Source organism: Zosterops lateralis, assembly GCF_965231275.1.
Source record: "Zosterops lateralis genome assembly, chromosome: 7".
NCBI classification, from domain to species: domain Eukaryota; kingdom Metazoa; phylum Chordata; class Aves; order Passeriformes; family Zosteropidae; genus Zosterops; species Zosterops lateralis.
In genome coordinates, this window is record NC_139767.1 from 37,379,432 (window position 1) to 37,605,888 (window position 226,457).

General features: G+C 46.6%; 4 protein-coding genes across 8 annotated transcripts; 1 reads left to right on the top strand and 3 right to left on the bottom strand.

Annotated features, from left to right (window-relative positions):
* Positions 1-2,338: 2,338 nt before the first annotated feature.
* On the bottom strand, positions 2,339-25,587 carry STAM2 (signal transducing adaptor molecule 2). Of its 2 annotated transcripts, none has more exons than XM_083865508.1 (14): positions 25,392-25,587; positions 17,073-17,157; positions 14,298-14,373; positions 14,003-14,098; positions 11,491-11,637; positions 10,603-10,672; positions 10,094-10,280; positions 9,330-9,424; positions 8,823-8,905; positions 8,571-8,658; positions 8,116-8,170; positions 7,067-7,220; positions 5,884-6,041; positions 2,339-5,078 (listed from the first exon to the last, which is right to left on the bottom strand). In XM_083865508.1, the coding sequence occupies exons 1-14, from the start codon at positions 25,429-25,431 to the stop codon at positions 4,889-4,891; spliced, it is 1,524 nt and encodes a 507-aa protein (XP_083721634.1). In that variant the 5' UTR covers positions 25,432-25,587; the 3' UTR covers positions 2,339-4,888. The 2 variants fall into 2 exon arrangements, with proteins under 2 accessions (XP_083721634.1, XP_083721635.1); XM_083865509.1 differs by having other exon boundaries at positions 8,823-8,902; positions 25,392-25,584.
* A 21,214-nt stretch (positions 25,588-46,801) lies between these two features.
* Positions 46,802-158,997, top strand: FMNL2 (formin like 2; the record flags this gene model as incomplete). Of its 4 annotated transcripts, XM_083864804.1 has the most annotated exons (27): positions 46,802-46,918; positions 110,409-110,492; positions 118,556-118,636; positions 120,975-121,051; positions 122,963-123,046; positions 125,436-125,588; positions 133,518-133,626; positions 134,963-135,039; positions 136,962-137,055; positions 138,216-138,290; positions 138,707-138,817; positions 139,678-139,827; positions 140,568-140,669; positions 141,030-141,360; positions 142,501-142,695; positions 145,053-145,177; positions 145,926-146,128; positions 146,743-146,977; positions 148,144-148,212; positions 148,305-148,385; positions 149,203-149,332; positions 149,416-149,579; positions 149,703-149,804; positions 150,311-150,409; positions 150,831-150,954; positions 154,831-154,877; positions 156,161-156,224. In XM_083864804.1, the coding sequence occupies 27 exons, from the start codon at positions 46,802-46,804 to the stop codon at positions 156,197-156,199; spliced, it is 3,258 nt and encodes a 1,085-aa protein (XP_083720930.1). In that variant the 3' UTR covers positions 156,200-156,224. The 4 variants fall into 4 exon arrangements, with proteins under 4 accessions (XP_083720930.1, XP_083720929.1, XP_083720928.1 ...); XM_083864803.1 differs by lacking the exon at positions 154,831-154,877 and having other exon boundaries at positions 156,161-158,997; XM_083864802.1 differs by lacking the exon at positions 156,161-156,224 and having other exon boundaries at positions 154,831-155,720.
* A 129-nt stretch (positions 158,998-159,126) lies between these two features.
* PRPF40A (pre-mRNA processing factor 40 homolog A) lies at positions 159,127-181,069 on the bottom strand. The gene is made up of 26 exons (XM_083864806.1): positions 181,019-181,069; positions 179,081-179,218; positions 177,579-177,659; positions 176,272-176,302; positions 176,034-176,056; positions 175,060-175,137; positions 174,860-174,970; positions 173,673-173,793; positions 173,192-173,216; positions 171,590-171,883; positions 169,226-169,334; positions 168,875-168,939; positions 167,895-168,059; positions 167,531-167,639; positions 166,924-167,074; positions 166,653-166,786; positions 166,173-166,287; positions 165,988-166,079; positions 165,759-165,875; positions 164,323-164,460; positions 163,321-163,416; positions 161,523-161,609; positions 161,336-161,432; positions 161,167-161,228; positions 160,527-160,661; positions 159,127-160,146 (listed from the first exon to the last, which is right to left on the bottom strand). Exons 1-26 carry the CDS (start codon positions 181,052-181,054, stop codon positions 160,054-160,056), a joined length of 2,703 nt encoding a protein of 900 aa, XP_083720932.1. The 5' UTR covers positions 181,055-181,069; the 3' UTR covers positions 159,127-160,053.
* Positions 181,070-223,768: 42,699 nt separating this feature from the next.
* On the bottom strand, positions 223,769-224,200 carry RPRM (reprimo, TP53 dependent G2 arrest mediator homolog; the record flags this gene model as incomplete). The annotated part of the gene is made up of 1 exon (XM_083864915.1): positions 223,769-224,200. One exon carries the CDS (start codon positions 224,198-224,200, stop codon positions 223,769-223,771), a length of 432 nt encoding a protein of 143 aa, XP_083721041.1.
* Between the last annotated feature and the right edge of the window lie 2,257 nt (positions 224,201-226,457).

Below are 226,457 nucleotides of genomic sequence, written 5' to 3' on the forward strand. Positions count from 1 at the left end.
GCTGTCCCGGGCGGGTCATTTCCAGCCGGGAGCCCCGGGCGATGCCCCTGGGGCCGCTCCAGCCCCAACTCCCGCTCTGTGCCCGGAGCACCCCCGGGTGTCCCCCCAAAGCCCCGGGGCCGCTGACCTGGCGCAGGATGAAGCTGGTGGAGGTGGTGCTGCCGTCCGAGCGCTTCAGGCGGCTGCGGCGGGTGGCGGTGCCCCTCGTCACCTGCCGGGGGGGGCAAAAAAACCATCAAATGCGGTGCCACAGCCCCGGCCCCGGCCCCACAGCCGCCCCCCGGCCCCTCAGTACCGCGGCCATCGCTCCCCGGCTCCCCCCGCTGCCTTTTCCCCGTCCAGGAGATGCCGGGGCCGCTCTGGGGCGGGGCGGGAGGGGATGGGGAGGGGGCGGCCCCGGGAAAAGGGGCTGGGACTGAAAAACACCGAGACCGCCCCGAGTCCGGCCGGGATAACGGAGATGGGGACCGGGGTGGGCTGGGAGAGAGCTGGGAATGTTCCCCTGGAGAAGGGAAGGCTCCAGGCAGAGCTGGGAATGTTCCCCTGGAGAAGGGAAGGCTCCAGGCAGAGCTCAGAGCCCCTGGCAGGGCCTGAAGGGGCTCCAGGAGAGCTGCAGAGGGACTGGGGACAAGGGCTGGAGGGACAGGACACAGGGAATGGCTTCCCACTGCCAGAGGGCAGGGCTGCCTGGGACATTGGGAATTGGGAATTCCTGCCTGGGCTGCAATTCCCAGATTTGCTGGGGCTGCCCCTGGATCCCTGGAAGTGTCCCAGGCCAGGCTGGAGCACTGGGGCAGTGGGAGGTGTCCCTGGGCATGGAATGGGTGGATTGGGATGGGATTTATTGTCCCCTCCCTGGGCCAGCAGCACCTCTGAGCCCACCCAGCCCAATCCCAGGGCCATTCCCACATCCATCACCCAGCACCAATTCCCAGCCATGGAGAGAACTCCCCTTCCCAGGGCACAGAGGAAAAACAAGCTAAAATCAGGAGATGATATGTTGGAAGCTGAAATCCCGAGGAAGATTTGGAAGCAGAACCTGGATTTCCTGAGCTTCACCTACAGGCACATCACACCTCCCACTGGGATGAGCAAGAGCAGCAATGTGAACATCCTGGGCTGAGCTCAGTGACACCTGCCTGCTCTGAGCACACCCAGCCAGCTCTGCCTTGCTCCAGACACTAAATCCTGTAATTCCTGGGCTGAAAGGAGCAGCCTGGCTTCTCTCTCCAAGGTGAATGTGGGTCACCGGGCTGTGGTTTAAATCAGATTATTTTTGCATTCTGTTTCATCACTAAATTGGTCCTAGGAAAGCAATTCTGTTGAAACATGGATCGTGGCGTGATTTCCCAGGGAAAGATTCTCTCCAGAGACCCGCCATGGATCAGGCTAGGACTCAGAAGGAAAAAACAAAACCATTTCCCAATAATCCAGGATATGATGTGGCTTTTTAAAGGTTGACTTCCAGCCTGAAGTGACCCCAACTCAAACGATGAAAACCAACTGCACGCATTTAAATAAAAAAAGTGATTTAAACAGCAGGTGCTGAACACTTTCTGCACGAGCACGAGGCTGCAAATATAAGGTCAAGACAGCAAATTATTAAATAGAAAATGATGGAAACCAGTTGACTTCCAGCCTGAAGTGACCCCAAATCAAATGATGAAAACCAGTGAGCGATGTGTAAATGACTATTTTTGGGGGCTCCTTGCAGAGCCTAAGCAGCAGGTTAAAGCCCAGGAATTTATCCTTGATTTTATTTGGGATGAGCCAGAATTCTCAGGCATTTCTGGTGTCCATGCAGAGCCTCAGCAGGAACTGATCCTGATTTTTTTGGGATGAGCCAGAATTCTCAGGCATTTCTGGTGTCCATGCAGAGCCTCAGCAGCAGGTTAAAGCCCAGGGATTCACAATGATTTTTTTGGGATAAACCAGAATTCTCAGGCATTTTTGGTGTCCATACACAGGGTTAAAGCCCAGGGATTCACAATGATTTTTTTTTTGGATGAGCCAGAATTCTGAGGCATTTCTGGTGTCCATGCAGAGCCTCAGCAGGAACTGATCCTGATTTTTTTGGGATGAGCCAGAATTCTCAGCCACGATCACAAGACTCAGCTCTTGCCTCTCTGAGCAGGGAATTCTCCTGGGTGTGTTTGTTAACAAACCTTACTCACTGCACAGTGCAACGTGCCTGGGAGTTCTTGGAAAAGATAAAAAAATAAGGGAAGAAAATCATCTTTATTTCAGGGAATAATCCCTGAGAGAGGCCACAGCATCGAGGGCCCACAAACCCAGGGCCAACCCCCCACCAAAGAACACACCAACAGCACTTGGAAGGTTTCAATAATCTGATTTTTAACGTTATTTCTGGAGCCAATTGGAGAGACAAAGCGTGGGTGACAGAGCACACAACCCCTCAGACCACTCTGGGGTGACAAACTGAACAGACACAACAGGTCCCCAGCTCACAAGGAAAGAAATGGATCTCAGAGTGATATTTAACACCCATGGGACAAATAGATTCTCGTGGAAAGTCTCATTAGAAAGTCGCCCAGGTTTCCTATGTTAAGGGTTTATATGAAAAAAAGCAGGAGTTCTCCACCCTGAATTCCTGATAGAAAACAGCAGGTAGAAACCTAAGGTAGAAATCTGGAGTTAGAGAAATCCTTTGGCAGCATGTTCAGTTACAATCAGGCCTTAAAAATAAATATGATCATGTCTAGAAGTATGAAGAGAAACACCAACCCCCCCTCTAAATACACTGGTTTAATAATAATTAAATTATTTTACACTATCTACAAGTTGCATATCACGGAGTTAGGAGTAGAAGAGGTGACAGAAGGACAAATCCTGCTTTTATAAAAGTTCAGGCATGTGTGGAGCTGTGTAGAAAATCTCAGACAAATGAGTATATACATTATTTATACTTAACAATTAACATCATCAAATCACATCTGGCTGGCTCAATTGAAGATTTGACTTGGCCCAAAGCTCAGAATCCAAAAAAAAAAAAAAAACAACCACAAATTTAAATTTCCTAACAAACATGGAGAAGTCATAGCAACCAGAGCCAGGTTTAGTTCCACCCCAAACCAACCAGGGGCGAAGCAAACTCCAACAAATAAAAGCTCCAAACAATAAGAATTTGGAACAGCAGCATTGAAAACAAATTCATTTCCTCAAAAGACACAAGGAACGAGTTCACAAAACACTTCAGTATTGCCACGTGTGTCGTTTGTACTGAGCCACTTCCAGGGGAAGGATCAAGACAAATTAAAGTCGTGTCCAAAGGCAAGACAAAACCCTCCTTCCAATTGCACACATTGAAACAAAAAGTGATTTAAAGAGCAGGTGCTGAACACTTTTTGCACGAGCAGGAGGCTGCAAATATAAGGTCAAGAGAGCAAATAATTAAATAGAAGGGAAAATAAATGGAGGAGGTGCTGAGTGAAGGGTGGGGTTTGTCACTCAGCAGCCAGAGAGCTCCAACCTGGGATGAAATTTCTACAGCAAAAATGCTTATTTAGACATCTGGGAGCCTCCTGCATTTAATTGAGATGTTTTTATCAGTAATTTGCTTCCATTTTTTCCCCAAACCAAGGATTATCACTCACCAGAGGTGGTTAAAAGCAGGATAAATGTGACCATGCTCCGTTGAGGAGGTAAATAGGAGGATGAAGTGATTTTTTTTTTTTCAGCAGTTGAAACAAGAAAAAGAAAAGAAATCCCACTTTCCCAAAGGATAATCCAGCTCATCTGCTCCCTTGGACAAAACCCCACCCTTTAAAAAGTGCATCAGGGAAGAAATTCTTGGATTTTTTTCCTCACTGAGTGCCACGTGTGCCCAGCTCCAAGGCAATCCCTCCTCCAGGGACAGGGCTCTGGGTTTCCATGTGCACAGAGCCCAATCCCACCCAGGGGCACAAATCCCCCTTCCCCAGGTGCTGCAGGAGCTGCTCTGGGCTCAGGGTTTGTTTAGACAAGGACACAGTGGCACAGAGAGGAAATCCAAGAGAGGCAGCACCCTCTGGTCCCACCGAGACGATTCGTGTTTTCCCTCAGGAAAGGAAAAGATCCTCAGAGTCTTCAGCAGCTTCAAACCTTCTCCAGCCCCCTCCTTTCCCACAAGGGAATTACAAAGCTCCTTCACTTCTACATCCAGCCAGAAAGGAGAACTGAAGAGAGATTCTGTGCAAGTTCCTGGCTCGTGGAGTGCCCACACAGGCAGCTGGGAGCATCCCCTGCCTGCTCTTCCCAAAGTGCCGCCCCTGCCAAGACACCAGGGAATTCCAGGAAAACTTGGTTTTCCTCAAGAAAACACAGTAATTCTCTGTGTTTTCCCAAAATATAGAGGCAGCACTGTTAAAACCCTCTTTTTCTCCTATTTCTACAGGGTCCTGAGTGGCAGAGTTTTCTCTTCCAGCTGGAACCAGGGATCCCTCGGCGTGTCCTTCAGGAAGGAGACTCCCAACTGCAGAGATTCCCTAAAGCCACTGGGACAGAAGGATTACAGAAGACACCAGAGGAGGCAAAGCAACAGCATCATCTCAGCATCCTCAAGCTTCCAGAAACACATTGGAAAGAGAATTATTTTGGGACAATCTTTTCAAAGATTCGCAAGTGGCGTTTCCTGAAAGCGCAGGGAAGGGAAGGAAGGAAAAAAAAAAAAAAAAAAGAGAAAAAAAGGGACTCGGAGGAACGGGGAATTATTTTAAACCATCCCCTAATCTAGTTCAGGATGCAAAAAATGCAAATAACCATCAGAGCTGGTGCCTATTTTTACTCTGCATCACCCTAACGCAGCGAGTTGGGTTATTGGAGAGGAGAATGGACTGGGATATCCACGGCTGGGACTCCCAAGGGTTGCGATTCCTCCGGCGTGGCCGTTTTAAAGCAGAGGCTGCTGATGGAAATTCGTCTGCTGCTGGAGCAGGGAATGAGCAGGAAGAGCCACGGGGTAGGCTGGTCCTTGGGTGCTCTGGAAGGCTGCCATGTCCACGGCCATGCCCATCTGGTGCTGGGGGAAGGCGGCGGTGCCGGTGACGCTCGGGAAGGGCTGCGGCAGCGCGGGGTCGGGGCTGCGGGGACACAACACCAACCACGCTCTCAGGGCCAGCTCAGGGACACCCCTCTGCCCTCCCACACCACCAAAACAAGCTGGGAGATGCCAAAATATCTACATTTGAAAAGAACGTGACCAAAATGTGTCATTTTTGAAGGTATTTCACGTTTTTTCGGCTGCAAAAATGCGTTTTTTTACGTGCATGCTCTGAACTTAAATCAGCTCTGGCCTTGCAGTTTCTCTCTTGTTAATAAACAGAGTTTCCCAGGAATTCAATACTTTTCATGCCAATAACATAGGCATTTTCATGCCTTTTCATGCCTGTATCATGGCAGTTTTTTATGGTTTTTGCAGGAAAAACCTTTTCACCCTCAAAATTCTTCCAGCGGCTCAATAATTCTACTACGTAAGAATTATCTTTTACATAAGAATAATCTTTTACTCTTATTTTTTAACTTACCCTTTCTCTTCAACTTACTCTTTCTCTTCAACTTTTTCTTTTCAACTTACTCTTTCTATCTTACCTTTTCAACTTACTCTTTCTATCTTACCTTTTTTTTTTTTTATCTTACTCTTTTAACTTACTCCTACTATTTAATTTTTAATCTTTGGTGCTGAGTGCTTCAAGCTGAGGTCAGAGGTCCCTTTTAAACCTCCTCGTGGCAGGATGAATTTCATCCAGAATAATGCTCTGAGTGCTCCCTGGTTTAGTAAAATGAGTGTTTTCCTTTCAAAATGAGGTGTCACTAAATGGAAATGGCACGAGAATGTGCAAAGTGGCAAAATTCCTCCCCCCAAGGAAGAATTTGCTGGATCCATACCTTAAATAAGCAGCTGGAGGTGGCTGAGTGGCTGCAGAGTTGATGTTTTGAGGCAGAGACCTCACCTGGCCCACCTGCTCTGGGGCCAGGCTGTATCCTGGGGACATGGACACTCCCTGCATCATGTAATTCCCACTGGGAGGCTGCACAGGATACGACTGCAAATCAAATCAAATCAAATCAAATCAAATCAAACCCAGGAGATTTGGTGCTCAGCACGCTTTGGAATGAACCCACCAGAATATTCTAAAGCTGGAAGCAAAAAAAAAAAAATAAAATCCTGCAGTTCCTTCACATCTTGGTTTAAATAATGCAAGATTCCCTCCAAATTCAGGTGGCGCACAGGCTGGAGCTGCTGGTTGGTTTTGGGATAATCAGGTTAGTCCCAAATAAAGTCCAGCATTATCCTGCACCAATCTTGGGAGGGAAAAGCAAACTCCAGTTTGCCTTTTGGCTTAAATTACTTTGTAACCTCCAAATATAATGAATTTTCCGTCGTTACCGGGAGTTAAGGACACAGATTTACTTTTAACTGACATATTTTCAGATCCAGCAGTTGCCATGGCAACTATTCTTTTCCCACTGAACAATTAACATGAAAGTAAAATTCACTTCAAGCAAAAAAAACCCTCATTTTGTGCTTTTTGAAAAAAAAAAATCTTCCCTTCTGTATTTATTCCTCACACCATCATTAGGGACAGTGTAAAACACTCTGGAGCACAGATACAGCCTGTTTAGAACTGATACAAAATGTTCATTTTTCTAAGGGCAAAAGGAGCTAAAAGCAGAGTGCTTCTATATTTAGCAAAAAAATACACTTGGGATTAATACACTGATATTCCAGTTCCCTCCCATCCCCACTATTAGATAAGAAGGGAACATTTTACTTGGAGATTGACATGACTCACAGCAAGAATATCCAACCAAGCTGCTGCAACACCCAATTCCAACTGCAAGAAAATGAATTATGGAAGGGATCTTTGGGAATTTTCAACAGTGGCCAAGCAAAACCTTCTGTTCTGGTGCATAAAATCCCAATTTCTTGCAAAGGCACTGTCAGATTGCTCGTGGGCTCCCTTCAGTTTTGGCTGGGATTTTTTTTTTTTTTTTTTCTGAGAATAGGGATAAGCAGCAAGGAATTTCCAGAATTGCAGGGAATTTCCAGAATTGCAGGGATACTGACCTGCACAGAGACTCCAGAGGAGGTGGGTGGGAATTGTGCAGGGTGCTGGAGTTTGGAGTAGGCTGAGTACATGGGGCTCTCATTCATCAGTTTGTTGTAGAGCTCCAGAGCTTCCAGAACCTTCACGTTCAGCTCGGATAACTCGGAATGTTTCCTGGCCCAAAACAAATGGAGAGAGGGCACTCAGCTGCTGGGACAGCTCACATGGGGAGGGAAGAATAGGAGGAAAAAAAAGAAGCTCCTAAAAGGGAAAAGGCCCATTTTTTACTCATTTGTATTGAAAAATTGCTGTTGTGGGACTGGAAGGAAAATCCAAGGGCTGTACAATCATTGTTGTGGAATTGTCCACCAATTCCCAAGTGGAATTCCCTGTTCTTTTCACCCCCAAATATCCTCAGGAGTCACAGAGTCATGGAGTGGTTTGGGCTGGAAGGGACTTTCCTTTAAAAGATCTAATTCCAACCTTCTGCCACAGGTACTTTCCACCATCCCAGGGTGCTCCAGCCTGGCCTTGGGCACTTCCAGGGATCCAGGGGCAGCCACAGCAAATCTGGGAATTCCATTCCAGCCAGGAATTCCCAATTCCCAATCTCCCACCCAAATCTCCTCTTTTCCCAGTGTGAAACCATTCCCTGCATCCTGTCCCTCCATCCTTTGTTCTCAGTCCTTCTCCATTTTCCTCATCAGCTCCTTCAGGCCCTGGGCAGCCAAACCTGAGCAGGGAGAGGTGAGGAAAACATGGAATAATAATCCCCAACAGACTGAAAATTCCAACCCTCAGACAGGCTGGAGAAGGTTACAGTCACAAAATGCCAAAATTAAAAAAGGATCCACGACCTGTGCAGTGAATTTTGAGAGAGCAGCCATCAAAAATTCCCACTCAGTGAACTGAGCACACTCAGAACTCGATATTTCAGCATTAAAAAAAAAATAAAGGTAAAGTTGAGAAATTTTTCTTGCAAGGTTTTCGAGCTTAGGAGATGAAAGTACCAAAAAATATAATTAAAACTGCCCAATTTGAAGGAAATCAGTGAAGAAATTGTGCTCACCTATCTATCTCTTCTAGTTTTTCATCTATCATTGGACCCATCTGCTGGCAGATATCTGTGAAGACAAAGCGTTGAGGCAGTTGATGTCTTGCACAATTAAATGTTTAAATGCAGCCAAAAAATATTTTCTCCAGCTACAGTAAAATTAATTGCTTATTTATTTCAGGATTGGGATTGGTAGATGGATCTTCTTGCAAAGCTCAGGCATTTTACAGAGCTGGGAGTTATGCAAATGACTCTGCTAAACATGGAGCTGGCTTGGAACTATTAAAAAAAATTCAAATTATCCCCAGAGCCCCACACTCCCACGGTGAAATAAGTGTTCTCCAGCACTGTTAGTACAGAGCACAGCTCCCCTAAGCTTAAAATAAACACAAAGAACTCCCAGCTCAATCCACAAAAGGTAATTGTGAGGAGAAGTCATAAAAAAAGAGCTCATTTCGTGCTGCAAGTACCTTCTGAGTCGAGGAGATCTGGAGAGTCAAGCTTTAAATCCGTGGGATCTATGCTCTGAAGGACCTGCAGGGTTTTATCCATCTTATCCTGCAAGGGGAAGCCAAGATGAAGAGCTTTGATTTCTCAGCCATGCCAAGATTGGTTTAATATTCAAATTAAAGCTCTTTTAGAGACCAAGAATCATCTGCCAACGTTCAGCACCCAAAGAATGGAAAAGCCCAGCAATGTTTGAGTTGAAAGTGGCTCCATACCTCATCAATATAAACTGGCTCAGGTTCTGATTTCTTAATTTCTTCTGCAGTGTCCTCAGGAACAGAGATTTTATCCACAGCTGCTGAAAGAACAGAGATGAGTTTCTCTTCTCTCTGTTGCTGTGATAACTTTAAACAAACATTTGCTCCTTGTTATTTTTTTTTTTCTGTGTGAAAAGACACCGTGACATTTGAAATAGCAATTTGCTGGATTTGTAAATATGCTGCTGACAAGGAATTATGGTGAATCAAACCAAAATTCTGTCACAGAAAATGGTAATAACTTAAAAAGAAAAACAGAGGCAGGAATTAAAAGTGAGTTACGAAGTGATCTGTGCTTGATTGTTTGAAACAAGGGCAGGATGTCTCACAGCTCTTTCCTGGGGCTGATAAAGGAAATTATTTTACTGCTGGGCTAATTAGGATTGCAGCACAAAGCTGCCTTTGTGAAATGCTCCATCAGTGCAGCCTTTGTGAAATAATCCATCATTTCAGCAGGTAACTCACCTGCCTCGGGCTCCACACTCAGGTCAGAGGTGACGAAATTGGAAGGGAACAGCCCCACTCCTCTGTGGTTCTCCCCTTTCCACCAATTGGCATCACTGGGGGAATAAAAAAGGATGAAGAACTCTGGGGTGAACAGAGCCAGGGATGTATTTGGGGGTTTTATTGAAAACTTGAGGTTCAGAGATAGATTTGGTGGGTTTTTTTAACCAAAACTCTGTGATATCTAAAGGAGAATATTTGCAGGAGCTGGGGCAGAGGGGAGGGGAGAGAAGGAGGAGGAATCAGGGGATCACTGAAAATGGAACACAATTCATCAATTCTTTACACTGATTACTTGCCAGCCCTTTAAAGCTGTATATATCCCTATAGGTGTTAACAACAATCATTATTTTAGCTATTTTTAATAGCTTTACCCTTGGCAAATGTGATTCTTGATAGCCAGAGGTTTAACAATTGCTGGAATGTGATGCCAGTGCATTTTATGGCATTATGTCAGACAACCAATTAAGATTTATCTTCAAAACTACAAATGGGATGAAATACTTGAGGTTCTCACTAAACTAAAAAATGATTTGAGGCCAAAAACCAGGATTTTGGAAAGATGAAAGGAAGAGAGGAAGGGATGTGAGGGAGGGCAGAGTGACAATTACATTTCTGTGGGGAGAGGGGGAAAAAACAAAAAAACCATCAGAGGAAAAATGTGCTACCCTGAAAAAAACAACAGTGGTGGAACCAAGTCAGCTCCACCTGAGCGTGTATTGTACCTGTCATCCAAAACAAAAATAATCTCTCCACTTTTAAAGGTGAGCTCATTGTCCTCCACAGCTTCAAAGTCATACAGGGCTCGCACCTTCCTCAGGCTCGGGGGGTTCTGGGCCATTTCTGCAGCTGGGTACAAGGGTTTGGTTTCCATTTGCTGCTGTTTCTGCTCTTGCAAAGACAATTCAATAGCTGCAGGAGGGGCAGAGAGGAGAGGAACAAGTTTGTGGGGTTTAAAAGCAGTTTGATGTAACAAAAAGAAGATTTGTTGCTTTTATTTGAACAAGGTCTGTATCTGCTGCTGTAGCATTGGAAGTTGAGGTTTAAAATTAAATGTGTCAAACTCCAAATCCTCATGGATGAGGGAAATAAAACACCTGGAAATCCACAATTCCCAACCTGCTGTGCCCTTGATTTCAGCTCTGTGCAGCAGGAAAGAGCCCAAACTCCCCAATTTCCCTGATTTTTAACAGAACTGCTGGAGTTCTAACCCAAAGCTGAGACAGCAACTCACCTTTGGCTATATCCTCATCCTCCTTGGATTTACTGGATGAGGAGCCATTCTTGGCAGCATTGGTGGAGGCCTGCAAAGGTGGCAACAACACAGGGACAAATTAAAATTAAATCTCCATATTCATATATTTTTAAAAATTAACACTGTGGATTATGGAATCCAGGTGATCTCTTAGAAATAAAAATCACCACTCTTCAGGTTTGGGTTTTTTTTCTGTTTTCAGCAGGGGAAAAAAAGTCAAATAAATAATGAGATTTAGTTGAAATAACTGATTTTATGGAAATAATTATTTTAGTCACATTTATTATGGCAAAACTTCTTATTTAAATTACTCTTTTCCACCTTTATCCTTCTCTCTCCTCTTCAAGAGGGAAGATGCTCCAGTTGGGAGCTGCTGATTTAAATCCTCCAATTCTCCCCAGCAGCAGAGTGAAATCATTCCTGGAGTTTTTATTCCCACCAGGAACTGCAATTGGGTGCCAGTGCTCAACCCTTCCATGTTTCTGCCATATGTTTTACACATAGATCACATTTAGAAAGTGAAAACATCTTTGTGGAGGAAGGAGGGGTTGTAAAAGTTAAAAAACTCAGAGTGTTTGTAAAAGTTTTAAAAAAAAATTCTCTGTGTTTCGTATAGAGGAAAGTAAACTTTGTGTAAGGAAATTGTAATAAAAAATTGTAATTTCAGTTTTCAGGATTGAATAACATGGAAATAAGTTAGAAAAGTCAGGGAAAAAAAACTACCTGGCATCATATCTGCTGTTAGCTTGGGCATAACAAACCACCAGAAGTGAAAAATAAACCACTCCAGATCCAGGATAAGTCCTGACATGGGCAGGAAATGGGGATTTGGGAAAGGGAAATCCCAGAGCATGGGATCCATCTCACCTGGGATCCTGCTGCAGGAAAAGTCACCCCTTCTTCCTTTAGGGATTTGATGGTTGCAGATATTAAACTGCATTGTGGGTCCTTCTGGAATTCTTCTGACCACTCCACCATGAGGGTTTTTAGCTTTTCACTCACTTTTGGGTGAGCCTGGAAGACAAAAAATGGATAAAAAGGGATGTTTGAGCCTCAAAATGAACAGAAGGAGCTGTTACCAAAATTGTTACCAAACCCATTTTACTATGAATATTCTTAATTATTAATAATTGTGTAGATTGAGAGGATTTGGGGAGCAGAGTGTAGAATATCTGGCCTTTTATACCCTGATCTGATATTGCAGAGAACATGCTGAGCTCCTGGAGCACTAATTCTGGAGAAATTCAGGCTGCCTTCACACTTATCCCAAATTTCTGCCTCTCTGTGTTACTCACCCTCCATTTAACCTCCATTTTCTCTTCATTCCTTTTCAGGTGTGTTGTTTTCCACTTCCCAAACTCAGAAATTGGTCTGATATTTTCCTACAAGAATTTTTTTCCCTACAATCCATGCAGTTTCTCCTCAGATGCCAGGACAGGTTTGTCCCCAGCTGAGAAAACATCACAAAAACCTCATCTGTGTCTCTTTGAATCAGCTTCTCCCACAAAAAAAACCTGGAATTATCCAGAGGGATAATCCATAGGGAAAGTTTCTATTCCTAAATTGGGAGCTGAGCTGCAGGAACAGCCTGGTAAAGGAAGAGAATTTCTTTGGAGTGGGGAAAAAACAAGAATTAATTCATTCTCTGCCTGGAATTCCTGTGGCTCCCACGTTCTTCTCCACATCCTGGCACTGGGATAAGATTCCCAATCCAAGGGATCAGCTCACACTGAGGGCTGGGAGGTCAGCCTGGGCTGAGCAGGGAGAGCACTGCCAAAACTGAGCTCCAACTTGAATTTCATTTAAATTTCTGAAGCTTTTCTGGGCTCAGGACCAGCACAGAGACTCTTGTCACATGGGCCTGAACTCATTTTCTCTTGGAGAGGAAGGGAAAAGCACAATTTTATCCATTGTTTCCTCCAAGTGGAGCAGGGGTGGGGGAAAAGGGTCAGTAATTCCCAAGAACACGGGAATTGTGCTCCAGAGCCCATCCCTGGGTGGGATTCCAGGATTCCCTGGGTGGGATTTTCCAGGATTCCTGCCCATCCCTGGGTGGAATTCCAGAATTCCTGCACATCCCTGGGTGAGATTCCAGGATTCCTGCACATCCCTGGGTGAGATTCCTGCAGATCCCTGGGTGGGATTTCAGGATTCCTGTACATCCCTGGGTGGGATCCCAGGATCTCTGGACATCCCTGGGTGAGATTCCTGCCCATCCCTGGGTGGGATTTTCCAGGATTCCTGCAGATCCCTGGGTGGGATTTCAGGATCCCTGCACATCCCTGGGTGAGATTCCAGGATTCCCTGGGATTTTCCAGGATTCTTACACATCCCTGGGTAGGATCCCAAGATCCCTGCACATCCTTAAGGTGAAATTCCAAGATTCCTGCACATCCCTGGGTGAAATTCCAGGATTCCTGCACATCCCTGGGTGGGATTCCTGCACACCCCTGGGTGAAATTCCAGGAATTCCTGGGTGGGATTTTCCAGGATCCCTGCCCATCCCTGGGTGGATCCCAAGATCCCTGCACATTCCTGGGTGGGATTTCAGGATTCCTGCCCACCCCTGGGTGAAATTCCAGGATCCCTGCCCATCCCTGGGTGGGATTCCAGGATCCCTGCCCATCCCTGGGTGCTGAAGGTCAGTGTTGCTGTTCCCAGGCTAACGGGAACACAGGGAGCACTCGCAGACCTATTTTTGCCAGAGAAAAGCAGAAAACACAAGAGCTGTGAACTCATTTTGCTTCCCAGCAATTTTATTACTTTCCTTAATTGCTTTGCTCAGCCTCTGATGATTGCAGGGCTCCCATGGATCTGAAAACTCCTTTTTTAACCCATTAACCAGTTTGGCCTCCAACTGGAGCAATAATTAGGGAAAAGCTGCTCCTGCTCTTTCAATTCCTCACATTCAGATTTAGATCCCAGCAGCTGTTTGACCCCAAACCATTTCAGTCTCATTTTCTTGGTTATTTCCTCATTCCCAGAATCTCTAAAAGCTAAAAAGGATTGTCTGTAGCTTTAGCCTTTTCTTTGTAAAAAAATGTCATTTCATTTCCTCATAATTTTCCCTTTCACTTCAGCCCAGGAATTCCCTTCAAGCCTAATAAAAACTCCCTCCAAGAAAAGCTGCACTTACCATGATCAAATTAATGGAGCTCGGAAACACAGATTTTTAATTAAAACTGCTCATGTAGTTTTGTAAAAAATTTACAGGATTATCAGCTGTCAGTTCTTTATTTATTTCAGAGTAAAAATCACACAAATTTCAGTGAAAACACAGCACCAAAAATTAGAAAATGGGTATTAACTGCCACATTAATTTGGAGAAGTTCCCAAAATAATTCTCCCCCCCAGGACTGAAGGTTCTAAAAGAAATTACCTTGTTGATTATGGCTCGAGCTTCAGTGGCAAAATCCCTGGAACACACTTCCAAGTGGAAGATTTTCCCACAGTTTGAGACACAGGCTCCTAAAAGCTGACAGCAGAAAGATAATTGGGAAAAAAATACAAATAAAAAAGAAAATAGAGTGCAAATAATCCAAAATAAAAGGTAAATTCAGCATGGATACTGATTTACTGAGGGTAATCAAGATATTAATGAATTGATTGGTCAGTAAATGTTTAATTGCTGCATTCCAGGAGGTTTTTAGGGGGAAATTTGGGGATTGACTCACTGTGAGAGCTTGCAAAGCCACGTGGGGAACTTTGTGGTTCATTCTCTTCATGATGGCTTTAAGGCAATCCTTGGCCCTGCAAAGGGAACAGGAGAATTGAGGAGAAATGGGAGTGACAGGAGGACAAACCTCCACCAGAGCTGAACTTATTGAATAAAAACATCACCAAAACAGCCTAATGATCAAAAATATCACCAAACCTGAGGTTATTGAACACAAATGTCACCAAACCTGAATTTACTGAAGAAAAATGTCACCAAAACTGAACTTACTGAGCAAAATTGTCACCAGAACTGAGCTTATTGAACAAAAAATGTCACCAAACCTGAGTTATTGAACAAAAATGTCACCAGAACTGAATTTACTGAACAAAAATGTCACCAAAACTGAATTTACTGGATAAAAATGTCACCAAAACTGAGTTATTGAACAAAAATGTCACCAAACCTGAGCCTATTGAATAAAAATGTCACCAAAACTGAACTTATTGAACAAAAATGTCACTAAAACTGAACTTATTGAGCAAAATTATCACCAGAACTGAACTTACTGAACAAAAATATCACCAAACCTGAACCCCCGAGGGCTGGGCAGAAATTTACAATTTAGCACTTTGTTTGTCCCCAGCTGGGTGTTGGATTGGAAGAAATTCCTTTTTTTTTTTCCCCTGGAATTCCATATCCATCCCCCAAAAAAAAACTGCTGCCAGGCCAGGAAATGAAACAATTGCAAGGTTTGAGCCAGGCAAGGAAAGAAATGTCCCCAGATAAAAGAGATGATCCAATAAATGGTTATTTTAGTGGCCATTGGATTTAATTCCCCTTTTGCACAGCCTGAGGACACAAAGATTTTTGTCATTTGTTTCAGCACAAGCTGAGGTGAGTGGAGAATAATAAATAGTATTTTTTAAATTATTCTGCTGCTTATATTAAAAAAAAAATATATTTTTTAAAATTATTCTTTTCCACACTTGAAATGAGCATTAATGGCTGGCAGGAGCTCAGGGACATCAAAGGATTCATTAAAACTGATCTTTGGAATGTTTTAAAATGTGAAATCCTAAAAAAAAAAAAAGAGCTGAAGCAGCATTTTTAAAAAATAGTATCACTGGTAGATATTTGAGCTGCTGGATTAGCAAAGCACAGAAAAGCCTCTGTGCCAGAAAAATATAATTATCTTCATATTTTAATCTCATTTCATGTACAGACCATGCAACAGAGTCAACTCAAGTTGACTTTTTTATTAAGTTGTATTTTTTAAGTTGTATTTTTTATTTGGAGTAGGCAACAATATTCGTTGTTTTCAGAGGGAAAAAGGAAGAAAAGGACACAAAATATGAATTAAAATATTAAAAGTTAAATTAGAATTAAAATTAAGAATTTAGGATTTTCTTTTCTATACAAATATATATATTTAGATTTAATTATGCACCTTATATACTTTTATGAAAAGGACACAAAATATGAATTAAAATATAAAAATATTAAAAATTAAATTATAATTAAAATTTAGAATTTAGGATTTTTTTCTATACAAATATATATTTAGATTTAATTATGCATCTTATATACTTTTATGAAAAGGACACAAAATATGAATTAAAATATGAAAATATTAAAAATTAAATTAGAATTAAAATTCAGAATTTAGGAATTTTTTAAATACAAATATATATATTTAATTATGCACCTTATATACTTCTATGAAAAGGACACAAAATATGAATTAAAATATTAAAATGTTAAAAGTTAAATTATAATTAAAATTCAGAATTTAGGAATTTTTTTAATACAAATATATATATTTAGATTTAATTATGCACCTTATATACTTTTATGAAAAGGACACAAATTATGAACTAAAATATTAAAATATTAAAAATTAAATTAGAATTAAAATTCAGAATTTAGGATTTTTTTCCTATACAAATATATATATTTATATTTAATTATGCACCTTATATACTTTTATTTCTGCATATGTAATTTCTTAAAAATCACTGCATTTTTTACAACATCCTTTCCTCCAAAACCAGATTTAAAATTTTTCCCTCTACAAAAATCTTTTGGCACTAAAAATTTTGATTTTTAATAAAGGACTCAAAGGATTTTATTTTTTTTCCTTCAGGACTGAGGAGTCTCAGATTGAGCAGATTTGCTGTTATTCCTCGTGGCAGGTAATAAATTAAAACCAAAACAAACCAAAAAAAATCCCAATTTTAATGTTAAACAGAACTGAATTATTCTGAATTAATTCAGAACTAAAAATTCTAAATTATTTAAGAATTCTGCCTATGCACTAATTGAGGACGAATCCCAAATTTAAAAGATGTTATCACTCAAAAATTCAGCAAATTCTACAGAACCACTGAAATTCCATTTATGTTCCACTCAGACTAAACTAATTCCAAATTATTTGTGCTTTGACTCCTTTTTTTTTATTATTTTTTTTTCCCTTTTCTCTCCCATTCTTCCCAACAACCAAACACAGACAAATCTCATAAAAAGCCTCTGCTCTTTGCCAGGTATTTTTATGCACAGAAATAATTTCACTTTCTCCTGCTGGCACAGTCACTCTCCCAAACTGATGCCAGATCATTAAATATGAATAACTCGAGTGTGCTGTGCAAAAAAAAAAAAAAACAAAAAAAACCACCCTGGAATGTGCTCAGCACATCCAAATTTCTCAGCTCAGAATCCTGTTGGAATATTTCTTTGCAAGGAATTTTCAAAGCCATTTTTGAGTTGTGTTTTTTTGTGATATTTCCCTCCTTACCCATTGGGAGTGCTCCCAACTCTGTCACAAATATCCATGATAAGCCCCCAGTCCTCGCTGGTGTTGTATTCATTTGTAGCTTTCTCTGGAAAAGAAAATAAAAATAAGATTTATTAAGTGATTGATTTATTTATTGAGTTGAGATTTCGTCAATAGAATGTATCTTTAATTGATATTTCATGGATTTGTGGAATGATTTGGGTTGGAAGGAACCTTAAAGCTCATCTTGTTCCAATCCCTGCAGGGAAACTCATTTTATAGATTAATTAATTAAGGCTTAATGGTATTTATTTGTGTTTTAAAGTTTTTTATTAGCCAGGTTATTTAAATCCCATGTAAATACTGCTGTTCCAAGTTAATAAACAGCAAATGAAACGTTTCATTGCATTTGCTGCTTCAAGATTAAGTTTTAAACCAAGTAAACTCAATTTTATTTTGGCTGCTCAGCACAAAGATTCCCACAAAGGGAACACACAAACACAGCAGCCACCAATGCTCCAAATCCTTTTTGTTCCACATGTACCAAAGATGGAAATTTGGAATTCTGGTCACAATTTATCTCCACAAACTGGAATATTTACTAAGAGGAAGTAAATATTGTATTGGAACCACAAATCTTCTTCAAAAATTATAGGAATGCTAAATTTTCTTTTCAGTGCATCAACATTTTAGGACATGAATAATAAATGAATGGATGATGTGGAAAATAAATGAGAGCCCACAATTTTAAACACTTAAAATTTTTTTAAAAAGGAAAATCAAGCCAAATCATCCTCTGGAAGCTGCAGATTCTCTGGATGTACAATTCCTAAGTAGTGAAAAGATTCCCAAGGATATCCTGAAGTATTTCCCAAGGATCCACTGAGGTTTTCCTGAGCCCTGAGTGGGAATCACAACCAGCTTTTCCTGCCATGGCAGAAATAATCCCAACTCTTCCACTGGAAATGGGGAGCTCTGATGTTTCCAGGCTTCATCACCTCAGAATTATGGAATTAAGTTATAAAAGCATTCCAAGGTCATGGAATCCCAGCTGTGCCCAATCCCACCCTGTCCCCAAGTGTCACCTCCAGGAATTCCTGGGACACTCCAGGGATGGGCACTCCAAACCTCCCTGGGCAGCCCCTGAGCTCCCTTTCCATGGGGAAATTCCTGCTGCTGTCCACACACATGGAAATTCCAGTTCCAAACCAGCTCCTGGGGAAATCCTCCTGAGATCCCCCCAGTTCTGTATTTCCATCTCCCTTTACAATTCCCACAGGGATTTCCATTCACCCTGAGTGTCACCTCCAGGAATTCCTGGGACACTCCAGGGATGGGCACTCCAAACCTCCCTGGGAACTTCCAATCCCTGAGCTCCCTTTCCATGGGGAAATTCCTGCTGAGTCCACCCTGAGCTCCCCTGGCCCAGCCTGAGGCCGTTCCCTCTCCTCCTGTCCCTGTTCCCTGGAGCAGATCCCAAATCTCCCCCGGCTGTGCCCTCCTGGCAGGGAATTCCAGAGAGGGAAAAGATCCCTCTGGATCCTCCTTTTCTCCAGGCTCAGCCCCTTTCCCAGCTCCCTCAGGAATTCTCCAGCCCTTTCCCAGCTCCCTCAGGAATTCTCCAGCCCTTTCCCAGCTCCCTCAGGAATTCTCCAGCCCTTTCCCATCTCCCTCAGGAATTCTCCAGCGCTTTCCATCTCCCACCACTCCACACTCCCAGGCCTTGTCCCTGACCCAGCACATTCCCACAAGGAGCAAAGTCCCTTTTCCTGGATCCCCACAATCCTGGGAGCAGCTGTATGAATCCAAACCCTGTCCTTGCCCAAACTCTCACAGATCTGGAAACTTCCCTCCCTGAACAGCAGCTGTTTTCTCCTTCCCAGGAACAATCCTGAAGGATAACTCCTTCCCAGATGCTGAGACACAGGCAGAGCAGAAGAAATACATGTGGGAGGAAGCATTTTCAATGATTTTTTCAGCACAGAGGGAACGTAACCTTTAAAAACCACGGAATGACTTGAACTCTGCAGCTCTCCAATTAATGAAGGAACATTAGACATGAGCTCCCTTTTATAGGAATAATGATAAAAGCAAAATGTGCTGCTTGGGGTGTTTTTTTATAAAGAATTCCAAATCCAATGAATCCCTTTTCCCTGTGTGAGCTCCCTGAGCTGTTTTGCTGTGTGGTTCCATGATAATCCAGGAGAGGGGAGAGCTCTCAAAGAGCAGCTGGGAAGGGTTTAGGAATTGTTTGCTGCTCCCACTGCCAAAAGGAGAAATGCCTGGAGAGCTCCTGCCACAAAACCCTGTCACAGAATCCCAGGAAAGGAGGAAATGCTTTACAACCCAGGGAAAAATCTCAGGATCAGCCCCTTGTGCCACACAACAGCCAAAACCTGAATGTCTTCAATCACTCACTGGGAGGGACCTGAATCCCAATCCACACATCAGACTATCCCTGATTATTCCAGCCTGGGACACTGCCAGGGATCCAGGGGCAGCCACACAAATCTGGGAATTGCAGCCCAGGCAGGAATTCCCAGTTCCCAATGTCCCAGGCAGCCCTGCCCTCTGGCAGTGGGAAGCCATTCCCTGTGTCCTGTCCCTCCAGCCCTTGTCCCCAGTCCCTCTGCAGCTCTCCTGGAGCCCCTTCGGGCCCTGCCAGGGGCTCTGAGCTCTGCCTGGAGCCTTCCCTTCTCCAGGGGAACATTCCCAGCTCTGCCTGGAGCCTTCCCTTCTCCAGGGGAACATTCCCAGCTCTGCCTGGAGCCTTCCCTTCTCCAGGGGAACATTCCCAGCTCTGCCTGGAGCCTTCCCTTCTCCAGGGGAACATTCCCAGCTCTGCCTGGAGCCTTCCCTTCTCCAGGGGAACATTCCCAGCTCTCCCAGCCTTTCCAGCCCTCTAGTCAGGCTCACTGCATCATCATCATCATCATCATCATTATTATTATTATTATTATTATTATTATTACTGCATTATTTCTTTTCTCTTTTTCCCCAAGAAGGGATGGGCAATACACAGAAATAAGACCAAAAATTGAAGGAATCAAACACTCTGAAGACTGACTCAGGTCAAATCCTCCCTGTTCCCCTCTTTCCCTCAGCCTGGGCTGGTGGCAGCTCCACCTCTGCACCTCCAAACTTCCAAAACATTTTCTTATTTCAGTCCTGAATTCCCATAGGACAGGCTGGCCAAGTGAGATCTGGGTTAAAAACACCCCAGAAATATACAAAAATATAACATTGTTTCTCCACCTGTGTCACTTTCCATGCAAGAAACAGAAAATGAGCACTGATTTAGCACCCAAAAAAAAAAAAAATAAAAATCCCTGCTCAGGCACTTCCAGCGCAGGAAGTTTTTGAGCTAAACCAGTGCCTGTTTATTTTTTAGTGATTGTCAACACTAAAATCAACATTTCCTTGATCACTCTGCCCATGGAGTGAAATAAACCCTTTTCTGCACAGAAACAGTTCAGATTTTACACAAAGCATGGGAAGAACTTTTCACAGTAAATATAAGTAAAGATGAAAGAGATGGAGGTGAAATCCCAAGTGTTTTTTTTTTTTTTTTCCAGGAGATAAAGCAGAAAGATGTGGATGAAAGGCAGAGATTTAACCCCACAAAACTTCCTTTGTTGAGCCTAATTAGAGAATTCCAGCTCAGGTTTAATTAGAGATCAGAACCAGGATGGACCTGCAGTGACAGGGCAGCCCCACCTGTAATGATCCCTACTCATGGTATGATTATATCCTAAAAAAATGAATTTAAACAGATTATTCAAATATTATTCAAAGCTTTTTGCCATACAAATCCAGTTCACATTTTTTAAAATGCATTTCTTTGCTTGAAAAATTTTGTTTTGTCTCAATAATCTGAAAAGGAAATAATTTCATTTGTCTGTCAAAAAAAACCACCAAACAAAACCATTGAAAAGATTTGAGAGGAATTAAATAGAGATTATATCCCAGAGCCTGCAAACACCAAGATGAAGGTGCAAAACTCTTAATTTATGTATAATAAATAAATTATATTAAATTATAATTTTGTGTTTATTATATAAAAATATAAAATATCTTTCATAATACAAATAGAACCAGTAACAATGAGGCTGTTATTGATACTGAATATTAAAATATTAATACTGATATTAAAAAATAATCAAGGCAGGATGGAGGGAGCAGAGAAAAAAAAATCTCAAAAAATGAGAAAGCAACATCATAAAAATTTAGGAATTTTAAGCAGTCAGATCAAAGACTGGAAAATATTGTCAGTTCAAGAAGAAAAGAAACACCCAAACAACAGCAAAGAAAAAAAAAAGCCTAATTAGCTTTTCTTCAAATATTAACATTTGCAAGATTTTAGCCCAAATGTTGAAGACAAGAATTATCACTGAGAAATAAAATTGAGAAATAAAAATTTGATGTTTACAGGCTCCACCAGGAAGTTTTCACCTCAGAATTCTGGAATTATCTAGACTGGAAAAGATGTCCAAGGTCGTGAAGTTCAAGCAGTTCATAAAATAAGCATTAAATAAGTAAATAAGCAAATAAATATTATTATATAGTGGAGAAATAGGGGGAAAATAGGGGGAAAATAAATAGTGGGGAAAATAGGGAGGGAAAATGGGGGGGGGGGGAAATGGGGGGAAAAATGGGGGGGAAAATAAGGGGGGGAAATAGGGGGGGGAAATAGGGGGGGGAAAATAGGGGGGGAAATAAGGGGGGAAAAAAATGGGGGGAAATAAATGGGGGGAAATAAATGGGGGGGAAATAAATGGGGGGGAAATAAATGGGGGGGAAATAATAGGGGGGGAAATAGAGGAGAAATAGTGGATAAATAGTGGAGAAATAGTGGGGAAATAGTGGGGAAAGAGTAGAGAAAGAGTAGAGAAAGAGTAGAGAAAGAGTAGAGAAAGAGTAGAGAAAGAGTGGAAAAATAATTGTAGAGAAATTGTAGAGAAATTGTAGAGAAATTGTAGAGAAATTGTAGAGAAATTGTAGAGAAATAGCAGAAAAATAAATTAGTAAAAAATAAAAAAGGAAATAAAGTGTAAGGGAAATGACAGGCTTTTGGGGGTGGATTAGGAAGGAAAAAGGAACAAAAAGGCAAAGATTCTCCTGGAGAATCAGCACTGGGAACAGGAGGAGGAGAAAGAGGAGGATGCTCAGCTCTGGCACGGGAGGACAAAGTCCAGGAGCCCCAAAAGGCAAATCCAAGCCTGGAACAAACCAGGGAAACTCCCCAAGGAAACAGGGAATGTTCCCATGGCCCTTCTCAGCAATCCCTGGAGCCTCTCTGAGCACCAGCAAACACTGCCACAAGCCTGGGAGGAAAAAAAGGCAGGAAAACAAAGATCAAAGGCTGCTCCAGGGGGAAAAGGACAAAGCTGGGAAAACAGCGAGTGCACGTGGGCTCTGAACACACCCAGAAGGGAAATTTTAATTTTTGGAGGTTCCTTTCCAATGGAAACAGCCACATCTCTCCAGAGCAGAGCTCCAGAGGGTTATACTAGAAAAATAAAGGAGAGAAAAATAAAAAAGGAAATAAAATGTGAGGGAAATGAGGAGTTAGGTAGGAAAAGGATTCCCTTTTCCTCACCAAGGAAAAAGCAGCTCTGGATGAAGAGGAAGCTGGATCTGCCCCATTGCTGCAGCCAAAAAAAGGCACCAAACTCCCAAATTCAGCACCTCCCCAGCCCATCCACAAGGGATAATTTAATATTTTCCATGGTCTATAGAATAAACATATTCTATATGAATGTGTAGAACAGAATAGTAATTTTTTTAAAGAATAATAATTTTTTTAAAGCTTCCCAAGGACAGAGTTTTCCTGGCAAGGGACTCTTTAAGATTTAACCCAAATAATTCAAATTCCTATTCTGTTGCACTTGCTAAAATTTTTAAAGCGATAATAATAAATTAGAAATAATTAGTATTATTAAAGAAAAAATACACTAAGTTTGAGAAACTGGAAGCAAACAGAGTCCCATTTTTGAAGTTCTGCAGCCTCCCAGGAGTCCTTGAGGCATTTAGAAACTGAAGAGTTAAAAATAATAATAATAAAAAAAATCCACTTGTACAAATCCATCAGTTTGAGCCACGTGGGATGTGAGCAAACTGCACCAGGGAATTGAAATCAGAAATAAAAAAATAAATAAGAAATAAAACAAGAAACCAGCTGAACTTCTACTACAAACAAAACAGAGATTGTGTGGCCACGAGAGCGCTGGATCTCTTCCATTTTGGCCATGACAAAAATCCCAGGAATGTTGAATTCTTCTCTTTCCTCCTGACAAGAGAGTTGAGCCTGGTGTCTTGATTATTTCACTTCTTTTTTCAGTGCTGCCATTTTGTGTAACAAAAAGGTGACACTGAGGAGGAGTTTAAGGCAGGACAAGTCAGGGCAGGACACAAAACAAAACAAAACAACTGAGTCACCGTGTTCACCCCGGCAGGTTTTGTAATCACTGAATCACTGAGTCTCCTGGGCTGGAAAAGATCCCTGAGGATCATCCTGGCCCTGCACAGACACCCCAACACTCCCTGTGAGATTCCAGGGAAGTTGCTGGGAAACTGGAAGAAATCACTAATAAAAAGATGAAAAGTAGTTGATCTTACAGCAGCCACAATTCACTGAAAACTCAGTAACACCACGGGGAGGGCAGGAGGCACAGAGACACCTCAGATATGCTGCAAAAGCAGAGAAACTTCAGGAGTCTGAGACTAAACATTCCTTGATGCTGCTGAGGGTAAAGGAGAGAGGGACACACTGATGTTTTCCCTGCCAGAGCCCCCCAAAACCAGCCAGGATGTGTCAGGGATTCCCTGGAGCTGCAGAGCTCTGGGCTCACCACAGTGACAGGAGGAACACCAGGATTGTTTTGGTTGGAAAAGCCCTTCCAGCCCATGGAATCCCAGCTGTGACCAATCCCCACCTTGTCCCCAAGTGTCACCTCCAGGAATTCCTGGGACACTCCAGGGATGGGCACCCCAAACCTCCCTGGGCAGTTCCTGATCTCCCTTTCCATGGGGAAATTCCTGCTGAGTCCACCCTGAGCTCCCCTGGCCCAGCCTGAGGCCGTTCCCTCTCCTCCTGTCCCTGTTCCCTGGAGCAGATCCCAAATCCCCCCCGGCTGTGCCCTCCTGGCAGGGAATTCCAGAGAGGGAAAAGATCCCTCTGGATCCTCCTTTTCTCCAGGCTCAGCCCTTTCCCATCTCCCTCAGGAATTCTCCAGCCCTTTCCCATCTCCCTCAGGAATTCTCCATCCCTTTCCCAGCTCCCTCAGGAATTCTCCAGCCCTTTCCCATCTCCCTCAGGAATTCTCCAGCCCTTTCCCAGCTCCCTCAGGAATTCTCCAGCCCTTTCCCAGCTCCCTCAGGATTTTTCCATCTTTTCCCAGCTCAGTTCCCATCCCTGGCCACTCTCCAGCCCCTCAGTGTCCCCCTTGTCCCAGAGCTGTCCCCAGCCCTGGAGGTGTCCCAGCAGTGCCAGCACAGGGACAGGCCCTGCTCTGGGGCTGTGTCACCCCTGGGCTCATGTCCACCCGCTGTCCCCAGCATTTCCCAGGACATTTCCCAGATTTCCAGACATTTCTCCCAGCCCGGAGCTCTCCCAGGGCTCTCGGCCTCACCCCGAGAGGGATCAGATCCCTCAGCACGGCCTGTCCCACCCTGAGCCGGGCTGTTTGTTCCTGAATTTGCCACCCAAAACCACTCAATTCCCTCCTCTGGATCAGCCACAGAGAGATCCAACAGCACCGGGGGGCCAAGAGTGATCAGTGACCCCGCGGGATCGGCGGGAGGGAGAGGAACAGGGACAGGGGGAAAAGGAGAAGGAAACAGACCAGGAGAAAACGGAAGAGGAAAAAGACGAGGGAGAAGAAGAGGAGGCGGAAGAAGAGAAGGAAGAAGAGAAAGAAGAAGAGAAGGAAGAAGAGGAGGAAGAAGAGAAGGGAGAAGAGGAGGAAGAAGAGAAGGGAGAAGAGGAGGAAGAAGAGAAGGGAGAAGAGGAGGAGGAGGAAGAAAAGGAGAAGGAAGAAGAGAAGGAAGAAGAGAAGGAAGAAGAGAAGGAAGAAGAGAAGGAAGAAGAGAAGGAAAAAGAGAAGGAAAAAGAGAAGGAAAAAGAAAAGGAAAAAGAGAAGGAAAAAGACGAGGAAGAAGAGGACGAAGAAGAGGAAGAGGAAGAAGAGAAGGAAGAAGAAGAGGGAGAAGAGGAGAAGGAAGAAGAGGAGGAGGAGGAAGAGAAGGAAGCAGAGGACGGAGAAGAGGAGGAAGAAAAGGAGGAGGAAGCAGAGAAGGCAGGGGACCAAGAGGCCGCCTCCCCGCCGCCCCGGCGCTCACCCACGTCCTGCTCGAAGGGGTTGGGGGCGAAGAGCGGCATCTCGGCCCCGCGGTGCCGCCGCCGCTCCCACAGCCCCGGCCGGCGCCGCCGCCTCGGCCCGCTCAGCCCCGGGGCTGCCCCGCTGCGCCCGATCGGCCTTCACGGGGAGCACCGCGGCCTCAGCGCCGCCAACCACCGGGATAAACCGCCGGGCGGGGTCACACCGGACCGCCCCGATTAACACGGGGGAAAACGGGGCGGGCGGAGACACCGGGATCGTGGCGTTGGCGACAGGCGCTGCTCGGGGCAGCCCCGCGGCGCGGGGGCCTCGCTGCGAACGGCGTCGTTACGTCATTGCGGCAGCATTACGTCACCACGGCGCTGTGACGTCACGCGCCGCCATGTTGCGGCGGTGTCTGAGGGGGTCGGGGCCGCGTCAATCAAATTAAAATTGTCTGAGGGGAAAAATTGCGTTTTTTCTCTGGGTGTGAGGCGGGGAGTGCGGCTGAGGGCATGGTGGGTGTGCAATTCGTCCTGACGTCTCAACAGCAAGAGTTAAAATAAAATAAATAAAATAAAAATAGTAAACAATTAGAAATAGTGAACAATTTTCCCAGAGAGCCACACAGAGAAAAAGGTGGTGAAACAGCGTCCTGCTTGATTGTTGTCAAACGTGGAATATGTGAAACTTTCCTTCAGGAAGCATGTTTTTCCATGTTTGATCTTTGTGGCTCCTGTGAAAAACGAGCTTCAAATTTTAAGAGATAGGTTTAATAAAAAAATAATAAGACAATTAGGAGATCAAAAAAGCAAAGTACGGCCAGGTGACTTGGCCAAGTCCACACTTTGCTCTATCAGAGACATTCGTTAAACACTTTTTTTATTGCATCAGTCTGTTGAATATTCATATTTTTCTATAAATTAGTTTCTATATTTTAAGAACTATTTTGTAGGGTTCTTTTTTGGTTCTGCCTTTTTAGAGCATTTGTGTTTCTGAGCTGTGTCTTCATTATTATTTCTACTTTGGGCTTTGCTCTATACATTTTTTCAGATGCTGATAGTTGGTATATCAATAGCAGGGGGATTTTTTTTTTACATTTTTACTGGATTTTATCCTGACCAAACAGACAGTTAAAGCACAATAAATCACAGAGAATCTGGCAAGAGCCCCGAGGTGAGGAGGAAACCAGAAAATCCAAAATTCAGGAGCTGTGGTTAAATCAGCTCAAAGGGAATCCTGCCCAAGACCAATATCAGAACCTCAAAAATGACCTGACCCCAAAGAGGAGGGGTTAATTAGCATGAGGAAGGAGAAAATCATTAACCAACACAAGAGAAAACGCTAATTAATAATTAAAATGAGGCATAAAGGACCATGACTGAGGAGATGATGGTGGGATAAGAATTTCTGGTGGCAAAAAAGGGACATAACAATGGGGACATTCCATAGGGAAATGACACATCAGTGACAGGACAGATTTTTGGGATGTGTGGCCCAAAAACCTCCCAGGAAGCATTTTTTTTAATTTTTTTTTTTTATTCCTAGTGCACAGAAGCAGCTTGTCCAGGCTTTGTTTTTTCCTCTGGATTCCTCCACTGCTCTCTCATTTACTTTTTTGTGCCCAAAAAATCCTCATTATGTGCAGAGTCACTGCTCTTGTCACCGATGGAGTCACTGCATTACTCACTGTCTTCTTTTGAGTCATTCCTAAAGGACTTGGGGGGAAATTGTGGCACAGTGCCTCATTCTGCGAAAAGAGCAAAAATCTGGAAGTCCAGCACAAATCATTTCCTAAATGATTCCTGTGTGAGTCAGTGATATTTCCCTGCCCGCTCACCTCAGGAATTTCAGGGGTCACATTCCTTTCCTTGGCTGTAACACCAAAGTGACACTTAAATTTCATTTGAAGGTGTGAAAACACGATTTTTTTACCATATTTTATGCAAAGTTTTAATTCTTATGCTGGAATTAAATAGAATTATACATTTCAATAATTAGAAATTCTCATTATATATCTATATATAATGATAAATATATATTTATATATAAACATTATATATAAATATATATTTTTATATTTTATAATATATAAATTATAAATATATATTTATATATTATAAATTATATATAAATATATATTTATAATTTATAAATCTATAAAATAAAATTTTTGTAAATTTATAAAATAAATTATAAATAAAATATTAATTTTTATTAAATATAGTATATATTATATAAAATTCTATTTGGAGAACGCACTTTTGACCTTCCTTCAAAAATTCAGTGGTTCATTTTTTTTCCATGACAAAACAGTTCTTATTTTTTTTGAACATTTTGTACATCAAAACATTTTTAATTCTTATACTGAAATTAAATAGAATTATAAATTTCAATAATTAGAAATTATTATTTATAATTAAAATTCTATTTGGAGAACGCACTTTTGATCTTCCTTCAAAGATTCAGCGGTTCATTTTTTCTCCATGACAAAACAGTTCCTTTTTTTTTTTTTTTAACATTTTGTACATCAACACATTAGGATTTTAAATCAGCTGTGATGTCTTTTGATTCCGAAATTCCATAAAATCATCAGGGTTGGAGGAGACCTTCAAGTCGAACACGTCCAAGTTGTGAATTTTCCAGGGATTCCTGCTGTCTGCAGGTGGCACAGTTGTCTCACATTCCCATCCTGGAAATCACCTCCTGTCCGATTCCTAAGGCAAAATGGAGAGTCTTTCCTGAGGTCTAAATTCACTAATTGCATCCAAACTTCTGATGTCATTTAATGAATCAGAGCGGGAATGGCATTAAGTGGTTTAATTGCCTTAAAAAAAGGAAGGATGAGGCCATTAGTGCAGGAAGGCACCAAACACTGATATTGTCCGACCAAAGTGGGAATTTGTAATGGATCCTGGTTAATTCCAGACATTAATTCCAGAGTTTTGGCCTTTATTGACTCCACACATCCCATGTGGTGCAACAGTCATGGAAAGGAAGGGATGGCTCCTCCATTTCCATTGGTTTTGTCACCTCAAATCAAATGCCAATTGTCCCCATGGAGCTTTGCTCTGTTTTTACCTGGATAATGCATCCAAGAGCACCTGGAAAGAAAGGATTGGGAAGGACTTTCTGCCGAGTCTGAGCCTCTCAGGTTCAAGCAGTCATGGGGAATATCTAATCCAGAAGCACCTACAGAATTCCTGCTCTGGGTGACACCACAGCACAATTCCCAAAGGAAAAATCCCACAGGAAATGGTAAAATCAACAACAACAATACAGAAGGGAAAAGAAAATATCAGGGCACTGCTATCCCAACTCACAGAGAAACAAACCATTCCTTAAGGAGCAGCAAGAAGCAGGAGAGGAGGACAGAAAAAATGATATAAAAATAAGCTTTTTCCAAACCTGTTTTTCCAGACTCTGGATCTGGGAATCTCTTTGTCCCTGAGCACTCTGTGACCCCCTGTCCCAGCTGTGTCACCATCATTGGGCCCTGCACAGTGTCCTTATCCCTGATGGATCCAGGAGGGTTTGTAGGAAATCTTTGCTTCCCTCTCCTCCCTTCCCTGTCCCACATCCAGGGGCCAACGCAGCTTTTCCCAGTTTTCTTTGTTACAAAACGTTGTCATAATATTTAATCTCCAGCCTTGGCCTCGGCACAGCTGTTTGAAAGGACAATTTATATTCCCCCAAGTGCTTTGAAAACCCTCGGGAAGCTCCCAGGAAGCTTTTTTTTTTTTTTTTTTTTTTTTTTTTCTGGTGCACAGAAGCAGCTTGTCCAGGCTTCCAGCTTTGTTTCGTGTCAGGCTGGATCCTCTGGATTCCTCCAGCTGCCCTCTCATTTACTTTGTGGTTTGCTGGGATATTTGTTCCCTGGTTTTTACGCCGCTCTCTCTGCACAGGAGTCACAAAAGGGATGAAACAGAGAAAAGCCCAAAGTGATTCCATGGAGAGCATTCCAAGGTGGGTCCAAGGAGCTGCTGTGATGTTAGGTGAGAAATCCACCCTTTAAAGTGAAAATATGGTGGGGTTTTACAGCTCTGCTCAACAGCTGGACATGCCTCGTATCCATTGGGATGTTCCTGCAGGAGAAAGGAGCCTGGAAAGGCAAGGCTGGGGTGTGTTAATGCCTCTTTTCACTGCACACACAGCCTGGTGCCACTTCAGTGAGCGTCCCCTCAAAGCTGCTCAAAGCTTTGATTCATTATTGCTCAGCTTCCTTTGGCTGTTGTCACTCAGCTCAGCCACTCCAGTTTCCCTATTGGAAGCGTCTCCGGCACGTTTCCACACGTGGCTGTTGGAAGTTGTCAACATCAACAGGAATACATTTGTTTTTCTAATTGCACTTTATTTTCTTCTCGTTACACCATGGGATTCCTCTTCTTTATATGAGCTGTCACAGAGGAAATGGAGCCTAGATTTTCCTCACTTCCATGCACAGTGTTTACACCCAGAATTCCTCCAAATGCAGGGAGACAATTCCAGTGGGCAAAGACCTGGTTAATGGACACAGCCTGGGAGTCTTGGAATCTCCTATAAACCAGCCTCAGCCAGGGCAGGGAGGTGCCAGGAGGGTGAGTGGCTCCTCCTGGAGCAGCCACAAGATCCAGCCCTATTTCCCTGCACACTGGGAAATATTTGGGACAGCTCTTGACTCCCTGTTTCCAGTAGGGAACTCTGGAAAGAGTCATGGAATCCCAGGATGGGCTGGGTTGGAAGGAATCTTAAATCCCATCCAGTGCCATGGGCAGGGACACCTCCCCCTATCCCAGGCTGCTCCAAGCCCTGTCCAGCCTGTCCTGGGACCATTCCAGGGATCCAGGGGCAGCCAGAGCACTCTCAGAGGGAAGGATTTCTCCCCACTATCCCATCCCTCCCTGCCCTCCAGGAGTTTGTTGTCAGCGCTGTCCCAAGACTTCACCCCACAAATTTTGGGAGATGCTCTCCCAAGCTTCAGGTGCTCCCATAGCGCAGGAAATCTGCCTGGGATAAAGGATTTTTTGGGGGCTGAGTCACTCCTGGTGCCCATCCCATACAACAGCAGATCCCAATCCGGGTTTTGCGGACAAATCCTCCTCTCTTTGGCACCATCCCGGGCAGGAATGCGACCGCCGGGCAATCCCGATTGTTCCCCTGCACTGACCAAAGTCGGGATCACATCCTTCCTCTGCTGAGCTGGGACCATTTGTCCTTTTCAGCCGGGGGAATTTGTTGTGTGAATGGAAAGTGTCGCTTCACATCTCGTTATCCGCCTGCCCAGACTGAGAGTAAGCGATTCTGTCCCTGCAGTGCCCCAGACCTGCCTGGGCACCGAGAATTCCCTGTGCTCACAGCCTGGGCACCAAGAATTCCAGACTTTCTCTGCTCACAGCCACTGAGCCCCCAGAAAACACTGCATTCACCTGAGGACGTGCTGAAAGATCCCAAAATTGAGTCATAGAACTGGGATTGTGGGTGGAATGATAGTACGGGTGTGTGGTTTCAATAGAAGTTTTAAATTCTTAAGTTTTTTTCATTTTGTATTATCACAGGGTGGAGAAAACTTAGAGTTTAATGGTTTAGAATACAGTAATATAGATATAAAGCAAGATAAGGGTTTTAGGTGAGGCTGACTCCTTCTTTTTCACCTTCTTCTTCACCACCTTCTTCATGGTCTAGGTGGTGTTTTGTAATTGGATAGAAAAATCCACATTGTGGGCCAGGGGTGGAAAACTTTGAGTTGAAGGGTTTGGAATATAGTAATATATATAAAAATCAAGGTGGGGGTTTTAGGGCAGAGGCTGAGTCCTTCTTTGTCACCTTCTCCTTCCTGGGTCTGGGTGGGGTTTTGTAATTGGGTAGAAAAATTCACATTGCGGGCCAGGGGTGGTTGGTTGTTGGGTTAAAAGTAAAAATAATTGAGGTGTCATTTCATAATTGGACAATTTATCCTTAAAAGGCCTTGTAGAGAGAGAGATGGGGCATTTTTACTTTGTTAGCTACAAGTGCTGTAGAACTCATAGTTTGTGACATAGATAAGAATTAACAAACATCTGAGTCCAAATAAGAACTACAATCTGGTGCATTTAATCCCAACTCTGGCAGGAAAAAGAAGGTAAAAGCAACACACCTCTGCCTGCCTTCCTCCTCCCTCACCACCAAAATATCCCAAATCCCTCATTTTCCCCAACAGCCTCCTGCTCCCTAGAGCCGTGTGTTGTTTTGGGATCATCCCAACACCACAGTGAGTACCCAGACATCCTGTGCCTCGAAGCAGACAATTAACAAGCAGTCTGGAATATGCAAATGCAGGGTTTTAATGAGCCCTGGAAGATCCAGGCACCTGCACAGGGGTTCAGGAGGGGACACAGTGGTGTCAGAGCCGCCCTCCTGTGCCTGTGATGGGGCTCAGGCTCAGCTGGTGCCCAGTGACAGCCCCTGTCCCTCTGGGCTGCCAGGCTGCTTCCAGTTCTCCCCAGAAAAACAGAACAAACCAAGCCAGAGCCGTGTCAGGGAGAGAATGGGGAAGTTGTGGGATGAAATCAGTGAGTGTGACGGATTTAACCCCCGCGGGTGAGGAGCAGTGTGGGTTCAGAGTGGGTGGAGTGGGGAGTGCAGGAAGTCAATGGATCAATGCTGTCAACCCCCTAATGAAAAGGCAATTAAAATGAGGGATAAGCAAGGAATTGCACCCCAATTCCAGCATCTCTGGTGAGTTTAACAGTGATCCCAAAGATCTGCAGGACTTGAGGACACATCCAGAGGCACCTCTGGAGAGCAGGACTCCAAGGGCAGAGCTGCTCCTGGGGTTCATGTCTGTGCCTTTCCCCATCCCTTGGCAGTGGCAAGGGCCAGGCTGGTGCCAGCCCCACTGTAGGATGCCAGAGGAGCCCCTGTCCTGCTCCCTGTCCCCAGGAGCAGCTCGTGTTTTGGGGTGTTTGCTGGAGAATTCTCCTTCCTCCAGGGCTCATTGGCAAAGGGGTTCATGGAAGTGATGAGGAGCAGAAAAACTCCCTTTGCTCCCAGCTGTGTCCCACTCACAGGAGGATTCTGTTTGACTTCAAGTGTGAGGACAGAGGAGTGTTGTGGTACCCAGGTGGGATGCCAGGGTGCCCCAGGATCAGCAATTCCAGGGTGCTCCTGATGCCTTAAGTTTTATCTCCCATGTATTTCATGTGTCTGTGGTGCCCAGGGGGGCAGCTCTGAGCTCACAGTCAGTGTCACTCAGCTCTGCACACAGCAGGGACACAAAACAAACCCTTTTCCTGCTGCACACCAAGGACAACTCTCAGCCCAAAAGCACAAACAAGGATGGGCTGGAGGGAGGGACAAGAAGGATGGGACCTCACAGCCTGGAGCTGGGATTGGACAATTCAACCCCAATGTGCAAATGGACCAAAACATATAAAAGTGTGAAACCTCATGACCATTTGTCCATTTTGTAACCATTTTGTGCCCATTTTGTGACCATTTTGGGCCCACCTTGGGTGTAGCCCTGGTCAGGCTCTTGTCCTGCCCAAGGTGTGCCCTTAAAGGCCTTTTAATAAATATCTACTTTATTCCCCAGGGTCAGCACCACCAGGGTATCCCTGAATCAATCAATCCCAGGATCAATGACTCTCTGTTTTGACACTCTGGTACTCTTTGCCATCAATGCTGCACCAGAGAACTTTACCTGAATTTCCCATTCTAACAGCATTTTTATGAAATTTTTTTTTTTCAATTTCCTTGTCTCGTTTTTTTTTTTTTTTTTAATTTATTAAATTTTCTAATGCATTTCAAATCTGCCCCAGTGTGACTTCAAGGAAATTCCCCAGATCTCAAGGAACTGCCCTCTCCTGTGCAAACCTGGGCAAGCCCTGCTGCTGATTCCCCACCTGTTGGACCAGTAGGATTGGAGAGGCCCTGCCCCAGTGTTTGTGGCTTCATTCATGTTTATAAACTACCCCGAGATCTGAGAAAAAAGGATTTACGAGCTCAAAATCATAAGTTGCCAAACAGTTTCTAACCTCATAAACACATAATTTTAAATGCAAGGAGACACAGAGGAGGGCAAGATCACACAAGTGGACTGGGAACAGTTTCCATCCTGGGAGCTCCAACTGCACAATTCCCTCTGTTGCTGCAAGCCCAGCCTCGTGTCGAGTCACAAACTGAGAAAAAGCCTTTCTAAGGATATTTTTTTCGTTCTAAAAATGGGCAAAACTCATTTGTTTTTAGCTTCCCTCCTCCTCCTTTTGTCTCTCCCTTTGTGTTGCATTCACGTGGCGTTAGGGAAAAGCTTCCTGGAAATAAAGACTGAAATGTGGGAATCCATTCAGCTGGGTTTGACTTTGTTCCTTTATGTCCCACAAACCTCAGCCGAGGTGTTTGTTGTGGGGCCACTCACTGCCACAGCTAATCCAGACACTGGTGCAGCTGAGCTGGGAGCCCGTGGCTCCATCCCTCCCTCCTCCTCCCACTCGTGGAGCTGCAGGGAAAGCTGGAATTGTTGGGCAGCAGCCTGAGAGCCAGAGACCACTGAGGGAATGATGGATGTGGGAGGAAACTCAGGAGTTATTCGTGTTTGCAAACAGGGTGATTAATATTAATTCATTTTGCTGCACAGGGTGCTCAGAGAAGTTGTGGCTGCTCCTGGATCCCTGGGAGTGTCCCAGGCCAGGTTGGAGCAGCCTGGGATAGTGAGAGATGTCTCTGTCCATGTTTTTCTAATCACACTTTATTTTCTTCTTGTTACACCATGGGATTCCTCTTCCTTACAGAGGAAGATTTTCCCCACTTCCATGCACAGCACCCACCCAGTGTCTGCATCCAGAATTGCCCTAAATGCAGGGAGACAATTCCTGGTTAATGGACACAGCCTGGGAGTCTTGGAATCTCCTAAAATCCAGCCTCAGCCAGGGCAGGGCGGTGCCAAGAGGGTGAGTGGCTCCTCCTGGAGCAGCCACAAGATCCAGCCCTGTGCTCCAACATTTCCCTGTGGCAGGGGGTGGAATGGGATGGGCTTTAATGTCCCTTCCAGCCCAACCCATCCTGGAATTCTCTGCTGACCAGAGGCAGCTTGGTGGCCACAGCCTGCTCTCCTGGGCTTCCCCATCCTGGGAAATGCTCACCCTCAGCCCCCTCATTCCTTCAAACATTCATTTCCCCTCCCTTGTCTGAGTTTCCCACCCTTTTCTGCAAAGGCAGAAGCTTCCCCAGCCCCGAGCAGAGCCAATCTCCAGCTGGAGTTTCCTTGTGGAGTTTTTTTGGGGACAGGAATCCTTCCTCAGCCAGCAGGAGCCCAACACCCCAAGGGGATGTACCTGCCTGTGGATGCTCCTCACCTGGACCAGGCTGGGAACTGTCCCTGGGTGCTCCTCAGTACCCAGCTGGAATCTTCTTTTTTTTATTATTTTCTTTTCTGCCAGAGCTGGGATTAAATGCTCAAGATGGTGTTTTGTGTTTGGACTCAGTTGTTTATTAATTTTTATCTATGTTACAGTCTCACAGACCGTGAGTTCTGGCTAACAAAGTGAAAAATGGCCCCCATCCCTTTCTCTACAAGGCCTTTTAAGCACAAACTGTGAAAACATTTCATTATTACAATTATGAAATGACACCTAAATTATTTTGACTTTTAACCCAATAACCAACCACCCCTGGCCTGCAATTGGACTTTTCTACCCAATTACAAAACACCACCCAAACATTGAAGAAGAAGGTGAAAAAGAAGGACTCAGCCTCACCTAAAACCCTTATCTTGCTTTTTATATATTACTGTATTCTAAACCCTCAAACTCTGAGTTTCCCACCCTGTGACATCACACACTTCTACCAAACCCCACACCCACAATCCCAGGGCTGTCACTCAATTTTGGGAGCCTTTTCCAGGGCCCCAGGTCAATGCAGTGTTTGCTTGGGGGTCAGTCCTGTCAGCACAGAAAGCCTGGAATTCTAAATTCTAAAATTCTCAGTGCCCAGGGCTCCAGCAGAACTCCCTCCCATGGGAGGGAGCCATGGAGGTTGTGCTGTTCAATATTTTGAACAAAAGTCAGCACAGCTCCAGCTCAATCTGATGGATGAGCCCTGAAAAAAGCTTCTGCCACATTTTCCTGTCCCATCCTTGGTGCTGGATGCTGGGGATGGAGGAAGGAGCTGGGAGAGCCCAGTGGCTCCCCGTGGCCAGGGATGCTGGGCAGGGAAATGCCAAACAAACCAAACAGATCTGCTGGTTTAGCCACCGGCAATTTTCTTTTTTTTACAGAAAAGCCTTCTGGCAATTGTTAAAAAAAGGGGGAAAAAAGCAGCAGAGCGAAGAGGGCCAAGAGATTTGAGGACTTGTTTAAATAATGGAAATGCTGCTGGTGCTGGTGGTTTTGTTTATGTCATCAAAAAAGGGCAGAGCTTTGAAGTTACTCATGAGCAACCACAGCGTTGGGTTATAAAAGCAGCAGAGCTGTGATGCTGCTGGGTTTGCACCTTTCCAGAGCAGAGCATCCCAACAGGCTCCTCCTCACTTCCTCTCTCCAGCCCAGGGCTGCTGACCTCAGAGTGAGCTGAGGGGTTTTTTATTTGTAATATAGAAAAATAAAGAATTTAAATATTTCTCTCTTCCCCCCCAAAAAATATTTGCTTCTTCCTACATCATGGAATGCCAAAAGAAATCCAGTCAGGGACACCTGTCCTGGCTGTCCCCAAGCCTCATCCTCCTGCTCTGACACCTCCTCCAGCTACCAGGACCAGTACACTGATTTTTAAAAACATTTTACTATGCCCTGTAGCATTAAACTCTGAGGCGATTCTGTTATAATTCTACAATTCACAGATATTTTTGTGTGATAGATTTTTTTTTTCTGTTTCCTGAGTCATCCTCCATTCTCCCTGATCCAATCCCCAGGCAGTGAGCAACTCCCAGAGAATGCAGACATGCAGTTTTTTTTCTGGCTCACCTTTATTTCCAAATAAATCCAAGCTGGATTAAATACCCAGGAAAAGGAAAAGTGTGAAAAAGCCAGATGGGGCCTTTCCCTGCTGCTGTCCTCCAGCTGCTTCAGCCAGGCCAGGGAGAGGGGAGGAGGATCCTCTGTGCTGTCACTGCCAGAGAAAGTGTGGATGTGTAAAAACCCGACCTAGACATGCTGGCATTGTCAAATAATTCCTGTTGAACCACTTCTGCTTAAACACTGCATGGGTCATTTGAATACCTGCACCTCCCTGCCTCTCCAAAGTGTGGAAAACTCCAGCTGTTCTCTCCTGCCAGAATCTTGGGAAAATCACAGAATCCTGGGATGGTTTGGGTTTGGGAGGGAGGTAAAGCTCATCCAGTGCCATGGGCAGGGACAACTCATACAGTCCCAGGGTGCTCCAAACTCTTTCCAACCTGGCTGGGACATTGCCAGGGATGAGGAGTCCACAACCTCTGTGGCTCTGAGAAATAACTGAGTGTGGCAGTGAAGTCCCAGGAGTTTCTCCACGTTCAGAAAGATGTGATTCCGTTCCTGCTGCAGGAATCAACTTCCCTGCTGCGAGGAGAGGAGAGGAGAGGAGAGGAGAGGAGAGGAGAGGAGAGGAGAGGAGAGGAGAGGAGAGGAGAGGAGAGGAGAGGAGAGGAGAGGAGAGGAGAGGAGAGGAGAGGAGAGGAGAGGAGAGGAGAGGAGAGGAGAGGAGAGGAGAGGAGAGGAGAGGAGAGGAGAGGAGAGGAGAGGAGAGGAGAGGAGAGGAGAGGAGAGATGCTGCTGGTGCCTCCTGGACGGACCAGGATCTGCTGTAGGAACTGCCCCAAAATGAACAGCACAAAACCTGAAGAGTTTTCTGCTGTAAAAGAGCTCAGTGGGTAAAGCACCACAAGCCCTCTCCCCTTTCCCCTCACTGCTCCCAAATCCTGCTGTGGGCTGAGCTTCTCCTCTCTGGGCAGGAGGAGATTCCCCCATGGCTCACACAGCTCCATCCCTCTGCTTCCCCCTGCAGAGCTGCAGTGCTGGGGCAGGGCTGAGCAGTGCTGGGGCTCCAGGGGCTGCCAGCTGGGTCACTTTTATCCCTGTGGTGCCCATTACTGACAGGAATAAATCATGGAAGGCTGCTGGAAGCACTCCACCGCTCCAGAGGGGGTTTCAGGTAGCTTCATTAACACCAGGGCTAATGATCTGTGTGAGTGGCAGTTCAGGGGAGTTTATCTCAGCTCAGCTGGATGGGGTCAGGACAGGACAGGGCCCCAGTGACCAGGCAGGTGTCACCAGTGCCACCTCCCAAAGCCCAGGGGATGACATGGCCACGCTCCTTGGTCCTCTCTGTGAGGAAAGAAAACTCAGCCCAAAAAGCTGGAGAATGTCACTGGCTGCATTCTACATCTGTTACATCTCAGGATAATTTATTTTAACCTCTGAAGATACAAGGGAAAATATGTGAAGGAGATGGAGATGTGCCAGTATTTCCAGTTCATTACAAGCAAAGAACTGTTGCTTATAGCACTTTTTTTGGAGCAGAGAGCAGTCTGGTTTTAAATCCCTCAAGCAATGAGGAATCACGTCCCCACCAATGGAAAGGGTTCTTCAGTGAAAAGTTTACTAATTAAAAGAGTTTCAGTTTGAAATTCAGTCTAAATTTCCTCCCTTTACATAATGCTCCGTCTGCTTTCTGCGGGCATCGCTGCATCCCTGCAGGGGGGTCACCCCAATGCCTTTCCTGCTCTCAGGGAGGGCAGGGATTTTGGGATGCAGGGCAGAGACAGGGGGAACTGGAATTGTCATGCAGGATGCTCAAACCTCTGGGGTCTGTTTGGGTTTTTTTCCTAATGAAAAGCAAGTTGAGAGGCAGAGCGAGGCTGGGCAGAGATGGATCTGTATCCTGGCCACAGCAAGTGCCACCCACCCCTGGTGGCACTGGGGACAAGTGGCACCTGTGGGTGCTGCTGGACAGGGTGTGACAAACGCCTGTGCACCCTGAGAGGTGACAGCTGTGTCCCCTGTGAGCCCACCCAAACCCCAAATTCCCCAACTTTGGCTCTTTTCCAGCCAAGTCAGACCACGGCACAACCCCAGCTGCACCAAGAGCCCCTTTCTGCTCCTCCAAACTGAAGGATTTGGGGACAGAGGGACTTGCTGCAGCAGGGTCACCCCCAGCTGGGCAGGTCTGCCCACGAGCCTGCAGAGAACTGAGCTGAGACGACCCCAAGACATAAAGAGTGAAGCAGCTGTGCCTGCAGACGACACTGGGGAAGCAGATATGTATGAGAGCTACCAAGATTAGGGCTTAATTAAATTCCTGCGAGATTTTTTTTTTTTTTTTTTTGGGTCTTCATAAATTTCCTTTGAGCTCTCTGCCAACTAGGATATGCTCCCTGGCTTTTGGAATATGAAAGCAAGTGTTGTTGTGTTTTGCAAATATGTTTTATAATGCATGCAAGCGCTGACTATGCAAAAGTCCCCCAGGTTTCCACGATTAACAAAATTACAAAAGCACAAAGGGTAGCAGTTCTTCTTGTTTTCGGCTATCCCTCAAAAAAACAAGAGCTGGATCAAAGTATCCTGTGATTAAGTTCATTAATCACGCCCACACCATGAAAAACCCTCGGCTCTTCTGAAGCCACTTCTCACACAGGGAGGGTGTTGAGGGGTTGGCCAGGGGTGGATTCTGCTGTGGGCTGGGTGTTTATTTACTTGTTTTTCCCAAACAAGGAGCTGCTGGCAGGGCAGGGGTGGCACGGCCAGGGGGTGGGCGAGGAGAGGCTGATTCCTGCCCGGCCCTTGAGGGGTTGGGATGCACAAAAATCTCTGCTGTTTCCAACCCCCTTGGAGGAAAATCCCTAAAAGTAGAAATGGAGCTGCATGGGCAGGGGGTGGGCACAGGGATGTCTGTCCTGATCACAGGAGATGATGGATGGATGGATTCCCTCTTGTGTGCTCCTCCAGGGTTTGGATCTTCCTTGCTTTTAATCCCGTGCTTGTTCTTGTCAGCACAGCTTATCCAACACACAGAGCTCTTATCTGTGTATCTGATAAGGGAGAGCCTCAGCCCCCCCGTGCATCTCCCCTCGTCTGAAAGGAGAGCAAATGTGCTCTCTGGGACCTCAGAGCAATCTGCATCCACACGTGTTAAAGCACTCGGAAAATCCAACAGCAAAGTGACAATATTGCATTCCCAGGCTGGCAGAGCAGGGAGGGACTCAGGTCACAGATCTGTCCCTGCCTGGGGGAGCTGTGCTCCTGCTTCTCCAAGGGATGGAGCTGGAGGAGCTCCCAACCACAGGAAATCACCTCAATCCTCGTGGGACACGAGTGTCACCTGCTGTAGTCACCAAAAAACAGCTTTTTCTCGTTGCCTGCTGATGAAGTGGACACTGAGAGGGGCTTGTCCTTGTGAGGGTCCTCCCTGTCCTGCAGACACAGAGTGACAGCCCTGGGTGCTCACCAAGGATGTCACCTGTGCCACATCCTGCTCTTTCCAAAACCAGCCACAGGTGCTGTTTGCTGGAGGGGACCAGGCCCAGCCCTTGTGAAGACTCTGAGGACGATAATTTGGTCTGTGCTGAAAGAATTTCTCCAGCTCATCCCCACGGGTTTAACCACAACCAGAGATGAAAACACCCAGCTCCGGGTGGGTTTGCACCTCTGCACAGGGAGGATGTTGTTGTGGCATTGCACCACTGTCACCCCACGGGATCTGCCTTTGCCAGGTGCAGATGAAACCTCGACAGGAGTTTTTAGGGACCTGACTGACTGCAAGGGGAGGGAGCCCAGGCAAAATCCAGGGTGTGTGTGCAGCAGGGAAGGGGTTATAGGGATAAGGCAGCAGCTCCACGTGGAACAAAGCTGCCATTTCAGGGCCAAGACAATGGATTGTGTTTGCTGCCTTCATTTCAGTCATCCACTTGGCACCGAGGCTGAGGTCACCCACCCAGTCGTGCACTGCAGCATCTCTGTTCTGGCCAGCAGGGAGAAGCAAAACAAAGAGGAGCTGAGTCTGCAGGATCGGGGCAGCAATCAGGGGATGGACACGGGCTCTCACTGCTGCAGCCCAGCCCAGGACACTGCTGCAAATCCCTCTGAATAAGCATTTTTTTCTCTCTGCCACACACATCTTAGCACTTTTGCATGGCCACTGGTCACACTCAATCCCTGCCTGGCAATAATTACCGGCTTGGCCTGGTTTTGTGGCTGACTGATATGATTTGCAATGCAAGCAGAGCACGCAGGCTCCAGCCAGAGGATGATGCAGCCACTGCTCTCTCCTCCAATATCTGTAAATATTTGCTCCAGCAAACAGCTCCACTTCCTTTGAAGCACTGAAAAAAGGGTGGCAGGTCTAAGGTGGAGGCACCTGCGGGCGTGTGGCTTTAAGCACACAGCACACACGGCCAGGCTTAGGCTGGGCTTTGTGCTGGGCTTAGGCTGGGCTTGGTGCCTGGCTCAGCCTGGGCTTTGTGCCCTGCAGAGAAGAGGCTCAATTTGTCACCCCGGCCTGTTTTCTGGGAAATGAGCTTTAATTATGTTACCAATGCCTGGGAAACCTGAGCTGTCTGTTGTACAGCAGAGCTGAGAGTTCTCTGCTTGTGAGTCCGAGGTACAGGCACGGAATCCCAGACTGGCTTGGGTTGGGAGGGATCTAAAATCCCATCCAGTGTCACCCCCTGTCATGGGCAGGGACACCTCCCACTGTCCCAGGCTGCTCCAAGCCCCAGTGGAAGCTCCACTTCCAGGGGTCCAGGGGCAGCCACAGCAAATCTGGGAATTGCAGCCCAGGCAGGAATTCCCAATTCCCAATGTCCCAGCCAGCCCTGCCCTCTGGCAGTGGGAAGCCATTCCCTGTGTTCTGTCCCTGCAGCCCTTGTCCCCAGTCCCTCTGCAGCTCTCCTGGAGCCCCTTCAGGCCCTGCCAGGGGCTCTGAGCTCTGCCTCGAGCCAGGGTGAACTTTCCCCCAGCTCTCCAGCCTGCTCCATCATCACTGATCCATCATCACTGATCCATCACCACTGATTCATCTCCCCTGCTCTGCCACCTCTGCTGGGAGCAGCTGCCCACACAGAAGTGCCCCAAGGCTGGGGGTGTCCTGCAGCTGCCCACAAACCCCTTCCAACCACCACCATCAGCATTTTGGAGGGTTTGGGCTGTGCCTTTCCCCAGCCACACTGGCAGTGCCACCACACCACAGCCACCCCACAGCTGTGCCCTGGGCCAGGAGGTGACAGGGGCTTTGGAAGTTCTGTCCCTGGTCCCTCCAAGCCCTCCCAGCTGGCAGCTTCCAGGAGTTATTAAAGATGCAGCAGGTTCTGCTTCACTCTCCCTGCATCCAACAGCTTTTCCCTCTTGGCTGGGTTCAGCCAAAGGCAGCCAGTCTGCCCCAGCTCCACGAGGCAGTGAATAGTGAATAATTCAGGGTGAACTGCTGTTCTCCTTCTCTGGAACAGGAGTGGAGATGTTCAGAGCTGGCTGAAAAGGGGGAATGTTTGTTTTATGGGAAAACCTGCATCGTTGGCCTTCTGTTTAATTTAGCATTAAAGAGAACCTTGCAGGTCCCTGGAGAGGAGAAGTTCTGGGGTGACCTAATTGTGGTCTTCCAGTGCCTGAGCCTGGAGGAAAGATAGGGAGAGATTTTGGATGAGGGCCTGGAGTGACAGGACACAGGGAATGGCATCATTCCTCATGCCCCAGTGTCCATGGAGCATCCCAGGAGCACCAGTTACATGGGACCTGTGGGCTGAGGGGGGATCTCAGCTCTCACCGTGGTAAGACATCACTAAAGGCAGCTGGTGACATTGGAAAATGTGATTTAAAAGTCTGGAAAAGGTGTTTGCAGTGACTGCATAACTCCTGCTCTGGCAAATCCTCCCCTTCTCATGTTGTTAATCAGCCCCTGTTAATTGAGATCCATATTTTTCTCCTGAGTTCTGAAAGCCGTTTAAAGCCTCTAAACAGCTTCTATCAGCTGAAAAAAAAAGAAATCAAATTGGTTTTATTACTCCTGCCTAAACATCCCGGGGAGTTGTGTGGTGGGGAAACAAAGGGAGCTCATGGGGCGTTGGTGTGCGAAGCCCACGTGGAAGCGCCCGGCGCTGTCCTCCTGCCTCGGGGACAAGGGCTGCCATTGTCCCTGCTGGCCTTTGGAGCCAGGGGCCAGCTCAGGGCTCAGCTCCAGCCCCTCCATCCCGCAGGGAAAACAGGGATCTTTGGGTTGTTGCAGCCTCTCGGCGCTGCTGTGCTCTCACATTGCGGCTTTATTAAATATTGACTCCTTCCCCAGGCCTGTTTTCTGCTCCATTATCTCACTTTCCTCAGCATTTGTGATTCCTGGCCTTGCTGGGAATTCTGAGGCTGTGTTTTGTCTGCCTGCCTTCCTGCCAAGAGCTCGTGAAGGAGCTCCCAGCCAGGCTGAATCCCACCAGGAAATAACGCTGGGGTGGGTTTGCTCCAGGGGGATCTCCTTCAGCTCCAGGGGCTCATCTTCACATCCTGGTGCTCCTTGGGCATCCTCCATCCCATCTCCATCCCATCTCCATCTTTGCATCTTGTTTTAAACTCAAAGGGATGTTCAGCCTGGAGAAGAGAAGGATGCAGAGAGAGCTCAGAGCTCCTTCCAGGGCCTCAAGGGGCTCCAGGAGAGCTGGAGAGGGACTGGGGACAAGGGATGGAGGGCAGGGTTGGGTGGGATCCTGGTGACAACACCACACTTGGCTCTGGTGGAGCTGCATCTGATCCACACAGGTGTTGGAAGTGGCACCCAAGGACACCAGCAGGGCACAAGGAAACCAGATCCACAGTTAATCATTTAATTTCCAGCACACAGAATAAATGGAGAGGGCTGGTTAGATATGAACCCAATAACTCACAGTGCAAGGACTGAGCATTCCCACCCTGAAGCTCATTTTCCTTGAGAAGACAGTCCTCAGAAAGCAGCCTGTGATTTTTTTTTTTTTTTAATTTATTGCAGAAAAGCCCCTCTCCTAGGCCAGCTCAGCATTCGTGAGCTGCAGTCAATAACCTCTCCTTAAGTGAGCACTGCTCAGCTCAGAGATGGACTTTATGGGTGCTCTGCATCTTTATTATGAATGAAACATTCTTGGCCACTGCTGAGCCAGATCTGGTGAGTCATTAAAGCCTCTCCAGCTTTTATCAGATCACCTGGAACTTCACTGAAATGGAAGCTCAGGATCCATCTGGAAGTGCTGAGCAGCAGGGAAAATGAAAGTTCACAAACCAATCTTTTCCCTTCAGAGGTTTTTCCATAGATAAATAAATACAGAGTTATTTATTAACTTATTACAGTTCAGGGGAATTTAGGAATGACTCGACCCCAAGCCTCCAGCTCTTTATCTGGAGATTTTGGTGACTAACAGACCAGTTGGGTCAGGGGAATTTAGGAATGACTCGGCCCCAAACCTCCAGCTCTTAATGAGGAGATTTTGGTGACAAACAGACCTGCAGGAAAGGCTGAGGAGTCTCATTTTCCAGTGAAAAAGCTGGAATGGCCATTAATCCCGGGGCAGACAAAGAATTCCCTGGTGCCATCACCCAGTGTGAATCACTCAGGTGCCTGGGATGAACTCTGGGAACTGCACATTGTGTAGCTGCTTCCTTTATTTGAATAAATAAATGTGAAAACAAAGGTCTTGTGTATTAGTTTTTATCCCAGAATAATTTCTTCACCTTGCACGAGCCAGCTAAGTCCCTTCTTTTACTTCCCCACACTAATTTTGGCATTTGCAAATGTCGACATCCTGGCTACAGACAACAACAAATTGCTTAAAAATCATCTTTATCCTTGAAAAGAATTCTTTCCTTTGCTCTGCTGCATTGATGTTAAATGTTTGCTGCGTGTAAGGATGCCTAATTGCATTAAAATTTTTGCAAGGCCGGTTTTGACCTGAATATGCCTCGTAGCAGGATTCAGAGCTGCCTTTGAGTTCCTGCTGCAACTCAGGAATCCAGTTTATCCTGCAGGTTTTTTTTTTCCCAGGTATTTGTGGCCAGCAGCATCTCCCCATCCCCTGAGGTCTCCTGGTGTCCAGAGAGATGTAAAAATGCTTGTGATGATTTGTGGAATCACAGAATATGCTGAGTTGGAAGGGGAACCACAAGGATCATCAGAGAACTATTGAATGCTTCCATGGTGGGAATTAGTGACTGGGAAAATCCTGGGGTTCCTCACATTGGAGTGAGTTTGTCATCACAGGTCATTAAAAGCCCCGCTGGTGAATTTGCTGCTGGGGGAGAGAAGGATCCTGTGCTGGGCACTGTCTTCACTCACTGTTCCCTGAGCCTCCCCTGTTATCAGCGGTGCTCTAACGCTCCCTTATCTCACAGCACTGTTGTGAAGCTTAATTAGCTAATTAATCTTTCAATGAATTGTGATAGTCTTAGATAAAAGACACTGAGGGTGAAGTATCCATCACCTGTTTCCTTCACTATCCACAATAACGTCGTTATTAACTCCCCAGGGCACCCCGGAGTTTAAACCTTCTTTTATCAAGGATATTGCAGGAGTTTTAGGCTTTTAACAAAGCAGTTTATTAACTCCTCAGCTGTTCCTGGGGCTTGCAGAGGGAGAAATCCACACCTTTGGCATCACTCAGGATCCCAGCCCATGTCCTGATGCTCTGTGGGGAAGGTGGGGATGAGCCAAGACAAGGTGTTTGTCCCATCCCAGCCATGGATATTACATCTCGTTTTTCAATTGGAAGGAGCACATTTAATTAACCTTCGTCCAAGGGGAAAAGATACCCAACCCAAAAACCCAACGTTTATTGTAATTTTCTCAAGGCAGCTCTGGAGTGGGAAGGTGGGACTGGGGGAAGAGCAGAGCTCCAAGGGGGCATGGAGCAGCACTCCAGAGGTTCCAGGCCACACAGGGAGTGGGATTTGGGCACAATACACCACAGAAAATCCCCTGACTGTGCTCAGCTTTGGGCACAGAGAGAGTCTGCCTCCTTTTAACCCCCATGCATATGAAAACCTGTGAGCTGCAGGCTCACAAAGATTGTTTGAACCACATCCTTGTGCTCCCTGTGAAGAGTCCAGCTCTGCACCTTGAAAACCTCCATCCCAACAGGCACCTCGAATTCCTGGCTTTCAGGTTGGATCTTTCTAAAGGAAATAAATAATAATTTAATTAGCAGTGGGTTTGGAGCTCACAGAGAGAAAAGCTGCCTGTCACTTCCACGGGTTTCCTCTGCAGGGCTGCGTGTGCTGCCACAGAGGGTTCCCACTTCCCAAGCCCTGCCCCTGGCACAACCCTTATCCCAGAGCATGGGAATTAGGGAATGGGCATTTTCCAAATAATGATGCTTCTCCTCTTGCTTTCCCCCTCCCCAAATTAATCTCCATGTGGGTAGTTTCCATGGCCAGGAGGAGAGGGTTGTGGTGAAGGTGGGAGCTGAGTGAAAATCGTCCTTCCCTGGAAGGATGATGGAATGTTAATAGGGAACAGTGGGATGTGGATTGGTGGGGCTGACAGGAGGGAATGAGGACTTGGATTTGGGATTTAACTGTGTCTAAGTGAGGACAGCACAGTCACCAAAGGGGCTGATGGCATCTCCCAGGGTCAGGGGTCCAGGGTGGTGTATCCCACATTCCTGGGATGTCAAAACCCAGCCTTGGGGAGAACTTGCAGGGGAAAATGAAGAAATGGGGGATAAGACCTGAGGGATGGGCAGGTTTGACACACTGGGGAGGGAGAGGAGATGAACCTCCAGTTACACCCAGGCAGCTCCAGCTCGGTGACGGATCAGTTTGGGGTGGTGAATTCACCCCGTTTGTCCCCACTTCTGTCCCTCACAGGGATGTGGGCTGGGGACACCAAGCATGGCACTGTCCTTGGGCACCCACAGCCCTTTGGTGAGCAGCACAACCACGGCTTTCCATAGCAGAGATCTAGTTAATGACAGAATCCCAGACTGGTTTGGATTTGTAGGGACATTAAAGCCCATCCAGAGCCATGGGCAGGGACACCTTCCACACTATCCCAGGCTGCTCCAGCCTGGCCTGGGACATTCCCTGGATCCAGGGGCAGCCACAGCAAATCTGGGCACCCTGTACCAAGGCCTGCCCCCCTTCTAGGGCAAGATTTCTCCCGAATCTCCCAGATTCTCCCCTTACGCTCAGTATAAACCCCTCCACTCCCTCCCGGTCGGTACCAACACAACCACCGACCCAAAATGGAGGCTCTGAGCTGTCCCCATGTTTTTTCCCCCTTTCTCCAGCCATGCCCACGCCGTCCCCTCAGCCGGCGGCCGGACTACGAGTCCCATGGCGCCGCGGGCCGGGGGCGGGGCGGGCCTTTGTGCGGGCGGCATGCGGGGGAGCCGGGGCTGGAGCCGCGGCTGGAGCAGGAGCAGGAGCCGGAGCAGGAGCAGGAGCGAGCCCGCCCCGGGGGGAGGAGGAGGAGGAGGAGGAGGAGGGCCATGACGGGCGGCGGCGCGGCGGAGCGCCCGCGGTGGTAGAGCCCGGAGCCCGCCCGGCGCGGCGCGGAGCGGCCGCCATGGGCAACGCGGGCAGCGTGGACGGGCAGCACACCGAGCTCAGGGCGCACAGCGTCCCCCTGAAGCTGCCCATGCCCGAGCCCGGAGAGCTGGAGGAGAGATTCGCCGTGGTGCTGGTGAGCCAGAGCCGGCCCCCATTGTCTGCGGGCAGCGCCGAGGGGCCGCCGCCGAGGGGAAAGGGGGGAGCGCAGCCAAGTTGGCTCGGGGAGCGGGCCCGGGCACAGGTGGGCTCGGCCGGGCGGTGCCGCCCGCGGGACGGGCCGAGGCTTCTTTGTCTGTGTCGGCAGCCCCTGAGCCCCCGCCGCCGAGCCCCGGGCCGGGCGGGACCCGCCGCTGCGGCGAGGGGAGCGGCTGCGGCCGGGACACCCATCCTGGTTCCTCCGGGGGCAGCCGGTCCTGCTTCTTTCGGGGGCAGCCAGTCCCGGTTCTTTCGGGACACCCGGTCCTGGTTCCTCCGGGGGCAGCCGGTCCTGGTTCCTCCGGGATACCCGGTCCTGGTTTCTCCGGGACACCCGCTCCTGGTTCCTCCGGGGATACCCGGTCCCGGTTCTTCCGAGATACCCAATCCCGGTTCTTTCGGGGACACCGGGTCCTGGTTCCTTGGGGACACCCGGTCTGGTTCGTCCGGGATACCCGATCCTGGTTCCTCCGGGACACCTGGTCTGGTTCGTCCGGAATACCCGATCCTGGTTCTTTCGAGACACCCGGTCCCGGTTCTTTCGGGGACAGCCGGTCCTGGTTCCTCCAGGATACCCAAACCTGGTTCCTTCGGAGACACTCGATCCCGGTTCCTCGGGAGCACCCGGTCCTGCTTCTTTCGGGATACCGGGTCCTGGTGTTTTCAGGGGCACCCGCTCCTGGTTCTTTAGGGGACACCCGATCCCGGTTCTTTCGAGACACCCGGTCCTGGTTCCTCCGGGACACCCGATCCTGCTCTGCCCGGGGCATCCCGCTTCTGGACACCCAGCCCTGTCCCCTCACCGGGGGACACCCAGCCCTGTCCCCTCACCCGGAGACACCCAGCCCTGTCCCCTCACCCAGCCCTGTCCCCTCACCCAGGGGACACCCAGCCTTGTCCCCTCACACAGAGACACCCAGCCCTGTCCCCTCACCCGGCCCTGTCCCCTCACCCGGAGACACCCAGCCCTGTCCCCTCACCCGGCCCTGTCCCCTCACCCGGAGACACCCAGCCCTGTCCCCTCACCCAGGGGACACCCGGCCCTGTCCCCTCACCCCAGCCCTGTCCCCTCACCCAGGGGACACCCGGCCCTGTCCCCTCACCCGGCCCTGTCCCCTCACCCAGGGACACCCCAGCCCTGTCCCCTCACCAGGGGACACCCCAGCCCTGTCCCCTCACCCAGGGGACACCCAGCCCTGTCCCCTCACCCGGGGACACCCCAGCCCTGTCCCCTCACCAGGGGACACCCAGCCCTGTCCCCTCACCCGGGGACACCCCAGCCCTGTCCCCTCACACAGGGGACACCCAGCCCTGTCCCCGCTCCCGGCACTGGGCGAGGACTCATGGACTGATGTGTGTGTGTGTGTTGGGGATTATTTCTGGTTAGACCCAATTAGATTATCATGTCTAAGAAAAGAATAAGCCTATTCAGTCAGGAACCCCCCACTGACGAGCCAAATGGCGAGTGAGATGTTACGATTATTAAGCACAGTGGAGAAAAAAAAAAAAAAAAAAAATAAAATAAAAAGGCTCGGTGTGGCGTTGCTCTTGTCGGGGTCGGAGATGGGAGATGCTCCCAGAGGCAGAACCAAGCCTGGATTCACCCAGGAGAGCTCCTGGATTTGTCTGCCCTGCGTGGTCTGCAGGAGGAAACCTGTGCCTTTGGCTTGGGGCTGATGGATGGGATGGGGAAAAGGCAGAGCCGGCGTTTGGGGCAGCCTTAGAAACGTGTAACGTAAATACGGGAGATAACAGCACCCCGGCTGTGGTTTCCTGAGGTGCCTGCAAGGAAGAGTGCACGGCTTCTCTGCTTGGAAAAGATGGGCTGCAATTAAGGCTGGGAGGGTGAGTGCTGCAGCTTTGCTGGAGGGAGAGCCCGGCCATGCAGGTGGACACTCTGTATTCTGATTTTCCCCCATTGATTCCGTCTCCCGCTGGGAGAAGCTGCAAGATGGGGCTCAAACACCACCAAAAAAATCACCCTCGTGCTGTTCTTGCAGCCAGTCAGGCATGGCTGGTGTTGCTGCAGCTTCCAGGAAATATCTGAGCAGTTTATGAAAGGATAAACTGCCGGGTTGTGATTATTTTTGGTTTTCTCTGTGGCTCTGAGGGAGAGATGACTGTGCCACTGGTCAAACCCCAGAATGGGGTGGGCTGGGGAAGTGCAGGGATTAACAAGAAAGGAATGATTAGGGGAAAAACCATGAGGAATATTTTCTGTGGGGAGAGAGAGGATTAGTCAGGAGATGGGAGTATGAAGAAGGAGATGCTGAAGGTTATAAGACTAAATCTCACCTTCTTTATGTGCTGTCTTAAGAAATTAGCCTGGCACAAGCCTTGCTGGCACACTCAGCCCTGGTGAGGTCCTGGAGGGCTGTGCTGACAATACCAATTTTCATATCTCTGATGAAATTCCCAAGGCTGATCTGGACGTTGATGAACACATTGAGTTGCTGTGTGCAGGTCTGGAGTCCCCACACTGGGAGAGCTGTGCCCATTTCTGTGTGGGAGAGGCCCCTGCTGTGTGTTTTGAAGTTTTATTCTCTCCCCAAGTGCAGAGCAAGGAGTCTTGACCCTCCAAACCACGAGGAGAGCACAGGTTGGCCATGATTTCACCCTGAGCACCAGCTGGTTCATTTTTTTCCACTTTAAACGTGCTGTCCTGAGCTGCTCCAGGATCTCTGGGGTCCCTTCAGTGCCTGGAGGTGATGGATGTGTGCCAGCCTGTGTTTGCTGGGTTGTCAGAGGAGTCTGTCTTGAGAAAGGGCTCTGGTGAGGTGGTTTGTGCACTGGAACACCCTCCTTGGTCACCTTAAACACATCCCTGGCCACCTTAAACACACCTCTGGTCACCTTAAACACACACCTGGTCACCTCAAACACCCCCCTGGTCATGTCCTGGGTCCTCCTTGAGGTGCATAAATTGCAGGAGATGATGGGCACTGCTCCAGGTGATGTTTTTTGGGTGAAGTTCTCAGGTCTGTGCTCCTCGTGCTGTTGGCATTCCCGAGGATGTCCTGAGCCACTGGTGTCCAGGGTTTTCCCTGTGGATCTGTGTCTCTGTGGTTTGGCATTGCTCTGGTAAATGTCCTGCTGTGGTTGGTGTGTGTTCTAGGAAGATACATTTGATGGGATGAACTTCAAGGAGGAAAATGTGGAGGACAGCCCAAGAGAGATCCAGGTTTCGCTCTGCGAGCCGAGTGATGTTTTCTTCCATCCTCTCAAACTGACGTGAATTGTCCTCTTTTCCTTTGAATGAATTCCCTTCCTCTCAGGATTACACAGGAATGTGAAGTGCAGAGAAGCAGCGGTGTGGTTTTGCCACCAAGTTCCCCATTTGGCTTTGCCACCAAGTTCCCCTGAGTCTCAGCTCTGGCACTGGCACATCCCAGCCTTGTCTCTCCCCCAGTGCTCTGCTCTCCTCAGCTGTATTGGATATTTCCTTGCCTTTACCCTCTGGATACATGGACATAAATCCTGAATTCTGGTGAGCACCCCTTGCTCTGCTCAGAGGAAAACCACAGCTGAGCAAACCAGGGGTGCCAGAAGCATCCCCAGACACGGTGGCACCGGAGCCGGGCGCCGTGGGAGCTCCAGTCCCAAATTCCCAAATTCCCTGCAGCAGGGTGGTCTCCCTGAACCCAGGACAGGGCTGCACGTTTGCAGATGCCACGAGGTTTGGAGGAAGCAGCCAGGCCGGGCTTGGCAGGGGAACTCGCTGCCTAATGAGCTGTGATTGACATCATTTCACTGCTGGATTACAAATCTGCGCTGAGGCCTGACAGGAAATATCCTCTTACCCCTCCGAGTAGGGCTGGGGTGTACAAAGGGCTCCTCTGTGGGATGGAGGGCTCTCAGAGGGTGAGGGGGGTGTTCCTGCCATCTCACCTGTCCCTGCTTTGCTCACAGGAACATCTTCCTCCTGCTGGAATTCCCTCCTTCCCGAGCCTCGTTTTCCATCCCAGGGAAGGAAGGCAGTTTGAGTGTCTCCTTGCTGAAGAATTTGGAAGCTCAGTGTGAAAACTCTTAATGGTCCCCAGCTGTTCCCCTTCCTCATTGTCCATCAGATATATTAGCCATTGTTTTATAAAATATATATATATATGTTTATGGTTTAGGGTCTGCAAATCATTATTAAGCATGACAGGGCTGCAGGAGATATCTGGGATAGGATCAGCTCCCCTGCTTTGGTGGGGCACTGGATTCCTTGTTGTGATCCCTGAATTTGACAGAATTCCCTTGGGATGGATTGGAGTTGAGATCCTGCAATAGCTGCTACAGGTGGGAGTGGTATTGGGAGGTGAGAGGCACTGAAGTGGGTTTAGGAATCTTCAGGAAAATGAGATTTCTAAATTCCAGATCTCAAAAAGATGTGTGGGATTTCCTCACTGAGGCCTCAGCTCTGACAGGCTCCTCCTGCCACTGGGGCTTTTCCTCAAGGTCTCCTTGAAGTGATTTGGGCAGTTTTGCTTGAAGAAACAACCTAATAAAGAACATAATTAAATATATCTATATTTCAGAGGGGTTCAGTGTGCAGCAGTGCTGGGTGGTGACACTTCTCCCCAGCTGCTTTGTCAGTCAGGCGATGCCATTTGTAAGTTTTTCCACCCAGACATCACATTTTTGTAACTGATTTTTCCCTCTGACTGTCTGGAATACGAGGGTGCTGTGGTGGGTATTTACCCTGCTAAAATTAATTTCAGCTCCTGGAAAGCTGGAAGACTTCAAAAATGGCTGGGCTGATGTAGATGCCTGTGTTTTTCAGTGTACCATTTTTCCATGCCAAATAATCCCATTAATTTGGATGCTGGTGGAGGGATGAACCCTCTGAATTACACATCAAATTCTCTTTAAGGTGAACAACAGGTCAAGCAAAACCTCTGCCTTTACCTTTTACCTTCCCCATCCTCTTTTCTCAGAGCGTTGAAGCTTTATCAAAGCTCTCTATCAACTTCCTTAACCTTGTGTGCGAGATAAAAGGGATTTTATTTTTATTTTGTCGTGCAGGAGTCGACCCTGAGGTGTGAAATGGTCTCTTGGGTACTACTCCATGTCAGGGGTGATGCTAAAGAAAGGATTGGAGAGGTGCAAGATGAAATTCAGAGTTTACAAGGCGATCTTAAATAAATCAGTAGCTCTTGAGTAGTTTTTGATTGGTGACTGAATGACGTGAAGCCACGGGTGGCTGCCTCCAGTCTTTCATTTTAAAATCACTTCAGCTTCTCCTGCTGCCTGAGGAGGTATTAAAGTGCACAGAAACTTCTCCCCCGAACAGCAGAACTCAGCAGATACCAAACCCAAACCAAAATGTTTGATTTCCTCTCGTGTCTTCAGAAGCACATTGGTGTTTTTACCGTATTTTTGTATTGTTGGACAAAGGTTGTGAATCATTCAGGCAACTTTTTAAAGACTCCAACCCCTTTTGGAATAAAACATCCATGTGGAGGTGTGGATGGGAATTACCAGCCCTTGTCCTGTGTTTGTGTGGCTGCTTTGGTGAATTCCTGCTGGAGTTTTGGGTGCTCCTTCCAGCTGCAGGAGGGATTGGGCTGGTGTTCCATGTAGGATGAGATCCACTCCTACTTTAACAGAGCCCTGCTCTCGTTTTGACTCCAGCACCTGCTGGAGAAATGATATTTTCTCTCCAGTCTGCCAGAAGAAGTGGTTTAAATCTGTCCCCATGCTCTGGAGCTCGTCGCTGAGGGGGTGAATGACCTTACAGGAGTAGCTGGTTTTGTTTTCCTCCTCATTTCTCATTCAGGATCCATCCTAAAACGAAACCAACTCTCGACCTTCTCTTTCTGATTTTAGTTTTCTCACTGGGAGGTTACTCAGAGGCAAACCTCGTGCCACCCCTGCCTTTTCCCCCTCAAACACAGGTTGAGTTTGGAGCTTTCTGTTCATTTTCCAGGCTGTTGATGTTGCTGGGAAGGAGGAATGAATACAGCCCAGTGTTCCCTGGGAGGTGGAAACCCCCTGGGATTTGTTGCAGTTTTGCTTTTGCTTTCCTTTGTGACTCTGGCTCTGGGGAGGTGGCTGCTGGTGGCTCTGTGCTCCAGGGCCACCAGCACTGCTGTGCCCAGCTGGAAGGGCTAGCCCTGGTGCCCACTGTGGATTTAGGGCACAGGGAATGTAAAATCCCCTGGATTTTGGTGCAGGTTCTGCTGCACGAGTCGCTGTCAGAGTCGGTGATGTCCAGCAGGAGATTCTGGTGCCATTTCTGCACCAAAACCATCCCAGGCTGCTCCAAGCCCCCTCCAGCCTGGCCTTGGACACTTCCAGGGGTCCAGGAGCAGCCACAGCTTCTCTGGGCACCCTGTGCCAGGGCCTGCCCACCCTCCCAGCCAAGAATTCCATCCCAATATCCCACCTCGCTTTGGAGACACCTTTTATAGTCAAGGATTTCTGGCCAAACAATATATATTAAAAAGAAAAAGAGGAAAAAAAAAAGAAGAATTTTTGTATTTTTTAAGGTATCTCTCTCACAACACCCAAACACACATTGAAAAATCTAAAATTTCTTCATGTGGATCTGGAAGGCTTGAGAATATTCTGTGCTGAGTTGGAGTTGGCCAACACCCCTGTGGCTGGAGCTGCCCAAAACTTTGGGGACACCCAGGGCAGCCCTGGGGGCTCCTGCTGCCATCACCATCCCCTGCTGCCCCTGCACCACCTGGACACGACCTCTGAAAGGGCAGGAGGTGACAGAACCCCAGGATGGCCTGGCTTGGAAGGGACTTTAAAGCTCATCCATCCCATGGGATGGGACTGACCAGAGACACCTCCCACTATCCCAGGCTGCTCCAAGCCCCTCCAGCCTGGCCTGGGACTTTCCCAGAGATCCAGGGGCAGCATTTCTGGGAATAACCCAGATTTCTGGGATCCTGTGATGCACAGCCAGCCCTGCCTCTCTCCTGGGCTGGCCTGGGTTGGCAGGGCAGGCTGGCACCCGGCTGTGCCCGCAGGAATCCGTGTTGGAGCTCTGGCACTGTGACCTCCAGCTGGAGAGAGCTCTCCCCCAGCACGAGCACATGAATTATGCAGAACATGCTAATGCAGCAGCACTTCAGCACCAGTTTGTTTTTAAGCATCTGGGCTGCCTCTTGGGTTTGAATTAAGCACTTTCTGATCAGGATCAAAACACTTTCCCTGTGCAGGAAGCCAGGCATGAGGAGGGGTTGGTTTTCCTTCTCCCATTCTGTGTCTTGGGAAGGTGTGGGGACACAACTGTGGCTTTGGAGGGTTTTTTCTCTTTGCTAGGAGGTGTAAATGGGATTTTTTTTTTTCTTTGGTAAGCAGAGGATTAGAGTTTAAAAGCAGCAGAGCAGTTTGTTGCAGGCAGTGCTGCCAGAGGACTTCTGTGGTGAGCAGTGTGCAGCCACATTTTTAGACAAACTCAGCTGAATTATTGTTTTCTTTGTTTGGGAGAGTCCGTTTGGGAATTCAATATGGGAAATAAGTGACACCAACTTGTTCCATTTGATTTATATTTGGGTTGGAGAAAATCTCCACCGCTGAGCCTCCAGCAGTGCAGCTTCCCTGGGGCCAGAGGGCTCAGGCTGCTCAGGTAACAGCACTTGGAGCTGCTGGTGCTTAAAAAGTGGGAATTTCCCGTTTACCACCTCCTGGTTTCTGTTCTGGAGGGTTGAGCAGGTTTCCATCACTTCACACAAGGGTCGTGCCCTTGCCCACGTTGTTGCTGAGAAATGCAGAGTTCCAGTTCAGGTTGGATTTCTGGGAAAGGCTCTTCCCCCAGGGGTGTTTGGACACCGCTCCCAGGGGCAGTGACCAGGGTGGGATTTTTGGGCTGGATTAATGATCCTGTAGGTCCCTTCCAGCTCAGGATATTCCCTGATTCTGTGCTCTGTGGGTGCTGAAAGGTCTGTGATGTGCACCCCTGTTTTCACTCACAGCTCTGACCCCAATCTGCTCCGTCATTCCAACAACCCAGACAGGCAGAATTCCGTACGGATATACTGGAAAACACCAGCATTAATCTGGTGTTAAATTAAACCCAGGCTTTGCCTCTTCCCAAAACAACGCCTTTCAGGGGTGTTTCACTGCAGAAAAGCCTTGGCTGATGTATAACTTGTATATATACTGTGCTCTCAGTAACATATTGCAGGACTCGAGCGTGTGTTGGTTTTCAATTTACCCCGGGATCTCTTTAACAAAACAAGTGTTTGTCTGCAGGGACTGCGCAGCCTTAAACATACATTTGGGCAGGATATTCATAAAGGCCCAGAATAGGGGCATTGTCCTGGAAATGAATGCTCCTCACATGAGAGCTGGGCTGTGCTGGACCTCCAGGACTGGGCCCTGCAGCTCTGGAGAGCTCTGCCTGTGTGTCCTGGATCAGGAGCTGGAGCCGTGCCCAGGCTCCAGGAGGGGAGAGCTGGGGACACCTAGGAGCTGTCCTGGGTTGGGATTCTGGAAACTTAGGAAATTTTAGTGTATAGTAATATATATGTGGCATAGTGGAGGATTTGGGGCATTGTCTAAGTCCTTCTTCTTCACCACCTTCTTCATGACTTTTTGGAATTGGTTGATATCCACATTGCAGACTTCAAGTAGTTAGTTACTGGGTTTAAAGGAAAAATAATTTCACAACTGGATGGATTGTCCTTGAAAAGACCTTGTGGAGATAGAGAGGAATTCCATTTTGCACCTTGTTAACTAGAGGTAGTGCAGAACTCACAGCTTGTGAGAGTGTAATACGGATAAAAATGAACAAACATCCGAGTCTGAACGTGAACTTCATCTCTCGTGCTGTTAATCCTGAGCTTGGCAGAACCAGCACAGTCCTGCTGCTGGGACAGCACTCCCAGAGCTGGGCTGGGCCCCAGGGAGGGATCCCGTGGCAGGAAGATCCACAGGAAAACTCCCTGAGCTGGTGACTTCCCTCGTCACGTTGCCTGAACAGCACAGAGCACATCAACCGTGGAGGGACAGGGGAATGGCTTTGGGGATATTGAGAGATTGGGATGTTGGGGAGGAATTCCTGGCTGGGAGGGTGAGGACGCCCTGGAATGGATTCCCCAGATTTGCTGTGGCTGCCCCTGGATCCCTGGAAGTGTCCCAGGCCAGGCTGGAGCAGCTTGGGATGGTTGAAAGTGTCCCAGCCTATGGAACTGGATAATCCTTAATGTCCTTTCCAGCCAAATCCACTCTGGAATTCTGTAGCTCCAGCCTCCTGCCCTTTCAGAGGTCGTGTCCTGGTGGTGCAGGGGCAGCAGGGGATGGTGATGGCAGCAGGAGCCCTCAGGGCTGCCCTGGGTGTCCCCAAAGTTTTGGGCAGCTCCAGCCACACTCCCCACATGGGTGTTGGCCAACTCCAGCTCAGCACAGAATATTCTTGAGCCTTCCAGATCCACAGGAAGAAATTTTAGATTTTTCAATGTGTGTTTGGGTGTTGTGAGAGAGATACCTTAAAAAATACAAAAATTCTTTTTTTTCCCCACTTTTTCTTTTTAATATATATTATTTGGCCAGAAATCCTTGACTATAAAAGGACTTGGGGCAGCTCTAGATTGTACATCTGTTCCTTGTTTGTCTGCAAAATGACTGCACAGTGGAGGCCAAGAGCAGAGAATAGAGGCTTGTACAAATTGGCAAAGTTGCTGAAGTCTTTCAGAAGCCAGTAATTACAATGAAGAAGCAAATTGTTCAATCCAGAAATCCTGGTTGTTCATCCATCCCACATCCTGGCATGTCCCCCCCCGTGATTCCTCTTGTCCTGCTTTGCAGAGGACAGATAAATAGATCTCAGATAAATAGATGTCAGATAAATTAATGTTAGATAAATAAATCTCAGATAAATAAATGTCAGATAAATATCCCAGTCCCACCTGGGGCAGGTTTGGGGCAGGGTGGGTGGCAAGGGATGGAAATGGCTGAGTTTATACAGCACTTTTCTGACAAAGGTTCCCCAATAATTTACTGTGTTTGGGAGTTCTTCAAAGGCCTCTCTGCCCAGCTCTGAGCCTTGCAAGTGCAGATGATCAAATAAATTAACTATCACAAATATTTAACTAAAAGCCTGCTCAAACAGGAGCTTTGATGTTGAGTGTGCGTGGGGGAGCCTCTGTGTGGCTGTGCACTCTCCCAGGGATATTGGGTGAAAACTGAATTTACCTCTTCTCTCAGATAGAAGCAGCCTAAAACTAGAAATTCAAATAATAATGAATGACATTTATTATTCCCCCTCCATGGTTGGGATGTGATGCTGGGTGGCATCAGGATGAGTGATGGCACAAGGAGTTTTCCTGGAAAGCAGACTGAACACTGCAGTCACACTTTTGAGTGTCACACTTTATTTTTTGCCATCCCTACAAAAAAAAAAAAAAAAAAAAAAAAAACCAAAAACAAAAAACCTTTGGCTCAAGGAGTGATTTTTCATTTTTTATGCCAGGTGCTGCTTGGTGGCCACGACTCTCTGCAGGCAACCAGAATCCATTTGGTGTTGTGATAATTATTAAAGCTCCATGGATTGAGCCAGGAGCTGTTTGGTAATTAATTTAATCCCAGCTGTTTACAGGTAGCTGGGGAGGATGGCTGGGAGTTGTTGGCTAAAAATTGCAGCTTCCTGAAATAGTCTGGGAGTTGTCAGAGCCTGCAGTGATCTGTTCTCAGGGAGTTGTGTCTGAGAGCTCAGCTCTGCTCCCTGTCACAGCTTCACTGCAGATCCCTCTTCTCTTGATCATCTAAATGAGTATCTGACTGTGGTAAATGCACAGTGTTCTCTTTTGCTAAATGAAACAAGAACTTTAGTGCCTGACAGGCGTTTTTGCTCCATGAATCTTTTATTTCACTCTGGCAGTGTTGTGGGGGAAGGTGAGGAGTGGGAGGGATGGGGAAAGGTGTCCCTGCCCCTGGCAGGGCTGGGATGGGCTTTAGGGTCCCTTCCCATCCAAACCCATCCAGTATTCCCTGATTCTGGGCCTGAGCAAGTGAACAAAGTGCACAAAACATTGTGGGGAAAACACTTTGCTTTTTAAATATCATTTTTAAACTCCTTTAATGCAGGACCTGGGATATCTGGGATTTCAGGGGTGTTTTCCTTGTGGCTGTGCTGACCACACTCAGGAGGAGTGAGAGACTCAGCTGAACCCAGGTCAAATGGCAGAGGAGTGGGGGAAGAGGAATTTTAGGAAGCTGAGTCTCAGCCTTGGTATGGATTAGAGGGAAACGACCTCTCAGCTCAGCCCACGCAGAGTTTACAGGGTCAGGGCTGGGACTGGGGACCTTTTTCTCCTGCCTGAGGCATTTCTTTGCTCCCTCTGAGTCTGCAGAAGCTTTGGGACCATTCCCAGCTCTCCCATCACTCGGTGTTGGGAGCGAGAGGTGTTTTCCAGAAATAAATCAGGGCATATTCCTGGAAATCCAGGCTGTTGTGAGCAGAAGGCAGGTGGGCTTTCTCCACACTGGGAAATGATTCTGTCACATTGAAGTGCTTCAATTAGAACATAAAATAAATTGTGCAAGAGTTCCCACGAGCTGAGACTTTCCCTGCTGAGCATCAGGATTCCTGGTCAGGATTTTTTAGCAGCAAAAGGGATGCAAAAGAATTCCTAAATGGCAGGAAAAGCATCCCTCAGTTTTCTCCTGCACCTTTGGGTATGGCAGATCCAAAGTATCCTGAGCTGGGTTTGTAGGGAAGAGAGAAGGAACCTCCAAACACCAAAAAATTGATTAAGCATGAAATTCTTCCCTGGCAGCCAATCCTCTGCTGGCCGAGGGACAAAAGGTTGCACAACTGAAAAGGGAAAAGGAATTTTATTTGGAAAGCTCGGAGCTATTGTTTGTTTGGTTTTGCTGGTGTTTGTTTTCTGTCTGATGGCAGATCTTTGTTAAAGGTGAATTATCCCTTCTGTTGAGCAAGTGGAGTGAAAACAACTCCCCCCCTCAGATGCACTTGTGAGGCATTCAGGGAATTGTTGGGATTGTTAGAATTGTTCCAGGTGCTCAGAGGAAATGCTTGGGGATACCTGAGGTGCAAAAACCTGTGTGGAGCAGAATATTCCTCGTGTTTCTGGTATTGAACCAGCCCAGACAGCACATAAATAAATGTACAAATACACTGAAACATCACAAAGAATTATTACCTGTTGTAATATTTGAAGTTCAACCTACAGGCTGATTTGGGTGCCACCTCCCAGCTGCTGCTGCTGCTGCTGCTGTGCCAAAATATTTCACAGCAAAAACGTGGGAGGAGAAAAGCACCTTTTCTTCAGCACTGGGAAAATTCTGCATCTGTGGATTTGGGGTTATTCCACATCAGAAATGGTGGGTTGGGGAATTCCTTGTCAAGATGATGTTCCTGTTGTGACAGCTCAGGGTCTGCCCCAGGATTTAACTGGGCTCACGGGATTTAACTCTTTTTAGCCACGATTTCAACTCTTTTTAACCACGATTTCAACTCCTTTTAACCAGAATTTCTTGCAGCAGGACCTTTTCCCACAGAGATACCAGGGAAAAACAGGGAGGCCTTCACTGTGTGCAGCCAAAACATTGATCAGGGGCTGCTCTTATCCCACTGACCTTGGGCACATCCATGGGCACAGCTGATATTCCTGGGGGAGCTCCACACACTGACCCTCTGCTGCTCAGGAATGAGCCACTTTTGTTTTATAAGATACCCAAATTCTGGCTGTTTCCCCCAGTTTTCAATCAAAAATCAAGATTTTTTTTTTTTTTTTTTTTTTCTTTCCTGCTCATTCCCTCCTTCCACCAGCAAATTTTGGGGACAAAACTTTCCCTTTTTTCCTCCCAGGAGCTGGAAGCAGCAGCCTCTTGCTCAGAGCACCACGATAACAACAACAATAATAATAACAACAACAGTGATAAAGGCTTCAGACAGTGATTAAAAGAGCAGATTTATGGATTTTATTTATTTTTTTTTTTCTGGCCAGACTCCATCCTTGGAGATGTCTCCTTCCTTCAGGGATTTGTGCCCAGCCAAGGCTTGGGGGAGTTGCTGCTTGGCCAGGGGGGTGTTTGTGGTCCCCATTCCTGACTTTTTGGACATTCCAGGACATTCCCAGCCCAGCTGTGGGAGCTCAGCCCTCTCTGTCTGCTCCCACTGCTCCTTTGGAACTTCGTGGGAGGGAATGTGGCTGGAGAAATCTCAACATGCCAGCAGCAAATCCACCTCGTTAGGGAGCAGGGTTTAACATTTTTGTGCATTAGTGGGAGGCTGAGCTGTGTTGTTTGTGTGCTTGGGGTGGAGGAGGAGGGAGCTGTGGCTGTGGCTGGGGTGGAAACCCATCAAAACAGGCAAGATGGGGAAAGAAAAAAGACTCAAAATTTGGGTTTGGTGCCCCACAGCCACCCCTGGCTTGCTGGGGTGGAGGAGGAGGGATCAGATATATTAGGCATTGTTTTATTTTTTTATATATATATATATATTTATTTATTTGTTTATTTATTTATTTATTTATTTATGGTTTAGGGTCTGCAAATCATTACAGAGCACGACAGGGCTGCAGGAGAGATCTGGGATAGGATCAGCTTCCCTCCTTTGGTGGGGCACTGGATTCCTTGTTGTGATCCCTGAATTTGACAGAATTCCCTTGGGATGGATTGGAGTTGAGATCCTGCAATAGCTGCTACAGGTGGGAGTGGTATTGGGAGGTGAGAGGCACTAAGGTGGGCTTAGGAATGTTCAGGAAAATGAGATTTCTAAAATCCAGATGGGCTTTAGGGTCCTTCCAACCCAAACCAGTCTGGGATTCTGGGATTCCTCTTTAGGGACAGCTGTGATTCCTCTTTAGGGAAAGCTGTGATTTAGGGAGGGAACATTTCCCTGTTCCATCACTGCCACAGTTCCCTTGTGCAGCAGCTGAGGATGCCCAGCCTGTGATGAGCCAAGTGATCCCTTCTAGCACATTTTTATCACATCACAGTTATTTATTAGGATTGTTTTTCCACTCTCCATCTCCTGGTTTTTGCCTGGAGCAGCTTTCCCAGAGCAGGTGGGACCTCTGAGATCTCTCTGCCAGGAGAGCCCAGAGCTGCCTTCCCGTCCTTTTCTGATGTTCGTGCAAACCCTGATGCCATTTTTCCTCCTTTTATGTCACATTTTGATCTCTGGGAAACATCACCTATCCAGGTGTTAAGGCAGTCCTTCAATTCCCAAAATAAAATTTAAAAAAAGCTTTATTTTTACTCCAGATAAAAAAACAGCTTGTACTTAGAAACCTTCCTGAACAGACTTTTTAGGTGGTGCTTTACACTGGATTCTTCCCCCTCTTCAGTGCTCGACTCCTCAGCTCATATGAAAACATAAAACTTTCTTTTCTATTATTTTTTTTTTTTTTTATTTTAATAGGCAACATCTTTTCCCCCTGGGTTGTGGTAGCCCCACATTGTGCAGGGCTTTATGTTACATGAGCAACCATTTCACTTGGTCATACCCAATTGAAGTTCTAGGCAGATTTTTACTGGCCTTTTCCCTTAATAGTTAAATCATCTGGAAAACAGATTGGAGTTTTTATGTTGTGTGGGGTTGTTTTTTTTTTGTTGGTTTTTTTTTTTTTTTTTTTTTTTTTTTTTTCCTGAGGTAAAACCAGCCTGAAAATCACTATAAGTCCCACCTCAGCATGGGATACATCAGGAACAGTTTAATAGTTTTTAAAATTCAATGTAATCAGGGCAATGGTTGATTAAATGCCACAGATTGGTGGTTTTTACCTTCATATGAGAAGGTAAAATTTCTTTTAAATAAAATTTCTTCTTCCTATTTTTTTTTTCTTTCAAACAGCATCCCAACCTAAAACAAGACATCTTCAAATCCTCAAAAAAAATCCCTTTTAAACATCAAATAATTGCTGATAACTCCTGAATGAGGAAGCCAAGAGAAACCTCAAATGAGATTGAATAAACTCCATTATCCCAGTATTTGTGCATGAGATGAAGGGAATAATGGGAAAAGCAGAGCTTTGTTCATGGATCCCATTTCTTGCTAGGAAATGAGTTGGAGTGGGATGGAGACAGAATTGCTGCTAATTGGCAACTAATGGATCAGCAATTTTTCCAAACAAAAATGGGGAGAAGGCAACCTCAGTCCTGCAGGATCAAATTGGATTGTTTGGAGCACAAAATCCAGGGAGAAACGAAGCAGGAGCTCGTGTGGGTACAGCACTGGAGTGCTAAAAAATGGAAAAATTGTGTAGGATTTGGTGATCTGACAGCTCCATGTGGGATGGTCAGAAATGCTGCTGCCCCAGTGACGTTTCTCACCCAACCCAAAGAGGTTTTTATCTCTGGAAATGTCTAATTTCAGGAGTGAGTCCCAGCTCTCTGAGTGAAGTGATATTTTTGTCTTTATGTGGGATTATTAGAGGTGGGATTCCAGCAGAGGTGTTGAGATCCATCAGGGATGGGTGGCTGTTATTAAATGGAGATGTTTTTATCTGAAATGTTGGTATTTAGGAAAAGGTTCTGTAATCTGAATTTTAGGAGGTGATGTAGGATAAGGGCTTGGTCCTGGGGGGGAAACCTGCCTTGATCCAGGGAGTTCTTTGGGAGCTGAAGAATGAATGAATTACTGCAACAACTCAAACTTAATTGAGTCACCCAGGAAATTACTGGAAAATAATCCTCATTTTTATCTCCTTTATCTCCTTGTGGGGCGCTCTTTGCCAGCCTTTGTGTGCCAGAGTGAAAAAACTTCCTGCTGAACACAGAAAAAGCCAAAATTAAGAGTTTTAATTTTGGATTTTGTGACCCTGGTTCTCTTGATAAAGATGGAGCTTGGAGCAACCTTTGCTGTCACCACTGAGGTGACAACCCTTCCTCAGAGGGTCTGGCCCCCAAAATCCCTGGAGAAAGGGATTTATCCTCCCCATAACGGCTTCTGAGGGTTTTCTGAATGCAGGAGGAAAAAGGGAATTTGGCTATTCCCAGCAGTGATAACCTGGGCGTGAGTGGACCTGTGCTGTGTTATTGAATGCTCACGTTGTTCATCACTTGAGCACTTTATTTGAAGGTTTGGGTTGGAATAGATTTGCTGTTGTCTCCTCCTGTAGGTTGAATTTCTCAGATTTATTGGTTTTAAACACCCTATTTTCATTCTACTCATTTGATCTTTGGGAAAGGATATTTTCTTTCCCTTTTTTTCCCATTTGGAGCCTGGTGTGTGGCATCCTTGCCTTTCCCCCATGTTTTCTTCACCTTTTCAAGTGCTCAGGACTCTTGAGTTGTAAATATTTAGATGTCTGTTTGGATCTAGTTTGTGAAATCCTTCCTGATGCTGGAATAATTTATCTCATCTCTTCATTTCCTCCATCCCTGCAGTTTATAGAGTTTTTAAAATTCTTTTATGCTTTAATCAAACCCGAATCTGAAGATGGAGGAGTTGAACTCGTCCAGTCTCTGTGTGTTTTGGGTCAGGGTGGTTGGTGAGCCCAGCGTGGCTCCTGAAAATGCTTCTTTATTTTGTGTATTCCCTTCCTTTGGCCACCTCCCTTCCAGTGGTTGTCTTCTCCTCCTTCTTCTCCTTCTTCTCCTTCTCCTTCTTCTCCTTCTTCTCCTTCTCCTTCTCCTTCTCCTTCCTCCTTCTTCTTTCTCCTTCTTCTTTCTCCTTCTTCTTCCTCCTTCTTCTTTCTCCTTCTTTCTCCTTCCTTCTCCTTCTCCTTCTCCTTCTCCTTCTCCTTCTCCTTCTCCTTCTCCTTCTCCTTCTCCTTCTCCTTCTCCTTCTCCTTTTTATTTCTCCTTCCCATCTTTCTCTCCTCCTCTTCCTCCTCATCCTCCTCCTCCTCCTCCTTTTCCTCCTTCTCTCCTTCTCCTTCCCATCTTTCCTCCCCATCCTTCTCCTTCTCCTCCTCCTCCTCTTCCTCCCTCTCATGATTCCATCTGCAGCTTTTCATTTTGTAGCTCCCTCCTTTTCTCTGGCCTGATCTAGGAGAGCTTCTTTTCCATAACTTAATCCTCCTCTGCAGAAATCAATCCACTTTTGTCTGGGTTTTTTTTGTTTGTTTTGTTTATTTTTTTGCCTGCAGACAATATTATCCCTGCTTGTCTTGTGTTCAATATTCCACAGGTTTTCTGGCCTGGCCCTTAAGTAGCTTAGGGATAAAAACGAGGATCATTTTCCAGTAATTTCCTGGGTGACTCAATTAAGTTTTAGTTGTTGCAGTAATTCAGTGCCAGGGTTATTTATGGAACAATCAGTCTCTGAGGAGCCACCAGAGCTCCTGGCAGGAATTTGCTGCCCAGGAAGGGATGGCTGTGACTGGGAATTGTGGAATGGTTTGGGTGGGAAGGGATGTGAGGATTTTCTACACCTCCCACTATCCCACGTTGCTCCCACCTGCCCTTGGACACTTCCAATGATCCAGAGAATTCTCTGGGAAAGAAAAATATTCCTTCCCAATGTCCCATCCATCCCTGCCCCGTGGCAGTGGGAATCCATTCCCTGTGTGTCTGTCCTGTCCCTCCATCCCTCACCCAAAGCCCCTCTCCAAGGGATTTACATCTTAAATCCAGGATATTTTCCCATTTATAGCAAAACCTCAGGCTGTGTTTTCCCAGTGGTTTGGGAGCTGGGAACAATTTCAGCAGGGCACAACTCAGGCAGGCAGAGCTGCTCTCTGTGCACCATTCCTGTTGGATAAAACTCCTGCTGTCATTCCCTATTTTATTTTATTTTTTTTTTGTTTTGTTTTTCCCAACTTAAACACAGCCCAATGTAAGGAAGAGTGGCTCTGGCCCACAGATGTTGAGCATGAATCACTCTGCTTTGTCTTTATTTCTCAGCTGGGGTTAACTCCTGGCCTGTGGAAAATAAAAATGGGTTTTTTATTGTTTGGTTGTGGAGCTGGAGCACCCAGCACAATGTTGCAGCAGGATCCCAAATTCCCAAAGGGATAAATCCATCTTTGTGTTTGCCCTGGGTGGGTTTGGAACGGGGTTTTTCCTCCCCAGCATTCCCAACAGATGGAAAATCCCACAAATGGGGAATATCTCAGCCAAGGCTCTTCCCTGCTTGGTTCTGGAGGAGAAATCTCCATAAATTTCTTTGAAGGCAGGAGCACTAATGACAGATGACAAGTGCAAAGCAGCAATAATCATCTTTCTGGGCATTCATTTAGGGAATGGATTGGAAAAGCTTAGGAAGCCTGAAATCCAGGATGTTTCCAGGCTCTGCTTTCCTGGTTTTTTTTTTTGATGCTTTTGGGGCTCTTCTGGTCTTTGCCAGACCTGGAGTGATGCAGGAATAGATGCAGGAATATAAGTATATATGATTAACAATTGATTGTTTAATGCTTTTATTCTGGCACTATTTAAAATGCTGACAGATGAGGATAATTAATCCAATTGAATGGGTGTCCTTACAAAAATAATCCCTGCAAATGGTTGGTGTGGTGTTTTTTTTTTTTTTTTTTTTTTTAAGTGTAGCCTAAAACACAGCAAAACACATGAAATCAATTTTAATTTTTTAATTCCTCAAACTTCCACGCTGTCACCTCCAAATTTAGGTTTATCAGGGCAAAATTCTCCATGCTGGGAGCTGTTTATTGACTCTGCACTGGAATAAATCCTAATAAATTGTAATAAATCCTAGAGTTTGGCATTGTTGTGCAGGCTCAGCAGAGAATTGGCACCACAGCCTTGCTTTTCAAGCAGATTTTGGGAAAGATGGGACACAAGTGGTTAAGGGCAAAATAAGAGAAATTCAGGGGGAAAAGAAGGTGTTATTTGGGGTTGTATTTTATTTATTGAGAGTTTGGGCTGTTTGTGGGAGGGACACTTCCCTGAGCACTGATTTTTGTGCCTGTGGAAGGTGTTCAGCAGGGAACAAATTGATTTGATTGTCCTTCAGCTTTTTGGCAGCTTTTTGGCAGGGCAAGCAGAATAATCCCAACAATAATCCCAATAATTCCACTGGACTATCAGCTGGATCCCTTGGGTGGCATCTCTGGGCAGGGAGTTGGGGCAGAGTTAAAGAGTTCCTGCACTCTGGGGCAGATTTTACTGGGCTTCAGCCACTTTGGGACAAAAATTCCCCCTTAATTAGGTTTATTCCTCATCTGGCCATCTGTTCCTGGAGCCTCCTCTGGCTCCAGGGACATCCTGGCTCCTCTCAGCCCTTTTGGGAGCTCAGACAGAGCTGATGGGGGGTTTTAGTGCCCTGAACCTGGGAGCAGCTCCCACCAGTGCTCTGGGATTGGATTTCATTCCATGGGGACAAGAAAAGGCTCCCAAGACACCCTGACAGGGAGTTAAAAACAGCTCAGGGGGACAAAGGAGCTTTTCCAGCCTCAGACTGCCTGGCTCTGCCTCCCTTGGCTTTTTGGGGGGTGCCAGGGCTCTTTTCTGTCCCTCTTTAAAACTGGGTTTTGTGTCCAAACCCAGCTCCAGACAGGGGCTGCTCTGGGCATGTGTGGGGCACTGTTTTTCCAAAAATGTCCTAAGTTTGGGCAGGAAAAATCTCTGTGCTGGTGTTGGTTCACTAAGGAAAACCAGGAATTCGGGAAAATTTCACCTTCCTGATTTTCTGTGCCAGCTCAGTTTGGGTGGGATTCTATCCCAAGGGGCAGGAATCCCCTCTGCACATTCCCTGCCTGTCCAGCTCACAGAAAACTCCCTGGGTGTGTTCATTTTCCTGGCCAATATTAGATCTCAACGTGCCTGGAAAACTCCTGCCCCTGGGAGGCTGGAGATGTATTTAATAATTGTATTAAAAAAATAAATTACATAGTTCTCTTTGCCATCGTTACAGAGTAATTTTATTTTCAGCTTCAAATTGAAGCTGAGCAGGGATAGATGGGAGATTGGGAAGGAATTCCTGGCTGGGCTGGAATTCCCAGATTTGCTGGATCCCTGCAAGTGTCAGGTTGGGACAGTGGGAGATGTCCCTGCCCATGGCAGGGGTGGGATGGGATAATCCTTAATGTCCTTTCCACTCCAAATCATGCTGGAATTCCATGATTGAATGTTTTTCACTGCAATTATTAATTCATGGTAAGGGACAAATCCTGCAGGAGCTGAATCCTGCACAGAATTTTGTTGTCAGCCCTTCCTGTGTTTTTGAGGGAATTCTCACCACTTGAAACCTGCAGTGTTCTTCCTTTTTCTTTTTTTTATTTTATTTTATTTTTTTTATTTTTTATTTTTATTTTTTTATTTTTAGTTTGAACTTCTCAGTTTTTTTCATAATCCCTGCAGATAAAAAATCAGAGGAAGAACAAAAACAGGAGTTGAGTACCCAAAGGGTTTTTTTAGGTGATGAGACACAGTGATAACAATCATGGAATGGTTTGGGTTGGAAGGAATTTTAAATCCCATGGGCAGGGACAACTCCTACCATCCCAGGTTGTTCCAAGCCCTGACCTGGAGCATTCCCAGAGATTCAGGGACAGCCAGAACATTTTGTGCTGTTACCTTTTCTCATCAAACACAACAATGTGTCCCTGAGACTTCCAAAATCCACATTCCATGCTGAGGTCAGTGCTGGAGCTGCTCCTCCTGCTGCCTTGGGGTTGGGACCAGCTGGAGCAGCCACCTGCTCTGAGCCCAGGGCCAGCTCTGGGCTTGTCAGACATTTCTGGGGTTGTCAGATATCCCTGGGATTGTCAGATATCCCTGGGATTGTCAGACATTTCTGGGATTGTCAGACATTTCTGGGATTGTCAGATATCCCTGGGGTTGTCAGATATCCCTGGGATTGTCAGACATTTCTGGGATTGTCAGATATCCCTGGGATTGTCAGACATTTCTGGGATTGTCAGACATCCCTGGGATTGTCAGACATTTCTGGGATTGTCAGATATCCCTGGGATTGTCAGACATCCCTGGGATTGTCAGACATCTCTGGGATTGTCAGATATCCCTGGGATTGTCAGATGTCCCTGGGATTGTCAGACATTTCTGGGATTGTCAGATATCCCTGGGATTGTCAGACATCCCTGGGATTGTCAGACATCTCTGGGATTGTCAGATATCCCTGGGATTGTCAGACATTTCTGGGATTGTCAGATATCCCTGGGATTGTCAGACATCCCTGGGATTGTCAGACATCTCTGGGATTGTCAGATATCCCTGGGATTGTCAGATGTCCCTGGGATTGTCAGACATTCCTGGGATTGTCAGACATTTCTGGGATTGTCAGATATTCCTGGGATTGTCATCCATCCCTGGGATTGTCATCCATCCCTGGGATTGTCAGATATCCCTGGGATTGTCATCCATCCCTGGGATTGTCAGATATCCCTGGGATTGTCAGACATCCCTGGGATTGTCAGATATCCCTGGGATTGTCAGATATTTCTGGGATTGTCAGACATCCCTGGCATTGTCAGACATCTCTGGGATTGTCAGACATCCCTGGCATTGTCAGACATCCCTGGGATTGTCAGATATCCCTGGGATTGTCAGACATCCCTGGGATTGTCAGACATCCCTGGGATTGTCAGACATCCCTGGCATTGTCAGATATCCCTGGGATTGTCAGACATCCCTGGGATTGTCAGATATCCCTGGGATTGTCAGACATCCCTGGGATTGTCAGACATTTCTGGGATTGTCAGATATCCCTGGGATTGTCAGATATCCCTGGGATTGTCAGATATCCCTGGGATTGTCAGACATCCCTGGGATTGTCAGATATTTCTGGGATTGTCAGACATTTCTGGGATTGTCAGATATCCCTGGGATTGTCAGATATCCCTGGGATTGTCAGACATCCCTGGGATTGTCAGATATCCCTGGGATTGTCAGACATCCCTGGGATTGTCAGATATCCCTGGGATTGTCAGATATCCCTGGGATTGTCAGATATCCCTGGGATTGTCAGACATTTCTGGGATTGTCACATATCCCTGGGATTGTCAGATATCCCTGGGATTGTCAGACATTTCTGGGATTGTCACATATCCCTGGGATTGTCAGATATCCCTGGGATTGTCAGACATTTCTGGGATTGTCAGATATCCCTGGGATTGTCAGATATCCCTGGGATTGTCAGACATTTCTGGGGTTGTCAGATATCCCTGGGATTGTCAGACATTCCTGGGATTGTCAGACATTCCTGGGATTGTCAGACATTCCTGGGATTGTCAGACATCCCTGGGATTGTCAGATATCCCTGGGATTGTCAGACATCCCTGGGATTGTCAGACATTCCTGGGATTGTCAGATATCCCTGGGATTGTCAGACATTCCTGGGATTGTCAGACATTCCTGGGATTGTCAGACATTCCTGGGATTGTCAGATATCCCTGGGATTGTCAGACATCCCTGGGATTGTCAGACATCCCTGGGATTGTCAGATATCTCTGGGATTGTCGGACATTTCTGGGATTGTCAGACATTTCTAGGATTGTCAGATATCCCTGGGATTGTCAGACATCCCTGGGATTGTCAGACATTTCTAGGATTGTCAGATATTTCTGGGATTGTCAGACATCCCTGGGATTGTCAGATATCCCTGGGATTGTCAGACATCCCTGGGATTGTCAGATATCCCTGGGATTGTCAGACATCTCTGGGATTGTCAGATATTTCTGGGATTGTCAGCCCAGGATATTTTGGGGGTTTTTCTTCTTGCTCTCACTCAACAGGAGAGTGAAAAGCTTGTGTTCAGTAAATCTGAGTCTGGCTTTAGTGATCCTTGATCCAGGACTGGTTTTACCATGGGATGAGCTGTGCTTTGGCCACCTTTTCTTTGTGACCATCAGGGGGTAAATTAACACTGCCCAGGGGGTCCAAACACATTTCATTTTTCTTATTACTGTTGTTACTACTTTATTATTGCAATAATTTTTATAATAATCTATTAGTGTTATTAATAATTCCTAATGATTATTGTATATTCAGTTAATTTTGGGGGGTCTCAGCAAAGGTTTGAGGTGAGCCTCTCTCTTTTCCCAGGCTCTTGCAGCACTCTCCCTTCCTTTTTTCATTTTAAAAAATGAAGCCCCCTTCATTTTTTAGGATATAACAGATGATGGCACAGCACAATCCTTTTTCAATTATACCACTGTGTGTCTTACAACTCCAGACCTCAATAATAAATATTTTAGCCATGCATATGAGAGTTTTCTATATTCCAACCTCAGAGTCAGGTTTGTGTACACACACAAACTCCAGATTTATTTTCAGGAAGGATGGAAATTCAGTCCCTGTGGTAGCTCCTCTTGAGTAATCAGCCTCATCCTGCATATTTCCTGTGTTTTCTTTTTTAGAGGAGCTCAATTTACATTTAATTTGTGTGTATTCCTGGTCAGGTTCTGCTTTGAGTTAACTCAGAGGCAAATCAGGAGGAGCTCTCCCTGCTCTGATGCATCTCTTGCTGTCAGTTCTGCTCACGGGGGCAGCTCTCTGCTCTCTGCCCTTACAAAGAACAGATGCCCCTCATTTCAGACCCAAATTTATTTATGGTTTATGTCCTGCTCTCGCTGCACTCCCTGCAGATGATGCATTTGTGGTGGGAGGTCAGGAATGGAGAGCTCGTGTGTTTAGATTTTGCACTCCCTTAATATTAACAGTTCCTCACTTTGCTCTTTTCTGATTATTCATTTGGGCTTCTTAAACTTGGGTGAGAGTTTGGTGCAGTTTTGTGTTTGAATTTTGCCTGTGTTGGGTCAAGGGTGAGGGGGAATGGGTTGAAACTGCTCCAGAGGGATGGATGGGATATTGGGAATTGGGAATTCCTGCCTGGGCTGGAATTCCCAGATTTGCTGTGGCTGCCCCTGGATCTCTGGAGTGTCCAAGGCCAGGCTGGATCACCCTGGGATAGTGAAAGAGGTGACAGGGATGAACTTTAAGGTCCCTTCCATGATTCCATGATTCCATTTGGTGGAGTATTTTTTGGGTGCTGGGACACAAAATTTGTCACTTTTGCAATGAGGTGTTTTTACAGCTTGGACTGAGGGCTGTTCCCTGGCTGGGGGCAGATTGCAGGGATGGAAAATAACCTGGAATTCCACCTGTCCCACTTTGATCCCTGAATTCCAGCATGGAATGAGCTGTGGGTGCCACCTGTGTACCCAAAGAGCTCCAGGGGATTGGGGTGCCCTGGGCAGGGCCAGGAGCAGTGGGATCCTTCTCTCCTGCTTTTGGGGATGTGCCATCTCCAAATCCACCATCCCTGGGGTTGAAATCCAGGTTGTTTTCCTGCTGGGAGGGGGAAGCTCAGAATGAATAACTCCTGAGTTGGGAGGGTGACACCTCCCACAGCAGGGATGGCTGGACCAAACATCCAAAAAACCCCAAAAATGCCTTTTTAACTCTTCAAAATAACAAGGTGCTGCTTTGCCTTTGAATTCCTCCTGCAGGAGAGCAGGAGGGGATTTATGACCTTGCTCTTGGAGGGAGCTGCTGGGCTCTGTCCTGGCCTGACCTTTCCCTGGTGGATGCAGATCTTGGTGTTCCTGGCACCAGCAGGAGCTGCTGGCAGGGCTGGTGCTGGCACCGTCTGTCGTGACATTCCTGACACAAATGTCCCCAGCCCAGGGGTGGCACCACGCTGGGGGTGCCCCCAGAGCTGGCACAGGGATCTCAGCAGCCTCCTGGCCTTGGTATGGGGAAAAATGGGAATTCTGGGGGAAGCAGCAGCAGTCCTGAGCTGGGGGATGTGGTACCATTGTGGGATCACAGAGTATTTTGGGTTGGGAAAACCCTCCAAGGCTGAGCCCACCCTTCCCCAGCACTGCCACAGCCACCCATGTCCCCAAATGCCACCTCCACAGGGCTTCCAAATCCTTTCTGGAGTAGGAATTCCACCACTTCCCTGTGCCAGCAGCTGAATATCAGGATGCGTGTCCAGCATCTTCATTCCTTTAGTGGGATGGAGGTGAAATTTTGGCACTGTGGGGTCATGGTGGGATGGCCCCAAGTGCCTGTTCCACCCCTTCCCCTTGGAAAGGGATCCCAGGAATCCTCTCTGTGTGTGTCTCCTTCTCTTCATTACTGGAGGTAATTGATAGATTCCAGTACAAAAGCTCCCTGTTGAAGCCTCCTTGAGTTTAATGAAGTGATTCTGCCGGGCCTGGGAATGAAATAAAAACCCTCCCAAGTCAGTAACCTGCACACGAGCAGGTGATTAAAATGCTTCATTTCCTTGCCTGGGATTCTGAGCCATTTACTTCCCAGACAGGCTTCCTGATTAAAGGTGAAAAATTAAGGATTGGGGCAAAAAAAATCCCAAAAAAACCCTATTAAAATAAATAATCAAAAAAAGATAATGATACCAGCAGGATAATATTTCTCCTGAACCACTTTTCCATTCTTGCAGCACAAACCCTGCTGGTGTTTCCAAGTCAAACCACATGTCTGAACAGATAATTTTTTGCATTTTTTTTTTTGTGCTGGGATAACTGTAAATACCTGCCTGCATTCAAGGGAAGGCGTTTCACAGGCTCTCCTTCTTTCTGCAAAATTACAGCTTCAGCTCTGGGCTTGCCTCAACACATTCCTGTCCCCAGAGCTGGGGGTGCTGGAAATCCAGGCTCTGATTTGGGAAATCCATCTTGTGCTACCCTGAGAACTTTTAAGAAGTTTAGGGGCATGAAAATATTGATAAATTATGGAATTACAGAATGGTTTTTGGGAAGGGATCTTAAAGATTATCCTATCCCATGACAGGGACATTTTCCTCTGTCTCAGGATGCTCCAAGCTCCATCCAGCCTGGCCTTGGACATTTCCAGGAGCAACCACAGCTGCTCTGAGCAACAAATCTCAGCTGGAAAGATAAAACCAGCTGAGCTTTCCCTGGTTTTCCTCAAAATCAGAAAATGCTGCACTGGACAGATCACTCTCTGTGAAAGATGTAGGAATTTGGGGCTGAAAAGTAAATTGAGTGCAAAATTATTGCAGTAAATGTAAGTTCCAGAAAATAATGGATTTTGTGGAGGCATTAATGGGCATGGAATATTAATTTCTGTATGTTTGTCGTGGACAAGGGGAATTATCTGGGATAATTATGTGGATTGCACATCCAAACACGCCAGCTAATAATGTGAGCCCAAAACTGATGCTCTGACTCAGTTTTAAACTCCCTGAGCAGGACACAGGCAGGTTTAAACTCTGTAAAATGGCCTCAGGTATCCCATAGAGATCCCTCATTCTGGGGATGTTCAAGCACTGAAAAATTCATCAGAGCCAGGGGAGGTTCTGTGAAGAGACTCTGAACCCGGAGCTGCTTTCCAGAAATGTTGTAAATAAAGATCTCTGAGTGACTCGAAGAAATCCAAACCACTTTGAGTTTCAGGGACTTGAAAGGAGGTTTTGGGAATCCTTCTGTTCCTCCTTCATTGAGGATTTTGCCTGGCTGGAATTTTGGGAGTCCTGTGGGGCTCGGAGGGGCTTTGATGTGGTTGAAGGGACACGAGAGCTCAGGGTGAGCTGTGCTTTTTGGAGAATTTGGAGTGAGAGGAGGAAGAGGAGCCTGGAATTCCTCACAGGCAGGACAGACATATGGGCAGCTCAGCTGGATTTCCCACTGGACATCTGGAAAATCCCTTTTTGAATGAGTTTTATCCTGGGGCTGGCCCTGCCCTGGGGGCTCCAGGGATGTGAGTTTGGCTCCTGGCCCAGAGTGGCTGATGAATCAAACTCTTGATCCAAAACCAGTCAGGAGGTTTGGGAAATAAAAGTGAAAGAAAATCACAGACGCTTCTGCTCTGGATGAAAAATTCCCCCTGTGTGGGGTCAGGGAGAAGAGGAATTAGATCTCCTTGGCTCTGTGATCCTTGTGGAAGACCTTGGGGATGAGCAGAAGGTGTGCACCAGCCTCAGCTTGTCCTCCTTTCCTTTCCCTGGCTGTCAGAGGCTTTTGGAGTCTGGGGAAGGGTTTTTAGGGTTGCTCATCCTCCCTGGGGCTCAGAGGTGGCAGAGGCAGTGCCCAGGGTGCTGCAGGGTTCAGCATCATCACTCTCACTTTTCTCTCCCACTTATCTCTGGACAGGAGGAATTTTGGTGCCCCCTGACAGCTGATGGATGAGGCTCTTGGTAGGGAACTATGCTCTGGAAGGGGGATTTCAGCTGATGAACAAAGTTTTTGGTGGAAATCTGTTGATGTGTAAAAGATGGATGCAGTGAAAAGTCCCTGGTGTTAATTTACTTAATTACCTCACTCAGAGGGCTCATTAAACTGCCCAGGTAAACTGGGCTCCCAGGGGGTGCTCCAGGGAATGTGGAGTGGCTCTGGTCACTGTGGGACAAAATTATTAATTGTTAATTAGGGACCCTTCATTGCCATTGACAGCAGTGACTCTTCTACCTTGGAGTGATGTCCCTGTGGTCTCCTTTCTGTCCCTGTGGGCTCCTTTCTGTCCCTTTGGGTTCCTTTCTGTCCCTGTGTCCTCATTAAACTGCCCAGGTAATCTGGGCTCCCAGGGGATGCTCCAGGGAATGTGGAGTGCCTTTGCTCTGGTCACTGTGGGACAAAATTATTAATTATTGATTAGGGACCCTTCATTGCCATTGACAGCAGTGACTCTTCTACCTTGGGGTGATGTAGAAATGCTCCTTGTCCCAGGGCAGAGGGACAGGCAAAGGATTTCCCTTGGGATGGGCCAAATGCTGGTTCAGCCATGGTCTTGCATCCTCTGTGGAGCTGTCAGGATGAGGAGACAACCTCTGGACATGAGTGAGAGAACTGGAGAAAACACACTCAAGGGAAAAAAATCCAACACGAATTTTTCACCCCTAATTTTCCTTCACATTTTTCCCTAAGGTCAGCACAGTCTTTCAGCAGCTCTGGTGGCTCAGGGACATCTCTCCATGGAGAGCAACAAGAAGGATGTTCTAAGGAGGCACCTGAGGGGTGCAGGTTTGTGCAGGGACTGGGACAACCCCAACCTTGGCACGGAGCACCACCTGGATTTTCTTGTTGTTGTAGAGCTTATGTTAAGTGCTGCTGAAAGGGGAAGGCTTTATTTTCTTACACCCACGAGTGTGTTTACTTCCTTGTACCTTCTGCAGTTCAAAGAGCCCTTTCATTAAAAAAAAAAAAAAAAAAAAAAAAAAATTCCCCTTCAGACAGGCACTTCTGTTGTGGTTGTGTGCTGAGAGCCTGGAGATGTCTGTGCTTAGAGGGGAGCTCGTTCACCCAAGGGTTTCCAGGAAAAACTTGGTGTATCCCATTGTCCATGGGCTCCTTTCTGTCCCTCTGGGCTCCTTTCTGTCCCTCTGGGCTCCTTTCTGTCCCTCTGGGCTCCTTTCTGTCCCTTTGGGCTCCTTTCTGTCCCTCTGGGCTCCCTGTGCTGTTCCTATGGGAACAGGCTCTGAATCCTCCCAGGGAGGGGAGGAAGAGTGGGCAGAGGGACAAGGGCTCCTGCTGAAACGTGGCCAGGATTTCAAGGAAAACATGAGGGCACCAGGCATTGTTTATAATATATATATATATTTATATTTTTTTATGGTTTAGGGTCTGCAAATCATTACAGAGCACGACAGGGCTGCAGGAGAGATCTGTGGGTTGGGATCAGCTCCCCTGCTTTGGTGGGGCACTGGATTCCTTGTTGTGATCCCTGAATTTGACAAAATTCCCTTGGGATGGATGTGAGTTGAGATCCTGAAATAGCTGCCAAGCTTAGAGTGGTACTGGGAGGTGAGAGGCACTGAAGTGGGATTAGGAATCTTCAGGAAAATGAGATTTTTAAATTCCAGATCTCAAAAAGACCTGTGAGGTTTCCTCATTGAGGCCTCAGGCAGAACAAAGAATAAAGTAGGTATTTATTGAAAGGCCTTTAGGATACACATTGGGCAGGACAAGAGCCTGACCAAGATAAACTAAGAATAGTCACAAAATGTCTGGCCCATCATGAGATATTACATTTTTATAAGTTTTGGTCCATTTGCACATTGGGGTTTAATTGTCCAATCCCAGCTCCAGGCTGTGAGGTCCCATCCTTCTTGTCCCTCCCTCCAGCCCCCCTTGTTTGTGCTTTTGGGCTGAGAGTTGTCCTTGGTGTGCAGCAGGAAAAGGGTTTGTTTTGTGTCCCTGCTGTGTGCAGAGCTGAGTGACACTGACTGTGAGCTCAGAGCTGCCCCCCTGGGCACCACAGAGTCTGAAAATACAAAATTTAAAGCTTCAGGCATCACTGGGATGTGCTTGGCTCCCTGTGCCACGTCAGCACCGTGGTTTGTTGGAGCTGCTGGGGCCTCCCTCCTCTCCTGGAGGATTTCCCTGTGTGAATCCCATCCCTGGAAATGTGTGGATGTGGCACTTGGGGACATGGGTTGGTGGTGACCACAGGTGATTCTTGGGCTCAGTGATCTCAGAGGTGTTTTCCATCCTCAGTGTTGTTGTGATTCTCCACCTCATAACCTTGGCAAGGCTTTGGTCCATTTCCACCCAAATGGCAAATGAGAAAATTGTGATTTTATTAACACAGATGTAAGAGCTCAGAAGTACAAACCCCCTTCCCTAGAGTGTTTGCTTTTTTATTGTTTTAGGGAAATTAAAATAAATCCTGGTCAATTTGGAGGGTTGGCAGTGAGAAACCTCTGTCTGTAAATCTTGTGCCCGGAATTTTTCATCCTAAAATGCAAGAAAAAAAAAATCAAAGGCACAAAGCATTTATCTGTGCTCGTGTTGCAAATAAACCCTGTAAGAAAACAAGGGAGAAAGCAGGTTGGTGTTGACATTACTGTGGAGACAGTTTTGTCATTGTGGGTGTGGGTGTGTCTGTTTTTGTTATGAACAAGTTTCCTATTTTAGGGATTATGTCAGCAAATCAGGGGAAATAGCATTGTCTGGGATTGAGAGAGGCCAAGGGCCCAAACCTGGCTGTACAGGAGGCTTTGGAGGGGATTGCCTTGGGATAACCTGGGCTGGGATGGGAGTTATGACTGTGCCCAACATCCCTGTGGGGTCACACAGAGCACTTTGAGCTCCAGCCTGGGGTGTCCTTGTGCTGCTGGTTCTGGGCTGTGTGGAAGGGTGTAAATCCTGGTATTTGCTCTGTGTTGGGAGAATTCAGAGACTCCCCATGGGATTGGGACTGATCTCCCAGCCCTAAGGCTAAAAGCAGACTCTGAGCTGTTCCTGAGCAGGAGGAGAGCACAGCCCTGCTGCTGGGATCAATGGTATTTCACAAAGAATGCAAACAGGGAAGGCTTCTCTAAAACCTTATTTCTCTTTTTCCCCCTTTGGCCCAGCTCCAGGTGCAGCTTTTGGGGCTCGGTGATGCTGCTTCTCCTGCATATGTGACTGGGGGTTTACTGTGCTGCAGAGCATGAAAAGCTTTATTGTAAATGAGCCAGCAAACACATTTCCTTTTAAACATTAAAAATAGACGGGCTACGATTCCAATGGACAGAAACATTTTTTTTCTCCGTTTTCTTTTTATTTCTGCCTCCCTTTTCCTTTTCACTGTTGGATTCCTTTTCCAGGAGTGCAGCAGCATCTGCCAGCACAGCTTCCCCTTGATTCCTGATGAGGTTTTACCTGCAGGAGCCTGTGGCACAGGCTGCTATCACCCCGGAGTCCCTGGCAGCTGCCTGGTGCCAGCCGTGCCCGCAGTCACTGTGTCACTGGGTCACATCCAGATCCTCTCCTGGCACTGGCGCCAGGCTGCAGGCTTTTAAGATGGTTTTTTGGACGAGCTGCCTGGCTCTGAGCCACTTTTTTTTTCCAGGCTCAGCTCGGGAAGCTCAGAGCACTGAGAGCTTCCTGCGGGGCGTGTGGAGGGAGCAGTGGTGGCACAGGGATTGTCCCCAGCTCACCTGGGATCCTCAGGGGCAGCACAGGGCAGTCTCTGCTCTCCAGGACAGGGACAGGACCAGGGGAAGGGCTGGAGCTGTGCCAGAGGAGGGTTAGGTTGGATTTCAGGGAAATACTCTTCCCCCAGAGGATGCTGGGCACTGCCCAGGGCTCCGCAGGGAATGGTGACATTCTTGAAGCTGCCAGAGCTCCAGGAGTGTTTGGACACCACTCCCAGGGATGATGCCCAAGGTGAGATTTTGAGGTGTCTGTGCAGGGCCAGCAGCTGATCCATGATCCTGTGGCTCCCTTCCAGCTCAGGATATTCCATGATCCCACTGCAGCATTGATGCAGGACAGGCACATCCTGCAGCAGCCCAAGGTGGGATTTTGGGGTGTCTGTGCAGGGCCAGCAGCTGGATCCATGATCCTGGGAGTCCCTTCCAGCTCAGGATATTCCATGATCCCCCTGCAGCACCAATGCAGGACGGGCACACACAGGAATCCTGCAGCAGCCGGGCACACTGGGGGTGACAGGGAGGGCAGAGCCAGAGGCTGCTCAGCTCTCAACAAACCAAAGAGGTCAAGCCAACGTGCTGGAAGAATGGACTAGACATTAATGCTGCTGCCAGTGAATGCAGCTCAGAGAACCTGGGGAGAAAATTCCAGCCGAGCGCTTGCACAGAGCGCTCCCGCCTTTGTTTGGCTCCCCCTGCGCCCTCCCAGCTCAGGTTTTAGGGATTTCGAGATGGGAAATGCTGCCTGGGAAATGCTGGAACCTCCAGGGTATAACACACATCAAGGTTTTCCATGTGAACTGCACATCCCTCTCTCCCTCGCTCTTAAATCGCTGGCGATGCACTTTGGAACGGCTTTTAAGCCTTTGGGATAAAACGGGAAACAATCGGAGGTCAAGTGAAAAAAGGAAGAGTTTTGCTGCAGGAGTGAAGAACGAGGGATGTAGGTCACACAGCACAGGACTTGAAAGGCTCTTTCCTACAGCTGACTTGGACTCGGAGGCTGTTTGAAGTGCACATCTGGTGAGCAGATTGAAGGTACAAAGCCCAGGGTTTGCCTTCGTTCGCTTCCCGAACATCTGACCCCGAGACCTCCCCTTTGGGGAAAGGTTTGGGATCGTGCTGGCCTCCTCTCCCTGCACGCTGCTCAAGGGGCTCTGCAGGCTCCAGAAAAGCAGGAGGCAGATTTAGCCTTCCTATTTTCAGATTCTCAACCACCTGCTGCTCGGATTTTGCACGTCCAGCCCCGGATGGGGAAGCTGGGAGCATCCTCAGGGATTTGGGATTGTGCAGAGTTACCTCCCCGTGCCCCAGCCCCACGGGACAGCTGTGGGACAGACACAGCCACGGGGATTTGGGAGGAGAGGAGTTCTAGGACATCATGAACGTGGGTTATGCCCAGTCCTTCCCTGTGTCTGGTGTTTGATGTCACTGGAGTTGCTCCAGGCTTGCGTCAGAGGCAGCCCCAGCGCTCCTTTGCTCCGACAGAAATCTGGAAGAGCTCTGCCGAAGGAGCAGAGCAGCAGAAAAATATTTATAGACAGGAAGGGGATCTGGTCTCCCCCCACCCTTTGGCAGGATAACTCTCAGTTTCCTGAAGATACGCGCTTGGCAGCGCTGGGACCTAATTCATCCCAGCGAGCTCCTCGGCCTTCTTCAGATGGAAAATGTCATGGATTTGTCATGTCATTTAATTTCTTCCATTCAGGCATATGTTAGGAATGAAGTCAGCTGAGGAGATCACAAAAGCAGCATTGATGCTCTGGGTCCCTGTGCATGTTTCCATGGGAGGGATGAAATGCCAGGGAGTTGGCAGCTTCTCCAGGCACATCTGCCTGTCCCCATCTCCTGGGGACACCCCATGGACACCCCAAGGATTGGGAGGTGCAGCTGGTTGTGCTCCTGGAAGCCCCATCCCAGCATCCCCACTGTGGGAGATGTTAGGAAGGATCAATAAAAGCACCTGGCTGATTTATTGGTTTTTGGAAATCGTCGCGTTCCTCTCTCACACTGGAGCTGTAGGTTCATGTGTTTTGCTCTGCCTTGGCACTCCAGACAGGACAGGCTGTGACTTGATGGTGGCTCTGTCACCACTTGTAATGTCTGAGGAGGAACCCTGTGTCAGTTCCTCACTTTTAATAGGAATAATATTCACCTGGGAGCAAGGGCAGTAATCACTCCTTTCAGAGCAGGTGAGGACTGAAGTGACTTTATGGGGAAGGAGAGCAGTGAAAATGCTGCTTTATGTGTGACAAGGATCTGGTTTGCACAGGGAGCTGCTGTTCCATCCTTCCTGCATGGGAATTGGTGCCTGGATGGAGCCCGGGGAGCTGGGTGTGGTGTTCCCCATCAGCTGAGATCTGTGTGCTGCCAGAGGGAATTTGATCTCCCTGTTTCCCAAACTCCTCCTCCAGCTTGTCTCCACCCAGTGAGTGCCAGCCCTGCTCCATGGGATGGCAGGAATGTTTCCAAACTCTGAGTGAGTGATTCAAATCCTTTGGAGAAGGGATTTGGGGCACAAACACCCTGGGAGGAAGGGATGGAGGAGCAAAGTGGGACACAAAGTTGGGATCTGGGTCCATCCTGCACCTCCCATGGTCCATCCTGCCACCATCCCACCATTCCCATGGGGGAAAACACCTGCTGGGAATTGCAAACCAGACCTCAGTGTTCCTGTGGGTTTCCCAGTCCCATGGAGCTAATCCCAAAAAGGATGAGTGTGGGTTAGTGATAGGAACGAGCTGTGGGTCAGGGAGGGATCAATGGAAAACTCCAAGGAAGGGATTTGCTTTCCTGACTCAAAGGAGAGGCAGCAGAAGTTGTGAAAGTCTGGGAAGAGCCAGGGGTATCTGTCCATTTATTTATATTTGTGGTGCTTGGCCTTAAGTTGTGTTTTTGTATAAATAATGGGATTCCCATGAAGGCAGAACCCACAGAGTCACCACAGGCTCCTCTGTGCCCACTTCCCACTCAGCTGGATTATTTCTGGACCCACTGCCAAGTGGGATTTGGGCTTGGGCACTGCCTGGAGGGGGAATTAGAGATGGGAATGGCCTGTGGAGGTGCAAATAGATCCTCACTCTGTTTGCTGAAGCAAAATCTGGTCTCCTTTTCTGGGATGGATCGTGATTTGTTGGGAGTTTATGGAGCTACATCCATGCAAGTGCATCATTCCCTGATAAACCTGGGAGCGACCATCACCTCGGGATATTTAACTGGAGTGGAACAGTTAATTGATGGCTGGTTCCTGTTGTTATTCCTGGTGTTGGGAACCACTTGGGCGTGAGGAAGGAGCAGGAAAAGCTTCTGTTCCTGAGGATGGAGAGTCAAAGGGATGGGATGGCACTGGGAGTGGGAAAGGCTGTAGGAGAACACCCAGCTGGGGAGTGTTGCAAGAGCAGCCTCGTGGAGAGGGAAAGTGATTCCAGCTCTGGGCTGCAGCCAGGGGATGTGGTCAGTGCTGGAAGTGCTCTGGAGCTCCCCCAGACAAGTGCAGACCTTCCCTCAGAGTCACCCCCTGCCATCCTGGCCTGTGCATTCCTGCCTGGCTGCTGTTTGTCCTGTTGGGATTTTTGTGCCTGGGAATGCTGGTGCAGGGCTAACCAGTCTCCCCAGTCCCTCCCCCATCCCTGCTTTTCCCTGCACGGCTCTTCTTGGGAAGAGATTTCCATCTGTGCCAGAACGTGCAGGGATTTTGTGCCTGGGATGCTTTTCCCCCTGGGATTAATTGAAGGCTCGTTTTATTAGTGCCCTAATCCATATTTGCATCCCTGCCCTGGCTGGGGGATGCCCTCCCACCTCAGGCAGGATTTCTGCTCCCTGCAGTTGTGCTCTGGGGGTGAGGACACCTGGTGGGACTGGCTGTGTATCCACAGCTCCTCCTGCTCCATCTGTCAGCCCAGTGAGGAATTCAGGGAATACTGCAGGAACAGGGATGAGGAGACTCTGACCCTGCTGTCTGCACTACCCATCACCATGAAATAAGAAAACCCTTCTGATACAAGATCTGTTTTCCCTTGTCCTCCTTGGCTTTTTTGGGGGAGATCCCACAATTTTTAAGTGATTCCTCTGTGTCTGTAACTGAGGGAAAACTTGCACAATCCTCCCCAGGATGGGAAAACCGACTGAGTTTACTTGACAGACTCTCAGTGGAGGAGGTTTATATATTAAATACCTTTTAATTAAAGGTGAGGAAACCGAGATGTGGCGAGATTAAGGACCAGTTTTCTGCAGAGGCTCAGTGGCTAGTCAGGACTAGATTTTCAAACGAGCTCAGCTCCTCTCGGGGCAGTAAATGAACAACCGGATTTTCCAAGCATCCCATCAGGTTAAGAGCTGAGCCCTTCCAGCTGGGCTCTAATTGCCAGTGGGAAGAGCCCACCCCGGGCACTGGGAGGGTGTTCTCTCCCTCTGGAGTGGCTCATGGAGTTGTTTACAGCAGAACTGGCTCCCTGGAGGAATGAGAGCTCAAGGCTGTGAGTGCTGTGAGTGTGGCAGTTCTGCAGGGAGGTGCTGGAGATGCTCCTTCCTCACACAAGGTCTGTGACCTCAGAGGGATGAGAAGTGTCCCAGGCCAGGAGAAGAGCCCATATCCATAGGGAAAAGGGAATCCTTCATCCTGATAGCATAGGGTTAAAAAGGATTGATAGCATAGGTTTTGTTGTGCTTCATCAGCATCAATGTCATCAGTGTTGAGGTTCAGCATCATCCGTGTTGCACCTGGCCAGGAAAAGGAATAGAGCTGGGAAAGGGGCTGGAGAATTCCTGAGGGAGCTGGGAAAGGGCTGGAGAATTCCTGAGGGAGCTGGGAAAGGGCTGGAGAATTCCTGAGGGAGATGGGAAAGGGGCTGGAGAATTCCTGAGGGAGATGGGAAAGGGCTGGAGAATTCCTGAGGGAGATGGGAAAGGGCTGGAGAATTCCTGAGGGAGATGGGAAAGGGCTGGAGAATTCCTGAGGGAGCTGGGAAGGGGCTGAGCCTGGAGAAAAGGAGGATCCAGAGGGATCTTTTCCCTCTCTGGAATTCCCTGCCAGGAGGGCACAGCCGGGGGGGATTTGGGATCTGCTCCAGGGAACAGGGACAGGAGGAGAGGGAACGGCCTCAGGCTGGGCCAGGGGAGCTCAGGGGGGACTCAGCAGGAATTTCCCCATGGAAAGGGGGCTCAGGAACTGCCCAGGGAGGTTTGGAGTGCCCATCCCTGGAGTGTCCCAGGAATTCCTGGAGGTGACACTCAGTGCTCTGGGCTGGGGACAAGGTGGACATCAGGCACAGCTTGGACTCCGTGCTCTTGAAGGCCATTTCCAACCTCAGTGATTTATGATTCCATGGAATTCTCCATCATCCATCATAAATTTTGAGCTCCTGAGAGCTTCCCAAGTGACAGGGCTGTGTGGGTTTAAGCAGATGGTGAAACCAAGGATGTGCCAAAGAAGACGTTAAAATTATCAACACCAAATTCCCTATTTTGGTGCCTTTATTGAATTGGTGCTGGAAATGTTTTCTGTTTTCCCTGAAAACCATTGGATTCAAAGGGCATGGAATAGTCTGTGGGTGGGGTGTTGGATTATTGCAGGTAAAAATACTCAATCTGAGGGACACAGAGTGACTGAGACATCACCAAAGCTTTTCTACCCCAAGGATTGTCCAGTTCAGAGTGGAGGCTCCAGTGTGGCAGAACTGCCCTGGAAGGATGAAGGTGTTTGTTATCCCTTTATAGTCCAGAAAAAAAAAAAAAAAAAAGCAGTAGGAAATTTAACAAAATGTATTTTCCTGTGGAGCTGCTGAAATTCCTGCAGTGTGTCCGTGAGAGGCGGCTGCAGGAAGCTCCGTGTCACAGGGACAATGATAAATTGGGAACATTGTGCCACAATGCTGAGAGGTTGGATCCATATCCTGCATTCCCTGGGATAGTGGGACTGGATAATCCTAAATGTCCCTGAAGAATTCTGGCATTCTGTGACATGGTTCCATAAAAATTGGGTGTCTGGAGTGGAGGAGGGCAGGGCCCTGGGAGCCCATCCTTGGAAAGAGAGACAAGACACCATTCCCTGCTCCCAGAATTCAGGAGGGGACTGAAATCTGGAGCTGCTTTGTTTCATCCAGGTGGCTCCTGGTGCCACTTGGCCTGGAGGGGTGTTGGAAAGGAAAAGGACAAGGAGAAGGATAAAGAGAAAGAGAAGGACAAAGAGATGGATAAGGACAGGGAGATAAAGAGAAAGAGGAGGACAAGGAGATGGACAAGGAGAAGGACGAGGAGATGGACAAGGGGAAGGACAGGGAGAAGAACAAGGAGATGGACAAGGAGAAGGATAAAGAGAAAGAGAAGGACAGGGAAAAGGACAGGGCGAGAAGAAGGACAAGGAGATGGGACAAGGAGAATGACAAGGAGATGGACAGGGAGAAGGATAAAGAGAAGGACAGGGAGAAGGACAAGGAGAAGGATAAAGAGAAAGAGAAGGACAAGGAGATGGGACAGGGAGAAGGACAGGGAGGTGGACAAGGGGATGGACAAGGAGATGGACAAGGAGAAGGATGAGAAGGACAAGGAGAAGACAAGGAGGGGCAGGTTGGGGTTTGACAGGAGCACAGCAGGGAGGCTCCAGGCGGCTGAGCCGCTCCCCTGGGAAGCGTGTCCACGGAGCTGGGAGAGCTGAGGTAACTCTGCATCCTTTGCCAGATGTTTCCCATCACTATTCCTGTGGCTTCCAAGAATTATCTGGGGTGAGCTCACGGGGAGAGGGAACAGCGGCGCCTTCGCCCCGGCCGGGAATAGCGGAGTGACATTCCAGGGACCTTGGGGATGCTCCAGAAACTTCCTTGAGGAAATCATGGGTTTTTTTTACTAATTTCTGTTCTGAGGGTGTTGCTACCCCCAGAGATCCCAAACAGCCAGGACCTGTTTCCCTGGACATGAGCTGGATGGGGATGCCAGCAAATCCTCCAAAGAGTGCAGGGGGCAAGGAAAAGAGGGAATTCTCCAAGGAATTAGAGGTTAACTCCAAGTTATTGCAGATTTGTCAGAAGCCCCCTCTTACACCCACAGACACCAATATTTTATCTCAGGCAGGTGCACAAGCAGCAGGAGCCTGGCACAGAGGGATGGGAGGGATTTAAACCTGTCCAGCCTGGCCTTGGACACTTCCAGGGATCCAGGGGCAGCCACAACTTCCGGGAATTTCCAGGAATTCTTTCCCAATATCCCATCTAATCCTCCTCGTGCCTTGCCCTGCATCAATTTATTGTCAGATCTGTAGGATTCATGTATCCAATAATATTTTTTCCCCACTCTGGAGGGCACTGTATTTTATTTTTTAATGCCTATTATTATTGCCTGACAGCTTTTAGAATGCCACAGCAATAGGATTTTAACCAATTACCATATAAAGCCAATCTGCAGGAATCATTTTCCTGGTGTGGATGAGGAGATGAGGGAGAGCAGTGGGAAGGGCTCTTGGCTTGAGCTGCTGCCCCAAAGGAGTGGGTGTAGGATGGGCTGGAGTGTGCAGGATCCTCCAGTTTCCTGCTCTTTTCTCTTTATTTTTGTTTTGTGCACAGCCCCTGCCTGGGTGCTCTGCCCCATCTTCTCCTTCCAAACAGGATTTCTGAACATGGGGAGAGGGTGTTGGAGGAGGCATCCAGGAGTTAAATGCTGCCTGGAGTATCAAAGCACTGGGAGTTTTCCATAGACAAATAAAAGGGGAATTAATCACCAAAATATCCGTTATTAAAAACAAACCGCCGGGGGATTTTTCGGTGTCTGATCAGGGCAGTCAGGAGATAAAATGTGAGATCCAGGCAGTGAAATCTTAGCTTGATTTAGGCTGGGAGGGTTTATTGCTGTTTCCTTCTCTCTGAGCAGGATTTCAGTTCTCTACTGAACTAAAGACAAGAGTTTCTAGAAGTTTCCAGTTGGTTGTGTAAGGGCAGGGGTGACCCCAGGGAGCAGTTCCTGTGTCTGGGGGAGCCCAATCTCACAGGAAAAGATCCCTGGAAAATTCCCAGTGACATCAAAAGGAAGGAGATGGGGAGCAGAGAACACAAGATCAAACCCCAGGGATTTTAATTGATGTAAATCTGAGCCACTGAAACACCTAAAAGCAAGGAGCTGCCTCCATCACCTCCTTTGCATGTGGCATTTATTTCTTCCATAGGGCTGTGTTTCAAATTAATTCCTGTTAATTGAGGTTGCTCCAGTTGCTCTCCTCACCTTTTGTCATCCTGGATGACAATTTAATTGGGTCAGGAACACTATTTTTGGCTTAGCTGGGGACACGACCAGCTCAGGCAGCAGCAGCACCAATAATGAAGAGCCAAATTAATTCCTGGTGGATTTGGATTGGGTGAATTTTGGCTTTTAGGATGGATGTGACCTGGCTCCAGGTGCTCCTGCAGTCCCTCCCCACTGCAGAATCCATGGACATCTGTGCTCATTACTCTCAAAACTGCAACAACTCAACTTAAAAAAGCTTTTATTACTTTTCTTTCTCCTGCCCAGTTTTCCACAGTCATTTTAAACCACAGATTTGTCACTTTGCTGCAGGAATTGCTGAAGGAAAAGATGCCAAAAGCCTCACTTCGAGTTGTTATTCTCATTTTTGTCCAAAAAATTTTGTTGTTTACTTCATTGCAGATATGTACACATGTCACCAGCAGCTGGATGGAAGGATTTGGGGCTGGATTCTGCTTTCACTGAGTGCTGTAATTCCAAAATAATCCCTATTCCTGGGTTCTCACTGAGGCTCTGAGCCCAGCAGGGTTGTAGGGCTGTTTATATACAGAATTTTGGGGTTAATATATGGCGAGCCAACAAGATGTTTTGTTCTCAGTTTAAAGTGGGTTTGTCAGCGTTTCTCTGGTATTTTACTGAAAAAAAAAAAAAACAGAACAAAACAAGAGACACAAAAAAATCTCTGTGTCTTCTCTTTGACCCAAATGCCTGGACTGGCTTTTTGGGCTGCCAGGGAGGGTCAGAGAGTTGACAGGAATTAGCTCAGGGAGCAGCTGGGACACAAAATTCCACGTACTCCACACACGACATGCAGGAAGTAACTCCACAAAAAACTGGAATATTTTCCTTGCACTTCCCTTTAACAGGGTAGAGATGAAATGATGGGGATCGGGGTTGATGGGAATGAGGGAGTTTGTTCTGGGAGTGGGTTTGGAGCAGAGCAGAGGGGTTTCCTGGTTTTTTGAACACATTTTCCCAGGTGTGGAGCCCAGGTGTATCCCAGAGTTACCTGGATAAAGCTGGATCACCTCCAGAGTTACCTGGAGAAATGGAGCTGCAGCCCTGAGGATGTGACACCCCCCAGGAGCTCCTCCAGCTGCCTCCAAGGGACACTGCATTTCCTGGAGACCACCCAGGAGCTCAGAGTGTGTTTACAGAGCTGGTTTTTCCCCTTTCCCCCAAACTCCCCGTGGTTTTCCTTTATCCCTGCCCTGCTGCAGCTCTCTGCTCCTCTTCCAGAGCTTCTGCAGCTGCAGGAGTGGGAATTTTGTGCAGCAGCAGAGGCTGGTAGGGATCTCATCTGTTCTGGAGCTGCTGGGATGCCCAATGTGCATTCCAGAGCATCCAGAAGGAAGCAGAGCCCTACACAAACTTCATTCATTTTTTTAATCCCAATTTTTAATTTTTCCTTATGACAAGAAGGAACATTGAGGGGCTGGAGTGTGGCCAGGGAAGGGAAAGGAGCTGGAAAGGGCTGGAGAATTCCTGAGGGAGATGGGAAAGGGCTGGAGAATTCCTGAGGGAGATGGAAAGGGCTGGAGAATTCCTGAGGGAGATGGGAAAGGGCTGGAGAATTCCTGAGGGAGATGGGAAAGGGCTGGAGAATTCCTGAGGGAGATGGGAAAGGGCTGGAGAATTCCTGAGGGAGCTGGGAAAGGGCTGGAGAATTCCTGAGGGAGATGGGAAAGGGCTGGAGAATTCCTGAGGGAGCTGGGAAAGGGCTGGAGAATTCCTGAGGGAGATGGGAAGGGGCTGGAGAATTCCTGAGGGAGATGGGAAGGGGCTGAGCCTGGAGAAAAGGAGGATCCAGAGGGATCTTTTCCCTCTCTGGAATTCCCTGCCAGGAGGGCACAGCCGGGGGGGATTTGGGATCTGCTCCAGGGAACAGGGACAGGAGGAGAGGGAACGGCCTCAGGCTGGGCCAGGGGAGCTCAGGGTGGACTCAGCAGGAATTTCCCCATGGAAAGGGAGCTCAGGGGGTGCCCAGAGAGGTTTGCAGTGCCCATCCCTGGAGTGTCCCAGGAGTTCCTGGAGGTGACACTTGGGGACAAGGTGGGATCAGGCACAGCTGGGATTCCATGACCTTGGAATGCTTTTCCAACCTCAGGGATGCTGGGATGTTGTGACACATGGACTTGTAAAGCTCTTTTGAGAGCCTTGAGGATTGTTAAACTTCGAATGCAACAAGCCCAGTGTGGTAATTAATTATGCAAATGGGGTTAAGGAGGGGGTCAGACCATGGGAAAGAAGGAGGGAGGAATCCACCTTCCCTGGATGCAGGACAGGAGCCTGCAGTGCAGGTATATCCTGGCTTTTCATGGTTTTCCACAGAAACCTCAGACTTTTGGAAACATCCTGTAGAATTTTCAGTGATCATGGAATGGTTTGGGCTGGAAAGGACCTTAAAGCTGATCCCATCCCACTCCTGCCATGGGCAGGGACATCCTCACTGTCCCAGGCTGCTCCAAGCCCTGTCCAGCCTGGCCTGGGACACTCCCAGAGATAAAAATTCAAAATTCACAGGGACCTCTCACCTCTATCCTGGGTAACCAAATCACCTTCAAAGCACCACCAGTGTGTTCTGCTCTCAGCTGAGCCTGGAGAAATCCCAATAAAAGTCTCAGACATTGGTGAACTTTAATTGCTTCAGGTTCCTAAAGAACTTTGATCCAGGAATGAAAGGCATCCAGCAATTCCCAGGGACAATTCCCCTTCCTTTGGAGGTCCTGCCTCGTTTGGCTGCAGTTAATTTGATTTTTTTCAGCCACAAACAGGGATGGGGATGATTTTTCCTTCTCCCCATCGAGTGGAGGCTCTTGGGGTGAGGCTGCAGCTCTTCCCTTCTCCCACATTTTGGGCTTATCTGGGTTCAAGCATTCCAAAGCTTGACATCACCTCCAGCCCTGTTTCATAGGAAAAAAAAAAAAAAAAAAAAAAAAGCACAATTTGGAGAGCACTTTAACAAACACACCCCAGCCAAGTTTACTCGATTATTCTTGGGATACCAAAAAAAAAAAAAAAATTAAAAAATTGCTTGGACAAAAACATATTTCAGAGGGTTTGCCTTTTCCTGCCTCCTCCTTTGTGCTCCGGATGCATCAGCAGATGTCCATGAAAGTGCTAAAGCTGCACCCTGCCTGACCTTTCCTGCTGAGGAAGGTAAATCACTTGTGGCAGGAGCTTCCCAGAATATCTCCAGAACGATAGTATTGCTATTGTAAACAAATCTAATTAAAGAGGAGCCTTAAGCAGGTTTGGGTTTTTTTTTAAATTAGTGACCTCCCTTTTGTCACGGTGCCTTTTCACCTGGGGGCTTTCTCAGGAGGTGAAAAATTTGTGAGATGGATTTTAGGGGGGGTTGGTTTTTGTGCCTTTTAAAGATTTTTTTTTAGAGATTCTTACTGAAATTAGGAATAGCGTGAGAAATATTAAGTTTTTGTGCTGTGTGGTAGTGGTGGACTCCTGAGCAATCCCTGGTGGTTCTGGGCTGGGAGGAATGTTGGGAGGAAGGAGGAGTTTGGGATCAGTTATCCAGTGATGCTGTGAGTGCCAAATCTCTGTTGGATACATCTCACTGAGTCTTCTCTCGCTGTATGTCCATGGATTATTCCCTCAATCCCACCACTCTTCCTTCCTCAGCAATTAAGAAAACTCCCCGGGATCTAAAGATCAGTTCCTAAATCCTTGAGTGATGCCCTGAAGGAGCAAGTTCCTGTCCCAGGGGTGTGTCTTGGTGTTCCTGACTGCAGAGCTGGTCAGAGGACAGCCAGCTCCTGATCCCAGTCCTAATCCTGTCCCTGGAGCACATTCCAGGGAGTTCTGCAAAATTCCCTGAGCAGGAAGAGGGGGGAGCCCCCAGGCTGCAGGTGTGACCCTGGGAGGGGCCCTGTTCATCTCCAGAACATCTTCCAAGTGCAATTTTCCAAAATAGGAGTGTGTGGATGTGGGTGTACAAAGGGGATTCCAGCAGGGAGTCGTTGTGTGAAGGGAGGGGATGTTCTGAACTGCAGGGTGGGAAAATGACCAGCGTGGCAAAGAATTCCTGCTGCCTTCCATGAGAATTTATGGCAGCTCCTGTTTGCCAGGAGCCCAGAAAACACAAATCAAATAGTTCAATTATTATTTTTTTTAATAACAAAACAACCCTGTGGTTTTTTGACTGCATCATATTAGCAACACCACCCTCAGCCTGATGCTGAGACTTTGTAACTTGGTTTAAAACAGCTCCTGCAGGAAGCCAATCCCAACCAGGTAATCCACAGGATGCTTTTCCAAACCAGAGCCGTGTTCTGCAGGAGAACTGAGCAGCAAAGTCGGGATTTTAACACCCAGGTGGTGTCAGAGCCTTCAAAAAGTGGATTATTTGCCCTGGGGAAGAGCAGGAGCTCTGTGGATGGAGCTGTTGAAGGTCTCACATTTGGTCCCAGCTCCCCTCGGGGCTGTGCCACATCAGTGCAGGGAGTGGCTGGATGCAGGTGGAAGTCAGGGATGAGGATTCTGGAGTTCCTGCTGAATTTCGTGTCTGGTGTGTGTTCTGGACTGAGATCCACCTGGGAAAGAGGTGCTGGAAGGGCTTGGATTGAGGAAGTAGAAGAGGAATATGCTGAGGTGGAGTCCCATCTTTAGGATATGTTGGATTTCCCATCGTTAGGATATGCAGGATATGGGATGGGAGCTGACTCTGCTCTTTGGACCAGCAGTGAGGCTGAAAGTTCTGTAAAACTGTCAGGCTTCAATAAGAGCAAAAGCAAACTCGATCTTGATAAATAAATCTCCCCTAAGACTGGATGGAAAGCACTGACAGCAGTGCCTGGAAACCCTGAGATGTGGAAGAAGGAGCATCCTGGGATGTGGAAAAGGAGCATCCTGGGATGTGGAAGAAGGAGCGTCCTGGGATGTGGAAAAGGAGCATCCGGGGATGTGGAAAAGGAGCATCCTGGGATGTGGAAAAGGAGCATCCGGGGATGTGGAAAAGGAGCATCCTGGCTGTCAGCACGGAGCTTGTTATGTTTAATTGGACAGCACAGAGTGAGAAGGAGTTTTGGGTTTAATAACAGGCAGAACAATCCTTGTTTTCTGCTAAATGAAATCCTAACAGGCCTTGATGGGTGCTGAGATCTCTGCATTACTCAGAATTCCCTGGGATTCCTCAGGAACAGCCTTTGGTGCCCTGTAGGTGTTGGATGCATCGAGCTGTGTCCCTCCCTGGGCAGCTGCAGATCCCAGGGACTTTCATCCCTCCTGGAGCAGAAAACAACCATGGCAGAGCTGGTGTGTGGAAACCTGAATGGGAGAAAACCCTGGGATGAAATAATGACATTTAAACATATCTAAGCAGAGAAACAGCATGATTTGGATAATGATTTTAATTAATTAGAGCTTCTCAGGCAGCTCCCCTGGGATTCTGAGGAGCAGCAAACGGCCATGGCAGAGCTGGTGTGTGGAAACCTGAATGGGAGAAAACCCTGGGATGAAATAATGACATTTAAACATATCTAAGCAGGGAAACAGCATGATTTGGATAATGACTCTGATAAATTAGAGCTTCTCAGGCAGTTCTCTGGGGTTCTGAGGAGTGTTAGAACCGGGAGAGGACCCAGAGCCTATAAAACCTCTCTCCATGTGCTGACTTCATTCATGGCTTTGCTGTGTTGTGTTGGGTGTTTTGGTGGAGACCACGAGGCCCTAATTGGTACAAGATGTTGAGTGAGGAGAGCCCTGTGTGCTCACACTGGTGTTTGTTGGGGGTGATGGAAGCGCCGGAACGCCGCGATCCCCACGGATTGAGCCTGGATTGAGCCCTGCTGGGTGGGTCTGTCAGGGCTCTGCTGGCCCCAGCTCTGCTGGGTGGGTCTCTCAGGGGTTCAGGGCCAGCTGGACTCGGGGCTGGGATCCCAGCTGGCCCTGTTTCCTCAGCAGAGTCACAGGCTCCAGGAGCTGCTGGGCTGGGAGAGCCCCACCGGGATTTTCTCGCATCGCTCAGATCCTCCTCTCTGCCTCCTCCTGCTCCCCTGGAATCTTCCCACCTTCCTCCAGGCTGGAGCTGCCCTGCTTTGGGTTTTTACAGCATTTCTGGTGGGATGGGTCAGGCTGGAGGGGGATCTGCTCCAAGCTCCCTGCTCACACAGAGTCATCCCAAAGGGATCCCATCCTCACTCTGGGAACTCCTCATCCCTGGAAATGTCCCAGGCCTGGACAGGGCTTGGAGCAGCCTGGGATGGTGGAAAGGGTCCCTGCCCATGGCACTGGATGAGCTCCAAGTTCCCATCCAGCCCAACTCATTCTGGGATTCTGTGATCACTGAAAGTTCCCCTTGGGCTCCCATCAGCACAGTGTCCGTGGTGATGCTGCTGGTGAAGGGGAAACATGGGCAGGGTTTGAAGATTTAAATCAATTCCAGTATTAATATGATTCTTTGTAAAAGCATTTTTTCTGGTGCTCCACTTGGCTTTGTCCTTAGAGACACAGATTATCCTGATCCTGCTTTTGGAGTGGTTTGGGATCCTTATCCTTAGGGACACAGATGATCCTGATCCTGCTTTGGAGTGGTTTGCAGTGGGTTTGTGGGACCTTTTTAGGATAAAGGTGTTTTTCCAAAGGGATAACACAGCTCCCACTGCCACCTCAGTCCCTGAGGGTGGAAAACAGCATCTCACTGATAGAAATCTCCAGAAAATCCTGCATCCATCCCTCTCCTGGCTCTTGCATTCCTTAATTTGTGTGTTTGCTCATGAGATGGTCCCTTCCAGCCCAAATCCCTCATGTCCAGCCCTGTCTGCTCCTTCCTTGCCCTTCCTCTTTTTTTTTTTTTTTTTTTTTTTTTTTTAAAGTCCTTGAGTGCAGTTCAAATTTGGGTGGTTCTGTTTTTGTTCTGACAAATGCTTTTGGACAAAGGCCTGTGTTGCTCAGGGTGGTGTGAACTCGATTCCACAAACTGATTCATCCTCACTGGGTTGGGGTGCAGGGCTGTGGCTTTGGGGCCAGTGCAGGACTCAATTCCTCCTTTTCTGTTAAATTCAGGAAGGATCTGAAGGATCTATTTCCAGAAGTGATTTGATCACTTTTCTGATAGGAATAGTAATAATAATAATAATAATAATAAATAATAGGAATAATACCCTGCACACTCAGAGCACTTGGGAAAGGTTTATTAATGAAGCACAATGAAAGAGGTGTTTTCTCAGATGCACAAAGGGAGATGCAAAAAATACAATGTTCAAATCCAGACTGGACAGAGTTTGGAGCAACCTGGTCCAGTGGAAAGTGTCCCTGCTCATGGCAGAGGGTGGAATGAGGTGACTTTAAGGTCCCTTCCTACACAAACCAATCTGGAATTCCATGATTTGGTGATTAAGGGCAGCATTGTCTTGCCCTCCCCTTTCACAGGTGTCCAGAGTGACCTTTTGTGTGTGTTGCAGTATTTGTGTCTCATTTTAGGGAATCCAGAGGGATTGAGGTGGGTGTGGTGTTGGAAAGTTTCACACTGGTTTTATAATGTTCTCTTTTGGGTTCATTTTAAGCCAAGAGCCCAGAATTGTATCTGGTATTGGTGGTATGACGGGGCAGTAAAAATGCCCTTTATAATTCCAAGGGTTGCAGTCCATGGGAAGCACTGCCTGGGGAATCCCAACATTTGCTCCAGGTGTTTGTGTTTCTGTTCCTGCCAGCCTGGAATTCCCTCTGGCCTGGCCTCAGGACATCCAGGATTAGCTGGAATGAGCCAAGGGCTTGAAACCAGTTCTGCTTCAGGTGTTTGTTTGTGTGCAGGGGATGGAGCTGTTCCTGTCACAGCCCCAAAGGATCCATTGGCTTGGAAAAGACCATCGAGTCCAACCATCCCCAGCACTGCCCCGTGTCCCCAGTGTCACATCCACAGGGCTGGGGATTCCACCTGAGCCCCTTTTCCTGATGGAATTGTCCCAAATCTCCCCCCTGAGCTCCCCTGGCCCAGCCTGAGGCCGTTCCCTCTCCTCCTGTCCCTGTTCCCTGGAGCAGATCCCAAATCCCCCCCGGCTGTGCCCTCCTGGCAGGGAATTCCAGAGAGGGAATAAATCCTTGTCCACAAAATCCACTTTGTACCTTAGAACTAGAAAAGAAATGCTGTTTAAATACAGAGTATCAGCTCAGATTCCCCAAATAACTGCTGGAAATCTGGGAAAAGGCCGTGTCCAGGTCCTGCCCTAATTCCACAATTATTGTTTGTGCCAAGTCGGTTTTGATGCCACATAATTCACAAGGAAAGTTCAAAGAAAGCCTGTGGAAAACAGGTTTTGTGCTGTGCTGCCACCTGTCCCTCCTGGGCTCTTCTCTGCCATCTGCTGAGGTGACATTTGAAATAAAGGTGTCTGAGGCTGTTCCCTGGATTGGTCTGGAGCACAGAAAAACAGGGAATTGCAGCTGTGCCTTTATCTGATATTATTTAAAAGGCTGAAATGCAGCTTTGTTTATTTATTTTTATTTTATTTTATTTATTTCTCACAAATTTGGTGATAAATGGGATTGTGGAAAAGGATTTCCTTGGGCTTTTTAAGCTGGCACAGACCTCACTATCCAAAAAGGAAACAGGAAGGTGTGTTTATAAAATTGGTGCTTCGTGTGAGGTTTGGGTTGTGGGGTTTGTTTTGTTTTCCTCACCCTGTGCCAGCTCAGCCTGGGCACCTCTTTTGGCAGGAAAACCACCTGGATTGGGCATCCTGGGGGAAGGGAGGTCTGTAAATGAGGATTTTTCCCTGCTGGGAATGGTGTGTGGATGTAGGAGCAGCAGGGCTGGTTCTCCTCACCTCTGTCACCCTGACAGGAAGGTTTTGTGCTCCCACTGCAGCCCTTGGAGCTGGGAGTCCCTTCCTGCAGAGGGGATTTATCCCAGCCCCTCTCAGCCCTCCTCACACATCCAGAGCTCCTTTCCCACCCTCATTAGTGACAGAAAGGACATTAATTAGCTGTGCTGTGCCCTGTGTGCTGTTCCCAGGCTCCCTCCAGGATGGCCATGGGATTGTCTGAGCTGCCAGGGCTGTGCTGCTGCTCCTGTTTGCTCAGTGTGTTCCTTCTCCTTGATTTGAGGGTCCCACATTCCCTCCTATTCCCATTTTCCTGAGCACTGGAGGTGCCTGGCTGGTGTAGGAATTCTCCTTTTCATTTAAAACCACAGGATGATCAGCCCTGCAGAGACATCCCTGTGCATCCCTGAGAAGGGTTATCCAGACATTCCCTGAGCTCTGGGAGCCTTGGGAATGTCGCATTCCCTGGGGATCAGGGCCATCCATCTGCCTGGACACAGTGCAGGAGGTAAATTTTAAAGCAGCTAAATTTTAAATGAGTTAAGTTTTGCCAACCCAAATCCTCCAATTTGGTCCTTTCCTGTAGAGCTGTGTGTGGTGCTGCTGTCACCCCGTGCCGGATCAAAGGCACAATTCCACCCTGGAAGTGTGAAACCCTGTGTTTGTGGGGCTGTGCTGGGCTTCCCCTGCTCCCAAAGCCACTTTGGCAGTGACAGAAGGCTGAGCATATGTTCCACAGGGGCATCATTAGGAGCAATTCCTAATGCTGGGATTTACAGTCTTCCCATAATCTCTGGTTGAGCTGGAGAAAACATTCCCAAAGGCAGCTGAGGAGTTGGAGACTTCTGGAATGATGGGTCTGGTTGATGCCCACCAGCTCCCATTGGGAATTGGGGTGACACACTGGGATTGGAGCCTCCCCTTAGGGGATCTGGGGCGCTGGAACACCATCCAAGAGCTCCATTGCTGTGAGAAATATTTGTATTTTTTCTGGAGCAGCTGCTGCACTGGCTGTGCCATCACTCCCCTCTCCTTTGGGGTGTTGGTGTCACTGCTCTGTGTTGGTGGCAGCTGGTGGGTACAGCCAGATCCACAACTCCCCTTTGCTGTGGGGCTCTCTTTTTTATCTTTATGCCCCAAAGATGAACCCACAACTCGTGCTGGCCATCCCTGAGAGATTCCCAAACAACTGGAAGGGCAGGTGGGGCTGGGAGAAGATAATTCCCAAAATCTCCAGATTCGCATTGTGTGAGACCCAAAATTTGGGTGTTGTGGGAATTCCAGCAGAGCTCCCAGACACCCTCCCTGGGTTCCAGAGGTGCAGGAATGCCAGGCTGGTGGTGTGTGGAAGCCCTGGAGGTGAGGAACCATCCCAGGGGAGGCAGAGCAGTGCAGGTACACACAGCTCCCAGGCAGGGCTGGGCTCCACCGCGGGCTGGGGGTTGTTGTTGGCAGTGGGAGCTGTGCCCAGGCTCCGAGAGGGAGTTAATCCCTTTTTCCCAATCCAGCCCATCCAGGGAGTGTGGCTGAGCTCACACACCAGAGTTTGCCTGCTGTTTTGGCATTCCCTCGGCCATGGCAGTGGGGACCTGCCGACAGCATCTCCCATTTCCTGCAGATAAAACAGATAAAGTGTGAGGCTCATCAGGAAGAATATTTTTCCTTTTGCCAACTCCAGCTAAAGGTAAAAGCTGTTTGTGATCTGCAGCACAAAACTTCCTCAGCTCTGTCTGAGGGATTGGTGCTGCTTTTCCCATCCCCAGTGAGTTTTTTCCTGACAGGCTGAGCTGTTCCCAGCAGGTTTTTCAGGGATAGATCCCCTTTACCCTCCTGAGCGTGCCAGACTCGGGTCACACTTAGCAGCTAAAAGGATTTTTTAATTTGTTTTTTTTACTGTTTCAAGTGGAATTCAAGGCATTCCAGCCTGGCCTGGTGCTTGTTCCACCACCAGGCTGGGAGCTGGTTGTTCCTGGTGCCAGAGTGGGATTAATCCTGTTGCTCATCCCCCTCATTCACCAGCCAGGGCTCGTTTTCATTCCGTGCCACGCTCTGCTGGGAGCCCAGGAGCTCTTTAACCTCATTCCCATTCCCATTCCCAGCGTGGGAAGCCAAGGAGAGGCAGAGCTCCTTTCACAAAGCTCTTCACAGTCAGCAATTCCACAGCCAGACATGAAAATCCCTGAATTTCACTCCTGTGTGACACCCTCACACACAGGTGCCCCATGTCCCCAGGGGGAAAGGACTTGGGGACTGAAATATTCCCAGGAAAACCTCATTTTTTGGCTGTTTTCTGTCATCAAGCCTGAATCTGTTCAGTTCCTGATTGTGCTGACAGCCAGCCCAGCTCCTCAGAATCCTTGGATATTCACTCATCACTGAATCCAGAACCAGCCTGGCAGGGAAATTAATTCAGTCAGAAATTAGGGACAGTTCTGCCACAGCAGGTGTGTGGAATAATATTCCCATTTTTGTGCCATCAAGCATAGCTTGAGTGCTCTGGGCTGGATGATCCATCACAGGGTGAATTCAGTGATCCTGGAGGTCTTTTCCAACCCAAATAATTCCATGATTTTGGCAGCAACCTCAGTGTGATCCTGGCAGGAGATACCAGTGTGTGATGTTGCAGCACAATTCCCATTGTTTTGTAGTTTATAAACATTCATCAAAGGGAATTTTGATGAAATCCAAGTTAAAGAAAATCCCCAGGTGGATGTCTGGGCGGGGGGTGAGCAGGTGAAGTGTGTCTGACATGAAAAGATGAAATTAGAAAAGTGTTTGGGGATAAACAAAGGGAATTGTAGAGGTGTGTTGCCATCAGGTGAGAAATCCTGTGGGATTCAGTTTTAAGGATGACAGGAGCTGAGAGAAATCTCTTCCTCTCCTCTCTCCTCTCTCCTCTCCCTGTGTACATTATCCAGAAATTTGGGATTCATCTTCTCACCAAGATTTAAAAATAGCATCCAGAGCTGCCTGGGGAATGGGAGCCCAGCCAGCACAGCCACAGATTTATTTGGAAAAAGTAACCTAGCAGGGAATTTATGGGCCAGTTCAAACATTTATTGGTCTGACACCTTTGGGACTGGTTTTGGGGCGGCCACAGGAAAAGTGTTTAAGGAAAAAGCAAAGTGATCTCTTGGGAGGAAGCTGAAAAGTGGGATAAGTGTCCCCTGAGTCTTCTCTGCTCCATCAAAGCCTCAAGGCCCTCGAGTGCTCCTTGTATGGCCCATCCAGGGAGACTCAAGGAAATAGAGAAGAAACCCCTCCCAAATCCAGGAAAATAGGAGGGAAAGGGGGATAAACCCATCCGGAAAGGAAAGGAAAGGAAAGGAAAGGAAAGGAAAGGAAAGGAAAGGAAAGGAAAGGAAAGGAAAGGAAAGGAAAGGAAAGGAAAGGAAAGGAAAGGAAAGGAAAGGAAAGGAAAGGAAAGGAAAGGAAACCTCCCAGATCCAGGAAAATAAAAGGGAAGGGGGATAAACACCCTCAAATCCAGGAAAATTGAAGGAAAAAAAGGAGGAAACTCCTCCCACACCCAGGGAACTTGAGGCAAGTGGGGACAAACACCCCTAGATCCAGGGTAAGTAGAGGAAATAAGGTTTGAACACCTGTAGATCCAGGGAAACTTAAGGAAAGTGGGGTTTACCCATCCCCTGATCCATGGGAATCCACTAAAGTGGAGATAAACCCCCCAGATTTAGGAAAACTCAAGGAAATGGGGTTTACCCAGCCCCAGATCCAGGGAAACTTAAGGAAACTTAATGTATTCCTGGGTGTGACATCTGTAAAATCTCCATGTCCTGGAGGAGAGAGCAGGACCAGGCAGGACAGGGGGATGGATTTGGGATTGGGACACTGGCAAAGGCTGAGTTTTCTGGGAAAGGAATAAAGGGAGGGCAAGACAGAGGTGTTTGCTCAGGGCCTGAAATCCTGGTGCCTCATTCTGGGTAAATCTGTGGAGCTTAAAAAAATAAAATAAAATGATAATAACAATAAAAATAAAATAAATAAATAAATAAATAAATAAATAAATAAAGAGAGAAAAAAGTTTTCAAAAAGGTGCTGTGAAATCCGTGTCTGGTGAAGCAGCAAAAAATCAGGGCTGGTGTCTAAAAATGCTGAGTTTTAGTCACTAAAAATCATTCCCATGGTGGGTGAGACACTTTTTTAGTGATTTATTGGCAGCCCAGGCAGTGTCAGGGAGCCTCGGGGACAGTGACACCAGAGCAGGGGACACAGCAGGAATTATTGCTCCTTATGGCTGGAAAAATCACAGAGTTTGGGTTTATTTTGACCTTCTCTGCCAGGCTGGAGTGGTGCCTGCAGCAGTGAGACCTGTCAATATTTCCAGGATAAATCCACAAGTTTGTAACTCGCTGTGAAAAAAAAATTCCCTTGGGATCGAGGTTTGGTGTTGTGAGAGCCTTTTCGTGGTGTTTACATTTTTAGGTGTATTAACTTTCCAAATAAATTCCTTTTCCCTGTCCAGCAAGCACTCGAGTGCAGCAAAGAGGCATGTAAATAATTTCCATTTTTTTTTTTTTAAAGGAGGTTTTTTTTTTATTTACCTGCTCCCTCTGGGCAGCTTGAGAGGGGAGTTCAGAGATATGGAATTGGCTGGAGGATGTAACTGGGTTGGAATTGCTCTTGGATTTTATTTGTGTCCCTTTAAACACATCCCTGTGTTTTATTCTGCCTTTGATGGGGGGGCAGTTGATCCATCTGGTTTTTTGGGGATGGTGGGAGGATTTGGCCATGTGGGTTTTGTTTGGTTTTTTTTTTTTTTGTGGGTGCTGTAGTTGAAATCTCAATTGGTGTTGCATAAGGAACTCACTTGGAATGAATTCCATGGATTTTTATTTTTATTTTTTATTTTTATTTTTTGTTTTTATTTTTGTTTTTATTTTTATTTTTGTTTTTATTTTTATTTTTATTTTTATTTTTATTTTTATTTTTATTTTTGTTTTTATTTTTGTTTTTTATTTTTAAAATATTTTTATTTTTTATTTTTATTTTATTTTTTTAATTTTTTTTTTTAATTTTTTTTTAAATTTTTATTTTTATTTTTATTTTTATTTTTATTTTTATTTTTATTTGTGTGTGTGGAGGGTGTTTGTGGGCACAGGGTGCCCAGAGAAGCTGTGACACCCCTGAAGTGTCCAAGGCCAGGTTGGAGCAGCCTGGGGACAGTGGAAATGTCCCTTCCCATGGGATGGGATGAGCTTTAATCCTTCCCAATCCAAACCTCTCTGCAATTCCATGATTCCTGATGAGTAAACACATTATCTCTATCATAGAAGTGTGTGTAGGATAATTTGGGATCATCAACTGCCTTAAAAACTGCGGTGAGGTGAAGTTTAAACGTTTTGATGAGAATTTTCAGCTTTTCCTGACTGAGGTTTCCTTGGCCAACATCCCTGAGCAGGAGGGGGAATGAGGGATCCTCCAGGTGGGGGGAGGTTGGAGGGGTTTTCACCCTCTGAAAATCCCCTTCCCATCCTCAGGAATATCCCAGAAATCACAGAATCCCAGGCTGCTTTGGGTTGGAATACTGAACCCCAGCATGAAGGGATGGGATCTTTTGTCTCCCAGCTTTTTTTAATGGGATCTGGGGAAAAATTCTGGTGAAAAACCGAAATCCCTTGGAGTATTTGGGATAATTATAGGAGTGCTCGGACCTCACCGCTCTGTGCTGCTGTGAGGCTACGCAGGAGTGGAAAAGATGTAAAAATTGCTGGAATCCTTTTTTTTTTTTTTATGTGTTTTCCATCATTTTTGTGCCCTGCAGCTCCCAGCACTCGGGGCTGCCCCATGAATGGCACTGTGGGCACTGCCCAGAATCTGTGCCATTCCAACACAGATTTTTTGCTTCTTTTGGGAGCCACTTCCTCTGACATGTCACTGAAAGGGCTTTTAATTTTGGCTTTTGTGGTTTTGCCTTATCAGCAGTGAGTGAATGAATAAAGGCACGGGACGAGCTCAGAGCTGGAGTGAGGCAGGGCTGGATTGGCCTTTGGAGAGTTCCTACCATGGAATTCTTGGTGAATTAATGGGGTTTCAGCTTTCCCAGAACGTGAGGCCGTTCAGCTGAGTCTGGGTTTTTGAGAGGAACAAGCAGCTCTGTGGTCACTGCAGCCTTTGGTTCCCAAAACCTTCCAGAGGTTTTTTGGGATGAAGTTTCCTCAGAGGCGTCGTGGTCTCCACTTGCTGTGAGAGGAGAAGAGGTTTGGGATCAAAGAATCCTGAAAATTGGAAAAGCTCTCAAAGATCTCCATTCCTACCATTCCCCAGTGCTGTCCCATATTCCCAAGTGCCACATCCACATGGAATTTAAATAAAATAAATTTAAAATTAAATAAATTAAATAAATTTAAATAAATCCAAAAATAAGGATTTGCACTGCCCTGGGCAGCCCATTCCAATGCCTGACCACCCTTTCCATGAGGAAATTATCCTTAACATCCAATTTGTCCCATCATTGCATAACCTCATGGATCCAGAATTCCAGAGTTTTGGGGTTTTTTTCCCAATCATTCCCCAAAAATTGAGCTCCACACCCCATGTCCTCTGTCCTCAGCAGGATCCAGAATTCCAGAGTTTTGGGGTTTTTTTCCCAATCATTCCCTAAATATGAACTCCACACCCCATGTCCTCTTTCCTCAGCAGGATCCAGAATTCCAGAGTTTTGGGGTTTTTTTCCCAATCATTCCCCAAAAATGAGCTCCACACTCTTTCCTCATCAGGTTCCTCCACGTTCTGGAATCTTCTCCTGCTCTTCCCTACAAATCCTTTAGGAGGAGAAGAGCCTGGTGCAATCTAAAATTGATATTTTTAGATCAAAGACCAGTTGAATTAAAAAAAAACAACCCAAAAACAAGAGAGGAGAAGGAGGATTAAAACAATAAATACATTTAATTTTAGCCCAGCTCAGATTCCTCATAAACTCAGGGAACTTGGAGCTCTCTTCAGTCGCCTCTGGCTTTCCTGAATAAACACCCCAGAGCAGGGCTGGGAAATTAAGTAGCACAGAAAATTGCAAAAAAAAAAAAAAAAAAAAAAAAAAAAAAAAAAGTTGCATTTTAATATTCCAGGAGAATATTAAGGGCTGTTTTACAGGCCAGGCCCTGGAATTAAATTTTAATGCAGTACAAAAAAATCCTGAGGTTGTTTTGGTGGGCAGCTCCTGGAGCTACACTGAGATTTTTCCTGCAGGGAGGGTCAGAGTTAGGGCAGGGTGAGGAACCTTCTCCAGCCACGGCAAGGGAACAGGGTTTGGGGCCAGGATTCTGCTTCTTAGGGAATTTTTCTCATTTCTGCTGGAATTTTTGGCTGGAGAAGACAAAATTCATTGATCTCTCCAGAGCTCCTGGGCAGGAAGGTGGAGTGGGGTGAATTTAGGCTCCTCTGCCGTGTCCCAAGTGAAGGAATGACAAGAAATGACCCCAAGTTGCTCTAGAGGAGGTTCAGGTTAAATATTGGAATTTTTTTTTCCCCTGGAGGAGCAGTCAGGAGTTGGAATGAGCTGCCCAAGGGTGTGGTGGAGTCACCATCTCCTGGAGGGTTCAGGAGGTGTCTGGATGTGGCACTTGGGGACGTGGTTTAGGGATGGTCGTGGTGGTGATGGACTCGAGGATCTTCAAGGTCTCTTCCCACCTGGATGATTCTGGGATTTGGGGAATTTCCCCCAAATAAAGGGTAAAGAGACCTCCTGTGCTGTGCTGTGGGTGATCTGCTCAGTGTGTGTTTCATTGAGAATTGTGGAGTCATGGAGGTTGGAAAAGCCCTCCAGGATCATCAGATCCAGCCCTTCCTGCAGCACTGCAAGGCCACTTCTAACCCCTGTCCCCAAGTGCCACAAGCATTTTATTTTATTTTATTTTATTTTATTTTATTTTATTTTAATTTAATTTAATTTATTTATTTATTTATTATTTTTTTAAAAAAATTTGTTCTATTTTGTTTTATTTTATTTTATATTTATTTTTTATTTAATTTTAATTTTTTATTTTTGTTTTATTTTATTTATTTTATTTTATTTTATTTTAATTTCTATTTATTTATTTTTTTACTTAATTTTTATTTTTTTATGTTTGTTTTGTTTTATTTTATTTGGTTTTTTTGTTTATTTTATTTTATTATCTATTTATTATTTATTCAATTTTAAAAAAATATATCTATTTTATTTTGTTTTATTTTGCTTTATATTATTTTTTTATTTTCTATTTTAAAAAATGTATTTTATTTAAAATATTTTTATATTATTTTTATATTATTTTTATATCATTTATATTATTTATTGATTTTTATTTATTGATTGATATTTGTAATAATATATAATATAATAATAATATAATAATATAATAATATATATTATTATTTGTTTATCTTATCTTTATTATAACTTTTTCATTTATTATTTTATTTTTATATATTTTTAATTTTATATTTTTTTCTTTTATTTATTTATTTATTTATTTATTTATTTATTTATTTCTTATTGAGTTAATGCTGTACCCAGCTGTGCCAGACCTTTAGCAAACCTCATGCCAGAGGTGATTCAGTGAGGGGGGTGAGGCAGGAGGCCTCACTGGGGACTCTTGATGCCTCCAAACCTCTGCTGTCCCCTTGCTTGTCCCAGGAGAGGATGAGAGCTGGGAAATAGAGTTGTCCTGCTCAAAGGACGAGCACAGAGCCCTGGCTTTGCTCTTTCCTTTGCATTTCTCTCCTAAACTGGTTCCTTTTCACAGCAGCTGAAATGAGAGTTTGTGAGAGAACATTTCCAGCCTCAGCCACCACAGGGACAGCCCAGGGTGACAGTGTCACATCCACAAATCTGAGCTGATTTATGCTGCTTTTCATTCTCTTTTTAGTGTTTTTATTATTTGGTTGCTTTTGTGCCAAGGAGGAAACCTGGATCCACTCAGGATTTGGGATTTTTCTCTCCAGCCAGGGAGGAGCTGCTGTGCCTCTGTCAGAGAGGTGGGAGGTGTTGGACTTGACTTATGAACCAATTTTGGGTCTGCTTTGTAAAGACTCACTGGATATGAATAAAAGCTAAAAATACTTCAGGCTCTGCCTTAAAACAGCCCCTGACTGAAATGCAGGAAAATTCAGGATTGCAGCTTATAGTGGTGGAGACAGCGAGATAAACCCCAGGGAGCTGCAGGGAAAATTCTGTGCTGGACCTGGGGAAGTGCAAGGGATGAGCTGGAGAATAAACTCAGATTGTGGAGCTGGAGAATAAACTCAGATTGGGGAGCTGGAGAATAAACTGAGATTGGGGAGCTGGAGAATAAACTCAAACTCAGATTGTGGAGCTGGAGAATAAACTCAGACTGGGGAGCTGGAGAATAAACTCAGATTGTGGAGCTGGAGAATAAACTCAGATTGAGGAGCTGGAGAATAAACTCAAACTCAGATTGTGGAGCTGGAGAATAAACTCGGATTGTGGAGCTGGAGAATAAACTCAGATTGTGGAGCTGGAGAATAAACTCAAACTCAGATTGGGGAGCTGGAGAATAAACTCAGATTGGGGAGCTGGAGAATAAACTCAGATTGGGGAGCTGGAGAATAAACTCAGATTGGGGAGCTGGAGAATAAACTCAGACTGGGAAGCTGGAGAATAAACTCAGATTGTGGAGCTCCAGGTGAGGATGGGGAATCCTTGGAGCCTGGAGTAAGAGCAGAGCTTTGATGTGGCTGTGGAAATCTGAGTGTGAATCATGAGGACCAAGACTTGTTTGAAGTGTTTGAAAACCCTGATCTTTTTTCTTAAGCCGGAAGGGATCCAGGTTTGCTTTTCCATCTCTCTGGGAGTAGTGGGAGGTGGGAGGACAGGAGGGGAAAGCCAGTGGGGAATTAATTCTCAGGAATTTGGTTTTACTGTGCAGTGTCTCATGGAGGAGGAGGAGTGGGAATTCCCTTCACCCTCACCTGCCTCATCAGGCTGTGTCCTGGAAAATGAGGATTTCCTGGGATTCCTTTCATGGTCAGCAGTGCCTCTATGGAAGTGGGAGGTTTAACTCTTTCCTGGGATGGATTTTAATGTCCTTTCCTCCAGCACTTCCCTTGCCAGGCTCTGCTTTTCCTGCCTTTTCCCATCCCACATTTTAGGGCTTCCCACTGACACATCCAGGGCTGTTCGTGGGAACAAATGGATCAGGAGGACTCAGTGCTCATTTCCCAGCACAATTAATGCTAGGATTCATTAATAAAAGGGATCCAGACCTGAAGATGATACGATCAATAAGAGCAGCAGCCCGATGCTATTAATTAGCAATGCTATTAATTAGCAATGCTCATGCTTTTGAGTCAGTTGAGCTGCTGCTGTGCTGGTTTTCCAAAACATTGAGCCTTTTAATCCTCAGGAAAATCAGGAATAAGTTGGAAAAGGCACAGCTCAGTCATTCCATGGGATGACCCAGCGTGGCCTGGGCTGCAGGAGGGATCTGCTGGTGCTTCCCTTCCCAGCTGGGTGTTTTATCCCCCTCTCACACATGAGATGTATTTTAGCATTTTCCCTGGATAATTCTGGGTTTCCCTGGATAATTCTGCAGGAGCACTTTGCCCCCAAGGCCTGGGGCCACCAGCAGCTCCCTCAGTGCCCTTTTTCCATGGAAGGGAACAGCAGGACAACCCCAAAGGGACATGTTTGAGACCAAGGCCAAAGCCAAGCCCAAATCCTGCAGATCAGTCCACAAATGAGATTTGTAGTTCCAAAACCTGGAATTGGGAGGCTCCGCCAGTTTGGACGGGGCTTACGTATTTTAACTTTGGTTAAAAATACATAAATTTCCTTGTTGCACTCTGGTTTTATTTTTAACTCTCCAGCAATTTAATATTTTGGAGGTCTGCTCGTACTCCCCCCAGTTTTCCATCTGCTACTGTGATTAATTCAAGGCCCAGCTCCATCCTGCCAGCCCGGAGCGAAGGCAATGGAAACCTCACCTAGAATTGCTTGGCACGGAGCTGCAGACATGAATAACTTTGGAATTCAGTGGAGGGGGAAAAAAGCAAAGTCCCACGTTCCTGGAGCCAGGATGGGCTTGGACAGGAGCCCTTGCAGACAGCAGGAGGCTGTGCAGGATCCAGCTGTGGCTGCTGCAGGGTTGTGGTGGGAGGTGTTGCTGAGCCGTCGGAAGTGCAGCGCTCCGGTTTCCTACAGCCCCTTCCAGGCAGGGGGAATGGGCCAGAGCTCGGCTTGTCCCCCCTTCCCCAGGGCTGGGAGCACCATGAGGTAGTGGAAAGTTGCAAGTGAAGAAGGTGGGATTGGTTTTTTGTGGGTGAGAGAGGAAGGAGCTCACCTGGGTTGGGCTGGGCTTGCTCAGCCAGGGGGGTAAAATGGGCTGGGGAGGGATGGCTTGGGAAAGGCTGGGCTGGAACAGACTGGACAGAGCTGGAGAATAAAGCAGAGATTTATTGAAAGGCCTTTAAGGATCCACCTTGGGCAGGACAAGAGCCTGAGCAGGGCAACACCCAAGGTGGACTTAAAGTGGTCACAAAATGGACACAAAATGGACAAACGGTCACAAGGTCTCACACTTTTATCAGTTTTGATCCATTTGTATATTAAAGTTTAATTGTCCAATTCCAGCTCCAGGTTATGAAATCCCATCCTTCTTGTTTTCTCTCTTCTGTTGTTAGTGCTTTTGGGCCTGAAACTTTTAACAGTTGTCCTTGGTGTGCAGCAGGAAAAGGATTTGTTTTGTCTCCCTGCTCTGTGAAGAGAACTTACATTTAATATGAGGCTCAGAACTGCACACTTAGGCAGCACAGAATCTGAAATACAGACTACAACTGTTACAACAGAATCTGAAATACAGATTACAAAATTACAACCTAAGGCATCACCAGAAATGGTTATTTCTGATCTGGATTGTGTTTGGTAGGAGTGATCCCTGCCAGGGCCAGCCAGGGCTGGGGGTGAGGATGGAAATGAAGCTGCTTCAGCTGCAATTCCCACTCCCAGAAAAGGGTTTTATGGGATCCTGATGGAAGCTGAGGATCCAATTAAAGATGGAAACCTGCTCTGCTGGCACAGAGTAGGTGGGGACACAGGGGACACAGGACAGGACAGAGTGGGGCCATCCCTGCTGGCCCCAGCAGGAGTTTGGATTGGTTTAGGAAAGGAATAAATCTGCTCTCAGAAGCCTTCAAAGCTCTAATTGGGAAAAGATGGAAAGGGAAACCACAGGACATAGACCTGTCATTAACTAGAGAACAGTGGGATGTGTGAAGCCCACGGCTTTAAGGGCTGGAAGGGGCCAGGAGACGTTGGTGAGTCATCCCAGAAATCCACAGGGAATAAGAAATCCATGTGTCTGCCTGGGTGTGACTGCAGCAGAACTCCTGGAGCCAGCTCAGTAGCCTCTGCCTGGGATCCTGCTGCTGAGACTGGAGTTAAGGGTTGGGAACAGTGCACTTGGATTTCAGGAGCCCCCTGGGGTAGTGCCATGCAGGGATGTAAAATAAAAATCTGTTGCTTCCCATGGAAGTGAAATTATTGTGGCTTAGGATCTAGTTTTCCAGCGGGGAGTGGCTGTTGAGGGTAAGAAAATCCTTGGTCCAGGTTTTAGAGAAGGTATGGTGTGGGATCATGGAATATCCTTAGTGACAAGGATCATCCAGTCCAGCCCCTGGCCCTGCACAGACACCCCAAAATCCCACCCTGGGCATTCCTGGCAGTGCTGTCCAAACTCTCCTGGAGCTCTGGCAGCCTTGGGAATGTCACCACTCCCTGGGGAGCCCCAGCACGGATCCTTGCTCTGAAATCCAGCCTCAAATTCCATGGCACAGCCCAGGTCCTGTCCCTGACCACAGAGAGCAGAGGTCAGAGCTCAGGAGGGGCTCCAGGCTGGGATCTGAGTCTCCCCTCAGTCTCCTCCAGCTGAACAAACCAAGTGACCTCCAGTGCTCCACATCTGTCCCTTCCAGACCCTTCCTCATCCCTGTGCCCCTCCTTTGGCCACTGGCAGATCTAAACATCCCTTGGGCTGTGCAGGTGGAACCACCAAGGTGGTTTTTTTCCTTCCCAGTTCCCTCCAGCAGAGAGACCAAGGTCCTGTCCATACCATAGTCACACTTTAAATCTCTTTTTGGGAAGCGGGTAGGAGAGGGAGCTGAGCCTGGCTGCACAAGGTGTCCAGAGAGGGTTTTTCCTGTGGGGAGAGGGCAGGAATGTCTGGAGGGCCATGAAGTGGTTTATGTGGAGCAAAGCAAAGCCCTTCCCATGTCAGGCTGAGCTCAGATGGCTCCAGTTGGGGGTGAGATCACTGGAAGCTGCTCCCTGGCTCTTGTTTTCCCTGTTCTCCCATCCCTGCTGAGGCCCTGCCATGGCTGAGTCCTGCTGAGGTTTCCAGGCAGGTTTCTTGTCCCCCTGCCAGCCCTGGGGTGCTTAAGCTGATTAAACTCTAAGGAGATCAGAGCTTGACAATGCTGCACTGCAGGTAAACACACTGGAGCTTTTCCTCCAGCTGAGAGCTGTGAAATATGGCTCAGGAGTGAGGAATGGTGCTGGAAGAACCCTCAGGGAAAAATACCAAGGAGTGCATGAAATGATAAGCAGAGCTGATAAGGTGCCTGGTGAGAGGCTGAGAGGAGAAGCAAGCCCAGATATGATCAGAGCCTATAAATACTGTCAACATGACAGCAGAGATGAGCTGGAGAAGGAGTCATTGTTATCTGATGGAGAAGGAGCTCTGGGAGGAGCAGCTGGGAGAGGAGGAGGTGTGGAGGGGATCCCCAGGAGGAGCAAATCCCCCATTCCCAAGCCTTGCCCGGCTGTCCTGGTGCCCATCAGTGTGGTCAGCACTGCATCCCCAGGCACAGTTTTACCCTCTGATCCTGCCAGGAACTTCCTTAAATTCCGATTTTCCTGGTTGGCTGATCCCATCAGCTGCTGCTTGTCCACATCCCTCCTCTTCCCTGGGATGGGAGAAATGAAGGAAGTCTGGGCAGAGGATGGAGCTGGGATGGTTCCAGGGATCCCCAGGACATCCTGGTGGGATAAATCTGTGTCACACAGCTTGGGAAGGTGCTCCTGGAGTGAGATTTTGGTCTGAAACTCTGATTTATTGATGAGTGATTTATTGATGATTGATATTTATTGATGCCTGATTTATTGTTGTGTCCACTCACTGGGAGTGAACTGCCAGAGGTCTCCAGGGTTACCTGGGGCCAGTCTGGGAATTCCAGCTGGAGCCCAGGAGATGCTGGAGCCCAAGAGGTGCAGGGCAGGTTCTCCACCCACCACTTGGTCTTGCTGTGCTCAATCAGGATGATGGAGATCCTTTCCAGAGCTGGTGTTTGTAAAGCTCTCTGTGTGTTCCTGAGTTCCATCTGGGTGTTCTGGTGTCCCATCCAGTGTTTCTGGATCCCATCTGGATGTTCCTGGGTTCTCTCTGGGTGTTCCTGGGTTCCATCTGGGTATTCTGGGTTTCCATCCAGTGTTTTTGGGTTCCATCTGGGTGTTCCAGTGTTCCTGAGTTCCATCTGGGTGTTCCTGGGTGCCATCTGGTGTTCTGTGTTCTTTCCAGATGTTCCTGGGTTCCATCTGGGTGTTCTTGGGTTCCATCTGGGTGTTCTGGGTTTCCATCCAGTGTTTTTGGGTTCCATCTGGGTGTTCCAGTGTTCCTGGGTTCCATCTGGGTGTTTTTGGGTTCTCTGCAGGTGTTCCTGGGATCTCCTTGGATATTTCTGGTCCCATCCAGTATTCCTGGGTCCCATCTGGGTGTTTTTGTGTTCTCTATAAGTGTTCTGAGTTTCCATCCAGAGTTCCTGGGTTCCATTTGGGTGTTTCTGAGTTCTCTCCAGGTGTTTCTGGGTTCTCTCTGTGTGTTCTGGGTCCCATCTGGGTGTTCCTGGGTCCCATCCAGAGTTCTGGCCCCTCCAGGAGCAGCAGCCCAGCAGTTACTGTGCACATTCCAGGCCGGGGCTCTTGGGAAAGCCGCTCTTCCCAGAGAGCTGTCCTGGAAGGAGAGCTCACATCAAAGGAGCCAGGGAAGATTGGGATCAGATAATTGCTGCCTCTCCCCTTCCTTCTGCCTGCTGTCACTCACAGTCTGGGATTGTTATCTCTGGGGCTGGGGCAGCAGCAGCCCTGGCTCCAGGATCTCTGTCATCCAGATAAGGTGGTGACTTTTCCAACCTGGATGGCTCTTGGGGTAAAATAAGGTGGCATTTCATGGTCCTGTTGGGAAGGGACATCCTGCAGCCCCAGCCTGCAATGGGAGGTGTTTCCATCAGGAATGTGCTCAGGGGAAGGGAGCAGGACCTGCCTGGGGCACAGAGTGGCTGCTGTGCTGTGGCAGCTCAGGGAGTCCTGTCCTCTCTGCTGTTTGGAGCTGGATGGTCACAGAATCCAAAAATAGTTTGGATTGGAAGGGACTTTAAAGCTCATCCCATGGGCAGGGACACCTCCCATTACCCCAGGCTGCTCCAAGCCCCTCCAGCCTGGCCTTGGACACTTCCAGGGATCCAGGGGCAGCCACAGCTTCTCTGATCAGCTGTGCCAGGGCCTCCCCACCCTCACAGGGAACAATTTTCCCCTAAAAACCCAGAACCTGGAGCTCAGGGCTGTCCCTCGTGTGTCCCAGCGGTGCCCAGCCCTGGGCCAAACCCAGCGGGGAGGGAGAACATTCCTGAGCACCTCTGGCATCAGGAATCCACAGGGAACAGCAGAACAAGCCCAGCCACGCTGTCTCAGGGTGCTGGAGCTGGATTTGGCTGTGTGTGACCCCTGCCAATGTCCCATCTCTCCACAGAATGCCATGAACCTGCCCCCCGACAAGGCGCGGCTCCTGCGGCAATACGACAACGAGAAGAAGTGGGAGCTCATCTGTGACCAGGTGAGGAGCCTCTGCAGGGCCCTGGGGAGATTCCTCCTTCCAGCTGCTCCATCCAGAACAGCCTGGGCTGGGCAGGACCTTGCAGGGCACCAGGACTTTGAGGCATCTCTTCCTTTTTCTCCTTTGTTGGTAACTGTTGGTTATTTACAATTTTATACCAATGCCTGGTGCTCATTTCTACTTTTACCAAACCCACTCTCACTACCTTGTGTCATCACCACCTCAGAAGATGGAGAATGAGAAATAAGGAAAGGAACACAAGGTACCACCCAAATTCCATCATTTTTCCTCCACTTACCTTTATTCTCTGAACCCCAAAACTACAAAATTTTGCATCTTCTACTGTCCTAAATTACTGTTTTCACCCCTTTGTGGTTTGTAATTCCTCTCTCAGTGTCAGAAGTCTCTCCCATGAACTAAAATCAATCCCAGTGTTTTCCTGGGCTGTGCCAAGGTCTCCAACCCCCTGGACCAGCTCCACACCCCTGTCCAGGGCTCAAATTCATTTCTTTGGGTCCCAGCTCATCCAAGGGGATGCCCTGGACTCCACAGTATCCACTCCTGGAGGGTGTGATGGTTTGAAGTTTGTAACTAGGTAGAAACACTGCTTTATGTAATGGAAACACTAATTTATGTGATGGTCTCACGTTTACCCAACTTTTGTTGGTTAAATTTAATGTAGTGGTTTGAGTGTCTGCTAGAACTTTGCTGTGAGATAGGATTGGAAGGAAGAGTAAAGTAGGCATAAACTTCAAGGGTGTAAAGGTAGATTTATTAACACACACTAAAAGAAAAGAAATAAGAATCAAAATGAAACTTTTAAAACACTTCTCCTTTTTTTGGGAAAAAAAATTCCCAATATTCTCCTGATTTTTTAAGCTTATATAACTCCAAACTATGTCCCTATATTTAATGAACCAATCTAACTATCAACCTCAAAACAAGCCACCAATTATTCTTTTATTATCTTTACTAAACCAACACACAGGGGTAGCTGCAGCCACCCCAATCCATCCTGGGATTCTGTCACTCCATGATTTGTGTCCCAGATGTTTCTCAGAGTGTCCCAGAGGGCTCTGAGCTCTGCTGGAGGCTCAGGCTGAAGCTGTTTGATCCCAGCCTGGATGTGCAAATTCCCTTTCCCAGCAATTAACAGGAGGTGATGGATTAAAAAATAAAAAAATTACATTTTAGGGGGAAAAATGAAATGTGCCAAAGGTGGGGTTTGAATTTGGGGGCCAGCAGCAAAATTGGGATGTGCCATGAAGTTCAGCAGTGGTGAGTAATGAAAAGAATTGATCCAGCACTGGGATGTAAACTCAACAGAAGCAGGGTGAGAGTTTGGCAGGAGGTCAGGGATATTGAGGTAAATATTATATTTATGGGACATTTTCTTATTCAGTTGTTACAGTGGTGGGGTGTCTGATACAATCATGGAATTCCAGACTGGATTGGGTTGGGAGGGACCTTAAATCCCATCCAGTTCCAGCTCCAGGGACACCTCCCACTATCCCAGATTGCTCCAAACCCCTTCCAGCCTGGCCTGGGACATTTCCAGGGATCCTTTGGGCAACCTGTGTGTGCCAGGGCCTCCCCACCCTTACAGGGAAGAATTCCTTCCTAATATCCCATCTAATCCTGCCCTCTGGCAGTTTAAATTCATTGCACAGGTACCTTAAAATAAAGCTTAATAAAGGATTGCTTTCTTTTCCCATGAGTTTCCTGCACAGAGAATGTAAAGCTTGAGCTATTTAAAGGTTCAGTTTACTGAGACATTGAAAAACTGCAGGAACTGCTGCGAGTGAGTGCAGATTCCTCATCCCTGGGAGTGTCCCAGGCCAGGCTGGATGGGGCTTGGAGCAGCCTGGGCTTGTGGAAGGTGTCCCTAACCATGCCAGGGGTGGGATGGGATGAGTTTAAGGTCCCTCCCAATCCAATCCAGCCTGTGACTGTGTGATTTGTGTCCCTGCAGAGCTGAGAGCTCCATGCTGAATCCCTGCTGGCCCAGGGACAGGCAGGAGCCCTTTGATCCCAGCCTGGATGTGCAAATCCCCACCTGGGAGCTGATCCACCCTCTGCAGCTGCTGCTGATTCACTGCCCAGCTCCGGGCTCAGAGAGGAGGGACCAGCAGCAGATGGGAAGGAAATTTGCAATCTGGAGTAATCAGCTCTTAACAGCTCCTTGCACAACTCCAAATCCACCCCCAGGCTGGGATGAGTCCCTTCCCTGGGATGAGCCCTTCCCATTCTTTGGAAAGGCAGGGAAGCAGCACAGGGCTGATGTGGTGCCAGCAGGAGCAGGAGGAGGTGACCAAAAACCACCTTTCCATCCATCCAGGACAGGCTGGGCTCTGTCACAGCTCCCTGGTGTCCCCTGGGGCTGCTGCCACCCCCTCAGTCAGAGCAGCGTGAGCAGGTGTCAGTAAAAGCAGCAAAATGCAGCATATGGGCTGTGAAATATTTATATCTGTCCCTGGGATAACAGGGATGAGGGCACTTCCAGGAATAGGGGCTGGGCAGGATGTTTTTTTTATATTCTAAATGCAGATTTTGATTCCTGTTTTCTCTTGGTTTCACCCACTATGCCGTTTTCACCTGGTTTTGCTTGTGAATCAAGGAGGAAATGAAACCTTTCTCTCCTGTGCTGATTTTTATCTTAGATCTGAAAGAAAAAAGTGCCCAGAAATGGTATTTTCTAAACAGTCTGTGCAGCAGATCCTGAATAATTATCTGTGGAATATTTGGAGAATATTAGGAGTTAATCCCCCAAAAAAGGAACTGTCACTTTGGCAAAAATGAGATTAACAAAAATGGGGAACCAGTTTCATGATGATGAAGACAATAATAATAATAATAATAATAAGCAAAAATGAGATTAATAAAAGTCGGGAACCAGGTTCATGATAATGAAGACAATAATAGCAATAATAATAATAATAAGCAAAAATGAGATTAACAAAAGTGGGGAACCAGGTTCATGATGATGATGACGATAATAATAATAATTAATATTAATCTGCCTTGAATAGGATTGTGTGCATTGTTTGGATCACTGTAAGAGCTGCTGGGCTGGTTGTAGAGGACTCATCCCACGTGGAATTTTCTCCTCCTTTGTTTATAAACCTTCCAAATCATCTCAGCATTGTCCCCAGAGCTTGCTCCGGCCTCTCTGGATGAGGCACAAAGAAGGAGGAGAAAAGGAAAGGCAGGAAATCTGTTGTCCACTCTGGAAAAGGGTCAAGGTGTCCAACTGAGGGGTTGGCATTGGGAATGATCCAGGCAGGGACAAAGATGCCATTTCCTGGCCTGGAAATCCAGGAAATGAGATCCTCAAAGGGGTTTTTTTTGTGTCCTCGAGGCTTCTGTGTCCAGCTGGGTGCCAGGAGGGGCTGCACAGGGATGGGGATGTTGGTTTGGGGACATCCTGCAAAGTTCTTCATTGCCCTCTAATGGCAGCTGGTGGCAGAGGTGCCACCTCAGGGGGCACAGGGATGGGGGGATGAGGAGATCCACAGGAGAATTGGGAGGTTTGCACCCCAAACCTCCTCCTGAGGTGTTGGAGCTCCAGGAGGAGGCAAGTGCTGGGTGTTTTGGTGGCCAACGTGGAGCTCTTGGGGTGGGGTTGGTCAATGGGGTCCTGGACCACCCTCAGCTTTGCTCCCAAAGGGTTTTCCTGCCCAGGGAATCCATGGATGGCTGATGGAGAAGGGCCTGAGGCTGTTCTGGGGCATTTTTTGTCACCAATTCCTCAGTGGAATCCAGATTTCTCCTCTGAATGTGCTGAGGGCACTGGGAGACCTTATGGTGCCATTGAGCCTTTCCCAATAGAGATCCAGGGGTTTTACCAGTGTCCAAACAAGGATTTTCCAGGGGTTTTACCAGTGTCCAAACAAGGATTTTCCAGAGGTTTTACCAGTGTCCAAACAAGGATTTTCCAGGGGTTTTACCAGTGTCCAAACAAGGATTTTCCAGGGGTTTTACCAGTGTCCAAACAAGGATTTTCCAGGGGTTTTACCAGTGTCCAAACAAGGATTTTCCATCCCTTTTTATGGGCTGCAGGAGCCATTTAGAGCTCTGGTTTGAGAGCCTTAAAAAGCCTTGTGTATTCCAGAGAATCTTCCCTGTTGGGGTAAAGAGAAGGCAGAAAAACCTGTGATTTACTGAATTCAGCAGGAGTTGGATTTTGGGACACTCGGGGCTTCATTTGTCTGACTGGGTCACCCTGGGAGAGGAGGCCCAGGGGAAGATGAGACAAGGAGGGATGGAGAGGTTGGAGATAAAGGCACGAGGAGTCCCAGGCTCAGTGATTTGGGCTTGGGAAGGGCTCAGCACCCCTGGGGTCAGAGGGAGCAGCAGATGAGTCCAGCACGGAGCTGGCAGTGACTGCTTTGGTTAATCCTGAGGGAATGGATATTCTGCCTCCCCATCAGTGCAGGGATGAGCAGCTCATTCCTTGAGGACACTTCCAAAGTGACACATCATCCTGCTGGGGGGAATGGCTGGGACGGGACTGAGCCACCCTCTGGACCTGTGCGAGATGGGCAAACTCTTCAAGATGTGTTTGAGACATTGCTCCATCTCCTCATCCATCTCCTTCCCCACTGACCCCATCTCCTCATCCATCTCCTCATCCATGTCCTTCCCCATCTCCTCATCCATCTCCTTCCCCACTGCTCCCCATCTCCTCATCCATCTCCTCATCCATGTCCTTCCCCATCTCCTCATCCATGTCCTTCCCCACTGACCCCATCTCCTCATCCATGTCCTTCCCCATCTCCTCATCCATGTCCTTCCCCATCTCCTCATCCATCTCCTTCCCCACTGCTCCATCTCCTCATCCATGTCCTTCCCCACTGCTCCCCATCCATGGGGTTTGTGCACTCCCAGCACAGCCTCTGGGATTCTGACCCCGAGTTGGATGCACCAAGTGCTTCCCCGGCCACTGTGAGTCCCCAGAATGAAAGAGCTTAGGGAGGATAATGATGATGATAATGAAAATCACATCTGTGCTAATGGAGAAAAACGCCCTGAATGGTCTGGGGAGCCAAGGGCTGTCGGAAAAGCCACAATTTCCTGGTTCCGGAGTGAATCCCTTTTCCAGAGCTGGCTGAGCAGGACATGGGTGAGCTTCTCTCTAGGAGCACATGGAGAAGGAAATGCACAGGTCCAGCAGTTCCTCTTGGCTGCTGGGGTAAAGCCCCCCCAGCCTCCCTTTTTTCCTGTATCCATCAGAAAAGAAAGTGCTGAGTGTGGGTGGAGGAGGCACAGGAGAGGAGCTGTGCTCCTGCATCCAGGATTTCCCCTGAATTAGGGAATCAGGGAGTGGGATGGGTTAAAAAAGACTTCAGAGCCATTCAGTGCCACCCCTGCCATGGGCAGGGACACCTTCTGCTGTCCCAGGTTATTCCAGCCTGGCTTTGGACACTTTCAGGGGATCCAGGGGCAGCCACAGCAAATCTGGCAGCTCCAGCCCAGCCAGGAATTCCCAATTCCCAATCTCCCACCCAGATCTCCTGTTTCCCAGTGTCCTGTCCCTTTCTCCATTCCCTGTGTCCTGTCCCTCCATCCCCTGTCCCAAACCCCTCTCAGAATTAAATCCCAATGAATTCTCCTCATTTATTCCCCCAAAGGGAAGTGCTGGCCCAGCTCATCTCATCACTCCCTGTTGTTTCTTTTTGCATTCCCTGTGCTGTTCCATCCTCAGGGATTTTCCAAGCCGGGAAAGACCTTTATCCTTGGGAATTAAGCTGGTTTTCTTTGTAGGTGGCTGACAAAGGCAGAGTGGAGTCACTGCTGCTCCTGTCCCTGTGTCCTTTCAGGCTGCAGATAATGCTGGGGCTCACAGCAGTCACGTAGCAGAGATAAAAAAGGGTTTCACCCAGGATTTAGGAACTTTGTTGTGTCTGAATGGCTCAATCCAGGGAAAGCCACCGAGTCCCAGTCGTGATGTCACCCCCCAGGATTTGCTGAGCAAAGTTTGGCCGCTCCAATCCGGATTTTTAGGCCTTTTTTATTTTTTCAGACGGTGTTAAATCCTGAGTTTGGAAGCAGAGCCCTGGCCAGGGAGTGGGTGGGAATTGCCAGAAGTGGAGGGGAGGAGCTGACAGGAATAAAAGCAGGGATTTTTTAACTCTTTAATTATGGTTTTCTAAGGCACAGCAGGGAACTGTGGGTGTTGGGATGAGAACCAGGAGAGGATCCCAGTGAATTCCAGGAAGATCAGCCTGCAGCCAGCTCCATTCCAGTCAGATTTTTGGGAAGGGGGTGGCTGTGATCAGACATCCAGGGTGACTTGGAGGCCTCACTGCACAGCCCCAGCCCTGGCCTTTGCAGCTTTTTAATCAGCCTTTAATATAAAACACTCTGGGCTGGCTAAACCAGACAGGGATCATGGCCAGGAAAGGGCAGTTTTAAAGGCTAATCCCTCCCTGCTTTCCAAACCAGCAAAAAAAAAAAAACAAAACACTCGAAGGGGCTGTAAAAATGTCCCCAGGCTTAGGAGATATTTACCACAAGTGGTTTTTGGTCACTCCTCAGGTAAAAAGCGTGTTTGCTGTTCATGGATAATGTCTTCAAAGTCCTTTAACCCAAATAATTCCACTCCACAAGAATGTGCAGCATCTTTTTTTTTTTTTTTTTTTTTTTTTTTTTAATGAAGCTGCTGCAGAGATTATTACATAAATACATAATTACAGCCAGGTTTGAGGAAAACAAACACAAACATCCAGTAGCTGTTCAATGTGCTCCTGGAGTCTCTTTAAACATTTCATTTTGAAGATTCCAGGCAATTAAAAGTGGCTGTTTGGGAAAAGCTCCTGTCAACTTCAGCAGACAAGAGTTGATGACTTGGGAGGAAAAATTAATCCAAAAGAGCTTCTCTGGGGGATTGGGCTGCACACAGCTCTGTCAGCAGCAGAGAACTCCCAAAAAGAGGGGGGGATAAATGTTTTTTAGATAAAATAGGAAATGCCAATTGCAGAGCTGTGTGGAGGTGCATGGAAAAGAATCCAGCTGTAAAAGAGGAGAGCCATGAGTGCTCTGGGACTTGCAGAGCTCCCTCCAGGGCTGCTGGAGCTCAGGGAAGAGTTTTTTCCTTCATTTTTTTCCTCCTGGCCATGATGGATTAGTTCTTTTCCAGCCAGCAGCAAGATGATAACAAGGAGGAACTTGTGGTGTTCAGACAGTTGTGGTAACTGGGCAGCAGTGTCCTGTTCATTCTGGAATAACTCTGGGATAATGCAGTCAGAATTGCATCCTGACCTCAGAAAGGGAGGCTTCAGATAACAGTTAGAAAATGGGAAATTTCAGGAGATGGGGATGAGATCTTTTCCTCCAGGGAATGGGGCAGAAGAGCTTAAAGTTCTTCCAAGATACAAATGGGATGAGAATTTTTGGGAATGCTGTGAGGAGCTTTGGACACAGCACACTGCCCATGGAACAGCTTTGGTGGGATGAAATTCCAGCTGGACACTGGGAAAACAGGCAAAAATCAGGGAGCTCTCAGAAGACAGAGCTGGTGTTGGTCACCAAAATCTGTGACTCTGGGGGGGCTGGAGATGGAGTGAGCCCTGCACAAGGTGTTGGGACCAGAGGGCAGGGCTGGATGGGACATTGGGAATTCCTGGCTGGAATGGAATTCCCAGATTTGCTGTGGCTGCCCCTGGATCCCTGGAAATACCCAAGGACAGGGATTGGAGCAGCCTGGGATAGTGGAATTTCTTTTTTTTCCCAAGTGATTAAAAAGGATTTTGTGTTGGTGCATCCATCTGCTCTCCTGACTCCTCTCCTTCCTCTCCATGTTCCTGCTGAGTTCCTGCTCCTGGACCTTCAGATGGATGTGCCACTAAAATTCAAAATTCCCACTGAATGTTTAAGGTGTCTCTTGATGCTGTTGATAAAAAATATCAAGACCCATTTAAATCTATTTTATTTGCATGTAGAGATTATCCACTTAGGAATGGAATGCATTATAAATATATGTTGTTTAATAGGTATGTGATGGGTGAGTTTTCTGGATAAAGTAAATACAGACAAATGTTTATTCCTGTTATTTTTTTTTCCAGGAAAGATTCCAAGTGAAGAATCCTCCCCACACTTACATCCAGAAGCTGAAGGGATATCTGGACCCAGCAGTGACCAGGAAGGTGAGGAGCATCCTGTTTCCTCCTGCCTGTCCCTCATTCCTCAGCCAGGATGGTCCTGGGCTCCACGTTCCTTCCTGCCTTTGTGCAAATGCCCTGAAAACTTCCAAGGAGAAGCAAAGAGAAATTGGGAATTTGCTGCAGTTTTCCAGCTTGGGAAGGAGAGCAGATGTTGGGAAGGCAAGGACCATCTGACATGGAGCACAGCTTGTTTTAATAATGGTGGCTTCAAGAAATTATCTGAGAAAGTGTCTCTGAGCTGGGCTCTAGGCCTGGCTTTGGCTGAAGCTCTGCCTGATGGTCCTGAGCTCAACCCTGGTAAAAGGTGTCTGAGTTTGGAGTCCTTTTCTCTGGGAATTTGCCTGGCAGAGGCTCAGGGCAGCTGAGTGCACTGTTCATGGTGGTCAGCTCTGTCCATGGGGATCAGTTCCATCCTTGGGGATCAGATCCATCCATAGGGATCAGCTCCATCCATGGTGACAATTCCTGTCCATGGTGATCAGTTCTATCCATGGGGATCAGCTCCATTCATAGGAATCAGTTCCATCCATGGGGATCAGTTCCATTCATAGAGATCAGTTCCATTCATAGAGATCAGATCCATCCATGGTGACAGCTCTATCCATGGGGATCAGCTCCATCCATAGGGATCAACTCCATCCCTGGTGACAATTCCCATCCCTAGGGATCAGCTCCCAATCCACAGGGACCAGCTCCATCCATGTGGATCAGCTTCATCCATGGTGACAATTCCCATCCATGGTGACAATTCCCGTCCATGGTGACAGCTCCATCCATGACCATCCATATGGATCACCTCCCATCCACAGGGATCAGCTCCATCCATGGTGCCAACAACCACAAGAGCCTCTAAACCTCACCCAAAACCACAGCAGAGCCCAGCAGATCCTGCCCTGGCTCAGCCTCCTCCCCTCCAATCCCATCTGGGGTTGTTCCCTACGGAAAACATGGATTCCCTGGCACGAGGAAGGTGTCCCTGGCTCCCTGTGCTCCCTGTCCTTGGGCACAGCACTGCTCTTGTTGGAGGCTCCAGGCAGGAGCAGGGCACCATTTCCTAGGAAACCCTGACATTTCCCTGGATGGATTTGTTCCCAGCCCGGTGAACGGGGTCTTTGTGTCGTTTTCCTCCGGAGGGTTTTGGAGGTTGTTCCGTGTTTGGCTCCGCTCCGTGGGCTCACATTGGAGCCTTTCTTGTCCCAGGCTCCTGTGACAAGTGACAAACCCGAAGGGGCTAAAAATATCCACCCCGAGTTCCTGTCTGAGCTTGGGTTATTCCGGATCACCCGCAGCCTTTCCTCAGCTGCCACGGGGGGTTTCCACAGGATGGGAGAGCTCATCCCATGGGATTCCCACAGGATGGGAGAGCTCATCCCATGGGATTTCCTTAGGATGGGAGAGCTCATCCCATTGGGATTTCCTTAGGATGGGAGAGCTCATCCCATGGGATTTCCATAGGATGGGAGAGCTCATCCCATGGGATTTCCTTAGGATGGGAGAGCTCATCCCATTGGGATTTCCACAGGGATGATGGGAGAGCTCATCCCATGGGATTTCCATAGGATGGGAGAGCTCTTCCCATGGGATTTCCACAGGGATAATAGGAGAGCTCATCCCATTAGGATTCCCATAGGGATGATGGGATGAGCTCATCCCATGGGATTTCCACAGGGATGATGGGAGAGCTCATCCCATTGGGATTTCCACAGGGATGAAGGGAGAGCTCATCCCATGGGATTCTTGCTGGGACTGGGGTGTTCTCACTGGTTTTGCTGCACGGCTCCACCTGCCCTCCAGATGGAGGAATTCCATCCAGGAATTCTTTCCCAATATCCCACCTGAGCCTGCCCTTACCCTTCTTCACCCACTCATCTCTCCCTGACCCTGCTCAGAGATGAGAATGAGCCAGAGCAGCTGCTCCAGAGGGGTTTCTCCAGCTGTTTCAGCATTTCCCATGGGCAGGGAGAAAAGGAAACTCCAGTCCTGCTCCAGATGGGATTGAGCTGCCCCCTCTGGCTCTGTCACCTCATTTTCTACAACCTCCAAGAGAAAGTTTTGTGCTAAACCAAAGCTTTGTTTATAAAGAAACGTTTATTTGTCTCCAGGTTTTTAATTTCCTTAATCCTGGAAGCTGCAGGATGTTCCTGGGAGCAGGAGGGATTTTTCTCCAAGTGTTTTTGTTGACTGCTGGGCTGTTGTTGTTGTAATTCCTGAGGATTTACAGGAGTTCTCAGTGACCTCCTTGTTTTCTCCATTCCCTCTGTGATGTTGATATTTTTTAATATGAGCCTAATTGTTATTTTTGCTGCTCATTCCATTGCAGAAATTCAGGAGAAGAGTCCAGGAGTCGACTCAGGTGCTCCGAGAACTGGAAATTTCCTTGAGGACAAACCACATTGGGTGAGAACTTTTAATACCTCTGGATCCATTTAATTTTTATATATTTTTTAATAATTTCTATAATTTTTTATCATTTTATTAGTTATTAATTTCATTATCATTATTTAATCATTTTAATTTTTATTATTTTATTATCATGTTATTATTATTATTGAATTATTTTAAATTTTATTATTTTATTATTATGTTATTTTTTAATTTAAATTTGATATTTAATTAAAATTTTACTTCTTATTTTTAATTAAAATTTCAATTAAAATTTCAATTAAAAATTTTAAATTAAAATTTCAATTAAAATTTTTAAATTAATTTTTTTATTTTTTAAAATATTTTATTTTTAAATTCTAAAGGTGCCTGCCTTTGAGAAAACACCCCCTTTTGCACATCAATAAGTGATGCCACTTGATTGATAATTAAAGCCTGATGGGCTTAATTAAGGGGAGCTGAGCATCTCAGGAGGATAATTCAGCTTTAATCCTTTCCTGATGGATCCATCCACATTTTTCTGAGGGCTGAGGAAAGCTTGGAGTCAGAGCACAGGGATGTGTCCAGAATAAAAATAAAGCTGCAGTTATAAATCCATAATTCCAGTTATAAATCCATAATTCCAGTTATAAATCTATAATTCCAGTTATAAATCCATAATTCACCCCCCTGCTGCCTTACAGCTTGAGCAAGGGGCAATTCCTGGAGCCTGGTGGGAATAACATCCCAAATCCAGGATTTATCCACAAAGCACCAAATCCATCCCAAACTGCTCCAGCAGAATTACCAGAGATTTAGTTTTTTAATCAGACATCCCTTTCCCATCCACATTCCCACCAATTTCACCTTCCCGTGGCACCAGAAGCTGCTCCAGCACCCAGGGAGCTTTTCCAGTGGTTTCTCCATCATCCCACACTGTGTCCAGCTCAATTCCATCAATTTTTTCAGGATTTTGCTCTGATTTTGAGGGAATGAGGGTATTTTAAGCCATGGGAGGAATTGCAGTCTCAATGTGGTGATGGGATCCATCCCAAAAACTCCTCCCACACCCCTGCCAGGTGTTGTTCCCTCCTTTTCCCGCACAAAGGATTCCCCAGCAGAGGTTTGAGGCATCCCTGGATATTCCTGGATTGAGGATGAGCAGGAGGAACCTCAGTTAAAGAAGGAACAACCCCAGTGTTCCTTCCTTTGGTGCCCCTGGCTGAAGGATTCATCCCAAAACACATTTTATAAAACACCAGGCTGGTTATTTTTGCAGGGAAATGACCAAAAATGTCCATCCTGATGGTCAGAATAGATCAGAGGTGATGAATTCCCACTCCTGGAGCTCCAATTCCCTCCCTGGATTCCCTCATTCCCTCATTCCAGTGACACCCAGCCACTCCCAGGGGATTTGCAGCCCCAGTTGGAGTTCAGGGAAAAGCTGGAGCTGTGCTGAGCTTCCTTTTCCCCCAGCCTTGCCCCTAAATAAATGGATTTTCACATTTTTCCTTGGCATTTTCAAACCTTTGGAACATAACAGACCTTTCCCTGAATTATTTTGCAAAGCCCAGGGGTCTGAATCCACTGTTAACACCTTTTGAAAAAAGAGACAAAATTGCTGTTAAATGTACACACACCCAGGACATCCAGCAGAGAGTCTTTTCCTGCTTTTACATCCTGCTGGAAATCAGGATGAGATAAAAACCTAGCCAGGTTCTTGTGTCAGGAGCTGACCTTCACAGTGCTGCAAAAAGGGAATATTGGTACATTTGGAAAGGCATCTAAAGGACTCTTTAAAAAAACATTTTGAAAAAAAATCCTTTTTTTTCCCTCCTGAGTGCTCAGACTCAAAGTGCTGCAGTGGCTCTGTCTGTAATTTTTCCTGGGATTTCAGGGAATTCCACATCCCCAGCAAGGCTCTGATTGTTTGGATTTCTCTCACAGATGGGTCAGGGAGTTCCTGAATGAAGAGAACAAAGGCCTGGATGTCCTGGTGGAATACCTGTCCTTTGCCCAGTATGCAGTCACGTAAGTCAGACATTCCTGGGATTTCCTGCCAGGAATTCCATGGAAATTGGGGAATGTTCCTTCATTCCAAAGGGGCTGAGCACTGAACAGGCTGCCCAGGGAATCAATCCTTGGAATGGTTCAAAAAGTGGTTTGGTTGAAGTGTTTGGTGGTTCTGGTCTTTTCCAGCCTCAATAATTCCATGATTCTGTGGGTCTGGGAGCACAGGAAATCTTGATGTGAGTCTGGAATTATTTCATCACAGCAGACCAAAACAAAAACAAACAAAAAAAAACAAACAAAAAACAAAGAAAAAAAAAAAAAAAAAACCAAAGCAAACCAAAACAAACAAAAAAAAAACAAAAACAAAAAACCAAAACAAAAAAAAAAAAAAAAAAGAAAAAAAAAACCCCAAAGCAAACCAAAACAAACAAACAAAAAAAAACAAAAACAAAAAACCAAAACAAAACAAAAACCAAACCAAACCAAACACCAAAAAACAAACAAAACAAACAAACAAACAAACAAACAAACAAACAAAAAAAAACCAACCCTGAATTTAAACCTTGAGATTTTTAATCTCTATTCATATTTTTGATCTTTGGTCTCTGAGCATCTTAGGGGTGGAAAACCCATCAAAACCCATCCCAGAGTGTGTGGAAAGATGCAGAATTCCTTAAAAATGGGTTTGCACTTGGTGTCTGAGCCCAGGGCTTTGTGTCCCTGCTGTGTTCAGAGGGATTCCCACCCTCAGGATGTGGCAGGCAGGGCTGGAGCCCTGGCACAACTCAGGAGCAGCTCCAGGGGCATTTTGGAAGTTGGGAAGACTGAAAATGGAGTTTTTTTCTGACATCTGCGACGTTTGGGATCAGATTTAGTTGATTTAGGGTCGTAAATCATGACTGAAAAACCAGTGGGGGAAATGAGCTTTCAGTGGAGATCTTCAGCTGAGAGTTTGTTTTATGATGATGGAATCAGCCCAGGCTGGTTTGGACCTCAAATCCCATCCCTGCCATGGACAGGGAGCCTTTTACAATCCCAGGGTGCTCCAAATCCCATCCAAACTGGCTGTGAATAATTCCAGCCATGAGGAATTTATCCATATTTCATTCAGAATCTCATAGCAGATTTTTTTATATTATTAAAAAAAAAAAAAAAAAAAGAAGAAAAGAATAAGCCTTAGGGTAAAGATAATTTTGGAGTAGAAACTCAAGCTGGGGAGAGCTGATAATTTATTTTTAGCAAGGCTGCCATCAGCTTTACGTCCCTCACTGCCCAGAAAAGAGATTTGTGGTGGGGCTGCAGGAAAATTTATGAGGGAAAATCCTATGGTTTCAAATGTTACCCACTGGAAAAAAAACCAAAAAACAAAAAACAACATGCACAGCAAAAAGAAAATGTTGGTACAAAGCCTTTCTTCCTAAATTTATACAAATGCACGCAAGGAGCTCATGGGTTTTTCCTCTCTCACACGGGGAACATGAGTAATAACCTCAGGAGCTGGAAGGGGAACAAGCAATTCCTGCTTGGAATAGCAGAACAGCGGGCAAGGAGGCAGAAATCAGGGATTTGGGATGGTTGTGGTGATTTCTGGGAGGTTTGTGGGGCTGAACTGGGATGGAGGAAACCAAAGTGGTGCTTGCACAGCTGATTTCTGGAGAGAGCTCCCAGAATTCCTATTTTTTCCTCCCAGGCAGGGATATTCCTCAGCAAGGAGGGAGTGTTGGATTTATTTTATGCTGAAGAAGCTGTTTGGGTGTGTCCCAGAGGGACGAGGGCCACTGGTGGCCTTGGCAAGGCTGGAAATGGTTGGATTCCACGGTCTTGAAGGGTTTTCCCAACCTGAATGAACCTGGAATTTCAGGAATTCCAGGTTGTGGGATTTCCAGGAATTCCAGGTTGTGGGATTTCCTGGAATTCCAGGTTCTGGAATTTCAGGTTCTGGAATTTGAGGAAATTCAGGTTCTGGGGTTTCCAGGTTCTGGAATTTCCAGGAAATCCAGGTTCTGAGATTTCCAGGTTCTGGGATTTCCAGGATTTCCAGGTTCTGGGATTTCCAGGTTCTGGAATTTCCAGGAATTCCAGATTCTGGAATTTCCTTCCCCATGGGAAGCTCATCCTGTTTCCCTGGACTTTTCCATGTCCCTCCAGCACCACAACTCTCCTTTTCCATTGTTATTCCACCTGTTGAGATCACAGAACTCTGGAATGTTTTGGGTGGGAAGGGACCTTCCCATTGCTGGGAGATCAGTTGGATTTGATGGTCTTGAAGAGCTTTTCCTCTGCCTTTGTCCCATTTGCCTTTTTCCAAGGATTCTGTGATTCCCCCAAAACCCGCGGTGGGACGGAAACCTCAGCATGTGTCTCCTCCTCTTCCTAACCCAGCCTTGGGATTCCTCTTTCCTTGCAGGTTTGACTTTGAGAGCCTGGAGAACAGCGTGGAGAGCTCCATGGACAAGTCCAAGCCCTGGAGCCGCTCCATCGAGGACCTGCACAGGGGCAGCAACCTGCCCTCTCCCGTTGGGAACAGCATCTCCCGCTCCGGCAGGCACTCCACGCTCCGGTACGGGCTCCTGGGGACTGCAGCTTCTGGGGACAGCCTTTCCCACCAGGACAGCCCTCTCCTGCCCTCTGGCCTGGTGCTTTGAGCTGGAGGGAACCTCTGAGGGGCAGTGCCTGGGGCAGGAATCACTTCCAGGAGCAGGAATCACTTCCAAGGGCAGTGTGAGCCAAGGATGTGTTTCCTTGTGCAGAGGAATCACTTCCAGGGGCAAGAATCACTTCCCATGGCAGGATGAGGTGGGGATGTGTTTCCTTCTGCACAGGAACCACTTCCAGGAGCAGGAATGATTTCCAGGGGCAGGAATCACTTCCAAGGGCAGTGTGAGCTAAGGATGTGTTTCCTTGTGCACAGAAATCACTTTCAGGAGCAGGATGAGGTGGGGATGTGTTTCCTTGTGCAGAGGAATCACTTCCCAGAGCAGGAATGATTTCCAGGAGCAGGAATCACTTTCCAGGGCAGGATGAGCTGGGGATGTTTCCTTGTGCACAGGAATCATTTCCAAGGGCAGGATGAGCTCAGAATGTGTTTCCTTGTGCACAGGAATCACTTCCAGGAGCAGGATGAGCTGAGGATGTGTTTCCCTGTGCACAGGAATCACTTCCAAGGGCAGGATGAGCTGGGGATGTTTCCTTGTGCAGAGGAATCATTTCCAAGGGCAGGATGAGCTGGGGATGTGTTTCCCTGTGCACAGGAAGCCATTCCTCTTCTCCAGAATGCAGCTCAGCATTTCCCTGGACCCAGCCAGGCCAGGGCTCCCATCCTGAGTCTCTTCCAGCAGCACATTCCTTCTGAGCTGCCATGAACAGGACCTTGGATTCTTCTCCCTCCCCCAAACCTGCTGCATCCCTCTCACCATTCCACACTCCACTACCAAGTCTCCCTTTCTCAATATTCCTTTTATAATTAGTTTTATTTATGGAAAAGGCAGGATCACTTCCCAAGACTTGTTGACCTCTCTTCCATTCCTTGGCTGTCCCATTCCAACCACCACCCTCATCTCCCAGTGCTGTAACTCAGGATGCAGAGCTCTGGATTCTTTGGGATTTTTTTTTGATTTTATGGAGTTTTGCTCCATAATCCTTTGATCATAACAGAGTCCCAAAGGCCTCACTTCCAGCAGAGGAGGTTTTGTTTTGCCAGGCAGTGACCTTGGCCCTGGGGTGGATGTTGAGTGTCTCCAAACCTTGTACCTGGAAGATTTAATTCCCAACCCTCAGGCAGTGGAGAGGAGCAGAGCTCTGGGAAAGAAATCCAGCTGTGGAGTGCAGCAGGATCACTTGGCCAGTCGATTTAGGGAAATTTTTTTTAGTAGTTTTGGTGCTCTTTGCTCCTTAATTGCTCTGCCAGGAGTGGCTGAGCCTGAGCTGGCAGGAGGTGCCAGTTCTGCCGTGTCCTTGGGAGGAGTTTTGGGATTAGGAATGCCTAAACCAGGAATGCCTGAACCAGGGTTGCCTGAACCAGGAATAGCTAAACCAGGAATAGCTAAACCAGGAATGCCTGAACCAGGAATAGCTAAACCAGGAATGCCTGAACCAGGAATGCCTGAACCAGGAATGCCTGAACCAGGAATGCCTAAACCAGGAATAGCTAAACCAGGAATACCTCACATGTCTCTCACATTGTTTCTCTTCATCTCCTTCCACCCTTTACCCCTTCTCACATCTCCCTTTACTCCCCACCTGTCTGACTCTCATTCCAACACCTCCATTCCCCTTTTCCCCTCCATAACCCATCCCGCCCATCCCACCTTTCCCCGTGCTCTCAATCCTCCTCTCACACACCCTCAGATTGGTTCCTCTGCCCGACCACCTTGAGCTCAAACGCTGCCACAGCTGTTTTTCAGCCAACTGCCTTTGGAGCAGCTGCTTCCCTGGACTTCCCCAGGCCCCTTTGGGCTCTTCCGACGGGGCTCCCGCCCGGAAAATCCCGTAAGTCCCGGTGCAAGGTGTCCCCAAGGAGCCCCGGGGCCAGCACTGCTCCCATGCCACGGATGATGTGGTGGCCACACGGGTTGGGACAGCCCCAGGAGAGCCCCAGGAGAGCTCCAGGAGAGCTCCAGGAGAAGGGCTGGAGGCTCCAGCACGTGTGGTTGTCCCGTTAGAGTCCCCAGTGCAGTTGGGTTTCCGTAGAGCGGGATCGTCGCCGTAGGACACCAAAGAAAGGTGAAAGATTCTAAACATTTCAGAAGGCAAAGAGCACAGAAAAAACGCCTTTATTGTTTAATTTTTACTGCTTTTTATAAGGTGTTTTCATGCAAATTTAACATCATTGGTGAATAAAAATAACCAATGGGATCAGAGAGGTGTCAAACCAGAGAAATGGCAAAACACCACCTGGAGAAAGGTTGTTTGGAGAAAGGAAAGTTGTTTTTTGCCAAGATTGTTTTGAGAAAAAGCTTCCTTGAGAAATTATTTCTTTAAGAAAAAGTTAGAAGCTGCTAACAGGCTAAAAAATCTCTCAGACTCTCAGAAATATCAGACCCAGAGAGGGAAAGAGCTGGCATGGAAGCAAGAGCTGAGTTCTGCTTATCGTGGTGCAAATAGTTGTGTTTGGTACCCAAATTTAGAGCTTTTAGTCCTTGTGCCTCTTTTATTTCCCCTTTTTTTGTTGTAAATAGAGATTTGACTCACACCCCAGACAGCCACGGGAAAGGGGCCTGACAGAGTTTTCCAGCCAAAAAATTTCCCTCCTGAGCCGTTTTAGTGCTGGGGCAGCATTTTTGGATGGGGTTTTGGAGGGTTTTTTTTCTCTTAAATCCATGTTTTATGATATTTTTAATATTATTTTAAATGGGCATTTTAAAAAAAATGTGTATTTTAAAAAAATGCGTATTTTTAAAAAATACACATTTTTAAAAAATGCATATTTTAAAAAATATACATTTTAAAAAATCCATTTATTTTTCAAAGGTCTGTTTTTAAAAGTGTATTTTTATCAATAGCTGGGGATTATGTGTGTTAAAAAAAAAAACAAACCCTGAAGGCTAAAGGTAGGTGAGAGATTTTTAAGAAGGAAGGGGTTTTTTTATCATTAAAAATTTTGAATTGTAATTTTTATAATTATTAAATATTAGAGAACTGATGGAGGGGGCGAAGGGTGGGTTTTTTTGGTGCAAAACCTGGAGGCTCTGGGTGCTAAATGAGATTTTTGGGATGTGTGGAAATCCCTGGAATGGTGGAAATTGTGCAGGGGGAGGAAGGATCCTCAAAATCCCAGATTGGTTTGGGTTGGAAGGGTTTGGACTGATCCCATTCCATGGGCAGGGGCATCTCCCACTCCCCCAATTCAAACTGGGCTGAAAGATTTGCTCCTCCCTCTTGGAGAAAATAAAAAAAAAAGGAGAAAGTTGAGAAAATCTCCCAGGATAATACAAAATTGAGGATGGGCCGAGCTCTGTCCATCCCTCTCCAATTCCAGCTCCTTTTAGCACTGCTGAAACTGCCAATTCTCTGCTCCCTGCGTTTCCCTGGCAACTGAAAGGAAAAAAAAAATCCTTTTTTCCTCCAGAGGAGGCTCAGGGATTTGGGAAACCGACACCAAAATGAGGGCAGGAGGATGAAAAAAGAGGGGAAGAACCTTTGGGGGTTTTATTGCTGCTTTTTTGGGAGAAGGAGCTTTACTGAGAGCCAGACTCTGCTGGCAGATAAATATTAATGCAGGCTTTGCACTGTCCCAGCCCATTAGAAATTCCCTTTCTTCTGAGCAAAAATATTGGAGTTTTCATGTGGATTGAACTGAGAAACTTCAGTTCTTCCTCCAGAATGTGTCGAGTCTGTGAGGAGAGAAGGATCCAGGCAGATCCATAAATGGGCTCTGAGTGTGTTCAGTGATTGGGTTTAAACCTGACACGGTTTTGGGAGGTGCAGTCACTGAACTGGGGCTTTGCCAGGGACACCTGCACTGCTCAGGGCCTGGGGAACTTGTCATTTTGTGATCTTGTTCCTGATTTACCAGAACATCTCTGTGAGCAGCTCCAGGAGATCACAGACAGCCCAAACTGCTGGGATGAGCCAAAACCTTCCTTGCTGAAGGAATTTTTTTTTTTTTTTTGCTGTCAGCTGATAAAAGCCCCACAGTTTCCAGCCCATCACCAGCAAAATCACAGGGATGGAACCCAAAAAACCCCTGTGAGCCCCACCCTGGGCTGCCCTCCCAGAGCCAGGGGAGAACAGGAGCTTTTCCAGCAGCTCCAAAGGTGAAAATGCTGGGAGAAATCAGCTGGGATTTGTATTGGATTGGGCCAGTCACACTCTGCACCCTGCACTGGGAATATCCTGGAATTCCAGAGGGGTTTGGGATCTAATTCCAACCTTCATCCACCATCCCAGGGTGATCCAGTCTGGCCTGGGACACTCCCAGGGATCCAGGGGCAGCCCCAGCAAATGTGGGAATTGCAGCCCAGGCAGGAATTCCCAATTCCCAATGTCCCAGCCAGCCCTGCCCTCTGGCAGTGGGAAACCATTCCCTGTGTCCTGTCCCTCCAGCCCTTGTCCCCAGTCCCTCTGCAGCTCTCCTGGAGCCCCTTCAGGCCCTGCCAGGGGCTCTGAGCTCTGCCTGGAGCCTTCCCTTCTCCAGGGGAACATTCCCAGCTCTGCCTGGAGCCTTCCCTTCTCCAGGGGAACATTCCCAGCTCTGCCTGGAGCCTTCCCTTCTCCAGGGGAACATTCCCAGCTCTGCCTGGAGCCTTCCCTTCTCCAGGGGAACATTCCCAGCTCTGCCTGGAGCCTTCCCTTCTCCAGGGGAACATTCCCACCTCTGCCTGGAGCCTTCCCTTCTCCAGGGGAACATTCCCACCTCTGCCTGGAGCCTTCCCTTCTCCAGGGGAACATTCCCAGCTCTCCCAGCCTGGCTCCAGAGTGGCTCCATGGCCCTAAAATATATTTTAAAATTATGGAATTACTATTTAACAGAAAGATCTGGGTGAGAAAAAGAACCTCAAATTCTGTTCCAGCCCAGGATCAGCCTTGGCTTTGCTGTTGTTGGTTTTCCCACGATGCTGTTGAAATCCTGTTCTTTTCCTCATCCTCCTCATCCCAAATCTTTGGATCAGCTCCCTCCTCACAGGAGGAGGAACCTCCTTTCCCTGTGCAGGAGCTCCCCCAGGCTCAGCTTGTCTCAGTTCCTGCTCTGGAGCAGGGGAAAGGTTTTTGTAGTTCCCCTTGCAAAGGAGAAATGGAAGAGGAACCATCTGCCTTCAATTAGCAGGGTAAATATCCTGGGGGTGACATCATCTGGGACCTGCAGCAGACAGGAAATCCAACCCAAAGACTCCTCCAGCTGCTGGGCCAAGCAGGAATGAAGGGGAAAAGCAGGAGAAGCTCATTCCCCCTTTCCCTGGCTCAAAGGGAGGTGTTGGAGCCGCCTTGGAGGAGGAAGCAAAACCATCCCTGAGCCTTGGGCTGGCTGCAGGAACAGGGAAAAGCCTCCCCAGCCTCAATTCCAGGGGCAGAGTCGTGGTCAGGGCTTCCTGCACCAAAATTCCTTGTGGATTCTTGGTTCTGGTGGCTCTGGGAAGGAATCATTTTAATGAGGGGATGGAGGGGAATCCAGGGCAGAATTCCCTCTGTCCCCAGGGCTGGCTCAGGACACATCCCATGGCCAGGGCTCACCTGGAGCACAGGGGGAAGCTCTGGGAGCTGGGAATGTGCCCAGAGCAGGGAACTGGTGATGCCAAGGGGTGGGACAAGGGGCAGGAGCTGATCCCAGGGAATTCCACCTGGGACAGGAGGCAGAACTGCCCTGGGAGTGTCCAAGAGTGGAGTCTCCTACATGGGGATATTCCAGAGTCCTCTGGGATGAGCCCATCCCTCTCCACCCTGCCATGGGCAGAGACACCTCCCACCATCCCAGGGTGCTCCAGACTGGCCTGGGATGGACCCCAAACCCCCCCAGCCCTGATGAATTCCAGCTCCTCATCTCTGTGAGCCCCACCCTGGGCTGCTCTCCCGGGAGCCAGGGGAGAACAGGAGCTTTTCCAGCAGCTCCAAAGGTGAAAATGCTGGGAGAAATCAGCTGGGATTTGTATTGGATTGGGCCAGTCAAACTCTGCACCCTGCCCTGGGAATATCCTGGAATTCCAGAGGGGTTTGGGATCTAATTCCAACCTTCATCCACCACCCCAGGGTGATCCAGCCTGGCCTGGGACACTCCAGGCATCCAGGGGCAGCCCCAGCAAATCTGGGAATTGCAGCCCAGGCAGGAATTCCCAATTCCCAATGTCCCAGGCAGCCCTGCCCTCTGGCAGTGGGAAGCCATTCCCTGTGTCCTGTCCCTCCAGCCCTTGTCCCCAGTCCCTCTGCAGCTCTCCTGGAGCCCCTTCAGGCCCTGCCTAATTTAAATCTGAGATAAAGCAGTGTAGGAACCATCTCTGTGGGTCTAAATAACTTTAATTTTTTTTTTCTTTTTTTTCTTTTTTTTTTTTCTGTGTTTTTCATATTTGGTGTGATGATTGTGTGGAATTGGCAGGTCTGGGGGCAGTTCAGGTTTCCCAGTTTGAGGTCACTCAGCTCCAGCTGTGACTGGGGAAGGGACATTTGGGACAGGAGCCATCCCTGAGCTCACTGTGGGCACAGAGCTGATCCAGGGGAGGGATGTGGGACAGCCTTGGGGGCTCAATCCCACCTGGAATATCCCAAAAATCCAGCACAGCTCCCAAAATTCAGCTCCAACCCCTCCAATTGTGCTGATCCCAAAGTGGGTCACGTTTCCCAAAATCCCTGAGCTGATGGATTCGTTCATATTTATGGGTGGGGAAAAAAAATTTAAAAATCTCCTTTGACAGAATCCTGCTTTGAATTTGGGGATTCCTTTCATCTCAGCACAGCTGGGAAGGAAAAGCCCAGGGCAGGGATTGTGGAAATTGAGAACTGTGGGCACAGGGAACACCAGCCCTGGTGTGGGACCTTATTCTTTTTTGCTTGAAAAAGGGGGAATTTTGCAGGGATGAGCTGGGAAATCACATTAAATACAGTGTGGGGTATTCCCTGTTCTGTTTTTATAGTGAATTTAAACAGGGAATGTGCAGGATTGATCCAGAAAATGACAATAAACCAGTGTGGTATTCCCTGTTTCTGTTTTTATAATGAATTTAAACAGGCAATTTGCAGGGATGAGCCAGAGAGTCACAATAAACTGGTGTGGTATTCCCTGTCCTTGCCTTTATTATGGATTTAAACAAGGAATTTGCAGGGTTGATCCAGAAAGTCACAATGAATGAGTGTGGTATTCCCTGTCCTTGCCTTTTTTTGCTTGAAAAAGGGGGAATTTTGCAGGAATGAGCTGGGAAATCACATTAAATACAGTGTGGGGTATTCCCTGTTCTGTTTTTATAGTGAATTTAAACAGGGAATTTGCAGGGATGAGCCAGGAAGTCACAATAAACCACTGTTTACCTGGTTCATTCCATAATAAACCCTTCCCTGCCCTTGCCTTTTTTTGTGGATTTAAACAAAGGGAAATTTCAAGGTTGAGCCAGAAAATCACAATAAACTCAATGTGGTGTTCTTGTCCTTCCCTTTTTTATGGATTTAAACAGGGAATTTTCAAGGTTGAGCCAGAAATTCACAATAAACTCAGTGTGGTATTCCCTGTCCTTGTCTTTTTTGTGGATTCAAACGGAGGGAATTTTCAAGGTTGAGCCAGAAATTCACAATAAACCAGTGTGATATTCCCAGTTTTATTGGGAATATTCACCTGTGCTGGCAGGAAAGGTTGAGATGCAGCTCCTATTGTGGAGCCATAATAAAAATCCAGATTTTTATCCTTGCCAGGACCTTTTCCTCCTTTATTCCCACAAATAACTTTCTACTTCTCCTCTGGAAAACTCCTGCCTCCTCACCCAGTGGAGGAAAATCCTTCTTCCTTTCATTTCACTCCCTGAAAACACTCCTGTGCTTGATGAGAAATGAAGATTATTTTATTTTTTTGCAGGTACAACACGTTGCCAAGCCGAAGAACCCTGAAGAATTCCAGATTAGTGAGTAAAAAGGATGATGTCCATGTTTGCATCATGTGTTTAAGAGCCATCATGAACTACCAGGTAACTCCCTGGGGTTTTCTGGCTGGTGGGAAATGGGGAGGGAAAGGTGGGTGGGGGGTTTTTTAAAAGGTAAAATCGATGGAAATATTGAAATTCTCATTAAATGGGAAGGAATGAGAATGGGAAGCCAATTCTGGGATTTAGGGGTTTAGGGAAAGGGCAATAAGAGCCTGGATGTGTTGGGCTGACTCCTGTTCATTAAACATGCAGCTAATTAGGTTATAATTAGTCTGGAATTTAGCAGTAAACACTTCAAAATAGGAAATTTTTAGGAAAAGAATGGAAAATCCAAGTTTTGCCTTGTATGTGCTTATGGCAAAGCACTTGGGATAAGTGGGAATAACCAATTATTCCAAACTCATCCTATTTCCCTGAACTTTTTTTGTCTCCAATGGGATACTGGGATCCTGCAGCATTGCCCTGGAAGCACCAGAAATTTGGGATTTTCACCCAAAACCAGTTAAAACCATGGAGAACACCTCAATGAGGAGCTGGGAGGGATTTATCTCTGCCCTGGGGGTGGACAGGAAAGAACAATCCAATGGAGCAGATTCCAAAAGAATTATTTTTGGGGTTTAGAGAGCAAATCCAGCTGTGCTGGTGCAGGGACTCCAGGAGAATCAAATTCCAGTTTAGAAAATAAATGAGGCACGATTAAACAGGGATTGGAGGGTTGGGATTGGTGCAGGAACAGCTCTTGGAGATTTTTTTTGTTGCTGAAATGGCCAAACCCAGCACTTCCAACAGGGAATTGTAAAATCATGGAATACCCATGGGATGGACAGTGGGAGAATGAAAAATTCTGGGTTTAAATTCCACAAAGTTTTGGTTTTCTTGGGAGAAGCTGCTGTGGGATGTGGTCAGGGAGGTGGGATTTTGGTGGGATTTTGATGGGATTTTGGAGAAATTGGTGGGATTTTGGTGGGATTTTGATGGGATTTTGGAGGAATTGGTGGGATTTTGGTGGGATTTTTGGAGGAATTGATGGGATTTTGGTGGGATTGATAGGATTTTGGTGGGATTTTGGAGGAATTAGTGGGATTTTGGTGGGATTTTTGGAGGAATTGATGGGATTTTGGTGGGATTTTTGGAGGAATTGATGGGATTTTGGTGGGATTTTGGAGGAATTGATGGGATTTTGGTGGGATTTTTGGAGGAATTGATGGGATTTTGGTGGGATTGGTGGGATTTTGGGGGGATTTTGGTGGGATTGGTGGGATTTTGGAGGAATTGGTGGGATTTTGGTGGGATTTTTGGAGGAATTGATGAGATTTTGGTGGGATTTTGGTGGGATTTTGGTGTCAGACTGAGACAGGACTGTCTCCTCTCTTTCCAGTATGGATTCAACATGGTGATGTCCCACCCTCACGCCGTTAATGAGATTGCACTGAGTCTGAACAACAAGAACCCCAGGTAGGCTCCTCCTGCTTGTAGGGTTTAACAGGCAGGTGAGTAAAGAGGCTTTGGGAAGGGCTGCCAGAGGGGGATTTGTAGGGAAAAAAATTCTGGATCAGCTGGATCTGGAGTGGTGCAGATCAATGAGCAGTGGGTGTGTAATTCCAGATGCTTCTCCTGCTTTAATTCTGGCTTTATAAGGAGGGTGGGTTTAGGTGGGATTTTGGGAAGGAATTCCTGGCTGGGAGGGTGGGCACAGATTCCCAGAGGAGTTCTGGCTGTCCCTGGATCTCTGGGAGTGCCCAAGGGCAGGTTGGATAACCTGGGACAGTGGGAAGGTGGCACTGGATCATTTTTAAGCTCCTTTCCACCAAAACCATCCTGGAATTTTGGGATTCAGCTGAAATTTGGCTGCAGGGAAAACCCCACAGGCAACGAGCAGCTCCGTGTGGGATTTTCCTGAAGAGAAGGAAAAACCTTCTTTAGGGAATGTTATCCAAGATCCTTTAGCTTGGAATTTCTTTGTGGAACTGCTGGTGGTGATTCCGTGTCCCTCCTGTCCCTCACATCCCTGTGATCCCAGAATTCTGAACCTTGGCAGGTTCCAGGAAAAGTGGAACAGGGGGATGAGCTGATAAAACCAGCCCTGGATGTGTTTTCTGTAATCCTGTCCTGAGTAAAACAACTTCTTCCTTCTTCCTTTTATTCAGCCCCTAAATCACCAAGCCAAGAATAAATGGGAAATTTATTGTTTTTTATGATTTTTAAGTCATTTTTTTTCATCAGCATTTTTATCATTTTCCAGTGCTTGGAAATCAGGGGAGAACCCAAATTTTTACTCTTGGAAGAAGTGGTGGATTAAAAAAAATCCTTTAAAATGTGACTGGAATGATCTGACCTGCTCAGAGCCCAAACTGGGTTTGTTTTAACCCTTGATCCTTAAAAAACCCTGGAAGTTCTTCTGGTGGCAGGAAGAAAAAAAAAAAAAAAAAAAAAACCACAAACACAAACAAAAACCAAAAAAAAAAAAAAAAAAAAAAAAAAAAAAAAAAAAAAAATCCAACCCCTTGAGGAGGCAGAATTGAACATTCCATTTAAAATTTCCTAGGGAAGTGACCATTTTTTCTGGTTTCCAAAGATAACCTTGACCCTTTGAGAGCCCACAAGGTATTTCTTGTTCTGTAACCTCTGCTTGAGCATGGGACTAATTTTATTTATTTTTTTTTTCTGTGTGTGCATGGTTTGCCTCTGCTCAGAGCTCAGCTGCCCCAGAAAAGTCTTTTGTTTTCCAGGAATTCTGGAAGGAAAACACTGTGGAATTATTTCCATGAGGGTTACACTGAGTTTGCTGCATGTTTTATTTTTTTTTTTTTTCTCTCTCAGTGATCTCGTTTTCTCTCTGTTTTCACTGCTGAAAATCAGCTCAAATTCCTGATTTTTAAGGAGAAGGACGTGCTCCAACAGCCTGTGTTCCTGCAGTGGAGTGTGTGTGTGTTTTTGGGGGGGCTGGAAATATGAATTATCATGGAGGATAATTCAGAGTTGTGTCAGGGAAACTGCAGATTGGGAATTTTCAGTTTTTCCAGGGAAGATGCAAAGCTGCTCCTCCCTCCAGGTGTGTGCAGGGAATTCCCTGGGAGGAGCAGCAGCAGCTCTCAAACCCTGCCTTTACCTGAGCCCTGCCTTTTTGCTTGAATTTCCAACTTGGGATTTCAATCCCTGCATGGTTTGAGAGGCTTTAAAACGGGGAGGGGGAACTGCATGATCCCAGGAGAGGAGAAATCCCAGGATCAGCACTGTGCACCTGCAGGGAAATCCATCCCAAAGGCTCCAAAACACACGGAATGAGGCTGCAGCTCCCACTTTTCCCTGGGGCTGGGAACAGAGGGATCAGATGTGGCCCTGAGTTTTTCTTTTTTTGTTTTGTTTTTTTTCCCCAGGACAAAGGCCCTGGTGCTGGAGCTCCTGGCAGCCGTTTGCCTGGTCCGAGGGGGCCACGAGATCATTCTCTCTGCATTTGACAACTTCAAGGAGGTCGGTGGAGCTGCTGCAGCAAAATTTGGGTGTCTCTGCTTTCTCTCAGGATTGATTGGAGCCTCCTCATCCACCTCAATTCCCTCCAGGAAGGGTTTTCCATAAAGCTCCATGTTTCCCCTGGAGCACAGTGTCCATTCCATTGTTTTTGTGTTGATGCAGAAGAGCTGGAATTCCAACAATTCCAGCATCTTTTCTTCCCAGCTTCTCAAAATGCTGCTGGAATGGGATATCCCATTGAGGAGCTCCCTCAGCAGCATTCCCAGCCCTTTATCCTCCTTCCCATGGGTTTGGGAGCAGCAGCTCTGTGCTTTTATCCACATTCCAGGAGGAGCAGAATTCCAGGCAAGCACAAGGAGCTTTGGGATGCTCCAGGGATCCAAACAGGGATCTGAGTGAGACAAAACCCCAGGAATAATCCTGGCTCAGTGCAGGGAACGCTTCCCAAGCTTTGCTCTCACCCAGCAAAGCTGCAATGTTGTTTCATACAAAAATATCCCAAAATAATCAGGTTTGGGAGGGGAGGAGCTGCTTGTGGCATCTCTGGGTGGGAAATCATTTGGAATTTGTAAATAAACCCAGGATTCAGGTGCTTTGGAAATAAACCCAGAATTGAGGAGCTGTTCTGAAGGTGATCCATCACTTTGAAGAATCAAACATGTTTTGCTCCGAGGCAAGAAGAAATGCCAAGAAAATAATCTGGAATTCAGCTAATCCAGGACATCTTTTGGGAAGGTCTCTCTGGAATTCTGACCCAGCTGATTGTTGCACTGATTTATTTATTTCCACTCCTCCTTTAGCCAGGGATAATTTTCTCTTTTTTTTCCCCCTTTCCCTGTCATTTGGGTTTGTCCCTAATTACAGAGAAAAGTCGTCTCTGAGCTGTGGCACAGCCTGGTGCAACTCTGCTCCTTCCACTCATGGATAAAATCCAATTTTTAAGGAGGAAAGAGATAAAAAAAAATTCTTTTGTAATTACAAACATGCAAGAATTGTACCTGAGGCTCCTCAGCCTCACACTGCAGGTCCCCACATGGAATTATTTGTGATGAGAGGTATTTTAACAGGAGGAAACCTGGCTGGAGAGGGTCTGGCCAAGCAGATAAAATATATTTAAAATCCTTTGTGGGGCTGAGGCCAGGTGTGGTGCTTGTTTGCAGGTGTGTGGGGAGAAGCAGCGCTTTGAGAAGCTCATGGAGCATTTCAGGAATGAAGACAACAACATTGACTTCATGGTGAGTGTATTTTCCACAAAATCCTGTTTTTTTCTTTGTTTTCTTTCCCTGGGCCTGGCCCTGCTGTCTCAGGCAGAGCTGGGACAGCAGGGAGGGTGTTGGTGGCAAAAAATCTCCCAGATATGGGGGTTTAAGCTCTGTGCTGGAATGTGAGAAGCTGAAATCCAGCTTTTAATCAGGAAAACTCTCCCTTGAACTCCTTTTAATCAGGAAAACTCTCCCTTGAACTCCTTTTAATCAGGAAAACTCTCCCTTGAACTCCTTTTAATCAGGAAAACTCTCCCTTAAACTCCTGCTCAGCGCTTGGATTTAACGTGGGTCCGTTCTGAGCAGGATTTCTGAATTAATTCAGAGATCCTGCACCTGGGGATCCTGTTGTAGGGGGATTCCTGGGCTCAGCTGGGCTGTCCTTGCAGGTGGCCTGCATGCAGTTCATCAACATCGTGGTGCACTCAGTGGAGGACATGAACTTCAGGGTGCACCTGCAGTACGAGTTCACCAAGCTGGGCCTGGATGAGTACCTGGATGTGAGTCTGCTCCCCAAAAAACCTCCCCAAAAGCTCACCCCACAGCTCCTGGGCTGTGCCACAGCTGGAGGGGCCCGTCGTGGCCAGCAGGGGATGGCTGCAGCCAGCTGGAATTACAGCCTGGAGCTAAATCTGGAGCCTGATAACAAAGGGAGGATGAACCACAGCCATCCTCGCCCTGCCACGTCCCCCCAGCTCCAGCCACGGCTTCTCCAGGCTGGAAAAGTCTCTTTTGGGATTCTCTGAGTCCTCTGGTGTCTGTCTGTCGGAGGGAAGCTGCTGCTTTGTTTCCCCTTTTCCCAGAATCGTTTGGGTTGGGAGGGACCTTCAGGAATTCCTCAATCCATCCCTGCCATGGACAGGGACAATTCCACCATCCATCCCAGGCTGCTCCAGGCCCTGGGCAAACCTTGGACAATTCCAAGGATTGGAGCAGCCACAGCCTCTCCAGGCAGCATTTTATTTTTCTCCCTTTCCTTGGGAGCTCATCCATGGAAACTCTGCTGCTGTTGGCGTGGGGATGATTTATCCCTGCTGATCCCTCCAGGAGAGGGATTTGGCTCTGTGGGATGTGTTTGGACACAGCCATGGGTGTGTTTGGGGGAGTCCAACCAGGCAGAGCCTTTCCCAGCAAACACAGAGGAAATCTTGGAATGGTTTGGGCTGGGAGAGACCCTCAAGCCCTCACTCCAGTGGGCAGGGGAGTTGTGATGTCCCCTGGAGTGACAGAGGACGAGCCCCTGAACTGGGGACGTTCAGTGTCCAAAGGGTTTCCCTGGGTGGTGGAGGTGCCCTGTGTCCCCTGTGTCCCCTGTGTCACCTGTGTCCCCCGTGTCCCCTGTGTCCCCTGGGCCCTGCAGAAGCTGAAGCACACAGAGAGTGACAAGCTGCAGGTGCAGATCCAGGCCTACCTGGACAATGTGTTCGACGTGGGGGCTCTGCTGGAGGACGCCGAGACCAAGAACGCGGCCCTGGAAAGGGTGGAAGAACTGGAAGAAAACCTTTCCCATGTGAGTGGCTCCACCTGGATTCTGGTTTGGGGAGAGATTCACTTGGAAAATGCTTCAGGATTGCTGGGAAAAACTCTGAACTGGGAAAAAATCAGGTGTTGGTTGTGCTTCCGGGAGGGTTCACCTGGCACAGGTGTGGGAGCTGGGAGAGCTGATTTTCATGGAAAATTCCAACTCTTCAGCAGAGCAAACCCAAAATAGGGGAAAAAACATCCTGGCTGTGCTTTAAACAGGGGCTCAGGAGGGAAGGGGCTGGAAAATCCCCTTATGTAGATGCTGTCCCAAACCTTGGTGTCATTTCCTTTAGGCTGGAAGGCACAGCCTGGCTTTTGGGAAAGAATTTTTATAAAAGGGTTTTTTGTACATTAAAACTGAGAAAAGGCTTTTCCTTCTCTCACCATCCTTGTATTGCAATCATTTGTAAAAAATAATGTTCTTATCTCAGTGTTTGCCCCTCTGAGGTGTTGCAGGAATCAGGGAATGGTTTGGGTTGGAAGGGACATTAAAACCCATCCAGTTCCATGGGCAGGGACACCTTCCCCTATCCCAGGCTGCTCCAAGCCCATTCCAACCTGATGTCTCCCATCTCAGGCAGGAATCTGTTCTCTTTCCAAGGAAAAGCTTCAGGGTTTCCTGGAATATCAATAATTTATCAATTTATCCAAGAAGTGACCTCTTATTTTGATGAATAACCCCCTCAGTTTTCCAGTTATTTAACCCATTTCCCTTTTGCTGGACAGTTATCTGAAAAACTCCAGGATACGGAGAACGAAGCCATGGCCAAGATTGTGGAACTGGAAAAGCAACTCATGCAAAGGAACAAAGAACTGGACGTGATCCGGGTGAGTGGGGTGGGGAATCCTGGATGGATTCTGGATGCAGGGAGGGGAGATCACGGATCTGGGGCAGGGGAATTCTCTTGGCTCCCCAGGATTGAACCTGGGGCGGATTTCAGGTGGAATTATTTGTGTGTGCACTCAAAGGATGGACACAAGTCCTTTTGGATGTGCCAGGAATCACTGGTGGAGCATTCCCAGTGGGAGTTCTGGACCTGTGGAGGTCCCAAAGGGTGGGAGAATCCAGAATTCCTCAGGCTGGGGCTGCCCTGGGCACGGTGCAGTGCAATCCCCTCTCTGGATCTGTTCTGACCCTGCAGAATGAGGAATCCTGAATGCACATCCCCTGTCCCCGTGTCATTGCAGGAGATCTACAAGGACGCCAACAGCCAGGTGCACACCCTGAGGAAGATGGTGAAGGAGAAGGAGGAGGCCATCCAGCGCCAGTCCACGCTGGAGAAGAAGATCCACGAGCTGGAGAAGCAGGGAACCATCAAGATCCAGAAGAAAGGGGACGGGGACATCTCCATCCTGCCCGTGGCGCTGGGCTCGGGGATGGTGCCAGCAGGAGCAGAGGCGGTGCCAGGGACGTGTGGCCCTGCTGGAGCTGTCCCTGTCCCTGTCCCTGTCCCCTCCTCAGTGCCACTGCCCCCAGCCCCACCGCCCCTGCCCACCCTGCCCGGCTCACCTGAGACAGGTGAGGATGGAGGGAGATCCCAGGGGGGTGGGTGTCACTGTTGGGGACACAAAAGAACCACACACTCACCTGGGTCAGGTTGAAGTGAGCAGAGAAGGGGCAGTTGATTATTATTTAGGGGTTTAAATAGGATCAGAAATTTGATCAAGGATTGGTAGATGAGAGGAACACCTCTCTGATCCTAATGGTCAATTCAGAAGTCCCATCACTGAAAAATATGAAAATGATCTACATTGTTTTGAGAAACTCTAGAAAAAATATGTAAAAAATTATCAGAAGGCTAAAGAATTAGAGTGACAGGCAGGCACCATCCAGACCTCCCTGGGCAGTCACAGTGCCTGCTGAGCACCCTTTATTTCTGTTGGGAAATTCCTGCTGTGCCCAATCCCAGGGCATTCCCTCTCCTCCTGTCCCTGCTCCCTGGAGAGGAGCCCGACCCCACTTGGCTGCCTCCTCCAAGGGGAAAATTCCCTTCTTTCCTCAGGTGCTGAAGGCCTTTGGTGGCCCAGGGTGGGAGGGGACATTGGGGGAATGTTGTGACTTTCTTTGTGCCCCTTCACCCTGATGTAAAGCTCCATTTTCCCTCCATCCCACAGTGTGGGGACATTGGGGTGATATTGATACTCTTTTTTTTGTGCCCCTTCACCCCCCAGTAAAACTCCATTTTCCCCCCATTCCACGCTGTGGGGAGGGAACAATCGGGGGGATGTTGATATTCTTTTTTTGTATCTCTTCACCGTGATAACTCCATTTTCCCTCCATCCCACAGTGTGGGGAGGGAACAATCGGGGTGGATGTTCTGACTTTCTTTGTACCCCTTCACCCCATGGTAAAACTCCATTTTCCCTCCATTCCACAATGTGGGGAGGGACATCAGGGCAATGTTCTGACTTTCTTTGAGCCCCTTCACCCCTCTGTAAAACTCCATTTTCCCTCCATCCCACAATATGGGGAGAGGACACTGGGGCAATGTTGTGGCTCTTTGAGCCCCTTCACCCCAATGAAAAACCCCATTTTCCCTCCATCCTACACTGCTGGGAGGGAACAATCAGGGGGGATGTTGTGACTCTTTCTTTGAGCCCTTCTGTGGTAACTAATGGAGTTACCCCATCGTAACTCAATTTTCTCTCCACCCCACAGTGCCCAACGGCCCCGTGGCAGTGCCTGTGCCACCTCCTCCTCCTCCTCCTCCTCCTCCTCCTCCTCCTCCTCCTCCTCCTCCTCTGCCTGGCCCAGCTCCGGACGCGGCTCCTGCAGCTCCTCCACCACCCCCCTCCGCTCCCCCCCTGCCCGGCACAGCCTCACCCACCGTGGTCTTCAACTCTGGCTTGGCAGGTAAAGCCCCCTCAGCTCCCCTAAATAAATCCCACTGCTCCTCTCTGGGGTTGGAATGAGGAGTGGGAACAAGGAAGGAGCTTTCCTGGGTTGCCCGGAGAAGTTGTGGGTGCGTCACTGAAGGTCGGCTCGTTCCCTGCCCAAGGTGGGCTTGGAGCAGCCTGGGATGGGGGAACAGGATAATCCTCCATGTCACTGCCAGCCCAAACTGATAAATCCCTGAGATTTATCAGCCCGAGGGTTTGGGTTTGGGCTGGAAGGGTTGGGTTGTCCAGTGGGACAAAACTCACACCAAAATTGAGTTTTATAAACAGGGCCGTATTTTTGACTTTGACAGAGTATGGTGTTGGTTTCTTCTGAGAAGAAATATCTGTGCAAAATTTGAGAATTGTGCCTGGCTTCTTTTTTTTTTTTTTTTGTGGAAATTTGGGAAGAAAAGGTGAAATTTGGGAATTTTTCTTTTGTGGAATTTTGAAAAGAAAAGGCAAAATTTGGGGAATTTTTTTGGAAGGAAGAACAATCTCCTGCCCATCTTTACCCCTGTTTCTGTCCCAGCCTCCTGCCAGGTGTCTCAGGGAGTGACTGAGAGCTCAGGGGTGTCCCCAGAAAGCTCCAGAGCTCCTTACGACTCCAAATCCAAAGAAAGAAACTCTCATTAAGAGCTTTGTTAAAGACAAAAAAATCGAATTAAATATTCAGGCCTTTGAAGGTCCTTTGGAAGATAAAAAAGCATCCTGGATCCAGAGTGTCCCAGGATGTTTTGTAGGAAAATAAAATCCCCAAAGGGAGGGCTGGTCCCTCAGGATGTGGCTGTGGAGCTGCAGATCCCATTTTTCAGTGGGAATTCCAAGGGAATGGGACTGGAAGTGCCTTTTGTGGATGCAGTGACTCCACAGGAAGGAGCATTCCCAGGGCAGGAAGGCTGTGGGGCCGAGGGGAGCTGGGAAATAACAAATGCTGCTTTTCTGACCTTTCCTAACACTTTTTTTCTCTGTTCCTTCTGCTTCCTGCTAAGATGGGCCCATCAAGCTCTTCTGTAGGTTCCTTCCTGCTAAGTATTCCTTATTCCAGCATTCCCTGTGTCCTGGGGAGTCCAGGGGCACCTGGGGGGCTCCAGGGGATGGGCAGGGGGAGGTCAGAGCCAACCCTTGGGATTTGGGCACCCAGAGCTCGGGAAGGTTTCTGAATCTGAATCTGAATTCCTGCCTTCCCTGTCCTGGAATAACCCAGGAGCAGTTAATTATCCATTCCAAGTAGAAAATTCCTTTTGCCACGGGTGTTCAAAGCTGTTCCTTCTTTTATTTTAGGAATTATTTTTAGTAACCCCATCAATGAAGCAGAGAGCAAAACCCTGTTTTTAGTGTAGATGAGCACAAGTTGGATAAATACAATTCCCACTGGAATATTCTGTGTATTCCCTGTTATCCCCTTGGTGTCCAGCACTGCAGGACTGGGATTTCTGTTCCATGTTTATCACATTGTTTTGGGAAATAATTCAGGAACAAAAGGTTGATTGATGGACTTTACTTAATTTTTTTGATTGATGAACTTTAATTGATTTTGTAGCAAGGAATGAATTTGTGTTCTCGTGTAAGAGAAAAGAAATTGGAACTGGATTATGGGAATTATTCATGTGGTGTCCAGATTGAACGGATTGAGAGTGGGAATGGGAATAGGACTGGGGATAGGAATAGGATGGGAATAGGAATATGAATAGGAATAGGATGGGAATAGGAATATGAATAGGAATAGGATGGGAATAGGAATAGGAATAGGAATAGGATTATTCCCTTGCTCAGTCAGGCCTCATTTCCAGGTTTCATTTTCACAGCTCCTCTGTTTAAATTCCTAAATTACTCCAAAGTTCCCAAATGACTCGGATTCGCTGGGTTTGCTCAGCACAGGAATTAAAACCTGGTTTTAAAGCCCTGTTAAAGCCCAGCTTTGCTGCAGCTCAGCCCCTTTGGCCTTGAAACTCAAACCTGCAGAGAAGGTGCTCCCACTGCACTTTCCCCAAATCCCGTTTCCCAAAACCTTTGGAACGGGGCTTTTTTTCCCTTCTTGTCCCCTATTTGTGCCACTCTCCCCCTTTTCCGTGGAATTACCCAGAGCCTGGGGGTTGAAATCAATCCCAGATTTCCCTGTGGGGAGTTTGCAGAGCCCTGGGGGTTGGTGCTGTCCTGCTCAGGGCTGGGATTCCCCTCTCCAGCAGCTCTGGAGGCAGCAACACCTCCCCAGGATCCCAATGGGATAATTAAATTTGCCCAGCTCTGCTCCAAGTGCCGAATCCCACCTGGGGAGCTGCACTGGGGCGTTCCCAGGCAGCTCTTCAGGGATTCTCCATGCCCTGTCCCCAGCTGTGAAGATCAAGAAGCCCATCAAGACCAAGTTCCGCATGCCCGTCTTCAACTGGGTGGCCCTGAAGCCCAACCAGATCAACGGCACCGTCTTCAACGAGATCGACGACGAGCGCATCCTCGAGGTACTGCCTGCCCCTCCCTGCTCCAGGAAAACAGGGAATCCTGCAAGGGCTGGCCTGGAAAAGCCTCTCAGAGCACCCAGCCCAGCAGTGCCCCACGTTCCCCCAGGTGGGGGTTAAATCCCTCCAGGAATGGGGGTCCAGCTCTTCCCAGTGTGTGACCACATTTACCAGGAGGAAATATTCCCAATATCCAGCCAAACCTCTGCTGGAGCAACCTGATCCCATTTCCTGTCCTGCTGTTCCCCAGGAGCAGAGCTGGCTGCCCCCTTCCTGTCAGGGAATATCTCTGCAGGGATAAGGCCCAGCAGTGACCTTGGGAAAGGCTCATTCCAGGTCCTGGATGCTCCCATGGATGTTTCATCCATGGCTGGATAAAGCACCAGTGCTCACAAGTGTTTCCTGAATTTCTGAACATGTGCAGAGCTGTTTGGGGCTGGATTTCTGGGATCTGGCCAGATTTCCATCCCTCAGCCTCTGACAGAACTCTGTGCATTCCCAAGCCAGGCTGGACAGGGTTGGAAAAACCTGGGCTAGGAGAAGGTGTCCCTGCCCATAGCAGGGGGTAGAATTGGGATGAGCTTTAAGATTCCAACGCAAAGCACTCCATGATTCCATGATCCAGTCTCGGCCACCACAACACTTTTCCTGCACTTCTGGGTCAGGGTTTGGTGTTCCCTGCAGGATAAATCCTCTCCTTTCCTTTGGTTTGGTGTTCCCTGCAGGTTAAATCTTCTCCTTTCCTTTCCAGGATCTAAACGTGGATGAATTTGAGGAGATCTTCAAAACGAAAGCCCAGGGCCCAGCCATGGATCTGACTTCCAGCAAGCAGAAGATCCCTCAGAAAGGATCCAACAAAGTCACGCTGCTGGATGCCAATAGAGCCAAGAATTTGGCCATCACCCTGCGGAAAGCCGGGAAAACGGCCGATGAGATCTGCAAAGCCATCCACGTGTGAGTGCAGCAAAGAGCCCGGCCTGGGGATCAAAGGGAGTGCTGGGAAAGGGTTTGGGGTGGGCAGTTACTGGCAATGGTTTGGGGCTGGCAGTTACTGGAAATGGTTTGGAGTTGACAGCCAGTGGAAATGGTTTGGGGTTGGCAGTGGGAAGCCATTCCCTGTGTCCTGTCCCTCCAGCCCTTGTCCCCAGTCCCTCTGCAGCTCTCCTGGAGCCCCTTCAGGCCCTGCCAGGGGCTCTGAGCTCTGCCTGGAGCCTTCCCTTCTCCAGGGGAACATTCCCAGCTCTGCCTGGAGCCTTCCCTTCTCCAGGGGAACATTCCCAGCTCTGCCTGGAGCCTTCCCTTCTCCAGGGGAACATTCCCAGCTCTGCCTGGAGCCTTCCCTTCTCCAGGGGAACATTCCCAGCTCTGCCTGGAGCCTTCCCTTCTCCAGGGGAACATTCCCACTCTGTCCCCAAGGACAGAAGGACATGCTCTATCCCATGGTGGGGATGAAAACCAGGAAAGTTTTTGTTCAGGATGTGTTTGGATGTTAATTTTCCCCCTGGCTGAGGCACATCCCTGGCCTGGCTGAGCTCTGTCCCAGCCCCTTTTCCCGGTGTTTCCCGCAGGTTTGACCTGAAGACGCTGCCGGTGGATTTCGTGGAGTGCCTGATGCGGTTCCTGCCCACAGAGAACGAGGTGAAGGTGCTGAGGCTCTACGAGAGGGAGAGGAAGCCCCTGGAGAACCTGTCGGACGAGGACAGGTTCATGATGCAGTTCAGCAAGATCGAGAGGCTGATGCAGAAAATGACCATCATGGCCTTCATCGGGAACTTCGCCGAGAGCATCCAGATGCTGACCCCGGTCAGTGGGGCTGGGAATGGCCAGGGCTGGGGGGACCCACGGGATCAGGGATCCAACCCCTGCACAGACACCCCCACACCTGCCCAGGACAGCCCCTGGCACAGGCAGGGCTTGGCTGCAAATATTTGCTGATGAAAAGAGCCACCTGAACTGCATCTTTCCGAAAATTCAATCCTTTTAACACTTCCAGCTTTTGGGATTGCAGAACTAGGAGTTTTCCACACTTTTTTCACCTGTAGTGTGGAAGGAAAATGATTTCACAAACTCCATTTCCTTGCACAGAACTCCCCCCCCGAAAAAAGTCTTTGCCAACTGCTCCTGGAAGTTTTCCACAGGAGTTTCTCCTGCAGAAGGGCAGGAGAGCTGTTTGACCCCTGACTAAGGAGAGCCAGGGAATTTTTGCCCAACTGGATGAAGTGTGTGAAGCTTTTCCAACTCCTTTTAACCTTGATTAATGGCCCTGAGATAACATTCTCTGGGAGCAATGTGCAAAGCTCTTGGAGTTCTGGCAGCCTTAGGAATGTCACCATTCCCTGGGGAGCTCCAGCACCCTCAAAGGAATATTGTTGGGAAGAGTTAACTCTTGGAATTGTGTCCCATCCAGCCTGGAACACTGGGACAGCTGTAAGGGTTGGACTGTAAATCCTCATTTACATCTGAGGGGGTCAGTGTGGCAGGCAAATGAAGGGTTTGGAATTCTGGAGTGTGAGGGCAGGGGAACATTCACAGAATCTCAGGGAAAAGAAGGGATTTTCCCTTATTCCCATTCCAACCCCTGCCATGAGCAGAGACACCTCCCACTGTCCCAGGGTTCTCCAAGCCCCATTGTCCAGCCTTTGGACACTTCCAGGGATCCAGGGGCAGCCACAGCAAATCTGGGAATTCCAGCCCAGCCAGGAATTCCTTCCCAAAATCCCATCCAAATCTCCCCTTTCCCAGTGGGAAGCCATTCCCTGTGTCCTGTCCCTGCAGCCCTTGTCCCCAGTCCCTCTCCAGGGGAACATTCCCATTCTGTCTGCATGGACAGAGGGACATCCATGCTCTGTCCCATGGTGGGGATGGATGAAAACAAGGAAGGTTTTTGTTCAGGATGTGAGTGTTTGGATGTTAATTTTCCCCCTGGCTGGATGTGCATTAACCAAAGCTCTCCCCGTGTTTCCCCACAGCAACTCCACGCCATCATCGCTGCCTCTGTCTCCATAAAGTCATCCCAAAAACTGAAGAAGATCCTGGAGGTGGGTCTGATCTCAGCTCTCCTTCCAGGGCTGTCCAAACCTGCAGGGATGTGTCCTGAGAATTCATGCTCTGCTCTGTTTCATCCTGGCAGATCATCCTGGCCCTTGGGAATTACATGAACAGCAGCAAACGAGGGGCTGTGTATGGATTTAAACTGCAGAGTTTAGACCTGGTAAGAGAAGCAGGGATGTGTTTGGGCACACACAGCTGGGGATTAGAGCTGTGGAGTTCCTGAGGCTGGAAAAACCTTCCAAGATCACGGAGTCCAACCATCCCCAGCACTGCCCCGTGTCCCCAGTGTCACATCCACAGGGCTGGGAAATCCCTGCAGGGATGGGGATTCCACCTGAGCCCCTTTTCCTGATGGAATTGTCCCAAATGTCCCCCCTGAGCTCCCCTGGCCCAGCCTGAGGCCGTTCCCTCTCCTCCTGTCCCTGTTCCCTGGAGCAGATCCCAAATCCCCCCCGGCTGTGCCCTCCTGGCAGGGAATTCCAGAGAGGGAAAAGATCCCTCTGGATCCTCCTTTTCTCCAGGCTCAGCCCCTTCCCAGCTCCCTCAGGAATTCTCCAGCCCTTTCCCATCTCCCTCAGGAATTCTCCAGCCCTTTCCCAGCTCCCTCAGGAATTCTCCAGCCCTTTCCCAGCTCAGTTCCCATCCCTGGCCACTCTCCAGCCCCTCAGTGTCCCCCCCTTGTCCCAGAGCTGTCCCCAGCCCTGGAGGTGTCCCAGCAGTGCCAGCACAGGGACAGGCCCTGCCCAGGGGCCTCTTGCCCACCCCTGGGGCACCCCTGGATTCATGTCCATCACCCCCAAACCCTTTCCCAATTCTCCAGCTTCTCTATCCCAACCCTGTGACCCTTTAGGGGGTTGTGGTGACCCAAGTGGCTGCTGGGGGACTCCATTGGTGTTTCCCAGCACGGAAAACATGCTGGAATCCCTGTGCCTGGGGCCTGTCCCAGCTGCCCACCCCTCTGTCCCTGCCCTCCCCAGCTGCTGGAGACAAAGTCCACGGACAGGAAGCAGACCCTGCTGCACTACATCTCCAACGTGGTGAAGGAGAAGTACCAGCACGTGGCCCTGTTCTACAACGAGCTGCACTATGTGGAGAAGGCAGCAGCAGGTACAGCCCCTGCCCTGCCCTGCCCTGCTCTCCTGCATTCCTGGCAGGGCTGGCACACTCAGAATCCCCCTGTCACCTCCCAGTGTCCCTGGAGAACGTCCTGCTGGACGTGAAGGAGCTGCAGCGGGGCCTGGAGCTGACCAAACGTGAGTACACCATGCACGACCACAACACCATGCTCAAGGACTTCATCCAGAGCAACGAGGGCAAGCTCAAGAAGCTCCAGGATGATGCCAAAATCGCCCAGGTACCTGTGTGTTCCTGATTTGTGGGGAGGGGGTGACGCCCAGGGGTGGGCTGTGTTCCTGTGGGGTGCTGGGGGTGCCTGGCAGGGTGTGCAGGGCACTGAGGCTGCCTGGGCCTGTTGCAGGATGCCTTTGATGATGCTGTGAAGTATTTTGGGGAGAATCCCAAGACAACCCCGCCCTCGGTCTTCTTCCCGGTGTTTGTCCGCTTTGTGAAGGCCTACAAGGTAAACCAGAGATTCCTTCTCCTCCTCTTCTTCCTCCTCCTCCTTTTCTTCTTCCTCCTCCTCCTCCTCCTCTTCTATTTCTCTTTCTCTTCCTCATCATCCTCTTTGTCCTCCTTTTCAGCCTTCTCTTCTTTTCCTCCCCCTCTTCTTTTTTCCTCCTTCTCCTTTCTCCTTTCTCCTTTTTTTCTTCTTTTCTTGTTCCTTTTTCTCCTTTCTCTTTCTCCTCATCCTTTGTCCTCCCCCCACTTCTTCTCCTATACTCTTCTCCTCCTCTTTCTCCTCCTTTTCTTTTCCTCCTTGTCTTTCTCCTCCTCTTTCCTCCTCCTTCTCTTTTCCTCCTTCTCCTTTCTCCTCCTCCTTTTTCCTTCTCTTTTTTCCTTTCTTCTTTCTTCCTTTCTTCTTTCTCCTTCCCCTCTCCCTCCCTCAGACACCCCCCATGGTGTCCCAGTTCCCATTCCCCCCTGGCTCCCCTGGAGTCTCTAACCCGTGGATTTTCTCACAAACAGCAAGCAGAGGAAGAGAACGAGCTGAGGAAAAAGCAGGAGCAGGCCTTAATGGAAAAACTCATGGAGCAAGAAGCACTGATGGAGCAACAGGACCAAAAGGTATGGGACAAATACAACTTCCAGTGGGACCATGTTCCTGATCTTCAGAATCCTCAGGTTCTGTGTGAGGAATTGCAGTTGCCTAAAAAGAGCCTGGAAATTTTTATGGAGGGAACTGGGATAGGCTGGGGAAATTACAGTGTTCTGCTGCTTTGGAAATCTGCAGAATTCAGGAAAACTTAAATAGGTGGAAAGTTGTCTTGTCAGTATTTCCAGGAGATAAACTTTATCCTTCCCTGGATAAGAGGATAAAGATAAACTTTATTTTTCCCTGACTTCTCCATGGAGCGGGAGCAAGCAGCACACGGGCTGGGAATGGCAGTTCTGGTGGGACTGGGGGGGATGCCTGGCTGGGTGAGGCTCAGGGAGAAGGCCAGGAGAGCTGGAGCTCCATCCTGACCATCCCTGTGCCTGTTCCCAGTCCCCTTCCCACAAGAGCAAGCGGCAGCAGCAGGAGCTGATCGCGGAGCTGCGGCGCCGGCAGGTCAAGGACAACCGGCACGTCTACGAGGGCAAGGACGGGGCCATCGAGGACATCATCACAGGTACCCCCTGCCAGCCTGGGGTGCCAGGATTGGGAATACAGGGGAGCTGTGCCCCAGATGGGAATGCCAGCATCAGTTGGGAATTCTAGCCCCAGGAACAGCAGGGGGATCTGTGCCCCCCTAGCTGGGAATTCCAGCCTCAGTTGGGAATTCCAGCCTCAGCAACAGGGGGATCTGCCCCCCAGTTGGGAATTCCAGCCTCAGGAACAGCAACAGGGGGATCTGCCCCCCAGTTGGGAATTCCAGCCTCAGGAGCAACAGGGGATCTGATCTGCCCACTTGCTGCTCCAGGGCTTTGTCTCCTCCTGAGGGTGTTGCTTTGGTGGTGTGGAGCAAATCCAGGAGGTTCTGCTCCTTCTCTTGCAGCTTGTGGGGACATCCCCAGGGGTTTAGAGCAGGCAGGGGGTGTCTGATCCCAGCAGCTGCTCCTGGGATCTGCCCCAGGTGCCTTTTTCCTTCTGCCCACAAATGGGATCAGTGGCAGGGTGAAGAGCCTCTGTTTTCATTAGGATTGATCCCAGAAATCCTTCAGTCAGCACCAGTGACCCCAGAGTGCTCCAGGTTTTCCTGCTGATCCCAGAGGGAAGGGACACAGCCCCTGGTGCAGCCAGGCACAGGCAGGACTTGGCTGCAAATATTTGCTGATGAAAAGAGCCACCTGAAGTGCATCTTTCCCAGGAATTCCATCCTTTCTAACGCTTCCAGCTTCTGGGATTGCAGAACTGGGAGTTTTCCACACTTTTTTTCACCTGTGGTGTGGAAGGAAAATGATTTCACGCCTCAGGAGCTTCACAAACTCCATTTCCTTGCACAGAACTCCCCAAAAAAAATCTTCGCCAACTGCTCCTGGAAGTTTTCCACAGGAGTTTCTCCTGCAGAAGGGCAGGAGAGCTGTTTGACCCCTGACTAAGGAAAGCCAGGGAATTTTTGCCCCACTGGATGAAGTGTGTGAAGCTTTCCCAACTCCTTTTACCCTGGATTAATGGCCCTGAGATAACATTCCTCATTGAAAGGGCAGGGTGGCAATAATACCCAACCTGGCATTGCTTCCACAACTCCTCCGGGCTCCTGGGACTTAGTTTAATTGGAAAAATGCTTCTCCTGCTCTGTGGGAGGAACAGATTGCCTGGCAGACACCCTCCCCTGTGGAAAAACCATCCAGGGAGAGAGTGCCAGGCTCCAGTTAAACATTCCCTGTGCCCTTCTGCCTGGATTTGCCCATTTGGGGCCTCAAGCCACAGAGGAGGAGGAAAGGTCAGGAATGGAAGGTCAGGTAGGACCAAGGTCACCTCCTCATCCCTGGGGATGTCCCAGTAAATCCTGCACCTCCCCATCCCTGGGGATGTCCCAGTAAATCCTGCACCTCCCCATCCCTGGGGATGTCTCAGTAAATCCTGCACCTCCCCATCCCTGGGGATGTCTCAGTAAATCCTGCACCTCCCCATCCCTGGGGATGTCTCAGTAAATCCTGCACCTCCCCATCCCTGGGAGTGCTCCAGGCCAGGCTGGACAGGGCTTGGAGCACCCTGGGATATGGGAGGTGTCCCTGCCATGGCAGGGGTAGGACTGGATGGGATTTAAGGTCCCTTCCAACCCAAATCATCCCCAACACCAAGGTCTTCCCACAAACCCATTGCACACCTTAAAGCAAGTTCTTCAAGGGAATAATTTTATTGGAGACCATGGGGGAATGGCTTTAAGATGAAGGAAAGATCAGGGATTGGGAAGGAATTCCTGGCTGTGAGGGTGAGGAAGCCCAGGCACAGATTGCCCAGAGGAGCTGTGGCTGCCCCTGGATCCCTGGCAGTGCCCCAGGCCAGGTTGGAGCACCCTGGGACAGTGGAAGATGTCCCTGCCCATGGCAGGGCTGAGATTAGATGAATTTAAGATCCAACCCAAACCAGGCTGAGTGGATGAAACATCTCCTGAAGGCTGATGAGGAACTTGTGCCAAGGGCAGTGAGGAGCAGCCTGGAGATGTCCCTGTGTCCCAGGGCAGTGCTGACCGTGGTGTGTGTGTGGCTGTTGTTGTTCCCATGCAGAGCTGATCTCAGGGTGTGTGTGGCTGTTGTTGTTGTTCCCATGCAGAGCTGATCTCAGGGTGTGTGTGGCTGTTGTTCCCATGCAGAGCTGATCTCAGGGTGTGTGTGGCTGTTGTTCCCATGCAGAGCTGATCTCAGGGTGTGTGTGGCTGTTGTTGTTCCCATGCAGAGCTGATCTCAGGGTGTGTGTGGCTGTTGTTGTTCCCATGCAGTGCTGACTGTGGTGTGTGTGGCTGTTGTTGTTCCCATGCAGAGCTGATCTCAGGGTGTGTGTGGCTGTTGTTGTTCCCATGCAGAGCTGATCTCAGGGTGTGTGTGGCTGTTGTTGTTCCCATGCAGAGCTGATCTCAGGGTGTGTGTGGCTGTTGTTGTTCCCATGCAGAGCTGATCTCAGGGTGTGTGTGGCTGTTGTTGTTCCCATGCAGAGCTGATCTCAGGGTGTGTGTGGCTGTTCCCATGCAGAGCTGATCTCAGGGTGTGTGGCTGTTGTTGTTCCCATGCAGAGCTGATCTCAGGGTGTGTGGCTGTTGTTGTTCCCATGCAGAGCTGATCTCAGGGTGTGTGTGGCTGTTGTTGTTGTTCCCATGCAGAGCTGATCTCAGGGTGTGTGTGGCTGTTGTTGTTGTTCCCATGCAGAGCTGATCTCAGGGTGTGTGTGGCTGTTGTTGTTCCCATGCAGTGCTGAAGACGGTGCCCTTCACCGCCCGAAGCGCCAAGCGCGGCTCTCGCTTCTTCTGCGACCCCGTTGTCCCTGAGGAATTCCATTACTAAACCCTCCCTCTCTCACACCTGACGCTCTTAGAAACCAGGAAGGTCGCTGTAGAGTTTTTTTTTTTTTTTTGCCACTTTGTTTGTGTGGATCTCAGCCAGGAATCTTTGTGACTGTCGAGTGTGTAGTGGTGTCCAGCGTCCTCCTGATGTAGTGGTGTCCCCTCTGTTGCACGTCCTCTTCATCCATCCCATCCCATCCCATGCCATGGGGCTGTCCTTGTCCCATAGAACAGCCGGGTGGGACTCACTGGGATGAGGCTCCTGAGGAGCCCGAGCAGTGACAGCTCACTTGGCTCGTTGTCACCTCGGGGGTGCCGTGCATGTGGCACCTCAGAGTGGGATTCTGGCCTGCATGGACCTTGGGAATGGCCTTGGGGGTGGCTTCTGGCTGGGGATAACCCCCATGGGGGGCTTTGGGGTTCCTAACCAGCACCTGCATGTCCAGCTGCATGGGGGGGACAGCGGGGTGAAATCTCTCTTTGTTCAGTCACTCACATCCATGTTTAACTCTCTTATTCCATGTCAGTTCCATGCCAGCTTTATTTCCTGGGGAATCAGGAATTCTCACTGAGCCTGGACTCTGTGCCCAGGGCTGGGAATCATGGGAATACAGGGCAGAACCACGGGAATGGTGCTGAGGCAAAGCTGGCATGGAACTGAGGCACTGCCATGGTGGTGTCCCCACCCCAGCACGGCCCTGGGCACTGCTGTCCTCATTGAGGACTCAGCTTAAGGAGGCAGCAGTGCTCCTTCCCCTGTTCCTGTGTGATTCCATCAGTGCTGCCAATAAACCCACAGACTAACCCACCTCATGGATCTTTGCTCTTCGGGTTCTCTCTCTGTCTTCTCTTGCTGGAGCCAACCTTCAAAGCAGCTTGGAATTGGGGTAGGGATTGGCCTCTGTCCCTCCTGCCCTGTCTAACCCCTGCTGCTTCCTGCCTGGGAGGTTTGAACACTGACTTGACTTGCTCTTCATTCTCCATCCCATTTTTTTACTTAACCATCATTTTTTTTGTGTTCTGTTTTTTTGTTGTTGTTTTTTTTTGTTTTTTTTGTCTGTTTAGCCCTAAAGAAGAATAATATCACTAAATTTCCCAATGTTCACTCGAGGGTAAGGATTTCTTCTAGCACAGCCGTGGTGGAGGATTCCCAGAGCTGGCAAGCATCACTTTTTACTTGGCTTCCTCCTCTCTCTCTGTGCCAGGCAGCTGGTGGTAGATGTGGCTGAGCTAATACTGGTGAGACCCTCGAGGCCAGTTGAGACCCAGATCCCTGATTTTCACCTCTGGAGGTGCAGGGATCCACAGGATGTTGGCTGGTGACCATCAGCACACTGTTTTGGCCACTTGTCCTCAAGCTGAGCCCAAAACAGTCTTGTCCCCAAGTGCTCTTGGTTGGTGACAATCCTCACACTCCATTTTGGCCATTGGAATTCAGGTTGAGCCCAAAATAATCTTGTCCCCAGGTGTTGGTGACCACCATCACACTCTGCTTTGGCCATTTCTCTTCAAGTCCAGCCCAAAATAGTTTTGTCCCCAGGCACGGCAGTCCCACACTTGGGTTCTGCATGAGGTGGACAATCTCCAGCTCCAGCTGTGGAGAGGGGAGAGCTGAGAAGTTTGGGAGGTCTTTGTAACCCCCAACACAAGTTACCCAGGAAACCTGAGGGATTTGCTCAGTCCCACAAACTTTTTTGGCCAAGAGACCAGTATTTGAACTAGAATTGTCTTCAGTGTTGTAGGTGCACAGGTGACAGCACATTGTGACACCTCTAATGGGCTTCCACCATCACATCCATCAGCCTTTTCCCTCTTCCATCCATCCATCCATCCATCCATCCATCCATCCATCCATCCCATGCTCAGTGTTCCCTCCCGAGCTCTCCCCTCCTTTGGCTGATGAAGCATCACTCCAGCCATGGAAAGCAGCTGGAGAATCCCAACCCAGGGGCACCTCTTTTAAACCATGGAGGTCCTTGCCAACCTGAAGGACTCCATGAATTTGTGCTAAAGGGGATGTAGGGATCCTAAACCCATCACGCACCTGCCGCGAGGAGCATCCTCTGGCTCTGGTGTTTGAAGGAATGTGGGAACACACAGGGAACACCTCAAAGCTCCTCAAAGTGGGTCAATGTGGCCTTTGTGAGGGGACATTCCCATAGGGGACACCACCATTCCCGTGGTCCCAGCAGCGCCCCGATCCCACCAGTATTACCCGGTCGCTTGGGGCGCGTAGTCGGGGCACGTCCATCCTTCCCGCCCTCTCTCTCTCTCTGTCCCATCCTTCCTCCACAAGCTGCTTTGACTGGCTTCCAGCGGGGCTGTCCCCTCTCCCTGCGTGTCCGTGTGTCCGTGGCGTGTCCGTGTGTCCGTGCTGACGGGCGGCTCCCCGCAGATCTCCGGAACCAGCCGTACCGCCGCGCCGACGCGCTGAGGAGGAGCGTCCGCCGCCGCTTCGACGAGCACGGGCTGCGCTCCAATGGCGCCGAGCTGGCCATGTGAGCTGTCCCCTGCAGCAGACGATGCCCACGGCCTCCTCCGCGCCCCACACGGCCTTTTCCAGGGGAAAACGGACCTTGGGGAGGGTTCCCAGCCCGGAGCTGGGCTCTCTCTCTCTCTCTCCGCTGCCAAGTGCCTGAAATGGAAGTTCCTGCTCCGCCGGATCCAAGCAATAGGGTTGGGGTTGGGTTGGGTTTCTCTGGAGGCCAAGACTCTCTCTCTGTGTCTCTCTCTGTGTGCAGGATTTGTAACCAAAATGTAAAATAAAGGGGTTGGTTTATGGGGGGAGGTTGGGGTGGTGAGAGTGGGGCCTGACTGGTTGGAAACTGGGAATACTGGGAATACTGGGATGTGCTTGGCTTTTAATGCCGGGCCGAGGGGCGGGCCCAGCCTTCAGCTGCACTTAACAGCTCTTTTTAAATTAAAACTACAAACAAAGACATTTAAGGGCTTTCTGGACACGGCATTAATAACAACCCAGCCCTTTTCCCAGCCCAGGGAGAGGAATGGGACAGGAGGTCTCTCCCCAGCCCAAGGTGGGGCTTGGGGATGTTCCAGGGCTTTGGAAGGCAGCATAGGGATAACAGCCTATTTATTAATTAGCACTAAGCAATTAACAGCCAGTAATCAGTATTAGGCTCTGAGGACCACTGCAGTCCAGCTCCTGGCAGGGGGATCCCAGCCCTGAGACATTCCCACTGGGATCCATTCCCTGCTGAGGCTCCTGTGGAAGGGAAGGGAAGCCCAGCCTGAAATTCCCGGTAGGTTTGGGGTTGTCCGTGGCATTTTCCAGGCCTAAAAAAGGGCCAGGAGGTTGTTTTGGGGCCCCTCCCTGTGCCCTGGAGCAGGGGATGGATCCCACTCCCTGCCAGCAGCAGCAGGAGCTGGGGCAGAGCTGGACTGAGGAGAAATTTGGTCCTTCCCAAATCTCATTTTGCTTCCAGCTTCCCCTGCCCGGGGCTCATCCATCTGTTCATTGTAAAATTTCTTGTATAGTATTTAACCACTGAATTTCTTTTGCCCTTTTCCATTGTGCTCCTGTGAACCACTGGTGAAGGTCCCTGTTTTGTTTTGGTTTGGTTTTTTTTGTTTTTTTTTTTTTCCTTGGATAATGTGTAGTTATATGATAATCTGTTTTTAAATGTACAGATATTTTGCTACAAAATTGGTGCAGTTTTTTATGGTTTTTACACTTTCTCCCCTCCCTCCCCTCCCCACTTTAGCCTCTGGGTAATATTGTAAATATTGTTTAAAAGGAAATAAATGCATCAAGCCTGTGCTATACAATCTTGAATGTTATTTTAACTTATAGTTTTTGTTTTTTATATTTAACTAAAAGGACAGTTTGGGACTCAGAGTTACCACATTGACCAATTTCCAGGAATTTTTTTCTTCCTTGAAAAACTGCCAAGTTTTGCATTTCCAGCACTGTGTACTTGACCTGCTAAAGAGAACATGCCACTGTTGGAATGAGAGTTTAGATCAAAGAGAATTGGATCATTTGAATTTCAGATCTCAGCACTTGTCGGGGCATAAGCACTAAATCTCATTTTCTGCAGCTCAAAGGTATTTTTTTAATAAAAGCCCAAAATGAAAGCCAAGCTGGCATGTTCTCTTTAATATTTTTCTAGTCATAGATCTGCTTCTTTAGCAAGATTAGAAATGTTTTCTAAAGCAGTTCACGTTCCTTTCCTGGTCTGTTCCTGCCATAAAAATCAAATAAACTATTTACACTACTACACTGAAATCCAGAGGGGTTTTTTTTTTTTGGGTCCCTTTTACCTGTTTTGTTCCCCAAAAATGGTGCCACATTGACAGGTGAACCCCTGGAGCTTGAGGGGATGAAAACTGAAAGAATTTGCAGCATCAGTTTATTCTTTTGTTATTTGAGGGAAAGAAATTTGGGGTGTGGATGTTCCTGGGAAACACCTGCAGCAGCTCCAGGGGAGAAATAAATGGGGATTAATATTTGCTAGAATTACACTCAAAACAATCCAAATATTTAAGGCCTAAACAACTGGAATTTTAATACCAAATTTAAATTTTTTTAAGGGTTTAATAAAATTATTCTGATTAACCAGCACAGCCAAGGTTTCAAAATTGTTGGACGTGGTGAAAGATCATCCAAAATCATCCAGTAATTGATTAAAAAAAATCAATTTGGCCAAAATTCCTTCCATTTTCCAGGTGGGAATGCAGAGGTTGAGATGTTGGCTGTGCTGGGGCTGCCACAGGAAAAAAAAAATGGGGCTGGGAAATAGGAAAGAGGAGGAAAACACCAAAAGAAAAGCTAGAAAAATAATCCTGAACTCAATTCCCTGGAAAACTCAATCCTGCTCTGCCTGGTTTAAAAGCAAGCTCAGCTTAAAGCTGAATTTCTTCCTGAAAATTGAATTAAAATGTTAGGAAAAGCCTCCCATTGGAATAATTGACATTCCCAGTTTTTAATTTTGAATGGAAAAATAAAGGCAAACCTTTGAAGAGTGAAATTCCTTTAGGAACAGCTTTTTCCTTCAATTTCCTTCAATTCCCAAGGGAAACAGCAGGATTGGGATGTGCTTTCCCAGCCCAAAACATCCCAGGAAAAAAATGGTGAAAACCTCCTGCATTTTTATATTTAAAGTAATTCATTTCAATCTCAGGGTGTTCTTAAGGATTCTGAGCCTTGTAACCAACCACCCCAGGCAGAAAATTCCCTGGATAAATGGATCCTTTGGGTGTTTAGGCACTGGTGGTCAAAAAGGGTCAAAATTCAGGAAAAAAAAAGTCCTGAAAAGGAACCTGAACAATCTTGGAGCAGGTTTTGTCAGTGGTTCTGTGGCTCAGAGCTGTACAGAGTATTTAAGGAGAAATAAATACCAGTACATGCTAAAAGACAAGGTTTAATCATTGATAAAAATGTACAAAAATATTCCAAGGACAGCGGCTTCCCAATTTTCTCACCGAGCAGGGCTGGGGGCACCTTCCTGAATCTGGGAAACAGGGGCTGGAGCTGCTTCCTCCTCCCTCCCCTGGGCTCTGCAGGGACATTCTGCAGCAGGTTCTTAAGGCAACACATGGAATTTGCGTTGAATATTGGATTTTTTTATTCCTACATTTTCCCAAGGGGAAGAGGAAAGGTGGAGGGAAAGGCTGGAGTTACAGCCAGGGCTGGGTTGGGATGTTGGGAATGCTGAGGAAATGTCCCAAATGCTCCCTCTGCTGGCACAGCACAATTCCCAGCCACCACATCCATTCCCAGGGATTTGGGATTGATGGGAGTCTGGATTTGAACATTAATCAGTCTTGGATAAAAACTCCAGTGCCAAACAACCCCAAAAATCCAGGGGTTTGCAGAACACATCAGGACATGGATTCCTTCCTCCTCCTGCTGCCTTCCCCCCCAAAAAAAAAAAATCCCACCCAAGCGAATCCAGCAGTGAATGAAAGCACAAGGAATTAAATTAGGAATTATTTTTTTTCTCCCTGCAGCTGAACTGGGCTCTGCCCAGGCAGCCCAGGGTTGTTCCCTGCCTTGGGAAGGACACAGGGAAAAGTGCTTGGGGACACTGCTGCCACCACTGTGTCCCCTCCAGGGGATCCCATCCTGCCCCACAGCTCCAGGCCAGGCACAGCTTTGCCCTCAGAATTCCATGGATTTTTCTACTTTTGACTGGATTGAAGTGGTAAAAAACTAAAAGCCACCGTTGTTGTGGCCACAAGCCACCGGCCACCGGCCCCAGGGCCTCGCCCACACAAGGCTTGGTTTTATTTTGCCACCTGTAAACATTTTTGGTATCAAGGATCTTGTCATTGATCTTCATCCAGCTGCTCCAAGAGAGTCCTCCTCTGTTTCTCCAGCTCCCCCTCGCTGAGCTCGCTGCCAGAGGTGTCCCAGTTTCCCTGGGGAGAGATGGGACAGGGCTCAGGGACAGTGGGATTTGGCAGGAGGTCCCTCACTGCCAGAGGTGTCCCAGTTTCCCTGGGGAGAGATGGGACAGGGCTCAGGGACAGTGGGATTTGGCAGGAGGTCCCTCACTGCCAGAGGTGTCCCAGTTTCCCCGGGGAGAGATGGGACAGGGCTCAGGGACAGTGGGATTTTGGGATTTGGCAGGGAGGTCCCACACTGGGAGCCTCAGCAGGGACACTGAGCCAGAGCTGGCTGCTCTGTGTCACTCAGAAACCCCCAAAATCCAAATTTGGGAATGATAAGGATCATCAAAATCCAACCTCTGACCCTTCCCAGAGCCCAAACATGAGGGAAAAAAGGAAGCAGAGCTTACAGAATCTTTTCCAGGCCGTTTTTTAGTGGGAGATTTATGCTTGGACTCGGATCTCTGTCTGGCTCTTTCCTTCTCACTGTCCCTCTCTCTCTCTTTCTTGTCCTTCTCTCGTTCCGCGTCAGATTCTGGTGAATCCTGGGGGAAAAAAATACAGGAAAGTGAGTATTTCATGCTGAATGTTTCAAAACCCAACTTCCATTTAAAGAACTGGAGAATCATGGAATGATTTCAGCTGGAAGGGACATTAAATCTCATCCCATGGGCAGGGACACTTTGCACTATCCCAGGTTGTTCCACCCTGGCTTTGGGCACTTTGAGGGATGGAGCAGTCAGAGTTTTCCTGGAAAATCTGTCCCTTTCTGCTTTTTAGGTCTTTTTGCTGCTTTTGTACAACTCTGAGCTTCCTGCTGATGCTCAGGCAGCCCAAGGAATGGTGGGATCCTCCCCAGCTCCCCACAAGGAAGGAGAACACCTGGACCTGCCAGGATAAACAGCAAATCCCATGTTCCTCATGGAGTTAAACCCTCCAAATTCAGCAGTTTGAAGTGGTTTAATATTAGGAATACAGAACAGAAAGTTGTTATTTTGGCAGTTGATCCCAGGCTGTCCATTACCCAAACCTAAACCGCGCTTCACTTACAGACTTGTGCCTCCTCTTCTTGCTCTTCTTCTTGTGCTTTTTGGACTTCTTGTAACTCCTCTCTGCAGCCACAGGGAGAAAAACAAAAACCCCAGGAGAATCAATGGCTAAATTAAACCTCAAAGGATAAAAGCAGAGCTGGTTTAAAGCCAATCCCCCCATCCTGTACCAGATTCAGCGCTGGAAGAACGTTCCGACACCGACCGCGACTCCGAGCGCTGCCGCTTCTTCTTGGAGTGGCTGTCGTCGTCCTCAGACTCTGAGCCCTGCACACACAGCCCAGGGGGAGAGAATTCCAGTTAACCAGGGGAATTCCAGGTGGGAATTGCAGAGGGAGGGTTTGCAGGGACACTCACGGAGCGGGAACGGGAGCGTTTCCGGTGATGCTTTTTGGATTTCTTCGAATGTTTCTTGGTCTTGGAGTGGTGGTGTTGACACTCGTGCTGTGGGCAGGGAAAGAGGGAGAGCTCAGAATTCTAGCAGGGATTGGCTTTGGAAAAACCCTAAAACTGATGGGATCTTTCTCCTCATCCACAAAACTTGGGAAGGGTTCAAAACTCCACAAAATCAGCATTTAATGGGAGAACCATCCCATCAGCTCCTACAGAACATCCCATAAAACTGATGGGATCTTTCTCCTCATCCACAAAAGTTGGGAAAGGTTCAAAATTCCATAAATCAGCATTTAATGGGGAGAACCATCCCCATCACCTCCCACAGGACATCCCAAAAAACTAACAGGATGTTTTTCCTCATCCACAAATTTAGGAAGGGTTAAAAATTCCAGAAAAATCAGCAATTTAATGGGAGAACCATCCCATCAGCTCCTACAGACATCCCATAAAACTGATGGGATGTTCCTCCTCATCCACAAAAGTTGGGAAGGGTTAAAAATGCCATAAATCAGCATTTAATGGGAGAACCATCTCATCAGCTCCTACAGGACATCCCAAAAAACTGATGGGATCTTTCTCCTTATCTACAAAAGTTGGGAAAGGTTAAAAATGCCATAAATCAGCATTTAATGGGAGAACCATCTCATCAGCTCCTACAGGATATCCCATAAAACTGATGGGATCTTTCTCCTCATCCACAAAAGTTGGGAAGGGTTAAAAATTCCATAAAATCAGCAATTTAATGGGGGAACCCACAGGACATCCCAAAAAACTAACAGGATGTTTTTCTCATCCACAAATTTAGGAAGGGTTAAAAATTCCAGAAAAATCAGCATTTAATGGGAGAACCACCTCATCACCTCCTACAGGACATCCCAAAAAACTGATGGGATCTTTCTCCTTATCTACAAAAGTTGGGAAAGGTTAAAAATGCCATAAAATCAGCATTTAATGGGATAACCATCTCATCACCTCCTACAGGACATCCCAAACAACTAACAGGATGCTCTTTCTCATCCAGAAAAGTTGGGGAAGGTTAAAAATTCCATAAAATCAGCATTTAATGGGAGAACCATCCCATCAGCTCCTACAGGACATCCCATAAAACTGACAGGATGTTTTTCCTCATCCACAAATTTAGGAAGGGTTAAAAATTCCAGAAAAATCAGCAATTTAATGGGAGAACCACCTCATCAGCTCCTACAGGATATCCTAAAAAATGACAGGATGTTTTTCTCATCCACAAAAGTTGGGAAAGGTTAAAAATTCCATAAAATCACCACTCAGTTGCAGCACTATCTCATCATTGCCCACAGGACATCCCAAAACACTGATGGGATGTTTCTCCTCATCCACAAAAGGTTCAGAACTCCCCAGTGACCATTTAATGTCAAAATACCCAAAGAAATGGGAGTGCTGCCATGCTGGAGCTGCAATGAAGGCACCAGGAACAAGGAAAAATCTGGATTTTTATGGATCTGCTCCCTGGATCCAAGTCAAGCCTGCCCTAAACCCACCCCTTGCTCTGTTTAATTGGAAATTATAGAATTAAAATCCAAATTTCAGTTCAAATTCTTCCAAACTGCAGGAAATGGAATAAAACCCCCAAGGGGGAGAGGTGAAAAATCAAATTCATCTCCTGTTATCACTTTATAAAAAAAAAATTCTAATTAAATCTTTCCCCTTCTCACCCAGCTGAGAAGGAAATTTTCTTGTCTGTTGTGCAATTATTTCAAAAATAAAATAAAGGATTAATTACCTCAAGTACATGAAGGAAATCCTTAAATATCCTTTTCCTTTCAGATTCCAGGGTGATGTCTTCAAATGCTGGTTCCTTCACAAATCTGTCTCTGATCTGTCAGGAAAATATTTAAAGTGATTATAAATTTATTAAAATATTAGGATAAATAGAATAATAAAATATAATCTAGTAAGGACAATGGCAATAAAAAATAATAAAACCAGTAAGGAATAATAATAAAAAAAGATAAAAATAATAAGGAATAATAGAAATAAAAAGGAATAATAAAAATAATAAGGCATAATAAAAGTAATAAAAAAGAAAGAAAAAAAACGAAATAAGAAAACTAAAAACATGAATAAAAATAAGAAAAAATAAGAAAAACCAACAAGAAATAACAGAAATATGAAGAAATAATAGAAAAAATTAAGATAAATAAATAACAAAAAATAAGAGATAAGAAAAATAAGGTAAATAAAAATAATATTTTTTAAATATACTAATAATAATAAAATATTTTTTCACCATTTGAAAAAGCCCCTGAACTGGCACAAGACTAAATTCTTTTAATCCCAGATTTCCAAGCAAATCCCAAATGGAACATGGAGAATCTCACTGTTTTCCCTGCACATCATTTAAATTTAAAGGATTATTTAGATATTTATACAGATTATCCTTGGAAAGGAAAGATTTTCCAGGGTGTTTTATCCAGGACCAAGTTTCTACTTTTAAATAATTTCAATTAATTCGGGATTTTTTGGGGGGGTCGTTTTGGGGCTTTTTTCCATTTCTTTTAATTTTTTTTCATTTAAAACTATCAGGACAAAGCTTTTCTCTACCAAACTCCAAATTTTCCTGAAGAAACCAGAGGATTTGCTGAAATTTTGAAGTCCCAGCAGCAGAACCGGGAAGAGCTTGGCAAACACCGGGCGCGGTTTTTTTTAGGGAATTGAAATTTGAGAATTTTGAGATTTTTTTTTTTTTTTTTTTTTTTTTTTCCTAAGGAATTTTTATCCTTACATCCTCCCAGACAGCATCCAGCTCGATGGGAGGGGTGGCTTGTTTTAACATGCTCTTGAAGGCTGATTCCTTCCTCTTCATTTTCCGGGCTTCCTCCTTCTCCCGCTCGCGCTCCCGCGCCTCCGCCTTCTCCAGCAGCTGCGGGGGAAAATAATTCCATTTATTGGCATTTATGGACAGCTCACCCTCAGAGCTGTGTCTGAGTCACTTAGAAATGATAAGGAAATTAATTACTTTTCCTGTGCTTAAGAAATCAAAGTTATTATTATTATATTGAATTATCTTATCGAAAATAAATCAATTATTTATTTTCCGAGAATGGAATTGGTGAAAATCCAATGATGGAAAATGACAGGGCCACACAAATGAGGAGAAATGTTATGAATTCCTCTCCCACAATTCCTCCACTTTGGGAATGCTGAATGCTTGGATTAAGGGTTATTTTTAGTTTGGCAACTGAAATAACTCCTAATAACAGAATATTCCTCAAATATTATGGAATTTGTTAGAAAATAAACCCAAATTCCTGTTTGGAGAAGGGATTTCCCAATCCTGATTATCCAGATATCCCAATTAAGGAATGAATGAATGAATTAATTAATTAATTAATTTATTAATTAACACACTGTTGAAAGCCAGCTTGATATTCCCTGCAACTCCAAATAACAGAATATTCCTCAAATATTATGGAATTTGTTAGAAAATAAACCCAAATTCCTGTTTGGAGAAGGGATTTCCCAATCCTGATTATCCAGATATCCCAATTAATGAATGAATTAATTAATGAATTTATTAATTAACACACTGTTGAAAGCCAGCTTGATATTCCCTGCAACTCCAAATAACAGAATATTCCTCAAATATTTTGGAATTTGTTAGAAAATAAACCCTAATTCCTGTTTGGAGAAGGGATTTCCCAATCCTGATTATCCAGATATCCCAATTAATGAATTTATTAATTAATGAATTTATTAATTAACACACTGTTGAAAGCCAGCTTGATATTCCCTGAAACTCCAAATAACAGAATATTCCTCAAATATTTTGGAATTTGTTAGAAAATAAACCCTAATTCCTGTTTGGAGAAGGGATTTCCCAATCCTGATTATCCAGATATCCCAATTAAGGAATGAATGAATTAATTAATTTATTAATTAACACACTGTTGAAAGCCAGCTTGATATTCCCTGCAACTCCAAATAACAGAATATTCCTCAAATATTATGGAATTAAGTAGAAAATAAACCCCTATTCCTGTTTGGAGAAGGGATTTCTCAATCCTGATTATCCAGATATCCCAATTAAGGAATGAATTAACGAATGAATTTATTAATGAATGAATTCATCAATGAATTTATCAATGAATGATTTTATCAATGGATGAATTTATTAACGGATGAATTTATCAATGGATGAATTTATTAATGAACACTTACACTGTTGAAAGCCAGTTTGATATTCCCTGCATCCAAGGTGGTGGCTCTTTTCGTGGAGCTGATGACGGTGACAAAATCCTCAAAGGAAGTGTTCACTTCCACCACAAATCCTTTATCCTGGGGAAAAAAACAGCTCCTTTGGCACGAGGAAAATCAGGAATTCCTGATTTCCAAGGAAATCCCAGCTGGGAGAAATGTGGAATTCAAACAGGATCCAGGTAATCCTCACCTTTAAGATGTCTTTAATTATCTTTTTCTCATCGTGGTAACGAGCTTTTAAATCCTCCACGTAAAACTTGAACAAGTCCAGTGCTGTTGATCCTGAGGGAGGGTTTAATTAAGTCAGGTTTTAACCCCAAGAGCTGCATTTTTAGGTGTTAAAATCAGGAATAACTGCAGGATTTCCCTCCTTACCAGGCTGGCCCAGCATGCTGGTGAACCTGATGTCGGAGCTGATGGCCGGGTACAATTCCATCCACGAGGACATGGAGTGTAACTGCCCGTGCTCGTGCAGCTCGTCCAGGAACAGCTGGAAAAAAACAAGGGAAAAGGGAATTTGGAGTCATTCCTTGAGCTTTTCCCTGGTACCAGCTGGGATGGATGGATTGGTAACTGCAATTCTATTTTTGTTTCAATAGGATTGAAAAAATCACTTTTTATGCTGTTTTTTCTGCTTTTCTCCATTATCTACAACATTCCAGCTGCATCTCCTTCCCATCCAGGCCTTTTCCCTCTGATTCTTCCCAAATTTTCCAGTTTCCTGGAAAATGCCACAACCCAACACCTGAGGCTTTAAACACCCCCTCAGAAATTAAAAAAAAAAACACCTCACATGGAATATCATCCCTGATTATTCCAGGACATTTTTAGGACAGAACCCCAAATTCCACCAACCTGGAAAGACTCCCTGTTTTTACGCTGCCTCCTCCTCTCCCTCAGCAAACTTTTCTGCTTTTCTTCCTCCTCTTCTTTTTCCAAAGCTCTGATATGTTCCTCAAAACAGATCAGGGCGTCCTCCTTATCCATGTCTAGCAAAAAAAAAAAAAAAAAAACAAACAAAAAAAAAACGGAGAAAAAAGGGGAAAAAAATTTTAAAAATCAGATTATTCCTTCCAAGTGAGGAAGAATCCTTTTATCCAAAGAATTCTGGAGTTTATGGACTTACTCTGGAGCTCCTCATCCTCAGCAAAGGTGGGGTTGTCCATGAGGTACTGCTGGGCCTCTGACCAGGTGGTGCAGTAGGTGACGTTGGCCATGTTGTCCAGGATGTTCTTCAGGGCCTCCCAATTCCTCTTTCTCAGCTGTTTGGCTTGTTCCTGAAGGGGAAAATTGGGTTTTTTTGGCTCAGTTTGAGGTGGTTTGGATAGAAATGTAAGATATCCTGTGTGTTGTCTAAGGGAATATGGAATTAATCTTTGATTTAGAGAAAATTATGGAATTTTGGAGTGGTTTGGGGTTGGAAGGGTCCTCAAAGTTCATCCCATTCCAACTTCCTGCCCTGGGCAGGGATCAGGTTGCTCCAAGCCTCACCCACCCTGACTTTAGACACAAAACAGCACAAATTTTCCATCTTATTATTATTATTTCACTGATCTAGAATAAAATCCATCATGTTATTGGATTAAAATCCCCCGAAAATTCAACACATGGTAAAATCAGCAGGAATAAATCCCAATAAACCAAAAAATCTTCATCTGCCATAAAGTCTCAGCCACAGATTTGAAGTGATTTAGGAATAAATGAGATGTGGGATAGATTTAAAGGGGATTTACCTTCTCTTTTTTGGAGAGGAAGAACAAAACATCCTCGTAGATCTCCAGGCGGTCGCGCTCGGAGATGGCGTTCCACACCTCCATCTCCCCAAACATCTGTTCAGCTTTTCTGGGCAAAACAAATTCCAAATCACACAACTATTTATTACTGAATAAATAAAATTAGCCAGCAATTCCCCACAACATCAGGGAGATCTGTGAAAATTCTCCTTGATTTTCCATCTTGGGAAGTTTTTTGTTGTTTTTTTTGTTTTTTTTTTTTTTTTTTTTTGTGAAATCTTTTTAATTTTTATTAAGGAAGGAGGAAAAAAAAAAAAAAGCTAAAAATGGATTTTTATCCCTGATTGTTGTCCCAATCTCTTACTTGTATCTGGTGGTGGAAGTCATCTTCTCATGGTTTTCCAGGAAACGTTGGAAGGATTCTTTGGCCTCCTTGTATTTGGATCTGGCTTCTTCCTTCTCCTCCTTCTCTGTCTGCACTTTGTAGGCGTTAAAGGCTTGTTTTTTTTCACTCAGTTTGGCCAAAGCACTTCCCAAGGGAAGAAAAGGAAAGAATAGTGTTATTTGTAAATAAAAAAAAAAAATCAGGGAGAGAAGACAAAGAAAAATCGGAAAAAAAATCAGAAAAAATATGAAAATTGCAAAAAAAGAGAAGGAAAATCAGGAAAAAAAATCAGAAAAAAAAAGAAAGTAAAGAGAAAAATAATTAAAAAACAGGGAAAAAAAAAAAAGAAAATCAAAAAACCAGGCAAAAAAAACCCCAAAACAAACAAACCAAAAACAAAACCAAAAAGAAAACCAGGCAAAAAAAACAAAAAAACAAAAAAGAAAACCAGGCAAAAAAACCCAAAAGAAAACCAGGCAAAAAAAAACAAAAAACAAAACAAAACCCCCTTCCCAAAAAAACCAAAACCAAAAAACACACACAAAAAACCCCCAAAAAACCCAAACAAAACCACCACCAAAAAAAAAAAAACCCAAAAAAAGGAAAAACCAGGCAAAAAAAAAAAAACCAAACCAAAACAAAACCACAAAAAATTAAAATAAGAAAAAGAAATAAGAAAATCAAAACCAGAAAACAAAAGGCAACAGGTTTGATTAATCCACATTTGAGATAAAATTCATCTGAACATTTTAATCAGCAGAAAATCCCAATTCCCGCACTTTTTTCCCCAATAAAAATTAAACTGTTGGAAGCATTTTTTTATGAAGGAAAAGAAGAAAACTCTCTGCCAACAGCACCAAGTGCAGGAATATCTGTGGCTGACAGAACTTTGGATTTTTTGGAATTAAAATTGCCAAAAAAATAAAAGTTTTGTGTGGAATTAAAGGAGAATTGAGTACCTGTATCTGGGGTCATTAATGATCATTTTCATGGCCTGTTCCCAGGAGGCATTGGATGGAACTCGCTGTGAAAACAGCAAATTGGGAATTAATCACACCTGGAATTAACATCCAACAAGGAATAATTCCTTAAAAACAGCCACGGGGAAAAGAAAAAAAAAGAATATTTTATTTTTAAGTTCAAACAACACTTCGCTGCAATGTTTTTTCTTTGTTTCTTCAAGGGTGAAGAATTCTGCCACAAAAAGTCAAGGAAAACCCAGCAAATTAAACAGAAATAAAATCAGGTTTTGTACTTCAATAAAATATTAATAATTGGTCAAAAAAATATTATTAATTTGCTCTAAATACCTTTTCTTTTAACAGTTCTTTAAATGCTTGTTTGGCCTCTTCCTTTGTGTTCCACGTGTAGGTTTTTTTAACAGGTTGGGCATCCTCATCCTCCTTCTTTGCAGCAGCACTAAAATAAAAAGAATTTTATTATTTCAGTGGTTTTTTTCTAAGTTAGAGGCATTGAAGAGTCAAAAATCACCACAAAATGAGTTTTTTAAACAGCAACTCAAAGTAAAAAAATAATTCTAATAATTCATATAAAGCTTTTCCTTACAGGCACCTGAACTGATGAAAAAATGATCAAAAAAAGTGAATTAATGAGGCAAAAAATATTTTCTTCCTCCAACTGGCTGCCTGCTGAACTTACCCAGAAATTAATCTTAAAAATCTAATGTTGAAATTCAGCAGGAATATTAATATTTTATATAAAAATATAAAAGTGAAGTGCCTAAAAAGGGGCCTCTTCTCTTTAATTACATCTTTCTGTATAAAATCCCCCACAGCATTTCTTTTTTTTTTTTTTTTTGAATTATAAAAATCCTAAGTTATAATTTTTCACATAATAGATTTTTTATTATTAAAAAAAAAAAAAAAAAGGAATTATGGGTGGAATAGATAAAAATCCCTTTAATATTTTACCATCTTCCAGTGATTCCTGATTATTTATTTTCTTGAAGGAAGTGCTTTAAATGTGCTAAAGGGGAAAGGAAGGGATTTTTGGCGAAATTTGGGCGAATTATTCATCGAATTTGGGGTGAATTTTTGGGGGAATTTTGGGTGAATTTGGGACGTATTTTTTAGGGAATTTTGGGAAAAATTGGGGTAAATTTTTCGGGGAATTTGGGGCAAATTGGGGGCAAATTTATCGGGGAATTGGAGGCAAATTTTTCAGGGAAATTTGGAGGCAAATCTTTTGGGGAATTTTGGGGCAAATTTTGGGCGAATTTTTCAGGGAATTTTGGGCAAAATTGGGGCAAATTTTTTGGGGAATTTTGGGCAAAATTGGGGCAAATTTTTCGGGGAATTTTGTGCAAGTCTTTTGGGGAATTTGGGGTGAATTTTTTGGGGAATTCAGGGCAAATCCTTCGGGGAATTCAGGGACAAAACTGGAGCGTGTTTTTCAGGGAATTCTGGGCAAGTTTTTCAGGGAATTTTGGGCAGATTTTTCAGGGAATTCAGGGCAAATTTTTGGCAAATTTTTTGGGGAATTTTGGGCAAATTTGGGACTAATTTTTTGGGGAATTTTGGGCAAATTTCCCGGGGAATTTGGAGGGAATTTTTTGGGGCAAATCTTTCGGGGCAAATGTTTTTGGGAATTTCGGGGCAAATTTTTTGGGGAATTTTAGGCAAATTTTGGGCGAATTTTTGGGGGAAATTTTGGGCAAATTTTGGGGGAATTTGAGGCAAATTTTTCAGGGAATTCAGGGCAAACCTTTTCGGGGAATTCGGGGCAAACCTTTTTGGGGAATTTTAGGCAAATTTTTGGGCAAATTTTTCAGGGAATTTTGGGTGAATTTTGGGCAAAATTGGGGTGCATTTTTCAGGAAATTTTGGGCAAGTTTTTTGGGGAATTTGGGGTGAATTTTTTGGGGAATTTGGGGCAAATCCTTCGGGGAATTCAGCGTGAATCTTTCAGGGAATTCAGGGCGAAATCTTTCAGGGAATTCGGGGTGAATTTTGGACAATTTTTTTGGGGAATTTTGGGCAAATTTTTCAAGGAATTCGGGGCAAATCTTTCGGGGAATTTTGGGGGCAAATTTTGAGACTAATTTTGAGGCAAATCCTTCGGGGAATTTGGGGCAAATTTGGGGTAAATTTTTCAGGGAATTCAGGGCAAATTTTTCAGGGAATTTTGGGTGAATTTTGGGCAAAATTGGGGTGCATATTTCAGGAAATTTTGGACAATTTTTTTGGGGAATTTTGGGCAAATTTTTCAAGGAATTTGGGGCAAATCTTTCGGGGCATTTTGGGGGCAAATTTTGAGGCTAATTTTGAGACCAATTTTGAGGCTAATCCTTTGGGGAATTTGGGGCAAATTTGGGGTAAATTTTTCAGGGAATTCTGGGTGAATTTTGGGCAAAATCGGGGTGCATTTTTCAGGAAATTTTGGACAATTTTTTGGGGGAATTTTGGGCAAATTTTTCAAGGAATTCGGGGCAAATCTTTCGGGGAATTTTGGGGGCAAATCTTTCGGGGAATTTTGAGGCAAATCCTTCGGGGAATTTGGGGCAAATTTGGGGTAAATTTTTCAGGGATTTCGGGGCAAATTTTTTGGGAATTTTGGGCTAATGATGAGGAGAACAATCTATCCCCCATCCCCTGCAGCAACATCACCCCATACCCCCCCAGTACCCGATTTCCCCTCCCATTCCCTGCACTCACTCTCCTGAGCCCTCCTGCTTTGCCGCCTCCTCCGCGGCGGCCGCGGCGCTTTCAGCACCCCCATCCTGAGCTCCGGGGGCACCTCCAGGCTGGCCCTGCTCCTCTGCCGTGCCCGTGGCCGTCCCCTCCGTGTCCCCCGTGGTGGCAGCAGCAGGAGCAGAGTCCCCCTCGGGGGCAGCTCCAGTGGGGACGGTGCTCGTGGTGCTCTCGGCCGCCGGGGCTGAGGAGGCTCCGCCGGCGCCGTCGCTCACCGGGGCTGAGACGGCGGCGGACGCGGCGTCCTCTGGTTTTGTGCTGGGGATGGAAATGGCAACAATCAGCTGTTGGGAGGGGTTTTAAAGGGATTTAGGGGAAAAGGGAGGGTTAAAAAGTGGGGAGTGAGGGGTTTAGGGGGAGGTAAAGAGTGGGGAAAGGGTTATAGGGCGTCGGGAAATAGGGTTGGAAGGATGCGAGGGAACGTTCCAAGAGCCTCAGGAAAAAGGGTTTGTAAGATCCTCAAGATAAAAGGGTGGAAGGGCCACAGGATAAAGGGTGGAAGGGCCACAGGAATAAAGGGTGGAAGGGCCACAGGAATAAAGGGTGGAAGGGGCACAGGATAAAGGGTGGAAGGGCCACGGGGATAAAGGGTGGAAGGGCCACGGGGATAAAGGGTGGAAGGGCCACGGGGATAAAGGGTGGAAGGGCCACGGGGATAAAGGGTGGAAGGGCCACGGGGATAAAGGGTGGAAGGGCCACGGGGATAAAGGGTGGAAGGGCCACGGGGATAAAGGGTGGAAGGGCCACGGGGATAAAGGGTGGAAGGGCCACAGGGATAAAGGGTGGAAGGGCCACAGGATAAAGGGTGGAAGGGCCACAGGGATAAAGGGTGGAAGGGCCACAGGATAAAGGGCGGAAGGGCCACGGGGATAAAGGGTGGAAGGGCCACGGGGATAAAGGGTGGAAGGGCCACAGGATAAAGGGCGGAAGGGCCACGGGGATAAAGGGTGGAAGCCCTGCAGGGAAAAAAATGGATTTGAAGAACCTCAAGGAAAAAAAAAAAAAAGGGATTTGAAGAACCTCAGGGGAAAAAAAAAAAGGGATTTGAAGAACCTCAGGAAAAAGCACTGGAAGACCTTTGGGATAAAAGGGGTTAAAAGCCCTCGGGATAAAAGGGTTGGAAGGTCCTTGGGGAGAAAAAGTGGTTGAAAGACCTTCAGGATAAAGGGTTGGAAGGTCCTCGAGAAAAAAAGGATTGAAGATCCTCAGGGAAAAAGGGATGAAAGGCCCTCAGGAAAAAAAAAAAAGGGTTTGAAGAACCCCAGGGAAAAAAAAGGATTCAAGAGCTCCAGGAAAAAAGAGATTCAAGAGCTCCAGGGAAAAAAAAAAAAAAGGATTCAGGAGCTCCAGGGAAAAAAAAAAAAAGAATTCAAGAGCTCCAGGAAAAAGGGCTGAAATACCCTCAGGGAAAAAAGGCTTAAAAGGCCCTAAAAAAAAAAACACAAAGGGGTTGAGGATCCTCAAAAAAAAGGGTTGAAAGATCCCAGGAAAAAAGGTTTGAAGAATCTCAGGAAAAAGGGCTGAAGGATCCCAAAAAAAAAATAAATTATAATATTAAAAATGTACCTGTTTTCTTCAGCTTTAATCATTGCTAGAGGGAAAAAAAAGGAGAAAAACAATTAAAATGTAGCTTTAAAATAGTTCATATACAAAGGGAGTTCTGGTAATTCTTGATTTAATAAAAGGAAAGTTTTAAATATTTTTGTTACTATCAAAAACTTTAATGTTTGGGCCCTTTGAAGATTGCAATTAATCAAGATTAAAATAAAGTTTAGAAATGCCACTATGGGAAGATTGGAGAATATAAAAATGACATTTTGCTTTAAAATAATTATTTTCATTTATAAAAAAAATAGTTCTAAGAGCCATAAAGAAAGTCAGGATTATTAAACAAAATATTATGGATAAAAATATTTAAATTATTGCTGCCTACTCTTTTTTTTTTACACTTATTTTTTCCCCCAGCTGATTTTGTCGCTATTTAAATAAATATTGTAATGAATTAAAATATATTTATAAAATATAAATAAGTCCAGCATTGTTTTACCTTCAAGATCCTCCAGTTCTTTGGGTTTTGCCCAGCGAGATTCCTTTGTTTGGGAATTGTAATAATAAGGTTTTCCAGAATCTGATTTATATTCCTTCCAGGGACACTTGGACAGCAATTGCTGATGGAGAGAAAATAAAGATTGTCTAAGAAAAAAATCTCCTTTAGGAATTCCTTAAATCAGGATTCCTGCTCTTTAAATAATTAGGAACATCATTAAGTGGGATAATTAATTAAGTGGCTGTGGGTATATTAAAGTTGCATTCCTGGAGTTCTTCCCTTTTGAAATTTCTTCAAATTAAGGAAAAAAATCAACAAAATTCCAAGTTTTCCCATTTTTTTCCCTTGTGGATTTAGCTTTGCTTAAGGTTTATTTTCAATACTCAGCTACAGATTTCAAATATTCCTCAAGAAAATAGAAAAAAATTGGTTGAAAAGTGAAAATAAATCACATTGGATCAGTTTGATTTGATATTATCCAATGGGAATAAACCAGGGGAATCCTCAGGAATTTGTTGTGTATTCCAGAGGAATTTAGGGATTTAAATCTGCATGGGGGCAAAAAATAAAATTATTTCTAAATTGAAATGGCTGGAAGTGGTTTTAAGTGAATCTTTTAGGCTTGGACTAAATTTATTTTTATTTCTTAAGAACGGGATTTAATTTGTGTAATTTGACCAAAAATAGGAAATCTCAAGAATTTTTTTGTTCTCTAAATTATTTATTATTTCCATAAATAATAAAAAAGACAGGTTTTTAGAATTAAAAAATGTATCTAAAAAGGAGGAAAATGGAGAAATTTTGGCCACTTTGCACTCTCAAGTTCTCCCAAAATATGGAGGATGATCCAAATATTTTCACATTTCTTAAAATAAAAAATGTATCTAAAAAGGAGGAAAATGGAAGAATTTTGGCCACTTTGCATCCCCAAATTCTCCCAACATACAGAGAACGATCCAAATATTTTCACATTTCTTAAAATAAAAATGTATCTAAAAAGGAGGAATTTTGGCCACTTTGCACCCTCAAGTTCTCCCAACATACGGAGAACGATCCAAATATTTTTAAATTTTTTATTGGAAGAGTTTGTTCCTGTTGTTCCCTGCAGAATTCCCCCTGCTGCAGGTGTCAGGTTTGGCAATCCTGGTGTCCCCACAAGATCCCAGAATTAATTTGTGCTCTGTTACCTCAGCAGGAGTTTTGAGATCATCAGGTTTCTCCCATGTGGATTGCTTGGTCTCGGTGTTGTAATAATAAGTCCTTCCATCCGGGGATTTGTGCTCCGTCCACGTGGATTTCTGGGGGAAAAAAAAAAAAAACAAATTAATGATGAGGAGATAAATTTAAAAAAAGGGATTAAAGGCTATAAAAGGAGCGGGATCCAAACCTGCTTGGAGTGGTCCTCGCTGGCAGAGCTGGTGCTGCTGGAGCTGGGCTGGACCGTGGACACCACGGGGTGGGTCGTCTGCGGGGGGATAAAACGGCCATTGGGGATCTGCTTTAATTGGGGGGTTTCACACAAATATCCTGAATTTTACAAGTGGTTCAGCAGCACAGGAAAGGCAGGGAGTCAAAATCATCCCTTAAAGTCAGTGTTTTTCTCAAAAAATTCCTCCTTTGGGAGTGGAGCTGTGCAATTCCACATTCCAAAGGGTCTAATTCCCACTAGGAAGTGGAATTGGAGGGATCAGAACACAACTCCAAGTCAAAATTCCAGTAGCACTTCCCAAAACTGGAGGGAAATTTGCTTTCAGGAAGATTCTGCCTTCACTCACACCAAATCACATCTTAAATCAGTATTTTTCCCCAAAAAACTCCTTTTTTGGGAGTGGAGCTGTGCAATTCCACGTTCCAAAGGGTCTAATTCCAACCAGAAAGTGGAACTGGTCAAAATTCCAGCAGCGCTTCCCAAAACTGGAGGGAAATTTGCTTTCAGGAAGATTATTAAGATCACATCTTAAATCAGTATTTTTCCCCAAAAACCTCCTCCTTTGGGAGTGGAGCTGTGCAATTCCACGTTCCAAAGGGTCTAATTTACATTTTCCTGCTCTTTCCATGGCTGTTTTTCCTATAAATTCCCTGGAATCAGGGACTGGGGATCAGTGGTTGGATGTGGCCAAGGAAAATTGGATTTTCTGACAGTCCAATGGCACAAAGAACGGAATTCTCATGGATATCACCAATATTTCATCATTAAATTGGGATAAGACCCACAGATTTCAAGGAATAACCAAAAATTTGGGAAAAAAGAGAGGAGGAAAAACCAGAATTAAGTTTTTTTTTTCATTTAAAACCCTAAAATGAAATTTTCCCCAGAGCACACTGGAATTCCAACCTTCTGGAATTGTATTTTCCACATACCTGAGTTCCAGGAGGGGTCACACCTGCAAAATAAATAAATAAAAATTAATAAAAGGTTTGGTTGCTTTGTTTTTCTAAAAATTCTTCAATGTGTGCAAGGGAAAAAAAAATGTTCTGGGCACCAATGGAGATTCCAGGAATGAAATGTTCCATTTTAGGGAAAAGTGGGATTTTTTTTTTAAATGTTTCAGCTGATTTTGGTTAAATATCTTGAAATTATATCAAGTTGTTTACTCACCTACTTGTGCATCCATGCTGTTCACTCCTGGCTGGAAAAAACAATTAAATGAAAACAATTAAACTTATTTAAATAATTCAATTTAAATAATTAATTACTGAGGAATTAAATCCTAAAAAATAAAAATAAATTCCAATATTCATTAACCAAACAAGGCCCTTCTGCCACAAAAGGCTCTAATTCCTTAAATCAGGATTTTTGCTTCCCTCTTCATTATTCCTACTCTTTAAATAAATAATTAGGAACGTCATTAGGTGAGATAATTAATTATGTGGCATTTAATTATTTTGGGTGTATTAAAGTTGCATTCCTGGAGCTCTTCCCTCTTGAAATTCCTTCCAGTTAAGGAAAAAAATTAAGAAAATTCCAATTTTCCCCATTTTTTCCTGGTGGATTTAACTTTGCTTAAAGTTTGTTTTCAGTTCTCAGCTACAAACCTCAAATACTCCTCAAGAAAACAGAAAAACTGGTTAAAAAATGAAAATAAATCTCATTGGATTAATTTGATTTGGTGTTAGCCAACAGGAATAAACCAGGAAAACCTCAGGAATTTGTTTTGTATTTTAAGAGCATTAATTTGACTAAAATAGGGATTTTTAAGATTTTTTAAATATATTTTTAAGAGCATTAATCTGATTAAAATATTAATTTTCAGGAATTTCACTGCTCCTAACCAGCACAGCAAAGGTTTGTGCTCAGCACCACAGGAAATTCCAGAGGAATTTATGGATTTAAATCTGCATGGGGGCAAAAAAGATATTATTTCTAAATTAAAATGAGTGGAAGTGGTTTGGACTAAATTTATTTCTTAAGAACAGGATTTAATTTAATTTTTTTCCCTCCCTCAGAGATTTCACCTGTATTTTAACTTTTCCCTTTCCATTTCCACCCAAAGAATTTTTCATTCCTTGAGGAATTCCAGCCATTTTTATACTCAACTGAATTTCAGGAACTTTTAATAAAAAAAACTCTTTCTAACAGATTCAAATCTTTTTAATATTGAATTCAAACTCTTTAAACAATTACAACTAAAGAGAGAAGAATCAGGTAATATAACAATCCAAAGTCCAAACTCCAGGAAGTGAAGGATAAGGAATGAAAGGAAAACTAAAAGGAGTTTAAAGACTGATAAAAATCACAAAAATCTCATTTTTATAATTATTCAACAGCCACATAAAACTCCAGTGCAATAAAAAATATACTTAAATTTTCAATTCTTGTTTTCTAATTAAAAAAAGCAAAGAGTGAACAACATCAAGTGGTAAAAAAGAGCTTTTAAATGCTAAAAAAAAAGGAAATAAACTCACAGGAACCGTGGGCTGCATGGCAGCCTGGGACATGTGGGACATCATCATCCCCGGCATCACCGACTGCATCATCCCAGGCATCTGAAATTCAGATTTTTCCACAGGTTTTATCATATTCTCAACACAAAATACAGAATTTTTATTTAAAATACATCCTCTGATACTTCTTTTTAAATAAAAAACCCCAAACATTCCTCTTAGGTAATGAAAAATAAGAGATTTGTGGGATTGTGATACCCTCCATCACATTCCCACTGAATTGGGATATTCCTGTTTATAATGACATGGCCAGATTCTAAAATTGGATAAAAAATAACAATAAAAACCATTTAAACTGCAAAGGAACAATATCAAATGCTGTGGGATCTGATTCCATGATTTAAATGCTGAGTGAAAGCAGGAAAAGCAAAAATTGGGAATGATTCCTGTAAAATTCCAAAGCTACAGGGAATAAATGACCAAAGGAAAGGTGAAACCCCAGACACAACATTTACCTTCAGCTTTTTGCTCTCCATCTACCAAAAAGTCCTGAGTTACTCCCTAAAATATGAAATATTGAAAATGTCTCCTGGCTAAGAGTGGGAATTGCGGAAAAGGAATAACAAAAAAACAGAATTTCTCCTTCAATGGACACACACAGTGCTAAGGAGGAGTCAAATTCTCCTCTTTAAAAAAAAAATAAATTGATTTTTACCCCAGAAGCTGCAAATCCTCTCTGAAAAAAATTCCTACCAAATCTTTACACATCAATTTAAGGAAAATATGGATGTTGTGTCCAAGGAATTGCAAAGGAAAAGGAGTTGTCACCAAAAGTTTAATTTTTCCTTGTCTCTCTTCCATCACAAGGCTCATCCTGAGGATATTCAGCATTCCTGGGGTATTTATTAAATCCAGGAAAATGATTTCTTTGAAGAGTTGAGGATTTAATGACAAACCACACAGGAATTGTGGTAACTGAGAAGAAAAAGCTGCCAGCTGTGTCTTTTCCAGGGATTTTTTCCAATCCCATGGCATCAGCAACATCAGCATCCAGGGATTGTAAACAAATCCCCAGAATTCCAGCAAAAAAATCCCAGATTTCTTTATTTCTTCTCTTGCTGGAACATTCATGTGTGTGGATGTAGGAATTAAAGAAACATAAAGTCCCAAGACAAACTAATTCCTTCAAAATCTACAGGAAACTTCAAAAAAAATTTAATAAACCCCAAATTATAGATTTATAATTAAAGGTGTATTAATTATGTGTTCTCATACCAGTTTTTAATTAAAGTTACAGAGGTGCATCAATTCATTATAGATTTACAATTAAAGTTAAAGGTGTATTAATTACCTGTCCTCATACCAATTTTTAATTAAAGTTACAGAGGTTCATCAATTCCCTGCTCCCTACGAGAAGAGCTTTAACCTGGACAGGATAAAAAACCCTAAATCATTGAACAAAGAGATTCTCCCACCTCAAGGAAAAGGAAAAAAGGGATAAAAAGCTGCAGGAATTGCCTTACCTGGCCCATGGGGGGCCCTCCCATGGGGGGCATCATCTGAGGCATCATCCCGTGGGGCACTGGGGGCATGTTGGGGGGTCTCTGCCCCATGGGGTGCATCCCCATGGGGGGATAGTGGGGCATTCCTGGGTGACCCATCTGGAAAATAACAACAAACAGGGGGAAATCAGCACCCAAACACACTCAACAAAAAGAAAATACATTTCCTGGTTTTGGGTTTTTTTTTTAATTATTCAAATATTTGAAAGTTTCTGTTTCAGAGAGATGCGATGGTTTTGAGAGTATGAAGATAAAGCCTGGGGAGAATTTCCCTTTGGAAAACATATTTAGCAAGAAAAAAAAAAAAAAAAAAAAAACAAAAAAAAAAAAAAAAACAAAAAAAAACCCAAAAAATCAAGTTATTGATCACAGAATCCCAGAATGGTTTGGATATGAAAGACCTTAAAGTTCCTTAAGTTTCATCCTCTGAAACACCTTCCACTGTGCTCCAGGGTGCTCCAACCTGACCTTGGACACTTCCAAGGATGGGGCAGCCTGGAATTCCATCTCAAAATCTCCCCACCTTCACAGGGAAGGATTTCTCCCTAATTTCCCTCATCTCTACCACCTCTCAGTCCAAAACCAGTTTTCCAATGATTTTTCTTATCCCAGAAGACTCCCTGAGGCTGGGAGTCACACAAAGAAACCACAACCAACTAAAAAAGTTTGAAAATTCTGGACAGAACACTTGACTTTCCTCAATGACATCCTCTCACAGCACATGCAGTGACAATTCCTGTTTCCCAAGCCCCAGGTAATTCCAGGTGGGACAGTGTTTCCTAAAAGTCTCTTCTGCCCCTTTTCCAGAGTGTGTTTTTCACTTTCAGAGGGACCTGCCCACCCTGGTGCTGTCACCAGTTGTGGAGAGTGAGAAGATTCTCTCTGAGTCTCTTTTTCTCCAGCCTGAGCCCCTTTTCCAGCTCCCTCAGCCTCTCCTGGTGCTCCAGCCCCTTCCCAGCCAGGTCTGTGATCCAGTGTGTCCTGGGACCATCAGGAACAGCATCTTCACTGTTATCAGAGAGTGATTGTGACCCTCTGAGGCACCTCTGGGTGCTGTGTCCAGCCCTGGGGGCACCTCTGGGTGCTGTGTCCAGCCCTGGGGGCACCTCTGGGGGCTGTGTCCAGCCCTGGGGGCACCTCTGGGGGCCGTGTCCAGCCCTGGATCCTCAGCACAGCAGGGACAGGAGCTCCTGGAGCTGAGGAAGGACCTTGAGAGCCCAGGAAAAGCTGAGAAAGCTGGGAAAGGGGCTCAGCCTGGAGAAAAGGAGCCCTCAGCCCTGGGTGTCCCTGTGTCCCTCTCCAGCTCTGGATACAGCCAGGTCTGTGATCCAGTGTGTCCTGGGACCATCAGGAACAGCATCTTCACCACATCAGAGGGTGATCCTGACCCTCAGAGGCACCTCTGGATCCTCAGCACAGCAGGGACAGGAGCTCCTGGAGCTGAGAAAGGGCCTTGAGAGCCCAGGAAAAGCTGAGGGAGCTGGGAAAGGGGCTCAGCCTGGAGAAAAGGAGCCTCAGCCCTGGGTGTCCCTGTGCCCCCAGCCCTGGGTGTCCCTGTGCCCTCAGCCCTGGGTGTCCCTGTGCCCCCAGCCCTGGGTGTCCCTGTGCCCCCAGCCCTGGGTGTCCCTGTGCCCCCAGCCCTGGGTGTCCCTGTGTTCAGGGAGAGCCAGCACTGGCACCACAGGAACAAACAGGGACTGATGCCCAGGAAGTTCCAGCTGTACACAAAAAAGAACTTCCTCTAGCAGGTGCCAGGTGCCTAGCTAGCCTCTGCCATTTCCCTCAGCGGGGATATCCCTCACCACACAACACCCATCCCTCCCAACCTTTGGCTGACCCTGGAGAGCAGAGAGGCGGGACCATCTTCCGCATCTCCCCAGGCTCGGAGCAGGCACTCACCATGAGGGACCCGCGGTCGACGCCGCCGGGGCGCATGGCGGGGCTGAGCAGGGAGCTGCCGCAGCGGCCCAGGAGGCGGCCCCGGAGCGGCGGCCGGGGGGCGGCGGGCCCGAAGGGCAGCAGCGGCTCGGGCTCCCCGCGGGGCGGGAGCAGCGGCGCCAGCAGGCTGACGGGCTTCCCCGCCGGCCAATCGGGCCGCGCCGCCAGCCGCGCGCTCTTCGGCGATTGGTCGGCGCCCGAGCCCACCGGCCGCACGGCGTCGCCCGGCGTCAGCTGCATGAGGGGCGGCGGCTTCGGCAGCGAGAACGGCAGAGGTTGAGGGGAGGCGGCGGCGGCCGCGGCTGTGGAGTCCCCGCCGGACATGGCGGCGGCGATGAGCGGCCCCGCGGGGTTGTGCTCGGGCGGTTCCCGGGAGAGCGGGGCGCGCTGCGAAGCGGCGGCTGCGGCGGCCGAGCGCGGGGCACGCCGGGAAAGCGCTCACGTGGGGCCGGGGGCGGTGCGCGATTGGGGCCGGGCGGTACCAACAGCGCCGCAAGGACGGGGGGGATTTCCCGCTCCACTATATCAATCCGACAGGGAGGTGGCGGCAGATCTCCCCTCAGCCGTGCTGTGGGTGGTACACGCCGAATTCCCCCCTCCCAAAGCGGGGCGGGTGGTACGGGCCGCCCCCCCCCCCCCCCCGCGCGCTGTGGTTGGCGCCGCTGAGGGGGAGATTCCGGTTGGATTTGGGAATATTCCAGTGGGATTTGGGAATATCTGACCCCACAGGGGTCAGCCCGTCCCACTCCTGCACCTGCACAGCCCCGCAGTCCCGCCCTGTGCCGGGGAGCCTCGTCCGAGCGCTCCCGGGGCTGTGGCAGCCTTGAGGCCTTGGGCACTGCCAGGGATCCAGAGACAAGCACAGCAAAGAAATCTGGGAATTCCAGCCCAGCCAGGAATTCCCAGTTCCCAAAATCCCATCCAACTCTTCCCTCTGGCAGTGATTCCCTTTGTCCTGTCCCTCCAGGGCCTTGGAAAAAAAAGGCCAGAACTGAAAACAGGAACAGTGTTAAAGCTCAATGTAACTTCAGCTGGAATTGTCTAAAATGCAACTCTTGGTTTCCAAGGAAAGGTTAAAATCCCGGTGTTTTCCTCCAAGGAAAGGTTAAAATCCCGGTGTTTTCCTCCAAGGAAAGGTTAAAATCCCGGTGTTTTCCTCCAAGGAAAGGTTAAAATCCCGGTGTTTTCCCCTGCACAAACCCTTCCTGTCGAGGTTTTGGTGCGGAGGAAGGAGTTAAATTGATTAAATGAAGGTAAAATTGTGTATGAGGTAAAATTACTGCCCGTCAATCAAATCATTGGCAGAGACGCTTTTGGATATATTTGATAATCTTGGTTCAATATCAAAAATCCACCTGAAAAAAGAGGGAGAAAGGCTGGGAAAGTTGGGGGGAAAAATCTCAATAATTTATAATTTGGTTTTGTGTATGATTTGTGTATAATTTAGTGTATAATTTGCACTTCACAGCAAGTTTAGCTGGGATGGATCCACCCCACAGAGGAGAGTGTGTGGGAATTTTGTGGAATAAACTGAATTTAAATGGGAACTCCAAAGGTTCCTGTCCCTGGAATTGGACACGTTGGAATATTTTCCTGTCCCATCTCTCATTGTTGTCCTTGATCGAGCAGTGAAATTAAAATTTAAGTTGATTTTTAATTAAATCTTGAAATCTCATTTCAATCTCTCCAGTTGCTTTAGTCAACCCGAGGTGTAACTTTAGTACTTTGAGCATTTTTGTTTTTTTACTTTTTAAGCCCAGCTGCCTAAAATCAGTCTAAATCAAGTAAATTAATTTAAAGTTTTATGATTTATTTAAAAAAAAAACTGTTTTTGTGGTTTTACAGGAATTTTGATGGAGAATCCAGTCTTTCACTCTTCGTCCTGATCCTGGAGGAAACTCCTGAGTTTTAATCCTGGTTTTCAAAGAGGATTTGTAGGAAATACAGAATTCCAAAAATTAAAACTATGAAATACAAGTTCTGGAATAGAGAATTTTGAAATAAAAAAATTCCAAACCACAAATTCTGAGCTGAAAAAATTCTAAACTAGAGGATTTCAAAATCTAAATTCCGAACTGCAAATTCCAAAATAGAGCATTTCGAAATATAAATTCAGAAATAAAAACCCTGAAATAAAAACCCTTGAGACGCGAATTTTGAAAAAATAAAAATTCAGGAATACAAATTCTGAAATAAAAACCTCTGAAATTTAGATAAATAAATAAATAAATTTTAAAACTCTGAAACCAAATGATTAAATAAATAAATATTTTTTAAAACCCTGAAATAAAAATAAAGAAATAAATAAATAAACAACAAAAAACAAACTAACAAAAAACCCAACAAAACAACAACCAACCAACAAACCAACCAAACAAAAAACCCCAAAAACCAAAACAAAACCCTTGGAATACAAATTCTGCAATAAAAATCCGGAAATATAATTTCTGCAATGCAAATTCTGAAATCTGGAATTGTGGAATACAAAACATTTGCCACAATCAGCCCTGAAATTCCTTTTCCATGGAATTTTAACTGGAATTTTTAACTAGTATATTTATATTTAACCCACAATCTCTCTTTTTTTTTTTTTTCTCATAGAAAATACCTCTTTTATTTCCTATAAAATCACCGAGGGCTGGATTTCCTTTGGAAAACCCTGAAAATTCCAAGAGAATTTATTCCTGGAGCTGCCAGCAGGGAGAGGCCTCGCACACGGAATTTTCCCCAACTTGTCCTGGGATTCCTGAACCGACAAGAGCTGCAGAAAGGACAAATTAATTTTATTTTTAAATCTCTTTCCAAAGAGATTTTTCCATTCCCCATCCATTTGGAATTCTGTAATTCCCAGGAAAAGCTGGTTTGGTTTATTTTATTTTTATTATTTATTTTATTTATTATTATTTTATTTTATTTTATTTTTATTATTTATTTTATTTTATTTATTTTATTTATTTTATTTTTTATTATTTTATTTTTGTTTTTTATTTTATTTTATTTTATTTATTAGTATTTTATTTTATTACTTATTTTATTTTTTAATGTGCAGAGTCTCCTTGGCAACCACATTTCATCCCAAAAGAAACTGGAGCTGCAAATCCACCCCAGGCAGGTAAAACCTGGCTCTGGGTGTTCCCAATCCCAAAAAAAAAAAATCAAAAAAATCAGGATTTGATCCAATGGGATCCAGGAAAAGCCGGTTTGGTTTATTTTATTTTTACTATTTATTTTTATTTTATTTTATTTTATTTTATTTTATTTTATTTATTATTATTTTATTTTATTATTATTTTATTTTATTATTTATTTTATTTTTTAATGTGCAGAGTCTCCTTGACAACCACATCTCACTCCAAAAGAAACTGGAGCTTCAAATCCACCCCAGGCAGGTAAAACCTGGCTCTGGGTGTTCCCAATCCCAAAAAAAAAATCAAAAAAAAATCAGGATTTGATCCAATGGGATCCAGGAAAAGCTGCACCCGCCTTTCCTTGGATGGTTTTTCCCGGCAGCTCCTCCTCCAGATTTAGTTGTTTGGGATTTTTATTTTATTTTTTTTTTCCATTAGAGCTCATAAGTTATTTAAGAATTGCAGTGATTTGTGTTCCTGAAGTGGTTCTGTGGGGAGGGTGGGGCCCTGCTCTCCTTCCAAGGAGAAGGATGGATTCAGCACATCATCCTTTGGAAAAACAGCTGCAGGCGGCTTTTCCCCACATCCATCAACTATTTTTTATTATTATTTCTTCTTCTGATAAACTTTTTATTTCTTTAGCCCATGAAAATAAAATTTCCAGCAGTGAATTTTCCTTATAAATCTCAATTTTCCTTATAAATCTGAATTTTTCTTACAAATCTGAATTTTCCTTATACATCTGATTTTTCCTTATAAATCTGAATTTTCCTTACAAATCTGAATTTTCCTTATACATCTGAATTTTTCTTACAAATCTGAATTTTCCTTATACATCTGATTTTTCCTTATAAAACTGAATTTGCCTTATAAATCCAAATTTTCCTTATAAAACTGAATTTTTCTTATAAATCCAGATTGTCCTTATAAATCTGAATTTTCCTTATAAATCCAGATTGTCCTTATAAATCTGAATTTTCCTTATAAATCTGAATTTTCCTTATAAATCTCAATTTTTCTTACACATCTGAATTTTCCTTATAAATCCGAATTTTCCTTATACATCTGATTTTTCCTTGTAAATCTGAATTTTTCTTATAAATCTGATTTTTTTTTCTTATAAATCCGAATTTTTTTTTAAATCTGAATTTTCCTCACAAATTTCCCATGGGATTATGTTTTCTGGATGCTGCAGCACCTCCCATGGGAATGTGTCACCCCAGGCCTGTTCTGCTCCCACTTTTCACCCCAGAAAACATCAGGCCACAGCTGGATTGTCACCAGCCCAACGCAGGGAAAAGTAAAAAAGACTAAATATTTTATTTCCTGAATAAAAAAATCTAAATCTGAGGATTAATAATTATTATGGAATGTTTAATGTGATGGAAAGAGTGGGAATTATTTTAGAAATGAGGTGTCACCTCTGGAGGGGTCTGGAATGTGGAGATGTCCATTCCAGGAGATCCATTTGAGGGAATTTGGGAGCCTGGAAATCTCAGGATTTGGGGAATTCCTATTTTTTAACAGCTCAGGAAGGTGAGGATTTGAGGGATGGGGGCCGTGAGGAGCAGCACATCCCAAATCCAGCACCAGAGGATTTGGGGTTTGGGATTTGGGGTTTGGGATTTGGGATTTGGGATTTGGGATTTGGGATTTGGGAGGCAGCTGGAGCAAAATGCAAAGGAAAAAAATGTGAGAATTCCAAACCCAGCCATTCCCCTTGGATACCTCCTGGCTTACAGGAACTCCAAGAGGGATAATTTGGATTTTGTATCATAAATGTGAGACTTTTGCCACTCAAGAGGAATAATTTGGATTTTGTATCACAAATATGGGACTTTTGCCACCCAGGAGGGATAATTTGGATTTTGTACAATAAATATGGGACTTTTCCCACTCAAGAGGAATAATTTGGACTTTGTATCACAAATATGGGACTTTTGCCACCCAAGAGGAATAATTTGGACTTTGTACAATAAATGTGGGACTTTGTATCATAAATATGGGACTTTTCCCACTCAAGAGGAATAATTCGGACTTTGTACAATAAATATGGGACTTTTCCCACCCAAGAGGAATAATTTGGATTTTGTACAATAAATATGGGACCTTTCCCACTCAAGAGGAATAATTTGGATTTTGTACAATAAATATGGGACTTTTCCCACCCAAGAGGAATAATTTGGATTTTGTATATAAATGTGGGAGTTTTCCCACTCAAGAGGAGTAATTTGGAGTTTGTATCACAAATGTGGGACTTTTTCCATCCAAGAGGGATAATTTGGATTTTGTATCACAAATATGGGACTTTTCCCATCCACGAGGGATAATTTGGACTTTGTACAATAAATGTGGGACTTTTGCCACCCAAGAGGGATAATTTGGACTTTGTATCATAAATATGGGATTTTTGCCACCCAGGAGGGATAATTTGGACTTTGTATATAAATGTGGGACTTTGTATCATAAATATGGGACTTTTCCCACCCAAGAGGAATAATTCGGACTTTGTACAATAAATGTGGGACTTTTCCCCACCCGATTTGCCCCCCAGGACAATCCCAGTTAAATCCCTGCTGCTCCTCACCTGCCTAATCCCGGATTTCTGTGGTTAACAAGGGATTTCACCCTCAGGAATTGCAGCTCCCACCTTATTGTTTCCATCTGCTTGTTGTTTCCCAGAAAAATCACATCCCTGGAGCAGAGATCAGTAATATTTCTGCCTTGATCCCGCTGCTGCATCGCTGATGAATTCATGGATTTAGGACAAATAAATCCAGATTTCATTACCAGCAAGTGGCTAGAAATAAAAACGGGCAAAACAAAACCAACCGAACAAACAAATCCCGGAGTCGTAAGAGAGGATTAAAATTGGAAAGATAAAAAAAATATAAAAATCTCTCAGGAGAAATGTTCAGAAGAGGAGAGTGGTGACAGCTGTTTCCCCAAATCCAGCCCTCCCAACAACACTTGGATATGGGAAATAAATGTGGGGAAGAGCTGGAGGAGCAGCCCAGGGAGAAATCCCAGTGAAATCCAGCTCTGGATGAGCTGGAAATGTTGTTTTTCCCAGTTTGGAGCTGTCTGGGATGTGCCCTGAGGAGCCTCGTGGGGCTGAAGATAAAAGTGTGGGGAGTTGGGCCACAGTTAATTCCCAACCCCTGGGAAGAGGAGTGGGGTAATGGCCATTAAATGCTCCTGAGAAGGAAAAACAAAGATGGTTTTATCCAGGGAATAGCAGAAGTGGGGTAGTGGCCATTCCCTGCTCCTGGGAAGGAAAGCAAAGGTGGTTTTATCCAGGGAATATCAAGAGGAGTGGGCTAATGGCCATTAAATGCTCCTGAGAAGGAAAAACAAAAGTAATTTTTCCAGGGAATAGCAGGAGGAGTGGGCTAAGGGCCATTCCCTGCTCCTGGGAATGGATCCCTCTCAGCAGGAGGGGAGAACACAGGGAGTGTCAAGTGGGATCAGAGTTGGGATAAACATCCTGAGGAGGATATTTGGGAATAGCTGTGGACATCAGCTGCTCCAGATCCAGGTGTGGATCTTCCTTCTCCCTCAGGAAAGCAAATTCTTAGTGAATAATCCTCTGGAATGCTTTTTTCCCTTCTTTCTTCTTTATTTTCCTTTTTTGTTGTTGTTCCTTTTCTTTCTTTCTTTCTTTCTTTCTTTCTTTCTTTCTTTCTTTCTTTCTTTCTTTCTTTCTTTCTTCCTTTCTTCCTTTCTTCCTTTCTTCCTTTCTTCCTTTCTTCCTTCCTTCCTTCCTTCCTTTCTTCCTTTCTTTCTTCCTTTCTTTCTTCCTTTCTTTCTTCCTTTCTTTCTTCCTTTCTTTCTTCCTTTCTTTCTCTCTCTCTCTCTTTCTCTCTTTCTCTCTTTCTCTCTCTCTTTTTCTTTTTCTTCTTCTTTTAATAAATCTCACGTACCTCATTCCACTCCTGGAGTTTATCCCATAAAATTCCAGACTGGTTTGGGCTGGATGAGACCTTAAATCCCATCCCATCCCACCCCTGCCATGGGCAGGGACACCTCCCACCATCCCAGGCTGCTCCAGCCTGGCCTTGGACACTTCCAGGGATCCAGGGGCAGCCACAGCAAATCTGGGAATTCCTGGAATTCCCAATGTCCCAGCCAGCCCTGCCCTGTGGCAGTGGGAGCCATTCCCTGTGTCCTGTCCCTCCATCACTTCCCCAAAGTCAGCTCAGGGGCACAGGCACAGCCAGGATGGAAACACAACGGGCTGTAATTGCATTTTGCATCCAAATTAAAAAATCCAATTATATCCGATGCCTTTAAACACGGTTAATGAATAGAAAACTTCCTCAGGAACTCAGCCTGGGGGAGAGGAGCTTGGAGGTGACCTAAATGTGACATTCCAGGGCCTGAAGGGGCTCCAGGAGAGCTGCAGAGGGACTGGGGACAAGGGCTGGAGGGACAGGACACAGGGAATGGCTTCCCACTGCCAGAGGGCAGGGCTGGCTGGGGCATTGGGAATTGGCAATTCCTGGAATTCCCAGATTTGCTGGGGCTGCCCCTGGATCCCTGGAATGTCCCAGGCCAGGCTGGATCACTCTCGGATGGTGGGAGGTGTCTAAACACAAAATTGGGATATTTATCTTCCACACAACAATATTCCAACCCCCCGGGACATTTTCTTGATACAATTTCCATGCTGGTTTGGCGATGCGGGGCAAAGCAGACAAAACCAATTTACAATTAAAATGTGATGAAATCCAGTAATTTTTTCCTCACTTCTCCTTCTGTTTAACTTCCACCTGATACAAATCAGCAATTTTGGGTTCCTGTATTCAAATCCTCGGGCTCTCTGATATTTGTGCAGCTCTGTTTTGTTTTCTAACCCCGCGGGGAGTGAGTTATTTAAGAATTTTTATTGGATTCAGTGAAAACAGGATTGTTCTTCTGCCTGATTTTAGGAGTTTCTCTTCCCTATGGTTTTTTATAAATCCTGGAGTTGTAATTCCACGCCAGCCATTTGCAGCCAGAAATAAATTCCAAAATTAATTTTGTACCAAGGGTACAAAAGGGTTTGGACAAACAGACAAAAGCTAAAATTGCTGCTGTGTTATCATACATTTAAAAATTTTATATATTTTAGCATTGTTTAGAATTTAGTTGCAGATTTAACGACTAAATAATCACAGGAAGAATTATTAGGGGGATGTTTTGTCGTTACAAATGATACAAACCCACTTTTCCTGCAGTATTTTTATTTTTTTTTTCCCAGGAAAATCAAGCCTCTAGTCGTGTGTGAAATTACGTTCGTCTCACTTAATTTCCTCCACATAAATCAGGAGGGAAAAAAAATGAGGGGGGAAAAAAAAAGGCTTTGAGAAATATAAACGGGTTGTGTGTCAGGATTAAATTGTGGAGGAGCACTGCCTGTAAGAAATGCAGGGTTTTAAGGAATTATTTATCCAGGGAAGGAGCTGTTCTCTTTAGAAACCCCAGCAGTGGCAGCAGGTGTCTGTGTGACTGACAGCCCCTATTAAAAATGTATAAAAATACATTTTGATTGGTCTAAAAATGCTTTTTTTTGTTCAGGCAGGTGCTGTGTGTGTCTGTGGAGAGCTCAGCAGGGTCTGTGCTCTTTGCACTCAAACCAGGCCTGTCCCCTTCCTCCTCCAGCTGTTGGTGTCAAAACACCAGGAAAACAAATCCCTGCTCTCCTTTCAAGTCTCTTCCCCATCAGGATTTGAGGAATTTCAAATAAATGCATGTAAAAGTCAAGGTGAGTCTGCAGAGCCTGGTCTGGTTGTTGAAATAATTCAATAAAATGGGGGTTGCAGCTCATCTTTTGCCACCCAGAGGGGCAGAGCTGAGGATGGAGCTGGAATTTCTCCACCTGGGATGGAGCTGGAATTTCCCTCTGTGTGCATTTTTCTATCTGCATGTCTGCAAGTGCAAATTGGAGCTTTCCAATGGAGAATCCCAGGATCCCTGAGGTTGGAAAAGCATTTCAAGGTCATGGAGTCCCAGCTGTGCTCAATGTCACCCTGTCCCCAAGTGTCACCTCCAGGAATTCCTGGGACACTCCAGGGATGGGCACCCCAAACCTCCCTGGGCAGTCCCTGAGCTCCCTTTCCATGGGGAAATTCCTGCTGAGTCCCCCCTGAGCTCCCCTGGCCCAGCCTGAGGCCGTTCCCTCTCCTCCTGTCCCTGTTCCCTGGAGCAGATCCCAAATCCCCCCCGGCTGTGCCCTCCTGGCAGGGAATTCCAGAGAGGGAAAAGATCCCTCTGGATCCTCCTTTTCTCCAGGCTCAGCCCCTTCCCATCTCCCTCAGGAATTCTCCAGCCCCTTCCCATCTCCCTCAGGAATTCTCCAGCCCTTTCCCAGCTCCCTCAGGAATTCTCCAGCCCTTTCCCAGCTCCCTCAGGAATTCTCCAGCCCTTTCCCATCTCCCTCAGGAATTCTCCAGCCCTTTCCCAGCTCCCTCAGGAATTCTCCAGCCCTTTCCCATCTCCATTCCCGGCCACTCTCCAGCTCCTCTCGAGGTCCCCCTTGTCCTGAAGGTCCCAGAACTGGGCACAGCCCTGGAGGAGCCTCCCAAGGGTCAGATCCTGGATGGACAAACCCATCCCTGCCCCAGAGTTCCCCCTTTCCCAGGAGCAGGATCAGATTTTCCCCAGAACTTTCCGATTTCTCTCACCACTGGCTGGATCAGAGGGCAGGGACAGTGCCTGGGATCCAATTCCATGTCACTGAGGGAGTGTTGAGAGTTGCCGCAGTTGTGCTCGGGTGGCCTCATCCCTTCTCCTTCATTTTCCCTCCTGTGTGTGGATTGAAACCTGACCTTCCATCCCTCATCATTCCCTGCAGCTTCATCCCTTTGGATGGTTCCCAAAAATCCTCACCCTGTGCTGGAGTTGATTCCCAATTTCTTTATTCCCCTATCTGAGTCTCAGAGCACACCCAGCATCCCCAGGGGATTTTTTATTTTAAGTTTTATTTTTAGCTTTCCCAAATAATTCCCAGATTTGGATTAAATTTCCCTCCGTGGAGCAATTTCAGGCCGTTTGGTTTGTGCTCAACGTCTGTCGCTGCCACCACCGGTGACCTACAAAAGGCGGGTGATGATATCCCAAGGATGAATTATTCAGCTGCTCTCACACTCTGGAGATCCACGAGAGGCTCTGGAAATCCGCCCTGAGCCTTTGATCCCCTCCTTCCTCCCCTTCTGGCTCTTGGCCTCGGCTGCCTTTGGGGAGGGGGCTGCTGGAGAGGGGGAAACCACAGGGGAGGAGATGGAGGAGGGACAGAGGAGAAATGGTGATGGAAGGGATGGTGCTCAAGGGGAAAAGCATGGAATGGTTTGGTTGGAAAAGTTCTCTGAGATCCCGGAGTCCAACCATCCCCAGCACTGCCCCGTGTCCCCAAGTGTCACATCCACAGGGCTGGGAAATCCCTGCAGGGATGGGGATTCCACCTGAGCCCCTTTTCCTGATGGAATTGTCCCAAATCTCCCCCCTGAGCTCCCCTGGCCCAGCCTGAGGCCGTTCCCTCTCCTCCTGTCCCTGTTCCCTGGAGCAGATCCCAAATCCCCCCCGGCTGTGCCCTCCTGGCAGGGAATTCCAGAGAGGGAAAAGATCCCTCTGGATCCTCCTTTTCTCCAGGCTCAGCCCCTTCCCAGCTCCCTCAGGAATTCTCCAGCCCCTTCCCATCTCCCTCAGGAATTCTCCAGCCCTTTCCCAGCTCCCTCAGGAATTCTCCAGCCCTTTCCCAGCTCCCTCAGGAATTCTCCAGCCCTTTCCCAGCTCCCTCAGGAATTCTCCAGCCCTTTCCCATCTCCCTCAGGAATTCTCCAGCCCCTTCCCAGCTCCCTCAGGAATTCTCCAGCCCCTTCCCATCTCCCTCAGGAATTCTCCAGCCCTTTCCCAGCTCCCTCAGGAATTCTCCAGCCCTTTCCCAGCTCCCTCAGGAATTCTCCAGCCCCTTCCCAGCTCTGTTGCTGCCTGAAGGGGCTCCAGGAGAGCTGCAGAGGGACTGGGGACAAGGGCTGGAGGGACAGGACACCGGGAATGGCTTCCCACTGCCAGAGGGCAGGGCTGCCTGGGACATTGGGAATTGGGAATTCCTGCCTGGGCTGCAATTCCCACATTTGCTGGGGCTGCCCCTGGAATATGAGAATATGAGAATATGAGCTGAGAGGAGCAGCTTTCTTCATCCCTTCATTCCCTACAAATTCCTTCATTCCCTACAAATAATTCCCACACAAAGCTACGTTGGTGTAAAACATCAGGATTTGGATTTATGAAGTGCTTGAGGCCCGGATGAATCACTCTGCACATTAATTATGGTAATTCATGCAGATGAAAGGCCAGAACAAGAGAAGTTTCCTATTTATTTAGACCAAAAGCACAAAAGACTCAGCAAATTGCGTTTTTTAACTGGTGAGGAAAAGGGACTTTCAGTCATTTCAGCCTCACAATGGAACTCAGGTCAAGCTGGCATTAAAGAGATAAGAAAAAAAAAAGGGATTTTAATGGAGTTTTTTAGCTGCTTTTTGCTCATTAGCTCCTTGAATCATCCCAGAATCCTGGATTTTTGGGTGGGAAGGGACCTTAAAGCTTATCCTTGTCTGTCCCCAACACCTTCCACTATCCCAGGGTGCTCCAGCCTGGCCTTGGACATTCCAGGGATCCAGGGGCAGCCACAGCAAATCTGGGAATTCCCAACCCCTCCTCACCCTCCCAGCCAGGAATTCCTCCCCAACATCCCACCTAATCCTGCTTTACCTCAGCACCAGCAAAGCCCAGCCCCTCTGAGCTGGGATTTACAAAGCCCAGCTCACTTTTCCCACCCTGCAGCTCTGCTGGTGCCCAAAACCTCGGCAGATCCATCAGGAAAAACCTCACCAAGCACAGTTTGAGGCCCTCTGGATGCCTCATTTCCATCAGGAGTTATCCCTGCAGCTAATTGAGGGATGATGATTCCAGGGCTTGATTGCTCTCTGCAGGGATGGGCAGCCCTGAGGAGCCACTTCCATCTCTGGGATGATGAATCCCAGCCCTTTATGGAGGCAGGAGCCTGGGGAGAGTTATCCTTCACAATCTGCTCCTGGAAAACATCCCAGGGAACAGCCCAGCCAATATCCCAGCCCTCCTGCAATATCGATATTCACAGGATTGGATGGAATTGGAAGAGGAGATCTCCAAAAATCTTGGGATTGATTGTCAACCTGGAGAAGAGAAAATTCAGGGAGAAAGAATTGTGACCTTCCAGGACCTGGGGGAGCCTGCAGGAAAAATGGAGAGAGGCTTTGGGACAAGGGCCTGGAGGGACAGGACATTTCCTATTTCTATTTCTAATTATATTTATATTTATAACAAATTTATATTTCAAATTCTATTTAAAATTATATTTATATTTATAACAAATTTATATTTCAAATTCTATTTAAAATTATATTTATATTTATAACAAATTTATATTTCAAATTCTATTTAAAATTACATTTATATTTGCAACAAATTTATATGTCTAATTTTATTTAAAATTACATTTATATTTACAACAAATTTATATGTCTAATTCTATTTAAAATTACATTTATATTTACATTTATATTTACATTTATATTAACATTTACATTTATATTTATATTTATATTTGTATTTATGGTTATATTTACATTTGCATTTAGGTTTATTTTATATTTATATTATATTTATAATTACCTTTATTGTATATGTATTTTGCATATGCATATGTGTATTTTGCATTTATATGTATATGTATATTGCATATGTATTTTGCATATGCATATGTATGTTTTGCATTTATACGTATATGTATATTGCATATGTATATGTACATTTACATTTACATTATATTTACCTTTATTTTATATTCAATCTGTCTATAACATCGCCATACTAAACAATTACTGGAAATGGAAAAAAAAAGCTTTACAGCTGCTGAAAGCTGCGAATTTCCCTTTTTTACCTAAATAAATAAAGATATTTCCTGCCATGACCTCCTAAACCCCACCTCACACACGCTCAACCCAAGCCTGTGCTGATTTTTAATTACTTGGCTTCTCTTGCACTTTCAATCAGCCTCCAAGAATGTTCCCATGAACATTCCCAGGATTTATTTCCCCTGGACAGCAAATGTGGGGCTGTGAGAACACGGAGGTCCCAATAAATCTCATTTTCCAGGGGATGATGATGCAGGATTTAATGAGCCATCACTCCCTGGGATGGCTGGAGCAGGCTGGATCACTCATTCCAGGGAAAAACTCCTCACAGGAGAGATTCCACCAAAACCTGGCTCTTCCTTGGCCTCACCCACACAAAAACACAAACCCAGCCAGATTTCCCCATTTATTCCTTCCTGCTGCAAATTCCAGGAGGAATCCATGAAGATTTATTATGGAGGAACTCCAGGATCAGGCTTGGCTCCAGCTCTTGGGAAAAGAAACCTGGATGTGGGTTTTTAATTTTATTTGTCTCGGTTCAAAATGAGAGAGAGAATTTTAAATTAAAATTAAAAATTAAAAATTAAAAATTGAAATTGAAATTGAAATAAAAATTGAAAAAAATTGAAATTGAAATTGGAATTGAAATTGAAATTGAAATTGGAATTGAAATTGAAATAGAAATTGAAATTAAAATTTGTTGGACAGGGCTGGAGCAACCTGGGACAGTGGAAGGTGTCCCTTGGTTGGAACGGGATGGATTTTTTAAGGTCCTTTCCAACCCAAACCAGCCTGAAATTCCAGGAGAAAAGCAAAAAATTGAATTTCCCTGGAAGTTCCTTGTGCTGCTGGCAGACCTCATCCCACTTTTTCCTGGAGAGATTCCATCCCCTCTTCCTCACCCCTATTTCCCATCTTCTCCCAAACTCTTGGGAAGACTCAGAGTATGGAAAAAGTGCCTGGAGATCCTCCCAGGGTGAGAATTCCAAGGAATCTGAGCTGACCCTGCTGGGACCTGCTGGGATTGAGGCAGAGCTGCCAATGGAGCAGGGACAAACAGGGATAATCCCAGCCCTGATGAATATCCATCAATATCCCTCCCAAAGTGGTTTAGCCACAAATTAGGAGCCTCTGCTACCAAGTGAGAGCACTCCCGGCCAAATCTGGGCTTTATTGGAAGATTATCCAAAGAATCAAAGGGATTCTCCCTGGCCTGTGGTTAACAGTTCATGTCTGGAGCAGCGGGGAGCGGGGCTGGCACTGGAGAATTCCTTTCTGGGCATCATTTCTTTGGCATATCCCAAACCAATCCCTAATTTCAGGCAGGAGCAGCAATTCCAAACCACTTCAAGGACAATGGCAGCATTTGGGATGGATTTTCCCAGAAATTTTTGCCACGTAGGAGCTCAAACAGCAGAACATCTGTGACTCCCTCTGTCCCTCTTGGAATATTTGGAGCCATTTTCCAGGTTTTCCTCCACTTTGGGAGCAGGGAAATGATGAAAATCCTGCCAGGTGCCAACTTAATTGGAGGATTTGTGCGTCTCGTGGAGGTGAAGGTGGGAGAACAAACCCTGAGCTCTCCACACCCCTGGGATCTCCAGGTTCCTCTGTGGAATCTGAGAAAGATCCAATCCAGCAGAGCCCAGAGTTGGGCTGGATCCCGGGCATGGAGCAGGCAGTGCTCCCATTGCCATTCCATTGCCATTGCCATTCCATTGCCATTCCCATTCCATTGCCATTCCATTGCCATTCCCATTGCCATTCCATTGCCATTCCCATTCCATTCCCATGCCATTGCCATTCCATTGCCATTCCCATTCCCATTCCATTGCCATTGCCATTCCATTGCCATTCCCATTCCCATTCCCATTCCCATTCCATTGCCATTGTCATTGCCGTTGCCATTCCCATTGCCATTCCCATTGCCATTACCATTGCCATTCCCATTCCCATTCTCATTCCATTGCCATTGCCATTGCCATTCCATTGCCATTCCCATTCCATTGCCATTCCATTGCCATTCCCATTGCCATTCCATTGCCATTCCCATTCCATTCCCATGCCATTGCCATTGTCATTGCCATTGCCATTCCCATTCCATTCCCATGCCATTGCCATTCCATTGCCATTGCCATTCCCATTCCCATTCCATTCCATTGCCATTGCCATTCCATTGCCATTCCCATTCCATTGCCATTGCCATTGCCATTGCCATTGCCATTGCCATTCCCATTGCCATTCCCATTGCCATTACCATTGCCATTCCCATTCCCATTGCCATTCTCATTCCATTGCCATTGCCATTGCCATTGCCATTGCCGTTGCCATTCCCATTCCCATTCCCATTGCCATTCTCATTCCATTGCCATTGCCATTCCCATTGCCATTGTCATTCCCATTGCCATTGCCATTCCCATTCCCATTCCCATTGTCATTGCCATTCCCATTCCCTTTCCCATTCCCACACCATTCCCATTGCCATTGCCATTGCCATTCCCTTTCCCACACTATTCCCATTCCCATTGCCATTCCCAACCCATCCTTAAAGAGAATTCCCTGGAATTCCCTGTCTGTCCCCAGGAGCTGTTTCCCAAATCGAGGTCTGGCTCCATCCCGCTGTTCCCTTTGTGTATCCCTGATCCTTCTCCCTCTCCGGGCCAGCTCTCCCTGATCCCACCAATCCCGCGGTTCCCACTGTGAAAATCGAGGTTCACTTTCTCAGCAAATTTTATGAGATAGGTTTAATAAAAAATTGAAGACAATTAGGAGATAAAAAAGCAAAGTATGGCCAGCACTCAGCCAAGTCCACACACTGCTCTATCAGAGATATTCTTTAAATACCCTTTCTATTGCATCAGTTTGTGTATATTCATATTTTCCATAAACTAATTTCCATATTTTAGGAACTGTTTTGCAGGCCCCTCCTTGGGTTTGCCTTTTTAGAGCATTTGTGTTTCTTGGTTGTGTCTTCATTGTCACCTCCAGCTGGGCCTTGGTCCAGACTTTCTTCAGATGGAGATGCTGATAGTTGGTGTATCAATAGCAGAGTCTTCTTTACATGTTCACTGGCTTTATCCTGACCAAACAGACAGTTTAAGCATAATATATCAACTACTACCACTATGCCTAATTTTCTTTACTAATACCAGAAATAAAAACTTCTATCCTTACCACAACGTTATTAACCATACAGCACACATCTTGCCAAAAGCCAATCTATAATACCCATTTATAACACCACGTTGTGTGTCCTGAGGTGACAGAACAAACCGTGCCCAGATGTGCAGCCTCTTGGGCCGCGCCGAGATTTCGGCTCCTGCCAGATGTTGCTGCAACATCCCAGGGAGGCAGAGGTGGAGCCAGCAGCTCCCTCCCCTGGGATGAGCCCGGGATCCAGGTCAGGGAGCTGCTCCTGGCAGGAAAGGGGGGCCTGGGGCTCTCCACATCCCGGCTTTGGACAATTAGTGCTGGGCTGTTAATGAGCAGGGAGGGATTGGTGGCTGATGGGGAAGGGATGGATGGGCTCTGGCAGCCCCACCACATTCCCAGAGCCCATCCAGGGATCCACGTGGGACTGTGCAGGGCAGAGCTGGAAATTTCATTCCCCAAAGAGTCTGACTGTGCTTTTCCCAAATGATCCCACCCATGGGGAATGATCCCACCTATAGGGAATGGTCCCATCCATGGGGAATGATCCCATCCATAGGGAATGATCCCATCCATGGGGAATGATCCCACCCATGGAGAATGATCCCACCCATAAGGAATGATCCCATCCACAGGGAATGATCCCATCCATGGGGAATGATCCCACCCATAAGGAATGATCCCATCCACAGGGAATGATCCCATCCATGGGGAATGATCCCATCCATAGGGAATGATCCCACCTATAGGGAATGATCCCACCCATAAGGAATGATCCCATCCACAGGGAATGATCCCATCCATGGGGAATGATCCCATCCACAGGGAATGATCCCACCCATGGGGAATGATCCCATCCATGGGGAATGATCCCACCCATAAGGAATGATCCCATCCACAGGGAATGATCCCATCCATGGGGAATGATCCCATCCATAGGGAATGATCCCACCCATAAGGAATGATCCCATCCATAGGGAATGATCCCACCCATAGGGAATGATCTCATCCATGGGGAACGATCCCATCCATGGGGAATGATCCCACCCATGGGGAATCATCCCATCCATAGGGAATGATCCCACCTATAGGGAATGATCCCATCTCCACAATCCCATCCATAGGGGAATGATCCCATCCATGAGGAATGATTAGTGCTGGGCTGTTAATGAGCAGGGAGGCAATGGGATGGGATAATTCCATATGGATGGGATCATTCCCTATGGGTGGGATCATTCCCAATGGGTGGGATCATCCCCCAAGAGTGGGATCATTCCCCATGGGTGGGATCATCCTCATGGGGTGGGATCATCCCTCATGGATTGGATCATTCCCTCAATGGGGCGGGACCATTCCCCATGGATGGGATCATTCCCTGTGGATGGGGTCATTCCCCATGGATGGGATCATTCCCCAGGGGACCTCTGTGTGCAGGGAATGTTTGCTTTGCTCTCAGCAGCTCGTGCAAACACAGCCAGGAAGGATTTCCTGAACTCCGTGGAATTACGTAAGGATATCCTTGATCCCAGAGAGGATCTTTGTGCTCCGATCGGCTTAGGGCGACTTATTTTCCATCTGTGGCCTTTTTCACTGCTGGGTTTAACGAGCTATTAGGGCTGGCCTCCATTCCTGCTCCTCCTTCCCGAGAGCTGGGATTGTCCTGGGAGCCCCACAAAGAGCTGCTGGCTCTGATTCCTCATTAAATCCTCGGGATCTGCCACCTCCTCGAGCTTCTCCCGCCTGTGACCCGTGAGGAATGTCCCCGTGGGCTTCGGGCCATCAAACGGGAATTGCTGGCCTTGACCAAAGTCCAGACCAGCTCCTGATGAATTACTGAGCCCTTGGGAATGCTCTGTGTCCTTTGGAGAGCTTGGAATGTAGGGCAAAACTTCCCAAAATCAGCTCCAGGGCCTCTGAGAACTGGAATGAGTCCAGAGCTTCTCCAAGGGATGGAGCCAGGCTGGGAGAGCTGGGAATGTTCCCCTGGAGAAGGGAAGGCTCCAGGCAGAGCTGGGAATGTTCCCCTGGAGAAGGGAAGGCTCCAGGCAGAGCTGGGAATGTTCCCCTGGAGAAGGGAAGGCTCCAGGCAGAGCTGGGAATGTTCCCCTGGAGAAGGGAAGGCTCCAGGCAGAGCTGGGAATGTTCCCCTGGAGAAGGGAAGGCTCCAGGCAGAGCTGGGAATGTTCCCCTGGAGAAGGGAAGGCTCCAGGCAGAGCTGGGAATGTTCCCCTGGAGAAGGGAAGGCTCCAGGCAGGGCTGGGAATGTTCCCCTGGAGAAGGGAAGGCTCCAGGCAGGGCTGGGAATGTTCCCCTGGAGAAGGGAAGGCTCCAGGCAGAGCTGGGAATGTTCCCCTGGAGAAGGGAAGGCTCCAGGCAGAGCTGGGAATGTTCCCCTGGAGAAGGGAAGGCTCCAGGCAGAGCTGGGAATGTTCCCCTGGAGAAGGGAAGGCTCCAGGCAGAGCTGGGAATGTTCCCCTGGAGAAGGGAAGGCTCCAGGCAGAGCTGGGAATGTTCCCCTGGAGAAGGGAAGGCTCCAGGCAGAGCTGGGAATGTTCCCCTGGAGAAGGGAAGGCTCCAGGCAGAGCTGGGAATGTTCCCCTGGAGAAGGGAAGGCTCCAGGCAGAGCTGGGAATGTTCCCCTGGAGAAGGGAAGGCTCCAGGCAGAGCTCAGAGCCCCTGGCAGGGCCTGAAGGGGCTCCAGGAGAGCTGCAGAGGGACTGGGGACAAGGGCTGGAGGGACAGGACACAGGGAATGGCTTCCCACTGCCAGAGGGCAGGGCTGCCTGGGACATTGGGAATTGGGAATTCCTGCCTGGGCTGCAATTCCCAGATTTGCTGGGGCTGCCCCTGGATCCCTGGAGTGTCCCAGGCCAGGCTGGAGCACCCTGGGATGGTGGGAGGTGTCCATTTGTGTTTCTCCTGTGCCGTGTGAATTTATATTTAATTTATAATTAAATTGGATAATCTTTATTGTCTATATTGCACATAGATATATCATGATACATATTATGCATTTATTTATCATAAATAATTGTATTTATTAATTTAATGCCATTCCCTGCCTTTAAGTTGTGGTTTTATACCCGGTTAAACTTAATTAGTTTAAAGTTTAAATTGAAATTAGTTTGAAGATTAAAGCTGTGTTAGGCTCAGCTTGGTTGTGATGATAGGAAAATAATCAAAATAAATATAAGAAAAATAAATATAATAAAAGTAAATAGAAATAACATATACATGAAATACTAGTAATAATACTAGTAATAAAATAAAAATTAAATATAATGAAAATAAAAATTAAAATTAATAAAGGTAAAATAAATATAATAAAAGGAGTAAAAATGAAATTAAGTATAAATATAATAAACGCAAATATAATAAAATAATAAAATAAAAATAAAAGAATAAAAATTAATAAAGATAAAAATAAAAATAATTTTATATATACTATATACAGTATATATATACTATATATACACTATATATAGTATATTATTATATATATACTATATATAGTAAAAGTAATAATAATAATAAAATTAAATAATAAAAATAATTAAAATAAATAGAACAAACATCATAAACATAAAATAGTAAAAATAACATAATAAAAAACAAACCCAATAAAAACAAAAGAAATGAAATCATTAAGATAAAAAAATAACAAATATAAGAACATAAACCTCCCAAAATAGTAAAAAAACAGGATAAAAACCCAAAAAGAATAAAAAGAAAATAATAAAAAATAATTAAAATAAATGCAACAAACATAACAAATATAAAATAGTTTAATATAATACAATAAAACTTAAAAAATTAAAATAAAAAGAAACAATAATACTAATAATATATAACAATGATAATGATAATGATGATAATGATGATAATGATAATATTAATAATATGATAATGATAGTGATAATGGTAATAATTATAATAATGATAATGATAATAATAATAATAATAGTAATAATAATAATAATAATTTGTGCGTTAACAGATCCCCATAATTCAGTTTTTGCCGGACTCTCTCCCAGCAGTGGCTCCATCCCTGCCTGTGTTTGCCCATGACAAACATTGACATTCCCATCGATCCCTGACTCATTAATGAGCCCTTAATGAAGCGGAGCCGTTAATGAACAAGCCCGGCTGGAGCAGGGGACCAGCAGCTCGGGCCTTTTGGGATTTTTGCACTTTGGGATGGGAATGGATCAAATGGGGCCGATGGTCTGGGGAGGGAGAGGAGCAGCCCCAGGCTCTCCATGGCTGGAGGAGGGAATTAGGAAAAGGAGATTTTTTGAATCCCATAAAATCCTAAAATTATTTAGGGGATGGGCTTTAAATCCCATCCCATCCCATTCCATAGGGACAACTCCCACCATCCCAGGGTGCTCCAGCCTGGCCTGGGACACATCCAGGGGCAGCCACAGCAAATCTGGGAATTCCTTCCAGCCCCTCCCCACCTTTATTCCATCCCAAATCCCATTTAAATTTCCTTTTTTCCCAATGGGAAATCCCTGTGTCCTGTCCCTGCAGCCCTTGTCCCTCTCCAGCTCTCCTGGATCCTTCCCTAAGTGTTTTCCTGCATCCCTGAAAATATTCCTGCCTGTTATTTTATTTTTTTTTTCCATTATCTCCCAGAACAATGAATCCCTGACATTTCTCCTTCCTCTGCTGGAACACAAAGCAACCCAGCTTCGAAAAAAGTAAAAGAAAAACCTTTAAAAAGGGAAAGAAAAGAGGGAATGTGAACAGGAGGGGGTGGGAAATGATCTCTGGGTGGTTTGTGCTCCCAGGGAAAGGTAAAATATGGATTTGGCTGAAGGTCAGGGAGGAGATTTCAATGATTTCAGTGACTCCCTGGATTTAAAATAATTTCTTTTTTCCTATGGGAATGAAAATGGATTGAAATGGTGAAATTTGGGATGGTTTTGTGTTGGTGGCTCAGCAAAATGGACACTTGGACCTTCCCAAAGCTGCTCCCTGAGGGCCAAAATTCCCAGGATTTGGCTGAACATGGGGATTGTCCCAGTGAGGGAGGGGAGGGGGCACAAAAGGCACAAGCTGGGAATGGGTTTATTCCTAAATCTCCTCTCCAAATGTCCCTGGAAGTCCCAAAGGAAACAGGAGGGAGGTTTTGCTTGGTCACAAAACATGGCAAAAAAAAATAATAAAAAAAGATGGAATTGTACAAAATCCAAGAGAGTTTAAAAACACCCATCCCTTAGGGTGAGTCCTTTTTGCTTAAAGTCTCCATAAGTTAAATCCCTAAAAATTCCAGGCTCCCTGAGCTGTCCAAAATTGTAATTTCTGCCCTCACCTGCTCTGATCTCCAGCTTCATCTCCCACCTGCTGGGAGCTGGATTTTGGATTGTCGGGAGCTTTGAATTCCAAAGGTTCAGCTCCAATAAATCCCATCTGTGCTGTCACTCACACCCTTAATTAGCTCCTAATTAAAAATTGCTCTGAATTCTCAGAGTCCAGAGCTTTTCCCTGTGCAGATCCTGAGCCAGTTGAGAGGTGGGGTTGGATTTGGGGGACCTTGGGGATCTTTTTCCACCTTTGATCCCATGAAAATGAAGGATTTGGGATTCCTTTTTGGGGTGCCAGAGTTGGAGTGGGCACTTTTCCTCCTGTCTGGGCAGGAAAATTGAGATTCCAGGAGCCCAGAGAGGTAAAATGAGGCTCTGGGGTTATCCCAGGAAAACTCAGCCAAGGCTTTAACCACTGGGAATGGAATTATTTATTATATTATTATATATAATATCTATTATTTAGGAATAACCAGAATATTCCAAGATCCAGGTGCAAACAGGAGGAATTTAATACTTTGAGCCTCAGATCAATTAAAAGGATTTCTTTTTTTTTTTTTTTTTTTTTTTTCACCTCCTGCAGGAAAAACTGCACCAATTCAGGCAGAAAAAAATTAACTTTTCCTCCTCCAAATTTATCTCCAGAGGGAATTGTCTGAATTTCCCACACCAGGAAGGGGGAGAGACAAAACTCTCCTGGCTGGGGTGGAATTATTATTTTTGGGATTTGGTTGAGTGGCTGAGCAGTGGCAGCTCCTGAGGCTCTTTCCCTGTTCTGGGATATCCCAGAGGGAAAAGCTTTAATGGGAAAAGCAGGATTTTTTTTTTATTCCATAGATCCTCCCCAAGTCTCTGCTCTCAGCAGGGACATCTTGGCTGCTGCTGTTAAATAAAAGATGCTCCGGAATCCTGGAGGGAGGATTGGCCAGAGGGGGTGGAAAAAACATTATTTTTTTCCCTTTGGAAAGATGGATGGGATGGATGGAGGAGCTGTGGCTCATCCTGGGATGTTGCAGCTGCTGCAATAATTCCTCAGGGGTGATGAGGGAAGTGACAGCAGGGATGGGGTTTGGCTTGGGAGGAGGCCAAAAATAAAAGAGAAAATTGGGTTTCAGGCATCAAATCCATCACTGGGGATGGAGGGAGGCAGAGCAGCTCAGGGCTGGGGCTGGGGAACAGCAGGAGAAATCTTTGCTCCCAGAAAAATGGGAATTATCCAGGGCTGCAGGGGAGCCTGGGCTGGTCCCATCCCCTGAAATCCCCCTTTGGAATATCACATTCCTATCAAAGCCTTTTCCAACAAATCCCATCCTTTTTCCACGCTGTTTTCCTGAAATCCCAGAAAACTGAGCCCTGGTTTGGGGTGAAATAAAGGGATTTTCCAGCTCCTGGGGCCACATTCCCTCACTCAGCACAAAACCCAAAGACCTCCCACTCCTCAAGAAAAAAAAAAAAAAAAAAAAAAAAAAAAAACCAACAACAACAACAACAAAAAACCACAACCAGAACACAAAAACAAACAAAAAACCCCCACAAAAAAACACACAAAAAACAAAACAAAACAAATTATTTGTTTTTACTTTTTTTTTTCCCACCTGGAAAAAGTTGGGAGTGGAAAAAACAGAGCCCAAAACATCCCTCAGCAGGCGGCAATAGAGAAAATGAGACAAAACACAAAATAACCACGGAGCTGCTGCTCATTTTCCTTTTTATTTTTCCTTCTTTTTCTTCCGCAGGAGGGGAGGATGATTCAGGAGGTAATTTGGGATGGATGCTCAGAGCCTCAGTGGTGTCAATTCTGCAGGGCTGGAGGGATGTGGATGTGATTTGGAGACATTTTTTATTTTAATGAGCACAAGGAATTCAGCCCAGACGAGCTGGAATCAGGAGAATCCCAAAAGATTTTTTTTTTTCCCTCTAAATCCTGGAATTTTGGGGTTTAATATCCCAATAATTTTACAGTTCCCTGATCAATAACTCCCCCATCCATCCCTCCCTCTCTCTCTCTCTAATTAAATCCCAAATAAAACACTGGGAATGCTGGTGGGGTTCACAGATCTCTAATTCTCTAATTAAACATCTGTTTGGCTGAGATAACTGTAATTAATCCAATTAATATTCTGGGGTAGAATCTTTGCAGAGATAAGAAAATTTAAATGTTAGAAAAAGTTGTGGGTTTTTTGGGGTTTTTTTTGTGGTTTTTTTTTTTTTTTTTTTTGTTGGTTGGGTTTTTTTTTTTTTTTTTTTTTTTTTTTTTTTTTTGTTTTGTTTTTTTTTTTGGTTTGTTTTTTTTTTTGGTTTGGTTTGTTTTGGTTTTGGTTTTTGGTTTTTTTTTTCTTTTTTTTTTTCCCCGCTCTGAAGGGGAGGGGAGGGCCTGGAATGGAATTCCCAGATCTGCTGTGGCTGCTCCTGGATCCTTGAAAATATCCAAGGCAAGGTTGGAGCATTGGGATAATGGAATGGGGTGGAATTAATGATAAATATTATTTCAATCCCATTTTTCTGCTCTTAATTTTAGTTTTTATCCCCAGGTGTCTGAGGGACAGGGAGGGAGGGATGGAGCAGCTCCCTGGGATCACCAAACTCACCTTCCCCTTCCCCTGCAGCTCCTGCTGCCTCTGATCCCTCTGAACCCCCTGGAAAAAAATGAAATATTTGGGCTTGGCTGGGGCAGGGAGTGCTGAGCTCCCAGTGCTGGGTGTGGAGGGGGTTTGGGATCCCCAAAATCTCCTTTAGGGCAACATTTCTGCAGGTTTAAAGCCATCCTGGCTGGCAGCAGCTCTGCCCCAGGAGTGTCCCAGAGGTGAAGGATGAAGGGAACGATGCCAGGGAGGTGTTTAAAAACCTCAGGAAAACAGGGAACAGCTGAAAGCCCCGAGCTGCTGCTCTGCCAGGATCTCAAATCAACATTTGCCAGTTTGAATTTGTGTCCAAAACCCTCCTGGGATTGTTATTCTGGAATGAAGCTGCCCCCTGAGCTCCTGGGGGTGGTGGGAGCACCTGGCACTGAGCAGGAGGAATTCAGGGCTCGGGGTGTGGGGCTGGGGTTGAGCTCTGAATTTCCTTTTCCTCGTGGCTGGGGGTGTTTTAATGCCTTGGGAAGGCTGGGCTGGAGCAGACTGGGCAGAGCTGGAGAATAAAGTAGAGATTTATTAAAAGGGCACATCTTTGGCAGGACAAGAGCATGGCCAGGGCTGCACCCAAGGTGGACCCAAAATGGTCACAAAATGGGCACAAAAATTGTCATAAAATGGTCACCAAATGGGCACAAAATGATCATAAAATGGGCATAAAATGGACACTAAATGGACACTAAATGGTCACCAAATGGACACAAGATGGTCACAAAATGGTCACAGAATGGACACAAAATAAATGCCCTGGAGACTGGATTTTCCTGGGCCACAAACCCACAGGGGAGAGAGAAAAATGTCCAGGGAACTGAAATTCCCCAATCCCAGGGAACTGAAATCCCACCCAGTGGCACCCCCAGCACAAGGTGGGAATGGGCAGAGTTTGTGTGCAGGGAGTGGAGAGAGGTTTTTCCTGCCCTGGGACTGGATTTTCCTGGGCCACAAACCCACAGGGGGAGAGAAAAATGTGGGTTTGGATTTGATGGAATCCCAGGAGAGTTGGGAAGAGACTTTGAGGATTATCCCATTCCACCCTGCCATGGATGGAGACACCTCCCTCCATCCCGGGCTGCTCCTTGGGCACTTCCAGGGATCCAGGGGCAGCCACAGCAAATCTGGGAGAATATTTGTGCCCTGCCCTGAATATTTAATCTCTCACAATTCCTGGTCTGGCTTTTCCTCCTGGAACACCTGGCCAGGTCTGCTCAAGGAGAGGTTGATGTTTCCAAAGCTCTCCTGCCCTCCAGGTGTCATTTCCTTTTTATCAGACACAACTTCAATAAAAACAATTTTTTTTTTCTTGTTATCATCTCCTTCTTCTCCTTGCCCTCTGTGCCTTGGCTGATGATTTTCCAAGGATTTATTCCCAGCCCTGGGAATGCTGCCAGCTCTTTGTGGGCAGATGTTTCACCTGTCTGTGTGTCCTGGATTGAGGGATCACAGCGGGAGGGAAGATATTTAAATTTATATATATATTTTTTTAAAGCACATCCCAATCCTTTCTCCACATAAACCTGGTGTCATTCTGGTTTTAGTCCTGGTTTAATGCCCTTTTTCTTGCTCATAAAGCCAGGGCTGGATGTTATCCCTGAAATCTGATTTGTGCCGTGGGCTGGGAGGGAGGAAAAGCATTTTCCAGAGTTGATTGTGTTTGATGAGGCTGTGGAGTTGTGGAACCCTCAGTCCAATAAAGCCAAGGGTGAGAGATGGGCAGAAATCCCTTTTCCTTATGAAATCCCTTTTCCTTATGAAATCCCTTTTCCTTATGAAATCCCTTTGCCATTTTTTCCCCAGAACTGGAAAATTTTTCCCCCCAGAATTGGGATAAAATGAAGCAGGAACAAAGTGGGAAATGTGGGATTGAATCTCATTTTAACACTTTTGGGGTTCCACAGCTCCAGCCTCCCCAAATTCAGTGTAATTTGGGGTTTTTAGGTGTTATTTCCCCATCCCAGCTCTGCATTGAGCAGGGAAAAGGAATTAAAGCTCATCCCAGAAGAGCCTGAGGGCTGCAGGTGCAGGGGGATACTGAGATTTTAACAAATTTCCCACCTCTGAGGAAATAAAAATTGGGAATGTGGGCAGAGTTTGTGTGCAGGGAGTGGGGAGAGGCTTTTCCTGCCCTGGGGACTGGATTTTCCTGGGCCACAAACCCACAGGGAGGCTGAGCTGGGGCAGAGACTGGACTGAGCTGGAGAATAAAGCAGAGATTTATTAAAAGGCATTAAAGGATCCACCTTGGGCAGGACAAGAGCCTGGCCAGGGCTACACACAAGGTGGGCCCAAAATGGTCACAAAATGGACACAAAATGGACACAAAATGGACAAGTTGTCACAAAATCTTATGTTTTTATAAGTTTTGGTCCATTTGCACATTGGGGTTGAATTGTCCAATCCCAGCTCCAGGCTGTGAGGTCCCATCCTTCTTGTCCCTCCCTCCAGCCCCCCTTGTTTGTGCTTTTGGGGCTGAGAGTTGTCCTTGGTGTGCAGCAGGAAAAGGGTTTGTTTTGTGTCCCTGCTGTGTGCAGAGCTGAGTGACACTGACTGTGAGCTCAGAGCTGCCCCCCTGGCCACCACAGACACATGAAATACATGAAATTAAAACTTAAGGCATCACTCTGGCTGCAGTTCCCAAATCTGTTTAGTCCCATTTTCCTGTTTTTGTCCTGTTCAAACCCACTGGTGGCTGCTCCCAGAAAAAAAATCTGTCACTCTTTCATGCCAAAATCCTCTTTTTTTCCCAAAAAACCCCCCCATTTTGTCTCACATCAGGCGCTCTGATCAACAGCTTTAATTTTTCATTGTTTTTAGGGAAACATCCATAGACAAACCCACCCAATTTCCCCCTGGAATTTTGGCTTCCCTTGCCCAGAGAATTTTGATTCATTCGTGGGATTAAATCAAAATAAATCCAAAATAGAATTGAAGCTTTTTCCCTTTATTCCAACGAGTGATTTAAAGGGGAAACAGAAGGATTTTTGGAAAGTTTCTCCTACAGAAAAATATTGGCCAAAAAACCAGGAACAATTAGTGCTTAATGAGGACACAGAGTCCCAACAGTTCAAATCTGAACTCTCACATCTATTTTTCCAACAAAGAGAATAAATAAATAAAAAATAAATAAAAGATCCAATAAAAAAGATCCCAAAATTCATCTGTGCAGGGATTTATTTTTTTTCCACTCCTAAACCATTTAAATCCAGCATTTCCGTGTATTCTTTAGTTCCCAATTAACTTAAATATTAATTATCTTTTGAGTTTTAATATTTAAGTTTTCTAAAGGTGGTTACAGTTATTTTTTTGTGTTGTTAAAAAAGTGGGAACTGAGTTAAAATCAGAGATTTCTGGCAGTTTTTTGGTGTTTTTTTTCCTCCCACATTTTGGATGTTCAGTCCCAGTTTGGATGTTGCTGCTGGTTGTGACAATTGAAATTAAAGCCTTTAAAAGAAATTGGATTAAAAATCAGGAAAGTCATCCAAATGTTCCCCCAAGTACGAGAAGAATTTGGCTTTTATTGTAAAATGAAATTAAACTGCAGCATTAAAATAACTCCATTTGTTTTCTGCAGCTGCTGAATTGCTGCTCAGGCCCAAATTATTCCCATTAAAGAAATATTTTATGGAGCCACGTTGGGTTTTAAATGGGATTTTTTTATTTATTTTTTTTTCCTTGAGGAGAAATTCCAGTAAAAATGAGGAAAATACTGATGAGGAATAAAAAAAAAAAATAAAAATCAGTGAAAGTGGGAATGTTAAATGTGCAAATAATGATTTTTTTTAATTTTTTTTAAAATTTTTTATTTTCTTTTTTTTTATTTATTTTTTTTACAATAAAATCAGCCACTGAAAAGAGAAACAAGGATGTGACTGATGGGAGAGTGGCCTGGATAAAAGAGCTGCCCTGGGGCAATATTGGCAGCAAATGGATTTTTGGTGGGAAACTCCAAGGCAGGAGGGGAGGAAAACCAGCTGAAATCCCTGGGCACAACCATGTCCCGTGGGGAGACCCCAAATTCCGTCAAATATCCCACCAGAAAGTGAATTTTTCACTATTTTTGCCCAAAAATCAGGGGGAAACTCTGGGATATTTGTGCTGCAGTTACACAAGCCCAGGGTTTCTCTGCAGCTCCAAAATCAATTGGGGAACGCCAATGCACAGGGACAGGGCTGTGTCACAAACCCCAAAATTCCATCAAATATCCCACCAGAAAGTGAATTTTTCATTATTTTCCCCCCAAAATCAGGGGGAAACTCCGGGATATTTGTGTCCTGGGGAACATCATTCCATTGATGACACAGGGCAGGGCTGTGTCACAAGCCCCAAATTCCCATCAAATATCCCACCAGAAAGCGAATTTTTCATTATTTTCCCCCCAAAATCAGGGGAAAACTCCAGGATATTTGTGTGTTCCCCCCCTGGCTGCTGCAGTTACACGAGCCCAGGGTTTCTCTGCAGCTCCAAAATCAATTGGGGAACATCATTCCATTGATGACACAGGGCAGGGCTTTGTCACAAGCCCCAAAATTCCATCAAATATCCCACCAGAAAGTGAATTTTTCATTATTTTTGCCCAAAATCAGGGGAAACTCTGGGATATTTGTGTTGCAGTTACACAAGCCCAGGGTTTCTCTGCAGCTCCAAAAATCAATTGGGGATCACATTGCACAGGGACAGGGCTGTGTCACAAACCCCAAAATTCCATTAAATATCCCACCAGAAAGTGAATTTTTCATTATTTTTGCCCAAAATCAGGGGAAAACTCTGGGATATTTGTGTGTTCCCCCCTGGCTGGTGCAGTTACACAAGCCCAGGGTTTCTCTGCAGCTCTAAAATCAATTGTCCTGGGGAACATCATTCCAAGGGGACACAGGGCAGGGCTGTGTCACAAACCCTCAGCCCACGCCTGGCTGCACTCCCGGCCACCCCTCCCTGCTGCAGCCCTGGAGGGTCAGAATTTGGGGATTTTTGTGCTAAAAGGGGCTGATCCTCAAGCAAGAACCACGTTGGATTTGAGGGTTTGGAAGAGGCTCCTGAAATTGGGTGATAGAGCTGGGATTGTGTGGTTTGAATAGTGTTGGGTGGAAAATTTAGAGTTTAAGGTTTTAGTGTATAGGAATAGGTATGAGGAAAGAGGGAGGATTTTGGTTCTTGTCTGGGTCCTTCTTCTTCACCTTCTTCTTCACTTTCTTCTTCACCTTCTTCTTCACTTTCTTCTTCTTCATCTTCTTCTTCACCTTTTTCTTCCTCTCCTTCTTCACCTTCTTCTTCATCTTCATCTTGTTCTTCATCTTCTTCTTCACCTCCTTCTTCACCTTCTTCACCTTTTTCTTCACTTTCTTCTTCACCTTCTTCCTTCTTCTTCTTCTTCTTCTTCTTCTTCTTCCTCTTCTTCTTCTTCTTTTCTTTTTCTTCTTTTCTTCTTCTTCTTCTTCTTCTTCACCTTCTTCTCCTTCTTCTTCTTCTTCTTCTTCACCTTCTTGTTCCTGGGTCTGGTCACCTTTGGGGTTTCCCATTGTGATCCTGGAGTGTCTCTGAAATCCCAAATAACCCCCAGGGTTTTTCCCTAAGGAAGGAGAACTGGATGTGAGAAAAGGGTGGTGGGGCTGGGATTCCAAACCCCAGCTGGGATTGGGGTCTCAGGTGAGGATTTGTGTTTTCTTGTGTTAATTCCCATTTCTGGCTCAAAAGGGGAGTGGGGCAGGGTTGTGGTGCAGGAACTGCAGGTGCTGGTGAGAGGAGAAGGATAAAGGAATTGAAATTAACCCTGAATGATTAAAAATAAAATAAATTGGAGAAGGAAAAGGCTTTCAGGGGGTTTGGATGGTTTTATGTGATTGGGTGAAAAACGTCGCCCTGAGTTTTCTTGCCTTGGGAGTGTGGAGATTCTCACCCAGCTTCATGTAAACTGTGCATATATTTAAAATAATCTATTTTATTTATAAATTTCTCCTCTAGAAGGAGAAATATGATTGATGGTGACGTTCACCTACGAGATCAAAGAAGTGACAACCAAATCTTTTGCACTGTGTAAAAAAGTGTATAAATGGAGTCAAAAAATTAAAATTAAAATAAAACTTCTGCTGTCTGCCTCGTCCTTTGTGTGTCCCAAAAAGGTCCTCGCTGTGGGCCTTGGGTGGTCATTGTTGGGTCAGAAATAATACGGAATTTAATTCAATAATAATTAAGAATATGGGTGTCACCTCGTTATTGGGTAATCAGCACTTGGATAACCTGGGATAGATTTGATCAATCCCAAAATTCTGAGCACAAATCTCACTAATTAAAACGAGATTTCTCCCCATTTTCCCTCCTGTTTTGTTGTGACTAAATCAAGGATATACAAGAAAATTTCCCCCCCCCCAAAAAAAATAAATATTATTGAGGCCCTTCCCAGCCTGGAAACAACTCCCAGAAATTTTCCTTCCCTGGGAATTCTTCCTGCTCCCTCCTCCTGGATTGTCCCTTCTCCTTTTGTATCAGAATTATTCCAAATCCATTAAAAAAAATAAAAAAATTTTAAATATTCAAATGAATTGCTGAAAGGCAAATACTCCCTGAGTTGTCATTCCCCGTGTGGCAGGAACGGGATATTTTTAAACCCAAGGAAAATATGGCCAGGAAAAGGAGCAGATGTTAATGAGAGCTGATTGGGCCCCAACTTAATTAGGGAGGGGAGCAGGGGAGCCTTGGTGACATCTGTTACTCCCTCCCGTAGTTTTTGATATTTTCCATGGATGTCACTGCAGGAAAAGCTCATTCCTGAGGTTTTTATTCCCAGAGAAATGTTGGGATGGTTTCAAAGTCAATAACGGGGTTGGGACACGGAGCCAACGTTGGGATGTTTGGGGTTTTGTTGGGTTTGTGTTTGGGGTGCCCATCCGGGAGTGTCCCAAAGGGAGAAATTTAATCCCAAAAATTGGATTTAATCCCAGGACCTTTTCTGCTGCAGGAGTTTAACCTTCCTCAGCCAGGTTGGACAACACACACCGAGATTCCATGGAATCGTGGGATGGTTTGGGGACCTTAAATCCCATTTATTTCCCTCCATCCCACAATCCCAGATTGCTCCGACCTGGCCTTGGGATCCAGGGGCAGCCACAGCAAATCTGGGAATTCCATTCCAGCCAGGAATTCCCAAAATCCCACTCAAATCTCCCATTTTCCCAGTGGGAATCCATTCCCTGTGTCCTGTCCATTATCCTGGAAGATGTTTCCAGCCTGAACCATTCTGAAATTCCATGAAACAACAAGAAATCCTTGCTGAGGGGAGTTGGGTTGGGAGGGATAAAATCCCTAATAAAATAGGGAATAAAATTCCCTAAAATTGGAAAGACCAACTGGGAACATTTGGAAACAAACAAAACACCATTTTTTCCCCCTTTTCCCATTTGTTTCCATCAGGATACAAAGGGATGGCTCAATAAAAACCAAAGTGGAGCTGCTCAAATGAGATCCCAGGAATTGGAAGGAAAAATTGTCCCATTTTGTTCTGCAAACATCAAATCCAAGAGGAGCTTGGGATGTTCCCATGGAATATTTAAAATGAACATCCCTTTCCTATCTGAGCCTTCCTCATTTGACAAAATAATTCCAGTTGGGGAAAAAAAAAAAAGCAAAAAGAAAAAAGGGATTTATAGGAGTGTAGAGCTAAAAATCTGCACCCAAAGATTCAGAAATTCCCAAAATTCTTGGTTTTTTTCCAGGAATTTTTGGCAGAGCTCAGCTGAGAAGAGAAATCTTTGTTTGGGAGAGAAATTTTGGTGCTGGAGAAAAATCTTTTAAGTCGAAGAGAAATCTTTGTTTTTTTTCACTAAACCATAATTTTATTTTATTTAATTTTGCAGGGAATTTTTTTTTTCTGGTTTTATTTTTAGAGGGGCAGGTTGGGGAAATATTGGGGAAATCCTAAGGTGGAATTCCCATCCCTGGAGGGGTTTGGAGCTCTGGGGATGTGGGAGGTGGGGCAGGGAGATCAGGGAAAGGCTCTGACAACATTGGAAATCTTTTTCCAAGTTTTCCAAACTGAGGAAAAAGTGGGAATAAAGGGAATAAAGGGCAGCAGAGAGGTCAGGGACTGCTGGTTCCCACTGAGCTCAAAATCCTGGAGGAGCTGAACCCCCAAATATGAAAATGGCACCTGATGGGGAAAAAAAATAAAATTGGAAATTTTTTTAATATTTATTTTTATTTTGGGTTTGTTTGTTGGTTTTTTTTTTTTGTTTCGTTTTTGTTTTGTTTTTGTTTTTATTTTTGTTTTGTTGTTGTTTTGTGGGTTTTTTTTGGTTTATTTTGGTGGTTTTTTTGTTTTGTTTGTTTTGTTTTTTGGTTTTTTGTGTTTTTTGTTTTGGTTTGGTTTGGTTTTTTTGGGTTTTTTTTTTTTGTTTGTTTTTTTTTTTGTTTTTTTTTTTTTGTTTTTTTTTTTTTTTTTTTTGGGAGGGGGGGGTGTTTGGGTTTTTTTGGGTTTTTTTGGTTTTTTTTGGGTTTTTTTGTTTGGTTTTCTCAGCAGCAGCTCACCCAGGCACAGGGAAGGGAATCCAAATCCTCCCCATGGTTACAATTGCCAAGGAAACCACTCCACTGGTATCCAGGGCTGGAATTTCACTTTTCCAGTTCTGTGGCTTCTTGGAGAATTGATTAGAGAAGGAAAACTCCTCCTGCATCGCTCAAATTCCTCCTGATTTTACATCCCTTTATCCCAAAGTTTCTCCCATCCACATTTTATATCCTTTTGTCCCAAAGTTTTTCCCATTCCTGATTTTAAATCTCTTTATCCCAAAGTTTCTCCCATCCCTCCTTGGAGCTGCTGCTTTTCCTCTCTGGAAATGCAGCCAAATGTAAAAAGATGGATGGAAAAACAGGAATTAAGGAATTCTCAGTATCCCAAAATTTTTCCAGCAATTTTCAAATCTTTCCTAAAAAAATCCTTTATTTAAAGTTTTTATTGGAATCTTTAGTTCAAAGTTGGTCTCTCCAAAGAATTCCCAGAGTTCAAAAGGTTTTTCCCAAATCAAGCAAATTGTGGAAAATAATTGGAATTTGTGGGAAAAATCAGGTGTGGTGGTTTTTTTTTTTTTTTTTTTTTTTTTTTTTTTTTAATTTTTTATTCTATTTTTATTTTTGTGGAAAAGCAAATTTCTGAGCCAGGAAAAATGTTGGGAATCTGGTGCAAAACCCCAAAGAGCAGCTTTGCCTTTTGTCCCAGTAAATTTTGGGATGTCTGACTTTGACTGGATCTCTGTCGTTTGTGGCAATCCTTTAATTTTCCCAAATATTTTCCATGAGGAAACCTTTTCAGACCCAAAATCTCGGGAAAACTGAGGGAATATTGCTGCAAGAAGCGCTGTGGAAAGGCAGGAAATGAAGGGAAGGATTGGAGAATTGAGGAATCATAAAAGAGTTTGGGTTGGGAAAACTCTCTGAGGTTATTGGAGCTAAAAATTCCCAACATTTCCAAGGCCACACCCCAATCCGTGTCCCCAAGTGCCATGTCCATGTGGGTTTGAAATCCCTGCAGGAATGGAAAGGGATGGGGCAGTTGGATTCCTTATTCCCCTGAATTCCCCCTTTATTCCCATTTATTCCTGTTTATTCTCCTTTGTTCCTGTTTATTCCCCCTTTATTGTCCTTTATTCCCCTGAACTCCCCTTTATTCCCCCTTTATTCCTGTTTATTCCCCTTTATTCCCCCTTTATCCCTATTTTTTTCCTGAATTCCCCTTTATTCCCCTGAATTCACCCGTTATTCCCTGAATTTCTCTTTATTCCCCTTTATTCCTGTTTATTCTCATTTATTCCCCTTTATTCCCCTTTATTCCCCCTTTATTCTCTGAATTCCTCTTTATTCCCCTTTATTCCTGTTTATTCTCCTTTATTCCTGTTATTCCTCTTTATTCCCCCTTTATTCCCATTTATTCCTGCTTATTCCCCTTTATTCCCTGAATTCCCCTTTATTCCTGTTTATTCCCCTTTATTCTTTTTTATTCCCCTGAATTCCCCATTTATTCCCCTGTATTCCTCTTTATTCCTCTTTATTCTCCTTTATTCCCCTTTATTCCTGTTTATTCCTCCTTTATTCCTCCTTTATTCCCTGAATTCCTGTTTTTTCCCCTTTATTCCCCTGGAATTCCCGTTTATTCCCCTTTATTCCCTGAATTTCTCTTTATTCCCCTTTATTCCTGTTTATTCCCATTTATTCCCCTGGAATTCCCATTTATTCCCCTTTATTCTCTTTTATTCCCTGAATTCCCCTTTTATTCCCCTTTATTCCCCTGAATTCCCCATTTATTCCTCTGTATTCCTCTTTATTCCCCTTTATTCCCCTTTATTCCCCTTTATTCCTGTTTATTCCCTGAATTCCCCTGAATTCCCCCTTTATTCCCTTGAATTCTCCTTTATTCCCTGAATTCCCCTTTATTCCCCTTTATTCCCCTTTATTCCCCTTTATTCCTGTTTATTCCCATTTATTCCCCTTTATTCCCTGAATCCCCTCTTTATTCTCCTTTATTCCTCTTTATTCTCCTTTATTCCCTGAATTCCCCTTTATTCTTGTTTATTCCCTGAATTCCCCTTTATTCCCATTTATTCCCCTTTATTCCCTTTAATTCCCATTTATTCCCCTTTATTCCCTTTTATTCTCCTTTATTCCTCTTTATTCTCCTTTATTCCCCTTTATTCTTGTTTATTCCTCTTTATTCCCCTTTATTCCTGTATACTCCCTTTTATTCCCCCTGAATTCCCCCCAAAACAGCCAGAAGGGCTTGGGAAAAGGACTCAGGAAATCCCTGGGAGGTGAATTCCAGAGAAACAGGGAATTGCAGCTTGGATGGGAATTCAGAACCCCGAGGAGTTAAACCCAAGTCTAACCCGAGTTCAGAGCTCACCCTGCTGCAGGTTCCCTCTGCCTCCCAGAAACCTGGATTTGGGACGGGTTTCCTGGGAATTTCACGTGTGTTTTCCATCAGATTCCAACTCCAATTCCCTAATCCAGGGGGCAGCTGCATCCCTGGTTTTTTTTGGGAATAAATCCCTTCCCAAAGGAGACCTGGCAGGAGCTGGAGGAGCTCAGGGACAGCAGGAATTGGGATTTGGAGTTTTCTCCAAACCATTTTCCCAAATAACTCCCATTTGTTTTTTGCCATTCCTGTCCATGTGCTGAGGAGCTGCAGATCTGGAAAATCCAGAATTTCTAATGGCCTTTTATACAGGAAGAGATAATTCTGGATATTCATCTTGGGGGAGTTTTTCTCAGTGCTGGAGGCCACGATCCCATCTCCATCCTCCTTCCTTTCCCAATGAGGATTTTTTTTTTCCGGCACAAACACTCCATCCCTTCTTATCAGACAGAAAAGGCCCGAGAAATCACATTATCCCCAGCCAAAGGCATGGACTGGCCCTGCTCTCCCTCCTCTTGTTCATTTTTCCTCCTGTCATAAAATCTTCCATCCTTTATTGTCCCTTTTCCGTCCCTAATCCTCTGCTGAGGGCCGGATGACAGGAGGTGATTTTCCAGTTTAAAATGAGATGGGAGCAAAGCCTGGGGCTCTGCAAACCTCCTGCTTTTCCTTTATGTCCATTTATTTTCCTCCATTTCAGTTGCAAACCTCCCAATTTTCTTGCATTTTCCTTTATTTATGGTGCGAATCTCCTGGTTTATATTTTTGTCCCTTTTATTTCTGGTGAAAACCTCCTTGTTTTCCTTTTTTTCCTTTATTTTCCAGTACAAACCTCTTTATTTTCCTTTTTTTTCTTTATTTTCCAGTACAAACCTCTTTATTTTCCTTTTTTTCCTTTATTCCAGTACGAACCTCTTTATTTTCATTTTTTCCTTTATTTTCCAGTACGAACCTCTTTATTTTCCTTTTTTTTCCTTTATTTTCCAGCACGAACCTCTTTATTTTCCTTTTTTTCCTTTATTTTCCAGTACGAACCTCTTTATTTTCCTTTATTTTTGGTGCAAACCCCCTGGTTCCCCTGAATTCCCCTGAATTCTGCTTTATTCCCCTTTATTCCATCCCAGAAGGAGTTTTCTATCCCTGGAATCTCCACCCCTGGGAATTCCCAAACCTGTGGAAGTGGCACTTGGGGATGGGATTTTAATGGAGCTTTTTTTGGTCTTTTCCAACCCAAACAATTCCATGATTTTCTATCAAGTCCTCAAACCTCCCATGAATTCCTGGATTATTTATTCCCTGTTCCACATCCCAGAGTTTCTCCAAGCTTTTAATCCAATTAATTCCACAGCTCCTCCATGGCACAGCCAAACTCCCTGAAAACTTGGAGCTCCTTTTAGAGCAAAATTCACCTTTTTTTTTCCCAGAAATCCTTACTTTAATTAATTAAATCTGGATTTTCCTGCTGTGTCCAAGTGATGACCAACGTCAGGGCTCATCAGCTGATTCCTGCTGGCCTCCATTTTCCAATAATATCCTTTTTTTTTTTTTTTTTTTTTTTTTTTTTCCCCAGGGGAATTAATTCCCCACTCAAAGGATATCCCGTGGGTTTGCTTTGTTCCAGTTGGAATTTGTGTGGCAAAATGAGGCTGATGCTTTTGGCAAAGGGCAAAAAGGGATGGAGAGTGCGTGGAATGTGCAAAGAGAATTGAGATAATTCTCTGCTGATATTCCAAAGGGCTTTGACACGTGGAATTGGGGATTTTTTGCTGCTGGGATCCCACATTCCACACTCCTTTCCATTCCTCTGTTTCTATTTCGTGGATTTATTTCTTCGTAACTTTTCCTGGTGATTTTTGCTGCTGTTCCTCTCCCTTTCCCAGCTCATTGGTGATATCCCAGTGGGATTTTTGAGCTTCCATTATCCAGGACTCCAAATCCATCATTTATTTCATGGCACATTCACAATTACAGCCCCAAGCAAGCCTGAGAATTCCTGTGTGAGGTTTTAACCCACATTTACACTTTCCTGCTGTAAAATCATCCCCAAAATCCTCTTAGGCCCAATATCCGTGGGTGAATCCTCATGGTCCTCACTTCAGCTCCTTGGATATCGCTGGAGACAGGGACAAGTCCCCTCTACATCTCCTTCATCCTGACTCCGTTTATTTGATCCTGGTTCCATCTCCTTCATTTCATCTCCTTTGTCCCCACTCCATCTCCTTCATCCCAACTCCATGTATTTAATCCTGGCTCCATCTCCTTCATCCCCATCTCCTCCATTCCTGCTCCATGTCCTTCATCCTGACTCCATTTATTTATTCCTGATTCCATCTCCTTCATTTCCATCTCCTCCATCCCTGCTCAGTCTCCTCCATCCCCATCTCCTCCATTCCTTCTCCATCTCCTCCATCCCTGCTCCATTTATCTAATCCTGATTCCATCTCCTTCATCCTGGCTCCATCTTCCTCATCCCCATCTCCTCCATTCCCTCTCCTTCATTCCAACTCCATTTATTTAATTCTGATTCCATCTCCTTCATTTCCATCTCCCCCATATCCTCTCCATTCCCTCCATTCCTGCTCCATCTCCTTCATTTCCATCTCCTCCAGCCCTACTCCATCTTCATTTCCATCTCCTCCCTCCCACTCCGTCTCCTTCATTTCCATCTCCTCCATCCCCACTCCATCTCCTCCAACCCCATCTCCTCTATTCCCACTCCATCTCCTTCATTTCTCTCCTCCATCCCCTTTCCATCTCCTCCATTCCTACTCCATTTCCTCCATCCCCATCTCCTCCATCTCCGCTTCATCTCCTTCATTTCCATCTCCTCCATCCCCACAATTCCCATTCCATCTGCTTCATTTCCATCTCTTCTATTCCCACTCCATCTCCTCCATCCCCATCTTCTCCATCCCCACTCCATCTTCATTTCCATCTCCTCCATCCCCTTCTCCTCCATTCCCTCTCCATCTCCTCCGTCCCCATTCCATCTGCTTCATTTCCATCTCCTCCATCCCCACTCCATCTCCTCCAACCCCATCTCCTCTATTCCCACTCCATCTCCTCCATCCCCACTCCATCTCTCTCTCCTCCTCTCAGGCTCTCTGGAGACACTTCCCAAACAGCAGCAAGGGGTGGGGGAATAAAGAGCTCCAGATTGTGATGGAATAACAGCCCGGACAGTGATGGATTGCTCTGTGTGTTTGTCATATCAGCTGCTCCTGGCATTGTTTTCCAGGGCTAAAAATACATCCCATAAGTGCGGAATGGGTCCCAGGCTGCCCGTGGCTGGATTGATGGATCTGCTCAGCCCTGGAAAGCTCCGACCTCCTTCGGTTTCCACCTGCAGAGGAGGAGTCTGAGCCCCGGCAATAAAAAATATTGGATTTTTGGCATGAAATGATAAAGGTGTCCATAAAAAACCAGCCAGATCCTTATAAAGGCATCATTGGGTAAATCATGGAATTATGGGATGGTTTGGGATGGAAGGGACTTTGATCGCATCCCCTCCCATCCCTGCCATGGGCAGGGACACCTCCCACCATCCAGGGTGATCAGCCTGGCCTGGGACATTCCAGGGATCCAGGGGCAGCCACAGCAAATGTGGGAATTGCAGCCCAGGCAGGAATTCCCAATTCCCAATGTCCCAGCCAGCCCTGCCCTCTGGCAGTGGGAAGCCATTCCCTGTGTCCTGTCCCTCCAGCCCTTGTCCCCAGTCCCTCTGCAGCTCTCCTGGAGCCCCTTCAGGCCCTGCCAGGGGCTCTGAGCTCTGCCTGGAGCCTTCCCTTCTCCAGGGGAACATTCCCAGCTCTGCCTGGAGCCTTCCCTTCTCCAGGGGAACATTCCCAGCTCTGCCTGGAGCCTTCCCTTCTCCAGGGGAACATTCCCAGCTCTGCCTGGAGCCTTCCCTTCTCCAGGGGAACATTCCCAGCTCTCCCAGCCTGGCTCCGTATTCCAGAGGGAATAAATTCTGTATCCACCAACATTCCCTGGTCTGGAATTCAGTTCAGTGAAGGGAGAAGATGCTGTTGTTAAAATCACACCTTGGAGGACTCGCCGAATTTTGGAACGGGAAAACCCAACCCTGAATTCCAACAAAACAATTCCTGCACCAACCTTTTGACTCCAGAATTTGGGAATTACAATTCCAGGCTCAGGGGATGGGAATTGGCTGGAGAAAATTTGCTGCCAGCAAAGAGCTCCAAAATAATCCGATTTTGGGTCAAACCTTAATTCTGGATCTGTGGAATGCTGGATTCTCCTCCAAAGGATGGGAAGAGTCTCTGTCCCCCGGGGCCCCTGGGATCGATGGATCTGATCCATCCATGGGCACAAACGATAATGAGCCACTCATTAATGGTCATTAATGGGCTCCTGTTCATGATGGGGCCCTGGCTGAGTATTGGGATTTTTAAAGCGGGTTCCCAGCTAAATATTGAAATTTTTAGAGGGATTCTGAGCTGAATAGTGGGATTTTTAGAGAGGATTTTCAGCTGAATATCAGGAGTTTTAGAGGGGATTCCATCTGAATAGTGGGATTTTTTGAGAACATCTTTTTGATCAGAGTTTCCAGCCCCAGGATCCAGGAACAGATTCCACCAGGAATAACAAACATTAGAACCAAACCAGGAGGCTGGAGCTGCTCTGGCCCTACAAAGGTTTCCACTTCTTACCTCCAAATGAACTTGGGCTGCAGATTTTCCTCACTGGAGCAGAACTGCCCTAAAAATCAATGGGAATTTGGCTCCAGCGTGGGATTGGAATTAACCCCTTCACCCCCGGCGTGGCCGAGCTGCTTCCCCTCATCCCTCAGGATGAAGATTCCCCATGGGAGGTGGGAAGAAGATGATTAAAACCATTGGGGTTATCCCGAGGTGCTGGGAGTGGTTTTAAAATTAATTTATCGTGGCTGAGAGATGGTTCTGAGCTCTCAGAGGGGCTCCAGGACCATCCCAGGGTTCGTTTCCAGGAGGATCCACAGAACTTTGGAGGTGGAAAGGTGAAATCCATGATTGGGGGAATTTTGGGTGAGTTTATTCCCAGGAGAGGTGGGGTTTATTATTATTATTACTATTATTACTATTATTACTATTATTATTATTACTATTATTATTATCATTATTATTATTATTATCATTATTATTATTATTATCATTATTATTATTCAATTTTTTTCCCCTGGGATTTTCCAGCTGTTTTTTTCAGGATTTTCCAGAGCTGAGCACTGAGGGCTGTGTGGCCTCAAACTCTGCCCTGGAGCTGCTGGCACTGGGGTTTAATCCATAAAAATGATGTCATGCCTGTGGAGACAGGAATTAGGGATTCAGGAGGCCTGAGGTGAGAAAATCGCACAGAAAATGCAAGAAAATCACCCTGGAGTTTTGTATCTCTGCACTCAAGGAGAATTCCAAATGTCCCATCAGGGGCCTGCTCTGCCTGGGGCTGCAGGGGGTTTTTGGAATCCAAAAATAATAATAATAAAAAAATTATCTAAGACTTGTTGTTCTCACAGATTCTTCCTGCAGCTTTCCAGGTGTTTCCTTAAAAACGATGGGAAATCTCTGTTCCCATGAGGATCCTGCTCCTCCATCACCCCAAAACTGTGGGATTGAGGTGATCCCCAAGTCTGGGAGGTTTTTCCTGCCTTTCCCCCTCCCTGCCCGTGGCCAGGTTATAAATATCCCCATAGAAATAAATATGTTCTTTGTGCCAATCCCAAATCCCACAGATCCACTGGATGTGTCCCAACACCTCCACATCACCCTGCAGGAAAAAACCCTTTTCCTTGCCTAAAATGAGGGATATTTTCAGGGATTAGAGCCACAAACCCTGGATTAGACTGGGAGAACCAGGCAAGGAATGATCTCTTGGATTGAGGCTGAAAATTCCACAATTTTAGGTCAGAACCAGGAGTTTTGCCTTGGCTTGGAATTCCAATGTTGGGAAAATCTGTGGCTCCTGGCAAAAATGTGTTCCACTCTAAGAATTTGCTGTAATTAATAAAAGATTCCTGATGAATTAACTCCCAAAAACATTCCAGGATTGGGGAATGTTGATGTTCCCCATAAAGAATTCCAGTTAAACAGCTGGAAATGCTGTGGAATGACAGAAACCTCTCAATTATTTCTCCCTCTCGCTGTCTGATCCTAAAATCCCTCTTTTCCCGACATTCCTCTGTCACTAAAGGGTAAAAAATGTGGATTTTTGGATCAGTTTCTCCAGGCGGGATGGCTGGGGAACATTTCTGTGCAGTGATTCCCGGCCCGGGCTGTGTTTGTTCCCGGGAGAACAGGCAGATCTGTTCTTTGTCTTTCCCTACAGACATTCCTGCCCAAGGATTGATTCCCTGGGGATGCTCTGCTCTGCCTCAGCCTCTCCCACAAACTCCTCTGCCACCTCCAGCTTTTATTCCAGCCCATCCATAAATGAATTTCACCTTTTCCATCCCCAATTTAAACTCATTAAAACCTCTCCTAGGGGTGTCCATAAAATTTCAGGAGCTGGGGATAAGCCAGGAAGCTCCAAAAGCTTTTTTTCCCACTAAAACTCTGGACAATCAGTATTTCCCAGCAGGAATTTGGGTGTGGGGAGAGGGAATTTCCCGCAGGTTGTTGGAATCTCTTGGTGCCCATCCCTCTGCTGGGATTCCTGCTCCTCCCGGTGTGGATTGGGGGATTTATCCCGGGATTTATCCCCAGGTTTATCCCCGGGAAGGCTCGGGAAGGTCGCAGGGGAAGATCCTGCGGAGGGAAGGGATGGAGAATCCCAAATCCCGGGGGAGCAGCGGCTTCTCCCCGCCCGGGATGAGCCACCTGTTGGCCCGGCTTTTACCGGGATATAACCCCGGGTTTGGTGGTTTCCCAGAGCCCGAATTCCCGCTGTGTTCCCGGCCGGGGGATCCAGCCGGGCTGGGCCGGGATTTCCCCGCTCACAGACACGATCCAGGGCAGGAAAGGCCATTCCCGCATCTCCCCCAGCGCAGGGATGCGGCTCCCGCCCTCGGCACCGCGGGGGATGGAAAAGGGATGGGAAAGGGATGGGAAAGGGATGGGAAAGAGCTGGGAAAGGGAAGTTTGAGCTCGGATGGATGGGAAATCCCGCCCGGCAGGGCTGCGGGGGGAACAGGGAAAGCTCCATCCCCGCTGCCCTCGGCCCCATCCCGGGACTCGCGGGAGGGAAGGGGAAAAGGGGAAGGGGAAAAGGGGAAGGGGAAAAGGAAAAGGGAATGGGAAGGACCGGAGGCGGGCGGAATAAGGAGCCCAGACCTGTTGCCATCACAGCTTTACTTCGGCAGCCGCGGGCGGCGGGGCCGGACCGGACCTGACCGGGGTGAGCTCCTCCGGCCGCCCCGAGCATCCTCCGGCCACCCCGAGCATCCTCCGGCCGCCCCGAGCATCACCGGCCGCCCCGAGCATGTCCCGAGCATCCTCCGGCCGCCCCGAGCATGTCTCGAGCATCCTCCGGCCGCCCCGAGCATGTCCCGAGCATCCTCCGGCCGCCCCGAGCATGTCCCGAGCATCCTCCGGCCGCCCCGAGCATGTCTCGAGCATCCTCCGGCCGCCCCGAGCATGTCCCGAGCTCCTCCGGCCGCCCCGAGCATGTCCCGAGCTCCGGCAGCCCCGGGGCCGGTCTCTGTCCGGAGGAAAGCTCCAGGGAGTCGTGCGGTCAGTAGGGCCCCACCACCACCGCCTCCACCTCCTTGGACGGCCGGCGCTCCTTGACCAGAAAGTTGATCATGCCCTCGGACTTGATGAGCAGGTTGCAGCCGAGGAAGAAGATGCCGAAGACCACGGTGAGGGCCAGCACGCACATCACGGCGATCTGCACCACCCGCATGATGTACAGGCTGCGCTCGTCCCCCGCAGAGCCGCTGCCGTCGGTCACCACGGAGGCGGCGGTGCAGCAGCGCAGAGCCCGCTCCAGCTCCAGCTCCAGCAGCCCGGGCAGCCCCAGGGAGCCGTTCAGCCCCGCCGAGGAGCCGTTCATCGCCGGGGGAGCCCCCAGGGAGCCGTTCATTGCCGGGGCAGCCCCCAGGGAGCCGCCCAGCCCCGGGGGAGCCCCCAGGGAGCCGCCCAGCCCCGCCGAGGAGCCGTTCATCCCTCCCGCCGGCCCCGCCGCCGCCGCCGCCGCATGCAGGCGGCCCGAGCCGGGCCGGGAGGAGCCGTGCCGGGCACAGGAGAGCCCAGCCTGGCCGGGCCGAGCCGTGCCCAGCTCAGGAGAGACCAGGCTGGGCGCTCCGCCGTGCCCCCAGCCCCGCACGGCACCGCCCGAGCCGCCGCTCCGCCCAGAGGGGAAACCGGGCACGGAGAGAGGGAGGGACGGGAGAGGGGATGGGGAGGGGGAGAGACAGAGAGAGAGGGAGGGTCCGGGTGGGGAGGGAGGGGCAGGAGGGAGGGGAGAGGGGCTGGGGATGGAGGGAGGGGGGGTTGAGTTGGGAGAGAGGGGAGAAGAAAGCAGAGAGAGAGGGATAAGGGTTGGGGTGAGAGGAGGAGAAGGGAGGGGAGAAACAGAGAGAGGGAGGGAGGGAGGGGCAGAAGGGAGGAGAGAGGGGCTGGGGATGGAGAGAGGGAGGGTTTGGATGGGGAGGGAGGAGAGAAGAGGGGAGAGAAGATTTGGGGTGAGAGGAGGACAACGGAGGGGAACAATAGAGGGAGGGTTTGGATGGGGACAGAGAGGGAGAAAAGGTTTGGGGATGGAGGGAGGGAGGGGCAGAAGGGAGGAGAGAGAGGGATAAGGGAGGGGAGCAATAGAGGGAGGGTTTGGATGGGGAGGGAGGGGCAGAAGGGAGGGGAGAAGGTTTGGGGCTGGAGGGAGGGAGGGTTTGGATGGAGAAAGAGAAAGGAGGAGAAGGGTTTGGGAGGGGAAAGGTTTGGGGTGCCAGGAGGAAAGGGGAGAGGCTGGAGGGATGGGAAAGGGTCAGCGAGGGGAAGGGGAAGGAGGGGCGGTTTGGGGGAACAGAGGAGGGGGCGGGTCGGGAAGGGGAGCGGCTTTGAGGGAGATCTTTGGGAATCGGGGTGGAGGATCAGGAAAAGGGGGAGGGCGGCGGTTTTGGGGTGGCTTTGGGAAGAGGGAAGAAGGTCGGGGCACAGAGGGGCTGGGAGCGGCTCGGGGGGTGTCCAGGGGAGGATTTGGGGATCAGGAGAATGGGATTGGGGGTACGGAGAGCTGGGATGGGGCAAATTGGGGATGTGAGGGGCCTTTAGGGGTTTGATGGGAGAAGTTTGGAGGGGGATGAGCAGGGGAGGTTGGGGGAATGGAGGAGCAGGATTTTTGCCCGTGGGATTTGTGCTGGCTTTTGGCAAAGGGATTTCAGGGATGAATTTTCCTAGAGGGAAGGGAGCTTTGGGAAGTGGCTCTGGGGGAATGGGGTTTGGGAGCACTTTTGGGGGAACAGGCAGAGACCAGATTTTGTGGGAGTGGGATTTCCCATGTGGGAGTGAGCTCCGGACTGTGCATTCCCGGGGAGAGCAGGTTTTTTGGGAAAACACATTTTTTAGAGGAGGTTTTTGTGGTAAGGGGAGGCAGGGCCAGCCCTGGGCACTGCGGGAAGAGCCGGAGCAGCCCTTTGGGGGCCTGTGGGGTCACCCCAAACATCCCCAGGGATCCATGTGGGATCATCCCAAACATCCCCAGGGATCCATGTGGGATCATCCCAAACACTCCCAGGGATCCGTGTGGGATCATCCCAAACACTGCCAGGGATCCGTGTGGGATCATCCCAAACACTCCCAGGGATCTGTGTGGGATCACCCAAACAGCCCCAGGGATCTGTGTGTGGGGATCATCCCAAACACTGCCAGGGATCCATGTAGGATCATCCCAAACACTGCCAGGGATCTATGTGGGATCATCCCAAACAGCCCCAGGGATCTGTGTGGGATCCCTGTGGGGTCAGTGGGGCTGGGACAATCCCTGCCCACAGGCCTTGGGGCACTTGGGGATTTCCTGGGATGCTCCTCATGGGAATGACCCTGTGGAGAGGCCCGGACTTGGAGAAAGGATGTTTTCCAAACCCCTTCCAGCTGATTCCTCCTGGTGTGGTGCTTGGGGTGGCCCCTGGGGTGGCCCTTGGGGCTCAGTGCTGGGGGAATTTTGGATTCAATGACCTTGCGGGGCTTTCCCAATGAATCCATTCCACGATGAACTGGATCCTGGATGTCACCTGTGCCCCCATCCTGTCCCCAGCACCCCTGGGTCACCTCTAGGGGTGACAATCCCCCCTGGGTCCCCTCCCTGCTGGGATCCTCTCACTGTGCTGGCCCTGCCTCGCTCCCTCACCCCACGGGAACATTTTGTTTTCCCGCTGGAGGAAAAAGATGGGATTGATTCTCACGAGCCAAGGGAGTGCTGGCAG

Bases quoted from the DNA above. Each gene is read 5' to 3' on its own strand.
- STAM2 (XM_083865508.1), bottom strand. From the start codon at position 25,431: ATGCCGCTCTTCGCCCCCAACCCCTTCGAGCAGGACGTGG. The intron at 7,221-8,115 runs GTGAGCACAATT...GTTTTGGGCCAG, and splicing joins AAACTAGAAGAGATAGATAG to GAAACATTCCGAGTTATCCG. The intron at 6,042-7,066 runs GTCAGTATCCCT...TTTGATTTGCAG, and splicing joins CCTCTGGAGTCTCTGTGCAG to TCGTATCCTGTGCAGCCTCC.
- PRPF40A (XM_083864806.1), bottom strand. From the start codon at position 181,054: ATGCGCCCCGGCGGCGTCGACCGCGGGTCCCTCATG. The intron at 166,080-166,172 runs GTAAGGAGGGAA...ACCCTCCCTCAG, and splicing joins CAGCATGCTGGGCCAGCCTG to GATCAACAGCACTGGACTTG. The intron at 160,147-160,526 runs GTAAGCTCTGCT...ATCTCTCCCCAG, and splicing joins AACGGCCTGGAAAAGATTCT to GGAAACTGGGACACCTCTGG.